Source organism: Hyla sarda, chromosome 5 (assembly GCF_029499605.1).
Source record: "Hyla sarda isolate aHylSar1 chromosome 5, aHylSar1.hap1, whole genome shotgun sequence".
NCBI lineage: Eukaryota > Metazoa > Chordata > Amphibia > Anura > Hylidae > Hyla > Hyla sarda.
In genome coordinates this window covers 159,442,656-159,731,013 of record NC_079193.1, presented here as the reverse complement: position 1 = coordinate 159,731,013, position 288,358 = coordinate 159,442,656, and the positions used below count along the sequence as shown (strand labels likewise).

General features: G+C 43.2%; 1 protein-coding gene, 1 long non-coding RNA gene, 1 other non-coding gene and 2 pseudogenes across 6 annotated transcripts; 2 read left to right on the top strand and 3 right to left on the bottom strand.

Annotated features, from left to right (window-relative positions):
- Positions 1-48,917: 48,917 nt before the first annotated feature.
- Positions 48,918-222,233, top strand: LARS2 (leucyl-tRNA synthetase 2, mitochondrial). Of its 4 annotated transcripts, none has more exons than XM_056520569.1 (21): positions 48,918-49,005; positions 57,954-58,192; positions 60,048-60,176; positions 80,763-80,854; positions 103,561-103,621; positions 140,146-140,235; positions 151,217-151,360; positions 163,389-163,496; positions 166,564-166,723; positions 168,511-168,615; positions 168,756-168,871; positions 170,883-171,166; positions 179,087-179,185; positions 181,306-181,443; positions 189,069-189,172; positions 191,965-192,147; positions 198,202-198,371; positions 200,309-200,386; positions 220,882-220,993; positions 221,433-221,560; positions 221,675-222,233. In XM_056520569.1, exons 2-21 carry the CDS (start codon positions 57,980-57,982, stop codon positions 221,852-221,854), a joined length of 2,694 nt encoding a protein of 897 aa, XP_056376544.1. In that variant the 5' UTR covers positions 48,918-49,005; positions 57,954-57,979; the 3' UTR covers positions 221,855-222,233. The 4 variants fall into 4 exon arrangements, with proteins under 4 accessions (XP_056376544.1, XP_056376543.1, XP_056376542.1 ...); XM_056520568.1 differs by lacking the exon at positions 48,918-49,005 and adding an exon at positions 49,035-49,086; XM_056520567.1 differs by lacking the exon at positions 48,918-49,005 and adding an exon at positions 49,209-49,352.
- Positions 81,347-136,243, bottom strand: LOC130273557 (uncharacterized). The gene is made up of 3 exons (XR_008844042.1): positions 136,156-136,243; positions 130,453-130,607; positions 81,347-82,640 (listed from the first exon to the last, which is right to left on the bottom strand). It is a non-coding gene; the product is annotated as an uncharacterized LOC130273557 (long non-coding RNA).
- LOC130275202 (U2 spliceosomal RNA) lies at positions 162,638-162,828 on the top strand. The gene has a single exon (XR_008844697.1). It is a non-coding gene; the product is annotated as a U2 spliceosomal RNA (small nuclear RNA).
- Positions 222,234-279,250: 57,017 nt separating the features above from the next.
- On the bottom strand, positions 279,251-279,341 carry LOC130274665 (U2 spliceosomal RNA; annotated as a pseudogene).
- Positions 279,342-279,701: 360 nt separating this feature from the next.
- LOC130274682 (U2 spliceosomal RNA) lies at positions 279,702-279,832 on the bottom strand (annotated as a pseudogene).
- Positions 279,833-288,358: the final 8,526 nt, after the last annotated feature.

Here is a 288,358-nt window from a genome sequence, read left to right as displayed (position 1 = left end):
GTATATGACCCAGAGATAGCAGAGCTGTGTGTATATGTCCAGAGACTGCAGAGCTGTGTGTATATGACCAGAGATAGTAGAGCTGTGTATATGACCAGAGACTGCAGAGCTGTGTGTATATGACCAGAGACAGCAGAGCTTTGTGTATATGGCCCAGAGACAGCAGAGCTGTGTGTATATGGCCCAGAGACTGCAGAGCTGTGTGTATATGACCAGAGACTACAGAGCTGTGTGTATATGGCCCAGAGACAGCAGAGCTGTGTGTATATGACCAGAGACTGCAGAGCTGTGTGTATATGACCAGACTGCAGAGCTGTGTGTATATGACCAGAGACTGCAGAGCTGTGTGTATATGACCAGAGACTGCACAGCTATGTGTATATGACCAGAGATAGTAGAGCTGTGTATATGACCAGAGACTGCAGAGCTGTGTGTATATGACCAGAGACTGCAGAGCTGTGTGTATATGACCAGAGACTGCAGAGCTGTGTGTATATGGCCCAGAGACTGCAGAGCTGTGTGTATGACCCAGAGATAGCAGAGCTGTGTATATGACCCAGAGATAGCAGAGCTGTGTGTATGTGACCAGAGGCTGCACAGCTGTGTATATATGACCAGAGACTGCAGAGCTGTGTGTATATGACCAGACTGCAGAGCTGTGTGTATATGACCAGAGACTGCAGAGCTGTGTGTATATGACCAGAGACTGCACAGCTGTGTGTATATGACCAGAGATAGTAGAGCTGTGTATATGACCAGAGACTGCAGAGCTGTGTGTATATGACCAGAGACTGCAGAGCTGTGTGTATATGACCAGAGACTGCAGAGCTGTGTGTATATGGCCCAGAGACTGCAGAGCTGTGTGTATGACCCAGAGATAGCAGAGCTGTGTGTATATGTCCAGAGACTGCAGAGCTGTGTGTATATGGCCCAGAGACAGCAGAGCTGTGTATATGACCTAGAGATAGCAGAGCTGTGTGTATATGTCCAGAGACTGCAGAGCTGTGTGTATATGACCAGAGATAGTAGAGCTGTGTATATGACCAGAGACTGCAGAGCTGTGTGTATATGACCAGAGACAGCAGAGCTTTGTGTATATGGCCCAGAGACAGCAGAGCTGTGTGTATATGGCCCAGAGACTGCAGAGCTGTGTGTATATGACCAGAGACTACAGAGCTGTGTGTATATGGCCCAGAGACAGCAGAGCTGTGTGTATATGACCAGAGACTGCAGAGCTGTGTGTATATGACCAGACTGCAGAGCTGTGTGTATATGACCAGAGACTGCAGAGCTGTGTGTATATGACCAGAGACTGCACAGCTGTGTGTATATGACCAGAGATAGTAGAGCTGTGTATATGACCAGAGACTGCAGAGCTGTGTGTATATGACCAGAGACTGCAGAGCTGTGTGTATATGACCAGAGACTGCAGAGCTGTGTGTATATGGCCCAGAGACTGCAGAGCTGTGTGTATGACCCAGAGATAGCAGAGCTGTGTATATGACCCAGAGATAGCAGAGCTGTGTGTATGTGACCAGAGACTGCACAGCTGTGTGTATATGACCAGAGACTGCAGAGCTGTGTGTATATGACCAGACTGCAGAGCTGTGTGTATATGACCAGAGACTGCAGAGCTGTGTGTATATGACCAGAGACTGCACAGCTGTGTGTATATGACCAGAGATAGTAGAGCTGTGTATATGACCAGAGACTGCAGAGCTGTGTGTATATGACCAGAGACTGCAGAGCTGTGTGTATATGACCAGAGACTGCAGAGCTGTGTGTATATGGCCCAGAGACTGCAGAGCTGTGTGTATGACCCAGAGATAGCAGAGCTGTGTGTATATGTCCAGAGACTGCAGAGCTGTGTGTATATGGCCCAGAGACAGCAGAGCTGTGTATATGACCTAGAGATAGCAGAGCTGTGTGTATATGTCCAGAGACTGCAGAGCTGTGTGTATATGACCAGAGATAGTAGAGCTGTGTATATGACCAGAGACTGCAGAGCTGTGTGTATATGACCAGAGACAGCAGAGCTTTGTGTATATGGCCCAGAGACAGCAGAGCTGTGTGTATATGGCCCAGAGACTGCAGAGCTGTGTGTATATGACCAGAGACTGCAGAGCTGTGTGTATATGGCCCAGAGACAGCAGAGCTGTGTGTATATGACCAGAGACTGCAGAGCTGTGTGTATATGACCAGACTGCAGAGCTGTGTGTATATGACCAGAGACTGCAGAGCTGTGTGTATATGACCAGAGACTGCACAGCTGTGTGTATATGACCAGAGATAGTAGAGCTGTGTATATGACCAGAGACTGCAGAGCTGTGTGTATATGACCAGAGACTGCAGAGCTGTGTGTATATGACCAGAGACTGCAGAGCTGTGTGTATATGGCCCAGAGACTGCAGAGCTGTGTGTATGACCCAGAGATAGCAGAGCTGTGTATATGACCCAGAGATAGCAGAGCTGTGTGTATGTGACCAGAGACTGCACAGCTGTGTGTATATGACCAGAGACTGCAGAGCTGTGTGTATATGACCAGACTGCAGAGCTGTGTGTATATGACCAGAGACTGCAGAGCTGTGTGTATATGACCAGAGACTGCACAGCTGTGTGTATATGACCAGAGATAGTAGAGCTGTGTATATGACCAGAGACTGCAGAGCTGTGTGTATATGACCAGAGACTGCAGAGCTGTGTGTATATGACCAGAGACTGCAGAGCTGTGTGTATATGGCCCAGAGACTGCAGAGCTGTGTGTATGACCCAGAGATAGCAGAGCTGTGTGTATATGTCCAGAGACTGCAGAGCTGTGTGTATATGGCCCAGAGACAGCAGAGCTGTGTATATGACCTAGAGATAGCAGAGCTGTGTGTATATGTCCAGAGACTGCAGAGCTGTGTGTATATGACCAGAGATAGTAGAGCTGTGTATATGACCAGAGACTGCAGAGCTGTGTGTATATGACCAGAGACAGCAGAGCTTTGTGTATATGGCCCAGAGACAGCAGAGCTGTGTGTATATGGCCCAGAGACTGCAGAGCTGTGTGTATATGACCAGAGACTGCAGAGCTGTGTGTATATGGCCCAGAGACAGCAGAGCTGTGTGTATATGACCAGAGACTGCAGAGCTGTGTGTATATGACCAGACTGCAGAGCTGTGTGTATATGACCAGAGACTGCAGAGCTGTGTGTATATGACCAGAGACTGCACAGCTGTGTGTATATGACCAGAGATAGTAGAGCTGTGTATATGACCAGAGACTGCAGAGCTGTGTGTATATGACCAGAGACTGCAGAGCTGTGTGTATATGACCAGAGACTGCAGAGCTGTGTGTATATGGCCCAGAGACTGCAGAGCTGTGTGTATGACCCAGAGATAGCAGAGCTGTGTATATGACCCAGAGATAGCAGAGCTGTGTGTATGTGACCAGAGACTGCACAGCTGTGTGTATATGACCAGAGACTGCAGAGCTGTGTGTATATGACCAGACTGCAGAGCTGTGTGTATATGACCAGAGACTGCAGAGCTGTGTGTATATGACCAGAGACTGCACAGCTGTGTGTATATGACCAGAGATAGTAGAGCTGTGTATATGACCAGAGACTGCAGAGCTGTGTGTATATGACCAGAGACTGCAGAGCTGTGTGTATATGACCAGAGACTGCAGAGCTGTGTGTATATGGCCCAGAGACTGCAGAGCTGTGTGTATGACCCAGAGATAGCAGAGCTGTGTGTATATGTCCAGAGACTGCAGAGCTGTGTGTATATGGCCCAGAGACAGCAGAGCTGTGTATATGACCTAGAGATAGCAGAGCTGTGTGTATATGTCCAGAGACTGCAGAGCTGTGTGTATATGACCAGAGATAGTAGAGCTGTGTATATGACCAGAGACTGCAGAGCTGTGTGTATATGACCAGAGACAGCAGAGCTTTGTGTATATGGCCCAGAGACAGCAGAGCTGTGTGTATATGGCCCAGAGACTGCAGAGCTGTGTGTATATGACCAGAGACTGCAGAGCTGTGTGTATATGGCCCAGAGACAGCAGAGCTGTGTGTATATGACCAGAGACTGCAGAGCTGTGTGTATATGACCAGACTGCAGAGCTGTGTGTATATGACCAGAGACTGCAGAGCTGTGTGTATATGACCAGAGACTGCACAGCTGTGTGTATATGACCAGAGATAGTAGAGCTGTGTATATGACCAGAGACTGCAGAGCTGTGTGTATATGACCAGAGACTGCAGAGCTGTGTGTATATGACCAGAGACTGCAGAGCTGTGTGTATATGACCAGAGACTGCAGAGCTGTGTGTATATGGCCCAGAGACTGCAGAGCTGTGTGTATGACCCAGAGATAGCAGAGCTGTGTGTATATGACCCAGAGATAGCAGAGCTGTGTGTATATGACCAGAGACTGCAGAGCTGTGTGTATATGACCAGAGACTGCACAGCTGTGTGTATATGACCAGAGACTGCACAGCTGTGTGTATATGACCAGAGATAGTAGAGCTGTGTATATGACCAGAGACTGCAGAGCTGTGTGTGTATGACCAGAGACTGCAGAGCTGTGTGTATATGACCCAGAGACTGCAGAGCTGTGCGTATATGGCCCAGAGACTGCAGAGCTGTGTGTATATGGCCCAGAGACTGCAGAGCTGTGTGTATATGACCAGAGACTGCAGAGCAGTGTGTATATGGCCCAGAGACTGTAGAGCTGTGTGTATATGGCCCAGAGACTGCAGAGCTGTGTGCATATGGCCCAGAGACTGCAGAGCTGTGTGCATATGGCTCAGAGACTGCAGAGCTGTGTATATGGCCCAGAGACTGCAGAGCTGTGTATATGACCCAGAGAATGCAGAGCTGTGTATATGAGCCAGAGACTGCAGAGCTGTGTGTATATGACCCAGAGACTGCAGAGCTGTGTATATGAGCCAGAGACTGCAGAGCTGTGTGTATATGACCCAGAGACTGCAGAGCTGTGTGTATATGACCCAGAGACTGCAGAGCTGTGTGTATATGACCCAGAGACAGCAGAGATGTGTATATGAGCCAGAGACTGCAGAGCTGTGTGTATATGACCCAGAGACTGCAGAGCTGTGTGTATATGACCCAGAGACTGCAGAGCTGTGTGTATATGACCCAGAGACAGCAGAGCTGTGTATATGAGCCAGAGACTGCAGAGCTGTGTGTATATGACCCAGAGACTGCAGAGCTGTGTGTATATGTCCAGAGACTGCAGAGCTGTGTGTATATGGCCCAGAGACAGCAGAGCTGTGTATATGACCCAGAGATAGCAGAGCTGTGTGTATATGTCCAGAGACTGCAGAGCTGTGTGTATATGACCAGAGATAGTAGAGCTGTGTATATGACCAGAGACTGCAGAGCTGTGTGTATATGACCAGAGACAGCAGAGCTTTGTGTATATGGCCCAGAGACAGCAGAGCTGTGTGTATATGGCCCAGAGACTGCAGAGCTGTGTGTATATGACCAGAGACTACAGAGCTGTGTGTATATGGCCCAGAGACAGCAGAGCTGTGTGTATATGACCAGAGACTGCAGAGCTGTGTGTATATGACCAGACTGCAGAGCTGTGTGTATATGACCAGAGACTGCAGAGCTGTGTGTATATGACCAGAGACTGCACAGCTGTGTGTATATGACCAGAGATAGTAGAGCTGTGTATATGACCAGAGACTGCAGAGCTGTGTGTATATGACCAGAGACTGCAGAGCTGTGTGTATATGACCAGAGACTGCAGAGCTGTGTGTATATGACCAGAGACTGCAGAGCTGTGTGTATATGGCCCAGAGACTGCAGAGCTGTGTGTATGACCCAGAGATAGCAGAGCTGTGTGTATATGACCCAGAGATAGCAGAGCTGTGTGTATATGACCAGAGACTGCAGAGCTGTGTGTATATGACCAGAGACTGCACAGCTGTGTGTATATGACCAGAGACTGCACAGCTGTGTGTATATGACCAGAGATAGTAGAGCTGTGTATATGACCAGAGACTGCAGAGCTGTGTGTGTATGACCAGAGACTGCAGAGCTGTGTGTATATGACCCAGAGACTGCAGAGCTGTGCGTATATGGCCCAGAGACTGCAGAGCTGTGTGTATATGGCCCAGAGACTGCAGAGCTGTGTGTATATGACCAGAGACTGCAGAGCAGTGTGTATATGGCCCAGAGACTGTAGAGCTGTGTGTATATGGCCCAGAGACTGCAGAGCTGTGTGCATATGGCCCAGAGACTGCAGAGCTGTGTGCATATGGCTCAGAGACTGCAGAGCTGTGTATATGGCCCAGAGACTGCAGAGCTGTGTATATGACCCAGAGAATGCAGAGCTGTGTATATGAGCCAGAGACTGCAGAGCTGTGTGTATATGACCCAGAGACTGCAGAGCTGTGTATATGAGCCAGAGACTGCAGAGCTGTGTGTATATGACCCAGAGACTGCAGAGCTGTGTGTATATGACCCAGAGACTGCAGAGCTGTGTGTATATGACCCAGAGACAGCAGAGATGTGTATATGAGCCAGAGACTGCAGAGCTGTGTGTATATGACCCAGAGACTGCAGAGCTGTGTGTATATGACCCAGAGACTGCAGAGCTGTGTGTATATGACCCAGAGACAGCAGAGCTGTGTATATGAGCCAGAGACTGCAGAGCTGTGTGTATATGACCCAGAGACTGCAGAGCTGTGTGTATATGTCCAGAGACTGCAGAGCTGTGTGTATATGGCCCAGAGACAGCAGAGCTGTGTATATGACCCAGAGATAGCAGAGCTGTGTGTATATGTCCAGAGACTGCAGAGCTGTGTGTATATGACCAGAGATAGTAGAGCTGTGTATATGACCAGAGACTGCAGAGCTGTGTGTATATGACCAGAGACAGCAGAGCTTTGTGTATATGGCCCAGAGACAGCAGAGCTGTGTGTATATGGCCCAGAGACTGCAGAGCTGTGTGTATATGACCAGAGACTACAGAGCTGTGTGTATATGGCCCAGAGACAGCAGAGCTGTGTGTATATGACCAGAGACTGCAGAGCTGTGTGTATATGACCAGACTGCAGAGCTGTGTGTATATGACCAGAGACTGCAGAGCTGTGTGTATATGACCAGAGACTGCACAGCTGTGTGTATATGACCAGAGATAGTAGAGCTGTGTATATGACCAGAGACTGCAGAGCTGTGTGTATATGACCAGAGACTGCAGAGCTGTGTGTATATGACCAGAGACTGCAGAGCTGTGTGTATATGGCCCAGAGACTGCAGAGCTGTGTGTATGACCCAGAGATAGCAGAGCTGTGTATATGACCCAGAGATAGCAGAGCTGTGTGTATGTGACCAGAGACTGCACAGCTGTGTGTATATGACCAGAGACTGCAGAGCTGTGTGTATATGACCAGACTGCAGAGCTGTGTGTATATGATCAGAGACTGCAGAGCTGTGTGTATATGACCAGAGACTGCACAGCTGTGTGTATATGACCAGAGATAGTAGAGCTGTGTATATGACCAGAGACTGCAGAGCTGTGTGTATATGACCAGAGACTGCAGAGCTGTGTGTATATGACCAGAGACTGCAGAGCTGTGTGTATATGACCAGAGACTGCAGAGCTGTGTGTATATGGCCCAGAGACTGCAGAGCTGTGTGTATGACCCAGAGATAGCAGAGCTGTGTATATGACCCAGAGATAGCAGAGCTGTGTGTATGTGACCAGAGACTGCACAGCTGTGTGTATATGACCAGAGACTGCAGAGCTGTGTGTATATGACCAGACTGCAGAGCTGTGTGTATATGACCAGAGACTGCAGAGCTGTGTGTATATGACCAGAGACTGCACAGCTGTGTGTATATGACCAGAGATAGTAGAGCTGTGTATATGACCAGAGACTGCAGAGCTGTGTGTATATGACCAGAGACTGCAGAGCTGTGTGTATATGACCAGAGACTGCAGAGCTGTGTGTATATGGCCCAGAGACTGCAGAGCTGTGTGTATGACCCAGAGATAGCAGAGCTGTGTGTATATGTCCAGAGACTGCAGAGCTGTGTGTATATGGCCCAGAGACAGCAGAGCTGTGTATATGACCTAGAGATAGCAGAGCTGTGTGTATATGTCCAGAGACTGCAGAGCTGTGTGTATATGACCAGAGATAGTAGAGCTGTGTATATGACCAGAGACTGCAGAGCTGTGTGTATATGACCAGAGACAGCAGAGCTTTGTGTATATGGCCCAGAGACAGCAGAGCTGTGTGTATATGGCCCAGAGACTGCAGAGCTGTGTGTATATGACCAGAGACTGCAGAGCTGTGTGTATATGGCCCAGAGACAGCAGAGCTGTGTGTATATGACCAGAGACTGCAGAGCTGTGTGTATATGACCAGACTGCAGAGCTGTGTGTATATGACCAGAGACTGCAGAGCTGTGTGTATATGACCAGAGACTGCACAGCTGTGTGTATATGACCAGAGATAGTAGAGCTGTGTATATGACCAGAGACTGCAGAGCTGTGTGTATATGACCAGAGACTGCAGAGCTGTGTGTATATGACCAGAGACTGCAGAGCTGTGTGTATATGGCCCAGAGACTGCAGAGCTGTGTGTATGACCCAGAGATAGCAGAGCTGTGTATATGACCCAGAGATAGCAGAGCTGTGTGTATGTGACCAGAGACTGCACAGCTGTGTGTATATGACCAGAGACTGCAGAGCTGTGTGTATATGACCAGACTGCAGAGCTGTGTGTATATGACCAGAGACTGCAGAGCTGTGTGTATATGACCAGAGACTGCACAGCTGTGTGTATATGACCAGAGATAGTAGAGCTGTGTATATGACCAGAGACTGCAGAGCTGTGTGTATATGACCAGAGACTGCAGAGCTGTGTGTATATGACCAGAGACTGCAGAGCTGTGTGTATATGGCCCAGAGACTGCAGAGCTGTGTGTATGACCCAGAGATAGCAGAGCTGTGTGTATATGTCCAGAGACTGCAGAGCTGTGTGTATATGGCCCAGAGACAGCAGAGCTGTGTATATGACCTAGAGATAGCAGAGCTGTGTGTATATGTCCAGAGACTGCAGAGCTGTGTGTATATGACCAGAGATAGTAGAGCTGTGTATATGACCAGAGACTGCAGAGCTGTGTGTATATGACCAGAGACAGCAGAGCTTTGTGTATATGGCCCAGAGACAGCAGAGCTGTGTGTATATGGCCCAGAGACTGCAGAGCTGTGTGTATATGACCAGAGACTGCAGAGCTGTGTGTATATGGCCCAGAGACAGCAGAGCTGTGTGTATATGACCAGAGACTGCAGAGCTGTGTGTATATGACCAGACTGCAGAGCTGTGTGTATATGACCAGAGACTGCAGAGCTGTGTGTATATGACCAGAGACTGCACAGCTGTGTGTATATGACCAGAGATAGTAGAACTGTGTATATGACCAGAGACTGCAGAGCTGTGTGTATATGACCAGAGACTGCAGAGCTGTGTGTATATGACCAGAGACTGCAGAGCTGTGTGTATATGGCCCAGAGACTGCAGAGCTGTGTGTATGACCCAGAGATAGCAGAGCTGTGTGTATATGTCCAGAGACTGCAGAGCTGTGTGTATATGGCCCAGAGACAGCAGAGCTGTGTATATGACCTAGAGATAGCAGAGCTGTGTGTATATGTCCAGAGACTGCAGAGCTGTGTGTATATGACCAGAGATAGTAGAGCTGTGTATATGACCAGAGACTGCAGAGCTGTGTGTATATGACCAGAGACAGCAGAGCTTTGTGTATATGGCCCAGAGACAGCAGAGCTGTGTGTATATGGCCCAGAGACTGCAGAGCTGTGTGTATATGACCAGAGACTGCAGAGCTGTGTGTATATGACCAGAGACAGCAGAGCTTTGTGTATATGGCCCAGAGACAGCAGAGCTGTGTGTATATGGCCCAGAGACTGCAGAGCTGTGTGTATATGACCAGAGACTGCAGAGCTGTGTGTATATGGCCCAGAGACAGCAGAGCTGTGTGTATATGACCAGAGACTGCAGAGCTGTGTGTATATGACCAGACTGCAGAGCTGTGTGTATATGACCAGAGACTGCAGAGCTGTGTGTATATGACCAGAGACTGCACAGCTGTGTGTATATGACCAGAGATAGTAGAGCTGTGTATATGACCAGAGACTGCAGAGCTGTGTGTATATGACCAGAGACTGCAGAGCTGTGTGTATATGACCAGAGACTGCAGAGCTGTGTGTATATGACCAGAGACTGCAGAGCTGTGTGTATATGGCCCAGAGACTGCAGAGCTGTGTGTATGACCCAGAGATAGCAGAGCTGTGTATATGACCCAGAGATAGCAGAGCTGTGTGTATATGACCAGAGACTGCAGAGCTGTGTGTATATGACCAGAGACTGCACAGCTGTGTGTATATGACCAGAGACTGCACAGCTGTGTGTATATGACCAGAGATAGTAGAGCTGTGTATATGACCAGAGACTGCAGAGCTGTGTGTGTATGACCAGAGACTGCAGAGCTGTGTGTATATGACCCAGAGACTGCAGAGCTGTGCGTATATGGCCCAGAGACTGCAGAGCTGTGTGTATATGACCCAGAGACTGCAGAGCTGTGTGTATATGACCCAGAGACTGCAGAGCTGTGTGTATATGACCCAGAGACAGCAGAGCTGTGTGTATATGACCCAGAGACTGCAGAGCTGTGTATATGACCCAGAGACTGCAGAGCTGTGTGTATATGTCCAGAGACTGCAGAGCTGTGTGTATATGGCCCAGAGACAGCAGAGCTGTGTATATGACCCAGAGATAGCAGAGCTGTGTGTATATGTCCAGAGACTGCAGAGCTGTGTGTATATGACCAGAGATAGTAGAGCTGTGTATATGACCAGAGACTGCAGAGCTGTGTGTATATGACCAGAGACAGCAGAGCTTTGTGTATATGGCCCAGAGACAGCAGAGCTGTGTGTATATGGCCCAGAGACTGCAGAGCTGTGTGTATATGACCAGAGACTACAGAGCTGTGTGTATATGGCCCAGAGACAGCAGAGCTGTGTGTATATGACCAGAGACTGCAGAGCTGTGTGTATATGACCAGACTGCAGAGCTGTGTGTATATGACCAGAGACTGCAGAGCTGTGTGTATGTGACCAGAGACTGCACAGCTGTGTGTATATGACCAGAGATAGTAGAGCTGTGTATATGACCAGAGACTGCAGAGCTGTGTGTATATGACCAGAGACTGCAGAGCTGTGTGTATATGGCCCAGAGACTGCAGAGCTGTGTGTATGACCCAGAGATAGCAGAGCTGTGTATATGACCCAGAGATAGCAGAGCTGTGTGTATGTGACCAGAGACTGCACAGCTGTGTGTATATGACCAGAGACTGCAGAGCTGTGTGTATATGACCAGACTGCAGAGCTGTGTGTATATGACCAGAGACTGCAGAGCTGTGTGTATATGACCAGAGACTGCACAGCTGTGTGTATATGACCAGAGATAGTAGAGCTGTGTATATGACCAGAGACTGCAGAGCTGTGTGTATATGACCAGAGACTGCAGAGCTGTGTGTATATGACCAGAGACTGCAGAGCTGTGTGTATATGGCCCAGAGACTGCAGAGCTGTGTGTATGACCCAGAGATAGCAGAGCTGTGTGTATATGTCCAGAGACTGCAGAGCTGTGTGTATATGGCCCAGAGACAGCAGAGCTGTGTATATGACCTAGAGATAGCAGAGCTGTGTGTATATGTCCAGAGACTGCAGAGCTGTGTGTATATGACCAGAGATAGTAGAGCTGTGTATATGACCAGAGACTGCAGAGCTGTGTGTATATGACCAGAGACAGCAGAGCTTTGTGTATATGGCCCAGAGACAGCAGAGCTGTGTGTATATGGCCCAGAGACTGCAGAGCTGTGTGTATATGACCAGAGACTGCAGAGCTGTGTGTATATGGCCCAGAGACAGCAGAGCTGTGTGTATATGACCAGAGACTGCAGAGCTGTGTGTATATGACCAGACTGCAGAGCTGTGTGTATATGACCAGAGACTGCAGAGCTGTGTGTATATGACCAGAGACTGCACAGCTGTGTGTATATGACCAGAGATAGTAGAGCTGTGTATATGACCAGAGACTGCAGAGCTGTGTGTATATGACCAGAGACTGCAGAGCTGTGTGTATATGACCAGAGACTGCAGAGCTGTGTGTATATGACCAGAGACTGCAGAGCTGTGTGTATATGGCCCAGAGACTGCAGAGCTGTGTGTATGACCCAGAGATAGCAGAGCTGTGTGTATATGACCCAGAGATAGCAGAGCTGTGTGTATATGACCAGAGACTGCAGAGCTGTGTGTATATGACCAGAGACTGCACAGCTGTGTGTATATGACCAGAGACTGCACAGCTGTGTGTATATGACCAGAGATAGTAGAGCTGTGTATATGACCAGAGACTGCAGAGCTGTGTGTGTATGACCAGAGACTGCAGAGCTGTGTGTATATGACCCAGAGACTGCAGAGCTGTGCGTATATGGCCCAGAGACTGCAGAGCTGTGTGTATATGGCCCAGAGACTGCAGAGCTGTGTGTATATGACCAGAGACTGCAGAGCAGTGTGTATATGGCCCAGAGACTGTAGAGCTGTGTGTATATGGCCCAGAGACTGCAGAGCTGTGTGCATATGGCCCAGAGACTGCAGAGCTGTGTGCATATGGCCCAGAGACTGCAGAGCTGTGTATATGGCCCAGAGACTGCAGAGCTGTGTATATGACCCAGAGACTGCAGAGCTGTGTATATGACCCAGAGAATGCAGAGCTGTGTGTATATGACCCAGAGACTGCAGAGCTGTGTATATGAGCCAGAGACTGCAGAGCTGTGTGTATATGACCCAGAGACTGCAGAGCTGTGTGTATATGACCCAGAGACTGCAGAGCTGTGTGTATATGACCCAGAGACAGCAGAGATGTGTATATGAGCCAGAGACTGCAGAGCTGTGTGTATATGACCCAGAGACTGCAGAGCTGTGTGTATATGACCCAGAGACTGCAGAGCTGTGTGTATATGACCCAGAGACTGCAGAGCTGTGTGTATATGACCCAGAGACAGCAGAGCTGTGTATATGAGCCAGAGACTGCAGAGCTGTGTGTATATGACCCAGAGACTGCAGAGCTGTGTGTATATGTCCAGAGACTGCAGAGCTGTGTGTATATGGCCCAGAGACAGCAGAGCTGTGTATATGACCCAGAGATAGCAGAGCTGTGTGTATATGTCCAGAGACTGCAGAGCTGTGTGTATATGACCAGAGATAGTAGAGCTGTGTATATGACCAGAGACTGCAGAGCTGTGTGTATATGACCAGAGACAGCAGAGCTTTGTGTATATGGCCCAGAGACAGCAGAGCTGTGTGTATATGGCCCAGAGACTGCAGAGCTGTGTGTATATGACCAGAGACTACAGAGCTGTGTGTATATGGCCCAGAGACAGCAGAGCTGTGTGTATATGACCAGAGACTGCAGAGCTGTGTGTATATGACCAGACTGCAGAGCTGTGTGTATATGACCAGAGACTGCAGAGCTGTGTGTATATGACCAGAGACTGCACAGCTGTGTGTATATGACCAGAGATAGTAGAGCTGTGTATATGACCAGAGACTGCAGAGCTGTGTGTATATGACCAGAGACTGCAGAGCTGTGTGTATATGACCAGAGACTGCAGAGCTGTGTGTATATGGCCCAGAGACTGCAGAGCTGTGTGTATGACCCAGAGATAGCAGAGCTGTGTATATGACCCAGAGATAGCAGAGCTGTGTGTATGTGACCAGAGACTGCACAGCTGTGTGTATATGACCAGAGACTGCAGAGCTGTGTGTATATGACCAGACTGCAGAGCTGTGTGTATATGACCAGAGACTGCAGAGCTGTGTGTATATGACCAGAGACTGCACAGCTGTGTGTATATGACCAGAGATAGTAGAGCTGTGTATATGACCAGAGACTGCAGAGCTGTGTGTATATGACCAGAGACTGCAGAGCTGTGTGTATATGACCAGAGACTGCAGAGCTGTGTGTATATGGCCCAGAGACTGCAGAGCTGTGTGTATGACCCAGAGATAGCAGAGCTGTGTGTATATGTCCAGAGACTGCAGAGCTGTGTGTATATGGCCCAGAGACAGCAGAGCTGTGTATATGACCTAGAGATAGCAGAGCTGTGTGTATATGTCCAGAGACTGCAGAGCTGTGTGTATATGACCAGAGATAGTAGAGCTGTGTATATGACCAGAGACTGCAGAGCTGTGTGTATATGACCAGAGACAGCAGAGCTTTGTGTATATGGCCCAGAGACAGCAGAGCTGTGTGTATATGGCCCAGAGACTGCAGAGCTGTGTGTATATGACCAGAGACTGCAGAGCTGTGTGTATATGGCCCAGAGACAGCAGAGCTGTGTGTATATGACCAGAGACTGCAGAGCTGTGTGTATATGACCAGACTGCAGAGCTGTGTGTATATGACCAGACTGCAGAGCTGTGTGTATATGACCAGAGACTGCAGAGCTGTGTGTATATGACCAGAGACTGCACAGCTGTGTGTATATGACCAGAGATAGTAGAGCTGTGTATATGACCAGAGACTGCAGAGCTGTGTGTATATGACCAGAGACTGCAGAGCTGTGTGTATATGACCAGAGACTGCAGAGCTGTGTGTATATGGCCCAGAGACTGCAGAGCTGTGTGTATGACCCAGAGATAGCAGAGCTGTGTATATGACCCAGAGATAGCAGAGCTGTGTGTATGTGACCAGAGACTGCACAGCTGTGTGTATATGACCAGAGACTGCAGAGCTGTGTGTATATGACCAGACTGCAGAGCTGTGTGTATATGACCAGAGACTGCAGAGCTGTGTGTATATGACCAGAGACTGCACAGCTGTGTGTATATGACCAGAGATAGTAGAGCTGTGTATATGACCAGAGACTGCAGAGCTGTGTGTATATGACCAGAGACTGCAGAGCTGTGTGTATATGACCAGAGACTGCAGAGCTGTGTGTATATGGCCCAGAGACTGCAGAGCTGTGTGTATGACCCAGAGATAGCAGAGCTGTGTGTATATGTCCAGAGACTGCAGAGCTGTGTGTATATGGCCCAGAGACAGCAGAGCTGTGTATATGACCTAGAGATAGCAGAGCTGTGTGTATATGTCCAGAGACTGCAGAGCTGTGTGTATATGACCAGAGATAGTAGAGCTGTGTATATGACCAGAGACTGCAGAGCTGTGTGTATATGACCAGAGACAGCAGAGCTTTGTGTATATGGCCCAGAGACAGCAGAGCTGTGTGTATATGGCCCAGAGACTGCAGAGCTGTGTGTATATGACCAGAGACTGCAGAGCTGTGTGTATATGGCCCAGAGACAGCAGAGCTGTGTGTATATGACCAGAGACTGCAGAGCTGTGTGTATATGACCAGACTGCAGAGCTGTGTGTATATGACCAGAGACTGCAGAGCTGTGTGTATATGACCAGAGACTGCACAGCTGTGTGTATATGACCAGAGATAGTAGAGCTGTGTATATGACCAGAGACTGCAGAGCTGTGTGTATATGACCAGAGACTGCAGAGCTGTGTGTATATGACCAGAGACTGCAGAGCTGTGTGTATATGGCCCAGAGACTGCAGAGCTGTGTGTATGACCCAGAGATAGCAGAGCTGTGTATATGACCCAGAGATAGCAGAGCTGTGTGTATGTGACCAGAGACTGCACAGCTGTGTGTATATGACCAGAGACTGCAGAGCTGTGTGTATATGACCAGACTGCAGAGCTGTGTGTATATGACCAGAGACTGCAGAGCTGTGTGTATATGACCAGAGACTGCACAGCTGTGTGTATATGACCAGAGATAGTAGAGCTGTGTATATGACCAGAGACTGCAGAGCTGTGTGTATATGACCAGAGACTGCAGAGCTGTGTGTATATGACCAGAGACTGCAGAGCTGTGTGTATATGGCCCAGAGACTGCAGAGCTGTGTGTATGACCCAGAGATAGCAGAGCTGTGTGTATATGTCCAGAGACTGCAGAGCTGTGTGTATATGGCCCAGAGACAGCAGAGCTGTGTATATGACCTAGAGATAGCAGAGCTGTGTGTATATGTCCAGAGACTGCAGAGCTGTGTGTATATGACCAGAGATAGTAGAGCTGTGTATATGACCAGAGACTGCAGAGCTGTGTGTATATGACCAGAGACAGCAGAGCTTTGTGTATATGGCCCAGAGACAGCAGAGCTGTGTGTATATGGCCCAGAGACTGCAGAGCTGTGTGTATATGACCAGAGACTGCAGAGCTGTGTGTATATGGCCCAGAGACAGCAGAGCTGTGTGTATATGACCAGAGACTGCAGAGCTGTGTGTATATGACCAGACTGCAGAGCTGTGTGTATATGACCAGAGACTGCAGAGCTGTGTGTATATGACCAGAGACTGCACAGCTGTGTGTATATGACCAGAGATAGTAGAGCTGTGTGTATATGACCAGAGACTGCAGAGCTGTGTGTATATGACCAGAGACTGCAGAGCTGTGTGTATATGACCAGAGACTGCAGAGCTGTGTGTATATGGCCCAGAGACTGCAGAGCTGTGTGTATGACCCAGAGATAGCAGAGCTGTGTGTATATGACCCAGAGATAGCAGAGCTGTGTGTATATGACCAGAGACTGCAGAGCTGTGTGTATATGACCAGAGACTGCACAGCTGTGTGTATATGACCAGAGACTGCACAGCTGTGTGTATATGACCAGAGATAGTAGAGCTGTGTATATGACCAGAGACTGCAGAGCTGTGTGTGTATGACCAGAGACTGCAGAGCTGTGTGTATATGACCCAGAGACTGCAGAGCTGTGCGTATATGGCCCAGAGACTGCAGAGCTGTGTGTATATGGCCCAGAGACTGCAGAGCTGTGTGTATATGACCAGAGACTGCAGAGCAGTGTGTATATGGCCCAGAGACTGCAGAGCTGTGTATATGGCCCAGAGACTGCAGAGCTGTGTATATGACCCAGAGACTGCAGAGCTGTGTATATGACCCAGAGAATGCAGAGCTGTGTGTATATGACCCAGAGACTGCAGAGCTGTGTATATGAGCCAGAGACTGCAGAGCTGTGTGTATATGACCCAGAGACTGCAGAGCTGTGTGTATATGACCCAGAGACTGCAGAGCTGTGTGTATATGACCCAGAGACAGCAGAGATGTGTATATGAGCCAGAGACTGCAGAGCTGTGTGTATATGACCCAGAGACTGCAGAGCTGTGTGTATATGACCCAGAGACTGCAGAGCTGTGTGTATATGACCCAGAGACTGCAGAGCTGTGTGTATATGACCCAGAGACAGCAGAGCTGTGTATATGAGCCAGAGACTGCAGAGCTGTGTGTATATGACCCAGAGACTGCAGAGCTGTGTGTATATGTCCAGAGACTGCAGAGCTGTGTGTATATGGCCCAGAGACAGCAGAGCTGTGTATATGACCCAGAGATAGCAGAGCTGTGTGTATATGTCCAGAGACTGCAGAGCTGTGTGTATATGACCAGAGATAGTAGAGCTGTGTATATGACCAGAGACTGCAGAGCTGTGTGTATATGACCAGAGACAGCAGAGCTTTGTGTATATGGCCCAGAGACAGCAGAGCTGTGTGTATATGGCCCAGAGACTGCAGAGCTGTGTGTATATGACCAGAGACTACAGAGCTGTGTGTATATGGCCCAGAGACAGCAGAGCTGTGTGTATATGACCAGAGACTGCAGAGCTGTGTGTATATGACCAGACTGCAGAGCTGTGTGTATATGACCAGAGACTGCAGAGCTGTGTGTATATGACCAGAGACTGCACAGCTGTGTGTATATGACCAGAGATAGTAGAGCTGTGTATATGACCAGAGACTGCAGAGCTGTGTGTATATGACCAGAGACTGCAGAGCTGTGTGTATATGACCAGAGACTGCAGAGCTGTGTGTATATGGCCCAGAGACTGCAGAGCTGTGTGTATGACCCAGAGATAGCAGAGCTGTGTATATGACCCAGAGATAGCAGAGCTGTGTGTATGTGACCAGAGACTGCACAGCTGTGTGTATATGACCAGAGACTGCAGAGCTGTGTGTATATGACCAGACTGCAGAGCTGTGTGTATATGACCAGAGACTGCAGAGCTGTGTGTATATGACCAGAGACTGCACAGCTGTGTGTATATGACCAGAGATAGTAGAGCTGTGTATATGACCAGAGACTGCAGAGCTGTGTGTATATGACCAGAGACTGCAGAGCTGTGTGTATATGACCAGAGACTGCAGAGCTGTGTGTATATGGCCCAGAGACTGCAGAGCTGTGTGTATGACCCAGAGATAGCAGAGCTGTGTGTATATGTCTAGAGACTGCAGAGCTGTGTGTATATGGCCCAGAGACAGCAGAGCTGTGTATATGACCTAGAGATAGCAGAGCTGTGTGTATATGTCCAGAGACTGCAGAGCTGTGTGTATATGACCAGAGATAGTAGAGCTGTGTATATGACCAGAGACTGCAGAGCTGTGTGTATATGACCAGAGACAGCAGAGCTTTGTGTATATGGCCCAGAGACAGCAGAGCTGTGTGTATATGGCCCAGAGACTGCAGAGCTGTGTGTATATGACCAGAGACTGCAGAGCTGTGTGTATATGGCCCAGAGACAGCAGAGCTGTGTGTATATGACCAGAGACTGCAGAGCTGTGTGTATATGACCAGACTGCAGAGCTGTGTGTATATGACCAGAGACTGCAGAGCTGTGTGTATATGACCAGAGACTGCACAGCTGTGTGTATATGACCAGAGATAGTAGAGCTGTGTATATGACCAGAGACTGCAGAGCTGTGTGTATATGACCAGAGACTGCAGAGCTGTGTGTATATGACCAGAGACTGCAGAGCTGTGTGTATATGGCCCAGAGACTGCAGAGCTGTGTGTATGACCCAGAGATAGCAGAGCTGTGTATATGACCCAGAGATAGCAGAGCTGTGTGTATGTGACCAGAGACTGCACAGCTGTGTGTATATGACCAGAGACTGCAGAGCTGTGTGTATATGACCAGACTGCAGAGCTGTGTGTATATGACCAGAGACTGCAGAGCTGTGTGTATATGACCAGAGACTGCACAGCTGTGTGTATATGACCAGAGATAGTAGAGCTGTGTATATGACCAGAGACTGCAGAGCTGTGTGTATATGACCAGAGACTGCAGAGCTGTGTGTATATGACCAGAGACTGCAGAGCTGTGTGTATATGGCCCAGAGACTGCAGAGCTGTGTGTATGACCCAGAGATAGCAGAGCTGTGTGTATATGTCCAGAGACTGCAGAGCTGTGTGTATATGGCCCAGAGACAGCAGAGCTGTGTATATGACCTAGAGATAGCAGAGCTGTGTGTATATGTCCAGAGACTGCAGAGCTGTGTGTATATGACCAGAGATAGTAGAGCTGTGTATATGACCAGAGACTGCAGAGCTGTGTGTATATGACCAGAGACAGCAGAGCTTTGTGTATATGGCCCAGAGACAGCAGAGCTGTGTGTATATGGCCCAGAGACTGCAGAGCTGTGTGTATATGACCAGAGACTGCAGAGCTGTGTGTATATGGCCCAGAGACAGCAGAGCTGTGTGTATATGACCAGAGACTGCAGAGCTGTGTGTATATGACCAGACTGCAGAGCTGTGTGTATATGACCAGAGACTGCAGAGCTGTGTGTATATGACCAGAGACTGCACAGCTGTGTGTATATGACCAGAGATAGTAGAGCTGTGTATATGACCAGAGACTGCAGAGCTGTGTGTATATGACCAGAGACTGCAGAGCTGTGTGTATATGACCAGAGACTGCAGAGCTGTGTGTATATGGCCCAGAGACTGCAGAGCTGTGTGTATGACCCAGAGATAGCAGAGCTGTGTATATGACCCAGAGATAGCAGAGCTGTGTGTATGTGACCAGAGACTGCACAGCTGTGTGTATATGACCAGAGACTGCAGAGCTGTGTGTATATGACCAGACTGCAGAGCTGTGTGTATATGACCAGAGACTGCAGAGCTGTGTGTATATGACCAGAGACTGCACAGCTGTGTGTATATGACCAGAGATAGTAGAGCTGTGTATATGACCAGAGACTGCAGAGCTGTGTGTATATGACCAGAGACTGCAGAGCTGTGTGTATATGACCAGAGACTGCAGAGCTGTGTGTATATGGCCCAGAGACTGCAGAGCTGTGTGTATGACCCAGAGATAGCAGAGCTGTGTGTATATGTCCAGAGACTGCAGAGCTGTGTGTATATGGCCCAGAGACAGCAGAGCTGTGTATATGACCTAGAGATAGCAGAGCTGTGTGTATATGTCCAGAGACTGCAGAGCTGTGTGTATATGACCAGAGATAGTAGAGCTGTGTATATGACCAGAGACTGCAGAGCTGTGTGTATATGACCAGAGACAGCAGAGCTTTGTGTATATGGCCCAGAGACAGCAGAGCTGTGTGTATATGGCCCAGAGACTGCAGAGCTGTGTGTATATGACCAGAGACTGCAGAGCTGTGTGTATATGGCCCAGAGACAGCAGAGCTGTGTGTATATGACCAGAGACTGCAGAGCTGTGTGTATATGACCAGACTGCAGAGCTGTGTGTATATGACCAGAGACTGCAGAGCTGTGTGTATATGACCAGAGACTGCACAGCTGTGTGTATATGACCAGAGATAGTAGAACTGTGTATATGACCAGAGACTGCAGAGCTGTGTGTATATGACCAGAGACTGCAGAGCTGTGTGTATATGACCAGAGACTGCAGAGCTGTGTGTATATGGCCCAGAGACTGCAGAGCTGTGTGTATGACCCAGAGATAGCAGAGCTGTGTGTATATGTCCAGAGACTGCAGAGCTGTGTGTATATGGCCCAGAGACAGCAGAGCTGTGTATATGACCTAGAGATAGCAGAGCTGTGTGTATATGTCCAGAGACTGCAGAGCTGTGTGTATATGACCAGAGATAGTAGAGCTGTGTATATGACCAGAGACTGCAGAGCTGTGTGTATATGACCAGAGACAGCAGAGCTTTGTGTATATGGCCCAGAGACAGCAGAGCTGTGTGTATATGGCCCAGAGACTGCAGAGCTGTGTGTATATGACCAGAGACTGCAGAGCTGTGTGTATATGACCAGAGACAGCAGAGCTTTGTGTATATGGCCCAGAGACAGCAGAGCTGTGTGTATATGGCCCAGAGACTGCAGAGCTGTGTGTATATGACCAGAGACTGCAGAGCTGTGTGTATATGGCCCAGAGACAGCAGAGCTGTGTGTATATGACCAGAGACTGCAGAGCTGTGTGTATATGACCAGACTGCAGAGCTGTGTGTATATGACCAGAGACTGCAGAGCTGTGTGTATATGACCAGAGACTGCACAGCTGTGTGTATATGACCAGAGATAGTAGAGCTGTGTATATGACCAGAGACTGCAGAGCTGTGTGTATATGACCAGAGACTGCAGAGCTGTGTGTATATGACCAGAGACTGCAGAGCTGTGTGTATATGACCAGAGACTGCAGAGCTGTGTGTATATGGCCCAGAGACTGCAGAGCTGTGTGTATGACCCAGAGATAGCAGAGCTGTGTATATGACCCAGAGATAGCAGAGCTGTGTGTATATGACCAGAGGCTGCAGAGCTGTGTGTATATGACCAGAGACTGCACAGCTGTGTGTATATGACCAGAGACTGCACAGCTGTGTGTATATGACCAGAGATAGTAGAGCTGTGTATATGACCAGAGACTGCAGAGCTGTGTGTGTATGACCAGAGACTGCAGAGCTGTGTGTATATGACCCAGAGACTGCAGAGCTGTGCGTATATGGCCCAGAGACTGCAGAGCTGTGTGTATATGACCCAGAGACTGCAGAGCTGTGTGTATATGACCCAGAGACTGCAGAGCTGTGTGTATATGACCCAGAGACAGCAGAGCTGTGTATATGAGCCAGAGACTGCAGAGCTGTGTGTATATGACCCAGAGACTGCAGAGCTGTGTGTATATGTCCAGAGACTGCAGAGCTGTGTGTATATGGCCCAGAGACAGCAGAGCTGTGTATATGACCCAGAGATAGCAGAGCTGTGTGTATATGTCCAGAGACTGCAGAGCTGTGTGTATATGACCAGAGATAGTAGAGCTGTGTATATGACCAGAGACTGCAGAGCTGTGTGTATATGACCAGAGACAGCAGAGCTTTGTGTATATGGCCCAGAGACAGCAGAGCTGTGTGTATATGTCCAGAGACTGCAGAGCTGTGTGTATATGACCAGAGATAGTAGAGCTGTGTATATGACCAGAGACTGCAGAGCTGTGTGTATATGACCAGAGACAGCAGAGCTTTGTGTATATGGCCCAGAGACAGCAGAGCTGTGTGTATATGGCCCAGAGACTGCAGAGCTGTGTGTATATGACCAGAGACTGCAGAGCTGTGTGTATATGGCCCAGAGACAGCAGAGCTGTGTGTATATGACCAGAGACTGCAGAGCTGTGTGTATATGACCAGACTGCAGAGCTGTGTGTATATGACCAGAGACTGCAGAGCTGTGTGTATATGACCAGAGACTGCACAGCTGTGTGTATATGACCAGAGATAGTAGAGCTGTGTGTATATGACCAGAGACTGCAGAGCTGTGTGTATATGACCAGAGACTGCAGAGCTGTGTGTATATGACCAGAGACTGCAGAGCTGTGTGTATATGGCCCAGAGACTGCAGAGCTGTGTGTATGACCCAGAGATAGCAGAGCTGTGTGTATATGACCCAGAGATAGCAGAGCTGTGTGTATATGACCAGAGACTGCAGAGCTGTGTGTATATGACCAGAGACTGCACAGCTGTGTGTATATGACCAGAGACTGCACAGCTGTGTGTATATGACCAGAGATAGTAGAGCTGTGTATATGACCAGAGACTGCAGAGCTGTGTGTGTATGACCAGAGACTGCAGAGCTGTGTGTATATGACCCAGAGACTGCAGAGCTGTGCGTATATGGCCCAGAGACTGCAGAGCTGTGTGTATATGGCCCAGAGACTGCAGAGCTGTGTGTATATGACCAGAGACTGCAGAGCAGTGTGTATATGGCCCAGAGACTGTAGAGCTGTGTGTATATGGCCCAGAGACTGCAGAGCTGTGTGCATATGGCCCAGAGACTGCAGAGCTGTGTGCATATGGCCCAGAGACTGCAGAGCTGTGTATATGGCCCAGAGACTGCAGAGCTGTGTATATGACCCAGAGACTGCAGAGCTGTGTATATGACCCAGAGAATGCAGAGCTGTGTGTATATGACCCAGAGACTGCAGAGCTGTGTATATGAGCCAGAGACTGCAGAGCTGTGTGTATATGACCCAGAGACTGCAGAGCTGTGTGTATATGACCCAGAGACTGCAGAGCTGTGTGTATATGACCCAGAGACAGCAGAGATGTGTATATGAGCCAGAGACTGCAGAGCTGTGTGTATATGACCCAGAGACTGCAGAGCTGTGTGTATATGACCCAGAGACTGCAGAGCTGTGTGTATATGACCCAGAGACTGCAGAGCTGTGTGTATATGACCCAGAGACAGCAGAGCTGTGTATATGAGCCAGAGACTGCAGAGCTGTGTGTATATGACCCAGAGACTGCAGAGCTGTGTGTATATGTCCAGAGACTGCAGAGCTGTGTGTATATGGCCCAGAGACAGCAGAGCTGTGTATATGACCCAGAGATAGCAGAGCTGTGTGTATATGTCCAGAGACTGCAGAGCTGTGTGTATATGACCAGAGATAGTAGAGCTGTGTATATGACCAGAGACTGCAGAGCTGTGTGTATATGACCAGAGACAGCAGAGCTTTGTGTATATGGCCCAGAGACAGCAGAGCTGTGTGTATATGGCCCAGAGACTGCAGAGCTGTGTGTATATGACCAGAGACTACAGAGCTGTGTGTATATGGCCCAGAGACAGCAGAGCTGTGTGTATATGACCAGAGACTGCAGAGCTGTGTGTATATGACCAGACTGCAGAGCTGTGTGTATATGACCAGAGACTGCAGAGCTGTGTGTATATGACCAGAGACTGCACAGCTGTGTGTATATGACCAGAGATAGTAGAGCTGTGTATATGACCAGAGACTGCAGAGCTGTGTGTATATGACCAGAGACTGCAGAGCTGTGTGTATATGACCAGAGACTGCAGAGCTGTGTGTATATGGCCCAGAGACTGCAGAGCTGTGTGTATGACCCAGAGATAGCAGAGCTGTGTATATGACCCAGAGATAGCAGAGCTGTGTGTATGTGACCAGAGACTGCACAGCTGTGTGTATATGACCAGAGACTGCAGAGCTGTGTGTATATGACCAGACTGCAGAGCTGTGTGTATATGACCAGAGACTGCAGAGCTGTGTGTATATGACCAGAGACTGCACAGCTGTGTGTATATGACCAGAGATAGTAGAGCTGTGTATATGACCAGAGACTGCAGAGCTGTGTGTATATGACCAGAGACTGCAGAGCTGTGTGTATATGACCAGAGACTGCAGAGCTGTGTGTATATGGCCCAGAGACTGCAGAGCTGTGTGTATGACCCAGAGATAGCAGAGCTGTGTGTATATGTCCAGAGACTGCAGAGCTGTGTGTATATGGCCCAGAGACAGCAGAGCTGTGTATATGACCTAGAGATAGCAGAGCTGTGTGTATATGTCCAGAGACTGCAGAGCTGTGTGTATATGACCAGAGATAGTAGAGCTGTGTATATGACCAGAGACTGCAGAGCTGTGTGTATATGACCAGAGACAGCAGAGCTTTGTGTATATGGCCCAGAGACAGCAGAGCTGTGTGTATATGGCCCAGAGACTGCAGAGCTGTGTGTATATGACCAGAGACTGCAGAGCTGTGTGTATATGGCCCAGAGACAGCAGAGCTGTGTGTATATGACCAGAGACTGCAGAGCTGTGTGTATATGACCAGACTGCAGAGCTGTGTGTATATGACCAGAGACTGCAGAGCTGTGTGTATATGACCAGAGACTGCACAGCTGTGTGTATATGACCAGAGATAGTAGAGCTGTGTATATGACCAGAGACTGCAGAGCTGTGTGTATATGACCAGAGACTGCAGAGCTGTGTGTATATGACCAGAGACTGCAGAGCTGTGTGTATATGGCCCAGAGACTGCAGAGCTGTGTGTATGACCCAGAGATAGCAGAGCTGTGTATATGACCCAGAGATAGCAGAGCTGTGTGTATGTGACCAGAGACTGCACAGCTGTGTGTATATGACCAGAGACTGCAGAGCTGTGTGTATATGACCAGACTGCAGAGCTGTGTGTATATGACCAGAGACTGCAGAGCTGTGTGTATATGACCAGAGACTGCACAGCTGTGTGTATATGACCAGAGATAGTAGAGCTGTGTATATGACCAGAGACTGCAGAGCTGTGTGTATATGACCAGAGACTGCAGAGCTGTGTGTATATGACCAGAGACTGCAGAGCTGTGTGTATATGGCCCAGAGACTGCAGAGCTGTGTGTATGACCCAGAGATAGCAGAGCTGTGTGTATATGTCCAGAGACTGCAGAGCTGTGTGTATATGGCCCAGAGACAGCAGAGCTGTGTATATGACCTAGAGATAGCAGAGCTGTGTGTATATGTCCAGAGACTGCAGAGCTGTGTGTATATGACCAGAGATAGTAGAGCTGTGTATATGACCAGAGACTGCAGAGCTGTGTGTATATGACCAGAGACAGCAGAGCTTTGTGTATATGGCCCAGAGACAGCAGAGCTGTGTGTATATGGCCCAGAGACTGCAGAGCTGTGTGTATATGACCAGAGACTGCAGAGCTGTGTGTATATGGCCCAGAGACAGCAGAGCTGTGTGTATATGACCAGAGACTGCAGAGCTGTGTGTATATGACCAGACTGCAGAGCTGTGTGTATATGACCAGAGACTGCAGAGCTGTGTGTATATGACCAGAGACTGCACAGCTGTGTGTATATGACCAGAGATAGTAGAGCTGTGTATATGACCAGAGACTGCAGAGCTGTGTGTATATGACCAGAGACTGCAGAGCTGTGTGTATATGACCAGAGACTGCAGAGCTGTGTGTATATGGCCCAGAGACTGCAGAGCTGTGTGTATGACCCAGAGATAGCAGAGCTGTGTATATGGCCCAGAGATAGCAGAGCTGTGTGTATGTGACCAGAGACTGCACAGCTGTGTGTATATGACCAGAGACTGCAGAGCTGTGTGTATATGACCAGACTGCAGAGCTGTGTGTATATGACCAGAGACTGCAGAGCTGTGTGTATATGACCAGAGACTGCACAGCTGTGTGTATATGACCAGAGATAGTAGAGCTGTGTATATGACCAGAGACTGCAGAGCTGTGTGTATATGACCAGAGACTGCAGAGCTGTGTGTATATGACCAGAGACTGCAGAGCTGTGTGTATATGGCCCAGAGACTGCAGAGCTGTGTGTATGACCCAGAGATAGCAGAGCTGTGTGTATATGTCCAGAGACTGCAGAGCTGTGTGTATATGGCCCAGAGACAGCAGAGCTGTGTATATGACCTAGAGATAGCAGAGCTGTGTGTATATGTCCAGAGACTGCAGAGCTGTGTGTATATGACCAGAGATAGTAGAGCTGTGTATATGACCAGAGACTGCAGAGCTGTGTGTATATGACCAGAGACAGCAGAGCTTTGTGTATATGGCCCAGAGACAGCAGAGCTGTGTGTATATGGCCCAGAGACTGCAGAGCTGTGTGTATATGACCAGAGACTGCAGAGCTGTGTGTATATGGCCCAGAGACAGCAGAGCTGTGTGTATATGACCAGAGACTGCAGAGCTGTGTGTATATGACCAGACTGCAGAGCTGTGTGTATATGACCAGAGACTGCAGAGCTGTGTGTATATGACCAGAGACTGCACAGCTGTGTGTATATGACCAGAGATAGTAGAACTGTGTATATGACCAGAGACTGCAGAGCTGTGTGTATATGACCAGAGACTGCAGAGCTGTGTGTATATGACCAGAGACTGCAGAGCTGTGTGTATATGGCCCAGAGACTGCAGAGCTGTGTGTATGACCCAGAGATAGCAGAGCTGTGTGTATATGTCCAGAGACTGCAGAGCTGTGTGTATATGGCCCAGAGACAGCAGAGCTGTGTATATGACCTAGAGATAGCAGAGCTGTGTGTATATGTCCAGAGACTGCAGAGCTGTGTGTATATGACCAGAGATAGTAGAGCTGTGTATATGACCAGAGACTGCAGAGCTGTGTGTATATGACCAGAGACAGCAGAGCTTTGTGTATATGGCCCAGAGACAGCAGAGCTGTGTGTATATGGCCCAGAGACTGCAGAGCTGTGTGTATATGACCAGAGACTGCAGAGCTGTGTGTATATGACCAGAGACAGCAGAGCTTTGTGTATATGGCCCAGAGACAGCAGAGCTGTGTGTATATGGCCCAGAGACTGCAGAGCTGTGTGTATATGACCAGAGACTGCAGAGCTGTGTGTATATGGCCCAGAGACAGCAGAGCTGTGTGTATATGACCAGAGACTGCAGAGCTGTGTGTATATGACCAGACTGCAGAGCTGTGTGTATATGACCAGAGACTGCAGAGCTGTGTGTATATGACCAGAGACTGCACAGCTGTGTGTATATGACCAGAGATAGTAGAGCTGTGTATATGACCAGAGACTGCAGAGCTGTGTGTATATGACCAGAGACTGCAGAGCTGTGTGTATATGACCAGAGACTGCAGAGCTGTGTGTATATGACCAGAGACTGCAGAGCTGTGTGTATATGGCCCAGAGACTGCAGAGCTGTGTGTATGACCCAGAGATAGCAGAGCTGTGTATATGACCCAGAGATAGCAGAGCTGTGTGTATATGACCAGAGGCTGCAGAGCTGTGTGTATATGACCAGAGACTGCACAGCTGTGTGTATATGACCAGAGACTGCACAGCTGTGTGTATATGACCAGAGATAGTAGAGCTGTGTATATGACCAGAGACTGCAGAGCTGTGTGTGTATGACCAGAGACTGCAGAGCTGTGTGTATATGACCAGAGACTGCAGAGCTGTGTGTATATGACCCAGAGACTGCAGAGCTGTGCGTATATGGCCCAGAGACTGCAGAGCTGTGTGTATATGACCCAGAGACTGCAGAGCTGTGTGTATATGACCCAGAGACTGCAGAGCTGTGTGTATATGACCCAGAGACAGCAGAGCTGTGTATATGAGCCAGAGACTGCAGAGCTGTGTGTATATGACCCAGAGACTGCAGAGCTGTGTGTATATGTCCAGAGACTGCAGAGCTGTGTGTATATGGCCCAGAGACAGCAGAGCTGTGTATATGACCCAGAGATAGCAGAGCTGTGTGTATATGTCCAGAGACTGCAGAGCTGTGTGTATATGACCAGAGATAGTAGAGCTGTGTATATGACCAGAGACTGCAGAGCTGTGTGTATATGACCAGAGACAGCAGAGCTTTGTGTATATGGCCCAGAGACAGCAGAGCTGTGTGTATATGGCCCAGAGACTGCAGAGCTGTGTGTATATGACCAGAGACTACAGAGCTGTGTGTATATGGCCCAGAGACAGCAGAGCTGTGTGTATATGACCAGAGACTGCAGAGCTGTGTGTATATGACCAGACTGCAGAGCTGTGTGTATATGACCAGAGACTGCAGAGCTGTGTGTATGTGACCAGAGACTGCACAGCTGTGTGTATATGACCAGAGATAGTAGAGCTGTGTATATGACCAGAGACTGCAGAGCTGTGTGTATATGACCAGAGACTGCAGAGCTGTGTGTATATGGCCCAGAGACTGCAGAGCTGTGTGTATGACCCAGAGATAGCAGAGCTGTGTATATGACCCAGAGATAGCAGAGCTGTGTGTATGTGACCAGAGACTGCACAGCTGTGTGTATATGACCAGAGACTGCAGAGCTGTGTGTATATGACCAGACTGCAGAGCTGTGTGTATATGACCAGAGACTGCAGAGCTGTGTGTATATGACCAGAGACTGCACAGCTGTGTGTATATGACCAGAGATAGTAGAGCTGTGTATATGACCAGAGACTGCAGAGCTGTGTGTATATGACCAGAGACTGCAGAGCTGTGTGTATATGACCAGAGACTGCAGAGCTGTGTGTATATGGCCCAGAGACTGCAGAGCTGTGTGTATGACCCAGAGATAGCAGAGCTTTGTGTATATGTCCAGAGACTGCAGAGCTGTGTGTATATGGCCCAGAGACAGCAGAGCTGTGTATATGACCTAGAGATAGCAGAGCTGTGTGTATATGTCCAGAGACTGCAGAGCTGTGTGTATATGACCAGAGATAGTAGAGCTGTGTATATGACCAGAGACTGCAGAGCTGTGTGTATATGACCAGAGACAGCAGAGCTTTGTGTATATGGCCCAGAGACAGCAGAGCTGTGTGTATATGGCCCAGAGACTGCAGAGCTGTGTGTATATGACCAGAGACTGCAGAGCTGTGTGTATATGGCCCAGAGACAGCAGAGCTGTGTGTATATGACCAGAGACTGCAGAGCTGTGTGTATATGACCAGACTGCAGAGCTGTGTGTATATGACCAGAGACTGCAGAGCTGTGTGTATATGACCAGAGACTGCACAGCTGTGTGTATATGACCAGAGATAGTAGAGCTGTGTATATGACCAGAGACTGCAGAGCTGTGTGTATATGACCAGAGACTGCAGAGCTGTGTGTATATGACCAGAGACTGCAGAGCTGTGTGTATATGACCAGAGACTGCAGAGCTGTGTGTATATGGCCCAGAGACTGCAGAGCTGTGTGTATGACCCAGAGATAGCAGAGCTGTGTGTATATGACCCAGAGATAGCAGAGCTGTGTGTATATGACCAGAGACTGCAGAGCTGTGTGTATATGACCAGAGACTGCACAGCTGTGTGTATATGACCAGAGACTGCACAGCTGTGTGTATATGACCAGAGATAGTAGAGCTGTGTATATGACCAGAGACTGCAGAGCTGTGTGTGTATGACCAGAGACTGCAGAGCTGTGTGTATATGACCCAGAGACTGCAGAGCTGTGCGTATATGGCCCAGAGACTGCAGAGCTGTGTGTATATGGCCCAGAGACTGCAGAGCTGTGTGTATATGACCAGAGACTGCAGAGCAGTGTGTATATGGCCCAGAGACTGTAGAGCTGTGTGTATATGGCCCAGAGACTGCAGAGCTGTGTGCATATGGCCCAGAGACTGCAGAGCTGTGTGCATATGGCCCAGAGACTGCAGAGCTGTGTATATGGCCCAGAGACTGCAGAGCTGTGTATATGACCCAGAGACTGCAGAGCTGTGTATATGACCCAGAGAATGCAGAGCTGTGTGTATATGACCCAGAGACTGCAGAGCTGTGTATATGAGCCAGAGACTGCAGAGCTGTGTGTATATGACCCAGAGACTGCAGAGCTGTGTGTATATGACCCAGAGACTGCAGAGCTGTGTGTATATGACCCAGAGACAGCAGAGATGTGTATATGAGCCAGAGACTGCAGAGCTGTGTGTATATGACCCAGAGACTGCAGAGCTGTGTGTATATGACCCAGAGACTGCAGAGCTGTGTGTATATGACCCAGAGACTGCAGAGCTGTGTGTATATGACCCAGAGACAGCAGAGCTGTGTATATGAGCCAGAGACTGCAGAGCTGTGTGTATATGACCCAGAGACTGCAGAGCTGTGTGTATATGTCCAGAGACTGCAGAGCTGTGTGTATATGGCCCAGAGACAGCAGAGCTGTGTATATGACCCAGAGATAGCAGAGCTGTGTGTATATGTCCAGAGACTGCAGAGCTGTGTGTATATGACCAGAGATAGTAGAGCTGTGTATATGACCAGAGACTGCAGAGCTGTGTGTATATGACCAGAGACAGCAGAGCTTTGTGTATATGGCCCAGAGACAGCAGAGCTGTGTGTATATGGCCCAGAGACTGCAGAGCTGTGTGTATATGACCAGAGACTACAGAGCTGTGTGTATATGGCCCAGAGACAGCAGAGCTGTGTGTATATGACCAGAGACTGCAGAGCTGTGTGTATATGACCAGACTGCAGAGCTGTGTGTATATGACCAGAGACTGCAGAGCTGTGTGTATATGACCAGAGACTGCACAGCTGTGTGTATATGACCAGAGATAGTAGAGCTGTGTATATGACCAGAGACTGCAGAGCTGTGTGTATATGACCAGAGACTGCAGAGCTGTGTGTATATGACCAGAGACTGCAGAGCTGTGTGTATATGGCCCAGAGACTGCAGAGCTGTGTGTATGACCCAGAGATAGCAGAGCTGTGTATATGACCCAGAGATAGCAGAGCTGTGTGTATGTGACCAGAGACTGCACAGCTGTGTGTATATGACCAGAGACTGCAGAACTGTGTGTATATGACCAGACTGCAGAGCTGTGTGTATATGACCAGAGACTGCAGAGCTGTGTGTATATGACCAGAGACTGCACAGCTGTGTGTATATGACCAGAGATAGTAGAGCTGTGTATATGACCAGAGACTGCAGAGCTGTGTGTATATGACCAGAGACTGCAGAGCTGTGTGTATATGACCAGAGACTGCAGAGCTGTGTGTATATGGCCCAGAGACTGCAGAGCTGTGTGTATGACCCAGAGATAGCAGAGCTGTGTGTATATGTCCAGAGACTGCAGAGCTGTGTGTATATGGCCCAGAGACAGCAGAGCTGTGTATATGACCTAGAGATAGCAGAGCTGTGTGTATATGTCCAGAGACTGCAGAGCTGTGTGTATATGACCAGAGATAGTAGAGCTGTGTATATGACCAGAGACTGCAGAGCTGTGTGTATATGACCAGAGACAGCAGAGCTTTGTGTATATGGCCCAGAGACAGCAGAGCTGTGTGTATATGGCCCAGAGACTGCAGAGCTGTGTGTATATGACCAGAGACTGCAGAGCTGTGTGTATATGGCCCAGAGACAGCAGAGCTGTGTGTATATGACCAGAGACTGCAGAGCTGTGTGTATATGACCAGACTGCAGAGCTGTGTGTATATGACCAGAGACTGCAGAGCTGTGTGTATATGACCAGAGACTGCACAGCTGTGTGTATATGACCAGAGATAGTAGAGCTGTGTATATGACCAGAGACTGCAGAGCTGTGTGTATATGACCAGAGACTGCAGAGCTGTGTGTATATGACCAGAGACTGCAGAGCTGTGTGTATATGGCCCAGAGACTGCAGAGCTGTGTGTATGACCCAGAGATAGCAGAGCTGTGTATATGACCCAGAGATAGCAGAGCTGTGTGTATGTGACCAGAGACTGCACAGCTGTGTGTATATGACCAGAGACTGCAGAGCTGTGTGTATATGACCAGACTGCAGAGCTGTGTGTATATGACCAGAGACTGCAGAGCTGTGTGTATATGACCAGAGACTGCACAGCTGTGTGTATATGACCAGAGATAGTAGAGCTGTGTATATGACCAGAGACTGCAGAGCTGTGTGTATATGACCAGAGACTGCAGAGCTGTGTGTATATGACCAGAGACTGCAGAGCTGTGTGTATATGGCCCAGAGACTGCAGAGCTGTGTGTATGACCCAGAGATAGCAGAGCTGTGTGTATATGTCCAGAGACTGCAGAGCTGTGTGTATATGGCCCAGAGACAGCAGAGCTGTGTATATGACCTAGAGATAGCAGAGCTGTGTGTATATGTCCAGAGACTGCAGAGCTGTGTGTATATGACCAGAGATAGTAGAGCTGTGTATATGACCAGAGACTGCAGAGCTGTGTGTATATGACCAGAGACAGCAGAGCTTTGTGTATATGGCCCAGAGACAGCAGAGCTGTGTGTATATGGCCCAGAGACTGCAGAGCTGTGTGTATATGACCAGAGACTGCAGAGCTGTGTGTATATGGCCCAGAGACAGCAGAGCTGTGTGTATATGACCAGAGACTGCAGAGCTGTGTGTATATGACCAGACTGCAGAGCTGTGTGTATATGACCAGAGACTGCAGAGCTGTGTGTATATGACCAGAGACTGCACAGCTGTGTGTATATGACCAGAGATAGTAGAGCTGTGTATATGACCAGAGACTGCAGAGCTGTGTGTATATGACCAGAGACTGCAGAGCTGTGTGTATATGACCAGAGACTGCAGAGCTGTGTGTATATGACCAGAGACTGCAGAGCTGTGTGTATATGGCCCAGAGACTGCAGAGCTGTGTGTATGACCCAGAGATAGCAGAGCTGTGTGTATATGACCCAGAGATAGCAGAGCTGTGTGTATATGACCAGAGACTGCAGAGCTGTGTGTATATGACCAGAGACTGCACAGCTGTGTGTATATGACCAGAGACTGCACAGCTGTGTGTATATGACCAGAGATAGTAGAGCTGTGTATATGACCAGAGACTGCAGAGCTGTGTGTGTATGACCAGAGACTGCAGAGCTGTGTGTATATGACCCAGAGACTGCAGAGCTGTGCGTATATGGCCCAGAGACTGCAGAGCTGTGTGTATATGGCCCAGAGACTGCAGAGCTGTGTGTATATGACCAGAGACTGCAGAGCAGTGTGTATATGGCCCAGAGACTGTAGAGCTGTGTGTATATGGCCCAGAGACTGCAGAGCTGTGTGCATATGGCCCAGAGACTGCAGAGCTGTGTGCATATGGCCCAGAGACTGCAGAGCTGTGTATATGGCCCAGAGACTGCAGAGCTGTGTATATGACCCAGAGACTGCAGAGCTGTGTATATGACCCAGAGAATGCAGAGCTGTGTGTATATGACCCAGAGACTGCAGAGCTGTGTATATGAGCCAGAGACTGCAGAGCTGTGTGTATATGACCCAGAGACTGCAGAGCTGTGTGTATATGACCCAGAGACTGCAGAGCTGTGTGTATATGACCCAGAGACAGCAGAGATGTGTATATGAGCCAGAGACTGCAGAGCTGTGTGTATATGACCCAGAGACTGCAGAGCTGTGTGTATATGACCCAGAGACTGCAGAGCTGTGTGTATATGACCCAGAGACTGCAGAGCTGTGTGTATATGACCCAGAGACAGCAGAGCTGTGTATATGAGCCAGAGACTGCAGAGCTGTGTGTATATGACCCAGAGACTGCAGAGCTGTGTGTATATGTCCAGAGACTGCAGAGCTGTGTGTATATGGCCCAGAGACAGCAGAGCTGTGTATATGACCCAGAGATAGCAGAGCTGTGTGTATATGTCCAGAGACTGCAGAGCTGTGTGTATATGACCAGAGATAGTAGAGCTGTGTGTATATGACCAGAGACTGCAGAGCTGTGTGTATATGACCAGAGACTGCAGAGCTGTGTGTATATGGCCCAGAGACTGCAGAGCTGTGTGTATGACCCAGAGATAGCAGAGCTGTGTATATGACCCAGAGATAGCAGAGCTGTGTGTATGTGACCAGAGACTGCACAGCTGTGTGTATATGACCAGAGACTGCAGAGCTGTGTGTATATGACCAGACTGCAGAGCTGTGTGTATATGACCAGAGACTGCAGAGCTGTGTGTATATGACCAGAGACTGCACAGCTGTGTGTATATGACCAGAGATAGTAGAGCTGTGTATATGACCAGAGACTGCAGAGCTGTGTGTATATGACCAGAGACTGCAGAGCTGTGTGTATATGACCAGAGACTGCAGAGCTGTGTGTATATGGCCCAGAGACTGCAGAGCTGTGTGTATGACCCAGAGATAGCAGAGCTGTGTGTATATGTCCAGAGACTGCAGAGCTGTGTGTATATGGCCCAGAGACAGCAGAGCTGTGTATATGACCTAGAGATAGCAGAGCTGTGTGTATATGTCCAGAGACTGCAGAGCTGTGTGTATATGACCAGAGATAGTAGAGCTGTGTATATGACCAGAGACTGCAGAGCTGTGTGTATATGACCAGAGACAGCAGAGCTTTGTGTATATGGCCCAGAGACAGCAGAGCTGTGTGTATATGGCCCAGAGACTGCAGAGCTGTGTGTATATGACCAGAGACTGCAGAGCTGTGTGTATATGGCCCAGAGACAGCAGAGCTGTGTGTATATGACCAGAGACTGCAGAGCTGTGTGTATATGACCAGACTGCAGAGCTGTGTGTATATGACCAGAGACTGCAGAGCTGTGTGTATATGACCAGAGACTGCACAGCTGTGTGTATATGACCAGAGATAGTAGAGCTGTGTATATGACCAGAGACTGCAGAGCTGTGTGTATATGACCAGAGACTGCAGAGCTGTGTGTATATGACCAGAGACTGCAGAGCTGTGTGTATATGGCCCAGAGACTGCAGAGCTGTGTGTATGACCCAGAGATAGCAGAGCTGTGTATATGACCCAGAGATAGCAGAGCTGTGTGTATGTGACCAGAGACTGCACAGCTGTGTGTATATGACCAGAGACTGCAGAGCTGTGTGTATATGACCAGACTGCAGAGCTGTGTGTATATGACCAGAGACTGCAGAGCTGTGTGTATATGACCAGAGACTGCACAGCTGTGTGTATATGACCAGAGATAGTAGAGCTGTGTATATGACCAGAGACTGCAGAGCTGTGTGTATATGACCAGAGACTGCAGAGCTGTGTGTATATGACCAGAGACTGCAGAGCTGTGTGTATATGGCCCAGAGACTGCAGAGCTGTGTGTATGACCCAGAGATAGCAGAGCTGTGTGTATATGTCCAGAGACTGCAGAGCTGTGTGTATATGGCCCAGAGACAGCAGAGCTGTGTATATGACCTAGAGATAGCAGAGCTGTGTGTATATGTCCAGAGACTGCAGAGCTGTGTGTATATGACCATAGATAGTAGAGCTGTGTATATGACCAGAGACTGCAGAGCTGTGTGTATATGACCAGAGACAGCAGAGCTTTGTGTATATGGCCCAGAGACAGCAGAGCTGTGTGTATATGGCCCAGAGACTGCAGAGCTGTGTGTATATGACCAGAGACTGCAGAGCTGTGTGTATATGGCCCAGAGACAGCAGAGCTGTGTGTATATGACCAGAGACTGCAGAGCTGTGTGTATATGACCAGACTGCAGAGCTGTGTGTATATGACCAGAGACTGCAGAGCTGTGTGTATATGACCAGAGACTGCACAGCTGTGTGTATATGACCAGAGATAGTAGAGCTGTGTATATGACCAGAGACTGCAGAGCTGTGTGTATATGACCAGAGACTGCAGAGCTGTGTGTATATGACCAGAGACTGCAGAGCTGTGTGTATATGGCCCAGAGACTGCAGAGCTGTGTGTATGACCCAGAGATAGCAGAGCTGTGTATATGACCCAGAGATAGCAGAGCTGTGTGTATGTGACCAGAGACTGCACAGCTGTGTGTATATGACCAGAGACTGCAGAGCTGTGTGTATATGACCAGACTGCAGAGCTGTGTGTATATGACCAGAGACTGCAGAGCTGTGTGTATATGACCAGAGACTGCACAGCTGTGTGTATATGACCAGAGATAGTAGAGCTGTGTATATGACCAGAGACTGCAGAGCTGTGTGTATATGACCAGAGACTGAAGAGCTGTGTGTATATGACCAGAGACTGCAGAGCTGTGTGTATATGGCCCAGAGACTGCAGAGCTGTGTGTATGACCCAGAGATAGCAGAGCTGTGTGTATATGTCCAGAGACTGCAGAGCTGTGTGTATATGGCCCAGAGACAGCAGAGCTGTGTATATGACCTAGAGATAGCAGAGCTGTGTGTATATGTCCAGAGACTGCAGAGCTGTGTGTATATGACCAGAGATAGTAGAGCTGTGTATATGACCAGAGACTGCAGTGCTGTGTGTATATGACCAGAGACAGCAGAGCTTTGTGTATATGGCCCAGAGACAGCAGAGCTGTGTGTATATGGCCCAGAGACTGCAGAGCTGTGTGTATATGACCAGAGACTGCAGAGCTGTGTGTATATGGCCCAGAGACAGCAGAGCTGTGTGTATATGACCAGAGACTGCAGAGCTGTGTGTATATGACCAGACTGCAGAGCTGTGTGTATATGACCAGAGACTGTAGAGCTGTGTGTATATGACCAGAGACTGCACAGCTGTGTGTATATGACCAGAGATAGTAGAACTGTGTATATGACCAGAGACTGCAGAGCTGTGTGTATATGACCAGAGACTGCAGAGCTGTGTGTATATGACCAGAGACTGCAGAGCTGTGTGTATATGGCCCAGAGACTGCAGAGCTGTGTGTATGACCCAGAGATAGCAGAGCTGTGTGTATATGTCCAGAGACTGCAGAGCTGTGTGTATATGGCCCAGAGACAGCAGAGCTGTGTATATGACCTAGAGATAGCAGAGCTGTGTGTATATGTCCAGAGACTGCAGAGCTGTGTGTATATGACCAGAGATAGTAGAGCTGTGTATATGACCAGAGACTGCAGAGCTGTGTGTATATGACCAGAGACAGCAGAGCTTTGTGTATATGGCCCAGAGACAGCAGAGCTGTGTGTATATGGCCCAGAGACTGCAGAGCTGTGTGTATATGACCAGAGACTGCAGAGCTGTGTGTATATGACCAGAGACAGCAGAGCTTTGTGTATATGGCCCAGAGACAGCAGAGCTGTGTGTATATGGCCCAGAGACTGCAGAGCTGTGTGTATATGACCAGAGACTGCAGAGCTGTGTGTATATGGCCCAGAGACAGCAGAGCTGTGTGTATATGACCAGAGACTGCAGAGCTGTGTGTATATGACCAGACTGCAGAGCTGTGTGTATATGACCAGAGACTGCAGAGCTGTGTGTATATGACCAGAGACTGCACAGCTGTGTGTATATGACCAGAGATAGTAGAGCTGTGTATATGACCAGAGACTGCAGAGCTGTGTGTATATGACCAGAGACTGCAGAGCTGTGTGTATATGACCAGAGACTGCAGAGCTGTGTGTATATGACCAGAGACTGCAGAGCTGTGTGTATATGGCCCAGAGACTGCAGAGCTGTGTGTATGACCCAGAGATAGCAGAGCTGTGTATATGACCCAGAGATAGCAGAGCTGTGTGTATATGACCAGAGGCTGCAGAGCTGTGTGTATATGACCAGAGACTGCACAGCTGTGTGTATATGACCAGAGACTGCACAGCTGTGTGTATATGACCAGAGATAGTAGAGCTGTGTATATGACCAGAGACTGCAGAGCTGTGTGTGTATGACCAGAGACTGCAGAGCTGTGTGTATATGACCCAGAGACTGCAGAGCTGTGCGTATATGGCCCAGAGACTGCAGAGCTGTGTGTATATGACCCAGAGACTGCAGAGCTGTGTGTATATGACCCAGAGACAGCAGAGCTGTGTATATGAGCCAGAGACTGCAGAGCTGTGTGTATATGACCCAGAGACTGCAGAGCTGTGTGTATATGTCCAGAGACTGCAGAGCTGTGTGTATATGGCCCAGAGACAGCAGAGCTGTGTATATGACCCAGAGATAGCAGAGCTGTGTGTATATGTCCAGAGACTGCAGAGCTGTGTGTATATGACCAGAGATAGTAGAGCTGTGTATATGACCAGAGACTGCAGAGCTGTGTGTATATGACCAGAGACAGCAGAGCTTTGTGTATATGGCCCAGAGACAGCAGAGCTGTGTGTATATGGCCCAGAGACTGCAGAGCTGTGTGTATATGACCAGAGACTACAGAGCTGTGTGTATATGGCCCAGAGACAGCAGAGCTGTGTGTATATGACCAGAGACTGCAGAGCTGTGTGTATATGACCAGACTGCAGAGCTGTGTGTATATGACCAGAGACTGCAGAGCTGTGTGTATGTGACCAGAGACTGCACAGCTGTGTGTATATGACCAGAGATAGTAGAGCTGTGTATATGACCAGAGACTGCAGAGCTGTGTGTATATGACCAGAGACTGCAGAGCTGTGTGTATATGGCCCAGAGACTGCAGAGCTGTGTGTAGGACCCAGAGATAGCAGAGCTGTGTATATGACCCAGAGATAGCAGAGCTGTGTGTATGTGACCAGAGACTGCACAGCTGTGTGTATATGACCAGAGACTGCAGAGCTGTGTGTATATGACCAGACTGCAGAGCTGTGTGTATATGACCAGAGACTGCAGAGCTGTGTGTATATGACCAGAGACTGCACAGCTGTGTGTATATGACCAGAGATAGTAGAGCTGTGTATATGACCAGAGACTGCAGAGCTGTGTGTATATGACCAGAGACTGCAGAGCTGTGTGTATATGACCAGAGACTGCAGAGCTGTGTGTATATGACCAGAGACTGCAGAGCTGTGTGTATATGGCCCAGAGACTGCAGAGCTGTGTGTATGACCCAGAGATAGCAGAGCTGTGTGTATATGTCCAGAGACTGCAGAGCTGTGTGTATATGGCCCAGAGACAGCAGAGCTGTGTATATGACCTAGAGATAGCAGAGCTGTGTGTATATGTCCAGAGACTGCAGAGCTGTGTGTATATGACCAGAGATAGTAGAGCTGTGTATATGACCAGAGACTGCAGAGCTGTGTGTATATGACCAGAGACAGCAGAGCTTTGTTTATATGGCCCAGAGACAGCAGAGCTGTGTGTATATGGCCCAGAGACTGCAGAGCTGTGTGTATATGACCAGAGACTGCAGAGCTGTGTGTATATGGCCCAGAGACAGCAGAGCTGTGTGTATATGACCAGAGACTGCAGAGCTGTGTGTATATGACCAGACTGCAGAGCTGTGTGTATATGACCAGAGACTGCAGAGCTGTGTGTATATGACCAGAGACTGCACAGCTGTGTGTATATGACCAGAGATAGTAGAGCTGTGTATATGACCAGAGACTGCAGAGCTGTGTGTATATGACCAGAGACTGCAGAGCTGTGTGTATATGACCAGAGACTGCAGAGCTGTGTGTATATGACCAGAGACTGCAGAGCTGTGTGTATATGGCCCAGAGACTGCAGAGCTGTGTGTATGACCCAGAGATAGCAGAGCTGTGTGTATATGACCCAGAGATAGCAGAGCTGTGTGTATATGACCAGAGACTGCAGAGCTGTGTGTATATGACCAGAGACTGCACAGCTGTGTGTATATGACCAGAGACTGCACAGCTGTGTGTATATGACCAGAGATAGTAGAGCTGTGTATATGACCAGAGACTGCAGAGCTGTGTGTGTATGACCAGAGACTGCAGAGCTGTGTGTATATGACCCAGAGACTGCAGAGCTGTGCGTATATGGCCCAGAGACTGCAGAGCAGTGTGTATATGGCCCAGAGACTGTAGAGCTGTGTGTATATGGCCCAGAGACTGCAGAGCTGTGTGCATATGGCCCAGAGACTGCAGAGCTGTGTGCATATGGCCCAGAGACTGCAGAGCTGTGTATATGGCCCAGAGACTGCAGAGCTGTGTATATGACCCAGAGACTGCAGAGCTGTGTATATGACCCAGAGAATGCAGAGCTGTGTGTATATGACCCAGAGACTGCAGAGCTGTGTATATGAGCCAGAGACTGCAGAGCTGTGTGTATATGACCCAGAGACTGCAGAGCTGTGTGTATATGACCCAGAGACTGCAGAGCTGTGTGTATATGACCCAGAGACAGCAGAGATGTGTATATGAGCCAGAGACTGCAGAGCTGTGTGTATATGACCCAGAGACTGCAGAGCTGTGTGTATATGACCCAGAGACTGCAGAGCTGTGTGTATATGACCCAGAGACTGCAGAGCTGTGTGTATATGACCCAGAGACAGCAGAGCTGTGTATATGAGCCAGAGACTGCAGAGCTGTGTGTATATGACCCAGAGACTGCAGAGCTGTGTGTATATGTCCAGAGACTGCAGAACTGTGTGTATATGGCCCAGAGACAGCAGAGCTGTGTATATGACCCAGAGATAGCAGAGCTGTGTGTATATGTCCAGAGACTGCAGAGCTGTGTGTATATGACCAGAGATAGTAGAGCTGTGTATATGACCAGAGACTGCAGAGCTGTGTGTATATGACCAGAGACAGCAGAGCTTTGTGTATATGGCCCAGAGACAGCAGAGCTGTGTGTATATGGCCCAGAGACTGCAGAGCTGTGTGTATATGACCAGAGACTACAGAGCTGTGTGTATATGGCCCAGAGACAGCAGAGCTGTGTGTATATGACCAGAGACTGCAGAGCTGTGTGTATATGACCAGACTGCAGAGCTGTGTGTATATGACCAGAGACTGCAGAGCTGTGTGTATATGACCAGAGACTGCACAGCTGTGTGTATATGACCAGAGATAGTAGAGCTGTGTATATGACCAGAGACTGCAGAGCTGTGTGTATATGACCAGAGACTGCAGAGCTGTGTGTATATGACCAGAGACTGCAGAGCTGTGTGTATATGGCCCAGAGACTGCAGAGCTGTGTGTATGACCCAGAGATAGCAGAGCTGTGTATATGACCCAGAGATAGCAGAGCTGTGTGTATGTGACCAGAGACTGCACAGCTGTGTGTATATGACCAGAGACTGCAGAGCTGTGTGTATATGACCAGACTGCAGAGCTGTGTGTATATGACCAGAGACTGCAGAGCTGTGTGTATATGACCAGAGACTGCACAGCTGTGTGTATATGACCAAAGATAGTAGAGCTGTGTATATGACCAGAGACTGCAGAGCTGTGTGTATATGACCAGAGACTGCAGAGCTGTGTGTATATGACCAGAGACTGCAGAGCTGTGTGTATATGGCCCAGAGACTGCAGAGCTGTGTGTATGACCCAGAGATAGCAGAGCTGTGTGTATATGTCCAGAGACGGCAGAGCTGTGTGTATATGGCCCAGAGACAGCAGAGCTGTGTATATGACCTAGAGATAGCAGAGCTGTGTGTATATGTCCAGAGACTGCAGAGCTGTGTGTATATGACCAGAGATAGTAGAGCTGTGTATATGACCAGAGACTGCAGAGCTGTGTGTATATGACCAGAGACAGCAGAGCTTTGTGTATATGGCCCAGAGACAGCAGAGCTGTGTGTATATGGCCCAGAGACTGCAGAGCTGTGTGTATATGACCAGAGACTGCAGAGCTGTGTGTATATGGCCCAGAGACAGCAGAGCTGTGTGTATATGACCAGAGACTGCAGAGCTGTGTGTATATGACCAGACTGCAGAGCTGTGTGTATATGACCAGAGACTGCAGAGCTGTGTGTATATGACCAGAGACTGCACAGCTGTGTGTATATGACCAGAGATAGTAGAGCTGTGTATATGACCAGAGACTGCAGAGCTGTGTGTATATGACCAGAGACTGCAGAGCTGTGTGTATATGACCAGAGACTGCAGAGCTGTGTGTATATGGCCCAGAGACTGCAGAGCTGTGTGTATGACCCAGAGATAGCAGAGCTGTGTATATGACCCAGAGATAGCAGAGCTGTGTGTATGTGACCAGAGACTGCACAGCTGTGTGTATATGACCAGAGACTGCAGAGCTGTGTGTATATGACCAGACTGCAGAGCTGTGTGTATATGACCAGAGACTGCAGAGCTGTGTGTATATGACCAGAGACTGCACAGCTGTGTGTATATGACCAGAGATAGTAGAGCTGTGTATATGACCAGAGACTGCAGAGCTGTGTGTATATGACCAGAGACTGCAGAGCTGTGTGTATATGACCAGAGACTGCAGAGCTGTGTGTATATGGCCCAGAGACTGCAGAGCTGTGTGTATGACCCAGAGATAGCAGAGCTGTGTGTATATGTCCAGAGACTGCAGAGCTGTGTGTATATGGCCCAGAGACAGCAGAGCTGTGTATATGACCTAGAGATAGCAGAGCTGTGTGTATATGTCCAGAGACTGCAGAGCTGTGTGTATATGACCAGAGATAGTAGAGCTGTGTATATGACCAGAGACTGCAGAGCTGTGTGTATATGACCAGAGACAGCAGAGCTTTGTGTATATGGCCCAGAGACAGCAGAGCTGTGTGTATATGGCCCAGAGACTGCAGAGCTGTGTGTATATGACCAGAGACTGCAGAGCTGTGTGTATATGGCCCAGAGACAGCAGAGCTGTGTGTATATGACCAGAGACTGCAGAGCTGTGTGTATATGACCAGACTGCAGAGCTGTGTGTATATGACCAGAGACTGCAGAGCTGTGTGTATATGACCAGAGACTGCACAGCTGTGTGTATATGACCAGAGATAGTAGAGCTGTGTATATGACCAGAGACTGCAGAGCTGTGTGTATATGACCAGAGACTGCAGAGCTGTGTGTATATGACCAGAGACTGCAGAGCTGTGTGTATATGGCCCAGAGACTGCAGAGCTGTGTGTATGACCCAGAGATAGCAGAGCTGTGTATATGACCCAGAGATAGCAGAGCTGTGTGTATGTGACCAGAGACTGCACAGCTGTGTGTATATGACCAGAGACTGCAGAGCTGTGTGTATATGACCAGACTGCAGAGCTGTGTGTATATGACCAGAGACTGCAGAGCTGTGTGTATATGACCAGAGACTGCACAGCTGTGTGTATATGACCAGAGATAGTAGAGCTGTGTATATGACCAGAGACTGCAGAGCTGTGTGTATATGACCAGAGACTGCAGAGCTGTGTGTATATGACCAGAGACTGCAGAGCTGTGTGTATATGGCCCAGAGACTGCAGAGCTGTGTGTATGACCCAGAGATAGCAGAGCTGTGTGTATATGTCCAGAGACTGCAGAGCTGTGTGTATATGGCCCAGAGACAGCAGAGCTGTGTATATGACCTAGAGATAGCAGAGCTGTGTGTATATGTCCAGAGACTGCAGAGCTGTGTGTATATGACCAGAGATAGTAGAGCTGTGTATATGACCAGAGACTGCAGAGCTGTGTGTATATGACCAGAGACAGCAGAGCTTTGTGTATATGGCCCAGAGACAGCAGAGCTGTGTGTATATGGCCCAGAGACTGCAGAGCTGTGTGTATATGACCAGAGACTGCAGAGCTGTGTGTATATGGCCCAGAGACAGCAGAGCTGTGTGTATATGACCAGAGACTGCAGAGCTGTGTGTATATGACCAGACTGCAGAGCTGTGTGTATATGACCAGAGACTGCAGAGCTGTGTGTATATGACCAGAGACTGCACAGCTGTGTGTATATGACCAGAGATAGTAGAGCTGTGTATATGACCAGAGACTGCAGAGCTGTGTGTATATGACCAGAGACTGCAGAGCTGTGTGTATATGACCAGAGACTGCAGAGCTGTGTGTATATGACCAGAGACTGCAGAGCTGTGTGTATATGGCCCAGAGACTGCAGAGCTGTGTGTATGACCCAGAGATAGCAGAGCTGTGTGTATATGACCCAGAGATAGCAGAGCTGTGTGTATATGACCAGAGACTGCAGAGCTGTGTGTATATGACCAGAGACTGCACAGCTGTGTGTATATGACCAGAGACTGCACAGCTGTGTGTATATGACCAGAGATAGTAGAGCTGTGTATATGACCAGAGACTGCAGAGCTGTGTGTGTATGACCAGAGACTGCAGAGCTGTGTGTATATGACCCAGAGACTGCAGAGCTGTGCGTATATGGCCCAGAGACTGCAGAGCTGTGTGTATATGGCCCAGAGACTGCAGAGCTGTGTGTATATGACCAGAGACTGCAGAGCAGTGTGTATATGGCCCAGAGACTGTAGAGCTGTGTGTATATGGCCCAGAGACTGCAGAGCTGTGTGCATATGGCCCAGAGACTGCAGAGCTGTGTGCATATGGCCCAGAGACTGCAGAGCTGTGTATATGGCCCAGAGACTGCAGAGCTGTGTATATGACCCAGAGACTGCAGAGCTGTGTATATGACCCAGAGAATGCAGAGCTGTGTGTATATGACCCAGAGACTGCAGAGCTGTGTATATGAGCCAGAGACTGCAGAGCTGTGTGTATATGACCCAGAGACTGCAGAGCTGTGTGTATATGACCCAGAGACTGCAGAGCTGTGTGTATATGACCCAGAGACAGCAGAGATGTGTATATGAGCCAGAGACTGCAGAGCTGTGTGTATATGACCCAGAGACTGCAGAGCTGTGTGTATATGACCCAGAGACTGCAGAGCTGTGTGTATATGACCCAGAGACTGCAGAGCTGTGTGTATATGACCCAGAGACAGCAGAGCTGTGTATATGAGCCAGAGACTGCAGAGCTGTGTGTATATGACCCAGAGACTGCAGAGCTGTGTGTATATGTCCAGAGACTGCAGAGCTGTGTGTATATGGCCCAGAGACAGCAGAGCTGTGTATATGACCCAGAGATAGCAGAGCTGTGTGTATATGTCCAGAGACTGCAGAGCTGTGTGTATATGACCAGAGATAGTAGAGCTGTGTATATGACCAGAGACTGCAGAGCTGTGTGTATATGACCAGAGACAGCAGAGCTTTGTGTATATGGCCCAGAGACAGCAGAGCTGTGTGTATATGGCCCAGAGACTGCAGAGCTGTGTGTATATGACCAGAGACTACAGAGCTGTGTGTATATGGCCCAGAGACAGCAGAGCTGTGTGTATATGACCAGAGACTGCAGAGCTGTGTGTATATGACCAGACTGCAGAGCTGTGTGTATATGACCAGAGACTGCAGAGCTGTGTGTATATGACCAGAGACTGCACAGCTGTGTGTATATGACCAGAGATAGTAGAGCTGTGTATATGACCAGAGACTGCAGAGCTGTGTGTATATGACCAGAGACTGCAGAGCTGTGTGTATATGACCAGAGACTGCAGAGCTGTGTGTATATGGCCCAGAGACTGCAGAGCTGTGTGTATGACCCAGAGATAGCAGAGCTGTGTATATGACCCAGAGATAGCAGAGCTGTGTGTATGTGACCAGAGACTGCACAGCTGTGTGTATATGACCAGAGACTGCAGAGCTGTGTGTATATGACCAGACTGCAGAGCTGTGTGTATATGACCAGAGACTGCAGAGCTGTGTGTATATGACCAGAGACTGCACAGCTGTGTGTATATGACCAGAGATAGTAGAGCTGTGTATATGACCAGAGACTGCAGAGCTGTGTGTATATGACCAGAGACTGCAGAGCTGTGTGTATATGACCAGAGACTGCAGAGCTGTGTGTATATGGCCCAGAGACTGCAGAGCTGTGTGTATGACCCAGAGATAGCAGAGCTGTGTGTATATGTCCAGAGACTGCAGAGCTGTGTGTATATGGCCCAGAGACAGCAGAGCTGTGTATATGACCTAGAGATAGCAGAGCTGTGTGTATATGTCCAGAGACTGCAGAGCTGTGTGTATATGACCAGAGATAGTAGAGCTGTGTATATGACCAGAGACTGCAGAGCTGTGTGTATATGACCAGAGACAGCAGAGCTTTGTGTATATGGCCCAGAGACAGCAGAGCTGTGTGTATATGGCCCAGAGACTGCAGAGCTGTGTGTATATGACCAGAGACTGCAGAGCTGTGTGTATATGGCCCAGAGACAGCAGAGCTGTGTGTATATGACCAGAGACTGCAGAGCTGTGTGTATATGACCAGACTGCAGAGCTGTGTGTATATGACCAGAGACTGCAGAGCTGTGTGTATATGACCAGAGACTGCACAGCTGTGTGTATATGACCAGAGATAGTAGAGCTGTGTATATGACCAGAGACTGCAGAGCTGTGTGTATATGACCAGAGACTGCAGAGCTGTGTGTATATGACCAGAGACTGCAGAGCTGTGTGTATATGGCCCAGAGACTGCAGAGCTGTGTGTATGACCCAGAGATAGCAGAGCTGTGTATATGACCCAGAGATAGCAGAGCTGTGTGTATGTGACCAGAGACTGCACAGCTGTGTGTATATGACCAGAGACTGCAGAGCTGTGTGTATATGACCAGACTGCAGAGCTGTGTGTATATGACCAGAGACTGCAGAGCTGTGTGTATATGACCAGAGACTGCACAGCTGTGTGTATATGACCAGAGATAGTAGAGCTGTGTATATGACCAGAGACTGCAGAGCTGTGTGTATATGACCAGAGACTGCAGAGCTGTGTGTATATGACCAGAGACTGCAGAGCTGTGTGTATATGGCCCAGAGACTGCAGAGCTGTGTGTATGACCCAGAGATAGCAGAGCTGTGTGTATATGTCCAGAGACTGCAGAGCTGTGTGTATATGGCCCAGAGACAGCAGAGCTGTGTATATGACCTAGAGATAGCAGAGCTGTGTGTATATGTCCAGAGACTGCAGAGCTGTGTGTATATGACCAGAGATAGTAGAGCTGTGTATATGACCAGAGACTGCAGAGCTGTGTGTATATGACCAGAGACAGCAGAGCTTTGTGTATATGGCCCAGAGACAGCAGAGCTGTGTGTATATGGCCCAGAGACTGCAGAGCTGTGTGTATATGACCAGAGACTGCAGAGCTGTGTGTATATGGCCCAGAGACAGCAGAGCTGTGTGTATATGACCAGAGACTGCAGAGCTGTGTGTATATGACCAGACTGCAGAGCTGTGTGTATATGACCAGAGACTGCAGAGCTGTGTGTATATGACCAGAGACTGCACAGCTGTGTGTATATGACCAGAGATAGTAGAGCTGTGTATATGACCAGAGACTGCAGAGCTGTGTGTATATGACCAGAGACTGCAGAGCTGTGTGTATATGACCAGAGACTGCAGAGCTGTGTGTATATGGCCCAGAGACTGCAGAGCTGTGTGTATGACCCAGAGATAGCAGAGCTGTGTATATGACCCAGAGATAGCAGAGCTGTGTGTATGTGACCAGAGACTGCACAGCTGTGTGTATATGACCAGAGACTGCAGAGCTGTGTGTATATGACCAGACTGCAGAGCTGTGTGTATATGACCAGAGACTGCAGAGCTGTGTGTATATGACCAGAGACTGCAGAGCTGTGTGTATATGACCAGAGACTGCAGAGCTGTGTGTATATGACCAGAGACTGCACAGCTGTGTGTATATGACCAGAGATAGTAGAGCTGTGTATATGACCAGAGACTGCAGAGCTGTGTGTATATGACCAGAGACTGCAGAGCTGTGTGTATATGACCAGAGACTGCAGAGCTGTGTGTATATGGCCCAGAGACTGCAGAGCTGTGTGTATGACCCAGAGATAGCAGAGCTGTGTGTATATGTCCAGAGACTGCAGAGCTGTGTGTATATGGCCCAGAGACAGCAGAGCTGTGTATATGACCTAGAGATAGCAGAGCTGTGTGTATATGTCCAGAGACTGCAGAGCTGTGTGTATATGACCAGAGATAGTAGAGCTGTGTATATGACCAGAGACTGCAGAGCTGTGTGTATATGACCAGAGACAGCAGAGCTTTGTGTATATGGCCCAGAGACAGCAGAGCTGTGTGTATATGGCCCAGAGACTGCAGAGCTGTGTGTATATGACCAGAGACTGCAGAGCTGTGTGTATATGGCCCAGAGACAGCAGAGCTGTGTGTATATGACCAGAGACTGCAGAGCTGTGTGTATATGACCAGACTGCAGAGCTGTGTGTATATGACCAGAGACTGCAGAGCTGTGTGTATATGACCAGAGACTGCACAGCTGTGTGTATATGACCAGAGATAGTAGAACTGTGTATATGACCAGAGACTGCAGAGCTGTGTGTATATGACCAGAGACTGCAGAGCTGTGTGTATATGACCAGAGACTGCAGAGCTGTGTGTATATGACCAGAGACTGCAGAGCTGTGTGTATATGGCCCAGAGACTGCAGAGCTGTGTGTATGACCCAGAGATAGCAGAGCTGTGTATATGACCCAGAGATAGCAGAGCTGTGTATATGACCCAGAGATAGCAGAGCTGTGTGTATATGACCAGAGACTGCACAGCTGTGTGTATATGACCCGAGGGCTTCAGAGATGTGTAGTGCCTGTAACATATCTCCATCAGTATGCCCTTCTCACTACATCACCCAAGAAAATGCTTCTCCGGTAACAAAGCCTAGACTCCTCCCTCACATGTGACTGATCACATGATCATGACATCATCAAAGGTCCTTTCCCACACCAAGAACTAGCATCTCCTGAGGTAGGACATGTGAGTGGAGCGTGTGCCAGCAGTGGTGTGGATACATGGTGACCTCTGGGCTGCCTGCACAGTCAGCACCGGGTACGGGGAAGCGTGTGTACACTGTGCTGTATGCCTCCTGTTCTTTGTGGAACTACAAGTCACAGAATGTTAGGCACCACCCCGTTAACCCTGTGCTATGTGGAGGGGCATATGAGGTGAAATCAGTTTTGGGACCTGCTTACACCTTTCCTGGAGCTTAGACCGCAAGGAAGGTCACAGCAAAATCCATTGGAACCGGTGACCTAGAAGAGGGCAATGAATGGTGCTGAGAGTTAACACCATAGACATAGACCCTCCACTGACAGGTTATCAATGTATTAGAAATTACTCCTCAATACCCAGATTTGTGTGTGTGTGTATGTATATATATATATATATATATATATATATATATATATATATATATATATGTGACTTCCTACAGCTTAGTAAAGTGGGTGGGCTTCACAGTCCTAGAAAAGTGTCACAAAACAGTCACTTAAGCGGAATCTGCCAGCTGTATTTGCTGCTAAGAGCTGTAGGCACCATTGGATAACTGCTAGTGTGTTGTTTCCCAACCAGGGTGCCTCCAGCTGTTGCAAAATTACAACAACCAGCCTTTGGCTATCTGGGCATGCTGGGAGTTGTAGTTTTGCAACAGGTGGAGGCACACTGGTTGCGAAACACTGTATTAGGGTATGAAAGTAAACTGTACCTCTCCTTAAGCTGATGGTGATTGCCAAACTGCCTCCAAGTGTCAAGGAGGCAGGGTTGAGCTGCTCAAGTGCCAAAGCCTAGCAGCAACTGGGACCCAGGGCTAAAGCCGGATATCGCCTATGTTAATCGGTGTCTAAATGTGGTAAATTTTGTTCCTGGCTACTCAGCTGTGCTGTACGAGACACCCTTGGTGAAATCGCAGGGTCCCGATCAGCTGAGAGGACAGCAGGAAAGCCCTACTCCAATAAATGTAAATTAACCCCTTTGTTAATCGCCCCCCCCCCCGCGTGATTGGGGGGGGGGGGGGGGGTTGGGGTCGATTCACTGCTGAGGTAGCTGGAGGGCTTACCTCTCCTTCCGTCCAGTTCCCGGCTCTGAGATTGATAGACCCTGGCTGAGCCAGGCTTTATCAATCCAGCGCAGAGCACACAAATCAATGTGGTTCTATCGAACCACATTGATCTGTATGATGAATCTACTGATTCCACCTAAAAAATCCTCTAAGGGGACTTAGTGTAAAAAAAAGAAATTTAAAAAACACCCATTAACCCCTTACATACACTGCTCAAAAAAATAAAGGGAACACTTAAACAACACAATGTAACTCAATCACACTTCTGTGAAATCACACTGTCCACTCAGGAAGCAACACTGATTGACAATCAATTTCACATGCTGTTGTGCAAATGGAACAGACAACAGGTGGAAATTATAGGCAATTAGCAAGACACCCTAATACAGGAGTGGTTCTGCAGGTGGTGACCACAGACCACTTCTCAGTTCCTATGCTTCCTGGCTGATGTTTGGTCACTTTTGAATGCTGGCGGTGCTTTCACTCTAGTGGTAGCAGGATAGGGAGTCTACAACCCACACAAATGACTGAGGTAGTGCAGCTCATCCAGGGTGGCACATGGTTTGCTGTGTCTGTCAGCGTAGTGTCCAGAGCATGGAGGCACTACAAGGAGACAGGCCAGTAGATCAGGAGATGTGGAGGAGGCCGTAAGAGGGCAACAACCCAGCAGCTGGACCGCTACCTCCGCCTTTGTGCAAGGAGGAGCACTGTCAGAGCCCTGCAAAATGACCTCCAGCAGGCCACAAATGTGCAATGGTCAGAAACAGACTCCATGAGGGTGGTATGAGGGCCTGACCTCTACAGGTGGGGGGGTTGTGCTTAAAGCTCAACACCATGCAGAATGTTTTGCATTTGCCAGAGAACACCAAGATTGGCAAATTCGGCACTGGCACCCTGTGCTCTTCACAGATGAAAGCAGGCTCACACTGAGCACATGTAACAGAGTCTGGAGACGCCATAGAGAACGTTCTGCTGCCTGCAACATCCAGCAGGACCAGTTTGGCGGTGGGTCAGTGGTGGGTGGCATTTCTTTGGGGGGCAGCACAGCGCTCCATGTGCTTGCCAGAGGTAGCCTGAGTGCCAGTAGGTACCGAGATCCCCAAACCCCTTGTCAGACCATATGCTGATGCGGTTGGCCCTGGGTTCCTTCTAATGGAAGACAATGCTAGACCTCATATGGCTGGAGTGTGTCAGCAGTTCCTGCAAGAGGAAGGTAGTGATGCTATGGACTGGCCCACCCGTTCCCCAGACCTGAATCCGATTGAGCACATCTGGGACATCATGTCTCGCTCCATCCACCAATGCCACGTTGCACCACAGACTGTCCAGGAGTTGGCAGATGCTTTAGTCCAGGTCTGGGAAGACATCTCTCAGGAGACCATCCGCCACCTCATCTGGAGAATGCCCAGGCGTTGTAGGGAGCCTCATTTTGACTTGTTTTTAGGACATTACATAAAAGTTGGATCAGCATGTAGTGTGGTTTTCCACTTTGATTTTAAGTGTGTCAACATATCCAGACCCCCATGGGTTGATAAATTTGATTTCCATATAATGTGATTTTTTTTAAAAAAGAATTAAGCAAACAGAACATTTCATCAATGAAGTTGCAATGTAAGGCTGCTTGCACACTATAAAAATTAATCAGTTATAAACGTCTGTTATAAAAATCGTCTGTTAAACGGCCGTTACAAAGTCCCTAACGTCCGTTACAAAATCCCATTATAGTCTATGGGATTTTTACATTACCCATTTTAACCTGTTTTAGCCCGTTATTAATAAATTAATAAATATAAGGGGTGTAGAGGGGAGTACATGGGTGACAGAGGGGTGTAGAAGAGTGTACATCGGTGACATCGGGTAACAGATGGGTGTAGAGGGGTGTACATGGGTGACAGGTGTAGAAGAGTGTACATGGGTGACGGGGGTGTAGGGGGTGACAGGGTTGGACAGGTGTGATAAGGTGGTAACAGAGGGGGGACAAAGGGGTGAATAGGGGGTGGACATGGGTGACCAGGAAGTGGTCAGAGGGGTGGACAATGGGGGGCAAACATGGGTGACAGGGGGATGGACAAGGGTGACAGAGGGGTGGATAGGGTGGTGGCTAAGGTGGACATGGATGACAGGACATTGGAGACGGGGGGTCAGAGGGGTGGACAAAGAGGTAAAAGAGGGGTGGACAGGAGTGATAGATAGGTGAATAGGGGCGTGGACATGTGACAGAGGTGTAGACTGGGGGGTGGTCAGAGGGGTGGACATGGGGGTGAACATGGGTGACAGAGGGGTGGCCAAGGTGGGCATGGGAGACAGCAGGGGTGACAGGGGGTCATAGGGGTGAATAGGGGGTGGACATGGGTGATAGGGGTAGACTGGTGGGTGTTCAGAGTGGTGGATGGGGGTTGAACATGGGTGACAGGGGAATGGACAGGGGTGACACAGGGGTGGCCAAGGTGGACATGGATGACAGAAGGGTGGACACAGGAAATGGGGGGGGGAGGGCATAGGAGACAGGGGGTGGACAAGGATGACAAGGGGATAAAAGAGGGGTGACAGGTGGCAAAGGGACAGAGGGGTTAATAGAGGGGTGGTCATGGGTGACAGGGGGTAGACTGCAGGGTGGACGGGGGTGTAAACATGGGTGACGGGGTAGACTGAGGGGTGAATAAGGGGGGTGAACATGGGTGACAGGAATGGAAAGGGGGGTGGACATGGATGACAGGAGGGTTGACATGGGTGACAGGGGGGGGTGGACATGGGTGACGGGGTAGAGGATGGACAGGGATAAGAAGGGGTAGCAGAGGGGTGGAAAGGGTACAGTACCTTATGCAAGCAGGCTTGGGAATCCGGCACAGCTTCCACTGCAAGTTCTCCGGCAGGGCACCATTTTCGGCCTGCGACTTACTCGCTACGCCGCAGGGGGAGGGGGGCACTGTGTGCGCAGTGCCCAAGCACAAGCAAAGCGCACACAGGCTTCACTTGGCTCCCCCCCCCCCCCACATCACTCACCCCACCCATTGAAACAAAAGACCTGCGGTTTTCAATCAGGGTGCCTACAGCTGTTGCATTAGTTGCAGATTGATCCCTCCACCCATTGAAGCAGACAGGCTCCCTGTCATCAGCTGACTAGTGAGTCAGGTCTCGGCCGCATTGCAACCTGTGAAAAATCTGAGACAACAGTCATTTTGTATGCTGGTAAAAATAAATAGTGGGGTGAAAATCACAGAAGAATTGTGAGAAAACCGTCACACACAGGTACAGACACTATATTATGAACTACACTAACTTTACAGCCCCTGTAGCATAGTCAAATAGAAAAAATACTGGAATACCCCTTTAAAGGAGATGTCCGGTGCAGACTTTTTCTATTCCATCCTGTCTGGGCTGCAAAAAAAGACAAAACAAACTTTCACTTACCTTCCTACGTTCCCTCGGAGCTCCGCAACAGCTGATCGGCCGAGGCTGGACATCACTGCGGCCCGTGATAGGCTGAAGTGCCGTGCGACATACCGGGCTAAGGGAAGTAGTAAGTAGACAGCCCGGCCAATTGATCAGCTTTTGCGGAGCTTCGGGGGAACGTAGGAAGGTAAGCGAAAGTTTGTTTGTCTTTTTTTGGAGCCCGGGCAGGATGGAATAGAAAAAGTCTGCACCGGACATCTCCTTTAAAAAAATAAATAAATAGATAAAAAAGTTAGTAAATGTGAATATGCCTCTCCCCTAATAAAAGTTTGAATCACCCCTTTTTCCCATTTTTATTAATAGAATAATCTAATTAAAAATAAACATAATCATATGTGGCACTGCGGTGCGTGTAAATGTCTAAACTAAAACATAATGTTAATTAAATTGCATGGTGGATGGCATGCTTGTAAAAAAAATGCTGTTGAAAAAAAATTAAGAGTTTTTAGAAGGGGAGTAGGAAAAAACGAAAGTGCAAAAGCAAAAATTGGCCTGGTCCTTAAGGGGTTAAGAGGTTTTACTAAATTACTAAAGGGCAATAGCCTAGCTGCTGCAGGCTATTAGCTGAGGCACAGTAGGGAGTGGGATAACGTCACAATTCAACTCTGATTACGGTCACCCCTTCCAACGATACGAAAGGGTTAAAGCACAGGGTGGGCCATTTATATGGATACACCTTAATAAAATGGGAATGGTTTGTGATATTAACTTCCTGTTTGTGGCACGTTAGTATATGTGAGGGGGGAAACTTTTCAAGATGGGTGGTGACCATTGCGGCCATTTTGAAGTCAGACATTTTGAATCCAACTTTTGTTTTTTCAATAGGAAGAGGGTCATGTGACACATCAAACTTATTGGGAATTTCACAAGAAAAACAATGATGTGCTTGGTTTCAATGTAACTTTATTCTTTCATGAGTTATTTACAAGTTTCTGACCACTTATAAAATGTATTCAATGTTCTGCCCATTGTGTTGGATTGTCAATGCAACCCTCTTCTCCCACTCTTTACACACTGATAGCAACACCGCAGGAGAAATGCTAGCACAGGCTTCCAGTATCCGTCGTTTCTAGGTGCTGCACATCTCATATCTTCACAGCATAGACTATTGCCTTCAGATGACCCCAAAAATAAAAGTCTAAAGGGGCCATTCTTCATCAATGGAAACCTCAAGGCCACTGGATATGTGAAATTGCTACATGATGATGTGTTTCCCTCTTTATGCACTGAAGCTGGCATGTTCCCTGAGTTTTTCCACCAAGATGGTGCACCACCCCATTATGGGTATCAGGTCCGAGCATTCCTAGATGAACAGTTTCCTGGAAAGTGGATTGGTCGTCGTGGGCCAGTTGAATGGCCCCCAAGGTCTCCCGATCTGACCCCTTAGACTTTTATCTTTGGGGTCATCTGAAGGCAATTTTCTATGCTGTGAAGATACGAGATGTGCAGCACCTGAAACTACGGATACTGGAAGCATGTGCTAGCATTTCTCCTGCGGTGTTGCTATCAGTGTGTGAAGAGTGGGAGAAGAGGGTTGCATTGACAATCCAACACAATGGGCAGCACATTGAACACATTTTATAAGTGGTCAGAAACTTGTAAATAACTCATGAAAGAATAAAGTTACGTTAAAACCAAGCACATCATTGTTTTTCTTGTGAAATTCCCAATAAGTTTGATGTGTCACATGACCCTCTTCCTATTGAAAAAAAACCAAAAGTTGGATTTAAAAGGGCCGACCTCAAAATGGCAGCCATGGTCACCACCCATCTTGAAAAGTTCCCCCCCCCCCCTCACATATACTTATGTGCCACAAACAGGAAGTTAATATCACCAACCATTCCCATTGTATTAAGGTGTATCCATAGAAATGGCCCACCCTGTACTATAAATGTTGTGTTGAATGGTATTTGAGCCTATATGAATTCCAGTTTGTATCAGTAACATAATGTGCAAAAAGTTCCAGGGGGTGAATACTTATGCAAGCCACTGGTACATTGTATAAACCAAGGTTTCATTGAGTACAGTTAGATTCTGCTTTCCTCTGCTATGAGAAATTGATGGCAGATAACCTTTTGGATTGTTAAAAAATGTTAAAAATAATAATAATAAACTTTTAGCAATTTTAACATTTTTGTAAAAGTTTATAGAAGATTGTTTTTTTTTTTTTTAAAGACTTTTTTCACCCTTTATTTATATAATACAGCACCACTGTACAGATATTGTCATCACTGTCCTTGATGGGATTTGAACTCAGGACCCAGTCCTGCAAGCAACAGTGCTAAGCTAAAATACACCAAATTCAATGCAAAACATTTTTTGTTTCACCAAAGTCTTTAAAGTAGCATCTGGCTGCAAGTAAAAATAGTTAAAAAATTCAGCATTTGATACATCAGTGATGCTAGAGGTTGGTTTATCTATCACATTCATATAGCAACCATTACTAATCTGGATATAAACTCCAATACCCCCTTTCTTCCAGTTCCATTTACCATACAAGCAGCCACTATGCTACTGTCAGCAATGCCCAGAATGTTGCCCTATGGGTTTGATGTGTTAGCCAATATTGGGAGGGTCTCTTCAGCCAACTAAGACTTTGTCCTGCTGTTCTTATATAAGAAGTCTGTGTGTAAGTACCATGCCAGTGGCGAAGATGCCAGTACCATGCTTAGCACCTTGGTCATACACAAGCCTGCTTCTGTATCTGTCACATAAACATTATGAAAGCTATGGCGAGTTTATTAAGGGAAAGTCAAAAAGGAAGGCAAATAGGAAATGCTGCAATATTATTGTGCCTGGACAGCTTGGAAGCACATATTTCTATTACAGAAGAGTAGCCAAACGGAGAGCATGGACATCTGTACAATGTTATCTGGCCGCACATGGTTAAGGGGCATGATAACTTTAACGTTAGTTTCTGTTTACTTCGGAAAATTCTAAGGAGAATATGGATTTACAAAATAACAAAAGCAAATGTTATTAGTTGACTGAAACTGCAACTTAAAGTAAAATAGGTTTTCTTTGAGGTGCTGAACATTTCAAAAATGTTGTGCTGACCAATTCAGCATGCAGCCCTAGCATTTGAAATATTTGGGCCACTTTGTTTTATATCTTTATCACCTATGTTGCCTTCTTAGCCCTGTTTAAAGGTTGTTCGGTAATTTTTTTTAAATATATTTAATTACTCAAGATGTGATAATAACATTTAACAAATATACTTATCTGTCGGTCCCCCTCTACTGCTGTAAAAGTGCATGGTGCAGGTCCCTGTGCTTCCTGTAGGTAGTGCCTGCTCAACAAATCACTGGCTGAGGTGGGGTAAAAACAGGAACAGCGACATCTGGGGAGGAGCGGCAGAGTTATTCCCATTTCACAATATGACATTTTGCTACAGGGATTATAATTGATGGGGTCTCCCACCTCTGTCCCTTTCACTGTTCATCTTTCGAAAAATGTGTTTCTTTTTTTTGTTATATAGCCACTCTTGTATATATTCAATCAGCAAACTTTACATACTTAGTCTTGATTTCTGCTGTGAAATTGCCACAATTCAATCCAGTCTAGATAATATTCTAAGAGCCGAATCTATTTGGTACAGTGTGACAGCCTGGAGACCAAGTTATTAGATCATCATCTAGAATGGATAAAATTGATAAAGGACTGGATTTTAAAGGGGTTCTCCACCCAGAGACATCTTTAAAGGTGTACTTGGGTGCAGGAACACTTATTCCCTATCCAAAGGATAGGGGATAAGTGTCTGATCGCGTACGTGTGTGTGTGTGTGGGGGGGTGTTCTGACCACAGGGACACACCCCAGCAGTCCTAAGGTACGAGGCGTTTTGACCCCTGCAAGAAGCGTCGGCAGACACGCCCCCTCCCTGTGTAGCTATAGGAGAGTCACAGTTATCGAACGCAGTATCTGCGGCTCTCCCATAGAGATACATGGAGGCGGTGTGTCGTCCGCAGCTTCGTGCAGGGATTGACACGCCCCGTTCATGGGACTGTCAGGGTGCCTTGCAGGAGATTGCAAGGGTCCTAGCCCTCGGACACTACCCTCCGACCCACGAACAGACACTTATCCCCTATGCTTTGCATAGAGGATAAGTGTTGCGGCACTGGAGTACTCCTTTAAGGGGTTTGCTGCCTTTGAATTAAAATACCATTCTCATTCACTGACAGCAATCAAATCTCTTAAAAATAGTAAACATCTGAAACACAAAGTATATTGAAAATAATACATCTTTCCATTTATACATTGGTATGGAAGAATGCAAATATGTTGTATACCCAGTGTAACTATATGCTTAAATAAATATGGTTTACAGTATGTTGTAAAGCACAAATATGTAGCCTCACACTGTTGCCTATATATGTGTTATAATATAAATTTGTAATATTTATGTAGGGGTTTTCTATGTGGGTCCTGCTGCAATGGCACTTGGATTTTGCAGTAGTTGTCTGAAGAGAAGGCTAAATGCACTGCCCAAGAACTGGCCTCAAGTTTTAAGTCATGGAATTGCAAGAACCATTTACAGTGAGACGGGACAGTGGGAGAAAGTATATGGAATAGAAAATAGAAAAAAGGTGGAAACATTTTGGCACCAGAAGATAAAAGACAACTTTACATCAATCAATGAATTAGATGTAAGTATATGCATATACACTTTTATTATCCTACATTTCTTATTACTTCTTATTTAGAGCGGCCTTGGAACTCTGTCCATTTCAATGAATTGGAAACAAAAAAATCTGGCATGTACCACAATTAAATGCAAACAGTGAAGAGACTGCAGTGATCTTCTCAAGCACCATGGCCTCTTAAGGGTATGTTCACACTGCGGAATCCCCGCTGAATTCCACGAGTAAAAGTCCGCACAGAGAACGGTAAGATATGTGTGAATGGGTCTTCCACGAGACCCATTCACACTGTGGAATTTCAGCGGCGGACAATTCCGCCGCTGAAATAGTTCCGCGCAAAGAAAGAACATGTTCATTCTTTGCGCGGAAGTCCGTGAGCACTGCATAGCCGTCAATGGTGACGGCGCAGTGCCGCGCCGTCCTTCCACCGACACCGGCTGCCAGGCTGAATCTCCGCTGAATTCTGCGAGCGGAGATTCCGTTCACACTCCGTAGGGTGAACATACCCTAAGATGGGTTGGGGTACCAAGAGTCAGACCCTCACTAATATGATATTACCGGCTCATCCTTAGGAGAGGTCATCAATGTTTAAGACCCAGGTAATGGCTTTAAAACGAGACTCATTTCGGTTTTGTTCATATGGACATATTTATGACTTGTATTGCAAAAGAATACACAACAAAAATGTGTGTGATCCTTCACAGGTGGTACTTTTTCTTTCATGTACGGTACTTGAAATGCATGTTGATAAGTGACATGCCACTTTTTCCATATGGAAGATATACCGTTTTGCCAGGGCGCGGATTAATGTCCAAAATATCTAAACACTGCAGCAGTAGAAAGTAATATACAAAGCAGAAATTTTAGGGTTGACCCCTAATATTTACCTTGTTTGTCTCTGATCAACTTTCCAGCTACACTTTATTGTCAACACTTTTCTGTTTGACGTGTTTTTATTTTATTTTATATGATGCTCTCAAGATGAGACCCCTTGCAATCCTCTTTTATTACTGGAGAGAGCCTATCTTTTTAGCTTACTCTTTTTTGTTAGCTTCCAATTTATTATCTTCCCATACCCTAATAGGAATTATAGAAACTGGATTTCCAAAGGGCAGTTTCTTTTTGCAAAAGTGGGCTGGGATTTCCCAAAAAATTGTTGCATATTTTTTGGTCATCTCTCATCTCAGAAAACATGGAATAAAAAAATAAAAAACACTAAAAAAAACACCAAAATGTGCCATCTACCCCAGAACAGTACTGATAAAAATACAGATCAAAAAGCAAAAGAGTGAAAATAAGAAATGATGGGAGCAGACAGAGGGAGATTGTTTCTCGGGCCCAGTCCTTTTACATAAGGGAATGGCATGCATAACTGTTTCACAAGATATACTGTTTTACAGAATAGTCCATTTTCTAAGTGAGAGCCACACATAAAACTTAAGGGACACTTCAGATAAAAGTATACCTTGTTGGATAGTTATGCTGGTGATACCCTTATGTAAAAAAAAATAAAGGAGATTTTTCTTATATTGCCAGCCCTAGTTTTTGCAATAAAAGCATATTGTCCCATAGTTTACAATCCTATCTCTGTACTTACATAATGAGCATAAAGTAAAATTAAGAATGAATTTACAGTCCCATGGGAGATAAAAAGAAGGCAGCCGCGCTCATCATTAGCTTCTTTTGTTGAAGTACATTATTTCTTCTCTGCCTATTACAAATAGCAATGGGAAAGGAAAAGGCTTGTTATAATGCACAAATGTGAATGAAACAATAGTGGCGACAGTTTATAATGGTGGATTATATTATCCCAAGTATGTTGTTGCACTGAGAGATGACAATTTTTATTTTCATTTTGCAGAGATCAAAACCAAAGTTTTATGTCTTATCAATGTTTCCATATCCATCTGGGAAACTGCACATGGGCCACGTGCGGGTTTACACACTTAGCGACACAGTTGCCCGCTTTCAGAGGATGCGAGGCATGCAGGTAACTTAGGAAAGCCATATTATGACAGATGTTTTTATATTTCCTTACAATTAGATTCTTTTTGAAATAACGACACAATTTTTTGAGATTTTAACTTAAAGGGGTACTCCGGCGCTTAGACATCTCATCCCCTATCCAAAGGATAGGGGATAAGATGCTTGATCGCGGGAGTCCCGCCGCTGGGGACCCCCGGGATCTTGCACGCAGCACCCGAGTTAAAATCAGTCCCCGGAGCATGTTCGCTCCGGGTCTGATTACCGGCGACCACGGGGCCGGCGGCGTGTGACGTCATGCCTCTGTCCCCGTGTGATGTCACACTCCGCCCCTCAATGCAAGTCTATGGGAGGGGGCGTGACAGCTGCTGCGTGCAAGATCACGGGGGTCCCCAGCGGCGGGACTCCCGCGATGAGGCATCTTATCCCCTATCCTTTGGATAGGGGATAATATGTCTATGCGCAGGAGTACCCCTTTAATGAAACTTCGTATTTAATATGATTTTATAAAACTGTACAACTTCATAAAATATTGGCGCATTTGGATATACCTGTATGAGAAAATGCTTCCTCACGGACACGAGAAAGAGGCTCAGTAATGATTTCACCATCTATAAGACCTAAAAGGGATAGGACTCCGGGTTTTCTCTCATCAAAACATCATAGTTACCAAGACTGACAGTTTCATCAAAGGCCCCAGGGACTGTTTTGTGGCATTTCTTTTTAGGAAATACCTTAGATGCCCTGTCCTTTTTTTCAGTGCAATAAGGATAATAGCTTAAAAAGTCAAAAGTAAAGTCCATTTTACAGAGCCCCTTGTCAGATCTTCACAACCATAGCTACATCCAAGGACGTGATGTTTCAGGGGTGGACCACTTAAATCATGCGCAGATGACGGTTTGAATTATAGATATTGGGTCTGGCTACAAGAGTGTGTAAAAGGGTTTCCCCTGCAGCCCTATAAAAAGGCTCTCAGAGGTAGGGCAAGAAAGGGTTAAATTTAAATACCTTTTTTTTTGTGACTCTTTGCCAAAAAGTACGTCCTGAACTTGGCTACTACTAATAATTTGGAACCACAGGGTTGTTGATCACTTATCATTTTTGCCCTGGAAATAAACTCACTTTCCAGTGTTACAATTCTATACCATTACTACATTTCCTACACATTTACCTAGCTGCTTCTATGAAAGCCAGTGGGGTTTAGTTATAAAAAGAAAGTGACTGTTCTCACTGAATGTTTTTACTGAATACAAATATGCAAATAATAAGTGTGTGGGCGAAAAGACTAATTTTTATATGTAGTACTGAAAGGGGCTAACCAAAGGAGCTTTAGTACAGCTTTATAAATTCTCAATCCTCACATTTAGAGATGGTGGCAAAAAATATATATTCATTAATAAAATAACCTGCTGTTGCAGATAAAATTCTGCCCTACATTTTTGTAAATATAAATCTCTCTTACTTTGTTCATCTTCTGTCCTTGGCTATTTAGACTAGAAGCCCAGGCTGTAAATTGCTTGGCCCTTTATATCTCATTACTTCCTGCTGTGCTGGGGATGACTGTGTGCTCTAAGACCCCTAACACATGACTGGAACAGTATAGGAGCAGTAGTTCCAGAACCAATCTGTCACAATGCAAAAGCACTCTGCACAGTGGTGTATTAAATACGTTTTTGATTTATGATCCTCCAGGAAAATCCAATGTGTAATATTTATAGACCTCCTGAACAGCATTTTTTTAAGTGTATGTCTATTATTGCAGGGCGCCAGGTCACCATGGCGACTGAAAATTTCCTCCTAAGTCAGCGTTTTTCAACCGGTGTGCTGCAAAGCTGGCAACACTTACTTATATACTGTACTCCCTCCTCAATTCTCCCACGCTTGGGAAAATGGAGGGTGGATTGTTTTACGGTCCATAAGATGACATATGTTAGGATAAACATCACTCTGATTTCCCAATAGCGTTACACTTCGCTCAAGCAAGTAGTACAGACGCAGTAGAGAAAGCAAATTGATTTGTATCGTCACATGCTGATCAATAGGATACCATTTTACTGTCAGCGAAGCCGTCCTGCCTGCACATGGGCACAGGAGAACGAGGTAGTTCGGTTTCTACTGAGAATGGGGCCACAGACAGAGTGCAAATAAGTGCTGTCAGCATACAGGGGCAAACTACCTACATGGGGGTCCTACATACAGGTGGCAAACTACCTACAGTGTTGTCCTACATACAGTGGCATCTTATGTACAGGGGAGTCTCACTTACAGGGGGCAAGCTACATACAGGGAACTAACTTCGTACAGGGCGGTCCTGTATACAAGTGTCAATCGGCCTACAGGGGAGGGGGTCAAACCTATTATGGACAAGCTACTTACAGGAGTGTCCTACTTTTAGTGGGCAAGCTACCTACAGGGGGGATCCTACCTATAGGGGGTTTTTACCTTCAGGGGGAAAACTACCTACAGATGGGTCTTGCCTATAGGGGGCAAGCTACCTACAGGAGATTTCTACCTATAGGGGGCAAGCTACCTTAAGGGGTGGGGGCCTATTTACAGGGGGCAAACTACCTACAGGGGGGGTCCTATATACAGAGGGTAATTTATCTACAGGGAAGTCCTACATACAGGATAAGAGTTAGTGCTAGCGTTGTTCTAGTTATGTAAAATATAACTGTGGAAATAATGATTTGTAGATCTGGGAATGTAGTGATTTGTAAAATGTAAGAGTGAACATTATTTGAAAAATAAGGACGGTTTCAGTACTCCTTATCCGCAAACTGACATGGTACAAGTCCCAAGGTAGTGGATTGCCAATCATAAAAATTATTATATACAAAGAATGGGTGACTACCCTTTAGGAGTAATAACTTATAGAATATAACTTTTATTATTAAAGTTAAAAGGTACCATCACAAAAGTAAATAAGCACAACGGAAATAGTCAATGTGTATACATGTAGTCAGAATGCAATGAAAGAGGGTGAAATGTACTGAGATAAAGTGTAAACTGGCGCTACCTATACATTATAGTACAGATTTCTAGTAGAGGTGTATAGATAAGAGTAGAAAGGGCTAGATATATCGGTCTACCCTCCTGTGAGTGATAATGGTTTGTGACTCGCACAGTATACTCAATATAGTCCACAAGGTTTAAGTGGAAAAAATTGAATGGCGGGGGAAGGTGTATGTGCCCACCCTAACAGCTGTAGCCCACCATGGCACTGCCTTTCGAGGGACCCATCTCCTTAATAGGATGGCCTCGACCACGGTGACGTTCCCTCCTTGGCGTTAATGTGCACAGGATAAAGCAAAAAAAGAGGAGGGAAGGGGAGGGATTGGTAGAGGTGGAGACAGAGATCTCAGCAAGTTGTAATTAGATGTATATGCTGGAGATGGTCAATGCAGTCTGTGTCATGGAGAGAATAGTCAAACCCTCTTATACTCAAACAAGCACGTATAGTGTCAAATTATGAACACCAGAAAATAAAAAACTGAAGGAGCCCAGGATGGTGGTGAGGCGACCAGAGACCCTTTATGTGGAGGGTCCAGGGGGACCTGAGGTTAGTGAGAGGGAAAGGGGGCCACAGCAGGGAGTGCAGCCGATGCAGGGAGGTGAGGCTGCGCTTCAGCAGGGGCCCGCACCTGGGTGAGGGCAGGCTCAGCAATCTTCGGGCCCCGCACCACGTCCGCCCCGGCCTCCGTCTGCAGGAGAGGTCTCACTTCCGGGCCGCACGCCAGACCGGAAGTCACTGCCGGGGCTCCGGAATCAGTGAAGCAGCCGGCCACAGGAGTTAGCGGAGGGTCCGCCAGCGGCACCCTCATAGTGTGGAACACCCGGGGAGGTGCAGGGGTCCCTGACCGGGAGCGCAGCCTAAAGGCAGGTCCGGAGGTGTCCGGGAGGCTGGAGGGCCCAGGAGGAGAGGAAGGCCGCAGGTACCGGCGTATGCCGCACGTCGCCGGGGACGGAGCCAGAGGTACATTTGCGCAAAAAAAATGCGTCTAAACAAAAAAACGCACATAAAATAGTATCCACTGTAAAATACATTTCACAATACAGAAAAAATTGACTACCGTATATACTCGAGTATAAGCTGACCCGAATATAAGCCGAGGCCCCTAATTTCACCCCAAAAACCCAGGAAAAGTTATTGACTCGAGTATAAGCCTAGGGTGGGAAATACATAATCCCCCCTGTCTTCATCCAGACCCCCGTCATTAACACTGTCATCATAATCACCCTGTCATCATCCCCCCCTTCATCATTACCCTGTCATCATCCCCCCTTCATCATCCCCCCCTTCATCATTACCCTGTCATCATTCCCCCTTCATCATTACCCTGTCATCACCCCCCCCCTCATCATTACCCTGTCATCATCCCCCCCTTCATCATTACCCTGTCATAATCCCCCTTCATCATCCCCCCCTTCATCATTACCCTGTCATCATCCCACACCACCCCCTTCATCATCACCGCTTGTCAATGTCTGATTTAACAGTGATCTTAAATCTGCGGACCTCCAGATGTTCCAAAACTACAACTCCCAGCCGATGGCTGTCCGGGCATGTTGGGAGTTGTAGTTTTGAAACATCTGGAGGTCCGCAGGTTGAAGACCACTGCCCGGGCCTTCGTCATCATCCAGCCCCCCTTTAGTTTTGTACTCGCCTCCGCTCGGCGGGACGTTCGGGTGAGCTGGTCCTGGCCATCTGTGCTGCAGGACCGTCCGGTGGGGAGGGATAGTCGTTCCGGGCTGTCCATCTTCACCGGGGGGGCCTCTTCTCCGCACTTCGCGCCCGGCCCTGAAATAATGATGTTGCCTTGCGTCGTCGTCAAGGCAACATCATTATTCCGGGGGCGGAGAAGAGGCCCCCCGGTGAAGATGGACAGCCCGGAACGACTATCCCTCCCCACCGGACGGTCCTGCAGCACAGATGGCCCGGACCAGCTCACCCGAACAAAACTAAAGGGGGGATGGGGGGCTGGACGATGACGAAGGCCCGGGCTGTCCAGGCATCCTGGGAGTTGTAGTTTTGAAACATCTGGAGGGCCTCAGGTTGAAGACCACTGAGGGCTGAGAGCTCACTCGAGTATAAGCCGAGGGGGTTGTTTTTAGCACGAAAAATCGTGCTGAAAAACTCGGCTTATACTCGAGTATATACGGTACTTGCTTTTTGCTTTATCAAAAAAGACGCAATGAAAGTCAATGCGCAAATTTTTGAGCAAAAATATACACAAGAAAAAGGGGTAAACTCAATGATAGATCTCCCCCATTGACTATTTTCATTGTACTTATTTACTTTTGTGTTGCTACCTTTTAACTTTAATAATAAAAGTTATATTTTATGTTATTACTCCTAAAGGGTAGTCACCCATTCTTTGTATATGAACATTATTTAAGAAGACTTTTACCTGTTCCTTATGAACAACAATTAACCAGTAACCTGTGTCATTGACAGAGTTTTTACCTGGTATTATTTCTGGCTGGCCCATACCCCAGGACAACGGCTAATCTTTTTTCATACCATATAGTAGAAGGGATTAGCTTACTGAAAGCTACTTCTAATGTGACACTTCCTTCTAATGTCCAGGGTCCAAAGAAACTACTTCAGAGCAGAAAATGCCAAAAATAATACTTTGGTAAAAAAAAAGCCTAGTATGCCTTAGGTAGACTTTTTTTCTTCTTTATTTATTTTGTAAGGTCTGTGTAAGGACCTCTTGTAGTAATTGTTTTATAATCAATAGATTTTGGATGTGATAATAGCATTACTGCTCCAACTTTAAGTAAATAGAATAAAAATAAAAACTCCAGTTTCATTGTTGGTTTCACTAGGCAAACCAAAAAAATCTATAATGCTTAAGTCTTTGAATTGCCCTCCTCTGGGAAGTTTATAAAGTTTGGAGTATCCATTTCCAGGTTGATATATTTTTCTTCAGTAATAATAAAGCATGGCCACAAGTGGAGCATAGGAGGTAGTGAGAGCTAAATGTAGTGTTCACACAAACCCCAACATTTAAAAAAAAAAATCGGTATTTGATATGAACCTGTATACTGCCCAGCATGCTGGGAGTTGTAGTTTTGCAACCTCTGTAGGCATCCTAGTTGGGAAACACTGATCTATTCTATCTGTGTGTGTATAAAGCATGTATAGTATGTAATGTGTACAGTGTGTGTGTGTATGATGCATGTATAGTATGTAATGTGTACAGTATGTGTGTATGAAGCATGTATAGTATGTAATGTACACAGTGTGTTTGTGTATGATGCATGTATAGTATGTAATGTGTACAGTATGTGTGTGTGTATGAAGCATGCATAGTATGTAATGTGTACAGTATGTGTGTGTATGATACATGTATAGTATGTAATGTGTACAGTGTATTGTGTTTGTATGATGCATGTATAGTATGTAATGTGTACAGTATGTGTGTGTATGATGCATGTATAGTATGTAATGTGTACAGTGTGTGTGTGTATGATGCATGTACAGTATGTAATGTGTACAGTATGTTGTGTGTGTATGATGGATGTACAGTATGTGTGTGTATGGTGCATGTACAGTATGTAATGTGTACAGTATGTATGATGCATGTACAGTATGTAATGTGTACAGTATGTTGTGTGTGTATGAAGCATGTACAGTATGTAATGTGTACAGTATGTGTATGATGCATGTACAGTATGTAATGTGTACAGTATGTTGTGTGTGTGATGCATGTACAGTATGTAATGTGTACAGTATGTTGTGTGTGTGATGCATGTACAGTATGTAATGTGTACAGTATGTGTGTGTATGATGCATGTACGGTATGTAATGTGTACAGTGTGTGTGTATGATGCATGTACAGTATGTAATGTGTACAGTATGTGTGTGTATGATGCATGTACAGTATGTAATGTGTACAGTGTGTTTGTGCATGAAGCATGCATGTACAGTATGTAATGTGTACAGTATGTTGTGTGTGTATGAAGCATGCATGTACTGTATGTAATGTATACAGTGTGTATATAATGCATGCAGTGGCAGATCCAGGGGGGGGAAACGGGGCAATTACCCCGTCCCGTCCGTGCGCCCATTGGAAAGCAACGCGGAGGAGCGGAGCAGCGAACAGGACATGCACTGGCCTGCATGGTAAGTGACCAGCGGCACATCAGCTTCAGTGCTCCGACCACCACTCCTCCAGTCCCGGGACCTACTGCTATGGTGGTCAGACAAAAGGAGCAGTGGTCAGAACACTGAAGTAGGGCGGTAAACAGGCACACAGCCTCCAGCCATACACTGTGTGGCTGGAAGCTGTATGTCTGTGGGGGAACATACTACACCTAATGTGGGGGGACTATTCTGCACCTAATGTGGGGTAAACTATACTGCCAACCTAATGTGGAGGGAACTATACTGCACCTAATGTGGGGTAAACTATACTGCCAACTTAATGTGGAGAACTATACTGCACCTAATGTGGGGTAAACTATACTGCCAACCTAATGTGGAGAACTATACTGCACCTAATGTGGAGAACTATACTGCATCTAATGTGGGGAGAACTATACTGCACCTAATGTGGGGAGAACTATACTGCACCTAATGTGGGGAGAACTATACTGCACCTAATGTGGGGAGAACTATACTGCACCTAATGTGGGGAGAGCTATACTGCACCTAATGTGGGGAGAACTATACTGCACCTAATGTGGGGAGAACTATACTGCACCTAATGTGGGGAGAACTATACTGCACCTAATGTGGGGAACTATACTGCACCTAATGTGGGGAACTTTACTGCCTAATGTGGGGGAACTATGCTGCACCTAATGTGGGGGAACACTGCTAGCCTAATGTGGGGAGAACTCTGCCGCACCTAATGTGGGGGGAACTTTGCCGCACCTAACGTGGGGGGAACTTTGCCGCACCTAACGTGGGGGGAACTGTGCCGCACTTAACGTGGGGGGAACTGTGCCGCACCTAACGTGGGGGGAACTGTGCCGCACCTAACGTGGGGGGGGGGGGGACTGTGCCGCACCTAATGTGGGGGAACTGTGCTGCACCTAATGTGGGGGCCTTGTATAGACGTTCGTTCACGTCACACTCCCAGCATTCAAGGGCCGGCGTTGCTACGTCCTGATGCCGGCCCTAGAGCGTGACATGCGTGAACATCAAGGGGGGGGGGGGGGGGGGGCTCCGTGTCCATTTTGCTTGGGGCCCCCAAATTCCTTCAAACGGCCCTGACTACCATCAACTTATCACCGGCCACAGCGATGTCCCGCCTCGGTCGGTGATAAGCTGAGCGCACTGTCATGTAAGGAACCGGACGGCTAAATGAATGTAAATTGAAAGGGAAATTTGAGGATGTTTTCCCAGCAGTTTTTTTTTATTTTATTGGGTACTACAATTTAATTCAAGTCTTCTACATATACCTAACTGGACCTTTAGTGAAGCGTAGGTGAATTCTTGAGGAATTGAAAGCAATTACTGTAATAAGGAATGTGTTAATATTCTCAAAGACGTCCTCCTGTTTTCATATGTATTAAGCAGCAGTGTTGAAGATGATAGAACTATATGGAATAATCAATGAGCTTTGCTCTTGTCCAATATATTATCTTTCCATTCTTGAATTTCAATCATATTTGATGGGGATTAAGAAGCTCAGAGACTTTACTGGGGCCCTTAAGCTGCTTTGGTGAAGTGGGATTTAACAAAATAGAAATAGCTTTATTTTGTTATTCTTCCTAAGAGCCAGAAAAAAATTAAGAAATTGCTTCATTTCATAATCTTTGCTGGCATGGTCAGCTAGGTAAGGGATTTACACTTCCTTTTGTATTATCGCAGTCCTAACAAGCCAATAATTAATAGTTCTCATATGGTCCCTATTAAACAGTAAAATTTCCAGAACACAAAGAACTAAACAATCGCTGCATTTCCATTTCTTCTAAGTAGGGATCGACTGATTATTGGTTTGGCCGATATTATCGGACGATAATCACGATTTTGGGCATTATTGGTATCGGCAATTACCTTGCCTATAATGCCCCGCCCCCTGCACCGCCCGCACCGCAACCGCTGTGGCGGCGGTCTATGGAACCGCAAAAGCCACTGTAGTTCATTGATTTAAAGCGCCCGCTTTAAATCAATGACCTGCAGCGGTGTCGCGGGGGGATATATAGCCGATAATTTATACCGGAATATCAGTATAAGTTATCGCCAATCGGCCCTAACCTCCAACGATTATCGGTATTGGTCCTAAAAAAACGATATCGGTCGATCCCTACTTCTAAGCTAAATTTATCATAATATGAATCAGAACATTATTATTATTATTGTTATGATTATTTGTCATTCTGGATTTTGTATTATACTTTTCATCTTGAAATTACTATTAGTTTCATAAAAACTGGTTAAAGGGGTTGTCCAGCATAAGAATAGGGGTTTGACTTTTTACCTTAAAAATACTAGGTACGCTCATAAGAAGAGCGGCACTCTTTTGAGTGCTTCTTTTTTTTATGGGCGTACCTAGTATTGCAGCTAGGTTATGTTCAGCTCAATGGAGCTGAGCTACATTACCATATGCAACCTATGGTCAAGAATGGCTCTAAAGTATTTGTGTATGAGAAAATCAGACCCTTTTTTACTCATCCAATAAACCCCTTTAATATTATACCCAAGATAAAATAGTGGACTAATTGTAAATGATTAAACTGAATTAATTTACAGTGGATAGCCACTTAAAGGGGTACTCCGATGGAAAACAAATGTGCCAGAAAGTATTTGTAAATACTTGTAATACTTGTAAATTACTTCTATTTAAAAATCTTAAGCTATCAGGCAGCAGCTGCTGTATGCTCCAGAGGAAGTTGTATAGTTCTTTTCAGTCAACCACAGTGCTCTCTGCTGCCATCTCTGTCTGTGTCAGCAACTGTCCAGAGTAGAAGCAAATCCCCATAGCAAACGTCTCCTACTCTGTACAGTTGCTGACATGGACAGAGGTGTCAGCAGAGAGCACTGTGGTAAGACTGGAAAGAACTACACAATTTCCTCTGGACCATAAAGCAGCTGATAAGTACTTGAAGGATTAAATTTTTTAAATAGAAGTAATTTACAAATCTATTTAACTTTCTGGCACCAGTTGATTTGAAAACATTTATTTTCCACCGGTGTACCCCTTTAATATTTACAATAAAACCTACTTAATTAGACATACCTGATACCTGTAGCTGAAGCTGGCTATTAACCTATTGCTGGCTATTAATCTTAAATTAAGATTGCCGCTGTCAAAGCTGACAGGTGCGTGTAAAGGGACGTTTAAATAGACCCTTGTGGTCTAGTGGGATGGATAACCCCCCTTCCTACACTGCGTTCACATGGGTGGTGTTGTGGGGTGGGGGGCGGCGATCCACTGTTGAGGTAGATGAAGGGCTTGTCTCTCCTCCTTTGCAGGCTGTGGCTTTGTGATTAATAGAGCCTGGCTGGATCAATGGCGCGCAGAGCACACAGTTTAATGTAGTTCTATAGAACTGCAATGAGCTGTATGAGGAATATAATGATTCCTCCTAAAAGTCCCCTAAGGGGACTAATAAAGTGTAAAAATATATATATATATGTTTAAAAACGCCCTTTTACCCCTGCCATTTTAAAAGTTTAAACCACCCTCCTTTTTCCATTTTCCATATAAAAAATATGAATAAAAATAAACATATATGGTATCGCCACGTGCGTAATTGTCCGAACTATTAAAACATAACTATTTATCCTGTACGGTACGGAACTTAAAAAATATTCCAAGCCCGAGCATATGTTATGGAAAAATGAATAAAGACATTACAAAGTACAATTGGTCCCTCGAAAAGCAAGTCCTTATACGTGTGTTTAGATAAAAAAAAAATGACAGTTATGGCTATAAAAGGTCAGGAGGAAAAAACAAAGGGGCAACCACAAAAACTGGCCTGATCCTTAAGGTATCAAAAACAATAATAAAATTGCAAACTGCATATACACTGTATTAGCCAGCCTTTCATAAACAATTAGGGAGAATCTGTAAAAAAAAGAGTATCTGTCTCTATAATACACAACACTGCACAAATAAATATTTTCATAGCCTTGTAAAATAGCAGCCAATATTGCATAAACCAGATATACTGTATATACTCGAGTATAAGCCGAGTTTTTCAGCACGATTTTTCGTGCTGAAAACGCCCCCCTCGGCTTATACTCGAGTGAACTCTCCGCCTGTCAATCACAGTGGTCTTCAACCTGCGGACCTCCAGATGTTGAACTACAACTTCCAGTATGCCCTGACAGCCATCGGCTGTCTGGGCATGCTGGGACGTGTAGTTTTGAAACATCTGGAGGTCTGCAGGTTGAAGACCACTGCCTGGGCCTTCGTCATCATCCAGACCCCCCTTTAGTTTTCTACTCACCTCCCCTCGGTGGGAAGGAAGGGTGAGCTGGTCCGGGCCATCTATGTTGCAGGGACCGTCCGGTGGGGAGAGTTAGTCGTTCCGGGCTGTCCATCTTCACCGGCCCCGGACTAGTGACGTTGCTTTGACGACGACGCACAGGGATGTTCATGCGCAGGGACGTCCCTGTGCGTTGTTGTCAAGGCAACGTCACTAGTCTGGGGCCGTGCCCGGAGTGGAGAAGAGGACCTCCCGGTGAAGATGGACAGCCCGGAACGACTAATCCTCCCTATCAGACGGTCCCTGAAGCATAGATGGCCCGGACCAGCTCACCCTTCCTTCCCACCGAGGGAAGGTGAGTAGAAAACTAAAGGGGGGACTGGATGATGACGAAGGCCGCAGTGGTCTTCAACCTGCAGACCTCCAGATGTTTCAAAACTACAACTCCCAGCGTGCCGAACATCATCTTGTCTGATTTTCTGAAATCTGAAATCATCTTGTCTGATTTTTTAAAGAATTTATTTGCAAATTATGGTGAAAAATAAAGTATTTGGTCACCTACAAACAAGCAAGATTTCTGGCTCTCACAGATCTGTAACTTCTTCTTTAAGAGTCTCCTCTGTCCTCCACTCGTTACCTGTATTAATGGCACCTTGAACTTGTTATCAGTATAAAAGATACCTATCCACAACCTAAAACAGTCACACTCCAAACTCCACTATGGCCAAGACCAAAGAGCTGTCGAAAGACAGCAGAAACAAAATTGTAGACCTGCACCAGGCTGGGAGGACTGAATCTGAAATAGGCAAGCAGCTTGGTGTGAAGAAATCAATTGTGGGAGCAATTATTAGAAAATGAAATACATACAAGACCACTGATAATCTCCCTCGATCTGGGGCTCCTCGCAAGATCTCATCCCGTGGTGCCAAAATGATCACAAGCAAAGTGAGCAAAAATCCCAGAACCACACGGGGAGACCTAGTAACACACTACGCCGTCAGGGACTCAAATCATGCAGTGCCAGATGTGTTCCCCTGCTTAAGCCAGTACATGTCCGGGTCCGTCTGAAGTTTGCTAGAGAGCATTTGGAGGATCCAGAAGAGGATTGGGAGAATGTCATATAATCAGATGAAACCAAAAATAGAACTTTTTGGTAAAAACTCAACTCGTCGTGTTTGGAGGAGAAAGAATGCTTAGTTGCATCCAAAGAACACCATACCTTCTGTGAAACATGGGGGTGGAAACTTCATGCTTTGGGGCTGTTTTTCTGCTAAGGGACCAGGACAACTGATCTGTGTAAAGGAAAGAATGAATGGGGCCATGTATCATGAGATTTTGAGTGAAAACCTCCTTCCATCAGCAAGACACATGATTGGGTCATTCGGCATAACTATGATCCCAAACACACTGCGCGGGCAATAAAGGAGTGGCTTCTTAAGAAGCATTTCAAGGTCCTGGAGTGGCCTAGCCAGTCTCCAGATCTCAACCCCATAGAAAACCCTTGGAGGGAGTTGAAAGTTGGTGTTGTCAGCGACAGCCCCAAAACATCACTGCTCTAGAGGAGATCTGCATAGAGGAATGGGCCAAAATACCAGCAACAGTGGGTGAAAACCTTGTGAAGACTTAAAGAAAATAGTGCTGGGCGGTATACCGGTTTATATTGAATGCCGGTGTATTTTCTGTTTACGATATCAATTTTTCCATATACCGCAATACCGGTCGGGCTCCGCTCCCCCCCCCCCCCTGAATGAATTATGAGCCGCTGCGCTCTGTCCCCACATTGGGGGAGTAATCATATGTTACCCCCAGGCGCTGCTTCTCCTCCTGTGAGTGCTGAATGATTTGTGAGCCGCGGGCGCACGACTTCTGTTCTGTTTGGAGAACGGAAGCTGTTGCCTCCCCCTGCAAGCGCTGAAAGTTAGTGAGCCGCGGGCGCTGCAGAGCTTCTGATCCCCGTCCCTTCTGATCAGAACAGAAGCCCTGCTTCTGCAAGCACAGGGCTTCTGTTCTGATCAGAAGGGACAGGGATCAGAAGCTCTGCAGTGCCCACGGCTCACTGGCTTTCAGCGCTTACAGGGGGAGGTGACAGCTTCCGTTCTCCAAATCACTCATTTCCTGACGTGGGGAGGATGTGCAGCGCTCACAGGAGGAGAAGCAGAGCAGCGCCTGTGGGTAACGCATGATTAGTCCCCCAGCCCGGGGGGTGGGGGCGATTGGGAATGAGTGGGAAAAAAAATACAGTTAAATACTGTGAAACCTTCATAATTTGGAAAAATAGAAAACCTTTGCAGGGAGTTGAAAGTCCATGTTGCCCAGCGACAGCCCCAAAACATCACTGCTCTAGAGGAGAACTGCATTGAGGAATGGGCCAAAATACCAGCAACAGTGTGTGAAAATCTTGTGAAGACTTAAAGAAAACGTTTGACCTCATTGCCAACAAAGGGTATATAACAAAGTATTGAGATTAACTTTTGTTATTGACCAAATACTTATTTTCCACCACAGGTAACGAGTGGAGGACAGAGGATCTTAAAGAAGAAGTTACAGGTCTGTGAGAGCCAGAAATCTTGCTTGTTTGTAGGTGACCAAATACTTTATTTTCCACCATAATTTGCAAATAAATTCTTAAAAAAAAATCAGACAAGATGATTTTATGGATTTTCTCATTCTGTCTCTCATAGTTGAGGTTTACCTATGATGAAAATTACAGGCCTCTCTCATCTTTTTAAGTGGGAGAACTTGCACAATTGGTGGCTGACTAAATACCTTTTTTTCACATTGTATGTTTGTTTACATAGTTTTATTAAAGAGATACGGGGGGGATTGATTTAAACTTTTAGAAAATAAGTGGTTACATTACATTTATTAACCTTTTTACCCTTTTTTCCACTTGTTTTTAGGCCCCAAATGGGACTATTACATGCAATCTTTAGATTGCATACACTGTTTTATGTTGTGCCATTGCACAGCATTGATCAGTGTTATCTGTGTTCCATTGCTTCAGACTGCCATGGCTTCCTGGAGCATAGGAGCAGCGATTGGACAGCGAGGAGGCAGGTGGAGGCCTTCCAATCGTCCTCTGAGCGGTTCTGGACCCTGTGATTTAACATAGTGTCCCGATCAGCTCCACGGAGCAGCAAAGAACATATTTTTTTAAATGCTAGACACCGCAATCAACCTTGATCGTGACATCTAAAAAGTTAATGCTGGACATCATCTGGATCGGTGACATACGACATTAGCAACGCAGCAGGGACCAACCAGCTATGACGTGCGCTCATAGAACAGGAGCAGGGGTGCAGGGCGTACATTTAAGCACTGTGTCCTTTAAAGGGGTATTCCAGGCCAAAACTTTTTTTTATATATCAACTGGCTCCGGAAAGTTAAACAGATTTGAAAATTATTTCTATTAAAAAATCTTAATCCTTCCAATAGTTATTAGCTTCTGAAGTTGAGTTGTTGTTTTCTGTCTAACTGCTCTCTGATGACTCACGTCCCGGGAGCTGTTCAATTCCTATGGGGATATTCTCCCATCATGCACAGCTCCCGGGACGTGACATCATCATTGAGCAGTTAGACAGAAAACTTCAGAAGCTAATAACTATTGGAAGGATTAAGTTTTTTTTAATAGAAGTAATTTACAAGTCTGTTTAACTTTCCGGAGCCAGTTGATATATATATAAGAAAAGGTTTTGCCTGGAATACCCCTTTAAGGAAAACTGTCAGCCTGTTCACCCACATTAAACCGAATACACTGGGTTATAGTTAGGCAATAGGTCACTTACCAAAATCCATTCTATAGGTCCAGAGATATGTCCCCTATAAGATATTCTTCTTTATTCCCTGAATCGCGCACAGGAGGCCAAAGGAATGGGGGATAATTGTCTGACCTCTTGGACCCCCACAATCTCCTGTACAGTGTTCCTGCTCTCCTCGTACACGGAGCAGGGGTCGATACACCCCCTCCATACATCTCTGGGGCCTTTCTTGGTGTTGCTGGAGACCCTGAATCTGGTTGTGGCACCTGTAGGAGGGCATTAGATTAAACCTTTATATAGCATCCTGGCACTTGAGGTGAGCAGATTTTGAAAAGACTTGCTGTGACCTGGGAATCACTGGGGATATTACCATAAAATGACCACCAGTGAATAAGAAACAGCCTGGGTTTCAGATAACCAATGGGATACATATCTGTTCAAAGACTGTAGGGCGCCTGCTAAATCTGGTCTAGTTGGAGGGTGATCTTTTCAAAGAGATGACTTTCCTCAAAGGTTTAACTGGCATGGCATGAAAGATGACATATACTGATCTGAAGATGAATTTAGGTCTTACTGCTGTTATTGAAATCCCCTCCGTGGTGCACTCCCATTTCTCATTCTCTCAATTTCATGGGGTGGGACCAGTTGTTCAGTAGTACTTCCTGTTACTTTCTCTATTAGTTACCTGTCCATGCACATCACATATTATAATCTGCTATGTCATGACGTAGTGCTTGTGAAAGTGCACTTGAAATGACCGTGACAGTTTAAAGAGGACCTCAGATACTCATGCTACACCATCAGATGGTTGGGATGTTTTTTTTACTTTGTGTGCCCTACTTCCTATGACAGGGAATCGTCCATTGCTCAGACAGCAGGATCTCGTGAGATGCGAGAACCTGTTCACTGAGCGCTGGTCAGAGCAGAGTTCTCACCCCAGCCATTAAATATGCCCTTCCTACATCATCAGAAGTATGGCAATCAGTATAACTCCATCCTGCCCATCTGACGGATAGCAAATGTGTCCCAGGCAAACACTGAGCTTCCCCTTACTCACCATGCAGTCACTTCCTCCCTGAGTCTACTGTGCTGGGTCTCTTCATTTAATCACTGCAGGCTGCTCTGTAACCCCCTTCTCTCTGTTTCATGCTGCAGTCTGATAGACAGGACTGGAGTGAGCACAAGATTTTTTATGAAGAATAATAGAAAGGTTAATGTTTTGCCAAGATGTGCAACATATAAAAAGTTTTAAAATCTGACAGTGCCCATTTAAGGAACTTGATGAATGGGCTATCATTGGATTTTTTTCTGTAATTCAAGGTCCTATGTTTTTTAAGAGCTTAGATTATTTCAGTTTCTATGATTTATCAAATGCATATAAAAATCATTTATTTTATTTCAGCATATGTACACTAATCTAGTTTTGTTGAACAGTAATACCCAATATATCTGAAAGGAAGCTCAACTGGCATCTGCCATCCCCAAACTAGATTACAGAAGCCATATTAGCTGCCTTCAGATGTTTTATGACTGACAGAAACCAGCATAGCAAAGGAAAGACAGGAGAGCTTTATAATATCATTCTAGGAGGGAGACTAACAGTTGAGGCCATATTTAGGGCCCACATTTGGTGTGTGCATTCGAAATGTGTCACCAAACTTGAGACATATGCAACTATATGCCTGCCCGTAGGCTATTAATGTCATTTGTCAAATCGCCCTCCTAGGTATCTATACAGAATTCGGCCTTTAAAATGTCAAAAAATAAAATTTTGCTTTTGCTTTAATATTGTTGTTTGTAAAGAAATAAAAATGGTGTTATGTTTTAGCTCTTTCTTGCTATGTATGAAACTGTTGTTTTTTTTAAATTTTTATAAGATATTGCTCTATTATGTTTACATAATGCCTCACGGGTTGCTATGTTATTATGATAGTTCCCTTGTTAATCTATGGGTAATATTATTGTTTTTAGTCAAAGCTCTTTGCCATTTCCTATTTTTATGCAGCAAATGATTGCATTCTACAGTATAAAGAGATATAGAAATGTACATAGAACACAATGTAGAAATTATCTTTTGAAACCTGCAGTAGCTTTTAGCATTGATTTGTGGTTGCAAACATGACATTTTGTTTATGTGGCTTATGGCATACAGTGGGTGAAATAAGTATTGAACATGTCACCATTTCTCTCACTAAATATATTTCCAAAGGTTCTATTGACATGAAATGTTCACTAACTGTAGGTAACAACCCAAGTAATCCATACATACAATGAAACCAAAACAAATAAACCCAGAAATTGAGTTATGTGTAATAATGTGAAATTACACGGGGAAAAAGCATTGAACACAAAGAAAGGTAGGTGTAAAAATGCATGGAAAGCCAAGACAACAGCTGAAATAATTAAAAATCAACCCAGCCCCTTGTCAGTGCAAATTAATACCAACTGATGACCTACAAAAAAATTCTCATTGCCAAGGTGTCACACAAGACACATATCGTGATGGGTAAAAGCATTGTCATTATTATAAACTTTTGACATGTTATCCTGACATGTTCAAAGTTAAAATCTCACCAGGTCTTATTCCTGAGGCCTACTGTATTTGTGAGTAATAGCTATCTTAAAGGGGTACTCCGGTGGAAAACAATATATCAAGTGGTGTCAGAAAGTTATACAGATATGTAAATTACTTCTATTAAAAAATCTTAACCCTTCCAGTACGGCAGCACACTTTAGTCCCTGGCCGGCCGGCCGCCCACTGTTTTCACTCCATTATAATCTATAGCAGTGTTCCCCAACCAGGGTGCCTCGAGGTGTTGCAAAACTACAACTCCCAGCATGCCTGGACAGCCTTTGGCTGTCCAGGCATTCTGGGAGTTGTAGTTTTGCAACACCTGGAGGCACCTTGGTTGGGAAACACTTGTCTATAGAGTGAAGGGATATGATGACTGACATCCAGGGAGTGAAGCACGCTGATGCACACTTCAGATGGCTATTGCCCATGATCGCAGGGGGTTTAAAGGGGTTCTATGGTGCTTAAACATTTTATCCCCTATCCAAAGGATAGGGGATAAGATGCCTGATCGTGGGAGTCCCACAGCTGGGGACCCCCGGGATCATGCACTCAGCACGCCGTTTATAATCAGTCCCCAGAACCCCTTTAAGGACTGAGGCCCGGTGAATTTAAACTTGTTTAGATGACATGTCAAAGGTTTATATTAAAGGGTTACTCTGCTACCCAGCATCCAGAACATTGAGTTCCGAACGAGGTGTCCGTGCTTCCGTGTTCACGCCCCGTCATGTGACGTCACATCCTGTCCCCTCAATGCAAGTCTATGGGAGGGGGCGTGACGACCGACGCTCCCCCCTCCAATAAATAGACTTTCATTGAGGGGGCGGGTGTGAACACGGAAACACGCACACAGCGTTCGGAACTCAATGTTCCAGGTGCTGAGGAGTGGATTAACCCTTTAAAGGGAAAGTGACAGCAGCATCACTTGCACTAACCTGAATATACAGGTAGATTGCTGCTGCTGCTGCTGTATGTGCGATGCTTTCTTTATCCCACCCAAGCGGTAACACCACCCCCTTTAGTTGATAACTCCACCTCTCCATAAATATTCATACCTCTTTCTCAGCATGTCCTAAAGGGGACAGAATTATTGAATAAAGGGGGCCAGGTTATCACCAGAGAAAGTATTTCACATACAACAGCAGGCGCCTTCATTGCAGTTAAGAAGAAAATACTATACTAGCAACAAGATGAACAACTCCTGAACGGCTGCACCGATCTTTTACCTGGTTTACATGTGTCAGTTATGTCAGGCTCAGTTTTTTTTACATAAACTGCTCACAACTGATGGCCTGACAGGTATATGCGGCATGGACGGGGGAACGCAGCAAGATGCGTGAAATCATCCAGCATCTAAACTGAGAGGCCGGATGATTGTGAACGTCCCATTCAAATGAATGTGATTAGTTCTGGCTTCATTTTCCCTCAGGCGCATTTTTTTGCAGTGCCGGAGAAAAAAGAAAACTGACGAAGGACATATGTAAAGGGGACCTAAGAAACAGAATGACCTGCAAATGCCTGTATAATCAGCTTAGTTGTCAGTTTCCTTTTTTGATGACACTGATTCTTTAGTGACAGCTCTGTTGTACTGGTAGTATCCCCCAATGAGCTGTTTAAAGGGATCTCGGCGCTCATGCAAGTGCTGGGGCCATTTCAGTGTTGGCATCTGCTTGTACTTACAATCTCCATACTACTAGTGATGCAATGAGACAACCCTGTAGTAAAGTGCCCCACCACTACTGGTAACACAGCGATTGCAAATATAAGCAGATGTCAACATTGAAGAGTCTGCAGTGCTTGCATAAGTGCCCGGTGCCCCTTCAAACAGCTGATCGGTGTGGGTGCTGGGCGTCAGACATCAATTTTGAAAGGCTTGATTTTTTTTCATTTTTTTTTTTTTGTTCTTTAATCAGTTACCACATTAACCCCTTAAGGACACATTAACCACTTAAGTCCATTTTGGCCTTAAGGATACAGACAATTTAAATTTAGCATTCTCGTTTTTTTCGCCTTCTAAGAGTTATAACTTTTTTTTTATTTTTTCTTCTACAGACCCATATGAAGGCTTGTTTCTTGACAAATTCTACTTTGTAATGACACTTTTCATTTTACCATAAAATGTAATCATTCGAAAGAAAACCGCAATTTTGCACCTTTTGTGGGGTTTCGTTTTTACACTGTACATTTTACGATAAAACTGTCATGTTTTCTTTATTCCGTGAATCAATATGATTAAAACGATACCCATGCTTTTCTATTATTGAAGTGTACTGTGTACGGGACAGTATAAGTGCTCATTTTTTGTGCCTTGATCTGTCGTTTTTATCAGTACCACGTTTGCTTCTATGTGACTTTGTGATCACTTTTTATTTTTATTTTTTCTGGGATGTGATTTGTCTAAAAGCAGCAATTTTGGACTTATTTTTATGTTTACGGCGTTCACCATACAGAATGATTAACATTTTATTTTTAGAGTTTGGACATGTACACATATGGCAAAATCAAATATGTTTATTTTTTTAATTTTTTTAAATTTTGTTTTGTAAAATGGGAAAAATGTCTGCATGCCCCCGTAATACTTCAGATTCTATCAGTTAGATCACGTCATCTGAAGGGTTAATAGCTGACAACAGCAGGATTGCTGATGTCCACCATTACCCATGAGGTCTGGCTGCTAATGCTTGTTAGGCAACACGGTGCCCAAAAACTGTTCAACATACATGTATGTCCCTGTGTGCTAAGTACCAGGGCACAGCAAGAAACCTGTATGTTGTGTGTCCTCTAAGGTTTAATATTTTGCTTTCTTCTTTTCTTGCAATCATGTTACTTTGGAATATCAGCAATCCTATATGTTTCACATTTTTTTTTCTGTCAGGTCATAAATCCAATGGGATGGGATGCATTTGGACTGCCAGCTGAAAATGCTGCGATTGAACGGGGTCTGAATCCTGACACCTGGACTAAAAGGTATTTACTCTGTTGTGCTAATTTGTATTTGGATGTTCCAGTAGTAGTGAAAAGTAGTAGCGGTCTCAAGCAAAGAGCGCAGCACTAGCGGCCATGGCTACTGCATGCAGTTACAAGTTAAGGTGCATTCTGCCATTATCACTGAATCGCCAGCACTAACCGTGGCCCCTGGTGTGCCACTAATTGCTGTTCACTGATAATTGTTGGCTGCACCTGGACTTACCACTGTTTAAAGCAGCAAGTCAAGATCCCCCTGCCATTCAGAATTTCAAGCGTTAACCGCTGTGTGTAAGAATGCCCTAAAATAAGGTCTTATTTGACACTACAAATGTGACCATGATTTTACTGTCTTAGTGGAGTTGTTGTTTTGTTCATATCTTTCCCTGCGTCTCCTCCTCCTGTTATTACACTGCCCATAAAATCTCTACAATTTCCTTAGTATGTTATTCATTATCTAGACAGTGATGAAGACTACTTGTTTTCATTCGTTTATTTAATCTGTTTTATGTACTATTGAGTTGGCTACATTATCTGTTCCAGTGACAAATAACAGTAAACTAGTGTAAAACTTGCTGCTGAAACACTTCCTCCTCCCCTCTCCATAGACTTGTATTACTTGTTATTGATCTCTGACTGAGCTACAAGACAAACTTTGAGCTGAACTGGACCACATTTTGCAGATTTTCAGAGAGAAAGACAGTCTATAAGAAAGGGGAGAGGAAAGAAGCTAGATAACAGCAGAAAGAAGTGTTTTTGCCCAATAAGATACTGTATATTACAAAGTTTTTTTTATAATTGCTTGTACTATTGATCTATGTAATGGTTGTTGAAATGACAGTGCCTATTTAAAGATACAGTGGTCCCTCAAGTTACAATGTTAATCGGTTCCAGGACAACCATTGTATGTTAAAACCATTGTATGTTGAGACCATAACTCTATGAACCTGGTAATTGGTTCTGAAGCCCCCAAAATGTCATCCAAAAAATAGGAAAAAGTGAGGATAAAAGAAAATAAGTAGATAACTAATACAGATAAAGCAAGTCCTTACATAAAAAAAATAAGAAAGATCTGCTGGTAGTTGTGAATCACTTTCTATGTAGAGGACAGGAACTTCTTCAGGGTCCTGTATAGTACACACAGTGTCCCAAAAAAGTAACATGGAGCCATCCTAACCTGGAGCAGCTATCCCTGGCACAGGAAAAGAGTAGTACAGACCATGTAGTACCACCCTGTACTGTAGGGAGGTGCTACCAGACAGCCAGTCAGTTCATGCACTTCAGTATTACAGGGGTTTTACCAGTGAAATGTCCATTCTGATTGGTCAGTTCTTCCAGGTATTGACATGTTTTGCAGGTCTGGACTGTCCATAGCATTGTATGTGGAGTTTGGTTTCAAGTTACAATGGTCCAGAAAAGACTATTGTATATTGAAAATATTGTATGTTGAGGCCATTTTAAGTTGAGGGATCATTGTACTTTCTTTATCGATTACTTTTTTTAGGTTAAGCATTTACTTAAAAAAAAAAAAATCCTTTATGTGTGTAATACTTAAGAGACACATAGTTTTGCCCTAGTTCAATCGTGCTTATGTAATATGCAATTTGTACCACTGGAAGGTTGAAGACATGTAAACATTCTGCTTATAGAACAAAGGTAATTATGCCTTGATTGCAGCACTGTCACATTTCCAGCCTATTTGCAGCCTTGCAGATTACGTATTCTACTCCCATCGTTGCATTTCTACTGGTAACTTCTGTTTTACTTTGTTTTGAGCATTAGCTAAGCTCTGTCAGATACAAAATAAGATGTGATAAAAGACCAGTTATATCATCAGTGTCATCAGTGATTTTATTTATATATTGTATTGTACTTTTTTAGGAGCAGCACTTAATGGTTCATCTTATCACATTTGGACTAAAGACTCTGTCAGCTGTATTTGCTGCTAAGAGCTGTAGACACTGTTGGATAGCTGTTAAATTATTCGAAACCTTTTTTGAAGCTTACAGTGGTTGCCAAACTTAAAAAAATTGGCCTTTTTTATTTCTCAGCCAAGTTTCAAGGAAGCACCAAACTGCTCAAGTACCACAGCCTGGCGCACCTTCTTAGTCACCTTTACTTTCCACCCCATTCTAGACTGACATACAAGGCTTGACTTACAATCAAGGAAGGGCTGATAGGTGGGGGTGAACAAGGAGGCATGCAAGGTTCTGGCACTTGAGCATCTAGCTGCTTCCTAGACCCTGGCTGCGCAGGAGATCGGCGGCGGGACACGGCTGTCAATCACAGCCGGAGTCCCGCCGCAGCTGCTGGGGCCGCAATTGTGCCGGTCCCAGCAGCATTAGCCCCATAAATGCCATGATCAATCCTGATCACACATCTATGGTGTTGACAGGGGGAGCGTGCTTCACCAATGGCGGCGCCACGATACGATCGTGGGTCGCCGTTGGTTGCTATGGCAGCAGGAGGTCAGATGATGACCTCCTGTCTGCCTGCTACGGAAGCCTGTGAGATCCAGCCACAGGCTGGATCGCAAAGGCTGTACAGTGTGCAACTGATCGGGTCATACTGTGCTGCAGTAAAAATGTATTGGAGCATAGTATAACCTGTAAAAAATGTAATAAAAAGTTCTTCAATAAAAGTATGAAGTGTAAAAAAAAATGTATTAAAAAAAAATGCCCCTTTCCCAGTAAAAGCCCACTATGATCACAAAAAAAAATCAAAAACACAAATAATATACATAATAGGTATTGCCACATCCATAATGATGTGTACTATAAAGCTGTAATGTAAATTATCCTGCATGTTGAACGCTGTAAAAAAACAAACAAACAAACACAAAATTCGTCAATTTTGGTACAAATAGTGGAATAAAAAAGATCAAAAGGTAGCACGTATCGCAAAAATACAGCTCATCCCACAAAAAATAAGCCCTTACTCAATGGCGTCGGACAAAAAATAAAAAAGTTACGGCTGTTGGAAAATGAATGGCAGATAAAGAATTTTGCTCAGAAAAGTAAAAGAACATAGAAAGCCATATAAAATGGGTATCACCATAATCATACTGACCCACAGAATAAATATAACTTTACTTTTACCGCACAGTGTACACCATGAAAAAAAAAATTTCTAAACGCCATCCATTTTGCAGTTTTTCACAAAGAATGTGTCAACAAAAATGCACCACTTACAAAAAGTACAATATGTCATGAAAAAACTATCTCAGAATCGCTCCGCTCAGAAAAAGCATTCTAAAGTTATTACCATTTAAAGAGGCATGTCAAATATAAAAAAAATAAATAAAAAAAACTGCCTGGTCATTAAGGTCAAAAAATGGGTCCATCCTTAAGGGGTTAAAAATGCTTCATAAAATACTAATTGGGATACACTTATTAGAAGACACTATTTTAAAGGATTAGTTTAGAGGGAAAGTATTAAAGGGATTCTTTTTTTTTTTTTCTTATGACATTTTTTTCATAAATATACCAATAGAGATCTCAGGGACTCTAACATTGATAACCTATCCTTGGGATAGAATCTGTAGGACCACCTATGATCAGCATAGTGAAGTTTCACCATGCTCCCTCCAAACATGAACATGGCACTTGATCTTACTATACGGCATCAAAAAACGAAATGGGCACAACTGGCAAAAAAAGAAGAAAATACAGACCAAAAAGAGTAGAACAAGAAAACACAGAGCGGGGCGCAAGCACCGATGGCATGCGAATGAGAAACAGGAGGAACTAACAGATCTGCAAAGGGAGAATATTACATTAGAGGATTTATCCAGTATTGATACTGTTGTGAATTTATCAGCATGCACTGTGACAGAAGAGCAAACCTCAGTTTTAGAAAAAGGTTTAAGTTTTGTACCACTCAACACTTTTGATTTATACCAAACCATAAGGGATGTGAATAAATGTATTTGGACCCTCACGGTCAAAAAACATTTCCTAGGCAAAGAGTCAGATAATCCATCTGATACTAGCCCCAAACCTCAGGGGCTAAACAACATAGGACTTACTAATATGCCACTTCACATAAACTTTGGTGATCAGGTAGCATGTTTAAACCTTATGGATTTACAAAGTTTGTCGTTGGATACAAGGGAGGACATTACATCTACCAAAGATATTTTCCCCACATCCAATCCCACCTTTTATCCTATTAATTCCAGAGCTGAAGCGATGGATACATACCAACGTAGAGTGGAAACGGAACTGAGAAATCTTGAGAGGGCAACACCCAATCTACCATGCAATTTCAACAAATCTGAACATAAAGCATTAAAAGATCTAAATGAAAACCCCCACATCTATATAAGACAAGCTGATAAAGGAGAAAAAGCAAAGGCGCTCCCTGTGGAGTAACGTAGATGGTAAGGGTATAGGATATTAGAGGATTCAATACCGCTTACCGAAAAGGGTTGTACACCAACATACACAACAATGGTAAAGGTCTGTCTGCAGCCTTCCTGGATTTGTGTACAATAGTATAGAGACAGAGCTTTGTTTTGCCAGGATCCGTGGCGCTGAACAGGACACAGGACTCACAGAGGGAAGGTAACGTCCAACAGGTTTTAATTAGTGATAATGCAATGCGTTTCGATGCGCATGCGCAGCTTCATCAGGCATCCATCATCAGGCGCGTTGCATTATCACTAATTAAAACCTGTTGGACGTTACCTTCCCTCTGTGAGTCCTGTGTCCAGTTCATCGCCATGGATCCTGGCAATACGAAGCTCTGTCTCTATAAAGCTGATAAAGGGGGATCCATAGTTATTTTGGACAAAGCCCTATATGAGAGAGAAATAATGGAGATGTTAAATGATGAATCCACATATAGGAGAATTCCGTCGGATGCGACTAAATCTGTGAAAAACAAATTGGAACGATTTTTGGAAGAGGGCTTCACTTTAAATATCACCACTAATAAACAAACAGACTTTTTATGCCCTGAACATCCAAAAGTCCATGTTTTTCATGCCCTCCATAAAACCCATAAGAATGTGTTCCCCTGTCCCTTCCGCCTTATAGACCCCCTTCTGGAACGTCTGTGCAATTGGCTTGACCATATGTTACACCCCCTGGTATCCAGGACGTTGGGTCACATCAAGGACACCAAGTCCCTTCTTAATAGTTGCAGTTGGTTACCACCTTATAAAATATACTGAGTACAGTGCATGCCTTAGGGAATATATTGTAGAAGTGCTTGCTTTTCTTTTGCGGCATAATTTTTTCACATTTAATGGTCTTTTCTTTCTTCAAGTGACTGGTTGCCCCAAGGGGTCCAAGTTCTCCCCTTCCCTGGCAAACCTTTACATGGCATATTGGGAGGAGGGTCGTCTGTATGCAGATTGTAACCCATACCATGATAACAGGGATATATAGACAACCTCCTCCTAATTTGCCAGGGTTTGTGGGAGAATGAGGATTTTTTTGTGACAAAAATTAGAATTTATGTTTTACCATTCATAGAGAAAAGTGTACAATTAATTTCCTTGATGTTACACTTATTGGAAATGACCTGATGCATAAAATTGATACAAGGATGTTCCGCAAAACCACTGCGGGGAATAGCATTCTTCATGCCCGCAGCGGTCATCCCAAACACACCACTAAAAATCTTACAATAGGGGAATACTTCAGGGCCAAAAGAGCCTCCTCGAATGAGACATACTATGAACAGGCAAGTGCTGGTATTACCAGTCGACTAAAAAAGAGGGGTTACATGCTTGCGAGAGCCAATTCAATTGCAGACTCTAAATCCAGAGAACAGTATTTATCTCCTTCTGGTACAGGTCATCCCGAGTTTTCTTTCACTCCCACACTCACTACTCCCTTCAGTCGCAACTTTGATCAGATAAAGAACACCATAATAAAGCACATTCCTGTCTTGTTACAGGATGATGATTTAGCCAGTCTACTGTCAGGAGGTGTGAGGTGTATGGCCAAGAAAGCCAAGTTGTTGGGTGCCATTTTATCCCCTAGAAAATTCTAACAATACGTGGCTGCACACCATTGGAAGCCATAAATGTGTTAGACCTCGCTGCAATATATGTATTTTCTTGCCGTCTTCCCACCAGATTGCGTCTATGGCCATAGGCACTAGTTATACAATTAAGAACTTTATTAATTGTGACAGTGAATATGTTGTATATTGTGTGACATGCAGTGGCCGAAAAACTAAAAAGACGTATATATATATGACCATCTTTCCAGTCACCTCAATTTCTCCTCTCGATTGATGTCTGGTCTTACCAGACATTTGGTGGAAAAACACGAAGGGAAGAGTGATAGCATATATATTCAGGGTATGGAAAAAGTTCCCCCCCTAAAAGGGGAGGTGATTGGTTACACGGTCTCTTTACTAGAGAAGCGTTTTGCCCCTCCTTCCTTCCCCTCCCTCCCCCCTCTGAGAGTGTAAATATTATCAGCTATAGGCTTTTTGCCTTGTTATGTGTAGATCATTGTTCACACCTAGCGTTTATTGCAATTTTCATTATACATTCTTGTTGATGTAGTTGTGGCCAAAAAATATGGTCACCACGTCAAGAGACCATGTCATGAAATGGTATTGTGATGTGTATAGACATGGTCATCATAACGATATGTTATATACAATATAACTTTGAACTAACCTCTATATTTCACACATTGGCAAGGAATTTATATTTCTATCTATTTACTTCATTGTTACTTATATATTGAATAAGAAATGTAAAATCCTATCCTTTCATTTATTCATATTCATATCACCAGTATATGAGTAGACATCTCATGGTTGTCTGCTTTTTGGTCCTAATTCTGTTTCTTAGGCAATGGTTTTATCATGCGGCCATTGCACTGGCTGTATTTGTCCATTTGTATATGGCTGGCGATATAGCCTTTCAAGGCTATCGATCACACCATGTGTTATTTATGCAAACCATGTTATGCTGTGCGTATATGTAATTATGAACTTTCTAATTTATGTGCCATGCCAATTGGATATATATGCCTTTAACATTGTGAGACGGTGTCGAGATATTTCATGCTGTGCTTTGTCATTTTTATATATATATATATATATATATATATATATATATATATATATACTGTATATAGTTTGGTAATGTGGTGTACATAGCGCTAGCAGTGTTTGCCCGTTTGGGTCATATTTGACCTAGGAACTCTTGCAAGGTGTAATTATTTCTCACCTGTTTGGCCTTCACCTGGCCGGTTCCTGGTCCGCTATGTCATATCCCGTTTTATGGGTGCGGACAGTTTGACTCGCGGTGGGCTCTGGCATTGTTCCAGTGCATATATAAACCCCCGTGAGACATGGTGTTAGTGCCATGACTAAGAGCGACTGCTCGAAACGCGTCGGAATTTCACTCCTCATTTTAGAGTGACATGTCACTTGCCACTTTGGTGGCACGTTTTTTTCATTTTAATGTGCACTATTAAACGTTACGTTTTATGTACATTTTTCTTCACCGGGAGCTGGATTTTTTTCTTCTTTTGTCTCCATTGCCATCGGGGAGTAGCGGCTTCTTGCATCCGTGCTCTGGGACCTATTATTCTGATGTGTGCAGCTAATGAAGAGTTGCTGAGCTGATCTGTTTTGCACTCCTGTTTCTATAGTGAAGTTTGCTTTGCTTTTATTGTTTCCACAGGTAAAGTTGGCTGCAGTATCAAACACCAGCTCATACAGACAAGTCCATGTGTTAACAATGGAGGCTCCTGACTTGTGCTGAGAAGCAGGAGTCCCAGAGGTCAGGCTCCCACCTCTTAAGGTGGCCATATACCTTTAATAGTTCTCAACCGACAGCAATCTCTCCTGATCTTCCCATACACATGAAGATTCAGCCCAGCCAAACATTCAATGAAAAGAGGAGGAGGTAAGCAGCGGCTTACCTTCCTGTCTACAATAGAGTTGGACTGTTGAAGTGCAACATGACCAACCCTTCTCTATCCCAACATTATCTGTTGGGAAAGAGTCGGGAGGCCCATCATAACATTTATACAGTCATCTGGTCCCCCTGAGGTTAGACTAAAGTGTAAAGTGGACTTTGATTGATTAAAGGGGTACTCCGCCCCTAGACATCTTATCCCTTATCCAAAGGATAGGGGATAAGATAGATGTCTGATCGCAGGGGTCCTGCCACTGTGAACCCCGCGATCTCTAGGGGCGGAGTACCCCTTTAAGCCATTAACCCCTTAAGGACATAGGGCGTATCCATACGCCCCCGTTTCCAAGTCCTTAAGGACCGAGGGTGTATGGATACGCCCTGAGCATTTCCGGCCCCCGCCGCTAGCCGGAGGGGAGCCGGGGCCGGATGCCTGCTGAAATCGTTCAGCAGGCATCCCGGCATATCGCCCAGGGGGTCATTATGTCCCCCCATGTCGGCAATTGCCGCAGATCGCTGAACAATTCAGTCCAGTGATCTGCGGCGGATTCCGGGTCAATCAGGTCTCCAGTGACCCGATGACCCCGAATTACTGGCTGATCGGGGCCGTCTCTGACGGCCCCGAACAGCCAGAGCCAGCAGGGGTGAGGTGGCACTGGTGCCACCTCACGATCGCCCTGATTCGTCGGCGATTCCTGGCCGACCAATCAGGGCGCCTGCTGCGGGTGTCACTCCCGCAACCCGCTCCGCCCCTCTTCCGGAGGACGTGAGCGGGTGCGGGCAGAAGACCCCGGGTGCTGGGGACCCCGATCCCCGTCGTCCCTGTTGGGATCGGGGCCCCAGGAGCGACGGCGGCGGCGAGGGACTGACCTGTGTGGCGGCATCGTGGAGCAGCAGCAGGAGGTGAGTGACAGCATCCTGCTGTTGCTTAGCAACAGCTCCCAGCATGCAAAAAGGGCATGCTGGGAGCTGTAGTTATGCAACAGTAGGAGGCAGACCACCACAACTCCCAGCATGCCCTTATGGGCATGCTGGGACTTGTAGTTTTGCAACAGCTGGAGGCACATTCTTTCTATGGAAAAGTGTACCTTCAGCTGTTGTATAACTACAACTCCCAGCTTGCACAATCAGCTAAAGTGCATGCTGGGAGTTGTAGTGGTTCATCTGGTGGTTGCATAACTACAACTCCCAGCATGCCCGTTGGCTGTCGGTGACTGCTGAGAGTTGTAGTTTTGCAACGGCTGAAGGCACACTGAGTTAGTAGCAAACCAGTGTGTCTCCAGCTGTTGCATAACTACAATCCCCAGCATCCCCAGCCAATGTAGTATGCCTCTGGCTGTTGCATAACTACAAGACCCAGCATGCCCTTCCGCTGTCCGTACATGCTGGGGGTTGTAGCTTTTGCAACAGCTGAAGGCACACTGGTTGCAAAACACTGAGTTTGTTACCAAACTCGGTGTTTCACAACCTGTGTGTCTCCAGCTGTTGCAAAACTACAACTCCCAGCATGCACTGATAGACCGTACATGCTGGGAGTTGTAGTTTTGCAACAGCTGGATGTTTCTCCCCCCAATGTGAACGTACAGGGTACACTCACATGGGCGGAGGATTACAGTAAGTATCCGGCTGCAAGTTTGAGCAGCGGCAAATTTTCTGCCGCTGCTCAAACTGCCAGCGAGAAACTACTGTGAACCCCCGCCCGTGTGACTGTACCCTAAAAACACTACACTACACTAACACAAAATAAAATAAAAAGTAAAAAACACTACATATACACATACCCCTACACAGCCCCCCTCCCCAATAAAAATGAAAAACGTCTGGTACGCCACTGTTTCCAGAACGGAGCCTCCAGCTGTTGCAAAACAACTACTCCCAGTATTGCCAGATAGCCACTGACTGTCTAGGCATGCTGGGAGTTTTACAACAGCTGGAGGCCCCCTGTTTGGGAATCACTGGCGTAGAATACCCCTATGTCCACCCCTATGCAAGTCCCTAATTTAGGCCTCAAATGCGCATGGCGCTCTCACTTTGGAGCCCTGTCGTATTTCAAGGCAACAGTTTAGGGCCACATATGGGGTATCGCCGTACTCGGAAGAAATTGGGCTTCAAATTTTTGGGGTATTTTCTGCTATTACCCTTTTTAAAAATGTAAAATTTTTGGGAAAACAAGCATTTTAGGTAAAAAAAATATATATTTTTTTTGTATGGATACGCCCTGAGCATTTCCGGCCCCCGCCGCTAGCCGGAGGGGAGCCGGGGCCGGATGCCTGCTGAAATCGTTCAGCAGGCATCCCGGCATATCGCCCAGGGGGGTCATTATGTCCCCCCATGTCGGCGATTGCCGCAGATTGCTGAACAATTCAGTCCAGTGATCTGCGGCGGATTCCGGGTCAATCAGGTCTCCAGTGACCCGATGACCCCGAATTACTGGCTGATCGGGGCCGTCTCTGACGGCCCCGAACAGCCAGAGCCAGCAGGGGTGAGGTGGCACTGGTGCCACCTCACGATCGCCCTGATTCGTCGCCGATTCCCGGCCGACCAATCAGGGCGCCTGCTGCGGGTGTCACTCCCGCAACCCGCTCTGCCCCTCTTCCGGAGGACGTGAGCGGGTGCGGGCAGAAGACCCCGGGTGCTGGGGACCCCGATCCCCGTCGTCCCTGTTGGGATCCGGGCCCCAGGAGCGGCGGCGAGGGACTGACCTGTGTGGCGGCATCGTGGAGCAGCAGCAGGAGGTGAGTGACAGCATCCTGCTGTTGCTTAGCAACAGCTCCCAGCATGCAAAAAGGGCATGCTGGGAGCTGTAGTTATGCAACAGTAGGAGGCAGACCACCACAACTCCCAGCATGCCCTTATGGGCATGCTGGGACTTGTAGTTTTGCAACAGCTGGAGGCACATTCTTTCTATGGAAAAGTGTACCTTCAGCTGTTGTATAACTACAACTCCCAGCTTGCACAATCAGCTAAAGTGCATGCTGGGAGTTGTAGTGGTTCATCTGGTGGTTGCATAACTACAACTCCCAGCATGCCCGTTGGCTGTCGGTGACTGCTGAGAGTTGTAGTTTTGCAACAGCTGAAGGCACACTGAGTTAGTAGCAAACCAGTGTGTCTCCAGCTGTTGCATAACTACAATCCCCAGCATCCCCAGCCAATGTAGTATGCCTCTGGCTGTTGCATAACTACAAGACCCAGCATGCCCTTCCGCTGTCCGTACATGCTGGGGGTTGTAGCTTTTGCAACAGCTGAAGGCACACTGGTTGCAAAACACTGAGTTTGTTACCAAACTCGGTGTTTCACAACCTGTGTGTCTCCAGCTGTTGCAAAACTACAACTCCCAGCATGCACTGATAGACCGTACATGCTGGGAGTTGTAGTTTTGCAACAGCTGGATGTTTCTCCCCCCAATGTGAACGTACAGGGTACACTCACATGGGCGGAGGATTACAGTAAGTATCCGGCTGCAAGTTTGAGCTGCGGCAAATTTTCTGCCGCTGCTCAAACTGCCAGCGAGAAACTACTGTGAACCCTCGCCCGTGTGACTGTACCCTAAAAACACTACACTACACTAACACAAAATAAAATAAAAAGTAAAAAACACTACATATACACATACCCCTACACAGCCCCCCTCCCCAATAAAAATGAAAAACGTCTGGTACGCCACTGTTTCCAGAACGGAGCCTCCAGCTGTTGCAAAACAACTACTCCCAGTATTGCCAGATAGCCACTGACTGTCTAGGCATGCTGGGAGTTTTACAACAGCTGGAGGCCCCCTGTTTGGGAATCACTGGCGTAGAATACCCCTATGTCCACCCCTATGCAAGTCCCTAATTTAGGCCTCAAATGCGCATGGCGCTCTCACTTTGGAGCCCTGTCGTATTTCAAGGCAACAGTTTAGGGCCACATATGGGGTATCGCCGTACTCGGAAGAAATTGGGCTTCAAATTTTTGGGGTATTTTCTGCTATTACCCTTTTTAAAAATGTAAAATTTTGGGGAAAACAAGCATTTTAGGTAAAAAAAATATTTTTTTTTTACATATACAAAAGTCATAAAACACCTGTGGGGTATAAAGGTTCACTTAACCCCTTGTTACGTTCCCCGAGGGGTCTAGTTTCCAAAATGGTATGCCATGTGTTTTTTTTTTTTTGCTGTCCTGGCACCATAGGGGCTTCCTAAATGCGGCATGCCCCCAGAGCAAAATTTGCTTTCAAAAAGCCAAATGTGACTCCTTCTCTTCTGAGACCTGTAGTGCGCCAGCAGAGCAATTTTCACCCCCATATGGAGTGTTTTCTGAATCGTGAGAAATTGGGTTTCAAATTTTGGGGGGTATTTTCTGCTATTACCCTTTTTAAAAATGTAAAATTTTTGGGAAACCAAGCATTTTAGGTAAAAAAAAAAATAATTTTTTTACATATGCAAAAGTCGTGAAACACCTGTAGGGTATTAAGGTTCACATTACCCCTTGTTACGTTCCCTGAGGGGTCTAGTTTCCAAAATGGTATGCCATGTGTTTTTTTTTTTGCTGTCCTGGCACCATAGGGGCTTCCTAAAGGTGACATGCCCCCCAAAAACCATTTGTCGCTCCTTCCCTTCTGAGCCCTCTACTGCGCCCACTGAACAATTAACATAGACATATGAGGTATGTGCGTACTCGAGAGAAATTGGGTTTCAAATACTAGTAAAAATTTTCTCCTTTTTACCCCTTGCAAAAATTCAAAAATTGGGTCTACAAGAACATGCGAATGTAAAAAATGAAGATTTAGAATTTTCTCCTTCACTTTGCTGCTATTCCTGTGAAACACCTAAAGGGTTAATACACTTACTGAATGTCATTTTGAATACTTTGGGGGGTGTAGTTTTTATAATGGGGTCTTTTATGGGGTATTTCTAATATGAAGACCCTTCAAATCCACTTCAAACCTGAACTGGTCCATGAAAAATAGCGAATTTGAAAATTTTGTGAAAAATTTCAAAATTGCTGCTGAACTTTGAAGCCCTCTGGTGTCTTCCAAAAGTAAAAACTCATAAATTTTATGATGCAAACATAAAGTAGACATATTGTATATGTGAACCCAAAAAATTTTTATTTTGAATATCCATTTTCCTTACAAGCAGAGAGCTTCAAAGTTAGAAAAATGCAAAATTTTCATTTTTTTCATCAAATTTGGGGATTTTTCACCAAGAAAGGATGCAAGTTACCATAAAATTTTACCACTAAGTTAAAGTAGAATATGTCACGAAAAAACAATCTCGGAATCAGAATGATAACTATAAGCATTCCAGAGTTATTAATGTTTAAAGTGACAGTGGTCAGAATTGCAAAAAATGCTCTGGTCCTTAAGGTGAAAAAGGGCTTGGTCCTTAAGGGGATAATGTTCAAGTCAGCTGATTCCTTCAACTGTACAATCTCACTTTTCTTCTCTTAACCCCAAAAGACTACTAAAACATGGTAATTTGGGTATTTACACACCAGAGTAACAGATCTGTCATAAAATTGTGAAATATTACTTGTCAAAGGGGTTGTTCAGGATGTAAAGGTTAAATGGCTTTTCACGAAAAATGGAAATACAGCCCTGGGCATCATTGTCTAAGGATTAGGTGCTGATTGAACCATTTCTTGCAGCTGCATTATTTGTATTTCCTGTTCACCACCCCCCCCCCCCCACCCCACTACCCCTTTTTCTGCTGCTTTTTTGCTCTTTGCATTTCTCTCTAGAGCAGAGGAAATGTCCCTTCTCCAGAGACTTATAATTGAAATAGGCTGCCAGCCCCCATCTGAATGCCTCTCTATGTTTACATGCTTACTGGGATGGGCATTCATCAAATTGTTAGTAAAAACCTTGCTTTATGCTGACAAGCCTCGAACGTATATACTTTAGCCCAGTATCCTTAACCTACACATTCTACCTACCACCATGTTGTCTGCAGTTTGCAACCACATGTGTCAGAGAGATGTTTACAAGATCAATCAAGCACACAGCAATAGACAGATAGTGATATAACGGATTACCCAGGCAAATGCTGGCTAGCAGACATAATTGATGGTGTAACAGCTCAGAAAACTCAGACAATTTGTAGAGCTATAAAATGAGAGTAAGTAGATCAGCTTTATTACCATAGAAGTTTAAATGTTAAACACTTTTGAATTAGGCTTCCCAGGTTCTTAGTCTATTCTCTGAACTTGGTTTACACATTATTATTATTATTGTCAGAACTTGAAGTAGATGCATTTATCTATATTAGCTGGTATGATGTATCAGTACTTTGAATAACATAAACTATCACTTAAATTGTATGACAATTGTATAATTACCATATGTATTCCTACATTATTTTGTTGTATTTCTTATATCTTAAAAATCTAATTATAATTAGTTAAAAAGGTATTAAAAAAAAATGAGAGTAAGTAGAGTCAGGTAACTTACATTGAGCAGAGCAGTATTCCTCTGGCTGGTAGCAGAGGCAGGAGTATCTGTACAAGACAAATGTATAACACAACACAAGATGCAAGATTTTTGTGGTTCATCATGTTTTTTTGCCTAAGCAGAGGCAGGAGAGCAGCATTTCTATGGCTGCTAGTAGAGGAAGGAGAGTAACAATCCTATGGCTGTTGGCAAAGGCAGCAGAGTGCCAATCCTATAGCTAATAGCAGAGGTAGGCGAACAGCTGATAGCAGCTGGTAGCATGGTCGAAATGGCTATTCTTTGTCTGATAGCAGAGTCAGGACAACAACAATGCCACGACTGATGGCAGAGGAAGAAGCGCAACAATCTATTTTACAAGCGAGCAACAGTCAATTTTGACTAGAGACATATTGAATCTAACAACCAACAGTGAACAACAAATTAAGTGGCAAATTTTTTTTATGGAAGTAAATTTCACTTTTAATACTGCTCGTATATACTATTAGTCTATTACCGTAATTGAGCACAAATTGTATGAAAAGTTTGTGACTATTTAAAGAAAATCCTCAGGACAGGCCATCAATAGATGATCAGAAGGGTGCCGACATCCCACAGATCAACTGTTTGGCAAAGAGCTCCGTACGTTATGTACTGGCTGTGCTGGGTTACTGCAGCTCAATTCACATCAATGGGAGCTGCGTTGCAGAAACCCAGCATGGTCACTACACCATGTATAGGTTGTGGTTTCTGGCTCCATTCACTGTGTACATCTGGTTGTTTAGACTCTGCTGAACTGCAGATTGTTGTGGTACTAGGTCCCCCACTCACCTATCAGATGTTGATAACCTATCCTATCCTATGGCCACAAACCTGTAAACCACCTCTGGTCTTGAAAGGGTCACAGAGGAATATTGTTCCGTCTGTTTTTTAATTGCATTTGCATATTATCTCGAGGTGTTACAGCTGTACGTCACGGATCAGTGAATGGACTAGAGATTACCACTTTAAATAATTGTTCTGGTTTTAACCATTCTGAGTTAATTAGCTTTTTGTTTGCCTTGAATCAGATTACGGTAAATAGTTTGTGTCAATGTGTTTAGCGCTTGTACTGGATTTCTATTTACTTAATAAGAATAAACACCTGAAAAAAAAAACATTTCTTTTTTTGTTGTTGCTGTTTTTTCAAAGTAAAGGAATTTTTTCCAATGCTCCATGTCACCCCCTTTCAAGATTGAAAAGTTGTCTTTTTGCAGCACAGTTTTAATAGAGATCCAAAGGAACAATGTCAAATGACTAGTCCCATAGTGCACACAGCAGAGTTCACCTGCAATGCACAGGTATTGTAAATGGATTTGCATTATGGAAGGGCACAGTGTTTGCTCCAGTCTCAAGCATTGTGTCTCAAACGTTTGAGTGTAAGATAAAAGAAAGAGTTTCATGTTTCTGTCCATTGTGTTTCATAAACAGTCTGTGGATCTGAAGGACATAGGCTATATCCATTGCAGACTCTGAAAAAGCAACTCGGCATGTTCAGCCAATTTTATCCTGTGATATATGTTTCAAAAGGATACTCCTTGCTGATATTGGTAACAAAGTTATCTTTAAAGAAACGGATTCAATGGGAAATTTATGGAGATACAGTTTATCCAGATCTATTTTATAATCTAGCCCTGCAAAAAAGAGAATAGATTTTTTTTCCTGTCAAGAGATGTGTCATTTGAAACAGTCAGAGGTGTAAATTGAATCTCCCGAGTTCTTATGGATAGTCTGTAACAGTGCTTTCCTACTAGCACTTATGGCACTTCTGTGCATTTTACTGCATTAGAAACCTCTGTTGGGGTCTCCGTTGGCCATTCCGGCATTTAGCTGTCATGCAGCTCTTTAAGCCATTAAAGGGGTTATCCAGGAAAAAAACTTTTTTTATATATCAACTGGCTCCAGAAAGTTAAACATATTTGTAAATTACTTCTATTAAAAAATCTTAATCCTTTCAGTACTTATGAGCTTCTGAAGTTAAGGTTGTTCTTTTCTGTCTAAATCCTGTTTGATGACACCTGTCTCTGGAAACGCCCAGTTTAAAACAAATCCCTATAGGAAACCTCTTCTAAACTGGACGTTTCCCGAGACAGGTGTCATCAGACAGGATTTAGACAGAAAAGAACAACCTTAACTTCAGAAGCTCATAAGTACTGAAAGGATTAAGATTTTTTAATGGAAGTAATTTACAAATCTGTTTAACTTTCTGCAGCCAGTTGATATATATATAAAAAAGTTTTTTCCTGGAATACCCCTTTAACCCCTTAAGGACATAGGGCGTATCCATACGCCCCCGTTTCCAAGTCCTTAAGGACCGAGGGCGTATGGATACGCCCTGAGCATTTCCGGCCCCCACCGCTAGCCGGAGGGGAGCCGGAGCCGGATGCCTGCTGAAATCGTTCAGCAGGCATCCCGGCATATCGCCCAGGGGGGTCATTATGTCCCCCCATGTCGGCGATTGCCGCAGATCGCTGGACAATTCAGTCCAGCGATCTGCGGCGGATTCCAGGTCAATCGGGTCTCCACTGGTGCCACCTAACGATCGCCCTGATTCGTCGGCCGGATTACCGGCCGACCAATCAGGGCGCCTGCTGCGGGTGTCACTCCCGCACCCGCTCCGCCCCTCTTCCGGAGGACGTGAGCGAGTGCGGGCAGAAGACCCCGGGTGCTGGGGACCCCGATCCCCGGCGTCCTTGTTGGGATCGGGGCCCCAGGAGCGGCGGCGAGGGACAGTCCTGCAGTGTGGATCGTTGGAGGTGAGTGACAGCCTCCTGCTGTTGCTTAGCAACAGCTCCCAGCATGCAACAAGGGCATGCTGGGAGCTGTAGTTATGCAACAGCAGGAGGCAGACCACCACAACTCCCAGCATGCCCTTATGGGCATGCTGGGACTTGTAGTTTTGCAACAGCTGGAGGCACATTCTTTCTATGGAAAAGTGTACCTTCAGCTGTTGTATAACTACAACTCCCAGCTTGCACAATCAGCTAAAGTGCATGCTGGGAGTTGTAGTGGTGCATCTGGTGGTTGCATAACTACAACTCCCAGCATGCCCGTTGGCTGTCGGTGACTGCTGAGAGTTGTAGTTTTGCAACAGCTGAAGGCACACTGAGTTAAGTAGTTAACCAGTGTGTCTCCAGCTGTTGCATAACTACAATCCCCAGCATCCCCAGCCAATGTAGTATGCCTCCGGCTGTTGCATAACTACAAGACCCAGCATTCCCTTCCGCTGTCCGTACATGCTGGGGGTTGTAGCTTTTGCAACAGCTGAAGGCACACTGGTTGCAAAACGCTGAGTTTGTTACCAAACTCGGTGTTTCACAACCTGTGTGTCTCCAGCTGTTGCAAAACTACAACTCCCAGCATGCACTGATAGACCGTACATGCTGGGAGTTGTAGTTTTGCAACAGCTGGATGTTTCCCCCCCCCCAATGTGAACGTACAGGGTACACTCACATGGGCGGAGGATTACAGTAAGTATCCGGCTGCAAGTTTGAGCTGCGGCAAATTTTCTGTCGCAGCTCAAACTGCCAGCGAGAAACTACTGTGAACCCCCCGCCCGTGCGACTGTACCCTAAAAACACTACACTAACACACAATAAAATAAAAAGTAAAAAACACTACATATACACATACCCCTACACAACCCCCCTCCCCTCCCCAATAAAAATGAAAAACGTCTGGTACGTCACTGTTTCCAAAACGGTGCCTCCAGCGGTTGCAAAACTACAACTCACAGCATGCACTGATAGACCGTCCATGCTGGGAGTTGTAGTTTTGCAACAGCTGGATGTTCCCCCCCCCCAATGTGAACGTACAGGGTACACTCACATGGGCGGAGGATTACAGTAAGTATCCGGCTGCAAGTTTGAGCTGTGGCAAATTTTCTGCTGCAGCTCAAGCTGCCAGCGAGAAACTACTGTGAACCCCCGCCCGTGCGACTGTACCCTAAAAACACTACACTACACTAACACAAAATAAAATAAAAAGTAAAAAAACACTACATATACACATACCCCTACACAACCCCCCTCCCCTCCCCAATAAAAATGAAGAATGTCTGGTACGCCACTGTTTCCAGAACGGAGCCTCCAGCTGTTGCAAAACAACTACTCCCAGTATTGCCAGATAGCCACTGACTGTCCAGGCATGCAGGGAGTTTTACAACAGCTGGAGGCCCCCTGTTTGGGAATCACTGGCGTAGAATACCCCTATGTCCACCCCTATGCAATCCCTAATTTAGGCCTCAAATGCGCATGGCACTCTCACTTTGGAGCCCTGTCGTATTTCAAGGCAACAGTTTAGGGCCACATATGGGGTATCGCCGTACTCGGGAGAAATTGGGCTTCAAATTTTGTGGGGTATTTTCTACTATTACCCTTTTTAAAAATGTAAAATTTTTGAGAAAACAAGCATTTTAGGTAAAAAATTATAATTTTTTTTTACATATACAAAAGTCATGAAACACCTGTGGGGTATAAAGGTTCACTTAACCCCTTGTTACGTTCCCCGAGGGGTCTAGTTTCCAAAATGGTATGCCATGTGTTTTTTTTTGTTGTTGCTGTTCTGGCACCATAGGGGCTTCCTAAATGCGGCGTGCCCCCAGAGCAAAATTTGCTTTCAAAAAGCCAAATGTGACTCCTTCTCTTCTGAGACCTGTAGTGCGCCAGCAGAGCACTTTTCACCCCCATATGGGGTGTTTTCTGAATCGGGAGAAATTGGGCTTCAAATTTTGGGGGGTGTTTTCTGCTATTACCCTTTTTAAAAATGTAAAAATTTTGGCAAACCAAGCATTTTAGGTAAAAAAAAAAAAGAAAAAATGTCACATATGCAAAAGTCGTGAAACACCTGTAGGGTAATAAGGTTCACATTACCCCTTGTTACATTCCCCGAGGGGTCTAGTTTCCAAAATGGTATGCCATGTGTTTTTTTTTTTTGCTGTTCTGGCACCATAGGGGCTTCCTAAATGCGGCATGCCCCCAGAGCAAAATTTGCTTTCAAAAAGCCAAATGTGACTCCTTCTCTTCTGAGACCTGTAGTGCGCCAGCAGAGCACTTTTCACCCCCATATGGGGTGTTTTCTGAATCGGGAGAAATTGGGTTTCAAATTTTGGGGGGTATTTTCTGCTATTACCCTTTTTAAAAATGTAAAAATTTTGGGAAACCAAGCATATTAGGTAAAAAAATTTTTTTTTTTTTTACATATGCAAAAGTCGTGAAACACCTGTAGGGTATTAAGGTTCACATTACCCCTTGTTACGTTCCCCGAGGGGTCTAGTTTCCAAAATGGTATGCCATGTGTTTTTTTTTTTTGCTGTTCTGGCACCATAGGGGCTTCCTAAATGCGGCATGCCCCCAGAGCAAAATTTGCTTTCAAAAAGCCAAATGTGACTCCTTCTCTTCTGAGACCTGTAGTGCGCCAGCAGAGCAATTTTCACCCCCATATGGGGTGTTTTCTGAATCGGGAGAAATTGGGTTTCAAATTTTGGGGGGTATTTTCTGCTATTACACTTTTTTAAAATGTAAATTTTTTTGGGAAACCAAGCATTTTAGGAAAAAAATAATTATTTTTTTTACATATTTAAAAGTCGTGAAACACCTGTGGGGTATTAAGGTTCACTTTACCCCTTGTTACGTTCCCTGAGGGGTCTAGTTTCCAAAATGGTATGCCATGTGTGTTTTTTTGCTGTCCTGGCACCATAGGGGCTTCCTAAAGGTGACATGCCCCCCAAAAACCATTTGTCGCTCCTTCCCTTCTGAGCCCTCTACTGCGCCCGCTGAACAATTAACATAGACATATGAGGTATGTGCTTACTCGAGAGAAATTGGGTTTCAAATACAAGTAAAAATTTTCTCCTTTTTACCCCTTGCAAAAATTCTAAAATTGGGTCTACAAGAACATGCGAGTGTAAAAAATGAAGATTTTGAATTTTCTCCTTCACTTTGCTACTATTCCTGTGAAACACCTAAAGGGTTAATACACTTACTGAATGTCATTTTGAATACTTTGGGGGGTGTAGTTTTTATAATGGGGTCATTTATGGGGTATTTCTAATATGAAGGCCCTTCAAATCCACTTCAAACCTGAACTGGTCCATGAAAATAGCGAGTTTGAAAATTTTGTGAAAAATTTCAAAATTGCTGCTGAACTTTGAAGCCCTCTGGTGTCTTCCAAAAGTAAAAACTCATAAATTTTATGATGCAAACATAAAGTAGACATATTGTATATGTGAACCCAAAAAAAAATATTTTGAATATCCATTTTCCTTACAAGCAGAGAGCTTCAAAGTTAGAAAAATGCTAAATTTTCATTTTTTTCATCAAATTTGGTGATTTTTCACCAAGAAAGGATGCAAGTTACCAAAATTTTTTACCACCATGTTAAAGTAGAATATGTCACAAAAAACAATCTCGGAATCAGAATGATAACTAAAAGCATTCCAGAGTTATTAATGTTTAAAGTGACAGTGGTCAGAATTGCAAAAAACGCTCCGGTCCTTAAGGTGAAAAAGGGCTCGGTCCTTAAGGGGTTAAGGACCTGGAGTTTTTCCATTTTTGCATTTTTGTTTCTTCCTCATTACCTTTAAAAATTATAACTCTTTCACTTTTGCACCTAAAAATGCATATGATGGCTTATTTTTTGCACCGCCAATTCTACTTTGTAATGATCAGTCATTTTACCCACAAATATATGGCGAAACGGAAAAAAAAATCATTCTGATACAAAATTTTTTTTTAAAACGCCATTTTGTAACTTTTGGGGGTTTCTGTTTCTACACAGTAAATTTTTCGGTAAAAATGACACCTTCTCTTTATTCTGTAGGTCCATACGATTAAAATGATACCCTACTTATATAGGTTTGATTTTGTATTACTTCTGGAAAAAATCATAACTACATGCAGGAAAATTTATATGTTTAAAATTGTCATTTCTGACCCCTATAACTTTATTTTTCCGTGTATGGGGCGGTATGAGAGCTCATTTTTTGCGCTGTGACCTAATGATTTTAGCGGTACCATTTTTGTATTGATAGGACTTATTAAACTTATTTATTCATTTTTTCATGATATTAAAAGTGACCAAAAATACACAATTTTGGACTTTGAAGTTTTTTGGGCGTGTACGCCATTGACCGTGCGGTTTAATTAATGATATATTTTTATAATTTGGACATTTCCGCACACAGTGATACCACATATGTTTATTTTTATTTAAACTGTTTTTTGGGAAAAGGGGGGTGATTCAAACTTTTATTAGGGAAGGGGTTAAATGATCTTAATTCACTTTTTTTTCCCCACTTTTTATTTTTTGCAATGTTATAGCCCCCATAGGGGCTATAACACTGCACACGCTGATCTTTTACATTGATCAATGGTTTCTCATAGGAAACCATTGATCAATGATTCTGCCGCTTGACTGCTCATGCCTGGATCTCAAGAGGCAAGGTAAGGGACCCTCCTGCTGTCTTACACCTGTTCGAGATGCCGTGATTGTGCCGCGGACATCCCGAACAGCCCCCTGAGCTAACCGGCAACAACTTACTTTCACTTTAGACACGGCTAAAGGGTTAATAGCGCGTGGCACCTCGATCAGTGGCGCGCACTATTAGCCATGGGTCCCGGCCGTTGTTAGACCCTGTCCCGCCGTGGCCCCGCATTCTATAACGGGAGCGGCCCCAGGACGTGCATTTACTTCATGGGTCCTTAAGAGGTTAAAGTCAATTGAGCCTGTCAGTGTCAATTTGGATACATTTGGAGGTAGGTCACACAGTTATAATGGTTGTTTGAAGGGAGACTTAAAGTATGCTAATATTCAATGTCTTACTATAAATCTAAAAACTATTTTCACAACATGAACATGACCTAAGATAGTCAGATAAACAGTCATAGAAATATCCTTTTTAGGAATAGGGCACGTTACTCTTTAAAGGATACATATATTTGCACATTTTTATATATATTGTGCCTAATTGCCTATTGTGGCAAAATGAATGTTCCAGTATAACAGATTTCTGAAGATAGAGTTGCTGAATGTCCCTGATTAAAATATTTTGCCGGGATATGGCCATTTTCTGTACAGTTGTGGTGTGCACAACATGCATGTACAAAGGGACTTGGCGTACACATTAAAATCATGTAAAATTGTCATAACATGTTGTTGCAGAAAAATTGTACTGCTGATACTGCTAGTACAGCATTTACCAGTATGATATTGAAGGAGCTGCATTGTTTGGACAAGCACTGCGGCCCCTTCAAACAGCTGATATTGGGGCTGCCTGGAGTCAGACCTAACCTTTCAGTTTTTAAAGGCTGGATAGACCCTTTAAGACCGGCAGATATTTGCCATTAATCGATGTGGTGTGATTGTATCTTGCAGCAATATTGAGCACATGAGGCAGCAGTTAGAAAGAATCGGCCTATCGTTTAGCTGGGATAGGGTAAGTGATTTTTTTTTTTGCTTTCTGTGGACTGGTGAAAAGTTGTAGCTTTTTATTTTCAGATATTCCTGTTTCTGGAACATAAATACAGTGAACCCTCTTTGAGACAACCCCTCAAAATTGCATTCCACACATTGTTAGGGGATTATCATTGTGAACTGTAATGAAGTGGTTACAGGGGTTTTTAAGTGTTTTATGAAAAAAAATATGGTCCTGGGACCAGAAGAATATAGCAAAAAAAAAAAATGTATAACTGTGTTCACCCGCAACTCCCATTTGGCTCCATTTTGTCCCCCTATCATTCTTCTTCCTGCTCCTGAGACCAGTGCTTGTTGCAGGACCTGTCCGCTGAGACATTTACTGGCGGCTGTAGTGTCCAGTCTCAAACAGTTATTGGCTCAGCTGGCAGATCCTGCAACAAGTGCTCATCTCAGAAGAAAGAAGACCATTGGGGGGCCGCATGGAAGCGAACAGGGGTTGCTGCTAGGTAAATATATATATTCTTATTATTTTGTTTCTATTGCTTTTGTATTTATTTATTTATGTTTTTTTTTGTTTTTTGTTTTTTTGTGTTTCTTGCATATGTATTAAAATATATTCTCTTGTCTGGACCAAAGTCATATTGGTAGCATCTGAAATAAAGTGCTCAACCGATTAATGTGGGTACTGCTACTTGTTTGTTTTCTGCAGTGTTGGCTGTTCAGCTGAAATATAGCTGTGCTCCATCTTCTGATTTCAGCTATGATCAGTGAGAGGCAGGCTATACTTTATTCTCTCATATCACTTCATATACCGTAATCGGTTCATCTGAATGAATATAGCGTGTCTTGCTCCAGATCACCTGCAGATAACTGTTTCTTTATCTCTGTATACTTAATATAAACTACAATCATTTTCCAAGCAATGACACAAGCACCCATGGATTTTAATGTATGTTTTTTTCCAATACCTGCTGTGTATTAGCAGTTTGTTGATGTCGATGCTATTAAAAAAGTGATTTTGTAAGGCCGGGTTTACACTTGTGTTTTTTTTAGACCTAGAAAAAATTGTTGGTAACCTTCTGCTAAAGACAGAAAACCCCACAGTGTTAAAGACAGAAAAATAACTAACTGTAAAATAACTGATGGTTTAACAGAATAATTACAAATATAAATAAATAAATAATGAAACTGGTCTGGACAAAAATGATGGCTCCCTGAAGATATACCATATAGGGTTCAATAGGGTTTAGATAAGGGCACTTCAGAATAGTCCAATGTTTTGCTATCATGTTATCGTGTTGGAGGACCCATAGCAACCATTCAGATCGCTTCTTTCATTTTGCAGAGGCCTTATTCAAAAATCAAAGAAGCGATCTGATTGGTTGCTATGGGCAACTCGACAACTTTTCCTCTGGACAGGTTTTGATAAATCTCCCTCAGTGTTCTTTTTATTGTATGATTAGTTTTTTGCATCCGATGTGACTTAAACTCCAGTTTTGTCTCATCTTTCCAAAGGACGTTTTCCCAGAAGCTTTGTTGCTGGTCAATATGCTGTAATAATAGTGGTGCACTGAAATAGAAAAATTTTGACCCAAAACCGAAAATTCAGCATGTACTTGGTTGAATACCAAAACCGAAAAAAAATAAAAAATAAAATGCCCCACTCACCCACTTTTTTTTTTTATATAATTGTATTAGCTGACCCAAACATAGAACTCCCAGCATGCCCTGACACAGCCTATGTCTTTGCAGCTGACCCAAAAAAAACTTCCAACGTGTTACGCTGTATACAGCAGTGATCTGCAACCTGTGACTCTGTATCTAGTGCGGAACTACTACAACTCTCAGCAGATAATGGCAACTGCCAGCACAGGCTTGAGGGGCAGTAAGACAAAAAATAAAGTACTCTATAGCAGGACAAAAACAAAGTTTATTCATGTGTTACCTACCGTTCCTTATGCATTGCTAGAAATTGTCATTGTTTGCTGGGGCTTTCTAATGATTTTAGCACCATCATTTATGACCCAGGAGCCATGGCTACCTGCCCCCTGAGATCATTTGAACCTGTAATGAATTCCCACCTGACGATCTTCAGGAAAACACTTGAATCCTTTTCTTGGCCAATGTACAACTATTTGTACACATAGGGGGAGATTTATCAAAATCTGCGTAGAGGAAAAGTTGCCTAGTTGCCCATAGCAACCAATCCGTTCGCTTCTTTCATTTTTAACAAGGCCTCTGCAAAATGAAAGAAGCAATCTGGTTGCTATTGGCAACTGGGAAACTTTTCCTTTGCACAGGTTTTGATAAATCTCCCCCATAATATGCAATGAATGGGGAATTTTTTGTCAATATCTCTGTGTTGATGTAACTGTATGGGTGCAGAGGTTACAGTGCCATCAGCCCTTGTCCCTACAGGGACCTAAATTACACGTTGCTATAAATTGCATGTGAATGCTGGGAAAAGGGCTGTGGTACAAATTTCTTATTGGGCCTGAAAGTTTTCTATCTGTGCCTCTGCTTTTGTGGGATATGTGCAAATTTGTAGTTCATTATAGCTTTCTATGTTGGTGGATAGTTGCTTTTCCTTCCACTATTCAGCACAAGCAAGCTAACATCTGCTGCTGGTGCGGATATACGCCAGCTCTGTAGTACAGATTGCTAACTGCAGCCAAGATTATTACACATGTAGGTGGCATCTACCCCTGACTCCAGACCTGCCCAACCTCATCCTCCAATCAAATCAGGAATCTGAAGTGTCCATTTTGTTACTATAAGATAGACAAGATAATAGCCTATGGTCAAAGAAAGCTAATGTGAGTACTAAAGCCTGATAGTACTGTATCATCCTGTAGCTCTAATGAGCTGCTGGCCAGTAAGTGGTGCTACAAATTGGGTGGTCCCAGTCCCTGGGGAGCCACAGCATGTTGTCAGGCAATGCTGAAAACTTCTGGCAGAGTCCTTACAAGCCACCTCTCTGGACAGGAAATCTGTCATTAGTGTCACCTGCACTAACCTGTCGGTACAGACAGGGAGTGCAGGTGACACGGTTGACAATGATACTTACCTGGTCCCATTCTGTGCTGTGGTTCTCCGGCGATCTTCTGCCATATGTTCCGTTCTGGGGCCGACTTAGAGCATGGGCAGCGCTTAGTGACGTCACAGCTGCTGTTCTCTGCTTGGTCCCGCTGCTCCACCTATGCTCCAAGTCTCTCTGGAACGGAAGATTGTGGGAGAACCACAGCACTGAGCAAGGCCAGGTAAGTATCATTGTCATCAGTGTCACCCCTGCACTCCCTGTCTATCTGGTTGTCATCAGTGCCTCTGATGCACTACCTCTACTTGCACTACCCCGACAGGATAGTGCAGGTGACACTGATGACAGATTTTCCTTGAGCTCCCCCCCCCCCCCAAATATTTTCAGCCCCTTTTTATATTTCAGCTAAAGGCCGAAAAACACCATTTTCGGATTGTAATTTTTAGTTGACAAAATATAGGTGCATCTCTAATAAAAATTTCTTAGGAAGTTGTTCTGACCTTTTTGGTTACCATTTGTATTATTCATCTTACCGATTTGTCATTAATTTTCCTCTTGCGGCCACATACAGGGAAGCTTGCTATAGTCCTGTGGACCTTAAACTTCTTAGTATGTGCAACTGTAGTCACAGGAGACTTATTTAATTCTATAAATATCTGGGGTTGAGATATTGTTGGCAAGGCTAACCGAAGACACCTGTATAAGGCTGGGTTCACACTACGTTTTTGCCATACTGTTTTCAATCTGTTTTTCTAAAGAAAACCTTATGGCAAAAAAATGGATGGAACAGTATGAAAAAAGTAAACCGTATGCGTTTTTAAACAGTATACTGTTTTTAAAAGTGCATACAGTTCCGTCAGTTTTTATAAAAAAAAAAAACCCATACGTTTTTGAAAATTTTGTCCATTTTTAATGGAAGGGGTCTTGAGGGGACTTTAGGATTCAAATGCGCATGTGCAAAGTAAAAACGTATACGTTTTTCCCATATGGAACCGTATACATGTGCGTTTCCCATTGACGTCCATGTTAAAAAAAAAAACGTATGTGGTTGCAGTACGGTTTTTAAACCGGAGTCAAAACCGTGGTTGACCACGATTTTGTCTCCAGTTTTAAAACTGTACTGCAACCGCATACGTTTTTTATAACATGGACGTCAATGGGAAACGCACATGTATACGGTTCCATACGGGAAAAACATATACGTTTTTACTTTGCACATGCGTATTTGAATCCTAAAGTCCCCACCCAAGACCCCTCCCATTAAAAATGGACAAAATTTTCAAAAACGTATGTTTTTTTTTCATAAAAACTGACGGAACTGTATGCACTTTTAAAAACAGTATACGGTTTAAAAACGCATACTGTTTACTTTTTTCCATACTGTTTCATCCGTTTTTTTGCCATACGGTTTTCTTTAGAAAAACGGATTGAAAACAGTATGGCAAAAACGTAGTGTGAACCCAGCCTAAGTCTTGGGTGGTGCCAGTGAAACATTTATACTGGAGTTTGGGCATGATAAATGGAACTTGCATGTGAACATATGGGGGGAGATTTATCAAAACCTGTGCAAAGGAAAAGTTGCCCATAGCAACCAATCAGATTGCTTCTTTCATTTTACGGAGGCCTTGTTAAAAATGAAAGAAGTGATCTGATTGGTTGCTTTGGGCAACTGGGTAACTTTTCCTCTGGACGGGTTTTGATAGGTCTTCCCCATGGTGTCCTGCGAGAGAAAGCAATAACTGCATTGGAATTGTAGTGGTAACTTATTGTACACTTGTACTCTTGTATTCACAGTCTGTCCATATAGTCATCCATGACACTGACTGATTACAAGTTTGGAAACACCTGTGATACTAATTGCAGGACACACCTTGGTTTAACATTTCATTATTGTCAAGTTATTTCCTATCTTTTCTAGGGGACCATCATGTTTGTCCAGGCCAGTTTAATTTTTTTGTTTTTCAAAAGGATTCTGCTGAACCACAATTCAAAAGCAATGTCTGATTTTCAGTAAATTTTTATTAATTATTACATTTGTCACTTTCAAGTTATTTCAGGGAGCATTGTGGGTTTTTCTGTCTTAAACGGAAGGGTACCAACAATTTTGTCCACATCTGTATGGCTGAAAACATGTTTCTCAAGTCAACGTGTCACCTTTATTTTTTTTCTCCAGATACTGAAACTCTGTATTAATTATTCATTATTTCTATTCTGTTTTTAATTTCCTTTTTTTGTGCATTATTATGAGGGCAGCCATCTTGACTGAGCTGTTTTTAAACAGCATTTAACCCTTTCCCGACCCATGACATACATGTACGTCATGGGTCGGGTTGGCGGACATGACGGGGGCCCACGTGTCGGGTCTGCGTCATGATCGGGAGATGTCCGCTGCTAATTTAACTGGTTAAATATGATCTATATAGATCACGGCATTTAACCATTAAATGCTGCTATTCCCTGGTGTCTAGCAGTCCCATAGCCCCCCCTCGATGTAATCGCAGGGCGGGCTATGGGTTGCTAGGGAAGCCTGAGGTCTTACCTTATCCTTGGCGTCTTCCCTGGCTCTAAGATTGCTTAGGGCTCCCTTTGGCAGCCCTCAGCAATCGAGTACAGATTTCATAGATCAATGTAATTCAATAGCATTACATTGATCTATATAAGCCATCTGATGATGGCTTATGATAGGCCCCTAGTGAGCCAAAAATTTTAAAATTTCAAAATATAAAAAAATCCCTCCTCTAATAAAAATTAAAATCTCCCCCCTTTTCCAATTTTTTTAATCTAACACTGTACAAACAAGAAAATACACATATTTGGTATCACCGCGTGCATAATTGTCTGAACTATTAAATTATTTTTCTGATCATGCACGGTGAAAGGCGTACATGAAAAAAAAATCAAAATGCCAAAATTGCTGATTTTTGGACACATTGAAATCCCAAAAAAATTTGACAAAAAGTAATCAAAAAGCCAGAACTACACAAAAGTGTTACAGTTAAAAACTACAGTTCATGATGCAAAAAAAACAAACCCTAACACAGCTCAGTAGTGGAAAAATAAAAAAAAGTTATAGGGGAGAGAACATGGTAATGAACAAAGTTTATTTTTTAAATTCTTTTTAACCATAAAACAATTCCATATTTTTTTCAATTTTGCCCTACATATAGTTTTTTTCTGGCTTTGTAATACATTGTATGAAAGTGTATCAATGGAAATTGAAACTTGCCACGCAGAAAATAAGCCCTAATACAACTTTGTCAGTCAAAAAAGTTATGGGTCTTAGAAAGAGAAAAACGTGAACCAGTAAAAAAAAATTAGCTGGGTCATGAAAGGGTTAAAGATATGCTTTACAGCATGCACCATGGACATAGGAGACAATAGACTGCAAGAGAGAGAGGGGTCATTGTTCAGGGGGAGGTGATTTCTGATCATCACCTATTGTGAATTGCCTTAGCTTGTCTTATCTATATACTGGTGTCACCTTTCTTTATAATCCTGCAGAGGAGATTGCTGAAAAGTTTTCTTAACAGAACAGTGTCAGCCTATTATTAGGCTTAGTGGCTAGTATGAAAACGGCACAATTTCAGGATTACTTTGAAATATACATAGTATATAGGAAAAATAAAAAAGAAGACACCAAAACATTTAAAAAATGAGTATTAACATAACTATGGTGCATCTGTGACCTGTAGTATATATGGTACATGGAACACAAAACTTACAAATATGTAAACTGTACTTTACATTTTTGTCTGCCAACTTACAGATCTATATAACTTTTCTGACTTCTCTACAATCTTTTGATACACAGTTGCTTTAAACAACAGACATGAAGTGCACACAGATTTTGTTGTAACATATGACTCTAGACTAAATGGCGTTTGTTTTCTAAATAATATCAAAAAACTAACTGTTCCAGAATAATCTAATCACCTAATATTCCCAGGAGGACATGATTCATACAATTTCAGTCTGCTTACAGACTAAGAGCAATTATTACATTATTTAATTGAGGATGTTTGCAGTCATACTGGCCCTTGTCATTTCCAATTGCTTAGGATTGAATTGCACACTACAAGTAATTTCAGACGTGATGGATTTGCTGCAGATGCTTCTCTGCAGATCCACAACAAATGGCCCTGGTTTACCATGAGTGTTGAGTTGTCACTAGTGTGTAATGTTGTTTTGGATTTGCATAATTCCACTCGATTTACGGATTGGGATACACAGGTTGGGAGATTTCTGATGATCTTTTTCTTGGTGGGAATTTCCAGCCATATATTCAAAGAATTTTGCGTGGATTTTATGGTAAATAGCCACTATAGCCACAAGAAAGGAAATTAGATCGCGCTGGCAGGAAGAAGCGTCACCTGACGCAAAACAGGCCTGTAGTCTTGTCACTCCCCCCCCCCCCCCCCCCCTGCACCTTACCTGCATTTTCCCGACGTCCGAGCTACATTGTAGCTCTGTTGAACATCTGAAAGAAGCTTCAATAAAACCAATGATTCACCGAAGATTCATGGTGAGTGCGATCTGATTTCCTTTCTTGCGGATATAGTGGACATTTATGCCTTCTCTGTGTCGGTATTCACCACCAATGATTTAATAATTAATGTTGAATCCAAATAAGGAAAATGTCCACCACTCGGGGATGAAGTAAAATCTTCTTGCTTTATTAATATAAATTCCAGGACAATACAGGTACAAAACAGTAAATCTCTGACGTTCAAGCAGGTGAAACACTGGAGCAGAGCCTGGCTGTAAACTCTGTTCCCGTGCTGCGCGGTCCGGCCCCTCCAGTGTGCATCCCACTGTCTTTCCTCCCAGCAGTGCCTTTAACCATCCACGACTACAGCACAGTCGTGCGGTGGGTATATAAAGCGAGCTCAGGAGTGGAGCTTGCTTCCTACTGGCTAATGCCGGACATCACCGATCGGAGTGATGTCTGGCAATAACCTTTTAAACTAGTTCTAAATGCCTAAAACAAGTGCCAGTAGCTCAGTGGATGTGATCGGGACACCCGCGGGGAGGATGGTCAGAGGGTCCCTTCCTGCCTACTTTCTATCCGATCCGCTCTCCAATAATACAGGCAGCCTTACCAGCCTGTAGTAATGGAGCGTCAATGACACTGATCAATACTGTGCTATGGCACAACATTGATCAGTGTCTGCAGTCAAAAGATTGCAAGTAGCAGTCCCCATGCCAGTGTTTTCCAAACAGTTTGCCTCCAGCTGTTGCAAAACTACAACTCCCAGTATGCCTATGCCTGGACAGCCTTTTGGTTGTCCAAGCATGCTGAGACCCCTTTTACCGTATTTTTAAATAGAATAGTGTAAACAAAAGTAAACATACGTGCATAAATGTCCAAACTATTAATATATAACATTAATAAAACTGCACGATCGATGGCGTAAACATAAAAAAATAATACCAAATAACAGGATTGCAAATTTTTGGTCCGTTCATATACCAGAAAAATTTTTATAAAAAGTGATCAAAAAGTCTCATCAAAGGATACGATAAAAACTGCAGATTACAGCACAAAACGTGACAGTTGATGGCGCACAAAACAAGCCTCATATGGTTCCATAGGAGGAAAAAACAAAACCCTTCCCCCTTCTCGGTCCTTAAGGGAATTCACTTGCTCCCAGTGCTCCCTTCCACGGGGATGTACTGCAAAATAGAGCAACGCAACAACGCCAAAGAGTGTGGAGACTACACTATACCAGGCCAGGCACATGATATGCGGAAGAGGAATTAAGCTAAATTCTCCCCATGTATAACCAATCCCTTCCATTTTATGTTCTGTCAATTTTTTTTTATTTTTTTTTTTTGGTGGGGGGCTATATGAATTAAGGAAATTGGACATGGAATAGGGGGTATTTCACCATATGTATGTTATATTGCAATCACATATCAAAATCGATATATTTACCTCTATATTTGCAATGGCACATTTTCCCCATATGCAGCCCTGGTTAACATATTATTTGGATCTAAGGAGCCGATAATATCACATTTTGCCCACACATCACCACTATATGGCTTTTGAGTCATGTACAGAAACGCCCTACCTTCAGTCCATTAATGTGTCCCTGTCATTTGCTAAAACTTTTGAAATATCACCAAAAGATCCTCACCAATATCGAAAAAGGCCACTCAGCTGCTTATTTCTCTTGGCTCGTTCTAAACACCCAGACCCTGACTGATCAACATTTTGATAAGTTTCTCTGACATGTGAAAAATGTTAAGGGCTCTTTTATGGGCCATACAAAAATAAGCCAAAGCATGCATATCCTTTTTGACAAATTACTGACATGTATTGTGAATGGACCCCACCACTATTAAAGGGAACCTGTATTCAGATTTTACAAAATATACTGCATGGCAACATGGTATATATATAGTAAAATCATTTGCCTCACCATCCCTGGGAGACGTTTCTGCCTGTAGACATGGTGAGGACCCACTGGTCCCGTAAGTAGTCCCCTCTGCGGGGAGCTATAGTCACCTAGTCCTGTTTTTTCTCCAGTTGTAATCACACCCCATCAGCATGAGTGACAGCCTGGAAATCTCATGATGGGTTCCCTTTAAACTATTTTCTCACTGCTTCTCTTAGTGCCCGTCAAAGCTGTATGTCGGGAAAATTCTGTCTGTGGATAAGTTTACAGTATGTCAGGAGCTTTCCTCACAGACACCGTAAATAAACACTGTGTGAAAATGGCCTTACTATTTACCAATACAGTTTCTAACTTTACGAACAATAGCTAAAAATGTCTACCTCTATACCTACTAAGGGGTGTGGAAATTAAAAAATAAAATACTTGCCTAGAGGACTAAAATGGGAGCACAATCTACTTGTCCCTCATGACAATCCACTTGTCCGGGGCAATTTTAGTTTTTGCACCCTCGATTTTCCCTCCTTGCTCAATAATAACCATAACTCTTTTATTTTTCCATCTACAGACCCATAGGAGGGCTTGCTTTTTGTGGGACCAATTGCACTTTGTAATTACACCTTTTATTTTTCAATAACATATGCTCCAAAAAAAAAATAATATATATATATATATATATATATATATATATATATATATATTTATATTGGCAAGGTGAAAAATGTGGTGGTTTTCTTTTTTACACTATTTACCCTGTGGTCAAGCTAATATGTTATTTTTGATAATTACAGCAATGCCAAATTTGTATAGTTTCCGTCACATTTTACTAATTTACAAAAAATCCAGAACGTTTTTTAAAATTATTATTATTTTAACTACTTAAGGACTCAGGGTGAACCTGTACGCCCTGAGTCCACTCCCTTCTATAACGTGGGGCCATATAACGTGGGGTCGGTCCCGGCCTCTAACATCGTCCGGGACACGTGGCTAATAGCGCCCGGCACTGATCGTGGTGCCGCGCGCTATTAACCCTTTAGACGCAGTGTTCAAAGTTGATCGCCGCGTCTAAAGTGAAACTAAACTACTGCCGGTTAGCTCAGCAGGCTGTTCGGGACCTCCGAAATCGTGGCATTCCCCAACAGCGGCAGAATCATCGATCAATGTTATCCTATCAGATACCATTGATTAATGTAAAAGATCAGTTAGTGCAGTATTATAGCCACTAAAGGGGGCTATAACAATGAAAAAAAAAGTGATAAAAAATGTCAAAGATCATTTAACCCCTTCCTTAAAGTTTGAAGGGGTTTGCCCATTTAAAAAAAAAAAAATTAACTGTGTAAATAAAAATAAACATATGTGGTATCACCACGTGTAGATTTGTCCGAATTATAAAAAATGTATTGTTAATTAAACTGCACGGTCAAAGGCATACACGCATAAAAAATTCCAAAGTCCAAAATAGTGTATTTTTGGTCACTTTTTTGTGGCGATACCAAATATGTTTCTTTTTATTATGTTTTATTATGTGGGAAATCCACCCGACTAGCCCACCAGGCCACCAGGGAGCATTTACATGTCTCTATAGACGCCACTGTTGGCTTTGACAGCAGCGATCTAAAGGGTTAAAAGCTGTCCGCTGCGAGTGCCGCATGCGGGCTATTAGCGGCGGCCCCCAGCTACTGAAATCAGCTGGGGGCCGCTGGGTATGGAGCGGGCTCAATTCAGGAGCCCACTCCATACACCCTGAGTGCCGCCCTACTTGTTGAGGGCTTTCAGGTTTGGCCCTACTTGCCCAAAACTAGGCTAAAGGCCTGAAAAATTCACCTGCCTGGTGCCCGGAACTGCATGTGTCGGGTGTCGGGTGTTGGGCGATAGGATTTCCACATCCCTGCCTACCTAATGGTAGGTCTTTACTCCAGATTACGACCTTCTTATTATATAGATAATACGCTGATTTTCAATTTGTTATCCTGACAAACTGCTACAGTAAACTGAATTGGCTTTTATATCCATTAAATTAATTCAATTGTGTTTCTTTAAAAATTGTGTTGTGTTCGTACTCAGATGTACAGTATAATTCTTATATTTAGACATAGTTTTAATTCTTTGCAGCCGGTTTAGCTCTGTTTTATTAAACTTTACATTTAGATAACAGATGCCGTCTTCCCTTCTTTAACAATTTTTTTTCGGTACAATATCCCTATATGTACAGTATGGTTTTTCATCTGATGGGTTAGGTTATTTTCCTTAAAAAATCTGAACATTGTTATACTGTGTAGAAGAAGCTGTCACTATTGTCCGATATAAATGTCAGTGCTTACAAAAGATCTGTAACGCTTCTAGGACAAATTAAATGTACATCTGGCAAACATGTCATTCTTCCAGCACTGCAAGATGCCAGTAACATGCCTGTGCTCACACAGTGCCAATATGTCTTTAGGCTGCTCATGTTATTTACATTATATTTCAGCAACACAGAGAAAAATACGCTTATTGTCTCCTCTCGGAGCTTGCAAATTAGAACATCTTGTCAGTACAAAGGGAATTCTGTTGTTAAAGGGGAACTCCAGTGGAAACAAGTGGAAAATAAATGTTTGTCAAATCAACTGGTGCCAGAAAGTTAAAAAGATTTCTAAATTACTTCTATTTCAAAGTCTGAAGCCTTCTAATACTTATCAGCTGCTATATACTACAGAGAAAATTGTGAAGTTCTTTCCAGTCTGACAACAGTGCTCTCTGCTGACACCTCTGTCCATGTCAGGAACTTTTCAGATTAGAAGCAAATCCCCATAGAAAACCTCTCCTGCTCTGGACAGTTCCTGACACAGAAATGGAGGTGTCAGCAGAGAGCACTGTGGTCAGACTGGAATGAACTTCACAAATTTCTCTGTAGTGTATCTGTAGTATACAGCAGCTGATAAGTACTGGGAGGTTTAAGATTTTTTAAATATAAGTAATATACAAATTTGTTTATCTTTCTGGCACCAGTTGATTTAAAAAAAAAAAATTTCCACTGGATTTCCCCTTTATGTGTTCACGTTACAATATGTGTTTGCTAGCAGAATCACTCCCCCGTCACACTTAAGTGGAGATAGACTGAAGAGTGTATGCATCCCTACGCTGCTGTCAGACTAACCTGTACCTTTATTTGTGTTCTATTACAATTTTTTAGAAATAATTACATTTAGATTTTCTTTGGATAAAGATTGTTTAATCTAGTTTTTTAAATTTTTTTTACATTTCACAAATTATTTCACAAAAATTTCACACTTTTTGTGTTTTGAAGCCACTCTTGCTTTTAGGGGAGTATACTGACCAAAATCTCATATCATAGCTTATGATCTGATGATACACACCTTATGGTTATGAACGGGTCAGGAACAGAAGAAAGACAATGTGGTTAAATGAGGCAAGAAGTAACAAAAAGAAAGCATTTAAGCTACTAAAACATAAAGGCAGTAAAGGTGAATTAAAACACCATAGGATAAAAATAAAATATGTGAAAAAAACAGATAAAAGCAGCAAAACAGTAGACAGAGACACACATTGCCAAAGAGAGTAAAACTGTCCCCAAAATGTTTTTTTAATATATAAATAGTATAAATGCTCAAACTGAAAGTGTTGGTCCTTTAAAAAGTAGTGAGGATGAATTATAGAGACTTATGAGCAATATATTATCCCCTTAAGGATGCAGGGTTTTTCCGTTTTGGCACTTTCGTTTTTTCCTCATCACCTTCTAAAAATCATAACACTTTAAATTTTGCACATACAGACCCATATGAGGGTTTTTTTTTGCACCACCAATTGTACTTTATAAAGACATCAATCATTTCACCACAAAATTTATGGCAAAGCCAGAAAAAATATATTTGTGGGGCAAAATAAAAAAATAAAAAACACCATTTTGTAACTTTTGGGGGCTTCCGATTCTATGCAGTGCACTTTTCTGTAAAAATGACACAATTTCTTTTTTCTGTAGTTCCATACGGTTACAAAAATACCTAATTTATATAGTTTTTTTTTATTTTACTACTCAAAAAAATTTATTAGATGCAAAAATGTACAGCACAGAACAGAACCAACCCGGTACTTATGCCTCATTTTAAATGTCAAGTGCTGAGGGTCTAGCTAGTGATTATACAGTATAGCTCTGTACAAAATATTTTATACATAGAAAAGGACTAGAGCAATTGCTAATGATAAAAATATATTTTTATTAATCAGTCTATTAAAACCAAATACATGTGAAGAAAAGTAATTTAGTAATACAAAGTAAGGTAGATATTTAGACTATTGAATCCAAGAAGAAGATGGGACAGGTTACACTTATAATATACTGTTACTACTGTTAAATATAGAGTTAGCAGCGATATGTAGGTCTCACTTCATATAATATGACCTACATATCGCTGCTAACTCTATATTAAATTTCTCACTGTTCTCAGCATAATTTCAAAAACTAACAGGTTGTTAGTATACATTTTGATCAAAAAGTAAAAGCCCACTCGCCATGTCAAGGCCACCTAGTCAGAGTGGGTCCCTAACCTGATACTGGCATAGCACCGGGCAGCGACCACTGCCTCCGAGGCATCATGCCCACAGGGGAATGACCCAGTGGCCAGGCAGCCCCACTGCTGCCCGACCAAGCCCCTGGCTCTGGGCTGCACCACCCCACAGACAAAACATCACATCAATGCCGCCACAGAGAACCACACCAGTGTGAACACTTACCATGTGCTCCCTGCCAGAGGACTGGGAGAATGTAAGGAGGAAACCCTTATGCAGTCTCCTGCTAATTAAAAATGCCTGGGCTGAATGAGGGAGTGCTGGCCATAGAAGAAGGGAGAGACTAGAAATGTACAACAAAAATAGAGGAACATAGCGGCACATCCACCATTTGTATATTGATCTACTTGCTTCTCAGCATAATTTCAAAAACTAACAGGTCGTTAGTATACATTTTGATCAAAAAAGTAAAAGCCCACTTGCCACGTCAAGGCCACCTAGTCAGAGTGATGCTTTCACTGTTGGATGTTGTGGCCCGGAGCCAGGGGCTTGGTTGGCCACTGGGTCACTCCCCCTGTGTGCATGGTGTTGCTGTGTTGGTGGCCGCCGCCCGGCGCTATGCCAATGTTGCGTTAGGGACCCACTCTAAATAGGTGGCCTTGACGTGGCGAGTGGACTTGTACTTTTTGATCAAAATGTATACTAACAACCTGTTAGTGTTTAAATTTATGCTGAGAAGCAAGTAGATCAAAATACAAATTGTGGATGTGCGGCTATGTTTCTTTTTCTCTATTTTTGTTATATTATAAGTGTAACCTGTCCCATATTCTTTTTGGATTCAACATTCTAAATATCTACCTTACTTTGTATTACTAAATACATTTTCTTGATGTATTTGGTTTTAATAGATTAATAAAAATATATATTTTTATTAGTAGCAATTGCTGTAGTCCTTTTCTATGTTTAAAAGAAATTATAACTACATGCACCAAAATGAATATGTGTAAAATTGTCATCTTTTGACCCCTATAACTTTAGTTTTCCATACAAGGGGTGGAATGAGAGCTCATTTTTGTTTTGATGAGACTTTTTGATCACTTTTTAAAAAATGTATTAGGGTATACAAAGTGACCAAAAAAAATGCAATTTTGGACTTTGGAATTTTTTTACATGTATGCTATTGACTGTGCAGTTTAATTAACATTATATATTTAGAGTTTGGACATTTACGCACGCGGTGATACCACATATATTTATTTTTATTATATTTCCATATTTTTTATATGGAATTTGGGAAAAGGGGGGGGTGATTCAAACTTTTAATATGGAATGGGTTAATGAGTGTTTTTTAAACTTGTTATTTAAATGTCCCTTTTGACGCCACTGTCAACTTTGACAGCAGCAATCTAAAGGGTTAATAGCCGGCTGCAGTGATAGCCACATGTCGGCTATTAACGCTACAGGAATCTGCAGGGGGCTGGCCGGTATGGAGTGGGCTGGAGTCAGGAGCCCGCGCCATACACCGCTTGCTGTGTCAGGACGCGCCGGCTTATCCGGCAACCGGTTAAAGGGAGACTAACAGCTGGGTCACCTGCATTAACCTACAGTATTTACTCAGCCATTTGTGCAACTTCTCCCACTTAAAAAGATGAGAGAGGCGTGTCATTTTCATCATAGGTATACCTCAACTATGAGAGGCATAATGAGAAAAATAAAATCCATAAAATCACATTGTCTGATTTTTAAAGAATTTATTTGCAAATTATGGTGGAAAATAAGTATTTGGTAAATAACAAAAGTTCATCTCGATACTTTGTTATATAGCCTTTGTTGGCAATGACAGAGGTCAAAAGTTTTCTGTAAGTCTTCACAAGGTTTTCACATACTGTTGCTGGTATTTTGGCCCATTCCTCCATGCAGATCTCCTCTAGAGCAGTAATGTTTTGGGGCTTTCGCTGGGCAACATGGACTTTCAACTCTCTCCAAAGGTTTTCTATGGGGTTGAGATCTGGAGACTGGCTAGGCCACTCCAGAACCTTGAAATGCTTCTTACGAAGCCACTACTTCGTTGCCCAGGCAGTATATTTGGGATCATTGTCATGCTGAAAGACCCAGCCATGTTTCATCTTCAATGCCCTTTCTGATAGGAGGTTTTCACTCAAAATCTCTCAATACATGGCCCCATTCATTCTTTCCTTTACACTGATCAGTTGACCTGGTCCCTTTGCTGAAAAACTGCCCCAAAGCATGATGTTTCCATCCCCATGCTTCACAGTAGGTATGATGTTCTTTGGATGCAACTCAGCATTCTTTCTCTTCCAAACACGACGAGTCGAGTTTATACCAAAAAGTACTACTTTGGTTTCATCTGACCATATGGCATTCTCCCAATCCTCTTCTGGATCATCCAAATGCTCTCTAGCAAACTTCAGACGGGTTCTTCGGACATGTACTGGCTTAAGCAGGGGGACACGTCTGGCCCTGCATGATTTTAGTCCCTGGTGGCGTAGTGTGTTACTGATGGTAGCCTTTGTTACTTTGGTCCCAGCTCTCTGAGGGTTATTCACTAGGCCCCCCACGTGGTTCTGGGATTTTTGCCTATTGCAGATTCGGTCTTCCCTTCCTGGTGCAGGTCTACAATTTAGTTTCTGGTGTCCTTCGACAGCTCTTTGGTCTTTGCCATAGGGGAGTTTGGAGTGTGACTGTTTGAGGTCTTGGGTAGGTGTATTTTATACTGATAACAAGTTCAAACAGGTGCCATTAATGCAGGTAACAAGTGGAGGATAGAGGAGACTCTTAAAGAATAAGTTGCAGGTCTGTGAGAGACAGAAATCTTGCTTTTTTGTTGGTGACCATATACTTATTTTACCAAGGTCGGCCGCTGCTGTATGTGCAATGCCAGCTCCTTCGATGACCCAGCTTCTTCAGCTAACAGTTCACTCTTCACAGACATGCTGAGGAAGAAGGTATCAATATTTATAGAGTGGGCTGGATTATCAGTTGAAGGCGGCTGGGTTAGTGCTGGAGCTGGAAGGAGAAAGTATTGCTCATAGAGCAGCCGCCTACATTGCAGTTAGGAAGAAATATGTATATATATATATATATATATATATATATATATATATATATATATATATATAAAAATAAAACTCAATGTGTATGTGTGTATGTTCCAGCATCACGTCCAAATGGCTAAAGATATTAACATGAAACTTGGCACACATGTTACATTTATGTCAACAACAAACATTGGATAGGTGATCTAACCATTACTCACCCCAATTTGCCAGGGTCGGGGTTTATGTTTAAAGTCCCATACAAGTCTATGGGAAATATGTTTCTGCATACTTGGTCACATGTTACTTATATGTCCACTTAAAATAGAGGATAGATAATTTAACCCTTCACTACCCCCATTTGTGAGGGTCGTTTTTTTTTGTATAAAGTCCCATGCATATCAATGGGAAATGTAAGTTCCCACATAACTTCCGTACGGCTGGAGTTATTTCAATACCTGGTACACATATTACAGGTCAGGATATGAGGACGGGATATGAGGTCGGGATAGGAGGTCGAGATATGAGGATGGGATAGGAGGGCAGGCTAGGAGGACGGGATAGGAGGTCGGGATAGGAGGTCGGGATAGGAGGTCGGGATAGGAGGACGGGATAGGAGGAGGGGATAGGAGGTGGGGATACGAGGTCGGGAATGGATATGAGAATGGAATATGAGGACGGGATAGGAGGTCGACATATGGGGTTGGGATATGACAACAATATATGAGGACGGGATATGAAGTCAAAAGCTTCCTCTGTTGATTTTCCTCCACAACAAGGATTAGGAAGGAAAAACCGGGCAATGCCGGGTACTATATAGACAACAAGGTGAATATCTCCTTAATGGCTGAAGTGTTAATACCGGACATCACCATGACCAGTGATGTCTGGTATTAGCAACGGGGCCTGGCTATCGTTAGCCGCCGGGACCGACCCGATATGGCGCGGGGTCATCGCGTAACCTCGTGTTATATCACAGGAGCCACGACGTAAATATATGTTCTGCGTCGTTAAGGGGTTACAGAGGTAAGTTAAATGCGAGGTGAAATACAGCTAGATAAGGTAAATGTTCTTACATGTCACCTGTCTAGCCCAGGAAGAAGTACAGTGCTGTCTATAAAAAAAAATCAAAATAGACAAGTCATTAGGTTCTGATGACATTCGCTTCTGCATTCTAATGGAGTTAAGTAATGTGACAGACACAGACGCTTATTTGTAATTTTTACGGACTCTGTAGTGACATGGTCTATTCCCCAGGATTGGCGCATAGCATAATGTGGTGCCAATCTTGAAAAAAAGGGCAAATGTGACCATGGGAGCTATAGGTCTGTTAACTTAACCTCCATTGCATTTAGACTGTTCGAGGATATTCTTGAAGATGCAAATCCATATCAGAGTGGGATCAGTCCTGTGAAACTAACCTGATCAGCCTTTATGAGGAGGTGACCTTAAGACTGGACCCGGGGGCAAATTGCTGGATGTCGTATATCTTGATTTCTCCAAAGCATTTGATATGGTGCCACATAAAAGGTTGGTACTTAAATGGGCAATGTCAGATGAGAGTGGGCTAGCACTTCTCTGCCTGATAGGACAGGAGAGAGCACAGAGGAGTGCTATCAGATAGAAGAGAGCACAGAGGAGTACTAGCCCACCCTCACTTATTGGACTTTGTCCATGCCTGGCATAGGATGCTGGGCTGGGCAGTCTTAATCCCTTAAGGACTCAGGGCGTACCTGTACGTCCTGAGTCCGCTCCCGTTCTATAATGCAGGGCCACAGCTAATAGCGTGTGAAACTGATCGCGGTGCCGCGTGCTATTAACACTTTAGAAATGGCGTTTAAAGTTGAACGCTGCATCTAAAGTGAAAGTAAAACATTGCCGCTTAGCTCAGGGGGCTGTTCGTGATCGCCGTGGCGAAATTGCGGCATCCTGAACAGCTGTAGGACAGCAGAAGGGTCCCCTTTCCTGCCTTCTGGTGTCCGATCGCCGAATGACTGCTCAAGGCCTAAGATCCAAGCATGAGCAGTCAAGCGGCAGAATCATTGATTAATGGTTTCCTATGAGAAACCATTGATCAATGTTAAAGATCAGTGTGTGCAGTGTTATAGCCCCCTATGGGAGCTATAACATTGCAAAAAAAAAGTGGAAAAAAAAGGGAATAAAGATAATTTAACCCCTTCCCTAATAAAAGTTTAAATCACCCCCCTTTTCCCATAAAAAAAAAATAACATTGTAAATAAAAATAAACGTGGTTTATAAACGCGCGGAAATGTCCGAATTATAAAAATACTAGCTGAATACCCGGCGTTGCCCAGTTTTTCCTTCCTCATCCTTGTTGGGGAGTAAATAAACAAAGGAGGGAGCTTTTGACTTCATATCCTGTCCTCCTATATTGTTGTCATATCCCAACCCCATATCCCCTCCTCCTATCCAGACCTCCTATCCCGTCCTCCTATCCCGTCCTCCTATCCCGTCCTCCTGTCCCCTCCTCCTGTCCCCTCCTCCTGTCCCCTCCTCCTGTCCCCTCCTCCTATCCCCCTCCTCCTATCCCCTCCTTCTATCTCGACCTCCTATCTTGACCTCCTATCTCGACCTCCTATCCCGACCTCCTATCTCGACCTCCTGTCCCAACCTCCTATCCCGACCTCCTATCCCGACCTCCTATCCCGTCCTCCTATCCCGTCCTCCTATCCCGTCCTCCTATCCCGTCCTCCTATCCTGTCCTCCTTTCCCGACCTCCTATCCCATCCTCCTTTCCCGACCTCCTATCTCGTCCTCCTATCTAGACCTCCTATCCCGACCTCCTATCCTGACCTCCTATCTCGACCTCCTATCCTGTCCTCCTATCTCGTCCTCCTATCTCGACCATCCCGTCCTCCTATCTCGACCTCCCATCCCGTCCACATATCCCGACCTGTAATATGTGTACCAGGTATTGAAATATCTCCAGCCGTACGGAAGTTATGTGAGAAAAATTTCCCATTGATTTGCATGGGAAATTAAACAAAAACCGCGACCCTCATAAATGGGGGTAGTTAAGGGTTAAATTAACTATCCTATAGTTTAAGTGGACATATAAGTAACATGTGACCAAATATTATCGAAATATCTCCAGCCGTTTGGAAGTTATGCAGTAACATATATTTCCCATAGACTTGTATGGGACTTTAAACAAAAACCCGACCCTGGCAAATGGGGGTGAGTAAGGGTTAAATCACCTATCCTATGTTTGTTGTTGACATATAAGTAACATGTGTGCCAAGTTTCATATTAATATCTTTAGCCGTTTGGAAGTTTTTGTGGAAAATACATACACACACACGTTGAGTTTTATATATATATATATATATATATATATATATATATATATATATATATATAGTTAATTAAACCGCACGGTCAATGGCGTGCGTGCAAAAAAATTCCAAAGTCCAAAATAGCATATTTTTGCTCACTTTTTTTATATCATGAAAAAATGAATAAAAAGCGATCAAACAGTCAGATCAATACAAAGATGGTACCGCTAAAAACTTCAGATCACTGCGCAAAAAATGAGCCCTCATACCGCCCCGGTTATAGAGGTCAGAAGATGACAATTTTAAACTTATAAATTTTCCTGCATGTAGTTATGATTTTTTCCAGAAGTACGACAAAATCAAACCTATAAAAGTAGGATATCATTTTAATCGTATAGACCTACAGAATAAGATAAGGTGTCATTTTTACTGAAAAATTTACTGCGTAGAAACGGAAGCCCCCCAAAAGTTACAAAATTGTGGTTTTTTTTTCAATTTTAGCGCACAATGATTTTTTTTCCCCGTGTCTATGTAGATTTTTTGGTAAAATGACTGATGACATTGCAAAGTAGATTTGGTGGCGCAAAAAATAAGCCCTCATGTAGGCGCAACATTGAAAATGTTATGATTTTTTAAAGGTGAGGAGGAAAAAACAAAAGTGGAAAAATGCTCAGTCCTTAAGGGGTTAAAGAGACACTGTCGCCAACATAAAATATTGGTATGTTGCAGATATAATAATTCTAAGACTATCTCTAATTTATGTTTTTGTAAAATTGTGTGGTTTTACCTTATACTTGGTTATTATAAGGCCAGCCACTAGATTTCCCAATTCAAGCTAATTTGATATTCAGGCACAAAGTCAGGAAATGAAAGCCTTTCTATATGAGACCTGTTTATTATAGTTTATGGGAAATAAGGGGAAATTAGTGGATGGTGATCTATAGGTGAAGACAGGAAATGAAAGCCGGTACAGCTTGCTCAGGTACACACCCCCTGCTAGGAAAGGACTGCATGAGACCTTAGCAGCAGAGTGGGGCTCTTATCTGACCAGAAATGAAGTCAACAAAGTGACATTAACTTGATTCTTATTACAGTAGTAGTAACATCCCTGTTTTTATTTTCCTTTGTGATAGGTATGATGGCCAGAAATAGGTTAGGGACAGGTTAGGAGTGTGTGTGCTAGGAACCCTGTAGGACAGACCAGACCTAGCTGAGTTTTGCAACGCTACATTTCCTCTGCAAGGACTGCCACAGTTGGAATGGCTGGCTTTTCAACGCAGTCAGCTGTCTATAGCGAGACAACCCTTTAAAAGCCTAGAGCATTTGACAGGGGAAAAATCATTTCACATACCGTATTGTTCGCCCTATAGGACGCTCCTTGATATAAGACGCACCCAATTTTAAATTAGGAAAATCTAGAATACAATGTAAAGTATAGGTCACAGTGATCTTTAACCAGCGGACTTCCAGAAGTTGCAAAACTACAACTCCCAGCATGCCCGGACAGCCGTTGGCTGTCCGGGCATGCCAGGAGTTGTAGTTTTGCAATATCTGGAGGTCCGCAGGTTTAAGACCACTGGTATAGGGAGTTGTACTCGTGTGTCTCCGCCGCTCCGGACCCGTGACCGCTGCCCTGGATGTCGCCCTCCACCGCTGTCGCCGCATCCCCGGGGTGTCCCCGTCGCTCCGGAACGCCTCTGCTGCCGGGTATCCTCGCTCTCCGTCGCCGCTATCACGTCGCTACGCACGCCGCTCCTGTTGGATGACGGGGCAGCGTGCGTGACTACGTGATGACGACGAAGGAGAGCGCCGGCCATGCAGGGGATCCTGGCACGGAGCAGACACCGAGGAGGCAGGTAAGGTTCCTCCCGGTGCAGCCGGGTTAGTGGCACTTTCGCTTCAGACGCGGCGGTCAGCTTTGATCGCCGCGTCTCAAGGGTTAATACAGGGCATCACCGCGATCGGTGATGTCCTGTATTAGCCGCGGGTCCCAGCCGTTGATGGCCGCAGAGACTGCCGCGATAGGTGTGTATTCGCCGTATAAGACGCACCAACTTTTCCCCCCCAAACAAAAAGTGCGTCTTATACGGCGAAAAATACAGTATGTTAAAAGTTGCTCTAGGTTTAAGATTAAATTCTCATCCCTTCATTCATTAAAACTTTAAAGGGTTACTTCGCTCACCAGTGTCCGAAACATTGAGTTCCGAACGCTGTGTGCGGGCTTCCGTGTTCACACCCGCCCCCTCGTGACGTTACGGCCTGCCCCCTCAATGAAAGTCTATGGGAAGGGGGCTCGACGGCCGCCACGCCCCCTCCCATAGACTTGCATTGAGGGTGCGGGACGCAACATCAAATGACGGGGCGTGACGTCACAAGGGGGTGGGCGTGAACATGGAAGCCTGCAAACAGCGTTCGGGACTCAATGTTCTGGACACTCGGTAGCGGCGTAACCCTTTAAGACGTGTAAGACTTTACTTTTATTGCCCCATGTCCTTCCCAGTAAGAAATGCTGGATATGATGTCTGTGTCTCTAACTCTCTAACTCTCATATATTTTCACAGCTTTTTATCTTGGAGTAACTTCTCCTCCTGTAATCCTGGAGGGATCTCTGATCCCTTGTGCTGACAAACAACATGGCTGTGTTCACACGTCCGTAATGTTCGCATGTAAAATCTCTGTGTGGACATTCCCGAGACTGTGCGCAGGAATAGACGGCTATGCATTCCATGCAGAGTCCACAGAAAGAATGGACAGGTTAATTCTTTCTGAGTACACAGAAATTCCGCCGTGGACACAGCGCAGCAGAATTCCGCACTGAAATTCCGGGCATGAGAACATGGCATAATAATGCGGAGTATGTGATTTTTCCTCTCCTTGCAGAGTCCCCTTGGTTCTCTCCTTTCTCTGTACACTTATACACACACAGCTTGTGTGATTTACCTCCCCTCCTGGGTGTGCTTTCCTCTTTATCTACGATCAGATCTGCCATGCACAACTACCTTCCTATGTCTATGGGTGCTTATTCATCAGTGGTATATGTCAGGAGGATTTACTGACTTATATCTACAATATATACAGTGTCTTGCAAAAGTATTCACCCCCCCTCCGACTTTTTTTGTATTTTGGTACATTACAGCCTTAAGTTCAATGTTTTGTTAATCAGAATTTTATGTGATGGGTCAGAACACAATAGTCTAAGTTTTTCAGGTGAAATGAGAAAAATATATAGATAAAGCTATTGTTTAGAAATAGAAAACAGAAAATTGGCATTTGCGTATGTATTCAACTCCTTTGTTAGGAAGCCCATAAAAAGCTCTGGTGCAACCAATTACTTTCAGAAGTTATTTCATTAGTGAAATGATGTCCACCTGTGTGCAAGTGTTACATGATCTGTCATTACATATTCACACCTTTTATGAAAGGCCTCAGAGGCTGCAACACCTAAGCAAGAGACATTAGTAACCAAACACTGCCATGAAGACCAAGGAACTCTCCAAACAAGTAAGGGACAATGTTGTTGAGAAGTACCAGTCAGGGTTAGGTTATAAAAAAATACCCAAATCTTTGATGGTCCCCAGGAGCACCATCACATCTATCATAAGCAAATGGAAAGAGCATGGCACAACAGCAAACCTGCCAAGAGACGGCCACCCACCAAAACACACGAGTAAGGAGGGCATTAATCAGAGAGGCAGCACAGAGACCTAAGGTGGGGAAGGGGGGGGAGGTGAGCAGAGAGAGTATGTTACAGTGTGCTATCAGATCTCTCTCAGAAGCAGCAGGGCAGCGTTTCTAAAAAATGTTACTGTACAGAAGCAAAATGTTTGAATGTATGAAACAGCTTAAAGAAGTTTTCTGGGACATTTTGATTGATAGCCTATCAACATCTGGAACCCTAGCTGATCAGCTGTCTTCAGACAAGCATAAGCCTTCATACAGCAACATCAACATAATGTATAAATAAAAAGTTACACTTGTCAAATGCATTGAGGTAGAAATAAAAAAAATGTCTGCTTCCTTAAATCATTTAAGCATCATTTTGTAAAATGTCTGCTCCTGTCTTTATTTTAATGGACTCTTCTTGTGGTCTCTTTTCAATAAGCAGACATAATTTAGCACTGCTGCTGTAGTGACACATAATAAGTCTAGCCTCCTCCAGCCTCACATTAAAGGAGTTGTTTTTTGGCGATGATAGCGGAATAAGGAACATCACTGCAGGATGCTATACTAGGCATAATGAATGTAATTATGACAAGATGGTGAAGTATAGAACTAGCAAAGCGTCCAGCACACATTCTGCTTCCTTGTACTTTAACTATTCCGTTCACTTGCTCCTGCTAGCCATTTCCTCCACCCACTCATTCCTATTGCTTGCCAGTCTTTTTTGTACTCTGCCAGCAACTCACCTGCAGTTTACAGGTAGATCACAATTGACAGGTCAAACATCATTTTAGGAGGTGATTAAAGATTATCTGCACTAAATACTTTGACAGACGGTTTGTTGGATGATCTATATTAATGGTAATGAGCCTTTACAGTTCTTCCACAGCAAGCAATATTGCTGGCTCTTAGGCTGTATTCCCAAATAGCTAGTGTGTTGGAGAATAATACATAGAAAAAAACTCACTATTTACCAGGTATATTGTGCAGATTTTTTTTTTTTTTTTTTGCATGTGTGTCGCATAAAACTACGCAGGTAAAGCTGTCTTGATGGATCATTCATTGTCCATGTGTTGATTGGCACTGTATTATTAGGAACATGTGTTATTATCCACTTGTGCATGGCACATTTAGATTGCTTAATGTATTTCCTTAAACGGGCTCTGTCAGATCCAATTTATATGTTGTTACTGATGAAAATTAACCCATTAATGACACAGGACGTAAATGTACGTATTGGTGCGGTGGTACTTAACGCACCAAGACGTACATTTATGTCCTGTACATGACCGCAAGCAACGGAGCGATGCTCGGGTTATGTGCGGCAAGTCCCGGCTACTGATAGCAGCCAGGGACCTGCCGATAATGGCCGACGTCCGCGATTGCATGCATGTCCATCATTAACCCCTCAGTTGCCATGATCAATACAGGTCACGGCATCTGCAGGAGTGCGGTCACTAAAATGAATGATTGGATCGCCGCGGCGCTGCCGCGGGTATCCGATCATCCATTTCCCGGCATCTCCTGCTCTGGTCTGAGATTGAGCAGACCAGAGCAGAAGATCGCTGATAATACTGATCAGTGCTATTATGCCTTTGAAAAAATTTGAAAAATCCCCTTACCCAATAAAAAGATAAATTGTCCCTTTTTCCCCATTTTACCCCCATTTACGCTGTGTGCGTAAATATCCAAACTATTAAAATAAGATGTTAATTATCCCATACGGTGAACGCCGTGAACATAAAAAAAAAAAGTCCAAAATTGCTGCTTTTTTTAATAACATTTTATTCCAAAAAATTTTATAAAAGATTTATTAAAAGTTGTAAATATGCAAATGTGATATCAATAAAAAGTAAAGATCACGGCGCAAAAAATGAGCCCTCATACCACCGCTCATATGGAAAAGTAAAAAAGTTATAGGTCAGCGTAATAGAGGTATTTTAAACGTACTAATTTGGTTAAAAAGTTTGCCTTTTTTTGGTACAATAATAGAAAAGTATGTAATCATGGGTATCATTTTAATTGTATTGACCCACAGAATAAAGAAAACATGTCTATTTTACCTTAAAGTGTACAGTGTGAAAACGAAACCTTCCAAAATTTGCAACATTGCGGTTTTCTTATCAATTTCCCCACACAAATAGTTATTTTTTGCTTGGGCCATACATTTTATGGTAAAGTGAGTGATGTCATTACAACTGGACAACTGGTTGCATAAAAAACAAGCCCTCATACTAGTCTGTGGATGAAAATATAAAAGAGTTATGATTTTTAGAAGGCATAAAAAATGAAAACATAAAAATAAAATTGTCTCAGTCCTTAAGGGGTTGAAGACCTTTTGTAATATGGTTTCTTAATTTTTTGGGGGAATATTTTATAAAGAAGATGTCTCCTGACAATCCGACCACTAGGGGTCCTCATACCTACTGGGACACTAACCAGTCCTGCAGCAGCATCAGCTTGTCCATGAGTCATGGACAAGGCAGCATGAGCAGACAGACCAATCACCTCCTACCGCCACAAGGAGGGACACACCCCCTTCCCCTGAGAAGATATCTAACACAGTGAGCTAATGAAAATATTTATTTTGTTATAGAGGAATAAAAACTAGATTTCAGCGTTAGGTACTTAGGGACTTACAGTAGGTTCACACTACGTTTTGAAGATATGGTCACCTGGCCCATATCTCATTAATTTGAATGAGCTGCTCATTTTTGCCCTGTATCCCGTTTTATGACCGGACCTAAAACCACAGCAACCGTATCTTCAAAGCATAGTGTGAATCCACCAGTATAGTTAAAGAGTACCTGTCATATCCCACAAAAAAAAGTTATATTTTACTCGGTACCTAATCCAGATCATATACATATATATTTATGTATGCCTCTCCCAAATACCTTCTGTCTCACTTGGTTTGCCATTCTTTGCTTTGAAGGGGATGTGTCCTCATTTTGCAGGACTCGTCTAGATTTGCTGTGCTGCTCTGGGTCTCTTTATCCAATCACAGCAGGCTTCTCTGTATCCCCCTCCTCCCTAATGGTCTTTTTATTCTCTAAAAAGGAGAGGAAATTTTCTTACGAAGTTTATTAGAAAGGTTATGGTTTGCTAAGATGTACAACATATAGAAAGTTTTTAAATCTGACAGCGCTCATTTAAAGGGGTTATCCACCATAAGAGGATTTTAGTATGTATCTGGAAGACAGTAATGTACATGCTTAGGAAGGATCCGCGCTTGTCTTGGGGCTTAAAGGGGTTCTCCTCCCCCCCTTTGGAAAGGGGATAAGATGTCTGATTGTGGGGGTCCCACCGCTGGGGACCCCCCACATTCTCAGTAGCGGCACCCCGCCATCATCACGGCACAGAGGAAAATCTCTGTGCTTGAGAAGGGGGCGATACAGGGGCTGGAGCACCGTCACGTCACCACTCCAGCCCTTCGTGACACCACGCCCTGCCCCTTAATGTAAGTCTATGGGAGGGGGCTTGATGGCAGCCACACCCCCTCCCATAGACATGTATTGAGGGGGCGTGACATGACGTCATGGTGCTCCAGCCCCTGTATCGCCCCGTCATCACACACAGAGATTTCCCTCTGTGCTGTGATGACAGAAGGGTGCCGCTACTGAGAATGCGGGGGTCTCCAGCGGCTGGATCTTTTTGTGAACTGGGTATTTCTTGTTGGAGTTGTTCCATCCGATAGTTCCTTGTTTGTAAGTATATGGTCACTTTCCTCCCTCCCACACATCAGCCACCCCACCCATTGAAACACAAATGAGTTGCATTCCATTCAAAAGACCAATGTTTTCTAACCAGGGTGCCCCCAGCTGTTGCAAAAGGATTTCACTTTCACCCAGCGGTCACTCCACCCATTGAAGCAGGACAGGCTCCCTTTACACACCTGACTAGTGATGTCACATCTTGGCCACATTGCAACCTGGGAAAACCCGAAACCTGAGGAAATATGTATGCTGGGTGAAAATCACAGAAGAATTGCGAGACCACCGTCACACACTGGTACAGACACTATATTATGAACTACACTAACGTTGCAGCTCCTGTAGCATAGTCAAATAAAATAAATCCTGGAATACCCCTTTGATGATTTAAAAAGGGCCATCTCATGGCTTTTCGACCCTTGTTTACAATTATTAATAACAGAGAAGCAGACGTTTTTGTTAATACAATCAAAGATAAATAGTAAAATGACAACAAAAAATATTAAATTGCGAGACCAGCCATCAAACACAGGTACAGATGCTATATTATGATCTACACTTTACAGCCGCTCGTATCGCAGCAGAAAAAGAGAATGGAGACACTTATAATATAAAAATTACATAATTTTATTGAGTATGCATTAAAAAGTTAATTTAATATCGCATATAGGGAGAAGCATCCACAAAGTGGAGAGACAAAGGCATTGCTCACAGACAGATCCACAATAGTAAGTTACATAAGGAAAAATAACATGGTGCATAGTCACACGTGTGTGCATTAACAGCACATATATAGGCAAAACAATGCTCTAACTATCATACAGTACAATGCACACAGTGAAGACAATAGGCATACCAAACTGTAACATCCAATTCCTATCAGGGTCTGCTGGAGCAGCCCCTGCACAGTCAAATAAAAAAAATCCTGAATACTGCTTTATTTAGCTCAAGAAATTCTCATCCTCTCCAGGGCCAATGCTATATCGGAAAGATGTTCAGCGTTTATAATGAATTCCTTTAATTACTGCATGTGTCATGGAGCTGCAACTCCAGAAATCATTTACCAGCTTTTACCCATCAGCATGTGTGACATTTGATGAGCTTGAACCCTAGAGTATTAATTTTCTGTAAGGAAAATAATTATTAATAGCTGTAAATCAGAAGTCTAGTCATTTATTATTAAATGTTCAATTTCTAGAGAAATTAAGTGGCTTTTCTTATCCTCCTTTATTACTGCACTTTATGCTAGGTCAAAATATTTTATACATTTAGATGGAGATAGGCGACCTATGCGAAGGTTCAGTTCAGCAGATTTGCCAAACTTTAGTAAAAAGTTTGGGAACCCTTATTTCACCAATAATCCAAAAACTTGAGTGTGAAAAACTTGAGTGTGTGTAAGGGTGGGTTCACACTACGTTTTCTCCCATACGGGAGCGCATACGGCAGGGGGGAGCTAAAACCTTGCGCTCCCGTATGTCATTCATTTCAATGAGCCGGCCGGAGTGAAACGTTCGGTCCGGTCTGCTCATTTTTGCGCTGTATGTGCTTTTACGACCGGCCCTCAAACCGTGGTTGACCACAGTTTTAGGTCCGGGGGAAAAGCGCATACAGCGCAAAAATGAGCCGACCGGACCGAACGTTTCACTCCGGCCGGCTCATTGAAATGAATGACATACGGGAGCGCATACGAAGGCATACGGGAGCGCAAGGTTTTAGCTCCCCCCTGCCGTATGCGCTCCCGTATGGGAGAAAACGTAGTGTGAACCCAGCCTAAGGCTGGGTTCACACTACGGTTTGTCATTACGGTTCCCGTATGCGGCTGGGAGGAGGGGTGGGCGGGGCTTAATCGCGGCACCCGCACTCAGCCGTATAGGGAACCGTAGTTAATGTATGTCTATGAGCCGACCGGAGTGAACTGCAGCTTCAGGTCGGCTGCTTTTTCGGCCGTATGCGGTTTCCCGACCACAAGCAAAAACGTGGTCGACCACGTTTTTGCTTGTGGTTGGGAAACCGCATACGGCCGAAAAAGCAGCCGACCTGAAGCTGCGGTTCACTCCGGTCGGCTCATAGACATACATTAACTACGGTTCCCGAATACGGCTGAGTGCGGGCGCCGCGATTAAGCCCCGCCCACCCCTCCTCCCAGCCGTATAAGGGAACCGTAATGACAAACCGTAGTGTGAACCCAGCCTAAGACCCAAAAGCCCTGTATAACCCTGTTCTACAAGGCTTTTGTGTGAGTATATTTTAGCAGTTTTATAGGCAAAGTTAATGTCAAGGTTACAGAAACATATGGCTGTGGGTAAACAGATCGTACCTGGTAGTACCAGCTTGTTTAAAAACACTGCAATAGTGAAAGAGAAAAGTTCCCAAATTGTCCTTATTTTATTGTAGATATTGGAAGAAATTTTGACTTTTTCTAAGTGGTCCATAAATGATCTTTTTCAGAGTAGCAACAGGTTTTGTGCCTTGAAAGTAAAGTAGTGGTGGCCTTTTATAAGTAAAAATAAATAAATAAAACATTTGGGGAAGTAGCAACCGGATTGGCATTTTTTGTCATTCTGGACAAAGGCTGTTTTTACATTTTCTTAGGTATTTGGGTTTAGTTGTCATTTTCTTCTTTCTCATATAATGTACCCACACAAATTATATATTGTGACATATTGTACTTTATATCAGTGGTGCATATTTGTTGATACATGCAATGTTTTTTGTAAGTTTAAAAAAAAAAATTTCACGAGTTCACTGTGCTTTAAAAATAGTGTTAGATTAATTATTTAAAGGAAAACTGTCAGCCTGTTCACCCACACTAAACCCAATAGACTGGGTCCAATGAGCGGTCACTTACTAAAATACGTTCCTTAGGTCCGGAGATATGTCCCCCAGAAGATATTCTGCCATATTCTGTGAATTGCGCTCTGGAGGTGGCCCCCACCGGCTCAATTTACTCCACATCCTTGTGACGAGGAGTGGCTGGTCACTTGAGCACTCTGTTCTTCCCAAGGTGTTCTAGCTTCTATGTGAATTTCTGATGCCCATTAGTTCAAAAACATCACAAATGCATGTGTCAAAAAACCCTTAGGGATGTATGTTAAAGGGGTGCACTGATGGTAAACAAATGTTTTCAAATAAACTGGTGCCAGAAACTTAAACAGGTTTGTAAATTGCTTCTATTTAAAAATCTTAATCCTTCCAATTCTTATCAGCTGCTGTATACTACAGAGAAAGTTGTGTAGTTCTTTCCAGTCTGCTCACAGAGCTCTCTGCTGCCACTTCTGTCCATGTCAGGAACAGTCCAGAGAAGGAGCAAATCCCCATAACAAACTTCTCCTGCTCTGTACAGCTTCTGACACGGACAGAGGTGTCAGCAGAGAGCACTGTGGTCAGACTGGAAAGAACTACACAACTTTCTCTTGAACTTTTTTTTTCCACCGGTGTACCCCTTTAAATAATTATTATAATTTTTTTTATGCCACAGCAGTTTTTTTGAGCTGAAGCCAGATGTTGATCCATTCCTTTTGAATCAATCCTAGCTTTGGCTAAAGAAACTACATGTAAAACTGTAGTATAACCCTACCATGTGCACCTAAGTATACTTTCTCACATGTCATTTTCAGTTTTCAAACAAAACTTGAATTTAATAAAAAATTTAAAAAAATCTTTTTATATACTGTTCATCCCTTTACCATATTCTCCTGGCATCGGTTTCAAAAACTGCATAAAAACAGCAAATGGGAAAGAAGTCTCAGGGTGCTGGTACAAATTATCTTTGAGATCACAGTTAGCACTTGGAATTGTCACTATTCGCAGTCTGCACTTCTAGGTGCAGTACAGCATTAACAGTATTGGTGAACTCTGGCCTGTGTGTACCCTATAACTTGCAGCAGTATTAATTGGGCACTGTTAGATAGGGCTGGGCAGTATACCGATTCATACTGAATACCGAAATTTTTGTGCTGCACAATATCACAATATTTTTCCCCATACCGCAATACCGGTTTGGCCCCTCCCCCTTATGGAATGAATGAGTTATCAGCCCAGCGCTGCGCTGCCCCATCGGGGTAAATATTCACATATCGCCCGCAATCGCTGCCCTCCTTGTCGTCCTGTTTGTTGCGGCCGCCGGCGCTGACACTCTATACTGCACGCTGTATCCCTATGCCCAGGCTGCAAAAGATAAACAAAATAAACTTTAACTCACCTTTCCCGTTGGTCCGGACCTGCTTCCTGGGGACGGGAACGTCTGGGAGCAGTCAGCCTATCACCGGCCGCAGCGATGTTCCCCATGGGGACAGCACAGCGCAGGGCTGATAATTAATTTGGGGGGGGGGGAGAGAGATACGGTTATATACCGTGGAACCGCCATAAGTTCCAAAAATACTGTGATACACATATTTGGTCATACCGCCCAGCCCTACTGTCAGATTATAAATCTTTTTATATATTGTACATCTTGGCAGAATTTCAGTGGCTGATGTTTTACTGCTGAAATTCCACTGCAAGAAATTGGTCTTGTCCTTTATTCAAGTGGAATCCACGTTGCAGATATTGCCGTCTATGGGGACGACAATGGGGGAGATTTATCAAAAACTGTCCAGAGTAAAAGTTGCTGAGTTGCCAATAGCAACCAATCAGATCGCTTCTTTCACTTTGACAGGCCTTAATAAAAATGAAAGAAGCGATCTGATTGGTTGCTATGGGCAACTGAGCAAGTTTTCCTCTGCACAGGTTTTGATAAATCTCCCCCAATGTGTGCACGGTCCTATCACTGTCTGATTAAGTGTAATGAAGAGAAGGGGGGGGGGGGACAAGGACCACATGGGTACCTAGTGCTTTACCAAACACACAGATAAAATAGATAGAAACTCATACAAGATGGCCTCTCACCTTGAGCAGGGTAGTTGTGGCAGTTGACCTAGTTAGATGTTTCACCGCATGGTAGTGGATCTGTGTACACCGTGATCTGCTCGAGAATCTGGAAGAAGTGAACCAAAATACCCCTCAGTTAGGCTGTGAAAGACCAGGAACACACGAATGGAAGAATATGTTTGAGTCCAAAAGGTTTATTGAAGTAACAAATAACTGATTTTGGGCCGAACCCTTTCTTCAGATCAGTGTAGACACATGCAACATGTTCTGAATTATTGGCTATGAAAAATAGAGCCGTGCCATTCACGAACTAGGGGTTGATTCCCAGTGGAGATAGATAATAGTCATTGTCAGCCTTTACTTTTAATCTAAGTTGTGAATCACAGATTGATTTTATATGAGTACCATTAAAGGAGCAGTCTAGTCAAAAGTATCTTCATTTCGTTGTGCCCGGTCTGCAAAAAAAAAAAAAGAAAACAAACATTAACTCACCTTCCTCCGTTCCCCCGTTGCCCACTGCACTCAGTCTATCACCGGCCGAGGTGGGACATAGTTGCGGCTGGTGATACGCTGACCGCAGTGTGATGATCCGTGCACACGGAAGAAGACCGGACCAGACGACCGAACAGCTGTAGCGAGGGAACGGAGGAAGGTGAGTTAATGTTTGTTTTTCTTTTTGTTTTTTTGCAGCCCAGGCACAACGGAATGAAGTTACTTTTGACTAGACTACTCCTTTAAGAAAAGTTTTTAGAAGTGGGAAGTATTGATTTTTTACCCCGTGCTTCTGCCTATGGGCTTTTTTACTTATGCCTTTTGGGGTTATTTGTGTGTGTACATATGCTGGAACAGTGTCCAAAATGAAAGGGGATACAACAGAACACATGTGAGAAGCTGGTAATAAAAGTTAAGTTTTGAGCTGTTTGGATTTACTCCTACTGGGCATTAGTATACACACATTAAAAATAGTTTTAAAATTAATATCCAGGAAGTAATAAATAAAAGAAAGAGAGCTCATCTTTCGGATCTCTCTAGTGACCCGGGGAATTGGGAGTGAGGCGTGAAGCGCATTTACTATGTTTTTACGTATCAGATGAGAGGAGAACATAAATATATCAATTAAGTATCACAATTTGTACACACAAGCACAATTGGAACTATGATAAAAAATAGAATACTATGTAGCTATTTAAAGCTTGAACTATACTATAAGCTGATTTTTTTTGTGGGGTCTTACTTTAAATACTGGGAGTCATAGTTATGTAGCATCAAATAATTATGCAGGAAAGGAAATAATAATCTACTTTGTTAATCACAGCTGTGCAGAGGAATTAAGATGAGCACATTTAGATTTGAACCCCAGAGTTATGGAAGAATTTAGCATAGTGTATTGGTGTTTGTATTGTAGTTGTAATTAGTTTGTAGACATGCCGTGCATCACAGTCGGGTTCCCACCAGCAGAAGTTGTGAAGTCCTTTACAGAATTATCTCACATCTTTCCTGCTCACGGGAACCCTAATAGTGTTATGAAGCATTGGCTTTTCCATCTGTTTCATTCCTCAGTTGAATTCAATACTAACGTAAACCTATCAGGTTCATTCTGCTCTGTCACATACTGAATGATATCAGTGTCCCCAATAGACCTTCTGTTCAGAACGGATCCTTCTCCGTCAGTGACTGTGTTGGACTTTTTCTTTCAGTTTTTAAGTTTGTGCATTTCTCATTAAAATAAAAGAGTCAAGCACTCAAGTTGCCTCTCAGTTTTATATGTATTTTTAGGAAAACAACATTGCTGCCGTTAAATCATGCATAGGGTTTGCTATTAAGTTTACTTAGCAAACGTTTTTTTTTTGTTTTGTTTTTTAAAGCTGCCTAGTTTTTCATATATTAACCCTTATGAATGATAAGAACATGATTTCAGGGCTCTCGTTGCTGTTATTGAGCCCCATCTATGGTGTACAGCTATTCCTCATTCTTCCCTCTCATAGGGTGGGATCAGGACTCAGCTGTTTGCCTGTAGTACATACATCAGACTTCCTCCCTTTGTTGCCTAACCAATCACAGCATAATATTCAGTCATTACTTCTATGCAATACTATAAAGCTGGTGAATGTACCCTGAACAGGCTGCACTTGTTGGAGAATAATTTACACTGTACAGTACTTGAGATGAAATGTGAAAGGGCTTCTATTTACATTAAAAAAAATTTTAATTGGTTGTAAATTCTGTATGAGACAATACATCAGCAGTATTCACCTTAACATGTATAGCTTGGAAGAAAGAAGAGACAAAGGGAATCAACACGTTAAAGGAGGAGAGCATATTTAAAAGAAGAAAAACTACCAGAAGAGGACACCGTTTTTTATTAGAGGGGCAAAAGTCTAAAAGTAATATCGGGAAGTATTTTCAAACAGTAACCAACCCCTCAAGACTAGTACCAGTTGCCTGATACATGGATGGATGATATTATAAATAAATAGCTGGATCGTTCTTCAAATATAGGATACAATTTTATTAAAAATATATATAAAATGTCAATGTCTTAGCCTCGTTGCACAGGGCCCTTGTGCCGAGGAAAAGAGAGAGGTTTACTTAGACATATAGTTATAATATATGAACACCGATATTTTTAACAAAATATAATAAAATTAATATGAAATATAGAAATAAATCACTATCAATAGTCCGGTAACTGAAAATCCAGAGATGTATAAAAGTCCCGTAACTGATATAGGATCCTGATAAACTGAAAGGGATGGGTGGGTTAATATTTACCAGCTTGAATAAAGTCCCACTGTAGCGTCACCTGAGGACAACTGATGAGGTCCGCAAATCTCGGGTGGTAGAAAGACATACCAACTGAGGAAAGGGCCGTGTTCAGCTTGTAAGAGCCCTGAAACGCGTCTAGGTGTATGATTTTAGCACCGATATTTCACTTATTACTGAAAGATCGATTGTGGGCTAAACCAGCAATACCATCCAAGTCTACACATCCAGGTGGCGTTGCCAAGCGCCGGAGACGTCACACGCCATCAGGACACCACGAGGTCTGCACCGCTAAGATCCAACTGCAGCGAAAGATCCCGGGAGCGGCTATCATTCACACTGGTCTGTGGCAGGCAAACCGCCGCGGTGACGCATGCCAGCGTCTTTCTACCACCCGAGATTTGCGGACCTCATCAGTTGTCCTCAGGTGATGCTACAGTGGGACTTTATTCAAGCTGGTAAATATTAACCCACCCATCCCTTTCAGTTTATCAGGATCCTATATCAGTTACGGGACTTTTATACATCTCTGGATTTTCAGTTACCGGACTATTGATAGTGATTTATTTCTATATTTTTATATTTCATATTTTTATATTTCATATTAATTTTATTATATTTTGTTAAAAATATCAGTGTTTATATATTATAACTATATGTCTAAGTAAACCTATCTCTTTTCCTCTTCACAAGGGCCCTGTGCAACAAGGCTAAGTCATTGACATTTTATATATATTTTTAATAAAATTGTATCCTATATTTGAAGCACGATCCAGCTATTTATTTATAATATCATCCATCCATGTATCAGGCAACTGGTACTAGACTTGAGGGGTTGGTTACTGTTTGAAAATATTGTTCTTAATTTCCAGCACCTGGTGTAGGTGCACAACCTCCTTACCTCGGCTAGTTAATTGTGAGCTGCACAACCCTTTTTTTTAAATTAATATCAGGAAGTATTACTTTACTGAGAGAGTAGTGGATGCATGGAATAGCCTTCCTGCAGAAGTGGTCGCTGCAAATACAGTGAAGAAGTTTAAACATGCATGGGATAAGCATAAGGCTATCCTTCATATAAGATAGGGCCAGGGACCGTTGATAGAATTCATATTATTGGGCAGACTAGATGGGCCAAATGGTTCTTATCTGCCGACAACTTCTATGTTTCTATGTAATATATATTAGTTTATATGTGGTTTATGTTTTCTTTATTATATTTATTATATCTTCCTTTTTTTTCTCTAGGAAATCAGCACCTGTTCTCCCGAGTACTATAAGTGGACACAGTATTTGTTTGTGAGAATGTTTGAAGCTGGACTTGCTTACCAGAAAGAGGTAAGTGTTTTTTTATTTTTTATTTTTTATTACAATAGTGTAGTGTTCCTAATTTGATTTATTTTTGTCACATACTACTACCACCTAGTCACAAACAGAAAGCAATATAACATGGATACCCTATCTTGTTAAAATTAGTAAAAAAAAAAAAAAATCTACACAACAAACACCTAGACCTATAACAATGACAAGGTGACATACTCTACATTTAGAAAGATAGAAAGAAAGAAGGTTTAACCATAATCAGAAGCAAAACACTTTCAGTAATGGCCAACAGTTATCTGTCGACCTTCCCATACACATGAATATGTGCCCCTACACATTACCAGCACACACACAAAAAAAAAGGTGGGCAAAAATGCTTCACACCTACAATGATGAATGCCCCCTATATTTCTAGAGATTGTGATATGTAAAGTTGAGAAAATAAATTTTAAGCATCCATCTCATGAGGGTTATTCCTAACCTCTATACCAACACTTTAGGGGATACAGGTTGGATTTGATGGACTTATCTTTTCTTGTCTTTTTTTCTAAACATTAATGCTAAAAAGATATCTCTCATGATTTTGAACTACATTCGTACTAAGGTGTGTTAAAGATTTGTTTGTAGTCTGTTACCTTGGTGATGCTTTAGGTTCTATAAATACAAAACAACTGGCCTTGAATTTTAAATCTATATAAAACTCAATGGCCCTCATTTACTAAGAAAATCGGGTTGTAAGTCTATGTTGCTTTCTTACCCGATTGCTTTTTTCCCCTGATATTTATTATTATGTCGCATACCGTTTGTCGCACGTGCGTTTTGTTGGTTTTGGTTTCCAACTCCTCTGAGCTGTCGGGAAAAAATCCACAACAATTCAACAAATTCGGGTTGGAAACCTTTATAAATACGTGGGAAAGCTAAGAAATGTCGGGTTACGCCCCTTTTTCGGGTTTGGGAGAATCCACATCGGGTCCGTCGGGAAAAAATGTTGCATCGTGTCGCAGACTGGCGCACCATGTCTGCGACATGGCGCAGACAAAGATGCGACAAAAAAACCCGACAAAAGAAGTCGGGTTTAGAATAGTAAATGAGGGCCAATGTGTGTGTATTAGGGATCGACCGATTATTGGTTTGGCCGATATTATCGGCCGATATTCACGATTTTGGACATTATCCATACCGGCAATTACCTTGCCGATATGCCAATAATGCCCTGACCCCCCCGCCCCGCATCCCCGACCAGAGACCACCGCCGCTGCTGCCCCATTACCTCACCCATCCCCAGTTTTATGATTACCTGTTCCCGGGGTCCGCGCTACTTCTGGCTCCTGCGGCGTCCTGCGCAGCGCAACGCGGCGTCACAGTCAGTGCGCACAGTGATAGCTCAGGACGCCGCCGGAGCCAGAAGTAGCACGGACCCCGGGAACAGGTAATTATAAAACCGGGGATGGGGGAGGCAATGGGGCAGCAGTGGTGGTGGTTGGACTAGGGAGGACCCCAGGACAGTCAGGGGGAGAGAATCGGGCGGCGGCGGCGGTCTCTGTCCTCGCAAAAGCTGCTGCAGTTCATTGATTTAAAGCGCCCGCCTTAAATCATTGATCTGCAGCTGCTTCTGCGGGGCCAAGTGGGGGGGGGGGGGGTTATAGCCGATAACGTATACCCGAATATCGGTATAAGTTATCGGCTATCGGCCTGAAAGGTCACAGATTATCGGTATCGGCCCTAAAAAGTCGATATCGGTCCATCCCTAGTGTGTATGTATGTATGTATGTATGTTCCAGCATCACTTCCAAACGGATAAAGATATTTCCATGTTACTAATATGTCAACTAAAAATATAGGATAGGTTAACTAAAGGGGTATTCCAGGAAAAAACTTTTTTATATATATATCAACTGGCTCCAGAAAGTTAAACAGATTTGTAAATTACTTATATAAAAAAAATCTTAATCCTTTCAGTACTTATGAGCTTCTGAAGTTAAGGTTGTTCTTTTCTGTCTAAGTGCTCTCTGATGACACCTGTCTTGGGAAACGCCCAGTTTAGAAGAGGTTTGCTATGGGGATTTGCTTCTAAACTGGGCGTTTCCCGAGACAGGTGTCATCAAAGAGGACTTAGACAGAAAAGAACAACCTTAATTTCAGAAGCTCATAAGTACTGAAAGGATTAAGATTTTTTTAATAGAAGTAATTTACAAATCTGTTTAACTTTCTGGAGCCAGTTGATATATAAAGAAAAGTTTTTTCCTGGATAACCCCTTTAACCCTTACCCACTCCCATTTGCGAGGGTCGGGGGGTTTTGTTTAAATTCCCATACAAGTCTATGGGAAATATATCTTACTACATAACTTCCAAACTGCTGGAGATATTTCAATATTACTGGGTCACGTGTTACTTATATGTCCACTAAAAATATGAAATTGTTAATTTATTCCTAACCTACCCCCATTTGGGAGGGTTCGGGTTTTTGTTTAAAGTCCCATGCAAGTTGATGGGAAATGTATGTTCCAGCATAACTTCCATACAGCTGGAGATATTTCGATAATATATGGTGCACACGTTACTTACATGCTAAATAAAAATATAGGATAGTTAAATTAACCCTAACCTACCCCCTCACGTGAAGGATGGGGTTTTTGTTTCAAGTCCCATGCAAGTATATGGGACTTCCAGTAAAATATTCCACGAGCTCCGCTCTGCATCTCCTGGTGAGTGCGTCAGTTGGGCTGGCAAGCCACACCCTCTACAAAGCCACGTCCATCCTTTAAGCCAAACCCTTTTTAGGCTGGGTTCACACTACGGTTTGTAATTACGGTTCCCGTATACGGCTGGGAGGAGGGGTGGGCGGGGCTTAATTGCGGCGCCCGCACTCAGCCGTATTCGGGAACCGTAGTTAATGTATGTCTATGAGCTGACCGGAGTAAACCGCAGCCTCCGGTCGGCTGCTTTTTCGGCCGTATGCGGTTTCTCGACCGCAGGCAAAAACGTGGTCGACCACGTTTTTGCCTGCGGTCGGGAAACCGCATACGGCCGAAAAAGCAGCCGACCGGAGGCTGCGATTCACTCCGGTCGGCTCATAGACATACATTAACTACGGTTCCCGAATACGGCTGAGTGCGGGCGCCGCTATTGAGCCCCGCCCACCCCTCCTCCCAGCCATATACGGGAACCGGAATTACAAACCGTAGTGTGAACCCAGCCTTATTTTCTACCCTTTTCTTGCATCGATCTTGCTTGCAAATCACGCCCACTCCCACAAAGCCACGCCACCTGAGGATGTGATATGAGGATCAGATATGAAGACAGGATATAGGGACAGGATATGATGTTGGGATATAAGGATGTCATGTAAGGATGAGATATGAGGACAGGATATGGGGATGGGATATAAAGATGGAAAAAATTTACAGGATATGAGGTTGGGATATGAGGACCTGGATATGAATTTGGGATATGATGTCAGAATGTGAGGACGGGATATGGGGACGGGTTATGAGGTTTGGATATGAGAACAAAAGCTTCTCCTTTGTTGTTTTTCCTCCCCCACAAGGATTAGGTAGGAAAAACCGGACAACGCCGGGTACTCAGCTAGAACAGATATAGAAATACAGCAATGGGAATTTCTCCATTAATCAACATCAATAGAAATAGGAAAAGTGGTAGGATTAGTAAGGAAAACAGAACAAATGTATGGGTTGAGTATTGAAAGTATGTTAAAAAAAATAAATAAAGCTTTTCGATTCAGGGGACAATTCTTGGCCTGGTTAAAATGTCACTGTGCTTACCAGAAGTATTTGCATGATGTGAAATTATCAATGGATTAGACCAAAAATGTGTGAAGAGGTCTTAGGTCCACCAGGTGGCAAAACATATCAACTACAGCTATGCAGAGCATCGAAGCATAAAGTAAAGGAGTGACAGATGCTCACTTAATCCAGCAAATGTCCCACAAGGAGTTCTCTGCCATGAAACCATCAGACTAATTTTGAAAATACTAAAATATGAGACGAGTGAAAATACAGTGGTATAGTTTGGGGAATCTTCATCCAATTATAAGTAATAGCTGTCTTCCCTGGTACGGATAGGTCATCATCTAAAAGACATTTATCATCATTTTTTTTTTGCACATCCTTATGCCTTTTTTAAATTGTCACACCACTACTTTGGCACATCATTGGGTAGATTATCTATGTTCCAAAAAGTAAAATTACTGGCCAGCTCAAACTATTAGATGATTCATTGCAATTTTCTAGCTGGCGTTCTGATTGAATGAGCCCAGGAGAACATTTGTTCTTCCTGCTATTATCGTGTTTGTAGGCTGGCTTCACACCAGAGCTTTGTGTTCTTTTCCAGTTAATTAATAAAGTTGTTTTTGCCATTTAATACGCATTTTGGTTTGCCTAACTTTTACTACGTGTAATCATATTTATGGAAATTGTAGCAAATTACTGTCCTTCCCATGATAAACAGTAGATGGTAATGTACTGTGTCAATTAGTTAATAATGCCATTAGTGTCCGCTCACTAGGGTTGAAATGCCTGGATTCCCTCATTGGCTAAAAGAAGGGGATCATGACTCTAGGATACTCCAGACCTAGCAGTCTTTCAGAATTGTACCTAGCCATTATTTAACCCATAGCTAAGCCTTCCTTGATATTTTGAAACTATGTGCTTGTCTCGTATAGAAAAATATCATTACCTTATTGAAGACAAGGACTGATTTGAATGACAACAGTCTATGTAGAGTGTTTCAGAATAGAAAGTATATACATATACTGTATGTACGAGGCACATAGTTGAAGGGTACTTTTAGCTGTAGCACAAGCGTATTAGTTTGTGTCAGTCAATGTAAGCAAAAGGTCATCTGCAAACAAAGTTTATATGTGGAATTAGAGCTGGACGATATGACCAAAAATGTGTATCACGGTATTTTTTTAAATTATCGCGGTATCACGATATTTAATGGTATTTTGGGGGGGGGCTTGTTAAAGTGTCAGAACATCAGGGTCTCCCCAACCGGTGTGCCTCCAGCTGTAGCAAAACTACAACTCCCAGCATGCCTGGACAGCCTGCGGATGTCTGGGCATGCTGGTAGTTGTAATTTTGCAACAGATGGAGGCACACTGGTTGGGGAAACAGCATTGTACTGTATACTCCCCCGCTGCTGTCTATCACAGCTCTGCACTACAGGGGTTGAGGAGTCAGGGCAGCGAAAATCTCTCCATTCACCCCATCCTGCCCCTCTTTCCATTCACCTCCCTGCACCCATTAACTCCCCTACACCCATTAACCCCATCCTGCCCCTCATTCCATTAACCCCATCCTGCCCCTCATTCCATTAACCCCCCTGCACCCATTAACCCCCCTTCTCTTTCATTTATTCTATCCTGCCCCTTATTCCATTACCCCCTCTGCTTCCATTAACCCCCCCCCCCTCCTCCTCACCTGTGCGCTGATGCGGCTGCTGGGAAGTGCCCCTGTCATCAATGCAGTAAGGTGGGCGCTTCCCACCTGGACATAGGATCCTCTCTGGCGGAAGCGTTCAGCGCAGAATGCTGACGCTTCCGCCAGGAGGGAATTTGAAATTTTGGTATACCGCCCAGCCCTATGTGGAATGACCTATAGGAACCACTAGGATGCTAGGCTGTGTGTGACCAAAGACAAAAATAATTTTGAGAGTGGATACCCTTGGCAATTAGACAGATTTTTGTACTGTCAATTGATGTTTTTGTACAGTGGGGCAAAAAAGTATTTAGTCAGTTTCCAATTGTGCATCATACCTCAACTATGAGAGACGTAATGAGAAAAAGAAATCCATAAAATGACATTGTCTGGTTTTTAAAGAATGTATTTGCAAATTATGGTGGAAAATAAGTATTTGGTCAATAACAAAAGTTAATCTCAATACTTTGTTATATATACCCTTTGTTGGCAATAACAGAGATGAGGTGAAACATTTTCTGTAAGTCTTCACAAGGTTTTCACACACTGTTGCTGGTATTTTGGCCCATTCCTCCATGCAGATCTCCTCTAGGGCAGTGATGTTTTGGGGCTGTCGCTGGGCAACACTGACTTTCAACTCCCTCCAAAGTTTTTCTATGGGGTTGAGATCTGGAGATTGACTGGGCCACTCCAGGACCTTGAAATGCTTCTTACGAAGCCACTCCTTTGTTGCCTAGGCGGTGTGTTTGGGATCATTGTCATGCTGAAAGACCCAACTACGTTTCATCTTCAATGGCCTTGCTGATGGAAGGAGGTTTTCACTAAAAATCTCACGATACATAGCCCCATTCATTCTTTCCTTTACACAGATCAGTTGTAATGTTGAGAAAAAAAGGAAGACCGTGTACAGCGCCTTGTGTATTACCCTTTAATTAGGTGATTATCAAGTAGTCAGATAGTATCGCCCCTTATAGGTAGCCGCTCAACTTGAAGTAGAAGAAATTAAGCATATCACCTCGCTATAGAGGTATAATAATGGAGTCTGCTGCTCAGCCGGAAGGTCTCCAGAAGGGATCTGTCCTGTAGTAGTATGCAGAGGAGATAGGAAAAATAGATCATTAGTTCCAGGCCCTGCTAACTCAAATATCAAGGAGTTTCTTGTAAAAGATCCAGGCTAGGATCACTTTTATTGTAGCAAAAATAATAAAACAATATGGAAGACGCGTTTCCTCAGATCAGCATAACAATACAGCAGTTTACAACATGTGTGAATGCAGTGTGAACTGGTGCCAAACAAGATGTGGGATGTGGTCAAAGGTGATGGCAGGTAATTCAGAAAACAAGTATAAAGGTAATGCTGAAAACAAGTATAAAGTACAGAAATTACAAGGGGTTTCATGTGGAATTAGATACAGTACATTAATAATCAGCAAGAAGTCCACAATACTTTCTTTAGTCTGAAAGGTCGCTGAATTATTTTAATTTATGAGCACTCTGCAGCTCTGTAGAACCACCAGAGCGTGTCCTGCTGTAGCACTGTGGTTGCTACAGACACGTTGGTAGATGCTGCAGTCACGTGTTGCGGCTGGGCCAATGGCAGGGAGGAGGATACGATCTCACTCTGGGAGCATTCAGGTACGAGCATGGGCACCCAGAGCGCTCCCAGAGAGAGATTGTATTCTCCTCCCTGCCATTGGGCCAGCCGGAGCAACGTGTCTGTAGCAACTACAGCAGGACACGCTTTGGGGGTTCTACAGTGCTGCCGATCGCTCATAAATGAACAGAAAAGAAATGAACAGAAAATAAAGTTTTGTGGACTTACTACTGATTATTAATGCACTGTATCTAATTCCTCATGTAACCTCTTGTTATTTCTTTACTTTATACTTGTTTTCTGTATTACCTGCCATGACCTTTGACCTCTGGGCCACTCCCACATCTTATTTGGTGCCAGTTCACACTGCTTATAAACATGTTGTAAACTGCTGTACTGTCATGCTGATCTGAGGAAATGTTTCATCCATATTGTTTTATTATTTTTGCTACAATAAAAGTGATCCTAGCCTTGATCTTTTACAAGAAACTCCTTTACTCTGATGTTTGAGTTAGCAACGCCTAGAACCGATGGTCTATTTTCCCTATCTCCTCTGTTTACACGGATAAGTCGTCCTGGTCCCTTAGCAGAAAACCAGCCCCAAAGCATGATGTTTCCACCCCCATGCTTCACAGTAGGTATGGTGTTCTTTAGATGCAACTCAGCATTTTTTTCTCCTCCAAACACGACAAGTTGGGTTTTTAGCAAAAAGTTCTACTTTGGTTTCATTCTCCTAATACTCTTCTGGATCATCCAAATGTTTTCTAGCAAACTTCAGACTGGCCTGGACATGTACTGGCATAAGCAGGCAGACATGTCTGGCACTGAATAATTTGAGTCCCTGGCAGCATAGTGTGTTACTGATGGCAGCCTTTGTTACTTTGGTCCCAGCTCTCTGCGGGTCATTCACTAGATCCCCACCGTGTGCTTCTGGGATTTTTGCTCACCGTTCCTGTGATTATTTTGACACCACGGGGTGAGATTTTGCATAGAGCCCCAGATCGAGGAAGATTATCAGTGGTCTTGTATGTCTTCCATTTTCTAATAATTGCACCCACAGTTGATTTCTTCACACCAAGCTGCTTACCTATTGCAGATTCAGTCTTCCCAGCCTGGTGCAGGTCTACAATTTTGTTTCTTCAACATTTCTTTGGTCTTGGCCATAGTGAAGTGTGACTGTTTGAGGTTGTGGACAGGTGTCTTTTATACTGATAACAAGTTCAAGGTGCCATTAATACAGGTAAGTAGAGTAGAGGACAAAGGAGTCTCTTAAAGAAGTTGTTACAGATCTTTGTTTGTAGATGACCAAATACTTATTTTGCACCATAATTTGCAAATAAATTCATTAAAAATCAGACAATGGGATTTTATGGATTTTTTTTATTTATTATTCTGTCTCTCATAGTTGAGGTATACCTACGATGAAAGTTACATGCCTCTCTCATCTTTTTAAGTGGGAGAATTTGCACAATTGGTGGCTGACTAAATACTTTTTGCCCCACTGTATATAATTGTTAAGGCCTATCCCCAGGGTTGACTATTAATATTAGACTGGAAGGGGTCCTACTCCCAGCTTGGTGTTTGTGCGAGTCCTGCAGCCTCTTGAATGTTTACATCAACCATCAGTTTTTAAAGCTTGGATAACACATTTATCTAGTGAATCTGTAATTATACAGTACTGCCCTGTGAAAGGGTAGCATAGTATTGATCTGACCCATTAGCTTAAACAGCTAAAATAAAAAAAATATGTGCTGCTGTTCTGTTAAAAGCAACAAAGAATACAAAGGGCTTAGTGCAATAAGTCTGCTGTATTCATGAGGGCTGCGGCCCCTCTGCCTCTCTCTCCGGTGAATCACAGCTGCTCTCTGTCTGCATATACACAGAAACAAATGAATCAGGTGAAAAGGGCTTGGGGACTGCTATTTTCATAACTATGAGTCTGCTCCATTATTTAGAAATTCATAGAGAATGTGACTTCTGAGTTACACTGAAGCAGCTGTAAGAATTGGGCAGTCACAGCTCCTGTCATATGGAGGAGAGCAGGACCAGAAGGGCATTGTATTGGGGAACAAAAGCCTCTCGGTATGAGATGGAGCAGCACACCGGTTTACCAGTATCATGCTAATTCCAGTGAAAAAAGGCAGTCTTGCCATTATGTCTTCCGCCTTGCGCTGGCTGTATATGTCGGCAACCTGTAAAAGTTGCCAAAGTATACTGCAGCATACTCCCAACAGGCCCATTGACTTTAATGGACCATAAAAGTCAACTAGTGGCTACCTTCAGTTAAATTTTCAAACGTATGCATTAATGTTTTAATAGTGAGGTCTGCTATGCTTTTTAATCCCGAAGAATTGATCTATACATTCAGAAAATGGGTCGGACTTGGTGACTTATTGACTACGTCAGTCCAATAAACTCAACGGGCATTGGGAATATTCTGCTGTATATGTTGGCATCCCTTTTTTGACAGATTGCTGACATATACGGCAAGCATAAGTAGGAAGTATATTGGAATCCTAGCCTAATAAATATTTTCATTTTCTCTCGGAATGGTGCTTTAACTGTTCATAAAAATTTCTTCCAGTATTAACCAGTCTTTTTTAATGTGTAATTATGAAGTCAATAATATACTAGGAAATTATATAAATCACATAATAAAATAATGGTATTATTGGCCTGACTCTCTTTACACACAGACATTTACTTAGCTTCTGTTGCGGATGGGTGATAGGGAATCTGTGGATAATATGAATTCATGTGGCGTCCCTGCTGTATTATTGCAATGCTCTCACTTGGGAAGTACCGTATTTTTCGCCGTATAAGACGCACTTTTTCTTCCCCAAAACTGGGTGGGAAAAGTTGGTGCGTCTTATACGGCGAATACATATTAAAACCCTGTCCTATCGCGGCGGTCCCTGCGGCCATCAACGGCCGGGACCCGCGGCTAATACAGGACATCACCAATCGCGGTGATGCCCTGTATTAACCCTTCAGACGTGGCGATCAAAGCTGACCGCCACGTCTGAAGGGAAAGTGACACTAACCCGGCTGCACTGGGAGGGACCTTATCTGCCTCCTCGGTGTCTGCTCCGTGCCGGGATCCCCTGCATGGCCGGCGCTCTCCTTTGTCGTCATCACGTCGTCGCTCACGCCGTCCCGTCATCCAATAAGAGCGGCGTGCGTAGCGATGTGATGGCGGCGACGGAGAGTGAGGATACCGGGCAGCAGAGACGTTCCGGAGCGACGGGGACACCCCGGAGACGCGGCGTCAGCAATGGAGGGCGACATCCACGGCAGCGGTGACGGGTCCGGAGCGGCGGGACACGTATTACCTCCTATATCAGTGGTCTTCAACCTGCGGACCTCCAGATGTTGCAAAACTACAACTCCTGGGGCTGTCCGGGCATGTTGGGAGTTGTAGTTTTGCAACATCTGGAGGTCCGCTGGTTGAAGATCACTGTCCTATACTTTACATTGTATTCTAGATTTTCCACCTTTAAAATTGGGTGCGTCTTATATGCCGGAGCGTCCTATAGGGGGAAAAATACGGTAATAACAATGTATTAGGAAACTACTGCTTATTATGCAGTCTATTACTCTAATATTTTAATATAGGTTCTCTAAATGTGAACCAACATATCATAAAAAATGAAGGTCTTTTGAATATACATTTGGGTTTAATATACAGTATGTATAGGGACAATGGAATGTGTGCCTTGGGAATTTGTCTGAAAATAGATGCAAAGCATACAGGAATGTATTACCCATACCAACCATATGGAACACAGGTTTGATTTTTTTGCATCCTTTTATTAAAAAATACATTAGGAATTCTGATGGTTGCCATGGCAAACATATTCGTTTTTGTATTAGTAGACTTCAGTGTGCCTCTGAAACCTTGAAAATAGTACAATATGTGTTCACTGTGTCATTAGCTCATATTAACAGAATTATTTATTGCAGGCCTTGGTTAACTGGGATCCTGTAGATCAGACCGTGCTTGCCAATGAGCAGGTGGATGAAAATGGATGCTCGTGGCGCTCTGGAGCCACAGTGGAACAAAAATATTTAAAACAGTGGTTTCTTAAAACAACAGTATATGCAAAGGTAAGATGCAAGAAAAAGATGACTTACCCTGTATCTCTGCACCTAAAGTTTTCTGTTTTCTTGTGGCATCCAATGCACAGCATACAGTATGCTATAATGCAAGGATTTGGTGCCATTGATACATAGCTGTGTGAGTATAATTTTTGGCCTTTTTTATTTTACAATTATTTTTGCAGGACAAACCATACTTTTTAATGGCAGTCTTCATTATACTTTATAATGTAATGCAAAAGACATGGACACAATTTGTTGGTACCCTTCTGTTAAAAAAGCCACAATGCTTCCTGAAATAATTTGAAAGTGACAAAAGTAATAATGCATAAAAATGTACTGAAAATCAGACATTGGTTTTGAATTGTGGTTCAACATAATTATGTAGTAAAATAAAATAATAAAAAAAAAATGATGGGACCCTTAGAAAAGATAGGAACTAATTTGACAATTATCATATAATGTATTATGAAGCCAGAAAAAAAATTGCATTTAAAATTGAAAAAAATTGGTTGCAATTTTGTGGAGCACAATTTTTAAAATTTTTAAAGGATAAAAGGTTTTGATTTAACCCTTAGAGGGCATGAGATGTACATTGCTGTGCCTTGGTACTTGGTGCACAGCTACATACAAAAACTTTGCAGGGTTTCGTTATCACCGCATCTTCAGACATGGTGATCGGAATTGGCCAGCTGCTGTTATCAGCAGCCAGGACCTTAAGGATTATGGCAGACATCAGCCATCCTGCTTATGTTCACCATTAACCCTTCAGATGCTGTAATCAAAAATAAAAATAACATACTTGGTATTAGCGCTTGCGGAAATGTCCAAACTATTCAAATATAATGTTAGTGATCCCGTGCGGTGAACGGCGTAAACGTAAAAGAAAATACCAAAATCCAAGTCGCTGATTTTTGTACATCACATCACAAAAAAACAATAAAAAGTGACTGAAAAGTCACATATAAGCAAATCTAGGACCAATGTGATCTACAGTTCATTGTGCAAAAAAATTGCTTTGTCACAGCTCCATATATGGAAAAGTAAGAAAGTTATAGGGGGTCAGAATAGGAAAATTTTCAGTTTTACCATAAAGTGCCCTGCGTAAAACCGAAACCCATAGCAAATTTACGGTTTTCTGTTTAAACAATGAAAGGTGCCATTACAAATTACAATTAGTCACGCGAAAAACAAGCGCTCATATTGGTCTGTAGATGGGGAAAAAAAAACAAAGCCTCTTAGAATGCGGGGAAGAAAAAAATGAAAATGCATAAATAAAATTGGCTGTGTCTTTAAGTTCAAAATGGGCTGTGTCCTTAAGGGGTTAAGGTAAAAAAAAAAATCTATTTATTCTGACCGCTAAGGCTTTTTTAATTTTCAACCTATGGAGCTGTGTCAAGGTTTATTTTTTGCGCCATGAGCTGTAGTTTTAAATAGTACCACTTTTGTTTAGTTTTGGCTTTTTGATTACTTTTGATTACAAAATTTTCTGGGTTGTCATGTGACCAATTATTACATTTGGAATTTTTTAGTGTTGCTATTGCATTACATTGATCTGTGTTATTGGCGTTTTATTGCTAAAGGCAGGTTTAATTACTAAAGGCAGCCTTTAACAATTGTAGATCCATGAAAGACCTAGAAGCACAGGTAAAGCTTCAGTGGTTCTCAGCAACCCATCGGAACCCCGTGATTACATTACTGGAGGGCGATGGGACCACTAGACACTAGATTTAAATGCCTTGTTTGCAGCATATAACCATTTAAATTACAGACAATGGAGCAATCTATGATGTCTATTATTACCGACAGATGTTAGGTGCCAATTAGTGTGGACCTGACTCCCTCACCCGCACCGTACTCCCTCCCCACATCCCATGAAGTACATGTAGGCCATGGGGCGAGAAGGCGTTAAAGAGGACCTGTGGTCTCCCCAGACATTTTAATTTTTTAATACCCCCTTAAACCTCATTGTGCTCTGAGTTCTTCTTTTATTAATTCGTCCTGCTTAGCTATACCTGGAGGTTAGTTCAGACATGACAGTAAGCAATCTGTGTGAGCTTCACATATTCCAGGCCCTTCTCCCCACCTGCCAAGAATTAACCCTTTAGGAGTCGAGAGCCCTATTCATTTTACTACAGGTTGGCATTATATAACAGGGTTCTGTGAGTTATATGTTGATGGAGGAAAGTGTAAAACTGATATAGTGTAAAACTAATAATGTAGTACATTAAAAAGAGCTCTGGAGAGACACAGGAGAAGCCCCTATGTAAATCACAGCCCCTCACTGCAGCATCAGCACACAATATTTTAATGAAGGGTACATCCATCTGACCGATTCGCTGACAGATGGGATACAAAAACCTTCATATTTCGGGAATGGGGATGGGTGGACACGAATTAATCACAATGTCTGGGGAGGCCACTTATCCTTTTAAAGGTAAAGGCTAAAAGACCACCTCCAAGCAGCTTGACATTCGTGTCACTACAGTTGCACACAGTATTTAGAAGTTTAAGGTCCTTGGGACCTTCCTGGATGTGGCCGCAAGAGGAAAATTGATGGCAAAACAAATAGACAGCTAATACGTGCTCTCGTGCACCATAGAAGAGACTTTAATGCCGCAGGCACTGAAGACCTGTGTATCACCAGGTTCTGACGTAGAGGAGAGAGGTGGGGAGGCCCCAGGGAATTGCAGACCCCTGGCCACACCTACCCGACTGTTGCTGACTTCGGACAAAAGCATTTTTAGCACCATAGAGGAACAGATAAAGCATCCAAAGATATGGCTGCATTACATTACTAAGCAGCTTTTACATACTGGGCAATGTTTTAGGGGGTAAACTCTGGTGATGGTTGGGCTTTCATTTAAAGTATTGCAAAGGTGTGTATGAACATTGATTATAAACAGTAATGTCTGTGATGATTTGAATGATACACAACACTGTACTTGATAAGAAACCTGCCATTTGAATATGCTGCCCTGTTTAAAGGGTCTCCAACAATCAACAAAAAAAATAGTGTGTGAGGCACAGAGAGGAACATAACATAATGTTGAGATAAATGTAGGTACCAGGGGTCAAGCCCTATGAACAAAGTGTGGGAACTCACCCAAAATTTCCTCTCAAGGGCTGGTCCTGCAGAACTTTTTCCTGCTGTGGAAAAAATTGTGGGAATTCAGTTTCCATGCACTCCTGCAGGACTTGATCCCTGGTAGGAACCATCCAGCAGCCTAACAATGATCTCAGTTTATTGAAATGTAATGTGCTGCATACTTAGGCTGTATGCACACCACGTTTTTGCAATACAGTTCCCGTATCAGATTTTTGATGAAAAATGGATTCCTCAAAACCTTACTAAACTGGATCAAAACGTGTGTATAAATGTTAACCCATATACGGTTTAAAACCATATACGGTTTGAAAAATTGTGTCCGGTTGCATCCGTTTTATAAGAAAAAAACGTATACGTTTTTAACTTTTCACTCCATTTTGAATAAAGTTTCACTTGTTTGATTGAAAAAACACTGTGCAAAGTAAAAAACCGGATGGTGAAAACCGGATGGAACCGTACGCACATACAGTTCTGTATGGTTCCCATTGACTCCCATGTTAAAACAAAACGTATATGGTTTAATACAGTTTTTCACCCGGACCATAAAACCTGGTAGACTACGCTTTTGGGTACAGGTTAAGAAAACGGACAAAATCGTATAAGATGCAAAACGGACTAAACCGGATGATGCATTTGACATACGGTTTACAATGTTAAGTCAATGCATACGGTTTTCTGTACAGTTCCATACGGTTTTTAACTTGAAACTATACGGGAACTGTATAGCAAAAACGTGGTGTACATGCACCCTAACAGAGCAGCTAGGATGTCTGACGTCTGTCCCAGGCTCTGTTATTATGCAACCCGTCCTTCTGTGTGCCAGGATCTATTGAGTCTGAAGTGACAGTGGCCATCTGTAATAAACTATACATTACCCCCTGGACAAAACTGGCTATAATAAATAATAAAATATATTTAGTAAAACTATTTATTTTAACGTGTAATTTTTTTAATTATATATATATATATATATTTTTTTTTATTCCCAGAGAATTAAGGTCTGATGCACCTAACAAAGTACAGAAGCATCTTAGTTATGAGTGTGCTGTATTCATTGGCATGGGGCTAGATCCCTGCTTTCACACACCCTAATCACTAGTGACTTGTGCCCTTAAATGTAACTTTTGCATATTTTCTAATTAACACAACTTTTAGATGTGTGATTTTATTAACATATCCAACCAGATTATATATTGTGAACTCCCGGCCACTGCTCTCTGTCAGTTACAGGACAAATTGTTCTCCGTGTTTAGGTTTCCAGCCCTGTCTGGGTATTGGCCACAAAGGAATCGGTTTGTATTTGTGTTTCCTTTCTGTACTAATACAAATAACTAATTACCAGCAGAATTGTGACACTTATTGTGACTAATAGACACACATGCATGAACAATATAAACGGCAAAGTAACTTGTAGCATTGTAATTCAAATCAGCAGCTTTTGCGTGTTTTAGAGTCTTGGGCAGACATAAGCGGTTGCCATGGGGACGGTTCTCCACATATTGGTCTTTGATGCTAAATATCTATATTTTGAGGAGCTTTGTGATTGTCAGCAATTGTGTTACCCTGTGGAATACAGTGAGATTTTTCCCAGTAGCAGCTAATGTTCTTTAACAAAGTCTTTGCCAGATCTGCTTAATGTAGGACACTTTGTAAAAAAAAAAAATTGCAATAAACAGAATGTACTGGGGAAAGTGCAATTTAAAGAGGACCTGTGGTCAGCATAATTTTTTTCAATATTATTATGTAGCCTTGGGTGCCCTGAATTCAATGATGTTTTTATTTTGTCGCTATGCCACACGCTCCCGAGATAAGGAACTACAAGTAGGCACCTTTTCTACAAATGGCTGTGTGAAATTACAATGACATGATTGGCAGCAGCGGGCACTGCGGCGGAGGTTCGGCCTGGCTTTTCACGTGGCAGCTGATTGGGGCCGGTGGCGCGCTCTATGGTGCAGCCACGTGGGAGGTATTAACAATGCTGGAGAGTGTGCAGGCCAGGCCGGGTACATAAAATTGGGAGGAGTTTATTTCTCCCCAATTCATATCCAATCATGACATGACATGGAGGCAATTGGGTTATAAGTGTATAAGAGGGAATGACTGTATGAGGGGAATAGCTGTAAGAGGGGAGTATATATATATATATATATATATATATATATATATATATATATATATATATGATGCACCGAAAGGGAAATTCTGGCCCGAAACCGAAAATTTAGGCTGTGCTTGGCCGAAAAGCAATACTGCATTGCCCCGCCCACTTTCTTTCAATATATATATATATTTTTTTTTATTGTATTATCAGAATTTTGAAGGGGATATGGGGTGGCTATAGAAGGTACTGGCCGGGCTTGGTGCCACAGCACTGCCACTCACCATACATTGACTCCCGGACGTGCTATAGGGGTACACACCTATCTGATTGGTTGCTATGGGCAACTATGCCATTTTTCCTCAGCACGTTCCGATAAATCTCCCCCTTATATCTTAAAAAATAAATAAATTAGTAAGCTTAAAGGGGTACTCCGGCACAAAACATCTTATCCTCTATCAAAAGGATAGGGGATAAGATATTAGATCGTGGGGATCCTGCCGCTGGGGAACCCCGTGACCCCCTCCATTCAGGTCTATGGGAGGAGGCGTGATAGCTACGCACTACGCTCCATGCTCCCGTGTTCTGGACGCCGCTGCTGTCGGCCCAGAGATTGCGGTGGTCCCCAGTGGTGGGATCCCCGCGATCTAACATCTTATCCCCTATCCTTTTGATAGGGGATAAGATGTTTTGCACCAGAGTACCCCTTTAAAGTGTTTTCTTCTGACCCCTATAACTTTCTTATTTTTCCATATACGTGGTTGTATAGGGGCTAATTTTTAGTTATTTTCATTGGACTTTTTTATCACTTTTTTTTTTCAGCTACATTAAAGGAAAACAGTCACCCGTTCACCCGCACTATAACCCGATTCACCGGGTTATAGTGCAGGTGAACAGGAGACCTATGTGGGTCTCGGACTGCTATACCTACCTGCAGTCCAGAGCCCGATCCCCGGAAGGTCCTCCTCTTCCAGCGCTGACTTGCACTTTGAGGCGGGCCCACCGGCTGAATTTAAATATTCATAGTGCTGGTCAAATGAGCACTCGTGCCTACTGAGCCCTCACGTGACCGGCACTTATGAATATTTAAATCTAGCCAGCGGGCCCGCCTCAAAGTGCAAGTCAGCGCTGGAAAAAGGGGAGATTTGGCGGATCGGGGCTCCGGACTGCAGACAGGTTTAGCAGTCCGAGACCCCGCATAGGTCTCCTGTTCACCTACACTATAACCCGGTGTATCGGGTTATAGTGCGGGTGAACAGGTGACCGTTTTCCTTTTAAATGAACAAAAATCAGACCCATGGGGGTCCCGATCAGCTCCACTGAGCTACCACAGATTGTCTTCGGGATTTTAGACGCCACGATCAATGTTGATCGCGGCATCTAAAGGGTTAATGCCGGACATCACAGGGATCAGCGATGTCCGGCTCCTGAGCTCCCTTCATACACCCGCTGCTCGGCTCTGCCGTATACACACGGTGCCCGGCCGTGGAAGGGTTAAGTCACCTCCTCCCAGCGCTCGACACTGCTGGGAGGAGTGACAGTGGGCCTGTAATTGAGGGCTTGGCCCGGACCGTCCCGCTCGAGACTGCACGGGAAAATACTGCTGACTGCCCGAGTTCCCACGACGCAGGAACATATCGGAGTAAGAGGCAGTGTACCACCGGGAAAGAGTAGTTAAAGCCACACTACCATTTGTGACCACGCCACCCGAAATTATCGGCAGGAAATCCCCTTAGCCGAAGAGGCCGGAAGGGGCATTTTCAGCAGCCGAAACTCCGGTGCATCCCTAATAAATATATATATATATATATATATATATATATATGAATTCCCTTCAACCCTTCATATAGCCTTTATTCCCCCCATATAGCCATTCCCCTCATTTTATCATACCCATTCCCCTTATTTCATCATAAACATTCCCCTCATTTCATTATTGCCATTCCCCTCATTTCATAAAATCATTCCCCTCATTTCATAAAATCATTTGATATGGGTCAATAAAATCCCACTTTTTTGCACTTTATCTACGGGTGTGCTGCTGAAATTCTTTGCTTTGGATTAGCTATACAGTCTGCGATTGGAACTGCACCTCCCAGCCTGCACCCCGGGACTTTCTAATATTGTGGTAGTGCTGCCTACCTTTGGATTTATATTTTTATCTATATATATATAAATATATGCTCACCATGACTCCACAAGGCATCCCAGCTGCTTTGTTTTAAAATCGGACCCCCATAGCCCACATAATATCAGCCTTTGAAAATCCCAGACTCGCAGACCTTTTACTTGTGGCTTTCTAGCTGTTCACAGTTGCACATTGTTGCATTATTGTGCACCAGAAAAGTGAAAAAATGTCACAGCATATCTAAACCTTAGTACTGTAGTCAGAACAATATTACTTGCTGTTGATGCTAGTCTAAGAAGAATATAATTGATACTTGAGTGTGGAGTCAAGATCATATATAACAAAGACTTAGTATTATTATTGACAGCAAGAGGCTAGGTCCACCGCTTGCTGCTAGTGAATTTAGTGTGGGTTAAGCACTGGGTTCAGGGACAACAGCAGGTAGTGGGCACAGTGTGATATGTCAGCGTGTAAATTTCAGAAGCAGAGATGATCAATGCCACAGGGTATGTGGGTTGGGGCACTTCACCTGTGGACACCATATGTGAGGGATATACTCACTTATGTAACATACTGTCCCAATTAGAAATATCATTTTTTTCACTATAATAAATTAAATGAGGGCATTTTTTTAAAGGTGTCCCTAGCATTTAAAAAAAATATTTTGAATCCAACACCTAAAGTTGTATAATTTTGTAATTTATGTAACTTAAAAAAAACTTTGGACATCTCACAGATGTAAAAAGTTTTGATCAGTGAGGGTCTCAGCAGTGAGAACACTATCATTTATTACAATTACTGCGAGAAGCTCGCTGTGATCTCCATCCTGCTTCACTGGATGGCCCCATAGACTCCTATTCAGGATGCCCAATGGTTTATGTAGCAGGGCATCTGCATGCAGCACTGATCCCTTGCTACACACTGTGATCCCCCGCTGCTAAACTCAAATTCCCTGTTAACACAGCAAAACTCTGCACACTGTAAGGTAACACTGTGTGTGTTGGCAACTTTATAACTAGATCTGACACAAGCTCTGCTGCCACTGACTTTGTCAGAGTTACATAGTTAGTATAATTGAAAAAAGACACATGGCCATCAAGTTCAGCATGTGTCGGAGTTTTCTGCAGTACAAAGCTTCCGGCTTGCTAAAGTATTGAAAAATACAAGAAATTTTGAAAACAAAATTAATTAAATGAACAAGTTATACAACTTAATTAAAGCATCAGATTACAAATGTTTTTTTCTCTGTAATAAGCAAAAAAGTGACAATACAGGGACATGTATTATGTGTGTTTTGCATGCATGTAGAATTAATGACACACTATTGGCTGTTGAGATAAACAATAGATAGAAAATATGTTTTGAACAATTCTATCATGAATTTCGTTTCAGTCAAAAGTAGTTGCATAGTCTTTGAAGACCTTTGTGGTAGTTCTTAACCTTTACGGGTCATTTGGCATACATGCTAGCTCATATCCCAGCCACTCAAATGCAACAGACAATGGTGACCACTGCATCTAGGTGGTTAGAAGCTGGTTAATTTGGGGTGTCCAGTTATGGAGGGCCAATTAATTGGAGTAGGGAGGCCTTCTGAAGGCCTTTGTGGCTACCATGATTCTGCTTCTAGAACACCCTGCCTTAACATTGCAGTGTGCTGTACAAGCATTCAAACAATATCATAAAGAAGTTCCTTGGGGAACTGAAAAAATATTAAAGAATCAAAACAAGGAAAAACATCTTTAAAAAAAATCCCCCATCATATAATTTCTAATCACCCCTAAAATAAAATCTTAACTGCCAAGAAAAGTTATATCATTAGTATCTCCACACGCGGAAATGTCCAAACGGTTAAAATATTATCTCACGGTGAATCTCAAATAAAAAATACCAGAATAGACATTTTTTGGTCAACGCAGAGAACATGCTTTAAAACACAGCTCCATAGATCCATAAGAGGTTAAAATATGATGATACAAAGCCAAAAAAAAAAAAAAAAAACTACACAAGAATGTTTTTTCCCTTTGATTTCCCATTACATTTTAACACAAAATAAAGGATGCCATTAAAAGGTATTACTGATCCTACAAAAACATAGTTCTGTTGAGGGAAAAGGAAAAGTTATGGTTCTTGGAATGCAAGGAGTTATTATGCTCATGCTGGGGTAAAAGGGGAAAATAATTGTTCACTTTCCTCGATTCCCCACCCTCACATTTACTTGAGGTGGACTACTGCTGCAGCCATTGATTTGCTGAGAGGTCACTTATCTGTGCTGACCTGTCACAGGCAATTGCTGAGCAGTGAGACCAGAGAAGGACAGTGACACCGAAAGATCGAAGAAGGTGAGTACAGTATTTTTTTTCTTTGTTACCCCAGAATAAGCATAATTACTATTGCAGATTTTTAGCAGACCCATTGAAGTGAATGATAGCAAAACATGTAGTGGATTTCCTGCAGCGGGAAAGCTGCTGTGAGTTACAAACATGAGAATGAACTCTTAAGGGGTTAAACATAGCAAAATATATTTCTTAAAGTGTACCCGTCAGATCCAACAAATTTTTTTTTTTATATATATATATATATATCCCTCAGTACCTAATCCTGACCATGGGCATCACATTTTTATGTGTCTAGCAGCTTTATTTTTTTTTTTATTACACTTTTAATTTAGCTCACTAGTCTGAATTCCTCTCAAAGGTAGGGGGTGTGGCCTCACTATGCAGGTCTCCAGCCCCTCACTCAGTATGCTGTCTGCTCACATCTCCCCTAGCATTAGCAAAACTACAACTCCCAGCTTGTCCTCACTGACAGTAGCGGGACACAAGCTGACAGTGGGAGGATGTTTCCTCTAGTTGTGAGCCCTGCGTTCACAGCTGTCAATCAAGGAAGTGTGTCCATGACATAGGTGATGACACATGGACACAGCAGGACTAGTATGTGTCCAAGCAGGCAGGGGGGCAGTTGTTTGACTGGCTTTTCCAGTATGACATACTGAAAATGTACTAATGAAAGCAATTCCAAAACCTATTGGTTTTGCATGCTTTACAACATATGAAAAGTTGTATCTGACAGTGCCCATTTAAGGCATCAAAATTATATCGAAGGCTGAATGAAGATGGTGGACGGTAAAGGTCTATCATGAGTGAAACCTTCTAAAAACATTTAATACCGAGTGTGGTTTAAAGCCAACTGTTTCCTGTTAGCTGGGCATATTCATTTACATTAATACATGTTATGGTAAATAAGATTAGTTCCTATAAGTTACCTTATGCATCTGCTTGTGCTTTTGCGAACCAAGAACAATTATATTACATCTATAGCACTTTTTCTGCTTTCTGTGTTCCAAACTGAGTGAAAAGAGCTTAGATAAAAAAAGACCTGCCCTTATTTTTATCTGAGCTTTAAAGTTTCCTCTTGTTGATGTTGGTAAGTGTAGTTGTCATATGCTTTACTATAGTGCCTCTTTGATCTTCATCTCAAACAGCAGGTATCCTTTGTATTTGTAATGTCATTTTACTGTTTTATGTATATAAAGTGCCCTCTGGAATTGTTAACATCTGTAGTCCAGAGACCTGCTCTTAGCTGCTACACCCATTCCACAGGTACATCAAATTGTACATGCATGGAGGAGTTCTTTAAGACATACAATCAAAGACAGAATTGTTCAACACAATTTTAAAAAAATCATTTAGAATTGAAGGTTCTTAGGACAACCATTGGTGGAATTTCAAATAGAACTTGAGTTCTATATTCTAGGTGTCAAAAGCACACCAAATAGTATCTTTATGCTTACAAGTATATAGTATGTCCATATGAGATGACATTGAGCCAGAAGATAAATCACAACTTAAATGATCCACTTGATTCATGAATAAGAATGTTTAGGTCATCTTGACCTTTGTCAACATGGTAGGACTTTAAAGGAGTTGTCTAGTTTAAATAAAAATGAGATGTATTGCTTCTTAGCCTTTTGGGTAAGATCAAATGTAGTATCTGTTCTTATTAGTTTAATATCTGATACGTCCCCTATCTGTGGACCATATATTTAATGGATTTTTGAGAACGGAGGCCAATTTCGAAGCTTGCTTCCGTCGCCCTATGCATTGACCCGATATGGCAGTATCTTCGGGTACAGTGCACCAAAAAAATAAAAAATGAGATGTAGTATCAGGGTATTTATAGTTAAAGGGTATTATCATACTCAAAATGTATGGCTTATCTACAGAGGGTGCCATAAATGTATGATAGGTGTGGGTTCCACCTTGAGAATGACAGCTTTGTTTGCAACAGCCAGAGGTGGTTGGGAAGCTGAAAACAGCTGAATGGGCTGTTTTACAGTTTACAGAACTCCCATGAAAGTCATTTAGACTTACAGAAACAGTCAAACTTAATAGCACAGCAGACACCCCTCATTTACAAGTTGTGTATCCAAAAGGTGTTTTAGATGGGATTAACTATTTAAAGGGAGGAGTTAGGTTCCTTTTTAGGACCACAATTAATCTAAAAAGATCTAGATACAAAAAGTATATACTTTTTTGTTTTTCTTTATTGTTTTAAAATTTACTTTAAAAACCTTTTCAGGATTTGATGCCATCATATATTTGTATTTTGTAATAAATATATGGTTCCCACCATATGGCAAGCATTAAATGTGTATGTACATTTATTTTACTACCTATATACACATATAATCCTCTCATTGCAGGCAATGCAAGAGGCTTTAGAAGATCTCCCTGAATGGTACGGTGTTAAAAGTATGCAGGCTAACTGGATTGGTGATTGCACTGGCTGCTTTTTTGACTGCATGTTAAAGGTAAGTGGTAGTAGATTTGCTTTAAGATGATGTATTCTTCCTATTTGATATTATTCCATATATTTTATATGAGAAAGGCTTGCTGCTATGAAAACCAGGCTTAAACCTACAGTTGAGGTTAGCCCCTAAAAACATCCCAAATAATAGCTTGTACTATCATAAATATCAAATTAGCCCTAATGCTATAGTTTTGTCACCTATGCTATAGTTTGGGCACTTGGCTAGTACCCCTTTAACACTAGGCCATGCCCCCTCGTGAAGCATGACACACAAGTGTCTAAGGCTAGGTTCACATGGCCGTTCTCTCTCATCCCACTACTCTCCTGTTATTGCTGCTAAACAGACCATACTAACAAAAAAAAACAAAAAAAAGTGCCATCCTTATGCATCAGTTTTTCATCCGTTTATATCCTTTATTGTCCATTTGTGTCAGTTTTTCTTTTTCATCTGGCTACTTACTAGTTGCTCACACCTCTTTTGAGCATGCTCAGAAGTAATAACTGATCAAAAATGGATTGGAAAAAACGGATGCTAACGGATGACATTAAAGGCTCATCCGTCTCCCATAGACCTCAATGTTAAATTTATTATGTATGTTTCTTTTCCAGTTTTGCATGCACCGTCTTTTTTCCTGTAAAAAGAATAGAAACCAAACGGGTTCAAAAGGATGACAAAGGATTGTAAAGCAATCCCATTGACATTCATGGGATCCTTTTACATCTGTTTGCAAAAGGCTTGAACGTAGCCAAGCGTTAGTTCAAACTGAAAAGAGAAAGAACAAAGAGCACTCCCTTGTATGATACCTTTGGATAAGATAGGACAATCAGGTGATCAACTTACCTGAACGGGTTGTGCAAATGCCGGCACAACACGTGAAAAAGCGTAATCATGTAAGGCTGCTGCACCTTCCACCAAATGCTGCAAAAGGCGTGAACAAGAGACTCCAAAGTACACCAACCATACTCCACAGAGGATCAAAGGGCGCTGCCAATAGAGCAATCCACTAGACTAACATTAATATATATATATATATATATATATATTTTTTTTTAAATGTACTATGTGTTATGAAACCGGTCTGGTTTCTTCTTCAGGTACCTTCGTACGGTTTTGTAATGCCTAGTACGTTTAAAAAAATAAAATTAAAAATTTATGTTAGCCTAGTGGATTGCTCTATTGACAGCACACTGTGATCCTCGGTGGAGTGTGGTTGGTGTACTTTGGAGACGTTAGTTCAAGGCAGCATGTGCACCAATTATATGGAACAAATTGCACCAGAAATCCTGTGCATTTACAATAATAAACCTGCCCCAGTGTCTTAAAGGGGTACTGCGCTGTCAGCGTTTGGAACAAACGGTTCCGATCGCTGGAGCCGCCGCCGGGAGGTCGTGATGTCATAGCCCTGCCCCCCTCATACCGTCACATCCAAGCCCCCTCAATGCAAGTCTATGGTAGGGGGCGTGATGTCATGAGGGGGCTGGGCTATGACGCCACGCTCCCAGCGGCGGCTCAAGCATTTGGATGAGTTTGTTCCAATCGCTGAGCAGCGGAGTACCCCTTTTACTCAGTGACCACCTCATGTGATCGGTGATCAGAAATTGCTTTAAAGAGTAAACATGGATTGTGCCAAGCTACTGGAATATTTTAGTTTAGCCATGTTTTGTAGCATGCTTTGGCACATTCTCTTGACCAAATCAGAACAACCTAAAAAATTACTGTTTTAATACAGCCACTTGTATTCATAAATATGAATACCGTATATACTCGAGTATAAGCCGAGTTTTTCAGCACGATTTTTCGTGCTGAAAACACCCCCCTCGGCTTATACTCGAGTGAACTCTCCACCCGCAGTGGTCTTCAACCTGCGGACCTCCAAAGGTTTCAAAACTACAACTCCCAGCAAGCCCGAGCAGCCATCGGCTGTCCGGGCTTGCTGGGAGTTGTAGTTTTGAAACCTCCGGAGGTCCGCAGGTTGAAGACCACTGCGGCCTTCGACATCATCCAGCCCCCTCTCACCCCCCTTTAGTTCTGTACAGTACTCCCCTCCGCTCGGCGCTGGTCTGGTGCTGCAGGACTGTCCGGAGAGGAGGTGGTCCGGTGGGATAGTGGTTCCAGGCTGCTATCTTCACCGGGGAGGCCTCTTCTAAGCGCTTCGGGCCCGGCCCCAGAATAGTCACGTTGCCTTGACAACGACGCAGAGGTACGTTCATTGCCAACGTACTTCTGCGTCATTGTCAAGGCAACGCCTCTATTCTGGGCCCGAAGCGCGGAGAAGAGGCGCCCGCAGTGAAGATAGCAGCCCGGAACCACTATCCCACCGGACGACCTCCTCTCCGGACAGCCCTGCAGCACCGGACCAGCGCCGAGTGGAGGTGAGTACTGTACAGAACTAAAGGGGGGTGAGAGGGGGCTGGATGATGTCGAAGGCCGCAGTGGTCTTCAACCTGATGATGACAAGGGGATGATGAAGGGGGGATGTGTGGGATGATGAAAAGGGGATGATGACAGGTGATGATGATGAGGGTCTGGATGATGACAGGCGGTGATGATGATGAGGATGTTAATGACGGGTCTGGATGATGACAGGGGGGGGTGATGTATTTCCCACCCTAGGCTTATACTCGAGTCAATAACTTTTCCTGGGATTTTGGGTAGAAATTAGGGGTCTCAGCTTATACTCGAGTCGGCTTATACTCGAGTATATACGGTATGTTGTTTTATGTTTGCTGATCTTATGCACCATATTGACCTATAGGCCACATTAATATGATTCTCAAGCCAGAGAGTCTATTGATACCGGGGTTGTAATAGTAATGGATGTTGCTGTAAATTTAGACTGTGTGTTCTCCTCATGGGACATTCCAGGGAGATGCTTCCTGTATACTCTGCTGCTGCTTAACCAGAAGACATGGTGCTGGTGGGCAGACACATCTTATGTTATTAACAAGTGTCTGCCCATCTACTACACATCACCGCTGGATGCAGCATATAACAGCTCTCCATCCCTGGGGACTGGAGCTCGGCTTTAAACATGACACAAAGTCTGTTTTGTATTCTCTTTTCGCAGGTGGACAATGTTGAAACTGGAGAAATAATTTCTGCCTATGCCTTTCACCCAGAGGCTATTTATGGTGCATCTTATATTGCTGTTTTACCAAACCACAGATTACTGCATGGGGACAGCAAGGTTAAAGGAGCCCTACAAGAAGCATTTGCAGCAGGCAAAGGTAGGATACTGGCCCAGATTTACTGCACTGAAAGCCAACTGTAGGGTTTTTGTTTTTTGTATGGTTTTTTAAGACTTTTAAAGCATGTTTTGAGTTTTTCAACAGATTTATCATGTGTTACAGTCAGGTTTTTCCGGTCTTTGCACTGCGACAGATAAAGCAGCTCAAAAAAGACTAAAAGAGACCATGTTCATTGTTTCTTCACACGCCATATGGGAAATTTACTAATGGTTTTTCTACAGTTTTTGGTGCAGATTTTGGTGAAATGGAAAGCAGAGGCGCACACATAAAAAACCAGCCAAACACACTAAACAACAAGCAGACTCTTAGTAACTCTGATGGAATGTGACCGCAAATCCCAAATGCATAGGGATTTTGAAACCCTGACAATCTTAGAATATTTGGACCAGTGATTATTTTGTATCATTTACCTACTGTATAGTATGCAGGGAACACTAAATCTAATATGCAGGGAACACTATATCTAATATCTAATATCAATGAGAAAAAGAAAAATAGAGGCTTCTAACCCCAATCTTTTGGAAAATGATAACTTCATCTTTATAAGAGCCAATAAAAGAAGTTAGAAATAAAAAAAAGCACAAACGGATGCGCTCCGTAGTGTAACACCAAAGGTGAGTTGGTAACGCTAAGTGTGAATTGCGCTTACCACATGAAGTTGTACTCCAACCAAGTACAACAATGGAACAGGGCGTATTATCAAAGGGTCTCTGCAGCTTCGTCCCACTGAAATAGAATCACGATAAAAACAAGCAATCTCCAGGTAGCAGAGCGGGATCAATGGAAGCGCTGAGACCAGATAAGAAGTTAAAAGGATTTATTTCCCATAATGCAACGCGTTTCACGGTCACCCGCTTCCTCAGGCCGCCTGAGGAAGCGGGTGACCGTGAAACGCGTTGCATTATGGGAAATAAATGCTTTTAACTTCTTATCTGGTCTCAGCGCTTCCATTGATCCCGCTCTGCTACCTGGAGATTGCTTGTTTTTATCGTAATAAAAGAAGTTAGGTCATGAGAGAACTGACGAGAGCCGTTCAGGCGACACCCACTTAGTGTCTCATCTGACGATTTCTTTAGCCTGTTTAGTTTGTGATTATAATCTGTTTAATATTTCATCACCTTCTAAACAATGTCAACTGTGTGGCAGAATGACATACACAGATGCTTTCATTGTTGTCTAGCTACAGATTTCCACATAATTGTCAGTCTCAGGTGCCCATAGGAAATTAAGGGTAAAGCCAGTTATGTGGGTATCTAACCACAGATTTCTCTATAGGAATCTAGCCACAGGTACCCATATCTGTGTGGCACCAGGTGCCTCCATCTGCATGGAAAGGAGGAATCATGTTCCATACAAACTACTGTATCGGAGAATAAGGATGACTTTTGTGCCTGTTCCCATAATGCACTGTGTGTGCTGCACAGCAGTCTATAGAGCTGTCAGTCCCAACTTGGAACAACAGCTTGATTGACATTGGCTGCCCCCCATAAAATAAAACATTTCAACAAATATCTCATCAGAAATAGTTACTGAAAAATATAATAATTTTACAAATACTTTTGTTAAATAAAATAGTGATACATTTTATGGTGTGTGATGTGTGTGTGCATGTGTGGTCTTTGCTCACTCATTTTACAAATGTGCTAAACTGTTGATTCTTTTACATGTACATGCACAAAATCATGGGGCCCTATCACGTATGTTTATTATGTGTGTGAAAGAGCATTTATAAAGCCTAGTGTTCATTCTTTGGTATGATTTTGCAGATTGTCTAACTCGTGTGTCAGCTGTAAATCTTTTCACTAAACAAGAGCTCCCACTTATCATATCTGCAAAATGTGAGTTTGAGGGATATCTTGACTGTAAAATAGGTAAGTTAATGGAATGTGCTCTGAAACTTTATTCGTTCAAGTTTTTGTTTTCTAAGTATCTGTTCAGTTATTGGAGACCAGTCTGTGAACTTCACTTTGATATTTTTTTTTGCCTTCGTTACACTTATTCCTGTTTACAGGAATTCCAAGTACAGATCTGGAAGATGCCGTGTTGGCAGATTCATTGGGTATTTCCTATGCCAGGATTACAGAAACAATTGAAGATGGTACCGAGAGGATAACAAATTCAGCAAAAGTATGTGAATAAAACTTTCATCTTAGAATTAGTCATTTATTATTCCTAGTAATGAACCCTTGCCAATCTATTACATTATGAAGTTACTATTTGGTGATTGGCTGAGTGGGCATTTCCTGCAGGGACTGGGCTCAATTGTGACTGCAGCAGTGGGTTGTCAGTGCAAATGAGTATGTATTGTTTTTATATTTTTGACGTACCCTAATTCACTTTAAAACTTCTGAAGCTGGAATGCCTTTTTAAGCAGTCATTGCCCAGTAACAAAGTCCTGACAATTGTAACACTATGTAAATTTGTCTATATTTGGCTCAAGGGATCATGAACACAAGGTTTACCTTTTAATTACCAAATCCCCTTAAAAAATTTATACTGAAGTAGTAATTGGCATTTTACTTATCTTGCTCAGCTGTGTGCAGTGTGGTTGTTACGCTGCCAGTGCTTACTGTGGGGAGGATTGACAATGTAAAGGACCAGAGTTTCCATAATTCCATCTCCCCTGTCACAAACATTGCCTCTATTTAACCCCTTAAGGACTCAGCCCATGTGGGCCTTAACCCCTTGGGGACAGAGGGTTTTCCAGTTTTTCACTTTTGTTTTTTCCTCCTTACCTTTTAAGAATCATAACCCTTTCAATTTTGCACCTAAAAATCCATGTGATGGCTTAATTTTTGTGCCACCAATTCTACTTTGTAATGACATCAGTAATTTTACCCAAAAATCTACGGCGAAACTGGAAAAAAAATCATTGTGCGACAAAATTGAAGAAAAAACGCCATTTCGTGACTTTTGGGGACTTCCGTTTCTACGCAGTACATTTTTAGGTAAAAATGACACATTCTCTTTATTCTGTTGGTCCATACGATTAAAATGATACCCTACTTATATTGGTTTGATTTTGTTGTACTTCTGAAAAAATCATAATTACATGCAGGAAAATGTATACGTTTAAAATTGTCATTTTCTGAGCCCTATAACTTTTTTATTTCTCTGCATATGGGGCAGTATGAGGGCTCATTTTTTGCGCTGTGATCTGAAGTTTTTAGCGGTACCATTTTTTGATCACTTATTATTCATTTTTTCATGATATAAAAAGTGACCAAAAATATGCTATTTTGGACTTTGGAATTTTTTTGCGAATACGCCATTGACCGTGCGGTTTAATTAACAATATTTTTTTATAATTCGGACATTTCCATACATGGTGATACCACATATGTTTATTTTTATTTACACAGTTTTTTTTTCTTTAATTGGGAAAAGGAATTCAAACTTTTATTAGGCAAGGGGTTAAATGATCTTTATTCACTTTTTTTTCCACTTGTTTTTTGCAATGTTATAGCAAGTATGATCATTAAAATGTCTCTAAGGGTGCATTCACACCACGTTTTTGCAATACAGTTCCCGTATACATTTTCTATGTGAAAACCGTATGGAACCGTATTGGAAAACGTATGCATTGACTCTACATTGAAAACCGTATGCCAAAAGATGCATCAAGGTGGTGTCCGTTTTGCATCCTGTACGGTTTTGTCAGGTTTTTTTCCTGTACCTAAAACCATAGTCTACCACGGTTTAGGTCCGGTTGAAAAACTGTATTAAACCGTATATGTTTTTTTTTAACATCGGAGTCAATGGGAACCGTACAGAACTGTATGTGCATACAGTTCCATCCGGTTTTCACCATATGGTTTTTGACTTTGCACAGTTTTTTTTCTTGGAATTTCAATCAAAAAAGTAAAACTTTATTCAAAATGGAGTGAAAAGTTAAAAACGTATACGTTTTTTTCTCAGAAAACGGATGCAACCGGATGTCATTTTTCAAGCCGTATACGGTTTTTAACTGTATACGGGTTAAAATTTGTACACACGTTTTGATACAGTTTAGTCAGGTTTTGAGGAATTCGTTTTTCCTCAAAAACCTGATACGAGAACTGTGTTGCAAAACGTGGTGTGAATGCAGCCTTAGTCTGGCTCACAGCTGCTTAATTTATCAAACTGTTTTCATTTTTAGTTCACAGGACTGTCAAGACATGATGCCTTCCATGCCATAACCAAACAAGCTCAGGATGAAGGGGTTGGAGGTCACCTGACCAGTTCCAAACTGAGGGACTGGCTGATATCAAGGCAGCGTTACTGGGGCACTCCTATACCTATTATCCACTGTTCATCCTGTGGCACAGTCCCTGTACCTTATGATGACTTACCAGTTCTCTTGCCTACAGTGTCTACGTTCACAGGGAAAGGGTCATCTCTCTTAGCAACAGTTTCAGACTGGATAAACTGCAAATGTCCAAGGTACTAAAGACATTATAAAGGCAGAACAAATATAAACAAGATAATATTCATAAGGGGCATCCTTGGTGGCCTTCTTAATATCAGATTGTCACCAACAAGATTGGAATACTATCATTATTTATCTAAATATATTTCTTCAAAACTGCAATAAAAAGTCTGTTATCAATGCATTAGGAATATGTGTGGGTTGAATTCTCAGGAATTGCATTCACAGGAGGAGAACAGCCATTTAATAGATATAGTGGGGCTAGAACAATACAGACTATAGGATAGTCCTCAAAATATAACCAATACCCAACTAATTATTGTAAACCCCTTCGAAAAAGTGAAATCCGGCACAGAGACCTATTGAACCAATTGTGTCATAATAATAAATATATACAGTCATGGCCGTAAATGTTGGCACCCTTGAAAAATAAGATTGTTTCAAGCATGTGATGCTCTTTTAAACTCACATTGAGCAAGTAACAGGTATGGGCAATATAAAAAAATTACACTTGAAAGCAGATAAAAAGGAGAGAAGTTCACCTTGCGTGTCCCACACTAAGCATGGACAACAGAAAGAGGAGAAGAGTACTGTCTGATGAACCAAAATTGTGGAAACATTTCAACAATCTCAAAGTTACAAGTCCATCCCTAGAGATCTAGATTTTCCTTTGTCCACAGTGCCCAACATTATCAAAAAGTTTGCAACCCATGGCACTGTAGCTAATATCCCTGGGCGTGGACGGAAGAGAAAAAGTGATGAAAGTTGTCAATGCAGAATAGTCCTGATGGTGGATAAGCAGCCCCAAACAAGTTCCAAAGATATTCAAGCTGTCCTGCAGGCTCAGGGAGCATCAGTGTCAGCTCGAACTATCCGTTGACCTTTAAATGAAATGAAACGTTATGCCAGGAGACCCAGGAGGACCCCACTGCTGACACAGAGACATAAAAAAGCAAGACTACATTTTGCCAAAATGAACTTGAGTAAGCCAAGATCCTTCAGGGAAAACGTCTTGTGAACAGATGAGACCAAGATAGAGCTTTTTGGTAAAGTACATCATTCTGCTGTTTACCGAAAACGGAATGAGGCCTGCAAAGAAAAGAACACTGTACCTACGGTGAAATATGGTGGAAGTTTAATGATGTTTTTGGGTTGCTTTGCAGCCTTTGGCACTGGGTGCCTTGAATGTGTGCAAGGCATCATGAAATCTGAGGATTACCAACAGATTTTGGGTCGCACTGTACAGCCCAGTGTCAGAAAGCTGGGTTTGGGACCGAGATCTTGGGTCTTCCAGCAGGACAATGACCCCATATGTCAAAAAGCACACAGAAATGGATGGCAACAAAGCACTGGAGAGTTCTGAAGTGGCCAGCAATGAGTCCAAATCTAAATCCCATTGAACACCTGTGTAGAGATCCTAAAGTTGCTGTTGGGAAAAGGCACCCTTCCAATAAGAGAGACCTGGAGCAGTTTGCAAAGGAAGAGCCGTCCAACATTCCGTCTGAGAGGTGTAAGAAGCTTATTGATGGTTATAGGAAACGACCGATTTCAGTTAATTTTTCCAAAGGGTGTGCAACCAAATATTAAGTTAAGGGTGCCAATAATTTTGTCCAGACCATTTTTGGAGTTTGGTGTAAAATTATGTCCAAATGTGCCAACATTTACCGCCAAGACTGTATACATATATATATATATATATCTTTATACATGTGCACACAATACTTTGGGTAGGCTTGCCATCTGCTTTTTACTCTAGTTTCTGCTGTCTATTAATCCTAATGCTGAAAAGGAATATGTGTATATTCTGAGTTGGTTTATTTGTGATGCTTCAACTTTAATGGGAATTTACCGAGAAGCTTGAGCGTTACACACAAAGCAACAGTGTAAACCTAATCCTACACCTTAGACATGTACAATTACCTTTTTCTTGGTCACTCTTCATTGGGGAACACAGAGACCATGGGTATATGCTCTTGCCACTAGGAGGCGCTAACACTAGGAAAAAAGTTGTCTCCTCCCTGGCAGGATATACCCGCCCACTGAAAGTGAGGTAATAAGTTTTAGCTAGTGTCGGTACAAGGCAAGACACAGGTCTGGTGCTCTTTGTTTCTCATTTTCAGGTGGGGGTTCAGAAGCATAGCGCTACCTGTTCCCCCATATGCGACAAAGTGGCACAGACATAGAGTATGTACTGTTAGCCCCTTATTGCCAACGGCCAGCGCCTGGAAGTTGTACCCTGGGTCCGGGTTCCCCACTGCCCCTCCTCGCCCCGCTATCTTAGCCTGGTATGTTACAGCGTGCCCATAAGCTGGTTGAAGCCGTCTGGGTGAGTATAAGAAGACCGCTGGTGAGATATGAAGACTGTGGGTGAGTATATCATCCCCTCCACCCGCCCGCCAGTGGACTCACAGTTACGGCAGCCATTTCTGTCTCAGGGCAGCTGCCGGCTTTTGCAGCTGCTCCCTGTACTTTCTGCGCCCGCTGGTTTTCTTTACTTCAGCTGGTTGGATCTCCTCCGGCGCTTGCTGGCCAGCGGGACCCATAATGGCGGCAGGTAGCTCCGCCCCCCTTCTCCCTGTGCTCGGTGCGGGAATCTGGAGACTACCTGAGGGAGGACTCTCTCCTCCCTCTGTCGGCGCTGCCTTGGCAGCGTCGGACAGGAAAAGCCCAGTGCCTTTCGTCACCTCTCATGAACGGAGCTTAGTTCTACCCCTCCTCCCGCAGCGAGCCCTCCAGGCTTAGGGCGCTGCAATAGTTGTTCACGCTACCAGGGATGTCAGAGGCTGTCTCCCATTTCTCCTCCAGCTTAGCAGAAGCCTGTCTAGCTGGGCAACACTGTCACCCCTCTGGCCTCGGAGTGGCAAGCGTTCCTACAGCGCGCTACATCACCGCTCCTGTTTAGTTTGTGGCTCCCTGCGCTCACAGTCACCGCTGGCTGTACACAGCTGCTAACTTAGTGCAGCTGTGTGGCGACTTGCCGGGGTCCGCGATTTACTGCCGGTGGTGCTTATCAAAGCCTGCATATCCCTTCCGCAGCTGTGACCCCCCCCCCCAACCCCCTCTCCGCTCCAGCAGGGATGAGCATCTCTTTTCCCAGGGACAGCCACAGGACACCCTCAGCTCCTGTTCTCCCGTCCTGACGGGCAAGGATCGGCGCAATTTTCTCAGAAGGAGTTTAGCTCCGCCCCTCTCCTTTCCCCATAGTGCATCCAGGCTTGGGCCCGGTGGTTAATGCCGGGAATTCGCCTGGTTCATTAAAAGGAAAAAATTGTCTTCCCCTGATCTCTTTGACTGGAAAACGCCCTCTAGCGGCTGTTAATGGTATTGTGTTTTTGTGGCTCCCTCTGTGGCAGCTCATAGCGAACAGTTTTTTGCCTGGAATATCTGTTTTTATCAGATTAATATCTGTGAGGGAGAATATGTGAACCACGGTGGCGGGCCATTACGCGATCCCTTGAGATTCCGAGGTTACATTCCGTGCCTGGTACCATGCCAGGTTTACTGTGCCCACGGCCAGTCCTAGTCCCTTTTTATTGGGGCACAGCTCCGGTCCGGTGCCCTTACAGGGCTTTTGCATTCCTGACAGACACCCAGGGCCTTTTCCGGGTTCTTCCTTCGACAGTCATCACTCGGGAGTGTTCTTCTCCTGTGTGCATACACTATGATTCCCTCCTCCACAGGTCACCGATCTCATATATGCCGCATCCACGGTTGACATTCCGGTATCCATCGGCCAGTGCGATGTGTCCAACGGAGTAACCTGTTGCATACTATGGACCCATACCAGTAAGCCAGACAGTGGTCTGCATGGTTCCTCTGCCACCTGTCATTTCTCACATGCCTGATGTCTCTGTGGCTGGAGTTCTGGTACCCCATTTCCAGTGCGTGGCTTCCGACGAAGTGCCCTGACGTATCCTCTGGACCCTATACAGGGCAACGGGGATACCAACCATGCCCTCCCCGATATCCCACTGTGGCGGGTATTCTGTCATTGGATGTCTGTGGTTCCCTTCGTGGTTGCAGTTTTGGTACCCCACTACTATCATGAGGTACCCATGTCTGTGTCCCTACATATGCTCTGGACACCCTGCTCAAATAGAGCCTTCCTCCCCTCCTATTCAATGGGGTGTACCTCAGGCCTTCCTGTGTAATTGTTTCCACAAGTTTGCGGCAGTTAAGCACCTCTGTTTGGGCATGGGGCCTGCTGGGGCGATGGCCTGTTCTGCAGCCCCCCCCCCCCATGCCTCCAGGTATCTTCCTGGGTTCCTGTACAGGGTGGCTCAGGCACCTGCTCTGTTACCTTATTCATCGGCCAGGATGGCTCTGTGGCCGCGCCATCTGCCCTCCCTTTTTTAGCGGCATTTCCTTGCTCCTACAGTACATGGCGCTCTTGGGAAATTCCCTTCCACAGGGGGTACTGGGATCAGGAAGCTTGGCACAGTCAGTGCCTGAGTTTTGTCTCCACCTCCCCTTGTTTTTCCCCTCCACTAGGGGGACTATTTCACTGAGCATTTTCTGAGTAAAGATGAAGCCATCTCACACTTCCCCCTAGTTGGTGGGGTACCTTACTTGGCCTTTGCTTTTTTTGTTGGGAGCAATTGGAAGTGCTTTTCGCTGGCTCTGCATGTGTGCTTACTGCTCACTATTGCAGCCTGGCTCCCCTCCTGTTTCTGGCTGTCTACTGCTGCTCATGCAGCTAGGGCATTTTCCTCTGTAGGAGGGATTTATGCAATCGTGTATAGCTCAGCGACAACCAGTCTGCCATCTTCCTTCCTTGGTGCAATATCCGGGAAGGGTGTGCTCATCCTTCCCTTTGTCAGTGTCGGTGGCGCTACACTGCCACTCCAATCTTTTGGAGTAACCTTCTTGTGCCCAGAGCCTGGGAGTCTCAGCTGGGTTCCCTTTTGCTTTTCCCTCTGTTCCCGTCCTGACGAGACGTTGCTGGGAGTGCTCTGGTTCGCTCTGACCGCAGGGTCCAAGACCAATTAATCCTTGTTTTGGGCTCTCTCCTAGACTGCTGTGGTGTACCTTATTTTCTTTGTCGTTCATCCTGGTTCTTTGTGAGGATTGTGGTCTGCCCAGGCTTCTCCGAGATCCCTTTGTCGGGCTTTCTTCCTTCTTGTCCCGGCATAGCAATATGTCTCCCAGAGCATTTCGCAGTTATTGGGCTTGCTCCCCCTACAGGTTGGGCACCTCCCAGTGACTCGAGAGCCTCCAGTTCCATGTCACCTTTCCGGGTTTCCAGGTTACTCCTTACTTTCCGTTTCCTCCTTCTGGGTCCATTTACTCCGCAAGCCTGTCTACCGGGTTGTTCCAGTTGGGCCATTCTTCGTCTACAGCATGGCTGTGGTTTGGTTCTTCCCGCTGTTCAACCTGTGTGGCATCCTCTCCGAGTCCGCTCTTCTCCCCGGGTGCTCACACTGTGCCCCTGGGACAGTGGTTTTTGGTGCCTACAGCTTTTTTGGTTCGGATCTTCTGCACCATGCCTCTCCGGAGACTGTTCCCGTCTCTTTTGCAGAAGTTTCTGGTCTTCATCTTGATTTACTCGCCTTCGGCTCTCCCTGGTGTTTTCTCACCTGGTTCTCTGGTTTCAGGTAGTCCTCTGTATGCCGTTCTCTTGTCATTCCCTTTTCCTTTTTTGTTCCCAACCGGGCTCTCCCTCTGTCTGGTTCTGTGCTTCTTGGAGTTGCTTTCCTACCTCCTTCCAGGTTGATTCGGCCCATCAGGTCTCTGCATTACCCCTTCTTGTCTCTTTCTGTGGCCTGTTGGTTTAGAGTCTCTTCTAAGGATGGTCCCTTCCTTGGCATCCTAGTCCATCTCCATGGACAGTGGGAACTGCCGGATTCTCAGTTCCAGGCCTTGGTTGCCTTTTTAGTCCAGGGTCTTGTCTGTGAGTCTTATGGCTGGCTGGGGTTCAGTCTCCGGACTGAATCCCTTCCTCTGGTGGTGTTCTTCCCATTCCAGGGACTGCTTTGGTACGTCCCATGGTCTTTGTGTCCCCCAATGAAGAGCGACCGAGAAAAAGAGATTTTTTTGTACTCACCGTAAAATCTCTTTCTCGTAGCCTTCATTGAGACACACACACCCACCCATGTCTTCATTCTTGTCCGGATAGCCTTTTCCAGTTCTTGGGTGTTTCTCCTGGATTCCTTTCTAGGGTCCTTCAGACTTGTCTCTTGGTTGGCTTTGCATACTGCTTGTGACAAAACTGATTACCTCACTTCCAGTGGGTGGGTATATCCTGCCAGGGAGGAGCCAACTCTCTTCCTAGTGTCAGCGCCTTCTAGTGGCAAGAGCATATACCCATGGTCTCTGTGTCCCCCAATGAAGGCTACGAGAAAGAGATTTTACGATGAGTACAAAAAAATCTCCTTTTTATTCACATTGTTTCTTCCTATGTGCTCTTGGTCCAGTAAGAATGGATTTGCAGCAGAGTACAATTCCCATGTTGCATTTCTGACATCTGTTCCACTTTGTGCGGTACATAATTTTCTCCCCTCACTGCTAAGCCTCTCACATTTGTTCCTAGTTTTCAATCTCTGCAGTTTCATAGGCAAATATCTCACTCTCCTGTACCACCTAGGGCTGGAACTGAACATGCTCAAATGGCAAGCTCATGTTGAAATACACAACATAACTGTAGGTGTTGACCTATAAAAGTCACACTTTAGGCCAGTAAGTGATAATGGATGCAGGGAATTACTAAAAAAAAAAAAACTTACTTACTGTTACTTAAGGATTTTTATACCATTTGTACCAAGGTGGCAAGTTTTCTATGCATTTTTAATTGTTTTAGGTATATCTACTTATTGCTTGGTGAACTATGATTCGGTATCAATCTCTAGTCGTTATCGTGAAACTTGTTCCACTGTTCTATGTACATTTCAGATTTTATAATTGGGGTGATCTGGAGTTATGTTCTTCTATTTCTAGCAATCCCCTTATCTCAGCACTGTTAGCGTACATCAAGGGGTAGGCTGCTATGGATCACATATATTCATTTTTACTTGCATAAATTTGGGAAAAATGATAGGCTTATAAAAATTCACAAAATTCATGGTCTTTTGAAGTTTACTTTTGTACTTGTAATGCTTTAATTCATTCCAGTTTTGTTCTTTGCTAGTTGCTTAATAAATGCAACAATATAATCTCTCTAGTTTATAAACCATGAAACATATAAGAAGATTCATCCTGTCATTATTATGCTAATTAATGTTGCTGGTAAACGCACAGAGAGTGTAATAATAAAAGAAGCAGGGCAGATGGAGAATATGGAGGAGGCAGGAGAGCTGGATAAGCCGGCTCCCGGCCTCCATTGCGCACTGGATAGCAATGCAGCAGGGAGTTTAGTGGGCCAAAACTCTGCATATAATCAACAGATTTTAGTAATGACCCCTCTTTGTAAAGCTTTTCACCAGCACTATAACCAAATATATGTGGGTTTAGTGTGGCTGAACAGGGTGTCAGATTCTCTTTAATCTGTATTTCTATAATTTGGCTTTTTGGATTTTGCATTAAATTATACTGACATAAAACATTCAGTAGCCAGGTAGGTACCTGGAAATTGATGGTACAGAAGTGACATACATTATAGAAATGCAAGCTTGAACTGTCAGGTGGGCTCCTATTTCAACAAAGCTGAAAACAACGGTGTTAGAATGCTAATTAAGAATATTATAATAATCCTTTATTGCGGTTTTACACACAGCATTTTTTCGGGGGGATCACTGCAGTTTTGGTAGCAGTTTTTCCCTTCAGTTTTTTGAGACAAGGAATGAAAAATATAAATGGACATCTACTTATTTTTCTTGCTGGATTCATTTCTTGCTTTAGTTAAAAAAAAACTGCAGTAACATATTCCAAACACAGTGTGTGACACCTGCTTTTATATTGTACCAGGGTAACCAAATCCATAAATTTAACCTGTTTTTCAGGTGTTCTGGAGCAGCTGTGAGAGAGACAGATACCATGGATACTTTTGTTGACTCTGCTTGGTATTTTTTGAGATATACAGATCCTCTGAACTCTGAAAGGTAAACTAGATTTGTCCAGAATGTCTTCCAAGTTATTGGGCAGCCTCATACTTGCATACTATATTTACTTTACACAGTCTGCAGTTATCACTTATTTTTCAGTGCTTTTATACTATGTCCTGTACATAAATCTTCTGCTGCTCCCTTGAAACCATCATCAAGTTGTTGTTCATAGTATTATACTTACTTGGTTATGTGGTTATGCCTAGGTGGTCCCTAACATATTTAGGTAAATAGAGGGGATAAAAACACTACTTTTGTACTTAGCAAGCAACCATGTCAGCTGACTACATCAATATTGTAGCATCTTATATATTTTTTTAATAGCCATTGTTTAAGAATTTAAGCTGACCGTACACAGAAATTTTATATCAGCTTAAAGCTATATCTCCAAATACCCCATACACGTTCAATCGCCTATGTAAAAGGATTGATCAGTTGAAATCTTTCTATCTGTCATCAGGTGAGAGTCTGAGGCCACTATACACAATAGGTGGTAAGCCAGTTCCACTGAAATTGATGGGTTCAGCCCACACGTATCTAATATGTATGGACATGGCTAATGTGTATGGCATCATTATATGATATCATAATTTATAGATAAAATGCTAAAAATACATCTTTACATTTAACTGCAGTTATTTCTAATGGTTCTCACTCCATTTATAATGTTCTGTTAAGTCAAGGGTATTAATACCAGTATCACTAATTACATGTTGTAAATGCACATTTTCTGCTATTTGGTAGTCAGGCTTGAGCTGGGAAAAAAATAGAATAGACCTGCACATACACTCCTCGTGAAGGCAGTAAAAACAAAAAGAGAATGAGAGATGTTAGAGAATGAGAATATACAAGGTAAGGTAAGTGCTTGAGTATATATATATATATATATATATGTGTTTGTGTATATATGTATAGATGTTGTAAGTAAACAACTAGTAAAATGGTGCAGGGGAGGAATGTAGCACTGAGGCTTCTAGCTTTAGTGACATCATGGGTTTTGGGAGTGACTGAAGGTTTTGGAGATAAAGTCACTCCCATACTCCAGTTAACCTGATCTCATAGGTGTGTGAGCACTGCCAGGGAGCAGCAGAGAGCTCTAAAGCAGGTCAACTTGTCTGTGGTATGTTGGATACTGTTACACTGCACCTAAAAAAGACTGACTTTGGGGCTAAATGTGCCATGTTTTGGGTGAGAAGCTGAGAAGTTAATTTTTATGTGAAGAACCTGATGTGAAGGATGTTTAAGATTCTATTGTATCACATTGTGCAAGTGAAACTTATTGCTGTATGTGGATTTTTACAGTAATTCAAAGTCTATTTAACTGTGGCACCTGCCTGTTTGGGTCTCGATGTTGTGACTATTTACCCCCCCCACCCCCCTGCTCTCTTCTTTGGACAGCTGGCAGCTCTAAATGTTGTAAATCATTGTAGCACGATGGGAGTGATGGGGACGCCTGTATTTGAGTCTGTAGACAATCATTTGCTGGAAGTAGTGGGTAACCCGACTTCCAGCAAATGATTGTCTGCAGACTCAAATACTGGCTTTCCCCATTACTCTCTCTTCACTCTGACTTTCTACAGTCAATTACTTCTTATGGTCAGCAATTTATTGTAAATTGGTTTACTGCCAATAACCAAGAATTTGTTGCAGGTACAGGGGAAGCATTGATTTACAACATCCTTAATTGAGTTGTCTGACTTTCTTCACTCCTTTGGCATGTTTGCAGTGGCCCCAAAAAAAATAGCATGACTTACATTTGACTTTGGTAATGGCGCAAATGCTGTTATGCAAATCAAGTAAAACGTTGCCACTTTGGCTGCTTTTGGCTTTAATGACCACCTCCGGCTGCTGTAAACAGGCTGGAGGAGTGAAGAAAGCCTGAAGGAGCGAGCTGGGATAATCCCATTATGGTTCCATACACCCTTAGAGTAGATACACACGTGCCCTATGTTGCTGCATATTTTTTGTAGCTGATTTAGCTATCTATTGACTTCAATGGGTAGGAAAACACACAACAGCAAATACGCAGCAAAATACGGCTTGTGTGACACTACCCTTATACTGTATAATGACGTTCCAGACTATGTTTCACACCTATTTTCCCAATTTTTTTTCAGGCCATTTGACAAATGCTTAGCTGACTTTTGGATGCCTGTAGACCTGTACATTGGAGGAAAGGAGCATGCAGTGATGCATTTGTACTATGCACGATTTTTCAACCATTTCTGCCAGGCCCAGGGCATGATGGAACACAGGTAAAATATAATCTCTGGCCTATTCTTCCAGCTAACTTTCTTCAAGCACATGAGTGATTGCATATCAATTTTCTTCTTGATTCAAGTAGTATTACTGGAATATTTAGAGCAGTGGATACTCCTCAGACTATTGCACTTATATATCTTGTACGCAGCTCATTTACATTTTCTTCCAGCTGTTTTGCATTAGCTCAAATTCCCAGTGATTCAAATCAGCATTAACATTTGTATTTTTTACCATGTTAAATGAAGTCAACTAAATGAATGACCTCTAATAACCCAACTTTCTGTTAAAATTCTACTTGCTTTCTCTGTAATATGAAGAGAATGTGCATGAGGTTTTCTTTATAGTGCCAAGAGGCTTTCTGTGAATCTCAGTATCCTCTGATATTTGGCGTAATCATTTTATTTATTATCCAGCATTGCATGTGTTAATGCTGATGAGGCTAATGTGCAGTGCTTAGTTGTGTCCTGTATTCACTTCTCAGCTGAGAGCAGGGATACCTATCTAGGTGTTGGCAGCCTGTGAATGTAAACAAAAGCGTTTTTATTCTTTGACAGCAGAAATATTTTAAACATGGTTTGGAGTTAAAACATATTGGGGCTAAGCATTATATTTAACCTTTAGGGTTATACTGTTAAAGGATAAAGTATACACACAAACAAAGTGAAAGGGGTCACCACTTATTGTATAGAGTATAAAAACAAGTACTTTATTTATAATTCTTAAACAACACATATGCACGCATGATCTAGAGTCTTCCTGCAATATTTCCAATACAATGTACATGAAGGGAATAAAGTGCCGGTCACTATATCAAAGTATTTTATGTGAAGCATAAATCCTTCATATAGGAGAGATACAAATCAATAGTAATGCTCCATCTAGTAGTTGAAACCTGAGATATATCTCAATCACCCTCTCATAGGGACCCAGGCTCCTATACTGCATGTACAGATCTGAGCTATTCCCTATACCCCAATAGAAGGTTAGGCTTACCCATTTCGTATTGTTGTGGACTACGGCACTTGTCCCGACCTCAATGTACGTTTCGTAACCTTTTTCAAGAGGTCATGTAATGATATGTCCCCCTGGGTTTATATCTACATACTGATGATCCTTACCAGCTGTACGTATTCGGCGCATGCACGGGTATTTTCGGGTGCAGCGTCACGCCGAAGCGCCGCATCGCTGGTGCGCATGTCCGGGGCCGGCATATTCCGGACGCACGCATCGCGAGATCTCGGCACCGAAGCGTGAGCTGTCACTCACCACATTCCGCGCATGCGCACATCCATTCTGGTCTGGATCACCAGTTGTGTGTGCTGCAATTAAGTGGGACGTAAAAGGATACTGTATCAAAACTACTAAACATCTCAGGTATCGGACCACTACATGGAGCATCACGTAACCTAAATAAAAAAGTCTATAAAGTATATGTAAAAAACATTGTGTCAGTGCAATCATTTCATAATACTAAGTGCATACACATAATAATCTCATAGCTACTAAAGTGCCAGTGCAATAATGCCAAAATTGCATCATCGAAAAAGGTGCATCGTGCTGCCCTGACTCAAAATTAAAAGATACACAATACGTGAATAAAGCCTCTACCCTATAAAACAATTATACATACAATTATTGAAAGGTTATATATATTTATATATATATATATATATATATGTCTATGTTATAGACATATATGTGATATTATAATGCAGTGCAATGTAGTAACCACATCACCCCACACAATAAAAATCACATAAAAACACTACAAATATTACTTCCATAGCTCACAAAAAAAAAAAAAAACATAGTGTTGTACCTAATGTGCCTGATCCCATGTAGTACTCCATCCCCATATAACTATTTTTTTAAATCCATCCCTCTTTCTCCCGTCTCTCCTTGCAGCTTTAATCCATCCTGGGGGGGTCTTTCGCTGTTTTCATCTTTTTAAGTGACATCAGTATGCGTGACAAAACACAGACATCTAAAATCTTAAAAGATAAAAAGAAGAAAACATTAAAATACATAATGGGACAGTCATTTCATAAGAAGGGGCAAAGCTAAGATGTTCATTTAAACCTCTGGGGGTCATTATCCCCAAGGTGACAATCCAGCGAGTTTCTTTCTGCACTAGTACTCGCTTTATGTTGCCTCCTCTGATACCACATTGTACCTGCTCAATGCCCTTAACTATGAATCCAGCCGGATCCCTGTTATGATATTTTTAAAATGGCGGGGAATTGTTTTTAGTCCTGCAATATCGTGTGTTTCTCTATCCGCCAGTATATCTCTCACATTCTCACGGACCCTTATTTTTAATTGCCTGGACGTAAGTCCAATGTAAATTTTATTACATCCACAGGTCGCGTAATAAATCACATTTGAGCTTGTGCAAGAGACATACTGGCGGATAGAGAATTCTCGAGAGCCATCGGATGTTTTAAAGAACTTATCCCGAACAATATTTTTACATGCGACACAGTCACCGCAAGGGAAACATCCTGTTCTAACTCCAGATGTACTAAAGAAATTGGGGGTGGGTGTAACGTAATGACTCTTTACTAGGATATTATACTGTTAAAGGAGTAGTCCAGTGTCGAACAACTTATCCCCTATCCTAAGGATAGTGGAGAAGTTTCAGATTGCGGGGGGTCCAACTGCTGGGGCCCTCCGCGATCTCCTGTACAGGGCCCCGGCTCGCTGGCCAGAGAGCGTGTGCCAACGACCGCACGAAGAGGCGGCCGAAACGCCTCCTCAATACAGCGCTATGGCAGAGCCGGAGATTGCCGAAGGCAGTGGTCCAGCTCTGCCATAGCGCTGTATTGAGGGAGCGTGTCGGACGCCGCTTCATGCGAGGTCAGCACGTGCTCTCTGGCCAGCATGCCGGGGCCCTGTATGGGATTTTTGGGCATTTGAGACATAAGGTTACTTTGAAAACTTTACATATGTAACCCAGAGATAAGAGTCTAAAACTCACTACTCTGTTTTAGAAACCGATTAACTACGGTACTTGAGAAAATGTATGTGTTCACAAAAATGAAGTATGACATGCTTCTATATTAATAGCAAAGTAAATGTTTGGTAAGGCCATGTTCACATTGCTGTTGTGTTCTGTCCCATTCTGGGTCTGTTTGGCCCCTTTTCTTGCGCCATATGGTCCCAAAACGGGTCAGAGCACAACTGACTCCACCAGGTCCTGACAGATCCCATTGACTTAAATGGGGTCTTTTGGGGATCCGGTAGTTTACGGGGGGAAAAAATAGTGCATGCACTATTTTTATTCCCAGCTAAACTCCCATAGTGCCGAAAGAGCTCCATATTGCATAGCCGACTGCAATGTAAACCTAGCTATTTCTGTGACATCAGCCTATCTGGTCAGCTGTTTGCGTAACTCCCATAGACGTCATTGCAGATTCTCTACTTAAACCCTAATAGTGTAGTATCCTGTGACCTAAATCATACATATATTTAAAACTTTAAGTGGATATGTGGGGGCGGGGTCTAACCATGCCCATTGTGTACATAATGCAGTGCCTCTGGTATTCGTGCTCTGGTCCACCGATGCTATCATCTTTCTGAGCTGCTGAGTGATGCGTTGGGCCTGGAAAGCACCCGGGCCTAATGTGTCATAGTGCAGCTCAATTAGTCCCTAGCCGAGTCAGAACGTCGCTGTGGCCAGTGCTTCCCTTAGCTGCATTTTAACACTTTTGTCCAGGGTGCTTCCTAGGCCCGACACATCATGCTACAGGAAGATGATAGCATCAGGAGGACCGGAGCAGGGCACAGAAGGCAACACAGGAGAACGGGAGGTATCTAGGGAACCCCCTCCCCACTCCAACCGGATAACTCTACTTTACAGGTGTATTCCTAACTCTCAACATTTTCCCCTCTTTACAAGATGATCCGTGAGGATCTGGTGTAATGTCAGCACTCCGGCAAGACATGCTGGCCATGAGCACTCTCCTGTCATGTCCCCGCTGCCTGTGGGGCTGGGATTCGCATCGCGGGACGCGCACGCATGCGAGTTCCGGCCCATCACTCACCTCCCTGGTCTTCTGTGTTCCCAGCCCTGGTGCGCATGCCCCCGCCTCCTAGGGCGCACATGCTCCAGAGCACTTACATTTAAAGGGCCAGTATGCCCTTAATTGGTGAATTCACCTGCACCTTCTCTTTATAAGTATCAGTTCCTCCTATGACTCGCTGATGGATCTTTGTTGCCCTAGTGCCTGAGAGAAAGCTTCTGTGTTCCATTGTTCCTGTTGTCCGTGTACCTGACCCTTGTCCCGTGTCCTTACCCTGCTACTGTGCCACCTGTCCTGTCCATCAGTTATCCTGACCACATCTTGTCTGTATCCTTCTGTGCCACGCTTTATCCCAGCAACCTGTGTGGACGGATCGAACCAGGGGTGGCGACCTGGGTGCTGCCTGCCGCAGCAAGACCATCCCGCTTTGTGGGGGGCTCTGGTGAAAACCAGCGTCACCTTAGACTCCGCTCCCTGGCACGGCTCACATCATCATCCACACAGGCCCAGGGGGTCCTCCACCTGCCGTGACCCTTACATCTGGGACCCCCACTGATCACAAGTACGTAAGAAATCCATCTACAGAGCTCAGCGATGTTCGGAAGCTTCATAGAGAACAAATGAAGGGCTGGCTATGCAAGTTGTTCTCCATTCTCAAGATCGGTGGGGATCCCAGCAGTCAGAGTCCTTACCTTTCAGATTGTTACCCCCTATTCTGTGGATAAAGAATAACTTTGAGAGTTGGAAATATCCCATTAAGTAAATTATATGTAGATGGGGTACAGTATTTGTCAGTGACCAGTAGCTTTGTACAACATGCTGCTAGCTGTGAGAAGTAACAAATCTGACTGTCCAAAGATACTATAGAAGCATAAAAATAATGTTTAATCTATTACTCCTCTGTTCCTTGTGTAAATAACCCCTTTTAGTCTTATATTGGCATTTAAGAATTTTTATGGCAAGACTGAAAACAGCGAGAACTACTGCTCTGCCTAAATATTTTCCCCCTGGTGTTTTCAAAAATTCAGAAATGCCTTGAGGCTGAAGTTTTCATGTCAGTATTATTAATTCTATGAAGCTGTGGGCTAATGATATTTCTTTTTTCCCAGTTGATATATTTTATGCGCATCTTTAATGTTTGTTTAATCTGGAACATATTATAAGCAAGGGACAGAAAAAGAGATGAAGCAAACAAAACTAAGTGGCTTCAATTCACAATAATTCTGCACCCTCAAAAGATTCCATCTCAAGTGCCATTTCAGCTTGATTTACTTAAGGAGACTCTCACCTCTAAAAACCCCTGAATACTACAAAAAATAAGTAAATAGCTTTAAAAGACACTGAAGAGGTTCTTCTCTGACTCCTCTCTTGTGAGCAAATCCGTTTGCTTTTTTTGCATCTTATCGAGTCCCTATAAATTTTTTGAAGGAGAATAACAAATCTGGTGATTTAATTCATGAATGGATCCCAATAGAAATTGAATTGTCAATATATAATCATACAAGAATTGTACTTACCTCCTGCCAAGAGCTTTAGCTTCAAATATTTTTTTTATCAGCCGTGTAATAAATAAGATGTTTGTACTATACTCCTTTGGATAGGGGATAGGATGTATTAGGGCTGGAGTACCCCTTTAATGTTCTAAAGAAGGACACATCTGCTTGTATGGGGTTAATCTGCTAGAAAAGGAAGACACAGCTACTTGTAAAGGGTAAATATGCTAGTGGAAAAGTTGCTTGTAATGGGGTCATTCTGAGTCTTTCACTACCTACACACATCCTGCCTGCAGCCACCACACCACACTGAAAGCTGTGACAGGTTTTACGTGCACAAGGATGAGCACAGATTTCCCCTGTGTTTACATAGAGTACACATACAGTCTCTCCCCCAACAACCCCCCCCCCCCCCCCAACCCTTTCCTGGAGGATTCTTCCAGTCTAGACACAGAAAGCCTCTCAGACCTGTCAAAATAGTAAATACTTATTGCTGTGCACTCCAGTCTACTCCAAGCCTTATGTTTCCTAAATATACATATATATATATTTATATATGTGTATATATTTGAGAAGTATTTTATATTTCAGTCTTCTATTAAATAATGGTGATTTGAGAGGTCCTCTTCAGATTATTAAAGAGGTTATCCAACATAAGGTGACTTACTATTAACCGGACAGCTAATAATGGACATGCTTACCAAGGATCTGTGCTTTTGTTGGTGGTAAATGGCCATGTCCGTGTCCCCCATCATGCTGCTGGCTTGTTTGTGTGAACTGGCTATTTCCTTTTTCTGTGCCCTCCCTCCAACTACAATCCTCAGGATCCCTTGTTTCTAGGTGGGAGGTGACTTATCTCCTTCCCACACATCAACCACCCCACCAATTGCAGCACAGCCAGGCTCCCTTCCATGCGTGCTGTGCTTGAAACTACAATTCCCTGCAGCCCTATGCAGAATGAACTCCCTCCCACCCAATGGTTGCACCACCCATTGAAGCACAGACATGCTCCCTTTCAACACCTGACTTGCAATGTATTGTCTCGGGCTGCACTGCAACCTGTGAAAGGCCTGAGACAAGACTCATTTTGTATGCTGCTAAAAAGAAACATCCGGTGCAAAGATCACATAAGAACTTTACAGCCCCTGTAGCAAAGTCATATAAAAAAGAATCCTGGAATACTCCTTAAGAGTAGGGTCACATGTAGCATATCTTGCTGTTTATTTGCTACTGCATATTTTCCTACCCATTGAAGTCGATGGGTAGCAAAATCAGCTGTGAATTTTGTTACCCACTGACCTCAATGAGTAGAAAATTATGCAGCAGCAAATACACTATGTGTGACCCTACCCGTAAAGTGAATGTCACTCCATGAAAAAAATTTGATTTATCAATCTGTCTGCTGACCATGTCTTTTTGATTTGTCCATAGCAACCAATCAGAGCTCAGGTTTAATTTTGCCAGAGCAATCTGAGCAATGGATGCTGAGCTGTGATTGGCTGCTATGAGCTGTCTTTAGATCAAAGTATTTTAATCTAAGGCCTGGATTTAGCAATTTGTATGAGAGAAAAACGATGTGATTTGCCCACAGCAACTAAGGAAAGCTGAGTTGTGAATGGTTGCTATAGGGAAATCTCACCAAATTTTAATCTCTCTTCTAAAATAAAAGCAAAATCTGTTTCAGTGTACTACTGATGGAAGTCATCAGATATGTATGTATTTGCCAAAAAGTTGGATTGTGTTTTTCTTAGAACCAATAGGTCCTCTTTAGAATCTTAATAAAGAAATGTCTGTCCTATTAAGTACTTAACTATGACCTATTTAAGGTATAATTTTGTACTTTTTAAAAAGTGAAATAGAGAAAAAGTATAACAGCTAACTGCAGGGAAGTGAAAGGAAGTCAGATTGCCCTTGGCTTGCCTACAGCCCTGTGTCAGGGTAGGTTGATTTTTTACATAGCTAGTATGTTACTATAAACTACCACTATTGCATTACTGATAAATGGAAAGCATCAAATAAGCATTGCTCCTGGAAAAGCCTGAAAATAAATGTTCCGTCTAGGCTGTGCTCCCTATAATTGTTTCTCTTTTTTCTGTGTTTAAGGGAACCATTCAATAAGCTTTTAGTACAAGGCCTCATCAAAGGACAAACATTTAGGCTTGCATCAACTGGGAAATACTTAGAGAGAGATGAAGTGAACATAAGTGGTAAGCTGTGCTTGTTCTTATTGTGTTATATACAGTTGGGCTTAAAAGTTTGCAAACCCTGGCAGAAATTGTAAAAATTTTGCATTGATTTATAAAACATGACTGATCATTCAAAAAAACTTTAAGGATAGTGATCATTTGAAGCCTTTTACTATCACATATTTGTTTTTCTCCTTTTAATTTATAATAATAGAAATCACCCAAATAACCAAAGTTTACATACCTTTAAATCTTTGTAATTGCACTAAGTGTGTGTGTGTGTGTGTGTGTGTGTATAAATAGTCAATGAGTTTATAAGCTCTAACTTGGATGCACTAAGCAGGCTAAATACTGAGCCTTGGGGAGCAGAAAGAACTGTCAGAAGACCTACATAACAATGTAATGGAATAGAAAGGTATAAAAGTATTTATTTAATATCCAAAGCTTTAAAGGGATATTCCGGGTTCCAAAGGATAGGGGATAAGATGTATGATCATAGGAATCCCACCGCTGGGGACCCCTGCGATCTCGGTGCATCCCCTGCCATTCTGTGCCCAGTACTGCTTCCTAGATGGGGATGTGACATCACAGTCACGCCCCTAGTGACGTCAGGTCACGCCCCCTCCATTCATGTCTATGAGAGACAGCCATCACGCCACCTCCCATAGACATGATTGGAGGGGGCGTGGCGTGATGTCACTAGGGGGCATGACCATGCTGTCATGACCCCAAGCAGTGCCTGGCACAGAATGCCGGGGGCTGCACCGAGATCGCGGGGGTCCCTAGCGACGGGACCCCTGTGATCATACATCTTATCTCCTATCCTTTGGATAGGGGATAAGATGTATAAACCTGGAATACCCTTTTAAGTAGTGCCTGTACTGTTCAATAACTTCTTTAGAAGTGAAAAATTCAAGGATCTATTAATACCAAGTGAAGGTCAGGTCAACCAAGAAAATTTTCAGCCACAACTATCAGAAGAATTGTTCAGGATACAAAAAAAGGCCCACAAACCGTGAACAAAAGTAAGGTTTATGTTGAAGTTGCCAGAATAAGCTTTTACTGCACCAATGCCACAAAAAATCCTAGTTGCAATATGCCTGACAACATCATGACATGCCTTACAGCTTTTGTTACACTGTAATTTGGGGTCATAAGATCGAAATAAAGCTTTATAGCCACTACCATTAGCGATATTTTTGAAGACAGGTCAGTAAGGCCTATAGGGCAGTGTTCAAGTACCCCCCCCAACAGGTCATGTTTTCTGGATTTCCTTAGTCTTTCACAGGTGATATAATTATGTCAGTGAATCAGGCATCACAACAGTTATATCACCTATGAAAGACTAAGAAAATCGTGAATACATGACCTGTTGGGGGTACTTGAGGACCGCACTTGAGAAACACTGCTATAGGGAATAGAGTACCATCCTTACTGTGAAGCATGGTGGTGGCTTGCTGATGTTTTTGGGGGGTGTGAACTCTAAAGGCATGGGAAATTTTGTGAAAAGTGATGACAAGATGAATGGAGCATGTTATTAGAATATACTGTCACATGGGACACTTTCCAGCATGAGAATGATTCTAAGCACTGGGCCAAGTTGACCCTCCAGTGGTTAGAGCAGTAAAATGTGCCATTCTGTGAAATATGCCACAGTATGACTATACAATGTCTTATTTCTGATGTACATGTTGGGGAATACTACAGGCTTATCGAATCAATGCTATGTGAACATAGCCTTAGATGTTACATTCTTCCCTAAGATTGCCACTTGACACTGCTTTATCTGCTAACTCAATTAGCTCCCCAGTTTGGATTAGTCATGCAGTCCTGATATTGTAACAAACATTCAGGGTGCTTAAACATCAAGCAATAAAGACTGTATACAATGTATCCAAAAGAAAAGAAGTGATGGAGCACTCATCATAAGTCTTGAAAACTGAGCTTCGTTATTAAATCTTTTCATCACAGGTACAGTGCAGGGGAGACTGACAGGTGTGGGGGACGCTTTGCCAGGCCCCCTCAAGAGTAAGCCTTAGATGTATCTGAGAAAGTCATCTAGTATTTAAAAAATTAATACTTTATTCCAAGCAGATTTCTGACCAGCAAAAAAACTACTGTGTACAAACTGTTCAGTTGTCTATGTAAACCAATCAGACATTAGCTCTTATCTTTTAGGCCCTTTGGGAATGAAAAGCAGGAACCAAATTGTCTCTCAAGGTCAAATTCTCTTATGAATAATTTCAACATTTCAATATATTGTTTCTTAGCTTCTTGTGCAATCTTGATATCAGGTATCTTACTAGGGGTGTCAAATGGGATTATGTTGGCAGGCAATTTATTAGATATACCCCTGTTAGCACTTTTTGAAGTTCTGGAATGTTTTTCTATGTTTGTTAGTTAATTCCACTTTTCCCCCTATATATGTTATAGACTAGTCAACACTGGTGGTCTTTTTGGGAGATAAAAATGTCCTTAAAATGGATGGGAGCTACAATGTGCTATTTATTGGACAAATACTCACAAGTAGCACAAAGTAACTGCAGTATTCAGAGCCTCCATTGAGGGTTCAATCAGGGTGTCGATCAGCAGGGCTATTCCTGAAGCTTAAAAAGAACCCTGACAGACCCCATTATAAGTTAAGACGGTCACCAGGTGTATTCAGTATATGTATATAATATATTGTGAACACATGATTAATTCACATTTCTTTTTTTAGTACTAACCTTAGAAAAGGTAATTCTTTCTTTATTGAAATTGATTTTTTTTTTTTTTGTTTTTTTTTTTAAATATGCCCAACTTGTTTCTTGAAGGCAGTGAACCAGTTTATGCAAAAACTGGAGAAAAGCTGCAAATAACTTGGGAGAAGATGAGCAAATCCAAGCACAATGGAGTAGATCCAGAGGAAATGGTCAGCAAATGTGGCATTGACACCACTCGCCTGTATCTGTTATTTGCTGCCCCTCCAGAGCAAGACATATTATGGGATATGAAGGGTACGTAGGCTTCTATAGAAAGAGAGCTGGCCTCTTTCAAAATCATGTGTTTTTCTTCAGTATTACGAAGAACTGTTCTTGCAAAGATTTACACAGAATCAGTATGATTTTTGCTAAATAGGTTTAGTTTAACTATAATTTTGTGCCAGTTGCAGGAAAAAGCACAATATGAATGGCAGGCCTCACTTTTAAGTAAATCAGTTGTGACGTGTTGTATGACTTGCTATTGGTTTGTGTCTAGTTCAGGATTTTGTATTTTAAATAACTAAAGCTTATTCATCATGTACTGAAAAATCACAGCGCCTTACTGTTTATAAACACTGTCACAAAGTGCTCCACAAAGGTACAGGTCTAATGACAGGGTATCTAAGCTCTCTGCTGTAATGAGCAGAGTACATTAAGGTGAACTCAGGTACTTTGAATCTTATTCCCTATTCAACAGCACTCCAGTGTTCTGAAGATTTTTGTTCAGAACACAGCTGTTCTGTGCCCCCCCCCCCCCCCCCCCCACACACACACACACACATTTTACTATCTATGGGAGAGACAGACATACACAAGTACAGTGCTCATGTATCTCAGGCAATTGCAACATGGCCCCCGGCATCCATTACCACCAAATCTACTCTCCAAGGCCCAACACTGCTCCTTCCCTTCTGAGTCCTGCTGTGTGCCTGCACAGCACTTTACATCGACATATGGGGTATTTCTGTACTTGAGAGAAATTGTGTGAAATTTTGTGGAGTTTTTCTCCTTTTATGCATCAAGAAAACATTGGTGCTACACCAGTATGATGTTGTAAAAAAATTTTTTTTTTTACACTAACATGCTGGTGTAGCCCCAATGTTTTCATTTTTACAAGGGGTAAAAGGAATGCACATTTGAGACCTGAATTTTGTTTTTTCAATAGGAAGAGGGTCATGTGACACATCAAACTTATTGGGAATTTCACAAGAAAAACAATGATGTGCTTGGTTTTAATGTAACTTTATTCTTTCATGAGTTATTTAAAAGTTTCTGACTACTTATAAAATGTGTTCAATGTGTTGCCCATTGTGTTGGATTGTCAATGCAACCCTCTTCTCCCACTCTTCACACACTGATAGCAACACCGCAGGAGAAATGCTAGCACAGGCTTCCAGTATCCGTAGTTTCAGGTGCTGCACATCTCGTATCTTCACAGCATAGACAATTGCCTTCAGATTACCCCAAAGATAAAAGTCTAAGGGGGTCAGATCGGGAGACCTTGGGGGCCATTCAACTGGCCCAGGACGACCAATCCACTTTCCAGGAAACTGTTCATCTAGGAATGCTCGGACCTGACACCCATAATGTGGTGGTGCACCATCTTGCTGGAAAAACTCAGGGAACGTGCCAGCTTCAGTGCATAAAGAGGGAAACACATCATCATGTAGCAATTTCGCATATCCAGTTGAATGGCCCCCAAGGTCTCCTGATCTGACCCCCTTAGACTTTTATCTTTGGGGTCATCTGAAGGCAATTGTCTATGCTGTGAAGATACGATATGTGCAGCACCTGAAACTACGGATACTGGAAGCCTGTGCTAGCATTTCTCCTGCAGTGTTGCTATCAGTGTGTAAAGAGTGGGAGAAGAGGGTTGCATTGACAATCCAACACAATGGGAAACACATTGAACACATTTTATAAGTGGTCAGAAACTTGTAAATAACTCATGAAAGAATAAAGTTATGTTAAAGCCAAGCACATCATTGTTTTTCTTGTGAAATTCCCAATAAGTTTGATGTGTCACATGACCCTCTTCCCATTGAAAAAACAAAAGATGGATTCAAAATGTCCGACTTCAAAATGGCCACCATGGTCACCACCCATCTTGAAAAGTTTCCCCCCTCACGTATACTAATGTGCCACAAACACGAAGTTAATATCACCAACCATTTTCATTTTATTAAGGTGTATCTATATAAATGGCCCACCCTGTAAATGTCCCCTATAGGTTGAACTTGATGGACTCTTGATGAACCCTCCTCACATACAACTTTAAGGCCACCTTGTGACACCTAAAGTAGCACAAATATACGCCACTTACATAGGTGGTGTATATTTATGTGACTGAGCCACTGGTTTCACCAAGAGGCATTCCTGAAAATATAAAGAGTACCTCTCATGATCTTGTTAAATTTTATAATCCTCTCAGTTCACTGCCCCCATCTTGAAAAGCCACGCCCTGCCTTTATTTTTATTATTTGTTATTTTTCTACCTTGATATTGCTCTGTATTTTCTGCTCAGTCAGATTCACAGTTGGGAAGGGGTGTTACCCAGCAGGTGTGACATCATCTGAAGCCATACAGGAGAGAACTTTCTCCCTCACTCTGTTACACACAGCCCAGAGCAATTCACTGTGTGAGATGAGCCCTGATTGGATAAGGCTGGACACACACACCCTCAGCATTTCCTGCTTTTGGACTTCTGCCCGGCCAGCAGGAGTCCAAAGTCTGTGCAAAATATGTGTGAAAATGTGCTCTGGAAAAGTAGGGAGACACCTAGTGGCAGATTTTTTTTTAACACAAATAAAACATAGTAAACTTCATTTTTTTTTTTTTTTTTAAACAAAGTACATTAGAAAGATTTTTTATTTACCATAAGTAATATTAGTGCAATACCAAAAATTAGATTTAATCAGAGTGCCCATTTAACCCCTTAAGGACCAAGGACGTACCGGTACGTCCTTGGTCCTGCTCTTCTGATATAACGCGGGGTTACACAGTAACCCCGCGTCATAGTGAAGCCGAGAACCGCCTCTAATAGCGTGCAGCGCCGATCGCGGCGCCGCGCGCTCAGAGCTGAGCCGCGCGGCTAAAAGTGAAAGTGAAAGTTCCCGGCTAGCTCAGTCGGGCTGTTCGGGATAGCCGCGGCTAATCGCGGCATCCCGAACAGCTGAAAGGACAGCGGGAGGGCCCCTTCCTGCCTCCTCGCTGTCCGATCGCCGAATGACTGCTCAGTGCCTGAGATCCAGGCCTGAGCAGTCATGCGGCAGAATCGTTGATCACTGGTTTCTTATGAGAAACCAGTGCTCAATGATAAAGATCAATGTGTGCAGTGTTATAGGTCCCTATGGGACCTATAACACTGCAAAAAAAAAGTGAATAAAGATCATTTAACTCCTCCCCTATTAAAAGTTTGAATCCCCCCCCTTTTCCAATAAAAAAAAAAACACAGTGTAAATAAAAATAAACATATATGGTATCACCGCGTGCGGAAATGTCCAAATTATAAAAATATATCATTAATTAAACCGCTCGGTCAATGGCGTGCGCGCAAAAAAATTCCAAAGTCCAAAATAGTGCATTTTTGGTCACTTTTTATACCATTTAAAAATGAATAAAAAGCGATCAATAAGTCCTATCAATGCAAAAATGGTACCGTTAAAAACTTCAGATCACGGCGCAAAAAATGAGGCCTCATACCGCCCCATACACGGAAAAATAAAAAAGTTATAGGGGTCAGAAGATGACAATTTTAAACGTATTAATTTTCCTGCATGTAGTTATGATTTTTTCCAGAAGTGCGACAAAATCAAACCTATATAAGTAGGGTATCATTTTAATCGTATGGACCTACAGAATAAAGATAAGGTGTCATTTTTACCGAAAAATGTACTACGTAGAAACGGAAGCCCCCAAAAGTTACAAAACAGCGGGTTTTTTTTTCAATTTTGTCGCACAATGATTTTTTTCCCGTTTCACCGTAGATTTTTGGGCAAAATGACTGACGTCATTACAAAGTAGAATTGATGGCGCAAAAAATAAGCCATCATATGGATTTTTAGGTGCAAAATTGAAAGAGTTATGATTTTTTAAAGGCAAGGAGCAAAAAACGAAAATGCAAAAACGGAAAAAACCCCGGTCATTAAGGGGTTAAATACATGGGCAAACACTGGAGTTAATAAATCTCCCCCTATCTCTCTACTGCAGTGTTTCCCATCCAAGAACTGTTGCAAAACTATGACTCCTGGTAGTTTTAGTTTTGGAACACTGGTTGGGACACACTGCCCTACTGTGTTGATACAAAGAAAGGAAAAAAAAAAACCTTATGAGGCTGATGACAATTCCTTCTCACCTTCAAATATGGCAATCAGAATAAATCCCTGGATCAACGTTCTTGGGCCTTCATCATCACAACCAGGGACAGAAGGAATGTCCCTGTGTTGCCAGCGCTTCAGAAAAGCCCTGTACCATGCTGCTTGGCTAATGTACGATGCCACCAATGCATCAGAAAAGCACAAAAGCATTGTGCAATGTCATATCCAGGATTGTTCTGACGTAATACAGGGCCTTTAGCTCCAGAAGTACTTTGGCATGCTCCTTTTTGCTCACTAAATATCCGGGCCTTGATGATTACCGCCTGTAACTGAAGGAATGTCCCTACATTGCCAGCACTTCGATATAGTACAAAAGTGTTGTACAACAGAGCGAACAACTCTTCCCTTATACTGATTGTAGTTCACATTACAATCAGGTTCAAGAGCAGTTGTATAGGTACCTCGTACTGGGACACTGATGCTACTGTTACTGTGAATAGTGTTAAGCAAAAGGACCTCCCTCTTGTCCTTATATCTGACCAGCAACAGGTTTTCATTAGTATGGACCTGCTCTCTCCCCTAGGGATTGGTTTGGTATTTCTCAGGAGGCCTGATTTTTCTGCACAATGCCATAAGCTGCAGTGACTCTGGCAGACAGGGTCTTGAAAAGAGGGATGTTGGTTTATAAGTTATCCACGTAAAGGTGGTAATCTTTATTCAGCAGTGGGTACATCAGTTCTCAAGCAATTTTTCTGCTAACTTTCGGGATGTCAATAACAATGGCTTTTTGGGAGATATATGCCTCTGCAAATTTATTGCTGCCAAAAGCATCGGGTTGTTGAGCGTTTACATTTTTTGAGCCATTATCAAATTGACTCCTCACTGGAAGAAAAACTTTTTAAAAAAAGTCTATTTCAGGGAAGCCTGTGATTTGAACAAACTGAGAAATCAGTGGCTCATAATGGTCCGGAACTGAGGTCCAGATAGGGTAAAGGTCGTGTTACAGATCTGATCAGCAATCAAGTCAGGCTGCACATGGGGTGGGGTACGATCCGGCCACACGGTAGAACAGCAGCTGGTGGCATGGACTGCACGGACACATAAACGTCCCACCATAGCCACAGCAATTAGACCTGCTATAGCCGCTCCAACTAGACCCGCCACCTAACATGTTCCTCTACCCTTTGGTGGACATCAGTGGGCAGACAGAGCAGGGGAACTGGATTTTGCAACTCTGCCACCTCTCTACTTCAGTACCTGGTGATTGGGGCTGTTTGGGACAGCACCAATCACCATTTTCAGAATTGACCGGCCAATCACAGCGATCACTGTTGGATTGTTTTGGTAAATCAATCTGAAATGGATTAGTTCTGAAGTGCAGACACCAATGGACAGCTGTTAGGGCAGGAAAGCAAACTGTACCCTTCCTGGAGCTGATGTTGGTTGATGAACATTTAAAATCACCTTTTTATTTCTCAATCAAGTGTCAAGAAGGTAATGCTATGCTGCTCAATTGTCATAGCCTACCAGGCCTCTTTGCATGGCCCCTTCTTCCAACCTCTCCTTAAATGATGTACAGGTATGTCAATCAAGTAGGGACTGGGATATCACTCCGCCTCCATGACACTTGGCTGAGAAATAAAATTGCTATTTTATATCTTTGACAACCACTATCAGCTCCAGGAAAGTGTGCTTTTATATACAGCTGTACAACAGTGTCTATACATCTTAGCAGCAAAAAGAAATGACAGATTCCCTTTAAGCGGGTGGTTTTGACGATATCTGGTATGTTACAAACATTTAGCTGTATTATTACTTTACAATGTATTAAGCATTGTGGCCTTGTGAAATGGCAAGAGATTAGTAAAACACTGCTTTAACATAGCTACAGTAAATGTTGGCATTTTAGAATGTTATTGTTATGTGCATACTGGTCAGTTTAGAAGCAGAACAGTTTTGTTTTGCTTGCTTACACTATTGTGTTATTTGACAGCTGATACAATATCTGGTGTTCAAAGGTGGCAGTCTCGTGTGTGGGCATTAACAAGCAAGTTCATTGATGCCCGAAACTCCTCAGTAAAACCGAACCCTCAAATTCTGCACAAGAACGAAATAGCAGAAGCAAAAAAAATCTGGCAAAACAGAAATCACACTGTTAATGAGGTAACTTGTTTATTATTTCTCAAAATATAAGTGTGGTATCAGGGGTAGTACCTAATGTTAGCTGTAATTAATAGGACTTGCTTAGGTGGGGGCAGAATCTGATGAGAGTGAAAACTGTCTTTGTTTGTTTATTTTTGTTGTCTTTGAGATATGATGTCTCCAAGTTATAGGACCAAATCCTGATTCTGAGCACTCCTGAGAGATTTGGTAACAACAAGTCCCCTTCCTATTTCTGTCCGGTTCAATGTTGCCATGGAGACCAGAATCAGTGGGAAAAAAAACAATAACTCTCTTTACAACAAATCACCACAATATAACAGAAAACATCAAAACATTTAAAATATAACTAATTACATATGTATCTAGCATATTTAAAGGAGTTCTCTAAGCTAAAACTTTTAACCCCCGCTGTGCCTGGGCTGTAAAACTATACATAATAACCTTTCACTTACCTGCCTACGATCCCCCGTTGTTCCAATATCGCCGTCCCGTTCTCCGGTCCCGGTCTCTTCCACTTCCTGCGGGTCGGTGACTTACCTCCGCGCTCAGCCTATCAGTGGCTGCAGAAATGTCCCGTCGCAGACACTGACAGTCTGAGCGCGGAGTGATGTCACCGACCCGCAGCAAGTGGAAGAGACCGGGACCGGAGAACGGGGCGGCGATATCGGAACAACGGGGGATCGTAGGCAGGTAAGTGAAAGGTTATTATGTATAGTTTTACAGACCGGGCACAGCGGGGGTTAAACGTTTCAGATTAGAGAACTCCTTTAAAGTTATCAAAACCTCTAGAGAAAGGTGCTGGCAAAAAAAAACTAGTTTTAAGTCAATTCATCATACATTTATAGATTAAATTAGTTAAAACTAAAGTAATGATGCAAAGTCACAGAAGAAACAAGATGGGTGGGCACTGTATATAGTAAATATAAATTGCAATACAGAGGTTCAGCAGGATCAGTGACAATAAAGAATAGCTATAAGTGGCCCAATGCATGTCATAAAATCAGTAAAATCTAAAATTAACAAGTTCTTAAATAAGTAAAAGCCAAAAAGACACACAAATACATATAATACCGAAGTGGTAAAGGCTCAAGGGACCTTTAGAAAACTCAACACTAAATGTGCTTTGGGGGTTTGGTCACTGGACGCAGGTTACTTAGCAGCACTTGCACTTTATTGATTATTGGGTTAAATCCTTTTATTTCCTTGGAAGAATAGTGTATTACAAATATTTTAATTGTTAAAGGGCTTGTCCAGCACACCACGCCAGAACACCGCGCTCACAGGATTCTTACCAGTACCCTCATCCATTACTACATCTGATGGCTGTACTTTGCTGTTGGACCCTAGGAAGGGACGAGATAGTGCCAAAACGCATAGTCTGTACTGTCAAAATAAAATATACATTGTCCTGTGCTTGTTTGGGTCCTTCGTTTATGTCCAAAAACTTGAGCAGCACCTTAAAGGCCATTTTTTTCCCCCGTGTTCTTGCTACTATATGTTGGTCTTCCTATGGGAGCCTGATATCGGTCCGAGTGCACCAGGTTGGTATATCACTTAGGTGTGGTGGAGGGTGCACACCAAGCTGATATACGTTACAAGGGAGCACTATATATATATATATATATATATATATATATATATATATATATATATATATAATATTATTATTATTATTATTTTATTATTTTTTTTTTTTTTTTTTTTTTTTTTATCTCTCCCAATATCCTCATGTATGACATGTAATACTACATTTTCCTTGCAGTGTTAACTCTTACTTGGGAAGGCATTTGTCTTTTGAATATTTTTGAGAGGAGATCTGAATGCCCACGCAAACATTTAGAGGACATTTTTCACCTCTGTGAAAGAATTAGCCATTCACTGTTAACTTTCACAAATATGACTTATTCTAAAAAGACATTTTTGTTTGTGTTGCCTAGGTAACCAACTACTTCACTAAGGATTTCATTTTCAATGCAGCTATTTCCCAGCTAATGGGTCTAAGCAACCTACTCTCGGTAAGTGCATTTGCTGCCTCCATTCCTCCCTCCTGCACAAATGTGCAACTATGACCTCTGAGCAATAATAATATCACTGGGTGGATTCCTTTTTTTGCCCAAGCGTAAACAAAAAGAATAGATTGTTTTGCTTCTGCTTTGTGATCAAGCAAGAAACGGTTGAAGCAATAGTGTACATTGTTCTATAGATACAATCTGTTCCCATTCTTTTGCAGTAAAGGGTTCTTTGTACTAAAGCAGATAAAAGTTTGTAGGCTTTTACCTAGTGACATGTGTGACTTTTGTCTTGTAACTCTTGTGTATTGTGGTCAAGAGCACAAAATTTAAGATATATGGGAATACACGTGATTTACACTTAATGCTTGAATAAGAAATAGCTTAAAACCACGCTCTATATAAAAAGTCTCTTGGGGAGTAAATAAGATAATTCTTTACAGCTCATGTTGTTGTTTTTTTGTATGTATTAAAGGGGTAGCCCTGGAAATTAATTTATCGGAGACTTATCCCCTATCAACAGGATAGGGGATAAGTGTCTGATCAGTTCAGTTCACCAGACTATGCATTTAATGTTTTCCTGTTTTCAGTGAACCATGCATACAGTTGAAGCATTAGCGATGGTTTCCCCTGTATAGCATGCATCACAGACATTTATTTAATGTATACCTTGGGAAGCTCTAGTCATGCTAGTACACTTCTGGACATTATTAGTAGAGCTCTCCGATACAGGTATACAGGGAACTTCTTTCTCTCCTCCTGACCTCCCTGAAGACTGGTGGCACTACAGACAGCCACCTAGTACACAATTTGTGTTAAAGTGTTACTGTCGTTGTCAAAAAATTTAAACAATGTAGATAACATTATATGTATATTTGTAATATATATTGGTTAAAAGAATTTTATATTTTTAGGTGAAAAAACACCTTCTCCAAGTACTATTGTCCAACATATACTTAAGCTCAGTTTTTCAAACCCACAATATTTAGAAAAGAAAGAAAAAGTATGAAATTTGAAAGTATACTTTTCCTTCTTTTTGGATCCACTTTGTCCATATTTTTCCAAAAAGCACATAACATGCACACTTTGACTTGTGCAGAATAAGTCTGAACCACCTTCATACACCGTGCTTTCCCTTGATGATGCCATAACAGGATGATATTGCCCAGCATGCCTTGCTGCTGAAAAGTTCAATGGGGATTTATCGATGCATGTGCATAAATTATTCAACATGTTTTCAATGCTTGCATGCATTATTTATGTATTTTCATTGGTTGCCATGTCTGAGGATTCCCAGGCAATGAGCAGCTTTCATGACATACCGGGGCTTGTAGTTTTATAACAGAGCAAAAGCAAAGCTACCAATGTTTCTGAATGGAAATATTTCTGCCAAGAAAAGTTGGCTGAAATTGCTGAACAGCAGACAGAGTGAACCACTGATAGCTGACATGGGTGTCGATTAACTTTGTTTCTCAATTCATCAATAATATAGAAATATATATATATATATATATATATATATATATATATATATATATCTGCATGATTCTGTGCTGGACATTCCTTTTATATATATATATATATATATATATATATATATATGTGTGTGTGTGAAAGGAATGTCCAGCGCAGAATCATGCTGCAGAACGGAGCTTTTTATTACAGGATGTCACCTCGGTACAAGGACATAGTAGACAAACGTGACTCGTTTCGGCCCTACAACTGGGACTCTTTTCAAGGACCATTTTCAACTTAAGACCGTGTAGTGACTGAGGGTGCAGGAACAATACCAGCGCTGGACGAGTAATTGCAGCAGAACGGCAGGTAAAACAACCAGGGTTTATTAGGCAAGGATGCCACGCTTTTCGCTGCACATGCGCAGCTTAATCAGGCAACCATTGCATCCTTGTCTAATGAACCCAATTGGTTGTTTTACCTGTCGTTCTCCTGCAATTACTCGTTCGGCCCCGGTATTGTTCCTGCACCCTCAGTCACTACACAGTCTTTCACCTCCAGGAAGGCTGCGGACGAATTGGTTAATACCTCCATAGGCTATCCATTGTTATGTGTGAGCACACACAACCGAATCTGGTAAGTGGCTGTGGGTGGTTCCCTTCCCCCCATTTTATCTGACCGAAAGGTTCTACACATGGAGCGCTTTCTACCTTCTTTTCTTGCACATTTTCACCTTAAGGACTCAAAACAATTTTCTTTTTTGCACTTAAGTTTTTTTCCTCCTCGCCTTCTAAAAATCATAACACGTTTAATTTTGCACCTACAGACCAATATAATTCCTTGTTTGTTGCGCCTCAATTGTACTTTGTAATGACATCACTTATTTTATAACAAAATCAGCAGCAAAACAAAAAAATTATAATTTTGCCAATTTTAGGGCTTCCTTTTCTACGCAGTGCACTTTTCGGTAAAAATTACACCTTATCTTTATTCTGTAGGTCCATACGGTTACAGGGATACACAATTTTTGTAGGTTTTATTTAATTTTACTACCTATTAGAGATGAGCGAACTCACAGTAAATTCGATTCGTCACGAACTTCTCGGCTCGGCGGTTGCTGACTTTTCCTGCATAAATTAGTTCAGCTTTCCGGTGCTCCGGTGGGCTGGAAAAGGTGGATACAGTCCTAGGAAAGAGTCTCCTAGGACTGTATCCACCTTTTCCAGCCCAAGGGAGCACCTGAAAGCTGAACTAATTTATGCAGGAAAAGTCATCAACTGCCGAGCTGAGAAGTTCGTGACGAATCGAATTTACTGTAAGTTCGCTCATCTCTACTACCTATATCACTATATTATATTATTATAATATTGCTACTTAAAATTATGACTACATGCACTAAAATTAGTATGTTTACAATTGTTGTCTTCTGACCCCTATAACTTTTTTATTGTTCCCCGTACGGGGCTATATGAGGGTTCATTTTTTTTGCCATGTTCAGTAGTCTTTATCGGTACCATTTTTGTTTTGATGGGACTTTTTGATTGCTTTTTATTAATATGTTTATTGTATATGAAGTGACTGGTATATTTTTTACATGTACGTCATCAACCGTGCGGTTTAGCTAACCTTGTGTTTTGATAGTTCGTACATTTACGCACACGGTGGTACCACATACAACTTTTAATACATTATTTTATTTAAAAAAATAGGAAAAGGGTTTTATTCAAACTTTTATTAGGGGGGGGGCTTATTCACATTTTTTCCTTTTTTTTTTTTCAACTTTTTTTTTTTTAGCCCATAGGGGGCTACAACATGCAACCTTTTGATTGCATACACTGATCAATGCTATACCGTAGCATAGCATTGATCAGTGTTATTGGCGCTCTGCTGCTCCAGCCTGCTGAGCAGGCTTGGAGCAGTAGATCGCTGATCGGACAACCAGGAAGCAGGTGGGGACCCTTCTGTCGTCCAGTAAGCTGATCGGGACATCACGATTCTGTCGCGATAGTCCCGATCAGCTCCACTGAGCTGCCGGGATAGTTTTACTTTCACTTTAGACGCAGTGATCAACTTTGATCGCGTCGTCTAAAGGGATAATGCTGTGCATCGGCCCGATCGATGGTGCCCGGCATTAACCCTGGGTCCTGGCTGCTGATAGCAGTTGAGACCCACGGGGTTTGAAGCGTTCTCTGCTCGTGAGAACTCAGGACGTACAGGTACACCCTGAGTGCTTAAGGACTCTGGAACAGGGGCGTACATGTCTGCCCTTAATCCTTAACTGTGTGTTTTATTTATATATATATATATATAATATCGATTTCTAAATGGCTTGAGATATATTGACGAAACTTGGTACACATGTTCTTTCTATATCAACTAAAAATATAGTAGCATTAAATCAACCCAAGCCCCCACCCCCTTATGCAAGAGGGAGGTTTTTTTAAGTCCCATGCAAGTCTTCCTGTAGAGCTCCTGATCACGTCAGTCTCAGGCTGCAGAGATTGCCTGGGACTTTTAAACATCCTGCTGACTGTTTGGCAGACAGGTTCAGAAAATAGTGTGGAGGACAGGATGAGGGAGATTTATCAAGGGATTTAAGCAGCTTTTGTTGCTTAAAAAAGTTGCACATGCACCTATCAGCAGGCATCCCGTGGCAATGTCTAGGGGGGTCCTGTCAGAGACAGCTCCAACCAGCCTAAAGGATAGGAGCGAGGTGGCTGACCACCAATGGCAGGAGAGGGGCGGGGGGGTTAGAGTTCATTCCTCCGCCGGCCCCCCCCCCCCCGCTCTGCCCACCGATCGAAGTCGGTGCAGAGCGGGGGGTCTACGTGCGGCGAGGAGGGAGCATGGTCCGGCTTACCCGGGCCTTCGGAGCAGCGGCTGCAGCAGGAGGAGCGGCGTCCGGAAAGTGTGGCGGAGAAAGCTGCAGTGAAGATCGCGATAAGTGATCTTCACTGTGGCCTTCTAAAAGCTGCAAAACTACAACTCCCAGAGTGCACTGACAGACCGTACATGCTGGGAGTTGTAGTTTTACAATAGCTGTAGGCACACTGGTACGGTATGTCAGTGCATTCTGGGAGTTGTCATTTTACCACAGCTGAAGGTTTGGGGCGCCCCCCCCCCCCCCCCATGTGAATGTAACAAATAATATAAAGTAAAACACTACACATACACCCCCTTACACGTCGCCCCCCCCCCCCCCCCCCCCCCCAATAAAAATGAAAAACGTTGTTTCCTAAACGGCGCCTCCAGTTGTTGCAAAACCTCAACTCCCACTGATGTAGGGTTTTGGTGGAGACAAGCCCCATCCTTGTAACCGGGTCCACCCCTATTGCAAATTCCTAATTTAGGCCTCAAATGCGCATGGCGCTCTCTCACTTCAGAGCCCTGTCGTATTTCAAGGCAACAGTTTTGGGCCACATATGTGGTATCTCCGTACTTGGAAGAAATTGCGTTACAAATTTTGGGGGGATTTTTCTCCCATTACCCTTTGTAGAAATGGTAAATTTGGGGAAAAAACTGCACTTTAGTGAAAAATTTTTTTTTCATTTACACATCCAAATTTTACGAAAAGTCGTCAATCACCTGTGGGGTGTAAAGGATCAGTGGACCCCTTATTACGTGCCTTGAGGGGTGTAGTTTCCAAAATAGTATGCCATGTGTGTTTTTTTTTTTTTGCTGTTCTGGCACCATAGGGGCTTCCTAAATGTGACATGTCCCTCAAAAACCATTTCAGCAAAATTCACTCTCCAAAATCCCATTGTCGTTCCTTCCCTTCTGACCCCTCTACTGCGTCCACCGAACGTAGTACATTTTTTGGTAAAAATGACACCTTATCTTTATTCTGTAGGTCCATACGATTAAAATAATACCCTACTTATAAAGGTTTGATTTTGTCATACTTCTGGAAAAAATCATAACTGTATGCAGGAAAATTAATACGTTTAAAATTGTCATCTTCTGACCCCTATAACTTTTTTATTTTTCCGTGTATGGGGCGGTATGAGGGCTCATTTTTGCGCCGTGATCTGAAGTTTTTAACGGTACCATTTTTGCATTGATAGGACTCATTGTTTATTCATTTTTAAATGAAATAAAAAATGACCAAAAATGCACTATTTTGGACTTTGGAATTTTTTTGCGCGTACGACATTGACCAAGCGGTTTAATTAACGATATATTTTTATAATTCGGACATTTCTGCACGCGGTGATACCATATATGTTTATTTTTATTAACACTGTGTTTTTTTATTATGGGAAAAGGGGGTTGATTCAAACTTTTAATAGGGGAGGGGTTAAATGATATTTATTCACTTTTTTTTTTTTAACTTTTTTTTTTTGCAGTGTTATAGCTCCCATAGGGACCTATAACACTGCACACACTGATCTTTATCATTGATCACTGGTTTCTCCTAGGAAACCAGTGATCGATGATTCTGCCGCTTGACTGCTCATGCCTGGATCTCAGGCACTGAGCAGTCATTCGGCGATCGGACAGCGAGAAGGCAGGTAGGGACCCTTCCGCTGTCCTGTAAGCTGTTTGGGATGCCGCGATTTCACCGAGGCTATCCCGAACAGCCCACTGAGTTAACCGGCACATTTTACTTTCACTTTTAGCCGCGTGGCTCAGCTCTGAGCACACGGCTAAAGGGTTAATAGCGTGTGACGCCGCGATCAGCGCTGCGCGCCATTAGCGGCGGGTCCCGGCTTCACTATGACGCCGGGCCCGCTGTGATATGATGCGGGGTTACCATGTAACCCCGCATTATATCACGGGAGCAGGACCAAGGACGTACCTGTACGTCCTTGGTCCTTAAGGCCGCAGGACGTAAATGTACATCCTGGTGCGGTGGTACTTAACGCACCAGGACGTACATTTACGTCCTGTGCATAACCGCGGGCATCAGAGCGATGCCTGTGTCATGCGAGGCTGATCCCGGCTGCTGATCGCAGCCAGGGACCCGCCGGCAATGGCCGACGCTCGTGATCTTGCGGGCGTCCGCCATTAACCCCTCAGGTGCCGGGATCAATACAGATCCCGGCATCTGCGGCAGTGCGCGATTTAAATGAACTATCGGATCGCCCGCAGCGCTGCTGCGGGGATCCGATCATTCAGAACGCCGCACGGAGGTCCCCTCACCTTCCTCCTTCCGGCTCCCGGCGTCTCCTGCTCTGGTCTGAGATCGAGCAGAACAGAAGATAGCCGATAACACTGATCTGTTCTATGTCCTATACATAGAACAGATCAGTATTAGCAATCATGGTATTGCTATGAATAGTCCTCTATGGGGACTATTCAAGTGTAAAAAAAATTTTTTTTTAAAAGTGAAAAATCCCCTCCCCCAATAAAAAAGTAAAACGTCCGTTTTTTCCTATTTTACCCCCAAAAAGCGTAAAAAATAAATTTTATAGACATATTTGGTATCGCCGCGTGCGTAAATGTCCGAACTATTAAAATAAAATGTTAATAATCCCGTACGGTGAACGGCGTGAATGAAAAAAAAAAAAGTCCAAAATTGCTACTTTTTTAATACATTTTATTTAAAAAAAATTATAAAGAAATGTATTAAAAGTTTTTTAGATGCAAATGTGGTATCAAAAAAAAGTACAGATCATGGCGCAAAAAATGAGCCCTCATACCGCCGCTTATACGGAAAAATAAAAAGTTAGAAGTCATCAAAATAAAGGGATTATAAACGTACTAATTTGGTTAAAAAGTTTGTGATTTTTTTTAAGCACAACAATAATATAAAAGTATGTAATATTGCATATCATTTTAATCGTATTGACCCTCAGAATAAAGAACACACATCATTTTTACCATAAATTGTACGGCGTGAAAACGAAACCTTCCAAAATAAGCAAAATTGCGTTTTTCTTTTTAATTTCCCCACAAAAATAGTGTTTTTTGGTTGCGCCATAATTTTTATGATATAATGAGTGATGTCATTACAAAGGACAACTGGTCGCGCAAAAAACAAGCCCTCACACTAGTCTGTGGATGAAAATATAAAAGAGTTATGATTTTTAGAAGGCGAGGAGGAAAAAATGAAAACTTAAAAATTAAATTGTCTGAGTCCTTAAGGCCAAAATGGGCTGAGTCCTTAAGGGGTTAAGTCAGCTTCTACCACTAAGCCTGTAAAGTAAACTTTAAAAAAAACACACACATTTAAAAAAAATCTTTTATTCCAAAAAACACTCCCCCACAAACCCTCGTTACAAAATGTTGTTAATATTAAACAAAAAATACTGGTCATTATAGTCCACCAAGTCTGATGTAGCCCACAGGATACACAGAACTGAAATGAAAAGGAGAAAAAAAATGGGTTAGTACATTTAGGGGTGAAAAAGGTGGTAAAAAAAATGTAATAAATATATATATATATTTTTTGCTTATGTGTGCTAAGAAAATGGTATTCCAAAGTGATTTTATTGGCTTTTGCTTATGTGAGACAAATTTATCAACCCCCTGTGATAGCATGATAAATATGTCACACATAAGCAAACTCAGAGCAAAAAAAATGCCTACAGAACTCGCTTACCAAAGCAAACAATTATAAATGTCCCTTGATATGAGGACAATAATATCACTGTTGCTTTTCCTCTCACACAAGGTTTAGGTAGGAAGATTGGGCAACACCAGATAGTCTGCTAGTGACACATAAAAAGTTAAACAAGGACATCCGGAAGTGGGTTGAGGCTGGGAATCTGGCAGTGTCACGTGTCTGCAACCACTTTGCACTAACAATTAATTATATATTAAACTGCATTTTTACACGTCCCACTGATGCATGATTTGCTATTGGTCAAAGCAAAAGAGGCAATCCTGAAGTTCTGGCATTCTATTGATGATCTATTAATTTCAGTATACAACACTTTCTTCATTGTTTGCTGCACCTGGGATCTGAAATGTAACTCTGTGTGTGTAAAAGTAATTTGTATGTAGTCAGGATTACCAAGAACACATAACCATGACTATTAGGCAAGGGTTCTTGGGGAATTAAAGGGACTCTCCAGGATTAGAAAAAAAAACATATTTCTTGGCTTACAAAAACAGCACAACATCTTTAATCTGGTTGTGTGTGGTATTACAACTCTGCTTCATTCACTTCAATGAACCTGAGCTGCAATACCACACATAAAATGGGGAAAAGAACGTAGCTGTTTTTGGAAGAAATCAGTTATGCAATTTCAATACTGCATAATTCTGTTAAATGCTATGGAAAACTTTGCATTACATTTATTTTCATGACTTTTGTTCAGAGAAAGGGTTATACAGTGCCAAGCAAACTGTATTGACCCCTTAAGTATGCTGTAAATGTAAGCCCTACACTCTCTCCCGCTGTATGAAGTGGTCTCAGGAGCTAAGCACGCTTCATACCCGGTGGGTCGTGGCTGCTATCAGAAGCCATGCTTGACACCAGACATTGCCGATTGGGCTGTGTGTGTGTGAGATATTTTCAGTAGGCAAAACCATTAAACACTCTTTTCAGGCTGTGCACTCACTACTTTACATTGTAGCTGTATAATATTTACAAAAATGTGAAGGGTGTACTCACTAAGTGAGATACTGTATGTATACAGATATATGTCCACTTGTGAGTACAACTGAAGACATTTTTAATTGTTGAAATTCTTAACAAAAGGCCGATCAACAAAAAGTACGTCAGCCATTTATTTTGTGCGGTACCAATGCTATCTGCTTACAAGCTGAAAAAGACAATTAATTCCATTACCCGTGACCTGTCTTTGAAAATGTGCTTTGAAAGGGCACAATCCTCCTTACATCATCCGCAAAGAAACAGTGACTAATTCTACCTTCTCATTAATATCTGTGCAGGACAATTCAAGATGGTTATGACCTGAATTAAATTCCTGTCAGATCATTTTTATAGCAAAAATTCTTAGTCATAAACTGGCCATCGTGAAAATAAAGCTCTATAGTTTGTAAAGCTGATAAGGGAAATATCCAAAGTATGGAATATGTTATAATACCTGGAATCAAGATGGCTACATGGGCATCCACAGGGTGGAGTGCGCTGTCATGTGCCTTTTGTGAAGAAAAAATACATTTTCCCCGAGGTTCCTGCTGCTTCCAGTTACACATTATCTTGTCCCTCACTCTTCCCAATATTTTCTATGTCTAAGATGAAGTATTTTCATCAGTGCTGACCTACTCAGTCTATCATTGACTAAAACTGAACACCCCTGGAAAACTCCCTTTAACCTTTTTTGGGATTGGGCATATTTGAATTTATCTTTCTTGATTCACAGTGTTTTGCAGTGGATTGCCTCCCATTTCCCCAAATGCCTAGGCTTGCTTAGCTTAGGAGGGTTAGGGGAGAACAAGCATTCACCTGACACCATGTCATTATATATGTATATCTATTATGGTCTGCAGTACTTTCATTCTTACAGACAGTAACTGTGTTTCTTAAAGTCGTCAAACTTTACCATTACTCCAGTATTTTGGTCTTGCTGTCACCAATCTGATAAATTGATATCTATGTTGAATCAGATATAAAATCCATGTTTCTGCCCTTGTTCTTCCGCTCTTCGGATGCCATTTGTTATAGTGTAAGTGCTTTGATTAAGATTACAGCTATAGAAATGGTTATTCTCAATGCTCGGCTATATTGTTGGCTTAATTTAGAAGCTCTTGTTGAGAAGATGAAAGCACATAATAGCAAATTATGGGAAGGTTTTTGCTTCTATTGTGCATCCTCAAAAGCATTTTCAGTTGTTTTTTTCCTTTAATACATGTAGATAATGATTTTGTCTGCATTCCATAATTATTACAATGGAGGAGGTAGGTGATGAACCATGAAAGAACAAACATCTATTAAATGGCAATATATAGCTGCAGCTTCCACTCTCCTGTCTGTGTTGTCATGTTGGGTTTTCTATAGCCTTGTTATTATTGAGTCATTAGCTTTACATGGGGCAGTTAAATAACTTTCTAGCTAAGAGTTAAACCTGCTACTCTGAGGGGATTATAATAATAATTTCTAAAAAAAATAAAAATGTGTAAAATCTGTCTTTATTGTGGCTTATTGGTATAATGGAAGCAAAAATATGACAGCACCTATAATCTCTTCCATCTGGACAGACATTTTAAACAAGGACTCTGTGGAATAAGATTACAGCAATGAATGATTTAGAAGCAATTTTATATTACATGGCACCCATTTAAATGTTATGATGCATTCTACAGGATAGACCATTCGTTTTAGATAAGCTGAGTCTGACTCTTCGCACCACCTCCATTCCCCTTTTAAAGGGGCTACAGTGTTCATTTGGGGAGTCAGCCCCTTATGGTTATAATATGTATGGCCTATACTGCAGAAAGTTTTAACCTAAATGGGTTGTGTTTTTTATTTAAGTTGTTTTGGCCTATATGGAAAAATTCCAAGAGTAGAAAGAAGAAAAGACTTTCTACCAACTGAAAGGATCATCATGTTTTTACAATATTATTGAGCCAGACAGACCCACAGCCAATTTATAATGGTGCACATAGTTTACACCAGATGGAGTACTTTTTTTATTTATTTTTTGCTGACCTGCTCTATCTAGCTCTGTCTGCCTATCATTAAAATTCACCACATGTATCTTCTGTTAAAATCTTATGAAGTATATTATTGCAGTGATATATAGACTGAATTGCCATTTTATTAGAGACACCTTCTCTTCTTGATGCAGCAGTGTTGAGAATATACTGAAGATGGTGTAATCTGGGAGAAACATCCTGCAAAAGGGGACCCTGGTAAACAACTCATTGACCAAAGGGTTTAAAGGAGGATGCCAAGAATCATTCTGAACTACAGGTGGTGCACAGTTTAACAAACTACAGTGGGATACAGCACTGGTGATCCATATAACATGCATGAATACACAACTCAACATTTTCTAGACAACCAGTTTATATGCCATTTTTGTCTAAAAGAAATAGACTAAGGAAGGCAAAAAAGCACAAAATGTTTTTCACTGAGCAATGGAAAAGCATTACAAGTTCGGATGAACTCATATTTCTGTTGCAACCCCTTGTCTCTGATCCCAGGTGATCACCAGTCAATACCTAAAGGAAGCCTTGTATACCATTCATTTCCTCTTCAAAATGCTCAACTGTGTAATGCATGGATAGGCCATGTAAACCTGAAGAAACTTCTATAAAATGCATATACACTCAAATGTTTGCATCCCCTGGCAGAAATTGTCTGGCAGAAAATGGCATTGATTTAAGAAAATATGACTGATCATGCCAAAAATCTGTGTTTTACTTGAGGATATGGATCATATATTTATCACATGTGTTTGGCTCCTTTTTAAATCATCATGATAACAGAAATCACATAATGACCCTGATCAAAAGTTTGCATACCCTTGAATGTTTGGCCTTGTTACAGACACACAAGGTGACACACACATGGGTTAAATGGCAGTAAAAGATAATTTTCCTCACCTGTGCCTTTTTAAATTGCAATTAGTGTCTGTGTATAAATTGTTAATGAGATTGTTAGCTCTTACGTGGACTGAGCAGGCTAGATACTGATCCTTGGGGAGCAGAAATAAACTGTCAAAAGACCTGCAAAATACTGTATTGAAACTTCATAGAAATGAAAAAAAATACAAAAAGATACCCAGTGCCTTGAGTACTACCAGGACTGTTCCATAACTTATTAAAAATTGGAAAATGGTCAAAAATCGCTCAGCGGTCACGAACATAAGGAAGGTGTTGGCGGTGATGGATAGTGTTCGGGGCCAGTCCCGGTCAGCTACCCGGTGCGCTCTCCTTGCCCTGGATGCTGAAAAAGCTTTTGATAATGTTCGCTGGGACTGGCTGGGACTGGTCTTGACTAAATTTGGAATAGAGGGTCGTTTCAGCACTTTCATAGGAGGTCTCTACAACGGTATGACAGCGAGAGTTCACACCCCGGGTATTCTATCAGCACCTATCTCATTGTCCAAAGGTACGCGACAGGGTTGCCCCCTGTCACCCCTACTGTTTGACCTGGCGATCGAACCATTGGCTCGCCATTTACTGACCTCTAATCTTTACAAGGGCATTCAGGTGGGGGATCAGGAGGTGAAGCTGTCCATGTTTGCGGACGATGTGCTTCTCTACCTACATGATGCCAAAGTAGCTGTCCCAAGGATTCTACATTTTCTTTCTCTTGCGGGAGGGTTTTCCGGATATAGGGTTAATGCCACTAAAAGCATGTTGCTACCGCTGGATACATCCCCTCCTCGGTGGGCTGCGGAGGGCCTGGATCTGGGAGTGAAGGTAACAACTTCCTACATAACTTACTTAGGCATCCGAATAGGGAGGACTCCGGATACCTTGTATTCCCTTAACTACACACCGCTCTTCCAACGCATACTCACAGAACTAAAGATATGGGAATCGTTGCCCTTGGCTTTTTTGGGCAGATGCCATCTAGTAAAGATGATCAGCTTTCCTCGCTTGTTATATCCCCTGCAAACACTCCCACTCCTTTTAAAACACACTGATGTCAGGCGTTTAAATTCGGCCTTCCAACGATTTCTCTGGCAAGGCAAACGTCCTCGGATATCTTTACAGAAACTCATGTTATCTAGACCAGAAGGGGGGGTCAATTTCCCTAATATAAGAGGGTATAATATAGCATGCCTCTTCCGACATGCGCTTGACTGGTTGCACTCCTCCACTTATTTTTCGGTAGAAAAAGCACTCGCCTCTCCATGGTCACTCCCAGCACTCCTACACACCAGGTATGCTAACCTACCGAGGGACATTAAGGGTTCACTACTATTACGGGACACTATAATGTCATGGAAGGAGGTGCGAAGGATCTTTGGTCTTCCATTTCTCCTGTCCAAACGAATGCCTTTGTGTAATCACCCAGAATTTAACCAAGGTGGGTCCTGCTCTTGGTTGCGCATATGGCATGATAAAGGGATACACACGGTGGGACATTTGATGCATGAGGCTAACCGTAGATGGCTTACACCAAGCGAGATTCTCCACCAGTATGACCTGCCCCGTTCTCACTCTTTTTATGCCATTCAAGCCAACACTTTTTGCACCGCCAGACTGCGTGATCTCTCGAGGGAGGCTTCGAATCATACTTTAGATGAGATTATAGGCACTGAACCCCAAAGACGGTCGATCTCAGACTTATATGCTGCTTTCCGCAATCGATTCCTTAAACTTGATCCCAAACATGTTTTTAGCACTTGGGAGAGGTGGACAGGTGACACTGACATTACTGACGTAATACTACATGGGTGGGAAGCGGTGCGGAAGAATGTCATTAATGAAAGATGGAGAGAGACGTATTTTAAAGTAGCACACGCAGCCTTATATGGTTTCAACATCCTGCCATCCCCCACGTTTCCGGATAGGATCACCCATTGCCCTAAGTGCAAGCTATCGCTCACCAACATGTATCACGGGATATGGGACTGCCCTCATACTGCTGATTACTGGCGTCGTATACAATCTTACATTTGGGATAACTGGGGCATACGACTTCCCTTCACACCTCAAACGCTGATTTTCCATCAGGCACGTCCTCCTGAGGGGGAAGGGATAGGAAGGTATCCCAAGTTTATTCATGTGGTTCTTCTAGTAGCCTTAAGATGTCTTTTTTCTAAATGGCTGGAGGCGAGCACTCCGGACTTGCCCTCTCTGATCGCTCAGCTGAAATTGTTCTTGGAAGTAGACCGCTTGGATACAGAGAGGCACATGGATTCTGGCACCAAGCGCTTCTTCCAAAATGGAAATCCTTTATTGTAACCCACTTCGACTCTCAGGGGATCATAAATATAGTTAAACCTTTCAGATACACTACTTGGTACAGTGTGGAATCCCTAAGAGGTTCTCTAGGAGCATTACGCTTACCGGATTCCTTATAAGCCAATCCTGATGCTTAGGCACATGATTGCTCCTGTCCTGGATCCCTTGGGAGTCGCAGGGTGTCCCTGTCCTGCCCTTCCTTATCTTGCTCCGTGTTGTCAGCTTAGTTTTCAGGGGTGGGAGCATTTTCTGTGTAACCGACTAGCTGGAACAGGGAGGACATCCAGGGATTCTACTGGATGTCCTCCTACAACCAAGGATACTTGGAGGACAGGGGAGGAGGATGGGATAGGGAGTTTTGTTTCCGGGAGCTGATATGCACTTGTGGGGGGATGTTATCAACAGATTGTATGCTTCTACCGATACACCAAATTTTGCATTTCCGCTTACTCAAATGTTTTTATGTTTTTGTTTATTGTGAAAATGTTTAATAAAAATATATTAAAAAAAATAAAAAAAATTGGAAAATGTACTTATCTCTTGTTACCAGGCAGGGATGTGGAAATTGTATCGCCCAAGGCCCGGGACATGCAATTCCGGACGCCGGGCAGGTGAATTATTCAGGCATTTAGCCCTGCTTCGGGCAAGCGTGGCTAAATATTTGAGGGATTCAAATATAATGGGGCCCTGTCACTAAACTCCTATAGACTGCAGCTGATGTTGCAGCCTATAGCGAGCCATGCAGGACGTCAGCATCCCGGGGTAGGCGCGTGGGATGATGTCACTCATCGTGCGCACCTTCATCAGGACCGAGGATGCGGTCCAGCAACATAAACAACCGCGGAGCCCCTGAGTCTGCTGGAGCGCACATGGGACAGAAGACAGGTAATAGCAGAGGATCAGAGGGAGAGGGGGGTTTGGTGAATGAGTAAGTGATGTGGCTCAGGAGGGGAGGGGGGGCTGAAATATAATGGCACAGGGGAGAAGGGGGCTGAAATATAATGGCACAGGGGGAAGGGGCTGAAAAATAATTGCACAGGGGGAGGGGGCTGAAATATAAAGGGGGAAGGGCTGAAATATAATGGCACAGGGGAGGGGGAGGGAATATAATGGCACAGGGAGCATCAGAGAGGGGAGGAATATAATGGCATGGCGATGAACTGGCACAGGATGATAGAAGCCATATTTCTAATGCTGACACTGGTACTACGTTGTGCATTGTCGACGTGCAACGCAATGCATGCAGTACAGTGTCACCAAACTATGCAAGGGCATAAACATTAAAAGTTTGAAAGTCTCTGACTTAGGGGGTATAATTGTTTAAATGAGAGGGGCCTACCTGATGGGGGTCATATCTATCGGGGGCCTATTTACCTACTGGGGGAGCTCTACATAATGGGGGTAATTTCTATCTGGGCCTCTATCTGGGATCCCTACCTTTTTACCAACTGGGGGACATATATATCTAAGGCCCTATTTACATACCAGGGGAGCCCTACATGCCTGCTTACCTGATGAGGGAACGTACCTACCTGAAGGGGGGACTACCTACTTAATGAGGCGGAATTTCTTATCAGGGACCCTATCCACCTAATGGGGTGGCTTACTTGTCTGCCTATTAAGTTTCTATTAATAAAGACCTTATGTACAGACTATTTTGGTTGAAATTATTTTATGTACCCGGACAAGTAGATCGTCACGAGGGACAAGTAGATTGTGCTCAGTTTTAGTCCTTAATAAGTGCTCAAATAAGTGGTGTGCCTAATACTTAACTTTTAATGATTCACAATAAAATCACCAAATAAAGTGCCTGTGTAAACCAACACCTTTTAAAATTTAATATACAAAATGGTCATCACCAATAGCAACCGCACACAACCGCTCTGCTGGGCCCTAATTGATGCTATTGTTAAGCACGGATAGGCTGGCAGGGCCCAGCAGATCCATATCCTGTGGGGTTGCGATTGGTGATGACCATTGTGTATATTAAATTTTAAAGATGTTGGTTTACACTGGCACTTTATTTGGTGATTTTATTGTGAATCATTAAAAGTTAAGTATTAGGCACACCTTTTTTGAGCACTCATTAGTTGTTGAGGTGAGAATTATTCTAACTTGGTTGGCACGCAGAACCAGTTATTTTCTTGCGTTTACATCTATGATCAGGTAGACCAAGAAAAATTTCAGCCACAGCTGCCATAAGAATTGTTCAGGAGACAAAGAAAAACCCACAGGAGAAATACAGGCTGCACTGGAAAAAGAAGTTGTGTTTGTTTTAAGGAGCAGAATATGAGAATACAGCGGCGGGACCCCCGCGATCAGACATCTTATCCCCCTATCCTTTGGATAGGGGATAAGATGTCTAGGGGCAGAGCACAAGATGACCAAAGACTTTACATGATATGGAGGTGTTTTGCCTAGAAGAATAGGCAGATTTGCCACTTGCAAAGAATTCGAGGTCTCTCGCAACTATTACAAAGCCTGCAGCCGTCATTGATGCTAAAGGGGGCAATACTTAGTATTAAGAACTTGGGGTGTACAGACTTTTGAACAGGGGTCATTTTATTGGTTGCCATGTTTTTTTGTTTTTTTTATGATTGTGCCATTGAGTTATATCCTAAAGTTGAATATAAATCCAATAAGAAATAAAAGAAATGTGTTGTTTGCTCATTCATGTTTTCTTTAAAGGGGTTATCTGGCCAAAATCAACTTTACATAAATCAATGTACCTGTGTAATATGAACAAGTATGCCAATGCTGTGTGTGTCTTCTGTAACAGTCTTCAAGTAGTCTATAACAGTCAACTACAGGGGGCCTGACCAGCCCCAATGTATGAATTCAGGCAGGCCTCCAGAGTGCTGACTAATTTAAATCTTAGTGCATGCCCCCATCCTGTGATAAGTGGGCCATGTTTACTTTCCCTCCATTGAATTATGTAGACAGCTTCATATTTTCTGTATATATTCCAACTGCAAAGTGGCCGCAGCGAAAGTCATGATTCAGAGCACAGAAAGAACACTAACAAAAAAACTGCTCTGAATTATGCCTGTCACCTCTCGTGTCCAGGGCTACTTTTTCAGGTTAAATATATATTGAGAGAAAATATAAAGCCGACTATATAATTTAGGGGGTGTGAATATGGCTGACTGATCACAGAATGGGGACGTGAAGATTCAGATTAGTCACCACCATACACCTGAACTGGCCGAGCCCCTGTGGTGACATGTTACCTGGATTAGCCGGCTGTTACCAACCACACAGAGACTGTTACAGACAATGCAGGCAGCACTGAAAATGCAAGTACTGTATATAGATTTATGGAAAGTTGATTTGGGCTTGGATAAGCCTTTTAACAGTTATACACATATTAAGAATTCTTCAAGGGTCGGCAAACGTTTGAGTATATGGACAAGGGTTATTATGAAACACCCTATTTAAAATTGTTACCAATCTTTCTAGGTTTCTTTTATTCTCTAAAATATGTATTAACAAAACTCTATTGATCATCAGTTTGGTAGGTGTGCTGTGACTTGTCTAGCGCAGGTAATGTGCCAGTGTTAGAATACATTAGCAGGTCTGTGTGGGAGAAATATGATGTAATGCAGATGTTTCATTTTCACGTCTAAGTCTAATATCTCACTGCAGCAGACAGCGCTGATTTAATGTAATTTATTATTATTTCACTTGACGTTGCTAATTATTTTTGGTTAAAATACTCTTTTTTTTTTTTGTATTTAAGAATGTGTTGGTTTTGGGTGTGAAAGGTCCTTTATGTGTCTACTTTGATGATGGCGCCCTCTAGTGTCTGTAAATATATTATGTATGATTCATTTTCTTTTTTCTTAGTTTTACCTCTCCCACAGTGTATAGCAGTGGTCTCCAACCTGCGGACCTCCAGATGTTGCAAAACTACAACTCCCAGCATGCCCGGACAGCCGTTGGCTGTCCGGGCATGCTGGGAGTTGTAGTTTTGCAACATCTGGAGGTCCGCAGGTTGAAGACCACTGGTGTATAGTATTAAATGTATGTACATTGTAATGCAGGAATGACAGTAACATACCAAGGAAGTCATAACAGTTTAGTCCCTTTAGCTCCTTATAACTATGTGCAAAACATTTAATATATTATGTCAACATACACTAATGAGCCATAACATTAAAGCCTTACACTTATCATATTGGTGACAGGTTTCCTTTTTTAATAGAGTAATTTTTTCCTGCAATTGATGGAGCAGAGCTTCAATACCAGACTTAGCCGATGAAGACAGAGGGTTCTATTTTTAGACAAGAAGCAAGGGCATATGAACAATGTATATTGTACAATGTAGTATCATCAATAAAGGGGATACTGCAGATAGAGTGAGAGGTCAGCATAACTCCCATCACCTGGGACATGACCAGATCGCTTTAATCTTCACTATTATTGTTCTGCATATTGTAGTGTGAGCATTGGTTGTGGGTTGTCAAATTTGTATGCAGCCTCTGATTTCTCATGCATCAGTTTGACATCTGAACAGGATGTTAGTGATGAAGCCTGTTTATTAGAAACCATGGATTCGGTGTGACACTTGAGTTCTTGGCACATATTGTACATGTAGCTGATGATTAGGTGGCATTTATCTCATTTCGGCAGGGCCATATCACACATTATTTATTAGATCTTTTCACAGCACCCTGTTCTCTCCTTGGCAAGAAAATAATTTCCTGGCCAATCTCAGACAACATCAGGCCACACTTGATTCGTGTTTTCTAGCAAACTATAATTACTTTTCAGAAGGCTAGAAAGAATAAAAGCAAAAGCACTGGAAATATCATTATAATGTGTTATAACAATACAAGCACTGAAATGAATAATTCATAACGAAAGAATGCAAAGGCACTCACCAACTGTACTGTGTCTTGCTCTCTGTTTTCAGTGCAGATACATACAGGTATTAGTCGGCTGCATGCCGCTATGTGCGCTCAAAGCGCACTGGCGTCTACTCACACGTAGCGGCATGCAGCCGCCGAATACCTGTATGTATCTGCACTGAAAATAAAGAGGAAGACACAGTACAGTTGGTGAGTGCCTTCGCATTCTTTCGTTATGAATTGGCATGCACCTGAAATTTTTCTACGAATGAGCTCCACTACACTATAGAATGGTTTCTCCGGCCAGGTCTGCTACCGCACTCATATACAGAAGACATACTTGCAGTGCCTGCACCTTTTTTCTTTACTCACTTGTGAATCGTACTGAAATTAATAATACTGCTTCATATCACTGGGGAGTTTTGGTGCTGCGTAGGCTAAACAAATTAACAATTGGCCATGTTTAATGCCTTACAGTGTATACACCCCTCACAATTTGGTAAATTGTGCACAACCTGTATAACAGTGTTTAAAGGGGTACTTCGCTGCTCAGCGTTTGGAACAAACTGTTCCGAACATTGGAGCCGGTGCCGGGAGCTCGTGGAATACCCCTTTAATGTTATGTACTCTCAAAATAACTCATCACACAGCCATTAATGTCTAAACCATCGCAACAAAGGTAATTACACTCCTAAGTGGAAATGTTCAGATTGGGCCCAAAGTGTCCATATTTTGTGTGGCCACCATTATTTCCCAGAACTGCCGAAAGCCTCTTGGGAATGGAGTTTACCAGAACTTCACAGGTTGTCACTGGAGTCCTCTTTCACTCGTCTATGACAACATCACAGAGCTGGTGGATATTGGAGACCTTGCACTTCCCCACCTTCCATTTGAGGATGCTCCACAGATGCTCAATAGGGTTTAGGAGACATTCTTGGCCAGTCAATCACCTTTACCCTTAGCTTCTTTAGCAAGGCAGTGGTCATCTTGGAGGTGTGTTTAGGGTCGATATTATGTTCGAATACTTGAGGGAGTATTCACTTATTCTAACATCCATAATATAAGATCATTCTATGGTCCCTATTATAGCCACAGCAGCCATTCCCAGTGATCTGAACCTAGGTATCATAGATGATCTGTAAAAACCCCCAAACTGTGGCTGCATTATTGACTAGTGAAACTAGGCCTTCATCTCATCTCCTGTTCTGATGATCCAGTAAATGTTTCAGTTCTTTATTACTGTCTGTAAATCATGGCACAATATGCTGGTGCCTGCTGACACAATGTGCCATGGAGAATCTTAAAATGTTTTATATGTCTAATACTTGAGGTTTTGAAGTAAAATAATAGGTGGAAGGTGGAATAGGTGAGTCTATGAAGCGTGTAAGTAATATGACACCTCTCTGTCATTTTTGTCAGCAATCATCTGCCGGAGTTATTCAGCACAGCAGAGAGTTTGAAGAAGCATTGGCCGACCTCATCATTATGATTTCACCAATGGCCCCACATTTGGCTTCGGAGTTATGGAAAGGTAAATCCTGGAAATCCTATAAAGTACATATTCTGGGGCATAATCATATAAATCATTCATGTAGTATATAATGAATCTATATTAATATTATAATATTGTTATAGAGCTTTTTTTAAGTACAGCACAGTGTTATAAGGAAACAACACTTTTATTTCATTAAATATAGTCCACTATTGCAATTTAATGGGGTATTCCGGCCCTAAGACACCTGCTCCCCTGTCCTGCAGCTGGGGACCCCCACAGTCTCTTATGCAGCACCCACCTGTCTCAGCTGCACAAAGCAATGATCACGACCACGGGGCCGGAGTATCGTGACGTCTTAGATGTCTTAGGGCTGGAGTACCCCTTTAAGTTAAAGTTAAAATATGGAAAGCTGAGCTATGATTGGTCTTATTGACAAATCACTCCATTGATATCACTAATCACTTATTTTTTATAGGTATGAGTCATGTGACTCATAAACTGTGTACACAGTATGACTGGAGCAAAGATGTCCATTCCCAGACCTGGCCCACACCTGACCCAGCATTCTTCAGTCAACCTGACATCGTAGAAGTTTCAATACTGGTAACGATAAATGTCCTCCTGCATGATGCAGAGACAATACACCTGTATCACATATGAAATACATGTTTGTTTATTTCTTATATGTTCATACCATATTCTGTCATCTGTTTGCAGATTAATAACAAAAGCTGTGGCTCTGTCAGTGTACCATTCACTGTGTCCCAAGATGCTGAAAAGGTGCAAGACCTTGTTATGCAAAGTGATTTTGGTACCAACTACCTTCAGGGCCGGACTATCAAAAGAGTAATTCTATCTCCACGAAAAGCTCTTGTTAACTTCCTTGTGCAGGAGTGAAGATTTCTAACACAGACACTTGAACCAAGTAACACCACCACAGAATACACACTCTGAGCTTGGTATTTGCACTGGCCCAATGTTATTCATGGCATCCAGCTATTAAGTGTCTCTCTTATATGGAAGGATTCACTGTGACATGATTCAGCTGCCAAAAAGACAATCTTTACAAATGCCACTATCATGGAACGCATGGAAATGAAGATTCTGTACACATGCACTGTACATGTTTCTTTAAATGATAGAGAGCCAAAAAGCTGAAAAAATTACCCCTATTACTTTATGTGTAATGATATATGAGATGTTAACTGGTTCTTGTAAATTCTTGCTTTTTGCCTCACTGTCTGTACAGTAATTATAAATTATCTGCTAAACTTTTTTTTTACATGTCATACTTTCATAAAGCAACATAGTATGGTTACAAAAAATACACCTGTCCATCTTGTTCAATCCAGGAGGGAAGGAGATGGATAAAGGGGAGGAGGTTGATTCGACATAGACATTAAAGGAGTATTCCAGGAAAAAAAATTATTTGACTATGCTACAGGGGCTGTAAAGTTAGTTTAGTTCATAATATAGTGTCTGTACCTGTGTGTGACGGTTTTCTCACAATTCTTATATGATTTTCACCCCAATATTTGTTTTTTAACAGTATACAAAATGACTGATGTCTCAGATTCTTCCCAGGTTGCAATGCGGCCGAGACCTGACTCACTAGTCAGTTGATGACAGGGAGCCTGTCTACTTCAATGGGTGGAGTGATCGCTTGGTGGGAGAGTGATCAATCTGCAACTAATGCAATAGCTGTAGGCACCCTGATTGAAAACCACAGGTCTTTTGAATGGATGCAGCTCATTTATGTTTTAATGGGAGATGTGTGGGAGGGAGGAAAATGCAATTATGGGATTTGTAGGCAAAAAAGAAAACTCAAATAGGAAATACCAGTTAACAAACAGCTAGCCACAGTGTTATGGTAATCTCACAACATAGCCATTTAGCCCCAAGACAAGCGCAGATCCTTCCTAAGCATGTCCATTACTGCCTGCCAGGTTCCTACTAAAATCACCTTATGGTGGATAACCCCTTTAATGCTATTTTATTCTAAGCATAAAATGATACATAAATATGTATGAGCAAAGTAGACAGGCACCTGGCACTGGCGCCACAACTGGCGTATACTGAAGACAACATTCCTATTTTCAACTCAGGAATCATGTGAACCGACTAAACAGTGCTCACGTGCAGAAACAAAGTCCATAATCACTAGTAGCAACAAGAAAAGTACAAACGAAGCACTCACCCGGGTGAAATCACTTCTTGCTTAGTTTATTGGGTTTGTGGTGGCATACAGGCGAGCAGGACAGATGGCACAAAAATTGTATTTGTTGATAGTCACAGTCATGTAACTAGTTTTGCTTTTGCCTACAACCTGGCTGGAACAGTTAAATTCTTCCCACAATATAATTTACACTTTATTTTAGAGAGGAGAATGCAGGTAAGCATAAAGTCAGAAAATGAATTTATCATCCATTTTTACCTCTGTATAACAGATAGCAAGTAACATACACTGTTTTAAGTTAAAGGGGTACTCCGGTGGAAACTTTTTTTTTTTTTTATCAACTGGTGCCAGAAAGTTAAAGGGGTTCTCCGCCCCTAGCATCTTATCCCCTATCCAAAGGATAGGGGATAAGATGTTTGATCGCGGGGGTCCCGACACTGGGGACCCCCAGTATCTCCGCTGCAGCGCCCCGCTATCATTACTGCACAGAGCAAACTCGCTCTGTGCGTAATGACCGGCGATACAGGGGCCGGAGCATCATGACGCCCGGCTCCGCCCCCTCATGATGTCACGGCCCCGCCCGCTCCCTCAATACAAGTCTATGGGAGGGGGTGTGATGGCCACCACACCCCTCCCATAGACTTGTATTGAGGGGGTGGGCCATGATGTCACGAGGGGTCCGGCCCCTGTATCCCGCGATCTGACATCTTATCCCCTATCCTTTGGATAAGGGATAAGATGCTAGGGGCGGAGTACCCCTTTAAACAGATTTGTAAAGTACTTATTAGGGACTGTATACTGCAGAAGAAATTCTTTTCTTTTTTTGGATTTCTTTTCTGTCTGTCCACAGTGCTCTCTGCTGACACCTCTGTCCATGTCAGGAACTGTCCAGAGCAGGAGAAAATCCCCATAGCAAACATATGCTGCTCTGGACAGTTCCTAAAATGAACAGAGGTGTCAGCAGAGAGCACTGTGGACAGACAGAAAATACATTTAAAAAGAAAAGAACTTACTCTGTAGCATACAGCTGCTTATAAGTACTGGAATGATTAAGATTTTTTTTATAGAAGTAATTTACAAATCTGTTTAACTTTTTGGCACCAGTTGATTAAAAAAAAAAATGTTTTCCACTGGAGTACCCCTTACATTTCTGGGCTATTTTTTTTTAAAGTTGCTATTTACATTCCTAAAACAACATATATGTTAATACACAGTACATCGCTCAGTGCTCTACAGCTATCGGCTGAAGCTACACCCCGCAGACTTCTGCATGTATTTTCTCTACACATTATGCTGGTAGGCTGTCTGCTCCTGAGGATGGGGTCATACAAGGGGTGGGCAGTATTTTAAGGCAAAACCAAGAGTGTGTTCAAAGCACAAAAAAAATCATTTTTTCATTATAGTTTTTTATAGTTCCACTTCTGGTTTTGCCTTAAAATTACAAACAAAAATGCCATTACTATTAATTAAATTTGTCAAGAGTTTCAAAGCTTAAATGTATGTTTGCTAAGATTTGCCATACAACATTAACCCCTTAAGGACGCAACCCTTTTTCACCTTAAGGACTGAGCCCTTTTTCGCAATTCTGACCAGCGTCGCTTTATGAATTAATAACGTGAAAACGCTTTTACCAAATATTCTGATTCTGAGATTGTTTTTTCGTGACATATTCTACTTTATTTTGGAGGTAAATTTTTGGCGCTACTTGCATCCTTTTTTGGTGAAAAATCCCAAAATTTCATGAAAATTTAGAAAATTTAGCATTTTTCTAACTTTGAAGCTCTCTACTTGTAAGGAAAATGGATATTCACAATAAATGTAATTTTTCTTCACAAATACAATATGTCCACTTTATGTTGGCATCATAAAATGGACTTATTTTTGCTTTTTGAAAAAATTAGAGGGCTTCAAAGTAGAGCAGCAATTTTCAAAAAATTCATGAAAATTGCTAAGTCTGAAGGGACAGATGTTACAGAACTACAACTCCCAGCATGCCTGGGCAGTCCAGGCATGCTGAGAGTTGTAGTTTGGCAACATCTGGAGGGCTACCGTTTGGGCACCACTGTAACAGTGGTCTCAAAACTGCGACCCTCCAGATGTTGCAAAACTACAACTCCCAGCATGCCCAGACAGCCTTTTGCTGTCTGGGCATGCTGGGAGTTGCAGTTTGGCCTTCCTAGTGGTTGCCACAGTAAAGATCGTTTTACTTTCACTTTCAATTCCCCCCTCCCCCCACCGACGATTCCCTACCTGAGCCAGGATCCAGCAGTCTCCAGCGAAGATCCCGTGTCCCCAGGCATCTTTTCCTGCAGGTACCGCCTCCATCTTCTTCCCACGATCCCCTCAACATCCAGGGGCGGGCAGAACGGGGGGTTGCCATGGCAACCCCCTGTCCTGCGCTGCCATTGGTCAGAACTCCGTTCTGCTAATGGCAGGGGATAGGAGATCGCAGCTCTGCGACCTCACTCCTATCCCTTAGGCTGATCGGGGCTGTCACTGAAAACTCTGATCATCCCTATTTTCCGGATCATCGGGTCACCAGAGACCCGATCAGCCCGGAAATGGAGAAAATCGCATGTCTGAATTGACATGCGATTTTCTCCGATCGCCGACATGGGGGGGTCTCAGGACCCCCCTGGGCGATGTGTCGGGATGCCTGCTGAATGATTTCAGCAGGCATCCCGATCCGGTCCCCAACCGGCTAGCAGCGGGGACCGGAATTCCAATGGGCGTATCCATACGCCCTCAGTCCTTAAGGACTCGGAATGCAGGGCGTATGCATACGCCCTGTGTCCTGAACAGGTTAAAAAATCTGACTACTGGGATCTGAATGTGACTATAAGCTGTTTCTCATATCATTGTGTAGGCAGATTCCGAGCTCCAGCTATCAGAATTTTGAATATTATATGGTATTGGGGGTTTTGCCCTCTGGGTTTTACTTAAAGGGAATTTGTCATCAGAAAATGACATATTGTTTAAATGAAGCTTTTATGTTAAATATATTTTTCAAGAATTTTGTGTACTGCATTTCCTAATTTTCACTTTAATATCTATATTTTAAATTAATTCTGAAATCTCGCAATTTTCTTTTTGCACTAATAATAAGCTGAAAATTCCTCTTCTGTAAAGATCATTTTTCAGCAGTGTCCTCCTTATCATGACAGACAGGAAAAAGTGACGCTAGTGGATAGATAACACAGGATCCACCACCATTCACAATGAATGATGTTCATAGCTCAGCCTCCACCTCCTTGTTGAATGACCTCTGCATAGGTCACAGAGCATGCCTTGAAAACTCTCCCATACAAGTTAATATGGTCAGCTTCAGGCTGTTATACTTTACGGCAAGTTCCATAGACATAGGCACATGTCTAGGAAAAAAAAAATCAACTTAATGCTGCTATTATGGGCATCCTTGTTTCCGCTATTAGGCTACTGAAGCCTTTCAGTCATGCAGCTCTTTTATATAACACATTTATGTGAACCCATCTGAGTAAAGTGTATAACTGAGCTTAACCCCTTAAGGATGCAGGGTGTACATTTGCACCCTGTGCCCGAAACGGGTCTTAGAAGTGAGCTGATAAGCTGACCTTGCTCTAAAGCTGGTCAGTAACGGCTGCTATCAGCGATCACACCATTGCCTGGAATTAACCCCTTAGATCCCACGATCAAAGTCGATCGCGAGATCTAAAATGGGTAAAAATGTGACCGTTGTTTGCTATGGCATAGCATTAAAAAGTGTTTGCATTTGAAAGATTGCATAGTAACATAGCAACATAGTTCACAAGGTTGAAAAAAGACCAGAGTCCATCAAGTTCAACCTATAACCCTAATTAGTCCCTACTGAGTTGATCAAGAGGAAGGCAAAAAACCCTCATACTAGAGGTCAACATTCCATCCTGACTCCAAATATGGCATCAGAATAGATCCCTGGATCAACCTTCTGTCCCCATAGATCCATAACCTGTAATGTTATAATTCTCCAAAAATGCATCCAATCCCCTTTTAAATTCTTTTACCGAGTTAACCATGACCACCTCCTCAGGCAGAGAATTCCACAGTCCCACTGTTCTTACAGTAAAGAACCCCTGTCTGTGCTGGTGTAGAAATCTTCTTTCCTCAAGATGTAGAGGATGCCCCCTTGTTATAGATACAGTCCTCTGAGAGCGCCAGTAGCCAGCAGCTTGGCTCCCTACCACTGTAAGTAGCGCTCGGGCCCGAACTAGACAACCGGACATCTAACTGTTTCCTGGGTGACAGAAGGGGATCACCACTAAACAGACTAGTCCAGTATTTTATACTGTTTTCTTTACTCTAACTGCTATACTAATATGGACATGTGCATCTATTGATACTTAGCATTGAGCGTACTGAACATTGTTTCATTATCATGACTGATACGCTAATGTGGACATGTACATCTGTCTATCTTTATCTTGGAGCGCAGTGGGGGTATCTTTTTAAACAGTAGCATAAAACCCGTCGAGCATAATCTACAGATTTGTTATCTAATCTAAACTGATAATGAATTGTGCCAGTGCGATTCCCCTGAGGAAGCTGCTATACGCAGTAGAAACGCGTTGGGCATAACAACTGGTACAATTGGCACTCTATTTTCATTTTAATGGGTCACTTCTTTTGGTGTATTTTATCATATATACATTAAAGGTTACGTTTTAAGAGCACTTCCCCCGGGCCTTATACCCCCTTTATGATTTGTTGTATTGCTGGGAGGAACTCAAGCATCTGATACCTGATGTGAGGTTTTATATTTATCAGTTTCTAGGAATATTTGTACACTGGTGCCCAGTACTGTACACAGTATTCTATGTGTGGTCTAACTAGTGATTTGTACAGTGGTAGAATTATTTCCTTGTCGTGGGCATGTATGCCCCTATTTATGCACCCCATGATTTTATTTGCCTTTGCCAGCAGCTGCCAGACACTGGTCACTACAGCTAAATTTACTGTTAACTAAGACTCCGAAGTCCTTTTCCATGTCAGTCATCCCAAGTGTTCTCCCATTTAATACATAATCCCAGCCCGGATTTTTCCTCCCAATGTGCGTTACCTCACATTTATGAGTATTGAACCTCATCTGCCACTTCCCAGCCCAAACCACCAACCTATCCAGATCCATTTGTAATAGTGCACTGTCCTCTGTAGTGTTTACCGCTTTACAGAGTTTAGTATCATCTACAAATATTGCTACTTTACTATTCAACCCCTCTACAAGGTCATTAATAAATATATTAAATAGAACAGGGCCCAAGACTGACCCCTGTGGTATCCCACTAGTAACATTCACCCAATCGGAATAAGTACCATTAATAACCACCCTCTGTTTCCTATTACTGAGCCAATTACCTACCCACTTGCACAAATTTTCCCCTAGCCCAATCCTTCTAATTTTATGCACCAACCTTTTATGTGGAACCGTATTAGATGCTTTGGAAAAAATATATGACAAATATATGACATCCAGTGATTGTCCCTGGTCCAGTCTGGAGCTCACCTCCTCATAAAAGCTGATCAGGTTAGTTTGACAGGACCCGATCCCTCATAAAGCCATGCTGATATGGAGTCATACATTTTCACCCCTTTTTAAATATTAGCACCACATTTGCCATGCGCCTGTCCTGAGGTACAGTCCCTGTTACTATAGAGTCCATGAATATTAAAAATAGGGGTCTATTACATTAGTTAATTCCTTTAGAACACGGGGGTGAATGCCATCTGGACCTGGCGATTTGTCTTTTTTGATTTTTTGTTGGCGGCACTGTACTTCTTCCTGGGTTAGACAGGTGACCTGTACTGAGTTTACCTTATCTCGCTGTGTTTTACCTGGCAGTGGAGAAGAATTTGTTTAATATATTTACTTTTTCCTGATCCCCGTCTATAATTTCTTCCTCATCCTTTTTTAAAGAGCCAACACTTTCATTTTTAACCTTTTTGCTATTTATATAGTTAAAAAAAAACATTTTGGGGTTAGTTTTACTCTCTTTGGCAATTAGTTTTTCTGTCTCAATTTTTGCTACTTTTATCTGTTTTTTACATATTTTACATTTTTCTCTATATCTTTTTAATGCTTCTTCCCTGATGTGCTGTTTTAGTAGTTTAAATGCTTTATTTTTGTCATTTATTGCCTCCTTAACATTTTTATTCATCCATATTGGTTTTCTTTTATTCCTGACCCGTTTATTCCCATAAGGTATATACATCTTACAGTGAGAATTTAAGATATTTTTAAAAGTCTCCCATTTAGTGTTAGTATTCTTGTTTTTGCGGACATTATCCCAATTTATATTGTTAAGGACTTATCTGAGTTGAACAAACTTTGCCTTCCTAAAGTTAATTGTTTTTGTTGCCCCTCCCAAGTTTCCCTTATTGAAGAACAAGTTATAATGTATTATATTATGATCACTATTTCCTAGGTGTCCTTCTACTTGCACATTAGTTACTTTGTCAGGTCTGTTGGTTAATATTAAGTCTAGTAGGGCACCCCCTCTGGTCGGGCCCTGCAAGATAATTGTAATTATCTATAGTCAGAAGCCTGTTTCCTTTATGAGATTCACAGGTCTCAGTCTCCCAGTTTATATCAGGATAGTTAAAGCCCCCCATTATTATCACCTCTTCTGATTTGCTGCCTTGTTTATTTGCCTCAGTAATTGATCTTCTGCCTCTTCCATTATGTTTGGTTGCTTATAGCAAACCCCGATCAGAATTTTTTTTTTTTAATCTCCATATATTTATACCCATAATGACTCCACATTATCGTTTTCCTCCCTCCCCACTCGTCCAGCCTTCTAGCCATCTTCTCCCCAAGCACAACTGCACCCTCACCATTGAGGTGCAGCCCGTCCCTACGGTAGAGTCAGTATCTGACAGCAAAGTAGGCCCAGTTCTCCATGAACCCAAACCCCTCCTTCCTACACCAGCTTCTGAGCCACTTGTTTACCTCCTTAATTTCCCGCTGCCTCTCTGATGTGGATCGTGGTTCAGGTAATATGTCAGAAAATATTACCTTGTAGGTCCTTGACTTAAGCTTGTGGCCTAAGTCCCTGAAATCATTTTTAAGGACTCTCCACCTACTTCTTACTTTGTCATTGATGCCAATATGTACCATGACTGCTTGGTACTCTCCAGCCCCACCCAGTAACCTATCAACCCGATCCGCTATGTGCCGAACTCGAGCTCTAGGAAGACAGACTGTTCGGCGATCCTGGTCTTTGTGACAGATCGCCCTGTCTGTCCCCCTATTAATTGAGTCCCCCACTACCAGTACCTGTCTAGCCTGACCTGCAGTCCTCCCTCCTTTCTTACTGGAGCAGACACCCCCCTGGCGGTCAGAGTCCTGCCGCAGTACTGCTAGCTTTGAAATGGCATCCCCCTCATCTGCTAAATGATCAAACTTGTTGGGGTATGCCAGATCAGGCCTAGCCTCCCTGACCCTTTTCCCTCTACCTCGTTTTCTAACTGTAACCCAGCTAGATGCCTGACAGTCCTACACCTCCGTCCCACTATCCTCCCCCACCTCTACCCCAGAGAGTACTTGCTCAGTGAGCAGGAGACTCCTCTCCAAGTTCTCAATGCGTCTGTGTTACCAGTTGCTCCTCTAGATCCAGAATCTGGGCTTCCAAATTAACAACTCGCACCCATCTCGCACAACAATATGCATCTTCAAACTGCTGTTCAAGAATTGCACACTGGACTGCCTTTTCCAACATGGAGGCCATACTAAATTTGGGGATTGCAAAAAAGTAGATTTTTATGCTTACCATAAAATCTCTGTCTCGGAGGATCCACCGTGGGTATATGCCGCTGTCATTAGGAGGCTGACACTAGGCAACAAAAGAAGTCAGCCCCTCCCAGCAGGATATACCCCACCTACAGGCTCTGAGCTATCAGTTTAGTCCCAAAGCAGTAAGAGAGGACCGACAGGGAAAGAAAAGAACAGTAACTTTCTGAGGAAACCACAGACAAAAATTAACAGAACCAACCCTCGGACAGGCAGCTGAACCAAGGACACCAGAACAAATGGGTGGATGCTGTGTCCCCGATGGATCCTCCGAGAAAGAGATTTTACAGTAAGCATAAAAATCTACTTTTTTGCAAACCCCAAATTTAGTATGGCCCCCATGTTGGAAAAGGCAGTCCAGTGTGCATCTTGCACAATGTATGCAATCCTTGAACAGCAGTTTGAGGATGCGTATTGTTGTGCGAGATGTGTGCGAGTTGTTCGGCTCCATTGGGGGACACAGAGACCGTGAGACATACCAAAGCAGTACCCGGGGTGGGATAAAACTCAAGTAACTCAGGTGGAAGGCTGGGCAACAGCCACCTGCAACACCTTGTGACCCAAACCAGCATCAACGGATGCAAAGGTAGGCACCTGGTAAAATTTTGTAAATGTGTGCAAGGACGACCAGGTGGCCGCCTTACAGATTTGTAAGGACAAAGCCTTGTTGCGGAGAGCCCAGTAGGTCCCAACGGAACGAGTGGAATGGGCTGAGACCTGGAAAGGAGGAGTCTTCCCCTCGCAACAGTAAGCTTCCGAGATGACAGAATGGATCCACCACAAAATGGTTGCCTTCGAAGCAGGAAGTCCCTTACGACGACCCTCCGAAATCACAAAGGAAGAGTCACACTGGCGAAAGGTAGAAGTGACCGAAAGGTAAATCCGAACGGCCCGTACAACATCAAGAACATGAAGCAAGCATTGCCTGGGATGGGATGGAGCCGGACAGAAGGACAATATCCTCATTTAGGCAAAAGACGGAGACGGATGGGACTGGACGGAAAACAACTTTGTCCGGGTGTAAAACCAGGTAGGGGGAACGGCAGGAGAGAGCCAACAGTTCCAAAACTCTCCTAATGGAGGTGACCACATTGATGAAGGCCATCTCCCAGGAAAGGATCTGAAGAGAAACATTCCGGAGAGGTTCAAAGGGAGTACCCTGCAAAACACTGAGAACCATATTCAGGTCCCATGGGGTAGTAGGGGATCTGTATGGCATAGTTGCATGAGCAACACCCTGCAGAAAGGTAGGGATGTGAGGATCAGATGCCAGGGGACGCGGAAAGAGAATGGAAAGAGACGACACCTGACCCTTAAGGGAACTAAGAGACAAGCGTTGTTCCAGCCCAGACTGTAAAAAGGAAAGAAAGCATGGGAGGGAGAATACAACTGGGGATAAGGAGTGAGATTCACACCATCGAAAATGGGACCACCAAGTATGGTGATAAATCTTCGCAGACAAAGGCTTGTGTGCCTTGATCATTGTGCAGATCACTTGGGGAGAGAAGAGAACCCCCTGGCCCTCAGCACCGCGGTCTCAAGCGCCACGCCATCAAATGCAACAACAATAAATTGGGGTGGCAAAAGGGACCCTGAGAGAGCAGGTTGGGACAAACTGGGAGGCTCAGTGGTATGTCGACCACTACTAAAACCACATTGGGCACCACGCTCCTGGCTCCAGCGCCTGGGCCAGTCCGGAACCACGACAATGGCGAGGACGCCCTCTGCTTTGAGCTTCCTCAGGACCCTGGGAAGGAGAGGAAGAGATAGGGCAGGACGAAGTGCGACCAGGGGATCACTAGGACGTCTACGGCTAGGGCCAGAGAATCTCGGGACTGAGTGCCCCAGAGGTTGCAGATCTCCGCAAACATCTCTAGATGAAGAGACCACTCGCCAGGGTCAGCCGAGGAGCGACTGAGGAAGTCTGCCTCCCAATTTTCCACTCCCGGAATGTGAATCATCGAGATGGAGGGAACTCTGAGCTCTGTCCAAAGAAGGATCCTGGAGACCTCGGCCATTGCTGCGGGGCTGCGAGTACCACCCTGGCAATTGATATATGCCACAGCTGTGGAGTTGTCCCACTGGACACAAACAGGACAGTCCTGGAGAAGGCGCTCCCAATGGAGGAGGCAAAGGTAAATTGCCCGAAGTTGCAGGATGTTGGTGGGGAGGGGAGCTTCCTGGGAGGACCAACGGCCCTGGACAATCCGATCCCTGAACCCCCCCCCAACCGCTGAGACTGGCATCCGTCGTGATGACCTGACGGTGGAGGGGCAGAAAGGATCGCTCCTGTCGAAGAAGAGGAGACCGAAGCCTGGCGAGTCCTGGGAGGAAGAATAATCCTGCGATCGAGGGGATAGCGGAGACTTGTCCCACCGGGACAGAAGAGAAGTTTGAAGAGGACAACAATGAAACTGGGCAAAAGGAATGGTCTCCATGGCCGCCACCACCTAACCCAGGACTTCCATGCAGAACCGAATGGAAACTGGAACAGTAAGACGGAGAAGACAAACTTCTGTTGACAGAGCACAGTGCTTGTCTGGTGGAAGCCGAATGGAGTCTTAAGAAGATCAGAGACTGGGTGGGAATCAGGTTGGACCGATTGACCACCAAGCTGAAACGGGACAAGGTCTGAAGAGTGAGAAGGAGACTCTCGCAGGATGGCCATCACCGCCACCAGGACCTTGGTGAAGACTCTTGGGGCCGTGGCCAGGCCAAAAGGAAGGGCCACAAACTGAAAATGGCCGACCGGAATGGCGAAGCATAGATGGCATTGATGCGCCGGGAAAAAGGGGAAGTGAAGGTAAGTGTTTTGGATATCCACCGAAGAAAGAAACTCCCCTTGATCCATGGATTCAACCACAGAATGGAGAGACTCCATACGGAAATGACGCAGGAGTAGGTGACGGTTAAGGAGCTTCAGATCAAGGATCGGGCGGATGGAACCCCCTTTCCTGGGGACAATGAATAGATTTGAATAGAACCCCGAAAAACGCTCCTTGAGAGGAACTGGGCCGAAGCATGACCCGAAAAGCCACCACCAAGGAACACAGGACGAAAAAATTGATCCCTTGAAAGGGGAGCAAACTCGATCTGATAGCCGTCTGAAAAAACATCTAGGACCCAAGAGTCCTGCACGTGGGCAGAACAAGCGTCCCAGAACAGGGACAAACGACCTCCCACACGAAAAGAATGTTTGGGTGGGGGCGTCCCTTTAGGTGAATGGAGGCTTACGGGTGCCCGACTTGGCCGGAATGGTTATCCAACTTCCAGGAGGGACGGGCCTTGAACGAAGGAGTCTTCTTATCCTGTGAGGGCACCGGTGTGGTCAAGCCAAAAGACCGAACAGGCCAAAAGGAGGTAGACTTCCTGCGGGAATCGATATGACGAGACTTATTTTGCTGCAATAAGGAGCTCTTACCTCCAGTAGCCTCGGAGATAATCAAAATAATAAGATAATAACAGAGATAATAATAAGAAGAAATAATGAAGGGGGGGGGCGTGACATCATGAGGGGGCCGGGCTATGATGTCAGGAGCTCCCGACACTGGCTCCCGCAATCAGAACAGTTTGTTCCAAACTCTGAGCAGCGGAGTACCCTTTTAAGACAAATTACTCAAATTGAAACCTGACTTACGTACCATACTTAACCAATACCTGAGGCTGATATATGAATATATCATGTTTTAGTATGTATTACACTTTCTGATATCATATCTAGTGTTAGAAATAATTTGAGTTTGAAATCTGAATGATAACTAGCAAACACAGTGGCCCAGAATTACCCATGCAATTGTGCCTGAAATTTGGGGCATTTGCCACCAAAACCCATCTTATGACTTCCTCAAAATTACTTATTTCAACACTTAAAAAAAAATAGCTGCTGGGTTTAAAAGGTGGTGTGGCTTGTTCAGATGCTTCAGATTTATTAACCAGCCTGATATACTGTGATAAATCTGGTGCAGTTAAATCTCAGTTTGCACTGTCTAGCAATTGAGCTGTTTAAGTAAATCTGGGTCAATGTATCTAATACTCATGCTGATTGTGACCAGTGGAAAAGGTCAGTGGTTTGAGCCAAACATTTGTTTGTGTTAATAATCTTACAGGGGTACTCTGCTGAAAACATCTTATCCCCTATCCAAAGGATAGAGGATAAAATGTCTAATTGCGGAGGTCCCGTGGGGGTCACAAACGCGGAAGCTCCAAGCTTAGATGTTTTCAGCGACAGTGAAGGAAAAAATATATTTGATCCCCGCTGATTTTGTAGGTTTGTCCACTGACAAAGAAATGATCAGTCTATAATTTTAAAGGTAGGTTTATTTAAACAAAAAAGAGACAGAATAACGACAACATTTTGAAAAATGCATTTCAAATAAGGAGAGGCTCCCTTAGACTTGCATTGAGGGGGCATGGCCGTGACATCATGAGCGGGGCCTGACCGTGACGTCACGAGCCTTCGCCCCACATCGCCAGTCATCCGGCAGGGAGCAAAGTTCGCTCCGTGCACTGGATTTGTGGGGTGTCGCAGCCGAGATCACGGGGTCCCCAGTGGCAGGACCCACGTGATCAGACATCTTATCTCCTATCCTTTGGATAGGGGATAAGATGTCTTGAGGTGGAGTACCCCTTTAAGGTTTATTGTCTTCAAAATAAATGGGAGATAGGGAGATACAGTACACTCCCAGTACATTGAAAGTACAATTACAGTGTAACACCAAAAATAATGTGCAAAGAAACACCACTAGTAAGTAACACCACAGTCTTTAAAACTATTTAAAAAAATGTTCTTTAAGATCAGTAAAGAGCTACCTGAGCTCACCCCCTTCAGAGCCCTAACCATTATAAAATGCTCTGCCTTGCACTGCAAGATTCCCACCCTAACAAGGGCGACCCGCATTTGAACCTCCTGCTGGTCCCTAGTATAGCCCTCAAGCCTAATATAGAATAAACACATATTGGCAGAGAATGCATGCCCAAGAAAAATTGGGTTACTGTCACCTAGGTATAGTATCCCACATTGTCATTTATTGGGCATTCATTCTCAATTTTCTCTTTCTTTTATTTACATTTTTTTGTAAAGGAAAAATAAATCACAATGAAAAGTAGAGTGGACTGAGCAGTAAATGACTTGGGCTAGTAACAAAGCAATAGACACTCCATTGTTATCGTGTGTGTTATGGTGACAAGCCAATAAGTGAACTTACTACATGCCCTAACCATTATATCCTGCTACATGGTGTGCTGTGTTTTCACACCTTTCCTCGGAGTGGTTTTGACAGACGCACAAATGAGAATCAATGTTACATTAACAACCTTCTATATGTTTGCCAGCACTTTGTGATTGCTGTTTCTGAAATGAGTGTGATCCGGTCAATCAACCTGATTTCCTGGAAAATTTTTCGATTAATACTGGACATTTTATTACAGGTCATACAGCTTACTTTATAGCAGAATGACAGAGGGGATTATACAACATAGGCCAATTTTTTTATACATGACAAATAATTAATAAGAGAAAAATAATAAGAATTTGAGTTCCAAAGAGTGAACAGCTGTCATGAAGGGATGAACTTGGCTGGCCAGATACTGAGGGCCCTTCTGTCTAAACGCCCATGCCCAGGTTTAAAGGGGTCCCGGGTCTGCCAAGAAAACATTCCTCACATCATTCTGCTACCTCCACCAGCCAAAACTGTTAACATCTACAGGAAGGGTTCATAGATTCTTGCTGCTTGAAATTCTGACCCTCCTATCAACATGGTGCAACAGACATCTGGATCAGGTAACACTTTTGGCTGAAGAGTAATCTAATGTTTTCTCTCCACTTTAGTTTTGTCTTTTTGTTTCCCTTAGACAACAATGGTACAGGAACAGGTTGTTTGCTATTATAGCCCATTGGAGCACCAGCCTTGAATTTTACTTGCTTGAGTGTGCAGCCACCACCTGTTCTTCAGAGAGATTCTTGACATCCTTCTTTAATTAGTTTGTCAACAAGTTGTCCATTCACTTTCTATAGATGTTTTTCCTCAATCTCACCATTCTCTATATACTATATATACTATATGGTTGGATGTTTTTGAAATCCTGGCCCTGGCTATTTTAGCACCAGGAACCTGGACTTTCACCTCTGTACCAGTAATCACATCTGCAGACTATTATATTCAGGTCATGTTCACACGGCTAAAAATTAATGGAAAATATAGGCAGACATTCTGCACATCTGGTTGTTACGGCATCACTAGGACCGTAATGCATAGTAACATACCGTATTTTTCGCCGTATAAGACGCACTTTTTCTTCCCCAAAACTGGGGGGAAAAAGTCTGTGCGTCTTATACGGCGAATACACCCCTATCGCGGCGGTCCCTGCGGCCATCAACGGCTGGGACCCACGGCTAATACAGGGCATCACCGATCGTGGTGATGCCCTGTATTAACCCTTCAGACGCGGCGATCAAAGCTGACCGCCGCGTCTGAAGGGAAAGTGACACTAACCCGGCTGTTCAGTCGGGCTGTTCGGGACCGCCGCGGGTGATGCCCTGTATTAACCCTTCAGACGCGGCGATCAAAGCTGACCGCCGCGTCTGAAGGGAAAGTGACACTAACCCGGCTGTTCAGTCGGGCTGTTCGGGACCGCCGCGATTTCACCGCGGCGGTCCCGAACAGCCCGACTGAATAGCCGGGTTAGTGCTTACAGGACACCGGGAGGGACCTTACCTGCCTCCTCGGTGTCTGCTCCGTGCCGGGATCCCCTGTATGGCCGGCGCTCTCCTTCCTCGTCATCACGTCGTCGCGTACGTACGTCGGCGTGCGTAACGACGTGATGGCGGCGACGGAGAGCGAGGATACCCGGCCGGCAGCAGAGACGTTCCGGAGCGACGGGGACACGGCGACAGCAATGGAGCGACATCCAGGGCAGCGGTGACGGGTCCGGAGCGGCGGGGACACGTGAGTATTACCTCCTCATGCAGTGGTCTTCAATCTGCGGACCTCCAGATGTTGTAAAACTACAACTCCCAGCATGCCCGGACAGCCAACGGCTGTCCGGGCATGCTGGGAGTTGTAGTTTTGCAACATCTGGAGGTCCGCAGGTTGAAGACCACTATTGGGTTCAAAATCTTAATTTTTTAAGATTTTGCCCCTAAAAATTGGGTGCGTCTTATACGCCGGTGCGTCCTATAGGACGAAAAATACGGTAGTTCATAACATAGTAACATAACAGTTCATAAGGTTGAAAAAAGACCAGAGTCCATCAAGTTCAACCTATAACCCTAATGAGTCCCTACTGAGTGAGTTGATCCAGAGGAAGGTAAAAATCCCTCATACTAGAGGTAAAAATTCCTTCCCGACTCCAAATATGGCAGATATTTTACATTTTTCTCTATAGCTTTTTAATGCTTCTTCACTGCTGTCCTGTTTAAGTAGTTTATATGCTTTATTTTTGTCATTTATTGCCCCCTTAACGTTTTTACTCATCCATATTGGTTTTCTTTTATTTCTGACCATTTTATTCCCATAAGGTATATATATCTCCCATTTAGTGTCAGTATTCATGTTTTTGAGGACATTATCCCATTTTATATTGTTATGGGCTTCTCGGAGTTGATCAAACTTTGCTTTCCTAAAGTTCATTGTTTTTGTGGCCCCTCGAGAGATTCCCTTATTGAAGAACAAGTTATAATGTATTATATTATGATCACTATTTCCTAGGTGTCCTTCTACTTGCACATTAGTTACTCTGTCAGGTCTGTTGGTTAATATTAAGTCTAGTAGGACACCCCCTCTGGTCGGGCCCTGCACAATTTGGGACAGATAATTATCTTTAGCTATAGTCAGAAACCTGTTTCCTTTATGAGATTCACAAGTCTCAGTCTCTCAGTTTATATCAGGATAGTTAAAGTCCCCCATTATTATCACATCATTTTTATTTGCTGCCTTGTTTATTTGCCTCAGTAATTGATCTTCCATTATGTTTGGTGGCTTATAGCAAACCCCTATCAGAATTTTTTTTATTTTTATCTCCATATATTTCTACCCATAATGACTCCACATTATCGTTTCCCTCCCAAATATCCTCCCGCAGTGCGGCCTTCAGCCTCGATTTTACATAGTCAAACTCCTCCCCCTTTACGTTTTGTCCGATCCTTCCTGAATAGACTATAACCCTGTATGTTGACTGCCCAGTCATAGCTATTGTCCAACCAAGTCTCTGTTATACCCACTATGTCATTATCCTTCTCAGACATTTTCAACTCCAGTTCATCAGTTTTATTGGTCAGACTTCTGGCATTAGTCAACATGCAATTCAATGGTGTATGTTTTGTTTTCCTATGACGCCTATCCCTATTAACTATTCTAACCCCTCCCTCCACTCCACCCCCAGGTACATTAATAAGTCCCCCCTCTCTATTTACCCCTCTATCTTCCCCCTCTATGTTGTAGGTTCCCTCCCCCCCCTCTATGTTGTAGGTTCCCTCCCCCTCTCTGGTGTGACTCGTGGTACAGGTAATATTTCAGAAAATGTTACCTTGGAGGTCCTTGCCTTAAGCTTGCAGCCTAAGTCCCTGAAATCATTTTTAAGGACACTCCACCTACCTCTTACTTTGTCATTGGTGCCAATATGTACTATGACTGCTGGGTCCTCTCAAGCCCCACCCAGTAACCTGTCAACCTGATCCGTGATGTCCCGATCACCCTGTTTGTCCCCCTAATAATTGAGTCCCCCACTACCAGTACCTGTCTGGCCTGCCCTGCACTCCTCCCTCACTCCTTACTGGAGCAGACCGCACTCCCCTGGCACTCAGAGGCAAAGTCCTGCTGCAGTACTGCTAGCTCTGAAATGGCACCCCCCTCATCTGCTAACCGGGCAAACTTGTTGGGGTTTGCCAGTTCAGGACTAGCCTCCCTGACACTTTTCCCTCTTCCCCGTCTCTTCCCCAGTCTAACTGCCTGACTGTCTTGCACTTCCGTCCCACTATCCTCCCCCACCTCTACCCCAGAGAGTACTTGCTCAGTGAGCAGGAGACTCCTTCAAGTTGTCAATGCGTCTCAGTGTTGCCAGTTGCTCCTCTAGATCCAGGCTCTGGGCTTCCAAATTAACAACTCGCACACATCTCTCACTACAATATGCATCCTCAAACTGCTGTTCAAGGATTGCATACATTTTGCAAGATGCACACTGGACCTCCTTTTCCAACTTGGAGGCCATACTAGATTTGGGGATTGCAAAAATTTACAGTAAAAAGAAAAGAAAAGAATCAAATATTTCAATTTAAACTCCCTGAATTTAAAGTCCCTTAATTTTAAGTCCCTCTCACTTTTATACTACACTCACTTGTATACTTCACACTCTTGTATACAGACACACAATCACTTATTTCTTAACAATTGCTTAGTGTACTTGCTTTATATTTACCACAATCCACCTCTCTTTCACTGCATGGAAGTGAATGCAAATGGCTAGCTGTCTGCAAGCAGCTGCAATTTATCAGCTGGTAATTATTTAGTTACTCCACCCTCTCTCCACCTACAATCCTCCCAGACAGCAAAAGAGAGGGGGGGAAAACACACAGATATGCAGTCAATGCTCACAACACTTCTTACAGTATTCCCTTAATTTTAGGTCCCCCTCACTTTTATACTACACTCGTATACTTCACACTCTTGTATACAGACACACAATCGCTAGCTCAACAATCGCTTAGTGTACTTTCTTTATATTTACCAGAACCACCTCTCTTCCACTGCCTGGAAGTGAATGCAAAATCACTTTCAGGCGAAATCTGCAGAAATATTGAACAGTTCAATGTTTCTGCAGGGGACGGAATCAGGATTTCTGCAGCAGAAACATCTGTGCTGTGTGCACAGTGCAGCAAAATCCTATTATAATCAATGGGACTGTCCTGCAGCAAAATTTCCGAGCAGAATATTTCAACGGAATTCTGCTAGAAAATTTTGCCATATAAACAACGTCTTAGGATGCAAAAAGTAGCAGAAAAGGCATTTCTGGCACAGTAGGTTCTTGCAATGTGAATAACGCCTTCAGGTAGAGAAGCTGCTCAAAAGGGTGGTACAATGCTAATACAATTCAAAAGTAACCTGGTAGCAGAAGAGAAAAAGTTCTAAGCGACACTAACCCTATACATGTAGAAATAGAAATTCTTTAATGTCGGGTCTTTAAAACATCAAGGCAGAGTTAGTATGAACATCAAGGCAGAGTTAGTATGAACAGAGGAGAAATGGTCTGTAAGCAAGGAACATTTCACGTCATCTGTGTTCACTTTTGTCACAAAGCCTTTTTTGTCCAGAAAAAAATAATAATCATTTTTTCATTTGCTCACTCTTGCTACATGGTCACCATTGTCAAATTGATAATGAAGTTCTGACACTTTGTAATACAGTCATGGCTGTAAATGTTGGCACCCCTTAAATTTTTCAAGAAAATGAAGTATTTTTCAGAGAAAAGGATTGCAGTAACACATGTTTTGCTAAACACATGTTTATTCCCTTTGTGTGTATTGGAACTAAACCATAAATGGGAGGGAAAAAAGCAAATTGGACATAATGTCACACCAAACTCCAAAAATGGGCTGGACAAAATTATTGGCACTCTTAACTTTATATTTGGTTGCACACCCTTTGGAAAAAATAACTGAAATCAGTGGCTTCCTATAACCATCAATAAGCTTCTTACACCTCTCAGCCGATCTTCTTAGATCTGGACTCATTGCTGGCCACTTCAGAACTCTCCAGCGATATGTTGCCATCCATTTCTGGGTGCATTATGTCGTATGTTTGGGGTCATTGTCCTGCTGGAAGACATAAGATCTCAGATGCAAACCCAGCTTTCTGACTCTGGGCTGTACAGTGGGACCCAAAATCCATTGATAATCCTCAGATTTCAAGATGTCTTGCACACATTCAAGGCACCCAGTGCCAGAGGCAGCAAATCAAACCCAAAACATCATTGAACCTCCACCATATTTCACTGTAGTTACTGTGTTCTTTACTTTTTAGGCCTCATTCCGTTTTCGGTAAACAGTAGAATGATGTGCTTTAACAAAAAGCTCTATCTTGTTCTCATCTGTCCACAGGACATTTTCCCAGAAGAATTTTGGCTTACTCAAGTTCATTTTGGCAAAATGTAGTCTTGTTTTTATGTCTCTGTGTCAGCAGTGGGGTCCTCCTGAGTCTCCTGCCATAGCGTTTCATTTCATTTAAATGTTAACGGATAGTTCACGCTGACACCGATACTCCCTGAGCCTGCAGGACAGCTTGAATATCTTTGGAACTTGTTTGGGGCTGCTTATCCACCATCCAGACTATCCTGCATTGACACCTTTCATCAATTTTTCTCTTCCGTCCACACCCAGGGAGATTAGCTACAGTGCCATGGGTTGCAAACTTCTTGATAATGTTGCGCACTGTGGACAAAGGCAAATCTAGATCTCTGGAGATGGACTTGTAACCTTGAGATTGTTGATATTTTCCACAATTTTGGTTCTCAAGTCCTCAGACAGTTCTCTTTCTGTTGCCCATGCTTAGTGTGACACACACAGACACACAATTCAAAGACTAAGTGAACTTCTCTCCTTTTTATCTGCTTTCAGGTGTGATTTTTATATTGCCCACACCTGTTACTTGCCCCAGGTGAGTTTAAAGGAGCATCACATCATTTTGTTCAGCCTATTTTTGGAGTTTGGTGTGACATTATGTCCAATTTGCTTTTTTTCCTTCCTTTTTTTGTTTAGTTCCAATACACACAAAGGGAATAAACATGTGTATAGCAAAACGTGTTACTGCAATCCTTTTCTGTGAGAAATACTTTTAAGATCATTACTGTATGTTATCTAACTCCTGAGTAACTCAAGGATAACATGAAAGGCGGTTTAATGTTTGCATTCTGTTATACTACACAAACTTCAGCAGTTCAAGGTAGAAGGAACATTGGAAATAAAGCACACTCCTACACATTATGTTCTTTTGTGCAAATATTCCCAATGCATTGTTTTACTTGTTGAACATTTCTAACATTTTTACTGCTAACAACACATGTAATACATCATGACTTTAAATGCGTATTGCAGCTACAATATTTGGGCTAGTGCTTAGTATAAAGCCCGAAGGCTACATTTGTGCGAGGGGCGGAAGTAATTATCGCTCCCTGCACTTCAAGGTGGGGCTTATTGGGAACAGGTGGGGGCGTATGTATATAACTCTCCCCTCTCCTACAGGGGTGGAGCACATGTCGTTTGTGGAAGCCTCTGCTTCCTGTGTCTGGTGTTTGAATCTCCGACAAAAATCTTCAGAGCTGCTGGTCACGGTGCGGAGGCCTCGCTGATAATGAGTCTGGCTTGGGGGGTGCAGGCACGGCATCCCCGGCAGCTCCGCTGGCTGACTTATCTGGGAATGCTGTGTCTCACTCTGAATATAAGGTAATATAGGGCAGGTATGGTTCTGGCTGGCTCTGCCCGCAGCGGTAGTGGGGTCCAGGAGCGGCAAGCAGGTGAGTTAAATCGGTGCTGGGGGTGGCGCAGCCTCAGCATTCCGCGCAGCCCGCTAGCTGCCTCATGGCGGCATGCGGACTGCCCGCCACCCGCACAGCTACAATTGTCTATGCCCTTGGGACAGGTTGCGGCTGCTGCCCAGTGCTCGTTAGGCGGACCTGTCAGCTTGTCTGCTATCGTTAATCTAAAGTATAGTGCAATGCTCTGTGGAGGGTTGTTTCAATATTAAGTTTGCTGTATACAGTGTGGTGATGCTCTGCAAAGAGTCGTTTCAATATCACTTTTGCTGTGTGCTGCGGTGCTCTGCGGGGTATACGGTGCCCTTGCAGTATACGGTACAGTGTAATGCTCTGCAAAGGGTCTCGTTACAGTATAACATGTACTGTATAACGGTATAGTGCAGTGCTCTGCAGATCGTCTTGTTACAATATAGTATACATGATATACAGTTATGGTGCAATGCTCTGCAGATGGTCTCGTTACAATATAGTATACATGATATACAGTTATGGTGCAATGCTCTGCAGATGGTATCGTTACAATATAGTATACATGATATATAGTTATGGTGCAATGCTCTGCAGATGGTCTTGTTACAATATAGTATACATGATATACAGTTATGGTGCAATGCTCTGCAGATGGTCTTGTTACAATATAATATACTATATACAGTATAGTGCAATACTCTGCAGATGGTCTCATTATAAACAAACTTTATACAGTTAGTGCAATGCTTTGCAGATGGGATGGTTTCAATATAACATACTATATAGGGTATAGTGCAATGCTCTGCAGAGGGTCATTACAGTTAGCATGTGCAGTGTGGTGCAGTGCTCTCCGAAGGGTCTCGTTGCAACACAGGGTGGCATGTACTGTGTTTGGAGTGGTGCAATACTCTGCAGAGGATCTCGTTGCAGGGTAGCATATGCGGTGTGTGGTGATGCAGTGCTCTGCAGAGTGTCTTGTTTCAATATAGTATACAGTAGGGTGCAATGCTCTGTAGAGATATAACATAGGCTACGTCTAATTAAATCATAGTATACACAGTGTAATATTCGTTATTTGCACGATTATGGTATCCATACGGTTCATACGCTTGGTTTATAATGGGCATACAAGCATTACTGGTGCAAGGTGCACACGAGTAGAGCATCTTCACGGTTTGATAACTCCATGAGTTTCTTATCATCCGTACTCTCATGGTTAATTCATACGCTTATGGCCACACTGCTCGTACGCGCTTAGTATGTATGCAGTTTCATGTGCTAATATCATTATATGGTACATATACTCACTGACGATATATTCACAGCATTTATACTGTGCAAACTCGTTTATGCTGTTCACCTCATGGTTATTCTCTCACTCGCTGGTGTTATACACGCTCCACAAACTTGGCATTTATGCTGTTCACATATTCTTGGCATGTTCATGGTCTTACGTTCTTTCTATACCATGTTACATTCATGGTAGTCAAACACCTCGTACTTATCACTGGTTCATACGCTCAAAGTGTCATTCGGTTCATATGTTAATGGCATTTCATACTGGTTATGGCAGTATACTGCTTATGGCAATTATACGGTTCATACACTCAGGGCAGTTATAGTGGTCACACGCTAATGGTTCTTAAGTTGTTCACATGTTCACCGCATTCATACACGCAGGGTTCATATGGTTCATACGCTCATGGCAGTTATATTCGTCAAACGGTCATGGTTTTGTTGTTTCGTGCTGCTGTTTCGTGCAGTTGTGGCCACGCGCTCATAGCTTGTTTACAGGATTATGCTGCTCATAGTACTCATACCTCATAGCGTCATACCACATATTAATTCATAGCACTCATGCCGCACATGCGCTCGACGGTTATACTGCACATGTACTTGTAGCGTTTATACTGCACATACACATGGCCTACATCAGGCACATACGCTTTTAGCATTGATACCGCAAGTATACTCATAGCATTTTACTGCTCATAGTATCATACCACTATACGCTCATAGCATTTATACCACATATACGCTCGTTGTATTCATACCACAGACATGCTCACGTCATGTATATTGCACATATAATTGTAGCAATACACCACACGGACATTCGTAGCATTCAGTCTGTACATACGATGGTAGTATTTATTATGCTGACACGTTGTAGTACTTATTCTGCGTACATGTAGCATTCATTCTGTTATGTTCTCTGCACTAACATCCATAACGTTTACTGCACATGGGTAATCGTATTTATTCTGCATGTTCATCCGTAGAGTCTACGGGTCAATGTCGGTTGCTACTGACTCGTTCAGAGCAATCGCATTGTTGTTTATTGTCATGACCTGACACGTTCTCAGGTCAGATACAACCTAATCGGTTGTATTTCATGACTACGTTATCAATTAGTTATAGTACACATATTCAACTATCCGGCACAGGTACTCATTCAAAGGGTGGTCATTCATTTTAGTGGCACTAATCGGCTGTTCAATACCCTGTCACCTGACTCGTTCCTTCAGGATTAGGGGTTGAATCGCGGATGTTACTGACACATTCAGAGCAATCAATTTCAGGAATACTCACAGTTACCCTGATGCCTGACTCGCCGCTGCCGAGATCTGGTTGCCCATAGCAACCCCAGCGCGCCCCCCCCCCCCCCTTTGTTTCTTCTTACGCTTCAGGCTCTCAGGGCATTTAGATGGCCCACGGACTCAGTAGAGGGTCAGTGTAGCCACTGTCATTCAGTGGCCAGGTGCAATCATTATGTTTTCGTTTATGCAGTTTTTTGTGTCAACATCAAAGTTCCTAAGTGCTGCTAAGGTGTGTGTAGTTACTATTAGGGAATTGGTAAAAAAAAAAAAAAAGTTTGGTTTATTTTTCATGCATGTGTATTTGATTGGCCAGGTGCAAAAAAAAACAAAAAAAAAACCTGGTTTCTGGCATATGTAAACTGACCGTTCCTGACATGTCCGCAGTACACTCATAGGGTCGTTTTTTGTTTTTGTTTTGGTGGCTTGGTACTGACACATCCTCAGAGCAGGCTGCATTAAGTCATGTTCCCTCACGTTTTACTCAAGTATTTCAAAGCCAGCACGCTACCCACTTTTCTGACTCTTCTTCAGATCAGTCACAGTCCCCATGAACACAGCAGCACACGTTTGTTACTGACTCCTCTTCAGAGCAATGCCACACAGTCGACTGGTTCTGACTCTTCTTCAAAGCAGTCTCAGGGTCTGGGTGGTGCACAGTACCACGGGTCACGCCTACGTCAACAGAGCAGACCACGCAAACAACTAATTTTATTCCTTTCTCAAATAGTCTGGGTAGGGGTATCAATGCACATGCTTGTTGCTGACACATATTCAGAGCACGCCACGTAGTCTACTGTTCCTGACTCGTCTTCAGAACAGTCTCAGTTCTTTTAGTACTGTATCACATGCTTGTTGCTGACACGTCTTCAGAGCAGGCCACGTAGTCTACTGTTCCTGACTCCTCTTCAGAACAGTCTCAGTTCATTTATGTATTGCATCACACATTTGTTACTGACATGTCTTCAGAGCAGGCCACGTAATTCCACCGTTCCTGACTCATCTTCAGAACAGTCTCGGTTGTTAAGTACGTCATCCACATACTTGTTACTGACACGTATTCAGAGCATTCCACATAGTCTACTGTTCCTGACTTGTCTTCAGAACAGTCTCAGTTTTTTAGTACTGTATCACATGCTTGTTACTGACACGTCTTCAGAGCAGGCCACGTAATTCCGCTGTTCTCTTCTTCAGAACAGTCTCAGTACTTATACTACAGCGTCACGTACTTGTTATTTCATACGTTCATACCTGTTACGTTTACAGGCACGATGATTTCACACAGACCTCTCATGTCTACAGGCTCGATGGTTTTGCGGGGACCTGTGACGAGTTCAGGCACAACTGTGTCACAAAGACATGTCAGGTCTACAGGCATGATGGTTCACCTAAACACTGGTCACGTCTACAGGTACGTTGCTCACGCAGGGAGCTGTCATCTGCAACGGGTCATCACTCCCAAGTCCAGTTGGGTCAGTACATTGGCTATTTAGGTATGTCAGTTGTTACAGTCTCAATTAGGTAAGGTGCCTTCGTGAACCTTGTCATGCGACATGATCCACACGGTCTATCAGGTAGATAGGTATTTCTTGTCATTTACCTGTCTGTTTAGTTTTGCCTCTTAAATACCAGGGGATTGGTGCTTGTCAGACCTGCCATGAAGTTAGCCTTTCCGTGTCCAATCGAAGTAATGTCACAAGTAGGGATGGTAATAGGTATAGTTCAGTTAGTATTTGGCAGGGAATGTTATCATTCTCAGGTCGTTTCTTTACAGATGGATGTTACTACCACAGTTTCCAAGGTATGGTTACCACCTCTAGTAGTCACTGGTTGGTCGGGGCTACTCTTTCAGCACACTAGGTATAGTCTACTTCGGGTATGTAAGATTGATGCTGGGTGTAGGATGTGTTATTTCAGGAATTGTATTTATCCTTGCATGGTTGCTTTTTGCCCTCTATAGGCGTGCCCTCATTGCGTGGTTATGGCACAACTCAGACCGCTATGCTAGGGTAAGATCTTGCTTAGGTATGTAGGGAATCTTTCCTGTCACTAGTACATGTATGGAGCCTGAGCACAAGTATAAAGCCCGCAGGGCTACATTTGTGCGAGGAGCGGAAGTAATTATCGCTCCCTGCACTTCCAGGTGGGGCTTATTGGGAACAGGTGGGGGCGTGTGTATATAACTCTCCCCTCTCCTACATGGGCAGAGCACGTGTCATTTGTGGAACCCTCCCAACCCTCCCTTATTTTATTCCTTCACTATAGGGCATGCCCTCTATAGGCATGCCCTCATTGCGCGGTTATGGCAAAACTCAGACCGCTATGCTAGGATAAGATCTTGTATAGGTATGTAGGCAATCTTTCCTGTCACTAGTACATGTATGGAGCCTGAGCACAAGTATTTATATAAGCCTCTTATATAAAGAGACAGTGCTTCATGGGATAGCTTGCAAAGATGGGAATAGTCCTCCAAGCTAGTAGAAGTTGTGCTCACCGTATGGTCTACTGCTTACAGAACAATATCCAAATATACCTTGCACATCAGTCACAGATCGCCGCTCCCTGGGCTCCACAAATCTCTCTAATAGATAGATATAGTAGATGTAAGCTGAGGATGTCACCTTGGGAGGAAACCTGAGTCCCTGCTCATGGTAATGCGATTCTAACCTTTAAATGGACTTCAAATACTTGAAATATCTGTGGATTTTATTGTTTAAAATAGTAATAAAAGATCTGAAAACAATTGCATATGTATTCAGTGCTTATTTGTATAATGGAATTCATGTTACTACTAAAAGGGGTATTACTGATTCAGAAAATTGTATTTAAATAACTCCAAGATCCAATATACTGGCTGGAGGTAGGTAAAAAGAGACTTGCGGGGGAACAGGGAAAGCATTGGTATGAGAACTCAGAAATTCAACGTTTACTGGCATCTGCAGACTTTGCTGTTGATCTGCCAGCATTCTGCAGCAATACCTGCAGCACTGGGATTTGATTGTAGATTTCTTCTTCTGAATTCAAAGAGGAAAACCTGCAACCAGTCTGTGTACTTTCCATGACATGTATTCCCCTTTAAAATCTGCACCACAGAGTAACTTACTTGTGGGAAAATTCTGCAACCAGTAGGTGAGAATGTTCAACTTATTGAGCTATTCCTGAGACATGAGTGTACATAACATAGTGGCAGACTGTAACAGTAAAAAACAGAAAATTAAAGGAGTACTGCAGCCGAAGACAACTTATCCCATTGTCTTATTGTGGGGGGGCGGGGGGCTCGAATACGACTGCTGGGACCCCGTGATCTCCCATACGGGGACCCTGAACTGCTTCAGCTATCCCTGTGCAGGAGGTGTGTAGAACACGGCATGATGCTTCGGCTGACACGCCCCCTCCATGTATCTCTATTGCAGAGGCGGAGATGCAGCGTTCGTGCATCCTCACGTCTCCCATGGAGCTGAATGGGTGGGTGTCTGTCGACCTCTTAGTGAGGTTGATGACACAAGTGGTGCAGAGCCCTGGCAGATCCGGGTCCCCGAATGGGAGATGACGGGGGTCCCAGCAGTCAGACACCCTGCAGATAGGGGATAAGTTGTCTTCAGCTGCAGTACTCCTTTAATGGAGGGAGTATTGACCAATGGGTCATGGAAAGAAAGTGGAAATAAATACCAGACCTTTCTGTCCTGGGGGGGTGGGGATCAAATATCAAAATAGGGGGCTCATTTCTTGTATGTACACCACTGGCTCAGACATCCCAGAATTGCTACCTTTTAAATTAAAGACATATGAATATTCTTGTTTTATATTCAGGCTATATACTGACCAAGCATCTCAACTTCTCTATACAGTGCATGTTCATCAGAAATGACCTACAGTCATGACCATAAATGTTGGCACCCCTGATATTTTTTTCTCACAGAAAAGGATTGCAGTAACACATGTTTTGCTATACACATGTCTATTCCCTTTGTGTGTATTGGAATTAAACCAAAAAAAGGGAGGAAAAAAAGCAAATTGGACATAATGTCACATCAAACTCCAAAAATGGGCTGAACAAAACTATTGGCACCCTTTCAAAATTGTGAAAAATAGGATTGTTTCAAGCATGTGATGCTCCTTTAAACTCACCTGGGGCAAGTAACAGGTGTTGGCAATATAAAAATCACACCTGAAAGCAGATAAAAAGGAGAGACGTTCACTTAGTCTTTGCATTATGTGTTTGTGTGTGCCACACTAAGTATGGACAACAGAAAGAGGAGAAGAGGACTGTCTGACGACTTGAGATATTTTTCCACAATTTTGGTTCTCAAGGTAACAATTCCATCTCCAGGGATCTAGATTTGCCTTTGTCCACAGTACGCAACATTATCAAGAACCCATGGTACTGTAGCTAATCTCCCTGGGTGTGGACGGAAGAGAAAAATTGATGAAAGGTGTCAACACAGGATAGTCCGGATGGTGCATAAGCATCCCCAAACAAGTTCCAAAGATATTCAAGCTACCCTGCAGGCTCAGGGAGCATCAGTGTCAGCGCGAACTATCCGTCAACATTTAAATTAAATGAAACGCTATGGCAGGAGACCCAGGAGGACCCCACTGCAGACAAGGAGACATAAAAAAGCAAGACTACATTTTGCCAAAATGAACTTGAGTAAGCCAAAATCCTTCTGGGAAAATGTCTTGTGGACAGATGAGACCAAGATAGAGCTTTTTGGTAAAGCACATCATTCTACTGTTTACCGAAAACGGAATGAGGCCTACAAAAAAAGAACACAGTACCTACAGTGAAATATGGTGGAGGTTCAATTATGTTTTGGGTTTGATTTGCTGCCTCTGGCACTGGGTGCCTTGAATGTTTGCAAGGCATCATGAAATCTGAGGATTACCAACGGATTTTGGGTTGCACTGTACAGCCCAGTGTCAGAAAGCTGGGTTTGAGTCCGAGATCTTGGGTCTTCCAGCAGGACAATGACCCAAACATATGTTAAAAAGCATCCAGAAATAGCAACAAAGTGTTAAAGCACGTCAGATCCAACAAAAATATTTTTTTAAATATCACCCAGTACCTAATCCTGACCATGTACATCTATTTTTTTTATGTGTCTAGCACCTTTATTTATTTTTATTTATATTACACTTTTAATTTAGCTCACTAATCTGAATTCCTCTCAAAGGGAGGGGGCGTGGCTTCACTGTACAGGTATCCACCCCCTCCCTCAGTATGCTGTCTGCTCACATCTGCCCTATCATTAGCAAAACTAAAACTCCAAGCTTGTCCTCACTGACAGTAGCGGGACACAAGCTGACAGTGGGAGGATTGTCAATCAAGGAAGTGTGTCCTTTTGGTTTTGCATGTTTTACAACAGATCAAAAGTTTTTGTATCTGACAGTGCCCATTTAAAGAATTCTGAAGTGGCCAGCAATGAGTCCAGATCTAAATCCCATTGAACACCTGTGGAGAGATCTTAAAATTGCTGTTGGGAAAAGCCACCCTTCCAATAAGAGAGACCTGGAGCAGTTTGCAAAGGAAGAGTGGTCCAACATTCCGGCTGAGAGGTGTAAGAAGCTTATTGATGATTATAGGAAGCAACTGATTTCATTTATTTTTTTCAAAAGGGTGTGCAACCAAATATTAAGTTAAGGGTGCCAATAATTTTGTCTAGCCCATTTATGGAGTTTGGTGTAACATTATGTTCAATTTGCTTTTTTTCCTCCCTTGGTTCCAATTAAAGATTAGCAAAGATACAGTGATTCGATTTGTCACAAACTTCTCGGCTCGGCAGTTGCTTACTTTAGCCTGTATAAATTAGTTCAGCTTTCAGGTGCACCGGTGGGCTGGAAAAGGGGGATACAGTCCCAGGAGAGAGACTTTTAGCACTGTATCCACCTTTTCCAGCCCACCGGAGCACCTGAAAGCTTAACTCATTTATGCAGGCTAAAGTCAGCAACTGCCGAGCCGAGAAGTTCGTATCGAATCACTGTAACTTCGCTCATCTCTAGTTCCAATACACACAAAGGGAATAAACATGTGTATAGCAAAACATGTGTTACTGCAATCCTTTTCTGTGAGAAATACTTAATTTTCTTGAAAAATTTCAGGGGTGCCAACATTTACAGCCATGACTGTATGCCCAATATTGTTGAATAACAGGGCAAAGCAAGAAAATGTGCTACAAAGCAATATGGTGGACTATTAAAATAGATATATCGGGGAGATTTATCAGAATCTGTTTAGTGGAAAAGTTGCTCAGTTGCCCATAGCAACTATAGATGAGCAAATCAACGCTGACAAACTCGAATTCTCTATGAATTTTATGAAATATTTGATTCGCAACGAATGCGAATATCGCCGCGATTCTACTGCGCAAATGGCTTAATTAAACTCCATTTACTGCAGTAAAATGGCGGATCCACATGGCGAGGAACACTGGGAAGGCAGGAAGGGAAGTAGGCAGGATGACCCTGAATCTCATGCAGGAAGCATCCTATCAGCAGCCAGTCACCCCTGTGATGTCACAGCCCTATATAATCAGCAGCCATTTTGAGACTCGTCAGATCATTCATTACACTGCATACAGATAGGACGGACATCGCTGTGTGTGTGTGTTACACAGAAAAGCTCATTCCAGCAGCGTTTCACATCCTAGTCACATCTGCTTTCTGGTGGACAGAGAGTAGTGTTTTTTTTCACTGAAAAGGATTTTTACTGCAGCCATTAACCTCCCAGTCACTTTCTTCAGCATTGTATTACAGAGAGGGGCAGATAGCTATGTGTTGCCTCATATATTACAACAAGCTGCCTCAACTTCATAAACCTTAGCAGATAATTTTTCAGCACAATTCTGTGTCTTTGTTCCACAACAAATCTGCTGGTTATGCTAGTCTGTAGATGGTATAATACCCAGCAGTCCATTCCTAATAGTCTTTGACAGAGTGCAATTTTGTGTTTAGTACACAGCTTTTTTTTGTACTGCTGGTGTTTTACTAAAATATGTTTTTTTAAGCGTACTATACCGCATTTTTCTGCCCTCATAAGTGCATACCACATACGTACATCTAAGTAGTGTAATATTTTGTACCTGTTAATCTTGTTGGCCTACATACTGTGAAAGTCCGGGCAAAAGTATTCACCGGCTAGTGTTTTACTAAAATAAGTTTTTTAACGCGTACTGTACCACATTTTTCTGCCCCCATAAGTGCATACCTGATACCACATACCTATATCTAAGTAGTGTTCTATTTTGTACCTGTTAATCTGTCAAGGGCCTACATAATGTGATAGTCCAGGCAAAAGTACTCACTGGCTGGTGTTGTACTCAGGTACTTTTTACAGTGTACTGTAGCGCATTTTTCTGCTCTCATGATTGCATACCACATACCAACACCTAAGTAGTTTACTATTTTGTACCTGTTAATCTGTCAACGGCTGATAGAATTGGGTAGAGGAGACTCAATTTTGTCTGTGAAGACTCTTGTTTTTTTTTACATAACTCCTGGACTAACTATTTGGACTTGAGACAATTGGTGTTTTATATTCAAGGCTACAGGACGCGGGATGCAGAACTTTTATATTTTTCTTCCACAGATGTGTCCTTGAAACAATGGTTCATTATATTTCAGCTTAGCTATGTATTTTTGTATCCAACTTTCTGCCGACCACGCAAATGATTTATGGTTTCCTGTCTTTCATACAATGTAAAGTTTACTGCGCATGTCATATTGAAAATCATGTATATAAGAAAATACACTTGAGAAGAGGGTCCAGTCTTGTTACTGCCCTCGACTTAGCTACAGAAAATTGTGTCTGTGTCTTGACTTGAGTGGCAGGTGGCGCTGGGGGAGGATAGGGGGACTGCAGCCCCTTACAAGCCTTCAGCGCACTAATTGGGAATCCACCGACAGAAGACGACTTGACCTTTGGGGTCGAACCTAACAACGGCCTATATAGTGTGAAAGGACAGCTAATAGTACACACCTGCTGCTGTTCTAGACAAATACTGTTTTAAGTGTAGTGAAGCATATAGTACTCCCCTGATAAGTAAGTATGTCAGGTAGAGCAGTGCCAGGACGTGCACAGTGGCATGGCAGAGGCCTTAATTCATCAGGCGCAGGCAGAGGTCACAGCAGAGTAGGGGCGTGTGGCAGCTGAAGTTGCAGTGAGAGATCTGAGCTCCCGGTGTCAGCTAGCAACCGTGATTGACCGATTAACTCGGTCATCAATTTCATCTCAAGTAACATCCAACACCCCCAGTCAACAGTCGGTGGGTTCCTCAGACTCAACCCTCACTTGGCATGGCCCTCATGCTGCTGCCATCTCAAGGCTCTGTCATTGTGCTGCTCTATGGTCTCCTCATGCTAATGCTACCACCTCCACGCTCTGTCATTGTGCCGCCATATGGTCTCCTCATGCTGATGCTGCCACCTTCAGGCTCTCTCATTGTGCTGCTCTATGGTCTCCTCATGCTAATGCTACCTCCTCGATGCTCTGTCATTGTGCCACCATATGGTCTCCTCATGCTGATGCTACCACCTCCAGGCTCTGTCATTGTGCCGCCATATGGTCTCCTCATGCTGATGCTGCCACCTCCAAGCTATCTAATTGTGCTGCTCTATGGTCTCCCCATGCTTATACTGCCATCTCCAGGCTCTCTCATTGTGCTGCTCTATGGTCTCCTCTTGCTGATGCTACCGCCTCCACGCTCTGTCATTGTGCCACCATATGGTCTCCTCATGCTGATGCTACCACCTCCAGGCACTGTCATTGTGCCACCATATGGTCTCCTCATGTTGATGCTGCCACCACCAGGCTCTCTAATTGTGCTGCTCTATGGTGTCCTCATGCTGATGCTACCACCTCCAGGCTCTCTCATTGTGCTGACATGGATACTGCAAAACATAATTAAGGTGCTGGTCCCCAGTTTCAGATATTCCTCTGCATTAGGGTCACTTTCAGGACTCCTGATGCTGCTACTGTCCCCTCCAGGCTGTCTCATTCAACCACTATATGGTATTCTCATGCTTTAGCCACCTCCAGGCTGTGCCATTCAGCCAATAGATGGTCTCCTCATGCTTCAGCCAACTCCGGCTGTGCCATTCAGCCACTATATGGTCTCCTCATACTGATGCCACCTCCAGGCGCTGTCATTGTGCTGCCATGTGACATGTTTTATAGTAAGAGGGACGGGCACGACCCCAATATGACAACAAACTGGGTGCAAGCCAGTGCTAGAATATACTGAGCAAAAAAGGGAAAAGACCAAGCTAGCAACTATAGAAGGATGCACACCAATACATTTTGTGTATAACAAATGTACATATAAAAATTGTATTCCTTTATTAATAGTTCTGAACATACAAAAATATGAGAGTACACAAACATTTAAAATCCTTTAAAACACATATATAATGTAATAATCAGGCGGAGGAATGTAATCCTGCAGCGCCCACCCCGTACTAGAAGTGTTCCAACAAGCACATGTATGTGGTCCCCGATTACAATAATGCAGCACAAAAGGTAATAATTATATAGTCATGTGTCATCCAAACCCCACAATGCACAAATAGAAAAAAATGAAAGGATAGAGATCTATGCTCATAAACAAAGATAATGACCACCCTGTATATATCCAAGCGTCACTAGAAAACACAGTAACCAAGAATAATCACTAGTGCAAATTATATAAAGGTGAATAATAAGTGCTAGTAAATCAACCAACAATGATGCAGCATAAAGATTGTATACCAAATGTGGTGAGCTATAGGCCTGGATATTGCATGTGCTGTAAAAATGCCTGTGGGATCCACGATATGTCCATGAAAATACCGGGTCTGCATGCACCTAAGTACGGGGGAAGCTAACCCCACGCGTTCCGCCTCCAGCCACGGAGGCTTCCTCAGGAGTGACTTGTGGCTCTTTCAATCACAGTTATATATCCTAAAAATAACAAGATCACCAGTGAATTACCTGTATGTCCAATCTCCTACGTGGGCCTGTGGGAACCTAATTTCCGGAAGTGCGGACTATCTTGTATTAGCGCAAGCATCGCATGGTTAAAAAACGAGGCTACATTACATGAAAACATGGCTCCAAATGAAAACAAGGCTTGGATAGTCTAAATGAAGTGCATAAGGCTGTGTTCGCACGAACATCACGTCATAGGTTGAACTGAGAGCTAGGCTACATAGCATAGAAAACAGGGCTTCAAATGAAACCGAGGCTTGGGCAGTCTAAGTGGAACGCATGATGCTATGGGGGAAATGAAACTAAGGTTGTTAAGCCAAACTGAGGCTCGGCAGCCTCGGGCTAATTATGTGGAACGCATATAAGATGAAAATGAAGCTTGGTATCCTCAAAGTAGTTCTGTGAAACGCACACAAGGCGGAAATGAAGCTAACAAATGGTTCATATACCGAACCAAAAAGAAGGGGTATATATAAACTTATATGTGCATCATAATGAGGTACCAGACCGAGGTCTGATATAGTGAGGTATCAGGGAAACTTCCATATACTAAAAATAAAAAAAAAATGATGACTTTGGAATTATTATTACAGATAACATTTAGTGTAATCAATAATCTGAACATAATATATCCAAGTGAAAATAATCACATATATGTAATATAATAAAATAAGATAAAATACATATTATGTAAAGAATATTGTTAATACAAATAGTAAAGGTACACATACCCTAAATAACATGTCCCATCTAATAATAGAAGATGCATCTTCTGAGACTGTCAATCTGATCATGTACAATGCCCTATATCCATTCTTCAAGTGCATGTATAATACCTTGCATCTGTTCTTAAAAATACCAAAGCCCAACCAAAACAAATAACATTTTCTCTGTCAGAGAAGAGCAATCCATTTCAAGTCCCCATGATGCCATGTGTCACCCTTCAAGTCCAGATCCTAAAGAAAAAAAGGAATAAATGGAAAAACCGTGAACCACTGCAAATGTGACAAACCAGGTAAGTGACACAACCGTGTGGAAAAAAAAAAAGGGAACACTAACTGGGTGGTTGTATAAATGTGTTATGTGTAAGAAACTAAAGTGTATGAAAATTTAAAAGAATGGGTGATTATATCCATGTATTATGTGTAAAAACTAAAATGTGTACTAAATTAAAAAAAATAAAATGTGGATATATAATATGTGAAAATGTCAATAAAAATAAGTGCACTGTGTGAAAATGTACATGTGAGGTAAGTGAATAGAACTAGTGTTTGTATCATGTGAGTGTGGGGGGGGGGGAAGGGGGGGGTTGTGATTTGTGATATGTAATTATACTTATGCACAAGACATAGATGTAACTGTTGTATGATCCCAATCAAATCTGATGTACTTAACCCCTAAAGGACTCAGCCCATTTAGGCCTCAAGGGCTCAGACAATTTTATTTTTACGTTTTCGTTTTTTCCTCCTCACCTTCAAAAAATCATAACTCTTTTATATTTTCATCCACAGACTAGTATGAGGGCTTGTTTTTTGCACGACCAGTTGTCCGTTGTAATGCCATCACTCACTTTACCATAAAATGTATGGCGCAACCAAAAAAATACTATTTGTGTGGGGAAATTAAAAAGAAAACCGCAATTTTGCTAATTTTGAAAGGTTTTGTTTTCACGCCGTACAAGTTATGGTAAAAAATACATGTGTTCTTTATTCTTTGGGTCAATACGATTAAAATGATACCAATGATAACATACTTTTCTATTACTGTTGCGTTTAAAATAAATCGCAAACTGTTTAACCATATTGGTACGTTTAAAATCCCCCTATTTTGAAGACCTATAACTTTTTCCGTATAAGTGGCGGTATGAGGGCTAATTTTTTGCGCCATGATCTGTTCTTTTTATTGATACCATATTTGCTTACATAAAACTTTTAATACTTTTTTTTATAAATTTTTTTGAATAAAATGTTATAAAAAAAAGCAGCTATTTTGAACTTTTTTTAACGTTATTTTAATAGTTGGGATATTTACGCACGCGGTGATATCAAATATGTCTATAAAAAATTATTTTTACACTTTTTGAGGGTGAAATAGGGAAAATGGGTCAATTTACGTTTTTATTGGGGGAAGGGGTTTTTACATTTTTTGTAATTTTTTACTTTTTACTTTTATTTTTACTTTTTACTTTTATTTTTACACTTTAATAGTCCCCATAGGGGACTATTTATAGCAATCATTCGATTGCTAATACTGTTCAGTGCTATGCATAGGACATAGCACTGATCAGTATTATCGGTCATCTTCTGCTCTGGTCTGCTCGATCACAGACCAGAGCAGAAGACCCATGGAAGGCAGCGGAGGCAGGTGAGGGGACCTCCGGCTGCCATGCTGGATGATCGGATCGCTGCGATGCTGCAGATGCCATGATCTGCATTGATCACGGCATCTGAGGGGTTAAGGGCGGAAATCCTCGCAATCGCGGATGTCCGCCATTACGGGCGGGTCCCTTGCGGTTATGTATAGGACGTAAATGTACGTCCTGGTGCGTTAAGTACCAGCTCACCAGGACGTACATTTACGTCCTGCGTCGTTAGGGGTTAATCTCCATCATGAATTTATCATAAAGTGTTTTCATACATTAGACAAATTACTGGCCATTGGCCGAGCAGAGTGATGGATGTGTAACACACAAGTACACACTACTCTATCTACAACCAATTTGGAATTACAGTTGATGAAACATTGTGTAAAATGTTGTCTACAGTGCCCTCTACTTCAATACATTAATCAGCATATTTACATAATACACAGCAAAGTTCTGCACTCTTGTAAAACCCCCTGACAACCAAGTATCTTGTTCCCCTAGACCAGTTACCATACTGGGAGCCAATAGGTTGAACAACCTATGGGCTCTACGTCTAGAAAAATTGACTACTTTATGTAATATTTTCGATAAAACAGGATCACATGACAACAAAGGTAAATGCTTCTGTGTTATCTCTCTTGATTTGGTGATATTTCACATTAAATGTGGTAGTTAAAATCGTTGCATTACTGTGTGTTTTCTGCTGTCTTATTTGGATTTTTAATGGATATATAATAAATAGAGGAATGTTTTAATTGGAGTGCTGGCTTAACTAGGTAGATAATAAGGTATGCTGGTGGCCAGTTTAATTGTTATGTAGCCAGGTAGCTAGTCAGGCATGTATGTAGCTAGTCAGGTTTGTAGGTAGGAAGTTAGGTAGCCAGGTAAATAGGTAGGTAGTCTTAGCCCCTACCTCCTCCTTTTTTTGTGGCAGTTGAAAAAAAAAAAAGATGAGCCATGTCCATCTTTCTCCACAGTGCTGGTGCGTGTGAGTGACGTCTGCTGTCAGTGTAAGCCACATGCCTGTGGCTTACGCCGAGTGCTGACTTAACTAGGTAGCCAGGTAGATAGTCAGGTATGTTGGTAGCCAGCTTGATTGTTATGTAACCAGGCAGCTAGTCAGGCATGTAGGTAGTTAGTCAGGTTTGTAGGTAGGAAATTAGGTAGCCAGGTAAATAGGTAGGTAGTCTTAGCCCCTACTTCCTCCTCCTTTTTTTGTGGCAGGTTGAAAAAAAAAAAAAAGAAGCAGGGCCACCTTTCTCCACAGTGCTGGTGCCAATGACGTCTACTGTCAGTGTAAGCCACATGCCTGTGGCTTACGCTGATGGGCAGCCTTCACCTGTACGTGCCATTGGGCATGCAGCTGAAAACAGCTCTCACTCCCTGAGGATCCACGGAAAATGTCCAGGATCCCCATTAGCTAGCTAGCGAGCCGGAGCCAAACTCTAGACCATGGGGGCCTCTAAGTGTCTGTATCGAATAGGGTACTTTTATGCTGTATGTATTAAAATTATCACTATACTGACTGTCTGTAGTCACGCTACTATGGGAGACTGTTTAACAAAGCAGATACCAAAGCCAAATAGACTCCTAGCCAGAAGGTACTCTCCACCGAGTGATCAGGGTACTGGCCTAGAAGGAAACAGAAATACTAAATACAAGTAAACACGGGTAGAGGACAAGACATAACCCCACCCGAGCTGCCATTGGCTAAGAGCAATAACTCATCCCTAGCAAGAGAGAATAGCACAGAAAACTGTTCATACACAAACCTAGTGTCTGAACAGATCCCCAAACAGAAAAACAGACAAAACAGACATTACAAAATATAGGTGAAAGAGGCATAAAAATTTGATTTACATGGCCAGGATATGCACTGACTAACATATTTTTTTTATTTTTTGTTTCTGGGATCTGCTAGGTACCCTCTAAAAAAAAATATGTCAACAACTCTGAATACCACTTTAAGTGGGATATTAGAACTGTGAAAATAGGCCTGGAAGGTCATTACATCTCATACATGCCTTCTTAGACCACTCTTCATATATTATCCACGGTTTATATTTGCCACCACCAGTCTCTTTGACTTTGTTGCACTATGCCTTTTCCTTCATGACAGATGTGAAGGGGTTTTATGTGGTTGATCTGAATATGACAAGTATGTCCTCAGCCAAAAATGTTCTTGATTTATTGCTAAATTTCCCACGGACTTCAACTGGTTAGTCAAAATTCACAATAAATCCATAGTGTTGTATTGTGAAGAAACATTTCTTCTTTCTTTAAATTTTCATCATTTTATATCCAAAATTTGTCTGTGTGGCTATACACCCTTATCTATACACACAATATATAAATATATATATATATATATATATATTGTATACATTGAATATTGGTCCTGATGTCCTGGGTTCACTATCAGATTAAATCTTTCTTCAACACACACACTTATAAACATATCCATTGTATACATTCACTTAGTCCAGATATATATTCATGCTATATACTTCAATGTTATTAGGTAAAACAACAAAAGGCCAGTCAAGTGCAGCAGGGGGAAGGGGTATGAGAACAAAGAAATCTGTAACTGTCTGTAATCAATTAATTGTAACCACTGCATCAAGACCAGCCGAAAGTACTGCTGGAGCTCCGCTATATATATGCTCCACTTCTCTGAGGATTTATAACTTATGGAGACATCTTACACATGACAGCTCTAAAGGAATAGCTCACACAAATGAGTATGATGGTGCATTTTATTATGCGTTCTTACGGAAGAAAACAAAGAAAATTACAATGTTTTCCTGCTCTGAGAGATGAAAAGGGAAAGAGAGGTACCATGGGAAATTCAGATTCACACTACGCCATTGGTCCTTTGGATTGCACTGATTTACATTATTCAACACTGGATCACAGAGCTTGGCAAGAACATTATCCATTCTTATCGAGAGAAGACGTAAACATAAAGATGTTTCCTGTTTGTTACCCTGTGAACTAAAAATACAGAAGAATAAGATGACTAGTTTAACAAATAGCTAAGCTCTCACACAGTAATCCCTCTGACATTCCTCTGGTGCTGAGCTACAAGAGAGGCAGTGTCATTAACCCCTTATGAGCATGCTTCTCTGAACGCTGTGCTTGAAAGGATTTAAAGAGGGATCCAAGACACTGATCGCCTATTTGGAGTGAAAATCACAATAAAACTTTTAAATGATTTGTATTGATTTTATAAAACAAAATGTTATATGCGCAAAGAATGTATTTTTGCCTTACAAAGATATTTACTATTCCGGTTTCTCCTGTTAAAAACAAACAAAAAGGTTGCATCAGTCATTATAAAACATATTTGATAACTACAGTATAATGGTCTCTTTATAGTTATGCAATATAATATATGAGTAAACATCAAGATAGAAGCTTAAAGGGGTTCTCCGGTGTTTACACGTCTTTTCCCCTATCCAAAGGATAGGGGATAAGATGCCTGATCGCGGGAGTCCCGCCGTTGGGGACCCCCGTGATCTTGTACGCAGCACCCCGTGTTCGCTCCGGGTCTGATTACCGGGGACCACCGTGCCGGCGGCGTGTGACGTCACGCTCCGCCCCTCAATGCAAGCCTCCCGCGATCAGGCATCTTATCCCCTATCCTTTGGATATGGGAAAAGATGTGTAAGCACCGGAGAACCCCTTTAAACTTAAATAGAGAGTGTATCCAAAGGGTAAATATTGTGTCCATTATTAACCACTAATTATAGGCAACTATGTCATAGTGTCATTTAGGAGGTCTTATAGTATTTACTACAGGTCCAGCTATTCCTTAGCTCTAAAATGTATTTATGCTGTTGTTCCATATGTCTGTTATTCTGTTATCTTTTGGAATGTACTGGTAAATATTTAGAGAATTCTCACAGAGAACAAAAAGCTTGGGCATATGAACTTCAACATGCCCGATTCATCTCTCCAGGAAATGATCTATCAAGAGGAAAGTCAAAAGACAATTGTCCAGTCCCAAGGAAGTTTAGACAACTTTTCTCTAATGTGTATGGGGGCCTTAAGATCGTTCATGGACTACCAACTATTCAATGGAAATTACAAACACAGATGACTTCATTTCGGATTACAATGGTTTGTCATTGGTTGACTAAAATAACCATTGGTTTTTAAATTCCATCCGATTGTTTTGGTCGTTTTCAACACCTTTAATCTAATGTGTATGGGGGTCTTTAAATTGACCATACAATGGGCATATTGTAAATAAAATAAAAAGCAAGTGATAATTATCTACCCGGGTCCCCTACAGCTCTTGTTCCAGGGACCTCTGGACCTGCTCTGACTTCTCCATGAGCAGCGTTGGATCAAAAGTAGTGTTGCTCGCGAATATTCGCAATTCGAATTTTATTCGCGAATATCGCATATTCGCGAATTCGCGAACATTCGCGAATATAGCGCTATATATTCGTAATTACGAATATTCGTATTTATTTTTTTTTTCCCACAGTACACATCACAGTGATCATCCCTCTCTGCTTTCAGCTTATGTGGTGTAAGAAGGCTCTAATACTAGTGTGTGAGACTAGCGTGCGAATTTTCGCATATATGATAATGTTCGCATATGCGAATTTTAGCTTATGTAAATTTTTTTATATGTAAATTTTCGCATATGTTAATTTTCGCACATGTGAATATTCGCATATGCGAAAATAAAACGAGAACATTACGAATATGCGAATATTCGCGAATATGACGAATATTCGTCCATATATTCGTGAATATTCGCGAATTCGAATATGGCCTATGCCGCTCAACACTAATCAAAAGTCTCTGTAATGGGACCTGCAGGTGACCAGAGTAGGTATTGCTTTTTTTTTTTTGCCAGCAAAAATGAAAACATTTAGCCAGAATACCTTTTTAAGTGATTGTTTAAGATTAAAGACTTTTCATGCATGGTCTGTATTCATCTTATGTTTTAGATTTCATATGTCTAAAAGATCGGATTGTATATATTTTTTCTGTTCTTGTTTTATCTGCTGTATTGTTGAGTCGGGATGACTCTGATTTATGCCTTATTAGCATTACAGAGGTTAAAGATATCTCCCTCTTTAGAGTTATAAAAAAAAAATGTTTTTTCTTTTTTAGTATTTAAAGTATATTAGAGTGATTTAAAATTTGGGAAATAATCCTCCACAAGTAGTTGTTCTTAGTGGAGTAGGGTTCACATTACCGTGACAGGAAAATATACTTTCCGCTGTTTATTGTTGTTTTTTATCTAGCCATCTTTTATAATACAGCTATTCAATTCCTGTGCATGTAAAGGCCCCATCTCTTGTATAAGTCTTCATTCCATATAAAAGTGTTGAGAGATCCAGAACATGGATCTCTTGAAGGGACTATTGATATCCTGGCAGGGTTTTTCTGAGACTTTGTGACTGATGGCCTTTCTTCCGGATAGGGCAAGGAAGACAGTACATAAAACGCACTCACCCGGATTCATGCCAAAGAAGAGGTTGCTTTATTCCAGAAGTAGCACGGAATACAGGAGTTCGGGTCGGGAAGAGGAAGGAGATTAAGCTCAGCTGAGCTCATGGAATGGCGGTCTGGTTTTGCCGTTTCTCCGCTTGGTCATGCCCTTTGCTGATGCTCATGGTGCTGGTTAAGTAACCTGCTACCGTGGCCGGAGATCAGCTGACGCGTCGTTGCCAGGCAACATGACGCTGCGGTCTGGCGGCTGCTGTGCGGGGTACTCCAGCGCTGCTGAAGGCAGGTACTTACATTCTGCAGCTGTGCTCGGTGGCATCACGCAATGACTAAGGTGAAGACCCATAAAAATGAGTGACAGGGGAGAGAAAGGAAGATTAAAAGAGAGGGAGGGGTGAAAAGAGGGGAGATTTTTTATAATGAGCAGGCAAAAACATAAATAATAATATTCTCATATGCTCATTATAAAAATCTCCCCTCTTTTCACCCCTCCCTCTCTTTTAATCTTCCTTTCTCCCCCCTGTCACTCATCTTTATGGATCTTCACCTTAGTCATTGCGTGATGGTCACCAGACACAGCTGCAGGATGTAAGTACCTGCCTTCAGCAGCGCTGGAGTACCCCGTACAGCAGCCGCCAGATCGTAGCGTCATGTTGCCTGGCGACGACGCGTCAGCTGATCTCCGGCCACGGTAGCAGGTTACTAAACAAGCACCATGAGCATCACCAGTGGGTGTGACCAACCGGAGAACCCGCAAACCTGGACCGTCGTTTCATGAATTCGGCCGAGCTCAATCTCCTTCCTCTTCCCGACCCGAACTCCTGTATTCCGTGCTACTTCTGGAATAAAGCAACCTTTTCTTTGGCATCAATCCGGCTGAGTGCGTTTTATGTACTGTCTTCCTTGCCGTATTGAGTTACACTATATGTCCCATGTATGCGTACCCCTGACATCATTGCCGCATCATCACCTGTCCATTCCCACATAGCCCAGCTTCAGTAACTCACGGAATCGCCAGTATACACTACAATGCCGGCCCTCTATCTATTGCTACCTTTCTTCAGGATAGGTCATCAATATCTGATCAGCGACACTTGGCACCTCCACCCATCTGCACCAAGATATACACTATGAAGAGCTGGGAGCCTTGACTTCATTCATTGTCTAGTGCCGAGTTACTGCAGCTCAGATTTGATTCAATTCACTGGGAGCTGAACCACAGTAACAAATCACAATCATGATTACTATTATATACGGTATGTTTATTAAAGAAATGACAAATAACACATCACATGAAGATACATTTTTGTATGTTAGTATTGTGCTTCTCAGCTTTGTACAGGCATTATATTATACGTATATTACAGTTCTTGAAATTATTATTTGAAAACAAAATGGTCAATAAAAAGCAATAAACAAATTTGGCCAGCACTGGCAGGTTGGTAACAATTATCAGATGTCCCAGCCGAATAGTCTCGTTTCCCAACGTATGACTCTTTTTCTTGAAATAGACCCCAGGGTCGCTCAGTGTGTTGTGCAGTGTAGAGGCACTGAAGTAGATGCTCGGAAACATTTTGGTTTACTTGAGAAGGCTGACACAAAACCCTTTAATGTGATATTACACCATAAATCATGTAGGTATATAATAGCACACGTCTTGTAATATCCTTAGCACAGTAGTGGGCCGGTGTTATCATACCCAGATGGCAGTTTAGAAAGGGATTTTTTCATTTGTTTGATCATTGCTTTGTGATGACTGTTATTCTTCCGAGACCTTAGTTCTCATTTTGCAATTCTATATTCATAAAAACATAAATTTTAATCCAGCAAAAAGAAAAACACTTCTATTTATACCTCTATAAAGGGTTTCACACATTGCTTTGTGACGTTTTTCTGATGCTTTTCTTCTGCATCTCACCTAGACCACTACAAAGATTTCCTTCAGCTATTACTTATCTCTGTAGAATATGCTGAACATACACAGTAGGCTCTGCACTTTTACAACACCATCCTCACTTTTGCTACCATATAGTGTCCCAAATAAATTCCCTGAAGGTGATTAGGTAGGTTCAGTATATGAGTTGCCTCCAGTAAATAGAGCTGCCCTAGAAGGTACAATGCCCCCTCCCATTAGGCACAGCCCCCCCCCCCCAGTATAAAATAAATATACTTAAAGGGGTATTCCAGGAAAAAACTTTTTTTATATATATCAACTGGCTCCAGAAAGTTAAACAGATTTGTAAATTACTTCTATTAAAAAATCTTAATCCTTTCAGTACTTATGAGCTTCTGAAGTTAAGGTTGTTCTTTTCTGTCTAAGTGCTCTCTGATGACACATGTCTCGGGAACCGCCCAGTTTAGAAGAGGTTTGCTATGGGGATTTGCTTCTAAACTGAGACACGTGTCATCAGAGATCACTTAGACCGAAAAGAACAACCTTAACTTCAGAAGCTCAAAAGTACTGAAAGGATTAAGATTTTTTAATAGAAGTAATTTACAAATCTGTTTAACTTTCTGGAGCCAGTTGATATATAAAAAAAAAGTTTTTTCCTGGATAACCCCTTTAACTCTGCTCCCATGGCAGCAGGGTCCTCCCCTCTTATGCCAGGTACAGGCAGAGTTCTATGGCTGATGTGCAGGCTGTTTCTGGCCTGCAGAAGGAAAGAGGAGCATTGTCAGACTGACAGTTTATTCTCAGTCACTCCCACAGGACAGCTACAACAGTGAGTAGAAGGTTGCGCAGCATTCAGGTACACTAACAACTGAAAGTCTTTTGGATGTCACTGAGGGTGGCAGGGAAAAGTGGTACAGCTCTCCCTCCTGGGACCCCACAATTTGCCACGTGAGGCAAGATTTTCTTCTCGCCTCAAGGTATATGCAGCCCTGGACCCAGCCCCATGCCATTGCTGTTCCAACAGTACCCAAATTTTATTTAGTTGAACATCAGAGGACCAGAAAATAACAATTATTTTAGTTAAAGTATTCTTATAGCCACCATCAGAGCTCTTCCTTGTGCTGGCAGGTAGTCACAGCCCTTCCTTTAATATACTTTCCAAAATGACAGCTATAAATAATGATGGGATCTAAATATTATATGAACATATTACGATTCCATAATTTTCTGCTCCATCACAACTGGATTTCTATATGAATGTTCCTGGTGTTTAATCCTGCAAATATCTGACAAACACATCGCAATGACATACCTGGCTGTATCTGTTCTCATTATATAGTTTATGCTTTTGACAATAAAGGCTGACTAGCTAATGATTTCTATGGCAACTATGTGCAGCAAACATGACAGCTTGTTTCAAGGTTTCTATGCTCTTTGTTGCCCTGGTGCTTCAATGTTCTCCACAATGCCAATCCTTTATATTTCTAAGAAGTCCAATATAGGTGACCTAACCTAAAATTTAAATTAGGTGTATTCCAGTTACTTAATATATTGAAATAAATAAATAAAAAATTTATATTGTGTAAAGTGTTCTGCTGCTCTTTCCTACAATATATATATCTTAACAGCAGATGGCAGCGTTGTAGAACTGTTGGAAAATCAAGTTTCGTAGATTCAGAAATGTGAAAAAAGGCATAATCATAGTTTAAAATGGGGTTGTACAGTATAAGAGTATGTTCACACTGAGGAATTGGCAGTTTTTGTTTTTTTTTTTTTTGCTGGATGACAACCACCAATTTGAATTTCCCTTTTTTTTTGCGCTGAATTTTTGCATGAATTCCGTGCGGAATGGCATCGGGCTGAAAAAAAAAATGTCATTGATATCTATGACAAGGACACGGATTCCGCAAGAAGAAAGAACATGTTCCTTCTTCATGCGGAACGGAATTCAGCGTTGCAATTCCTCAGTGTGAACTGAGGAGCAGAAAGCCGGTAATTACTCACCGGTAATTCTGCTTCCTCGTAGTCACGACAGCACCACCAGAGAGATGGACTCCTGCCCCAGGGACAGGAAACCTAGAGCATAAAAGGAAGCACAACCCTACCAAGCCTCAGTGAATTACCAAGACCCATTAAGAGCCTTCAAAATAAATTGACTTCCTCCCAATAAATTGAACTACTCATTACATGACACTATGTAGTCATAAGGTAAAATCATAAAATATAATAATAGTAGAAGAAAATGACTTCTTTCCCTCTACATAAAACATAACAATGTAAATACATCCACAATTAGATTTCTTCTCTCACCCGTGCAAAGAAGAAACCAGTGCACAGAAATAAAGAGGTGGGAAAGCTGTGGTGCTGTCGTGACTATGAGGAAACAGAATTACTGGTGAATAATTACCAGCTTTTCACCCCGTCACGACAGTACCACCAGAGAGAATACCAAAGTACCAGAATTAGGGTGGGACCACCGCCTGAAGGACCTTACGTACAAAAGAGGAAAAATCAGCTAAGTTAAGCCTGTAGTGCCAAAAAAAAAGTGTGTGGAGACAACCAGGTGGCCGCTTTACAGTTTGTTCAATAGAGGCCCCTCTCCTTTCAGCCCAAGACGGGGCTATAGTCCTAGTGGAATGAGCTTTAATATTATCTGGAGGAGAATGCCCTGCACATAAATAGGCAGAAGAGATAGTCTGACAGATCTACCTAGAGAGGGAATCCCTAGCAGCTCTATTTCCCATGTTAGGTCCTGAAAACTGAACAAAAAGTCTATCTGACCTCCTAAAATCTTTTGCCCTATAAATGTATTCCAACACACACCTCTTGACATCTAAGTTACGAAAGGACCTTTCTGTATGGGTTGGCACAGAAGGAGGGGAGGATAATTTCTTGAGACATGTGGAAGGTAGATACCTGTAACACTCACGTTTCAAAAGACAGGAACCCCGGTGGATGTGGATCCACTGGACCTGTGTGGCAGATGACTCAGACCGTACCAGGGAGCGGAGTCTAAGGTGCCGCTGATTTTCACCAGAGCCCGCCGCAAAGCGGGATGGACTTGCTGCGGCAGGCGGCACCCAGGTCGCTACCCCTGGCAAGGCTGGACTACACTGGCAGCTGAGGAGATGCAAGGCACAGGAGGGATAAGACAGCTCATAGTCAGGATAGCAGAAGGTCAAGGCAGGCGGCACAGTAGCGTAGTCAGGAACGTAGCAAATGGTCATTAGCCAGGTGGCAAGGAGAAAGGTCACGGAGCAAAGGATCAGATACATGGCAAGGCAATAACAGGAATGCTTTCTCTCAGGCAACATAGATCCAGCAGGGAAGCGAGGAGGGTGGAGGAATTTATCAATGAGCCACAAGTGAATTACACTAATGAGCGCACTGGCCCTTTAAATCTTAAAGCTACCGCGCGTGTGCTCCCTAGGGGACGGGGACACGCATGCCGGAGAAGAGAAGCAGAGGCGGGGGCCAGAGAAGCACCAGGTGAGTGATGGCCTGGGGCTCTCATGCGGGTGCGTCGTGTAATGCAAGTCCCAGCCCCGCCGGCAGCAGCAGATAATGGGACCATGTGCTCATGGCCAGCCTATGCAGCCGGAACAATACCAAATTTGGTAGAAAAGCAGGAACTAGACCGATTCTGTCATCCAGGATCTTTGTATATGGTTCTTTAAAAGATAAAGCCACTAGCTCTCCTACTTGCCTGGCTGCTGTAATAGCCACTAAGAAGACAGTCTTCTGAGTCAGAACCGAAAGAGTAATCTCCGACAAAGGCTCAAAAGGCTGTCTACTCAAAGCATTAAGAACAACTGAAAGATCCCAAGCTGGGGTCTTAACGCTTCTTGACAATTGTAACCTGTTGACAGATCTAAAAAATCTTCCAATCCACGGATGGTCAGCAATCTTTTGACTGAAGAGAGCTCCCAAGGCGGACACCTGAACCTTAAGATTGGCCGCCCTCAAGCCCTTTTCAAGGCCCTTCTGAAGAAAGTCCAAGATAACTGCTATGTTAGGCTTGTCAAAGTCTATATTAGAAAGGCCCACCACCTCAAAAAACTTTCCCCAGATTCTGAAGTAAATCCTAGTGATCAGTCTTTCTGCTGGCCTGAAGGGTGTCAATCACAGCATCTGAGAGCCCTTAGATTTTAGGATTAGCCTGTCAAAAACCAGGCCGTCAGGTGTAGACTTCGCACCCCTGAATGTAGCAGCGGACCCTGAATCAAAAGGTCTGGGACTTCTGGAAGGACCCAAGGGTCCAACACTGACATGGTTCTTAGGCAGGAGAACCAAACAGAATCACTCTCACCCTGTCTTCCGTGTTCTTCTTGATGACCCTAAGTATGAGCACAAGTGGTGGAAAAGCATAAGCCAAATCCCACACCCATTTTTGGGACAAGGCATCTACTGCTAAAGGCTTGTCTGACAGGGATAGGGAAAGAAACATTTTAACTTGCCTGTTCTGTCTGGTGGCAAATAAGTCCACCAGAGGAGTGCCCCACAGATCTGAAATTTTCTGAAAAACTGCTGGGTTTAACTGCCACTCTGTTTAGCTCTCCCCTCAAATGGATAGCTTAGATAGATTTCACCTTTGTCTCGGCAAACAACAAGATCTGAAAAGATAACATTATTAGACTATCACTTCTAGTTGTACCCTGCCTATTAATTATGGATACAGAAGTAGTGTTCTCTGAAAGTATCCTAACATCCTGGTCCTTAATAGTGGGACCTAAGGCTTGCAAGGCACAAAACATGGCTAACAACTCTTTATAGTTAGAGGAAGTATGCCTGATCGACATGTCCCAGGAACCCTGAAGGTCTCTAACCCCACATGGGCCCCCCACCCCCAAGGACTAGCATCAGTAGTAACTACCAAGGGTGAATGAAACTTCCAATCTAAGCCTCTATCTAGATTAGAATCCACCAACCACCACCCTAGAGAAGAAATCACTGACTGGGGTAAAAGGATAACCTTCTCCAACCCCCTCTGGGACCCGTCCCACTTCTCCAAAACCTCCAACTGAAGGGACCTAGAGTGAAATTGGGCCCAGGGTTCTGCAGTGATGGCAGAAGTAAAAAGACTCAGAAACCTCCTTAACCAAGGGCTTAAGTTTAATAATTTTCTGGGCAGGTAAAAAGGATTTTTGAAGTGTGGAGTCTAACAGGATCCCCAAAAATATCTTTTGTTGTGTAGGAGAGGGAGAGGATTTTTTCCAGTTCACCAACCAACCAAGTTTATTGACAACCTTTAACCCCTTAAGGACCAGGGGTTTTTCCGTTTTTGCAGTTTTGTTTTTTCCTCCTTTCCTTTAAAAAATCATAACACTTTCAATTTTGCACCTAAAAATCCATATGATGGCTTATTTTTTGAGCCACCAATTCTACTTTATAATGACATCAGTCATTTTACCTAAAAATCTATGGCGAAATGGAAAAAAAATCATTGCGAGACAAAATTGAAAAAACAAACGCCATTTTGTAATTTTGGGGGCTTCTGTTTCTACACCGTACAATTTTCGGTAAAAATGACACCTTCTCTTTATTCTGTAGGTCCATACGATTAAAATGATACCCTACATTTATAGGTTTGATTTTGTCGTACTTCTGAAAAAATCATAATTACATGCAGGAAAATGTTTTTGTGCCGTGATCTGAAGTTTTTAGCGGTACCATTTTTGCATTGATCAGACTTTTTGTTCGCTTTTTATTAATTTTTTCATGATATAAAAAGTTACCAAAAATACGCTATCTTGGACCTTGGAATTTTTTGTGCATACGCCATTGATCTTGCGGTTTAATTAACTATATATTTTTATAATTCGGACATTTCCGCACGTGGCGATACCACATAGGTTTATTTTTATTTACACAGTTTTTTTTTTTTAAATGGGAAAAGGGGGGGTGATTCAAACTTTTATTAGGGAAGGGGTTAAATGATCTTTATTCACTTTTTTCCCACTTTTTTTTGCAGTGTTATAGCTCCCATAGGGGGCCATAACACTGCACACACTGATCTTTTACATTGTTCAATGGTTTCTCATGCCTGGATTTTAGGCACTGAGCAGTCATTCGGCGATCGGACACCAGGAGGCAAGGTAAGGGACCCTCCTGCTGTGTCTCAGCTGTTCGGGATTCTGCGATTTCGCCACGACAATCCCGAACAGCCCCCTGAGCTAGCCGGCAATATTTTAGTTTCACTTTCAACTTTGCGATCACGCCGTGGCCATGCGTTATAGAACGGGAGAGGACTCAGGACGTAGCGGTACGTCCTTGGTCCTTAAGAGGTTAAAGTGTAGTCTAGAAAACACTGTCCCTTCTCCTTTGTCTTGGCCACCAGAAGGAAATCATCCAGATAAGGAACAAAAACACCCTCCCCCTCTCTGATGTGGGCCGCCATTTCTGAAATAATCTTGGTGAAGACTCTCGGGGCCACTGCAATTCCAAAAGGGAGGGCTCAAAATTGAAAGTGCATTAGATGAGAGTCTATGTAAACCGCCAGTCTCACAAATTTTTGGTAGTCCTGATGAATGAGGACATGCAGATAAGCATCCATCAGATTTAGCGATGCCATGTAACAGTCCTTTGTGAGAAGATTGATTGTTGACTTGATAGTCTCCATCTTGAACCTTTTGTATATTAAGGCTAAAGAGCCCTTAGTCATGGCATAAAAACTTTACAGCACTGTGTCCTTTTATAATAAAACACATTAGAATCACATGATCTGAGCAGCAAAGTGGTGGATCATCTAAAAAACCCGGCATGGAATTGATCACAAAATACTATGACTGTTATACATAGATAGACATGGTGTTCAATACACGAGTATACAAGAAAGCCACAAAATTCAATTGCACTAATATTTGTAATTTCACAAGCAAAATTGTAGTCTGGCTAAATAGATTGACCATATTCACTAGTTACTTCCATTATTAAAACGTTAGTATAAGGTCTTGTCTCAAATTTAACCCATGAGGCTCTCTCGTACCTAACATGAATATCCAGAACGATTCTCTGTTGAGAACCATCCTCCTTAGATCTCTACCCCGTCTCGGTTTCCTAACTTTTTGTATGCCCATAATTTGTAGAGTACTCATGTTGCCTCCATGAACATCCCTGAAATGTCTGGACAAAGCAGAAATATTACTATTAAATGACAAAATATTCCTTGCATCAGATATGTGCCTGCGTATCCGAGTTTTCAGGGAGTTCATGGTGCAACCTACATACTGGCATTGGCAAGATGTGCAGGACGCTAGATAAACAACACTTTTTGTATTGCAGTTAACGTAATCCTTCAAAACAAAAGTTTTAGTATTTGAATATGATTTAAATTCCTTGTTAACCTGCATGTAACTGCAAGTGATACAGACATTGTGCCCACACTTCCAGTTACCTGCATGAACCAACCAGTTCATACCCGTATGTTTGTTGTCAGCACCACAAAACATACTAGGTGATAGAATGGATCCCAAAGAGGGACCTCTTTTAGACAACATTTTGAAGTTGTCCTGTAAAAGATTATATAAGACAGTGTCTTGATGCAGTATAGGTAAATTTTTCTCAATGATATTCCTGATTTTATGAAATTGTTTGCTATACTGTGTGATGAAGAAAGGGGGATGAGCCCTGTCCTGTCTCGTTGTTTGTTCCTTATCTTTTGTACTATGTGCAATAAGATCCTGTCTATCCAATTTGGCCGCTCTGTTTCTAGCCTTGTTGAGTGTCTCCGGATGATATCCTCTTTCCCGTAATCTATTAAAGAGCAGATCCGATTCATGTATAAACGTTTCTTGTTTACTACAGTTGCGTCTTAATCTGCACCATTCCCCATAGGGGATGTTGCGGAGAACATGTTGGGGATGGCACGATGTAGCTTGTAGGATTGAATTTCCCGTGTTCTCCTTTCTATAGGGGGCCGGCTCAATCTCATTGTTTTCCACAGAAAAACACACATCCAAAAAGGGTATGCTTCTCTGTGAAAAATTGTAGGTGAAGGAAAGGTTCAGATTGTTATAATTAATGTATTGTACAAACTCTTTAAACTCCAATTCCGAACCTTCCCACACAAAAATGAGATCGTCTATATATCTCCCCATCCATTTTATCTGTTTTTGGTATGGATTACTGTTTGAAAAGATCACCTCCTCTTCCCACTGGCTCATAAAAATATTGGCAAAAGATGGGGAGTATTTAGCCCCCATCGATGCTCCCCTGGTTTGAAGAAAGAATCGGCCATCAAACATAAAGTAATTATTTTTCAACAAAAATTCTGTGGCCATTAAAATAAATTCCTTCAAACCAGGTTTGAAGGAATTTATTTTAATGGCCACAGAATTTTTGTTGAAAAATAATTACTTTATGTTTGATGGCCGATTCTTTCTTCAAACCAGGGGAGCATCGATGGGGGCTAAATACTCCCCATCTTTTGCCAATATTTTTATGAGCCAGTGGGAAGAGGAGGTGATCTTTTCAAACAGTAATCCATACCAAAAACAGATAAAATGGATGGGGAGATATATAGACGATCTCATTTTTATGTGGGAAGGTTCGGAATTGGAGTTTAAAGAGTTTGTACAATACATTAATTATAACAATCTGAACCTTTCCTTCACCTACAATTTTTCACAGAGAAGCATACCCTTTTTGGATGTGTGTTTTTCTGTGGAAAACAATGAGATTGAGCCGGCCCCCTATAGAAAGGAGAACACGGGAAATTCAATCCTACAAGCTACATCGTGCCATCCCCAACATGTTCTCCGCAACATCCCCTATGGGGAATGGTGCAGATTAAGACGCAACTGTAGTAAACAAGAAACGTTTATACATGAATCGGATCTGCTCTTTAATAGATTACGGGAAAGAGGATATCACCCGGAGACACTCAACAAGGCTAGAAACAGAGCGGCCAAATTGGATAGACAGGATCTTATTGCACATAGTACAAAAGATAAGGAACAAACAACGAGACAGGACAGGGCTCATCCCCCTTTCTTCATCACACAGTATAGCAAACAATTTCATAAAATCAGGAATATCATTGAGAAAAATTTACCTATACTGCATCAAGACACTGTCTTATATAATCTTTTACAGGACAACTTCAAAATGGTGTCTAAAAGAGGTCCCTCTTTGGGATCCATTCTATCACCTAGTATGTTTTGTGGTGCTGACAACAAACATACGGGTACGAACTGGTTGGTTCATGCAGGTAACTGGAAGTGTGGGCACAATGTCTGTATCACTTGCAGTTACATGCAGGTTAACAAGGAATTTAAATCATATTCAAATACTAAAACTTTTGTTTTGAAGGATTACGTTAACTGCAATACAAAAAGTGTTGTTTATCTAGCGTCCTGCACATCTTGCCAATGCCAGTATGTAGGTTGCACCATGAACTCCCTGAAAACTCGGATACGCAGGCACATATCTGATGCAAGGAATATTTTGTCATTTAATAGTAATATTTCTGCGTTGTCCAGACATTTCAGGGATGTTCATGGAGGCAACATGAGTACTCTACAAATTATGGGCATAGAAAAAGTTAGGAAACCGAGACGGGGTGGAGATCTAAGGAGGATGGTTCTCAACAGAGAATCGTTCTGGATATTCATATTAGGCACGAGAGAGCCTCATGGGTTAAATTTGAGACAAGACCTTATACTAACGTTTTAATAATGGAAGTAACTAGTGAATATGGTCAATCTATTTAGCCAGACTACAATTTTGCTTGTGAAATTACAAATATTAGTGCAATTGAATTTTGTGGCTTTCTTGTATACTCGTGTATTGAACACCATGTCTATCTATGTATAACAGTCATAGTATTTTGTGATCAATTCCATGCCGGGTTTTTTAGATGATCCACCACTTTGCTGCTCAGATCATGTGATTCTAATGTGTTTTATTATAAAAGGACACAGTGCTGTAAAGTTTTTATGCCATGACTAAGGGCTCTTTAGCCTGAAACGCGTAGGCTCTACGCTCCTCGATATGTTGTTTGTCACTTTTGTACCTCAATAAATAAGTTTTTACCTGCCTTTCTGGTGCTGGACATCTTCCGTTTTCTACTAATGGAAGGGAACGCCACCCTGCCGGTCTGCAGCACAGAAGCCAGGATACGGGGATAGAGCAGTACCTTTGCACTGTCGTTTTGTATATTAAGAACCGGTTCAGAGGCTTTAGGTTTATAATTAGCCTATAAGATCCGTTTGGCTTTCTTAATAAAAAGAGGAAGGAATAAAACCCCTGTCCTAACTCTTCCTGAGGTACTGGTACTAGAGCACCTTTTTTGAACTAGAGACTTTACTTCTCTTTCTAGGGAGGACTGCCCTGCAAGCCCTGACTGACACTTGGTGATAAGGAATCGAGTGGGTGGCAGGCTGGAGAACTCCAACCGAAGACCGTTCTTTATAGTATCCCGAACCCAAGAACTTCCAGCTATCTTTTCCCATTCCAGAAAAAATTCTAGCAGCCTGCCGCCCATTCGAGGGACCCCATCACTGGGGATTAGATTTTTTTAGAGGTGGACTGGGGTTGATTAAAGAGATGTCCACTACTTTTTTTTTAGAGAATCTCCACCTGGAAGACGGATCTCTGTTTTTGTTTTGGTACCCCCTCCCCCCTCCTCCTAGAATGAAAGGGCCAAGGGTTTTTAGAGGTCTGAGGAAAGGGGAACACCTTTTTCCTGTCCCCTGCTTTGTCTAGAAGGTCGGACAGGACTGAGCCAAACAAAAGTTCCCCCTCACACGGAATTGCATAGAGTGTAGATTTACAATTACTGTCTCCCTTCCAGCTTTTAATCCATAATGCCCTTCTAGCTGAGTTTACTAGGGCCCCTGGCCAAGCCGACAGTCTGAAGGCATCACAAGAGGCATCTGCTAGAAAGACAGCTGCCTTCCTAATAGTTGGTAAGGAGGGTAACAGATCCTCTTTAGGGACATCATTTTGTATGTTAGCAGATAACTGGTCTATCCGCAAAATAAGGGAGCGGGCTACAGAGGTACCAGCCACATTAGGTTTTAGGGTAGCACCCGTTGTCTCCCAAGCTCTCCTTTCTGTCCATCGGATCCTTAAAAGAACCCAAATCCTCAAAGGGTAATGTTTTTGGTCACCCTGGCAATAGCGATGTCAATCTTGGGCACCTTATCCCAAAATTTAGAGTCTGCAGGGTCAAAGGGATACTTTCTTTTAGTGGCCCTTGGTATGAACAACTTCTTATCTGGGCATTCCCACTCCCTAGAAATTTGTTGAGAGTTAGTTCTATGAACGGGGAAAACTCTCCTTTTCTTAATCTCCAGTCCCTCAAACATAATGTCCTGGACGGATTTTTGTTCCTTTGTCTCTTCCATCCCCATAGCTGATCTGACTGCCTTTATCAATTGGTCAGTGTCCTCCACCAAAAATAAGGGTTTTCCTGTGTAATCATCATCTGATGACATAGAGCCATCTTCTGTAGGGATGCACAGAACACAGAAAGAAAGAAAAAACATCAGTATAGGGGAGAAAAAGGAAAAAAGTAATTAAGGAAACCAAATGAATAAAACAGTACCTGAACCGGAGTTCACTTCCACAATCTGACCTTCTTCCTCCTCCACTACAGACGGAACAGAAGAAAGGGCCACCGGCTGAGGGGTTGGGGTGGCCCCAGGCAATAACCCCCTTATAGAGGCTTCAATCTGATTCTTAACTAACTCCTACATCTGCATGATAATGGACGGAGCCTCAGCTGCTAACACTGTTAGTGCAAGCTGCCCAAATTCTCTTCTCATAATCCGTGGTTAATCCAGCTCTAAAAAAAATTTTTGAAAATTTAATAGTGACCAGGATGAAAAAAACAAACAAACAAACAATAAAACTATAATTAAAGGATTATAATAGAAAAAGAGGTACCTGCACATAGTGCATTCCCTGTTCTTATTTTTTTAGAGACCTTTTTGGGAACTTCACCCTAGATTAAAGACAGACTAACATTAGAAAAAAAGGCATACAGCTTTAAAACATATGCAACACTCACCCCTCCACTGTGGATGGAAGTCTGGGAGAATCCATGTGATCCCGCTTGGAATGATCATCAGAAGCACTCATCTTCAGAGATGTACCCCCTCCTTGAAGTCAGCAAACACAGCTTGAAGTTATCTAGCATGAACATAGGAGGCAGAGTGAAGCAAAAGGATTTCCTTTTAAGCTACGCGCTCTGCAGTCACGTGATCCGGCATCTGACGTCACCTTCCTTCCCGGACTTCCTCCTCCCAGTGCACAGCAAGCGAAGCGTGTATGCCAGACCCGCCCCCCACAGCCAGAGATACGGAAAACTCCAGCAATCAAACCGAAGTCCGTGATCCCCGCTCCAGCTGCTCCCTGAGAACTCCCAGGTGCGAAAAAACTATGCACCACGGCCGGCAATATGTTTGCAGGCAGCCGCTACATGCTAGAGCAAGGACGGAGGGGGCCGAGGGCGGCACGAGATTCAAAATATCTCAGCTGGGGACATGCCGGAAAGCTCCCAAACAGGAGCTATTCGAGGCTCTGCTAACCCTGACACCGCAGGGATGAGACTTCCAAGCCTCCTCACTGTTACCACTGAGGCTTGGTAGGGTTGTGCTTCCTTTTATGCTCTAGGTTTCCTGTCCTTGGGGGAGGAGTCCATCTCTCTGGTGGTGCTGTCATGACGGGGTGGAAATACAATTAAACTCTATTGCGCTTTTCACTGTTGACTGAATTGGAGAGGAGTAAGCGAGCGAAATTACTTGAGTAAATTCCTCTTCAATTCCTCAGTGTGAAGATTTTTATTTTTTTCGAGGAACGTCCAAACGTGTTACACTAAAAGAACGTGCACAAAGGATGCGGTCTATCGCAAGCCCTTCTCCGATAGGAGAGAGGCCCCCCAACAAACCTTACCCTTCACCTCCGGACCAAAAGGTACCTGCGAGGTTCCAGGTTCAATGTCCCTTTTCGTTGAAGCTACTAAGGGACAACAAATGCTCCCGGCATCCCCCTTGGTGTTAGCCAAGGTATCTGCCCGCAGAGCCAATAACGGTCGGTAACCTGCCAACGCAGGAGTACCCGGGGTGTTTGCAGGGAGGTGCGGAACCTAATGGCCACACACCTCGCCTAGACCGCCAGGAGGGACACCCAGAAGGGCTACCGCATCCTGACAAATCCTGTGGACACGCAAAAAGTGACACAGTGAGACAAAAATAAATAAATAAGTGAATGTGTGCAGATATACTGCCCGGACATCTGGCCGGATCTATAAAAATGTATCTGATCCTAGCCAGAAGGCCGGGAATCAAGAGGTGAGTGCCATAAAGGTGAAGAGATCATGGTGCCCGTGCTTCAACTCAGTGAGCCAATACTCCCAGTGAGTTTCGGCACCTCGGGGTCACACTCCCCAAGGCACTAAAGTACCTCGGCTCTAGATCCTCTCAGCCTCATGGCGAGACCCGGAGGAAACAGGTCGCAGCCGTCGAGCTGATTCCTCAGAACAAGCTCCGGAACACCCCGGTACACCTGCTCCCTACCATGCAGCACCCATCCCCACCAGCTCCACACTGGCGTCGCCTGCCACCAGCATGAAATTGATAAGAACAGATACTACACTTGATCTTAGCCAAAATGCCGAGAAGCGATAGTGTGAAGATACACTAAGAAAAACATGGTCACTCTCTCCCACAAACAGCACCACTCCTACCCACAGATTGTGTGCTATTACAGCTCAGCACCATTAATCTTAATGGGGCCGAATTGCAATACCAGACACAGCCATTTTGCGGGAGTCCTACTGTCTGTGGATAAGCAGCCATGTTTTCCCAATCCTGTGCAACCCTCTTAGCAACATTTCTTCACATGACAAGAAATGTGTCATCATAAAATTTGGGAGAAAAGTATACAAAATATTAAAAGGGAATCATATTTTATTTAAATCAGATTTATGTTATCAATGTTATGTCAATAATCATATGCAATATCTTTCACATATTCTTTTTTTTTTTTTGGTGCACTGTACCCGAAGGTACTGCCATATCAGGTCAATGCATAGGGCGACGGAAGCAAGCAAGCTTCAAAATCAGCCCCCGTTCACAAAAATCCATTTAATATATATTCCCCAGATAGGAAGCGATCTTTCACATATTTTAATTGTTGCACTACCCACTGAAGAAAACACAATAATTGGCTCACTTTACAACTTTGCTGTATAGACAGGGACAACAGACTTATCCCATAATCAAAGGATTTAACGAATGATGACAGATAAGGCAGCATAGAAACTATTTAGACTACACACACAAAAGTATGCAGTGTATTGTTCCACTTCCAATCCTCGTACACCCAAAAATGGAAACCATTTTTCATACTTATTTTGTTTTGTTTTTAGTTTAAAAATACAGTACAACAAATAGAGTCTTATTCACACAGCTTATGGGTATTCATTACAAAATGTGTGCAATATGTGCCCCATTGTTTTTAATGGGAATATTCGCCACAGTTTATTCTGTATATTACTGCACCGATTTTTTTGCACAAACATTTAACTCCTTGATGACATCAGCCATATTTATATGGTACAGATATCATTAGGTAATATGAAGCAAGCTCAGGAGCTGAGCTTGCTTCATACCCGGTAAGTACCAGGTGCTATCAGCAGCCGGGACTCACAGCTAATGACAGACATCGGCCATTAATGTGATTAATGTTTATCATGGCATCTAAAGACTCAATTTATAGGTACCAGTGGGTTCAATATACTTACTGGATTAAGGGGGTCCATTGAGTTAAAATGGCTGCCAGAGGTCTCCTACTTATCTCTGATTGTCACTCTTCCTTTACAGTGTGCCTCTGGCATTAAACAGTGAAAGCAATCTAATTATTGCTTGAAATAGTCCCCTCTGAGGAATTAAACATTCTTATCACTTTCCCATTAAAAAAAACAGACATAATTGGTTTTAGTGTGCGCAAAAATGTCAGAACATTTATGTTTTATGATCCTGCATGGTGGATGGCATAAATGTAAAAAAAAAAAATTAAAATTAAAAAAAGCCAGAAGTTCTGATTTTGGTCATCTAATTTTTCAAAAAAAAAAAAAAAATGTAAGTGACCAAAAACAAAATAAAATACAGATCATGGTGCAAAAAAAATGAGCCCTCATAAAGCCCTGCACACGGATAAATTTAAATAAGTTATAGGGGTCAAAATAGGGCAATTATAAAGCATACTTAGGCTAAGTTCACATAGCCATTTTGCGACAGTTTGGCTCTTTTCTTGCGCAGAATGGCCCCCAAAATGGGTTGGAGCACAACTGACTCCACTGGGTCACCACAAAGTCCTGATAGATCCATTGACTTGAATTGGGTCTGTCGGATATCTGGTAGTTTACTGGAGGAAAAAATTGTGCATGCACTAGTTTTTTCTCCTCTAAACTCTGATCGTTTTAACGGAAATGCCGACGGAGCTCCATATAGCGGAGCCCGATGGCAATGTGAACTTAGCCCTAGGTAGTAAAATAAAATGAAACCTATAAACACTAAGTAATCATATTGACCTACAGAATAAAGATGAAGACAACTGCGTAAAAACAAAAAACCCCAAAGGTTGTTTTGCCATACATTTTGTGCTACAATGAGCAAAGTCATTACAAAGTTAAATTGGTCTCACATAAAAAGAAGCCCTCATATGGCCCTGTAGATGAAACATTGAAAGAGTTATGACTCTTAGAATGAGAGGAGGAAAAATAATCTAAAATTGCCGCATCATCAAGGGGTGGAGATATCCCAGAATAAGTGGCTTGTCACTATTCCATGCATATTCTTTGAGTATATGTCCCAGAGATGCAGGGCGACAACTTGCTACATTTAATGGAGCCATTCAGCTTCCATGACTGGAAATAAAAATGCAACCCAAAGTATGCAGAGTATATTTGTGTCCGTCTTCGGAATGTATTCCTTGTATTGCATGTTGGTGTTTTCTCCTTCTGTGAACATAACCTTAGTGCTAACTAAGCTATGCTTTTCCAATGTTCCGTAGGCGAGGAAAAAAAAAAAAAACACCTGGTGTATGCAAATGCAGCAACCGATTCTCTGTCATCCTCATCCTGAATATTTCAACTGAAGCGAGTGAATTCGCACAAACCAAAATAATATATAATAATTTTATTGTTGATGTATTCTATAGTCAATATTCAGACACAACATAAAACATTTTGAAATGTTTTCCTAAAAATGACAGTGAGAGTGAAACCAGCAAACACTCCTTTAACCCATTTTGGCCTTGAGGACACTTTAAATTTTTATGTTTTCGTTTTTTTCCTTCTCTCCTTTTAAGAGCCATAACTCTTTTCATTTTCCATCTACAAAGCCATATGAGGAAGCTTGTTTCTTGTGCGACCAACTGCACTTTGTAATGACATATTTCCTTTTACCATAAAATGTATGGAAAAACGAAAAAAAAAATATTATTTGAAGCAGGAAATGGAAAAATAAAACCACAACTTTTGGGGATTTATACGCAGTTCACTTTACGGTAAAAATGACAAGTTCTCTTTATTCTGTGGGTCAGTTCGATGAAACCAATACCCATCTTTACATGCTTTTCTAAATAAAGACAAACTTTTTTTTATTTAAAAGTATGTTTAAAGTTTTCCTATTCTGACCTCCTTTTTACATATAATAAAACTTTTTTTTAGATTGCTATTACTGTTTAAGTGCTATGCCCAGGCATAGTACTGATCAGTGCTATAGGTGATCTACCTCTATTGTCTGCCAGAAGCAGAGCTCCTGTGCCATCTTGACTCATTAGACCCCTGCGATCACGCCACATGTGGTCCAATCCATCTCTCAAAGCTCCCCTAATAATGCAGTGAACCACATCATCTCAAGGGTTAATGGTAGGCATCAGCATGATCGCTATTGTTCTCCATTAGCTGCAGGTCCCCTGGCCTATAAAGCAAGTGCAGCTCCTTTGTGCACTTCATAGTCCGGTAGAAATTCGGGACGTACATGTACATCTTGGTGCGTCAAGTACCAGGGAACCAGGGTTTTATGTCACTGACAGTCCATAAACCTTTATAAGGCTCCATAAAAAAAATTACATTTTGAATGATTGTCCCAAAGATTATACAAAGTCATACCATGGTCCATGGTGCTCAACATGCGCAAAAAAAAATCTTCCAAAAAAAGCATCAAAAGTATGATCTGGGTCATAAAGGGGTTTTCAGATGAACTGTTTTTGTACTAAAAGTTCAAGGTTATAATTTGTACCTGTCATTTTCCCATACTTTGCATATATCAATAGTACAAGCGAATATAAGAAAGGATGTAGTATATATTTTTAGACAAAAAATGCTTATTTCTCCTGTTATCAGTTTTTTTTCCCCTCTGCCATGTCTCCTGTCAGATAATCTACATCCTCCGTCCTGTAAACTCACGCCATCAAATTACACCAGGCAATACAAGCCTTTGGAAGGTAAAGGAGGGAGAAGTGCCTGTGAACACAGCAGCGTGGCACAGAGAGATAATACAGCAGAGACAAGTCTGTAAGAGATCTCACCACAGGGCTTTATACACAGTTTAGACTGCTCACTGCTGGTTTATCAAGCCTTCCAAGCTGCAGCTGCCGTATAGTCTTGGTATAGAGACAGAAGTATAGGCTCCCCTGCTGTAAATATGCACGGTGTATGGACAGATGTAGCCTGCAGAGCAGAAATCTGCTTAAAAATACACTGCTCAAAAAACATAAAGGGAACACTTAAACAACACAATGTAACTCCAAGTCAATCACACTTCTGTGAAATTACACTGTCCACTCAGGAAGCAACACTGATTGACAATCAATTTCACATGATGTTGTGCAAATGAAACAGACAACATGTGAAAATTATAGGCAATTAGCAAGACACCCCTAATAAAGGAGTGGTTCTGCAGGTGGTGACCACAGACCACTACTCAGTTCCTATGCTTCCTGGCTGATGTTTGGGTCAGTTTTGAATGCTGGCTGTGCTTTCAGTCTAGTGGTAGCATGAGACGGAGTCTACATCCCACACAAGTGGCTCAGGTAGTGCAGCTCATCCAGGGTGGCACATCAATGCGAGCTGTGGCAAGAAGGTTTGCTGTGTCTGTCTTAGTGGGGCGCACCGCCCTCCATGTGCTTGCCAAAGGTAGCCTGACTGCCATTAGATACAGAGATGAGATCCTCAGACCCCTTGTGAGACCATATGCTGGTGCGGTTGGCCCTGGGTGCCTCCTAATGCAAGACAATGCTAGACCTCATGTGGCTGGAGTGTGTCAGCAGTTCCTGCAAGAGGAAGGTATTGATGCTATGGACTGGCCCGCCTGTTCCCCAGACCTGAAGGTCTGGGAGGACATCCCTCAGGAGACCATACGCCATCTCATCAGGAGCATGCCCAGGCGTTGCAGGGAGGTCATACAGGCACGTGGAGCCCCCACACACTACTGAGCCTCAATTTAACTTGTTTTAAGGACATTACATCAAAGTTGGATCAGCCTGTAGTGTGGTTTTCCATTTCCATTAGTGTGTGACTACTTATCCAGACCTCCATGGGTTGATAAATTTGATTCCCATTGATAATTTTTGTGTGATTTTGTTGTCAGCACATTCAACTATGTAAAGACGAAAGTATTTCATATGATTAGTTCATTAATTCAAATCTAGGATGTGTTAGCTTAGTGTTCCCTTCATTTTTTTTGAGCAGTGTACTATATAGAAGTTATATAGTGGCCAGAAATAGTGCTGCTCCTTTTGTACACACACAGGGCAGCTTATCCTTAAAAGTCACCTGAAATGACAGGTGTGTTTTAAAGTAATCTGCAGAGAATCTTACTTTAAAAATACCTTTTCTATTGTTTGTTGCTGGGGATAGACTTTGGGAAGGTTCTCACATCTGTCCATTTAAGATTAATGGGGCCACTGTGTCAAAGATATGGACACACAAATTCTCTTTCGTTTTCTTGGGCCGTAATACAGCTGTAAAATGAATTGATATACCCTTTTTGATGAAAAAGGCTGTTTTATTTTAGATGTACAGTATATTGCAAGTTTTCTGTAGTCCACAAACCAGCTACAAATACGACCAAACAGGTGCAAAAACTGTTTAAAAAAAAGGCTTACAAGACTGTCCAAAAGTAAAAAGATATGGAAATTACACATTTGAGCCTGATGCATCTGAGCTTAACTTTTAAAGGGCACTGTCAGATCCAAAAACTTTTTATATGTTTTTAGTAATGAAAAATTAAAGGCCTTTTGTAATATGGTTGTTTAAAATTTTTTGTATATTTAATTAAAAAAACGACTCCCCATACCTGTAGCAACATCAGGCTTGTCTATGAGTCATGGACAAGAGATGATTCAAGGACAAGGCTGCATGAGCAGACAAATCACCTCCCACCACCACAAGGGAGGAACACACTCCCTTTCCCTGAGAGAATTTCTAACACTGTGAGCTAATGAAAAGAGGGATTTTTATAATAAATATAAGTGATAAGAGGCATAAAAATTAAATGTACATGGCCAGGTTTATCACACATTACAGTCATGTCATGTTTTTTTTTTTTTACAACATTTTTAAAATCATGGTAAAACCACAGCATTTTGATGTTTTTATTAAAATTGTTGAAAAAATGTCATGTGAGTGCAACCTATAAAGAAACAGGCCCTGATTTATGTCTCAGCTCTTTTGTTTTTTTTAAATAAGCTGTAATTAGTTGCTATCTGTCCCAGACCAGGGGTGGACTAACACTTCATGGGGCCCCTGTGACGCCCTGCCCACATAAAATATGAATAATTTTTTTTCTCCTGTACAGTCTGCTGGGGGTGATTGTACTGTGGTTGGTGTAATCACTCTCCTTTCACTTTTAGGGAGTGTTCACACACTATTACTAGCAGTGGGTTTCACGCTGCAGGAAACTTGCTGCAAGTTATGCTACCATTGATTTGAACGGGTCCACAGACAGTCAGCAATAGTGTCAGATTTGCGGACTGTCCGCGGACCCATTTAAATCAATGGTAGTGTAACTCGTAGCGGGTTTCCCGCATCGGGAAGCTCGCTGCTAGCTACTAGCGTGTGAACGTACCCTTAGACAGTTTTTAAATGCTGAGATCTCACAATGATAGGAATGTGTTGATGACAACCACCGAGGGAAGTCGCAATGCTGATGCCTTACTGACGTACACTTACTGGGGAAGTGGAGTCCGTGCAGCCAGGCTTCGGGCACTAGAGAGGCAGGCTTCCTGAAGTGCCAGACATTTGGGTGTTGCTGCAGCTCTGGAGCTAACAGGACAAGACAGAGTAGGGTAACCGCAGAGTAGGGTGTGAAGTTCTGGAGGTGACTGGAGGATAAGATGTCTTGCTGCACTATCTGTTAGAAGATCAGGGAGCATTTAAGCTAGAGGGGGGAAATTTATTAAAACTTGTGTAGGGGAAGAGTGGTGCAGTTGGCCATGGCAACCAAATAGCTTCTTTCATTTTTAAAGAGACTGGTGAAAAATGAAAGTAGCAATCTGTTTGGTTGCCATGGCCAACTGCACCACTCTTCCTCTACACAGGTTTTGATAAATCTACCCCGAGGTGTGTGTATTTCTAGCTTGCATGCTCCCTGATCTTGTGAAGCAGCAAGTGATGCAGTGGGTGGGCCTCCCTTAGGTCTAGGCAGTGTCCAAGAGCAAGACCTGTTAGTCCGCCCCTGTCCCAGACAGACTGATAAATACAGCTGAATCCCAACAAAACGTGGAAAGAGGTGAAAGTGTCTGAATATACTCTAAATGATAGCTATGGGTTAATCACTTTCTATTTTTGCCAAGGAAAAGTAAGGAATGAGACATAAGTTGTCTCTAAAACTGTCCCTCCTAAAGCTGTACATTTCCTGTATTGTAGAACTTTCACCAAACTGTATTAGGGCATTTAGCAGGCTAGATGAATGCTAAGGTGTGTACCACACCTGTTCTGGCAATAGATGTGGTGATAATAGGCGTAACATTAATATAAATGTTAACATGTGTTCATACAGTGGAGACAAGAAATGTTTATTTCTTTTTTTTCAAGAGGTTAAAGTGTTTTTATATTCATATTCAGCCAGGAATGCTTCTGCCACATTTCAATTCAGAGACATCCTGCAATAACACATACCCTGCTCCTTTAAACGGGCAGTCTTTAGCTTTTTATATAGTGTACATAATAACATTGAATGTATATTGTAATATACCACTAGGAGTCCTTCCACTGTCCAGTCCCTGCAGCTATTGCCTGTGTATCTTTGTACCAAGACAAAATAGAGGAAGTGTTGGTGGGGACAAACAGGGATCTGTGCTTGCTCCTGGCTTGTCAGTCAGCCTGCTGTGTGAGCCAGGGGCACATCACAGGATCTCAGTGCACAGAGCAGCCAGTTATAGCTCTTAGAAGTGAGAGTAAAAGTTTACACGAGATGTGGAGGAAAGTGTCATCTAATGTGGGAACACCCCCACTTCTCAGTGAACTGCATATAGAGCTTACATTTTTTGAGCAAGAGTACTGCTGCAACCTTCTATTTGTATACTTTGTATTTGCCACAGCAGTGTGGCTATTTTTCTACGTGTTTTCAGATTTATGTGAGTGATAACACCATGGTGCTTTTTTAACTATGGGGGGGGGGGGGGGGATAGATTTACTGTACTGTGATGTAGTGCTGGGTGATATACCAGTTCATATAGAATACAAGTGTTTTTTCTCTACGATATGAAATTTTCCCTATACCGCAATACAGGTCGGACCCCTCCCCCCTCAAATGAATGAATTAAGCCGCAGTGCGATGGAGAACTAATCATATATGACCCGCAGGCGCTGTCCTGCTTTTCCTCCCACCCCACCCCCTCCCCCCCACTGAATGAATGAACTATCAGCCGCAGCGCTGTCCCCACATCGAGGGACCAATCAAGTAACCCGCAGGCGCTGATCTCCTTTTCCTCCTGTGAGCTGCGGGCTTCTGATCAGAAGTTCTGCAGCACCCGCGGCCCATTGGCTTTCAGCGCTTGCTGGGGGAGATAACAGCTTGACAGCTTCTATTCTCCGTCCTGCGCCCACGGCTCACAACTCCTTAATTTCCAGTGCCGCGGCTCACAGGAGGAAAAGGAGATCAGCGCCTGCGGGTAACATGATTGGTCCCTCGATGTGGGGACAGCGCTACGACTCATTCATTCGGTGGGGGGGCGGGGTGGAGGAAAAGAAGGACAGCATGTTCTCATATACCATGAGCCGTGATTGGTTAGTCATTGCTGACCAATCACAGCTCTCAGCGGGGAATGTTATAGTGCCTGATTTTATATTCCCTGCCAGAAGCCATGATTGGTCGGTGCCGATTGGACAATCACGTCTCCAGGCAGGGAATATGAAATAATGCACCCGCTCTATCAGCCCCATCCTAGTACTGCAGAGCAGGTTCTATAGATGCTGTAGTCAATGTGACCGCAGCATCTATAGGGCTACAGAGGGAGGAGCTCCCTCTGCTCATCGGTGCCTCGTAAAATGATTGCTGGGCCCCAATGGTAGCCATGGCAACCGAAGGTCTGACAATGGAATCTGTTGTCATGGCTACAAATGATCAGAGTAACACTGACGAACATAGGCAAAATACATAAAATGTGGAAAAAAAATAAAAAATAAAAGC

Bases quoted from the DNA above. Each gene is read 5' to 3' on its own strand.
- LARS2 (XM_056520567.1), top strand. From the start codon at position 49,307: ATGGTGCTGAGAGTTAACACCATAGACATAGACCCTCCACTGACAG. The intron at 179,186-181,305 runs GTAAACTAGATT...ATTTTTTTTCAG, and splicing joins GATCCTCTGAACTCTGAAAG to GCCATTTGACAAATGCTTAG. The intron at 221,561-221,674 runs GTAACGATAAAT...ATCTGTTTGCAG, and splicing joins TCGTAGAAGTTTCAATACTG to ATTAATAACAAAAGCTGTGG.